General features: G+C 40.0%; 10 protein-coding genes across 13 annotated transcripts; 5 read left to right on the top strand and 5 right to left on the bottom strand.

Annotated features, from left to right (window-relative positions):
* Positions 1-78,776: 78,776 nt before the first annotated feature.
* Positions 78,777-85,775, bottom strand: LOC121181383 (cytochrome P450 4V2). Its single transcript, XM_041037326.1, has 11 exons — positions 85,522-85,775; positions 85,233-85,345; positions 84,781-84,866; positions 82,936-83,126; positions 82,696-82,765; positions 82,444-82,570; positions 82,125-82,298; positions 81,462-81,564; positions 80,561-80,695; positions 80,072-80,251; positions 78,777-79,935 (listed from the first exon to the last, which is right to left on the bottom strand). The coding sequence occupies exons 1-11, from the start codon at positions 85,712-85,714 to the stop codon at positions 79,757-79,759; spliced, it is 1,551 nt and encodes a 516-aa protein (XP_040893260.1). The 5' UTR covers positions 85,715-85,775; the 3' UTR covers positions 78,777-79,756.
* Positions 85,776-86,385: 610 nt separating this feature from the next.
* On the bottom strand, positions 86,386-92,906 carry tlr3 (toll-like receptor 3). 3 transcript variants are annotated; one of them, XM_041036802.1, is made up of 5 exons: positions 92,781-92,906; positions 90,381-90,848; positions 90,061-90,255; positions 88,045-89,906; positions 86,386-87,926 (listed from the first exon to the last, which is right to left on the bottom strand). In XM_041036802.1, exons 2-5 carry the CDS (start codon positions 90,834-90,836, stop codon positions 87,695-87,697), a joined length of 2,745 nt encoding a protein of 914 aa, XP_040892736.1. In that variant the 5' UTR covers positions 90,837-90,848; positions 92,781-92,906; the 3' UTR covers positions 86,386-87,694. The 3 variants fall into 3 exon arrangements, with proteins under 3 accessions (XP_040892736.1, XP_040892735.1, XP_040892733.1); XM_041036801.1 differs by lacking the exon at positions 92,781-92,906 and adding an exon at positions 91,209-91,556; XM_041036799.1 differs by lacking the exon at positions 92,781-92,906 and having other exon boundaries at positions 90,381-90,881.
* A 13,784-nt stretch (positions 92,907-106,690) lies between these two features.
* On the top strand, positions 106,691-153,180 carry LOC121180786 (sorbin and SH3 domain-containing protein 1-like). Its single transcript, XM_041036433.1, has 28 exons — positions 106,691-107,113; positions 112,916-113,103; positions 124,164-124,219; positions 125,423-125,512; positions 126,748-126,774; positions 126,916-127,040; positions 128,746-129,171; positions 130,815-130,941; positions 131,583-131,758; positions 133,233-133,299; positions 134,236-134,286; positions 134,426-134,639; positions 134,834-134,948; positions 137,811-137,882; positions 139,434-139,490; positions 140,290-140,339; positions 141,325-141,500; positions 144,847-144,926; positions 145,345-145,391; positions 145,830-145,944; positions 146,076-146,204; positions 146,313-146,507; positions 146,968-148,041; positions 148,436-148,897; positions 149,355-149,435; positions 149,723-149,760; positions 150,052-150,158; positions 150,891-153,180. The coding sequence occupies exons 3-28, from the start codon at positions 124,210-124,212 to the stop codon at positions 150,950-150,952; spliced, it is 4,173 nt and encodes a 1,390-aa protein (XP_040892367.1). The 5' UTR covers positions 106,691-107,113; positions 112,916-113,103; positions 124,164-124,209; the 3' UTR covers positions 150,953-153,180.
* A 2,144-nt stretch (positions 153,181-155,324) lies between these two features.
* LOC121181402 (PDZ and LIM domain protein 3-like) lies at positions 155,325-164,630 on the top strand. Its single transcript, XM_041037352.1, has 7 exons — positions 155,325-155,497; positions 160,315-160,466; positions 161,288-161,372; positions 161,488-161,675; positions 162,354-162,481; positions 163,173-163,284; positions 163,775-164,630. The coding sequence occupies exons 1-7, from the start codon at positions 155,405-155,407 to the stop codon at positions 163,962-163,964; spliced, it is 948 nt and encodes a 315-aa protein (XP_040893286.1). The 5' UTR covers positions 155,325-155,404; the 3' UTR covers positions 163,965-164,630.
* Positions 164,631-171,628: 6,998 nt separating this feature from the next.
* On the bottom strand, positions 171,629-172,869 carry npy2r (neuropeptide Y receptor Y2). The gene has a single exon (XM_041036463.1). It carries the CDS (start codon positions 172,739-172,741, stop codon positions 171,629-171,631), a length of 1,113 nt encoding a protein of 370 aa, XP_040892397.1. The 5' UTR covers positions 172,742-172,869.
* Positions 172,870-181,021: 8,152 nt separating this feature from the next.
* si:dkey-30k22.5 (lecithin retinol acyltransferase family protein) lies at positions 181,022-183,082 on the bottom strand. The gene is made up of 2 exons (XM_041036616.1): positions 182,597-183,082; positions 181,022-181,177 (listed from the first exon to the last, which is right to left on the bottom strand). Exons 1-2 carry the CDS (start codon positions 183,080-183,082, stop codon positions 181,022-181,024), a joined length of 642 nt encoding a protein of 213 aa, XP_040892550.1.
* Positions 183,083-183,999: 917 nt separating this feature from the next.
* On the bottom strand, positions 184,000-185,819 carry lrata (lecithin retinol acyltransferase a). Its single transcript, XM_041036106.1, has 2 exons — positions 185,279-185,819; positions 184,000-184,313 (listed from the first exon to the last, which is right to left on the bottom strand). Exons 1-2 carry the CDS (start codon positions 185,810-185,812, stop codon positions 184,161-184,163), a joined length of 687 nt encoding a protein of 228 aa, XP_040892040.1. The 5' UTR covers positions 185,813-185,819; the 3' UTR covers positions 184,000-184,160.
* A 6,802-nt stretch (positions 185,820-192,621) lies between these two features.
* On the top strand, positions 192,622-196,902 carry fgg (fibrinogen gamma chain). 2 transcript variants are annotated; one of them, XM_041036103.1, is made up of 9 exons: positions 192,644-192,784; positions 192,867-192,914; positions 193,027-193,213; positions 193,409-193,493; positions 194,314-194,444; positions 194,859-194,992; positions 195,611-195,795; positions 196,006-196,283; positions 196,495-196,902. In XM_041036103.1, exons 1-9 carry the CDS (start codon positions 192,722-192,724, stop codon positions 196,680-196,682), a joined length of 1,299 nt encoding a protein of 432 aa, XP_040892037.1. In that variant the 5' UTR covers positions 192,644-192,721; the 3' UTR covers positions 196,683-196,902. The 2 variants fall into 2 exon arrangements, with proteins under 2 accessions (XP_040892039.1, XP_040892037.1); XM_041036105.1 differs by lacking the exon at positions 196,495-196,902 and having other exon boundaries at positions 192,622-192,784; positions 195,611-195,833; positions 195,905-196,226.
* Positions 196,903-198,513: 1,611 nt separating this feature from the next.
* On the top strand, positions 198,514-203,762 carry plrg1 (pleiotropic regulator 1). Its single transcript, XM_041036102.1, has 15 exons — positions 198,514-198,675; positions 198,883-198,989; positions 199,456-199,592; positions 199,966-200,016; positions 200,127-200,220; positions 200,341-200,431; positions 200,536-200,634; positions 200,744-200,836; positions 201,179-201,328; positions 201,430-201,531; positions 201,784-201,886; positions 201,977-202,085; positions 202,510-202,649; positions 202,860-203,053; positions 203,140-203,762. Exons 1-15 carry the CDS (start codon positions 198,667-198,669, stop codon positions 203,197-203,199), a joined length of 1,539 nt encoding a protein of 512 aa, XP_040892036.1. The 5' UTR covers positions 198,514-198,666; the 3' UTR covers positions 203,200-203,762.
* Positions 203,763-206,777: 3,015 nt separating this feature from the next.
* dchs2 (dachsous cadherin-related 2) lies at positions 206,778-232,415 on the top strand. Its single transcript, XM_041036352.1, has 20 exons — positions 206,778-208,511; positions 211,255-211,446; positions 211,639-211,870; positions 212,868-213,104; positions 214,767-215,795; positions 215,897-216,084; positions 216,332-216,431; positions 216,545-216,708; positions 217,128-217,971; positions 218,354-218,593; positions 220,971-221,105; positions 223,076-223,285; positions 223,849-224,709; positions 224,795-224,908; positions 225,650-225,861; positions 225,963-226,114; positions 226,521-226,651; positions 226,757-227,043; positions 227,211-227,352; positions 229,239-232,415. The coding sequence occupies exons 1-20, from the start codon at positions 206,781-206,783 to the stop codon at positions 231,845-231,847; spliced, it is 9,810 nt and encodes a 3,269-aa protein (XP_040892286.1). The 5' UTR covers positions 206,778-206,780; the 3' UTR covers positions 231,848-232,415.
* Positions 232,416-239,792: the final 7,377 nt, after the last annotated feature.

The following is a 239,792-nucleotide window of genomic DNA, read 5'->3' as shown; positions in this document are numbered from 1 at the left end:
TCACTGAGCAGACTGGTCACTGGCTTGGTAGCCTATGGTGTTTAGTACCACAGTGCACCTACCTACCTAAATCAGGAGGATTTTCAACAAACACCACATCCCACATCTGAGGCCCACATCTGAGGCAGAAGCATGTCCACCCTGAGGACAAAACACCCAGGCATAAGCAGAGCAATGTAGTGTTAGTTAGTCACAAAGTTTCATCCAGCTCTGATTTATTCCTGTGCGTCCATGTTTTTGTGTGTTTTTGTGTGAACATGTAAGTGCTGTTGCCTCAAAGAAAATTACAGTAACTCTTCATTGATCATCATGATTATCCCAGACCACTGTACCCACTAATGTCCTTTTCAAATTCAATTTCTACTTGAACAAAAGTATTTAGTGTAAAGCTCTTGTACTTGGAAAGTGCTCATACATGTTTGAGAGGAACACCTAGAAAAGTCACAGCATGTTTTTGGAAAAAAAAAGGCAGCCATGCTGATACAGTGCATCTTGTCACATGAACTTGCTAGAGTATTCAAGGAAGCCTGGTTATTTACAGATGGGGATAAAGACATAGATGGGACCACAGTGTATTGACGGAAAAAAAAAAAAAGATCAACTCAGATGGGAGGTAAGGACAGAGTGATAGTGTGAGTGTGCGTGTGTGCAGTTGGCTTGCTTGCTGCATGGTTGGCATATTCTCAGTTGGATGAGAGGACATTTATGTGATGTCAGCACGCATTAACCTCTCTGGAAATACATCGGAAACAAACAGGGACACATGTGCCCAGATCCCACCAGCTCTAAGTAACAAGCCTCTGGAAGGAAAGGCTATGCTGGACAACACAGAACAGATCCAAAAATAGAAATGGAAATATGAAAATGGAAGCCTTCTTGGTTGAAGAGGAAACAGGCTTTCGAAGATTCTTGACAAATAGTAGATGAAATTTAGAATACATATTAAAGGTAGTGGTGTATTTACAGTATGTAGCTGTTTTTGTGTAAAATCAATGAATCAAGACGCTTCTTTTCAGAATTTGTGCAAAGAACATAAAGGCATTCTCAAACATAGTAAAAGCTCGTCAGTATGACTTCTCGCTCTGTGGCTCATGACAAGATTAATTCTAAAATTATTTAAAAACATACAAATTTACAGGCAGACAGTTATGTCCCTAGATCACTCTGCATGTCCCTAGTCATATCTTTGAGAACTGGTTGCCTAGCAGAGCTGGGACTTAGACTTTGATCATACTTATTATGCCTTGTAGAGACAAATCAGTGGTGTCTGCCAAGACTGACCAAAAAAGTGAGAAAATATTGTGTGTTTAAAGTTGTGTTTCAGGCCAACATTTGTGGTTTCAAGGGGAATGATTACATCATTTTGTGTCACTCATATATAAGAAGGTAAGAAACACTATGGACCAAATGCCCTGTCAACTGGCAGTGGGTTAATGGGAGTAATAAGGAGCTAATTATAAGGTTCAGAATGTGAGACTTTCTCATAATGCTCCCCTGAGGACACAACTGTTCCACCAAATGCAGCAACAAACTTAGCATGCTAATGTCATTATAGGGTACAATACAGTGTTAATAACAACAGGTTTCCCTGCTTAAGTGTGTAAAAGCCTAATTAAATCCATCTGAATGTTACTGCTACATAAAGCCTCCCATTCCTCTGTGTTGACGGAGAAGCATCAGGATTCTTTACCTTGGGATCACATATCTGAGAAAACATTCTAAACTCAATGTTCTCTTACCATTTTTTCCCCCAAGAGTTTTACATCAACTTGTCACATGACTGACATCAATGGTTCCCAAACTTTTTTGTCCGACACATCCTCACAGCCCTATCAAATGGGTTCCGGCACCCTTCATCACACCCTTTTGACAGATTGTCTTGAAATGTGAATTGCCTGCGAAAACTTCACTGTGGTGAAAACCCAGTTCTTCCTCTTTCTGCTTTGACACTAATAATAATAATAATAATAATTTATGTTGCTTTATTATGATGCTTATGTTCACATGCATAATTAGACAGCTAGTCTTGTTGAATAATTGACGTGACCTCTTGCTTGTTCAATGGATGTGACCGGCTTTTGTACTAATTTTACTGTATCTCAGCAGTCTCACATCCATTTGGAGTGTACAGATGTGCCTGGGAGCGAATGTGTGGGTTTGAATGGCTGTACTTAGGTGTGCTTTTTCTCACATTAAGTAATCAACTCAACTCTGCTCTTCTTTAATTGTTACTGCCACCCTCCAGAACTATTTGGGAGAAGAGCCTGCTTTCTTCATTTCTTCACAGTGATGAAACTGTCCACCTACTCTTTCTGCCTCTCCCACTCGCACTCTAAAACCTCCAACCAAAGGCAGCGAGAGCTGCTGTGGCCCTCTGGGCTTTGTCAGCCAGCTCCTGGCTCCCACGTTACAGACAGTCCAGTGTTTTCCTAGTACTGCCCTGTGGGTAGAGATGCTAATTTGAAGTGTTCCTGGATGAGACAGCTCTGTGAGAATATAAGCCGGAGTCCACAGAGAAGGACTTATAATGCCTCCATGCTTTAATGCTCTTCTATCACAAGTGCAAACGTGAGAGCTGGTTTTAGAAACCTAAATTACCCTGGCAGCCTGTGCTACCCAGGGAAAGGTAGCTTTTGTGGGCTGTGGCTCCCAAAAATAGTTTCACAAGGAATTGACTCTGTAAATTTTTAATGCCTGTGCAGTCTGTAATGGGAAGCCAAATAAACAAGTTCCACAATATAAATGAAGCAGATTTTTACATGCCAAAATTAGATGTGTTTAACCTCAGGGATCCACTGAACTGATGAACTGAAAAGAACTGTCTTCTTGCCTGTTGATCCACTCTGGATAATAGTTTATAGATTACCTCTAACTGATATTAATCTTGTAGTTATCTAGGAATGTCCAACTCAGCATGACCTTTAAGGTAAAATTGCAGTCATTAAACCTCTTCTCTTGCGGAGTCGCAATGATCCCAAGAGCTTCCCTTTATCTTTCGTTTATCACTACCATCATGTCAAAAATTCTTTAATTGTCCAACACCTGGTCCATGACGGGATATGTTGAAAATGAAGGGGGGAACCTCTATAACTTTTCCTGTTTATGGTCATAGTTTCCAGAGTATGCATCCTTTTGATTTTGGTTTGTATTCAACACATTTTTTGTAAGTCCACAAAACACAATTCCAATTGGCCTATTTCACAAAATGAAGATAACCTTCAGTTACAGTGTAATGACTAAGATAAAATTTAATCCATATTTTTTTAACAGCTCAGACAGAAAAGTTTAGCCAAACAGTTTAACTGAGAACAAAAGACTTCTTGTGTGTTTACATCTTAAGTTTTTGTTTGCTGTGCTGGTGTACAAAGCCCACAACATTCTTTATTGGATACAAAGTGATAAACATGATTATCCCATTCCCTTTTTCATTTATTGTCCTACAAACTAGCTCTTTCTTCTACTAAGAGGGATGCTATGTGGTAAATGTAGTAAAGTAAGTGCAGCATTTTGCCCTCCTTACAGGTGCTGAGTCAGCCAAATAGAAAAGCATCTGCAGATGTTGCAGTCATCTCAGGCCACTGCCTCCTGAGTCCTTAATAGTAATGAGGACAGAGTAACAACATTTATGTTCTATATCTGTAAAAGGTTGAAACACTGTAATGTTAAATCCAACATAAAAACAAACCAAAAATAAATAAATAAATAAATAAATAAATCACGTGTGGTAAAGCCTTCAGTGAAATAGAAATCATAATTCATATTAATATGAGTATGTAAGGCAATACAGCGTACTAGAATGCAAAGAGTATATACATTATAGTTGGTTTATTACATCACAGGGTCTTAATACAATATTTTAATCAAATCAATTATTAGTGCAACATTACTAGAAAAAAGTCTTTTTCATTGTTCATTGTATTATCACGCTTTCGACACTGTTATACTATAAAGTTGGAATAATTTTATTTTCAGACACATTGCTCTTTTTATTCCTATTTATACACATCAGTAATAACATTGGGAGACTGATCAATAAAGTTTTGAGAAGATATACACTTTATCTATCAAAAATAAATCACACTGTCACAATCAACTCATGAGAAGAGGTAAAATATATTTTATTCCAACTTTATGGGCGTCAGCGCATGAAAACCAGACCAGACCATATTAAATCACATCCCATGTAAACAGCTGACCTTTGTTGAATCTTCAGTCAGAATGATTTCAATCAGAATGGGAAAAAAACGTGTGCATGTAACCGCAGCTACTGCAAGCCCAGCATTTGTTCTTATCCTCTTTAAAGATTAGCACCCAGAGTAGTAGTTGATAAGAACCAAAGAGCAAATAAATGAACAGGGATTTAGAAAAATGAGACAAGATTTCCAATTAAATCCTATCTGTGAAAGCAGCACATACTTCAGCCCTCAGCGGGACTAAAAGCTGCGGATGGAAGTGTTTGACCTTAATGCACAACTTGAGCCTGTTCTACACACACACGGGTGCTGTCAGGTCCACCACTCACTATTCAAGTTCCTAGTAATATGTAATGGAAATCTGAAGGGGTCAGAAATGACTGGAACTGCTGGTCATCAGCAACACAGTTACTTCTTCATTGATTCACTTTACTGGGAGAACTTTGTGAGGTATTTTTCTGCCTTTGGATTTGGTGGTGCTGCTCTAAGTTACAGTAGCTCTATTATTAGCGGTATCTTCAGCCAACAGAGCGATGAGACCTCCGTGCACTGTCGGTCCACAACTCCTGTGCTAAGTCATCTTCTGATAGATCCAAGGTCACCTCATGCCCACTGTGTGGTATCCACCTTGTGTCTCCATGGCTCTCGCTTGAAGCACACAGTGAGAACTTGGATACGGTGTTCGCTTTCGTCCTCCAGAGCAGCAGAGGAGGCAGGATGCCTTGTGTGCTCTTTATGCACATATTTTGGCACAGACATAGGTTTTTTTCACTCATGTAATCATTTGTTTGTAAGCTTTGCCAGCTCAGCTCAGGGCAAGCTGTTGTCATGGCAACACCTGTCCCTTCAGATTATAGAGGCTGTCACTGGAGCCAATTCAGCAAAGGGATTTTAGCTGCCTGGTAACATTTGCGCCTATTTTGCCACGGATATGGCGTCTTCTTGGAAAAATCATTACAAGGAAACTGATGAAGAAAGACAGATGGTCGTTGTGAAATACACCTATGAAGTTTGGCCAGATCTGTCAACATCTACTGTGGCATATGCTGCCCAGTCTGTCGGGTCACAAGTGATGACCCACATTTGAATTAGTGGCACCTGCACGGATCGTTAGAGGTATTTGAGCCCAGTTTCCTGAGAAAAAGCAGCAGAGCAGGAATCCCCCCCGCCCCAGCCCCTCGAGACCCCTCAGAGAGCGCTGTGACATACAGATTTACACTGAGAAAATGTTGTGTGGCCCTGTAGGGTGAGTGTGCAACCTTTGTCATTCAAAATCATTCAAACCATGATTAGCAGCTGTAGTGGCTGAAGCTCTACTAATTTCTATGAACACACAACAGAAACAGACAGAAATTAGAGGGTACTTGCTTGCATTTATGAAACAAACAGGATATTTAGAGTGAGGATGTCACTGTAATAGTAATTACAGTACTGTGTACAGTATACTCTATCATATCTGTTTTGGTAGCATTCGCGTGTCATTCAGTCAAGTGTTATTCATCTGTATTGAACTGGAAAAACAACAGGTTTGGGGGGCTGGGTGGAAGGAGTTGATGAATTCCAAAACAATGCTCATCACTCAAACAGTGGAATACTTAATCTCATGCATATTTAATGAGGAGATATTAAAAACGTGCTCACTCATATTGGGCACACTGAGCTGTGTGCTGCTGCTATTTTTAGATCCTCCTTCGACTGTTTCTGGCTCCGCACGTGAGGCTTTGGGAATGTCAACAGAAGGCTGCAGATAACAAGATGGAAAATAGGAAATGTCAGAGATGACAGGGCTGCTGTGAGTATCTGTGTGCTTTTTTTCTAAATATTGTCACCATGATTAGCGTCAGGCTTAGAGGTGAAACATTGGCCTTTTGCCTGTCAGGCAAAGGCATGGTTATTTAGGTTTAATGCTTTTTCCCCAGTGAGAAGATGATTTGGGGGAATGCTGCTACTATTTATAGTATAGTGTAGTCATGTGTGGAGAGAGATAAAAAGAAAGAGACGGAGTGAGAGTTAGTGATGGGGGATATGAGCGCCTGAGTGCATCAACCAGATTTAAAACTTTGGTAGGTATATGGGGGTCAAATACCCGTCTTTATATGTCCCTCCTTCACTTTATGGGTAATAATCCATTTTTAAAGTGGAGGAGCAGGACTCACTTTCAGCCCAGGAGTTAAATACTGCTGTCTATCTTGAGTTTTACAATAAAAAAAAAAATCCATCTTAAATCTTAAAACCTTTTTTTTTCTCAAGATACATAATGGGATGCAAATGAGATGATGAGAAAATTACCTGCACCTTACTTATTTAACAGAATATCACAAAATCTGTTCTGATAAACCCACTGCCCAGTAACAAATGGAAGACAGGCAAAGTTAGCAGCTAATTGCTTAACACTGTGGAGAATCTTCTGGAGAGTCTTGGGAGAGTCTATAAATGTCATCTCCCCTACACCTTTTGCACTAATGTGGCCTCATATCAGCACACTCCTTCCTCCACATTTCACAGTCAGCACGATGCAGACACTATGGTAGTCCTGGCCAGGTCCAAACCAAATGTGCTGGACCCCACCTGATCCACACAACTTTATCTTGGTTTTATCTGATCAAAGAATGTGCTGCTACTTTCATGTTCTTTGGCAAAGCTTGCAGTTTTGTGAGAGATGGTTGGTAGAGCCTGACCTGTCTGTTTGTTTTTCAGTGCAGGGTTGCTTGAACAGCAAATTGTACTTGGCACAAGAAAGGCCCCCCTGCCTTCTTTTATTGGTAGTGTGACTTTTCCTATACCTCCTAACCACTGTTGCAGCTGTGTTTTGGCTTATATTCAGTAGCCTACTGATGCTCTTATACCCTCTCCAATCCCTAAGAAGTCTCACTATTAGTTTCTCACTTGTTAAGGCTATTCCTTACCATGTAGAGCCATGTTGCATTGGGCACAACTCAGGCCAAAACTGAGAAAGCAGTGGTGTTCAGAAAATATTTTACAGTCTTGGAACTGGAATTTACGAATATAATCACCTTTGTTGTAGTTATCACAGACAAACTGACTTGTTGTTTTCAGTGGTCACAGGTGTACTTTTGTTGCATTGAGGTCATACTGTGTGACCTGTACCCATCTGACCTGTTTGTTTTTATTTAAACATTAAATCAAAGAACCTACACTTCAATTTAAAAACAATGTATTGAATATTGTATTTATTGAAAAGCAGTCCAATTTTGAATGCCTGAACATTTTAGTGATCTTGCACAGGGGTGTATGCAGTTTTGTTGCATACTGTTTGTTGTGTTTACTGCTTGCCCCCCCTCCCACATAGCCAAAAAAAATTATGCTGCTTTAATAGATTTCAAAGACATTTGTTGGAAAGGTCAGAGGCCCAGAAAAATCCACATTGGACACCTCAACAAAATATCCGCCATTATTTTGGACTCTACACCATTTGGGTACCCAAAGTAATTACTTAATCAATACCTAATACATATCTTCACATCACCACCTTTTTCCGTTGTGTAGCTTGTAGGTCTACATCTTCAGCATATGTAGAACATGATGGGATGGTTGTGTGTGTCATATGTGTCTGTTGTGTGTAGAGAACCTGTGAATGCACAGCTCTATCAGCTCAGGCTCCAGCAGGGCAGCATTTTGTTAGTCAGCTCACGGAATTCAGCCTGGAATTTTACTGATCCACTGAGATGTCTCCCAATCCTCACAATTACTACTCTGCACCTGGACCTGGGGCTTTAGCAATGTGGTCTCTATCTGAATAATGGTTTCTAATGCATTTGAGGACTTTTCTTGTCCCAGTGAGACCCACTGGTTCCAACGATTCCCATAGTTTGCAATGCCCATTTTGAACTTTAACTGTCCTTGTGCACAAGTTCACAATGACATCCAGGATTTGAGGGGCAGGTAACAAAAAAGCATGACGCAGAAAGCCAAACCTACAGAGTTTTTCAAAAGTGGATGTGGAAATTGATAGGAAATCCAATTTTACTGCATCTGATTATTTTCTGTTTTCCAGATGACTCTTAAATAACAAGTGTTGCAACATCCTTGAATTTGCAAACAGATATTTTTCTTAACAACCCGTGCTTGCATTTCTGTTGCAATGTGACAACAAAAGAACAAAAATGCTTTGGAAGTCAGTAACTGCATTAAAGTCATTGATGGTTAAAAAAAACCCATCTATAACAGTATTTCAGCTCCATTTAACCTACATAACAATTCAAAGACAATGTGGCAAATTCAAAGGGCAAGAGCAAAAAATAAATGAGTAAAAAATGTGTTCGGTCAAGGCTTATTTCTTTCTTTGTTCCAATAATGGCTAAGAACCATCAAAGTCGGAGCAGATCATTTCTGCTGGAAAGTGATACTGACAATGTACATTATTTTTCAATAAGATATGGAGGAAAACGTCTTTTGGTCTTTTTCACCTTCCAATCAGCCTGCTTTGATGTGATGTGATGTGAAACGAAATCGACTGAGCGGTGATGTCATGATTAGTGTTTGGAAATCAGCTCAGCCTGTCAATCATCTTGCCATCGCAGCACCCATCAAAGCCCCAGAGAAATGAAAGCCAAGGGCACAGTGATAAGACTGACAGAGGGAAAAAAAAAGATGGAGGGGGAGAAATGGGAAGCTTAGGAGGTGGTGGAAAATAGAAAATATATATTCATGGAAAAAAGTAGTATATTTATACAAACACACACACACAGACACACACACACACACACAGACACAAACATGACAAATGAAAGGATATAGTGATTACAATATTTAAAATCTTTGGGGCTTATTATACTGTCAGTCTTTAGCTGCTAATCTGATCCCAAATAGAACCCTAAATCCAGTCATCTTTATTCCTCTGCTCACTCACTAATGTAGGCCACTGAGGACCGGCGTGCATACTGCTGGCACCGATCTTTAGCACGGATCGCTGACGTCTAGTTAAGCTCATTCCTCTGCTGGAAACACAATGTACCTGTCAGCGGGTAATGTGAAGGGCATGTGATAAGACAAAAGACCTATTTTTCCATGTGAAACATGTGCTGAGAGTTTGTTTTCGCCCCAAGTGCCATGTGGTGCATGCTGTTTCATACATGGGCAGCCCCAGTGGGAGACAAACACCCAACTCAGCAATAGCTCCATGTTCTGTATGCAAGGTGACACACACATCAAATGGGATGACACAATGTGACACTGCACTGCCAGTTAGTTGAGAGCACTGAGAGTAATGTTAGGAAAAAGGAGAGACATCTGCATGCGTTAATATGTTTATATTGCCTTGGGTCTTGTCTTTATCTTGTTGTTTTATGTCTTTCAGCGTGGAAACCACTCTGAATTGTCTTATCTTTAAAACTTGACTTGCCTTGTCTTCCCTCTCAATGACGCTGAGAGACACTGAGGGTTTTCACTGATTCGTTTCAGACCGTGAATGTGCAAATTCTGTTTGTGTATGAAACACAGAACATAAAATTTCAACTATACTGTCGGTACTAACTCAAACCACACAAGAATGCAGCAATCTGAAATTCATAAGACCTTCAGACATCTTGAGGTTTTAGAGATTTCCTTGTTGTGATCTCAGCTTTTTGTAAAATTTCACACAGGCTACACCATATGAACAGACTCCATGCTTGCCCGCTCCCCCGTGTACAGCATCGCACTGGAAATTTGTATTTATTTGCTTGGCCAATCAAAACAAGCCCATCTTTCTCTCTCTGAGGATGATCCAATATAAGGGCACCTTGGCACGTGGCATCCACCTTTATGCAGCAACCAAAAAAAAAGCAATGCAACATTTAAATGACCACTCATAGTCATTCTCTTGGACATGGCTCTGACTGCTGGGTCTCAAAGCAGCGGCTGATCTCCAGCTGTTCAGTTATATCTGCCAATGGCTTGCTTTGCCTACTTCCCCACTGGGCGGTGGTGAGTTGAATGCCCTATGCGATTTCTCTCTCTCTTACTCTTGACTACCATAGGTCAGAATGATGGGCAGGTTGAACTGCTAATTTGGCAGGAACCTTCCTCAGATACACTTTCCAGCTGAGTAAGTGTTCCCACATGGCCACTGGGACACAAAGCAGAGCTTTCCTACTTTTTATAGGGAAGTCCTTGGAACTACAGTGACTACTACCACCAGAGATAAGACCGGAACAGAACTGCGCTAATGCAAAAGTATCACTATTGCTGTCTAGCTAATGTGTCTGAAGGTGCTCACCTGTTCAAAAATTATAATGCCAAAAGAGGAGCCTCCTTTTCCTAGTTCTGAAACCCAGGTCTGGCAGCTTTTTCCTCTGGGTTTACAAACAACTGACCTGTCACGATCACAGTAGTTGGGATTACAAAATGGGATTTTGTTTACGTACATAGCTAGCTACCTATCTACTTTCATGAAAAATGGTGACATGTCTGGATAAGATTGTGGCTGCAATGTTTGTGGAATTGTTGAGTGGAAGAGATAACTCTTAAATCACCATATCAACACTTACAGTTAGGATGGTGGGATCTGAGGGTGTCGTGATGAACCTTTATGTGTGTTTAGTGCGGCATTTCAGATGTTTGGAAGTGGTCAGATGGAACAGTAGTACACTATAGGTGTCAGCGAGTCAGTGCATTCTTGGTAGCATGTTGTGACCTACACAGCGTTGCTATAGGTTGTATGTGACTGACGTCACAGGACAAAGAGCAGTTTAGATGCATGTGCCATATGATGAAGATGAAGGAGACGCTGAGCACATGGGAGCTGAGGGGACCTGCTGGCAAAGCAGCTGTTAAACACAAATATAAAGCACAGATACACTTTTCAAAATCAAAACTTATTTATCAGTTAATTTGATATTGAGGCAATTCTAGTTAGCCTCACATTTTCATAATGTAATTTCAAGATAGACAGAAAATAGGCCAACATTTCATGGTTCACTTATTTGACCTTTCATGGTTCAATTGTTTGCCTTCCCCACACCTCCTACATATGTGTAAAAGGCTGCGCTGGTGCTATAGATGACATGCTAGCTGGGGGTTGCGCACATGACGGCCACACTTACTCTACAGCCTCTGCCAGCCGTTTTACATTTGCGCTTACGGTGACTATCCTAGAGTGTACTACGCTGTTCATCCTAATGAGAAAGGTAAAGCATCCTCCTCAGACAGGTCATGTGTCTGTCGATCATCTCAAACCCACCTTTCTGGAGGTCAGAGGAAGGGCTGATAGCTATTATCCCTACAGTGGCACATTCCTCTTCTGTCTTTAACCTCCTCCGTCCTTGAAGTACGTGTGACACTGCTTTGAATTGTATTTAAAGTGACAAGGATTTCTTTACAAAGTCTTCCTTTTTTTTGTCCTTACAGTTACGACATCAATATTTCCCCCGTTTACACATTTAAATTCCCATAACATTTATATGAAAATAACTCCATGCTAATTATAGTGGAGCTAAACATTAGGTCTGAACAAATAATTAAGTGCAGAGTGTGAGAGAACAGACAATACTCATGGCAGGTTTTGACTTTTAATGGCATGAAAAGTGCAGGTGTAACAAATTTCACTAAGAATGGCTCAGACACATCAAGTGTCCCAGTAAGCCTTGAGAGTGAGACAGCTGGCACAATACAAGGAACCTGGAACTAGCTCACCTGTGTGAAATAGTAATTTTAAACATCAACAATTACACCTGTGCTACTCCTGCTATGACAAGACAAAATGTCTGCTGTGAAAAAGGTCTGTTGCTGTGTCAGTCTAGCGCAAGGTTCTAAACACCAGAAACTGCTTGTACAAACTGTTTGCAAAGTGTGTTTATGTCTCACACTCTTAACACCATTAAACGACAGCTACTGGAAGAAGATCAATAGCCTGCACACCAGCAATCCGAACAGCAGGAAATGTCTAGTGAAAGAGACATGCAAATAGCAAACAAAAATCCCTTAATCTTCTGCAGTGGCTCGGAGGGCTGCAGTCTGTGGTACAGTAGGGACAAAGAGAGGTTTTATTCTTTGAGAAGCCTGCAGATCCAACAAAAATGTGCTTGTCCTGCAATTACCTTTTATAAATAGAAACAAAAGACTGGGGATTTTTATTCATGAACTGCCACGTACCATCATTAGTAATTTTGTGTATTTTGGAAATGGTTTTGAAAAAGACTAGTTACATAGGATATGGTGGGCTATCAGAAGAATAAATTTAGATATTACATGATTGAAATCTGCAAGGTCACTCCTCCTCTAATTTTGTGTTACTTGGGAGTGCATGTGCATGTTTAATATCCTTACCAGCACCCCCACTAATCAGAAAATGTGCACTATAAATGGTATATATAAAAATATACTTTTAATTAGAGGTCCCTAGTGAGTTGTAATATTTTTAAATAGATAATTGTCACCTAATGAATGATTTGTTTTAACATGAATTTATATGTGGTAAATGTCAATGACATTCAGTTAATCTTCTTCTTATGTAATTAATTTAAATGATGAGGCTAAATCATATTCTACTGTAAAAGCACGAGTGTGACCCCTCACAGTTGTCTGAATCTCGAGTGAATTAATACAGTATTTATTTATCTGAGGACAATAAAGATTATTTTATTAACAATTGACCAAACAGCTATGTGCAATTTGAAAGGAGTCACTCACAGTGACATACCCTCTGATAATTATTACCTGACTCTGCAGTCCCCTGCAGATCTAGCTGCTTTACAGCATATTTTAACTTACTGTTGAGTTTTATTGTTTAGGTTCACTGTCAATGCTCTCATTAGCCTCGTGTCCAGCAACAGCAGGCAATGTTTTCCAGTGAAAAACTGAAAAACCCACTGTACGCTACCTGGTTATGCGAGATGGACGTGCTGTGGTTGAAAGTTGTGGTTGTAGCTTGCTGTGCTGCCACCAAATGGCCAAAAACTCAATTAACGCAGCTTTAAAATGGCACAACACAAAAATCCATGAAGATGTAACATACAAATTATCTTATGACAACACTGAAACAAAACATAGGGCAGGTTTTGGCTCTCAATGCTTTGTAACTAACATCTTACAGATTTTCTTGCATTAAAGTTTCACAGTCTTTGCATGTAAACTTCTAATTGCCAAGGTCTGCTTTCCATAGCGTTTTAAAACTAAGGTGTTTGTGCAAGTAACAACAACACCCAGTGTGTGCCATTTAAATAACTTTTTCTCAAGTACACCCACATTCACATTATTTGTTTTCTAGTGGATGGGAGTAAAGGTAGACACCGCAGACTTGTTTGAGTAGCTGAATGTTGAAGGATGCCTGTGTTTGTGTCAAGGAGATGAAAAGAAGAATGGGAGAGAGAGAGAGAGATAAAGATGTATTAAGGATTTAGATCCAAGCTCCGAGCCCAGTTCATTATCCCAAACAGCAAAGCCACAAAGAGGAGATACAAACACTGTGATCCACCATACTACTGTGTGTGTGTGTGTGTTTGTGTGTGTGTGAATGCATCTGTTAGCTATTAAAAAAGCACTCCAATATATATTTTGTATTTCTCAGATTTCTACTTCAGACATATTTCTTTGTTCCCTGTTTCGTCTTTTGTCTGGTAGCCCAGAGTTTGCATTACCCACTGGATGAAGACTGGATGAGTTTCCATCTAGGTGCTAAATGAATTTATTGTTGCAAATGCAGCAAAAATTCAGTATGTTGTTGTTATACTGACTGTCCTATGTTACGACTGAGCTCATTTGGGCGGGGGGTGGGATGGAGGTGTTGACTCAAACTAATGCAAGAAAAATTTGGCAGACAGTCTTGGCCCCTGAGGCATCTAGGCCACCACGCCTGTAATAAAATATGATCTCAAGACCTGTAACTAAACTTGAATAGCCTTGAGCTACATTTGGGCCAGACACCTTTAATGATGTCACATACAAATGTGTCGTTGATGTGCTATTGCATGTTTGAAGAGGAACCTTCTTATTTATTCTTTTGTTGAAATGACTATGATACAAATGTTAATCAGTCCTTTCATACGTGAAATGCAGCTCACAGTGCTTGACAACAGCTTACCTTGTGAATCTTTCTGAGGTTTTGTTTCTGTGATACTAGATGTTTCCACAAACTAGGGTGATATTGAATGAAACAGGACCAGGGTTACATGCAAAATGATAAGAACACAAGGGACTAGGGACAATGCAACTCCATTCTGGCATGATGCTCAAAAGTGTTAATCTAATATCTTCTTATTAAGGAGCAAAGCTGGAAGAGCCTTGATGTTCTTATTACCAATGAAAAACCATGTGCAGAGTAGGTTAAAGTGAATGCAGATGTCAGCAAAGCACAGGACTAGTACACAGGAGATTTTTCCCATTTCAAAATAATACTTACTGTTGGTTTCTTTTAAGCATGACCATGCTTTTTCTAAGATTAATCAAGTTGTTTTTGGGCCTGTTGTTTTGGAAAACGATCAAAAGCAATCCTTGAGGGAGCTCTCAAAAAATATGTGAAATAATTTGCCTATTAATACTATTCAGCTACTCCTTTTGACAAGTGAAGTGTCCATGTCCTTATGTAACATATTCGTGCCTCAGAATTAATCATGATAATTCAAAAATTCAGATGTATAAAATTGAAAGAACATGAGATGTCACACTGAAAAAAAGGTGATAAAATGCAAAGCAGCTAAAGATTAAGCCTTGTGGACTAACCAGTCGCAAAGTGAAGGGTAATGGTCAGGTCCCTTGTCTTTTTGGGCAAAGGGTAATAAAGGCAGAGCTGACAATGTGAAGCAGGTGAAACACAATATTCTCTAGAGGAAAAAGCAGACGTGGATAAGGTTGAACTGTATTGGCACTAATCTCAGTGTTGGAGTGTTTCTACTATTCATGAGAGATCTCACATGTGGAAGGGTGTGCTCTTATGCCTACACATAATCAAAACTCAAACATAGAGGGGTCAGATCAGAAGATGCTTGTGTGTTGTCCTGGAGGGCAATTACAACCAATGTGTTTTGTCGTTTAATTTGGAGGTCTCTTGAAAGTCATGCTGAAAGGCTTGAGTGAGTGCATTTTTATTTGAGCTATATGTCAACCAGACTATCTAAAACAAACACTATTCCCAGGCAAGAATATTTACAAGTGCCTAGTATGAAGACATCCTCGGGTAAAATGTCATTGATGGACAAGCATTTGTCTTGAGTCGCTAAGTCCTAACTCTAACATGGAGACAAAGAAATCTGGTGGTGAGCTGGGGCAGATCACAGAGGGAGGCTTATACACAGACCAAATAAATCTGAATGTATTGCAAAGAGTTATCTAGAAATGCCTGGTGAAATGATGTCAACTCTCACCTCTGAATGAGTTTTTCATGTCCTGGAAGAGGGTGAGACATATAGTTACACTTCTGTCATATAAGTGGCTGCTAGGAAATGTGGACAAAATCTCTCCAGTGCTGCTCAGAGCTGTAACTAAAGAGAGATTTAATGGCTACTAGTATGGGAGGGGAGATCTGAAGAAGGAGTCTGTCATGTTGTCGAACCTGATAAAATGAGAGCCTCAAAAGAACTGAAGTGACCTGTGACTTCTGTTTTATTATCCCAAAACGGCAGAAAATTATTATCTGTTTAATTGTCCCAGTAAGCCATGCCAGTGAACAAAGCATGCACAACAGGGCCCTGGAACTGGGATATAGCCGGGATATAGCTATTGTTAATATTACAGAATGTACAGAATGTACAATTCTGCGGTCCGAAGTGCAACACATTTGAATATTTCAACCCCCCAATATTTAGCACTGATGTACAGTTTAAACGGCACGTGTTTCCACAGTACTTCATTCTTACCTGTTTGCCCACAACACCGCCACTCATGACAACCTTTTGTGCTGTGTAAAGTTAATTAGCGCTGACGTATTCAGTCCATGCAGTCATGAATGTAGTGTTCATTTCCATTCTTACTTTTAGTGATCTTGACATTGCTCTAAGCAGCACTACAGACATAGTCTCTTTCTGGCTTGTGGATTATTGCCAGAATTAAATTACACTCCTGTCACTGTTTTAGTAGCTCTATTTAGAGTTCCCTGTCTCTGTTTTCTTGTTGCCATGATGAGTACCCTAGAGTTCACGTCGAATGATATGAGTATGTGTATGTGTGAAAGACAAAGACGGACATGCAGAGACAGTGTTGTTCATTCTTGGGCGTGCAGGCACACAAGTGGATGATCATGTCACTTCATCTTCTTTTTGATTGTCACTGTGATGTCTCAGAGCTGTCCATCAAGAAAACATGGGAGATCACAGGGGGACATATTCCATAGCAATGCTTCAGACCACTGAGATGCCAAAGGCTTTTGGCATAATGTTTTATACTGTGTCACCTTATGTATTGTAGAGTAGGAAGGTCATTTTATGTCTCATTTAAGTGTTAAAATCTTGCACAAACAAGCCGTGCATATTTCTTTATCTACTTCCTACTGGGAACTTAGAAAAGGGTAAAGGATTATCAAATACAAGACTACAAAGCCCAAAGGGGGACAAAATAAGATCCTTGTATCATTTATGTGACATCTTGCCTTTGCAACAGACAATGTCTGTCTGTGGAAGAAAGATGAAATATACTTAGCATAAACAGTAAATATTTTAAGCCGTGGTGCTCCATACAACTTTGGCATACTTTTTAAAAATAGCACCATGTCTGTAAAGAATGAATAATTTAATAACATATTTAAAAGCACACATGCATGTTTTAGCAATCGTGGGCAAATGTAAGTTCTCATTTTACATTCTGTGGCTTAGTGTGTTAGCAGCGGGTGGTTCTAGACGGTTTATAAGAGAACAGCTTTAGGATCAGTATAAAGTAGGACTACTCAGACACAGGACAGATGCCATAAACTCATTAGTATATGGTGTAAACAATTTTGTTTTGTTTTGTTTTTTTAAGTCTGAGACTAGGTTCCAAATCATGTACTGCAACACGTGCTGACACATATGAACGCCTTTTTCTATTTCACTAAAATATTTCTAGTACATTTTTAATATACTCAACAGACTGACATATAACTGCTGCTGGTGTGGACCGAAATGACATTTCCTGTATTTGCAAGATCACAGCAAAAATGTAATAAAGTGAGTAGGCCTTATAAAAAGTGAGCTGGCCTTATAAAACCTCGAGCCTGCTCAATAGTCAGACACTGATGAGAGTTGCACAAAAGGAGAAAATATTTAAAACCTCAGTCTTGCTGTAGAAAAATTATTACTCAATTTAAAGAGGGGCAGAAGCACGCCACAATCTTTAATACTAGATACAATTAATCTTGTGTTAGAAGAAACATGAGTCTGGGGTGTCTAAATTCTGGACAGTTATATTCATTAACTATTGATCCTTAAATATGCAAAATTATGGACAGAGTAATTGGGCTTGTTCTGTTGGGTTTGAGATTTTCCACTGGTGTTGTCTGCTTATGCAGATGATATAACTCTTTATAATCAGAATCAGGGAGTTGTCATTTTAAAGGGCAGTTTAGGGATGTATTGGAAATCCTCCTTGGCCAAAGTAAACTTTAACAGTCCTATGAGTGAAAATTCATGATAATGCCAGATGTGAACAGGGCCTTCATCCTCCAGACTGTCACACAGTGTGACTTGGAATCGAAACACAGACGCACCTTATTTTCTAAGCCTAGAAACATGCTGGAGAGAAGTACTGCAGATTAACCCTGCATAACATTGGCATGTGAAAGATGCCTTAGCATTTCTTCAGTAATCTTAACTTTACATCATGACTTTTTTCATAATTCGGCAATCTGATGTGGGTCACCACAATAATCATGTGATGTGAATGTGATGTATGGATATAGCACTGGATGAGATTCATGTCTCATCAGGCCGAAAGCCACGTATAAAACAAGGACAAACGGGATTTCATCTCAAGCTCAGTGACAAATGGTTGTTGCAAAGATGCAAGCCTGCTGTGCTTTACATTTATACCCCCAACCCCAACTCATCTGGTGTCTCTCTGTCCCTCTATTCTTTAAGGGGATCTAGATGGTGACTGTGCCCCTCCTTTTTCAGGTAGGAGTGACCTCATAGTCAACATATTTTGTATGACCACCACACCTCATTGCAACTTGTAGAGCAATTTGTGACTAGAGGATAAAAGAAATACAAGTATTTCATCTCCTTGTGACAGTTGCCTCAGGTAAGCCCCTCAGTTACTCAAGGGCAGCTGATGTTCTTGGGCCTGGAGCAAATACATACTGAAGGAAAGTGACACTTCATAAATCACGATATGTGATTTAATTAGCTATCATCTCAAATATTTTTCTTGTGTGTGCTTTCCACATCTTAGTGTTAAAACAGCTATGGAGAGAATGGCGACTATACTGCTCTTTAACTGCAAAGGCTACTGCACAAAGCTGTGAGATGTTTGCAAATTACAGGCATAGTGCGCACAGACAGCGAGCTATCTTTCTTCATCTCACGCTCTCTGTCTCTCATAGAGAAGATTGATGTTACTCCACCAGCTGCTTCCAAGAGGGCTGATGATGGCTGCTTAATACTCTAATCCACTGGCTAATGCTGATTCTCTTCAGACAAGATGCTCTTGAGATGGTGAAAAGAAAAGAAAAGAAAAATACCAGCAGGCTTTTAGTTTGCCATATTTTCTTTTATTTAATAATTCAGTTTAAGAAATGATAAAGATTTATTCTATTGTTGATTTACTATTTACTATTTGCTTGTAGTTATTCTTTACACTGAAAAAGACTAGTAGCAGGTAGTAGGTACTACATAGGAGGATGACAACTTATGATGATAGCTGTCTAATTTTCCTGCCAGTCATCACAAGGCTGCTATATTGGTTTACATTAAGTTGTATATCCAGTATGTTTGTAATATAACATCTACCAACTGGTAATCAAGCTGATAGTTTTACTGAAACCAAACTTTTTACTAATAACCAATGGCATTCTGAATGGATTTGTTGCCTGAAAAACAATCCCTTTTGAGACAGCAGTCCCATAAAAAGCAGCCCCATGGGGTGTTTGGGCAAGCACCTTATTACCACCCATAGGTACAGTTCATTGTAAGGCGGCATCTAATGTTTTTATGAAACAGCATCAGTTTTTTCAGCAAACCGAACCCAGTTATTTTTGTGCCAAAACCTAACCAAACCTTTACCATAGTACTATCCCATTATAAAAGGGTCAAATTTTTATTTTTCAGCAGTGATTTTTAACAGTTTATCTGTGATGCATCTCCTGCTGCTGTAGGGGCACTAATGCTCCTATGGGTTGTATATAGGACAAATGACCTATATGGTCGTTTAGGTTGGAATACTTGTCGCCCCTTTCTCCTCTGAATATCTGTTATTTTTCTTCCTCCACCTTTCTCTCAGTCCCTCTAATCCACTGGGCTCATGTCTGCTCTCACTTTCTCTTTCTTTCTCTTCATTAGGACATCTTTCATGTCTTGCGCTTGACCTCATTTCTCCTCAGTCGTGCAAGCTTGTTCATCCTAAAGCATTTTTAGAAAACTTATCCAGGGTCAGAGTCATAGAGACTAATGGTCAAAAGAGTGAATCTGAGGATTTTGTGTCTGACCTCTTGACAGATGACTAAAGAAATTAGTCACATGACTGCAAGATAGCTGGCTATATTGGTCTGTGTGTGTGCTTGTGTGTGTGTGTGTGTGTGTGTTATTCTGTATATCAAATAACAAATTGCTGTAGAATTGAACTGAGTCTAAGGGGGCAATGCTAAAGGTGTGTCCTCTTTGCACCTTACCTTGTGTCGGACACAAAGGGTCAGCGCACCTAGGGCTGCTGGCCCATGTCACTTGGTAAACATTTGTTACTGAGCATTTTTCCAAAATAAAACTTGTAAAATGCAAAAGACAAAAGGAGAGCAGATAAAATGAAAGACAACATGCTCTAACTCTCATATAAACTACAAAATATAAAGTTTGTGTTTTATAAAATAACAACAAATTTTGTTTTACAGCCTCCTACTTTACTACTTTGACTCACTCTCATGAACATACAAACAAAATTAATGACTAGCTGGTGAACACAGTGGAGCATTTAACAGTTAAAGAGACAGCTATTTCTCGTAGCAGTTGATGGAAACCAAAAGAGAGCTAAATGGAGGATCAATATTGGACTTACACTTGCCAGGTAGACACAAACATGAAACTAAATAAATGCTGCTCTGTATCTGCTGGATGTGCAAGTAAGCAACCATTTACCAACATGTTCGCTATGTCAATTTGGAAAGTGATGATACTTCAGTCTTGTTTTTTGTGCCACTAAGTGGCCAATAAATCAGTCACTGCAAGTTTGAGAAAGTCTGTTCCAAAGTCTAGGCCCTTAATTTTCAGCTTCAGCCTTGGAACTCAAAGGTTCTACCTACCTAGAGCAGTTATTTGAAATTTTTATGTTGTTCATTAACACTTTTGGTTCTAGTAGCAGCTCAATAAAGCTGAAACTCCTTTGCATTAGTCTGCAGCTGCAACTGCAGGACAGCACACTGACCACATCAGGGTCTGCTTGTACTCAGAGAGTTAGGGCTGCAGCTCGTAACCTGCTTTCTATTTCACACTAGCAGTGTGCCTTCTAATGGGCTTTACAGAGCTGATAGATGCACTGCCTGCCATGACACTGACACAATATTTCCAGATGACTTGTGTCTTGTGTTTAGACTCACACTCTAAGCCATTACTGACAGCAGTAAATGAGGGAATCGAGCCAGAAACACCCGACTGCACCTGTGAAAATTGCATGTGTGTGTGTGTGTCACAGTGTAAACCCAGAAAGACACACGCACACCTCAGAACCATTTCAGATGGAACGGGCTCGGGGCAAGCCCAGGGAGGAACAACAGACTAGTGCTGAACAGCAGACCCATCCTTATCGCCTATAGGGAAAGTTAATGGATGAAGTGACAGTGAAAGGTTGGGATGCAGTGACATCACACAACCCAGTTCAGAACATCGAATCCCTCAGAGATAAAAGCCCACAATAAAGGGCAGGCCGCAGACCAGGACATTTTGACAAACCTGCTCATTTTTCTCAGACTTTGAAAATCACAGCTGCATTGCAGCTAACATTTAGATAACATTTAGACAGAACAGAACTCTCTTCAAATTTAAAAAAAAAAAAAAAAAGTTCATAATGCTCATAATGCTGCACATTTGTTGTAGAAAGATACAGTGGAGGTTGTGTTTGCAGTGTTTTCACAGAATACCAGTTCCAGGACGGAGGTGACTTCAGAATTTGATGGAAGATCAAATATTTTTTGAAATTAAGAATCAGGGCAGTGTGTTTCATTTCAAAGGCCTCTCACAGTTCATGAAAAGGCATGAAAAAACATAGAAGGACTAAAAACAAACAAACAAAAAAACATATTTTAACTGTTTTAACTGATCTTTCCTGCCCCTGCATATATAGAAGCTAATTCAATATTTAAAATCAGTGCTAATCAATGCTGACTGCGTGGAATTTTAAACTTAAAGCTATATTTCAAAACTTTGAGAAGGAGATAAAGTAGTAAATTAGGCTAGTTGTAAGTAGTAAATATGTAGCTTGGGCCAGCAGCTTGTTAGCTTAGCTTGGCACAAAGACTAGAAATGGGGGAGAAACAGCTAGCTTGGTTGGTTCTGTCCAAAGGTAACAAAATCTGCCTCTGATTTTGGTTTTAAAGAAGCATGAAGTAATAAGTTAATTATGGAGCTAACTGGAATGTATTACCTTCAGATGGAGCCATGCTAGCTGTTTCCCCCTGTTCCCTAAGCTAAGCTGGTTACTAGCTTCCTTCTGCTTTAACAGACCGATGTGAGTGCAGTGGCCTGTCTAACTTTCAGTATGATGCAAATAAGCCTATTTCACAAAATGTGGAACTACAGTATTCATTGAAGCATTAACACACATTTTCATTCGTAATTTTTGTTTATCTTTCGAGCAACCATCATCATCAAACAACCATCACTCTTTACACATTCATCAGTGTCACAGACCGTGAAATAAAGAAAACTACAAACAGTTATGCACAGGCTTTATAAAGCAATGAACTAATTCATTCATATTCTCATTAATACGTTGCCAGAGCACACACACTCATACATCCATGCCATGTTCATATTCATTCATAATGGTGCTCACATCCACAGGCACACTGTCACTGGGGAGATGATTGCTTCTGTTCCACAGTAGGCAGCACAGTGGGGGTTGGAGCTGTGTGTCTGATGCTCAGTCTGCCCCAGGCATTCAGCACATGCAATCTCCCCGTGAAAATTTATTCATACACACTGAAGTTCTTTTTAACAGTCTCCCACCCTTCAATGAAACATGCACACAAACAAATGCGCACGCACACATATGCATTTCCTTTCAAACTGTGAATGTAAACACACACATAATACATAGCACTCAATCAGAAGAATAGTCATGGAAACAGTTGCATATACTGAGCAGTTGTGTTTCTGAGCATGATGATATTGCACGTCCATTGATGTGATTTCCATCCCATTGGTGATAACTGGAAAATATGAGCTGGTGTTACTTCAATAACCTGGCATTTCACAGACTCTCCACTGTTAATACCTGCCTTCACACCACCACTAAAATTAACTTAAACTAAAATTATATATTGAACAGACTCATGAAGACCATGAGACCCAGTTGGAAGCTACAGAAAAAGCTAATAATGGACATTTGGTTAAGACTATGTTTGTCAGTGTTTGTGCAGGTGCTTTGGCTTTGCACCAATAAAGAATGGACTGTTTTGCATTAGGTTTTTCAGGTATGGCTGAAAATTCAGCTGTAAATATTTTTGCAGACATAAAAAAGAGAGAGAGAGAAAGAGGGTGAGAGAGAGAGAGAGAGAGAGAATTTCATCACTTCTTTGAACAGATGAGATACTGTCCACATGAAAGGGTTCGTCTCAACTGTTACTGTTAAATACGGCCCCAAGTCTGCAGTACTGCAAGTAATCCACTGAGTGTTAACAAAGATAGGTCTGATAATCTTGTCATTTCTGGCATTCCTGTAATAATACATTATAGGCCCTCTCGCAACTCTTCAAGGAAAAAAAGCTAGAAATGTAGTTGTAGTACATGTTTGGCAGTTCAAAGTAATATCTGTAGTTAAATGTACCCTCAGCAATAAGATCACTCTCTAATAACAGTCACGTTAGAATAAGATTTGCATTAATTTTACTGCCCTTGCAAAATTAGCTTTTATGTTTCCGATTGAGACATAGATATGGCCTAATTTGAGCAAAGGCATCTGGTTGAACTCTTCCCATTGCTATGATTTTATTACTTTTCCTAGAACTGGTGTGTTGGTTGTCGACAGGATGTTATTTTTAACAGATGTAGTCCCTCAGCAACTAATAACTTCTGCAGCTTTGAGGTGCTTATGTTCAAAGTTTGATGTTCAGACTCTGCTCTGTTCTGTTATCTTCTCCAAAATATAATGCTATATTTGTATCTACATTGTCTGAAGTCTGAGGGTCTCCCGTGCTTCTCTTGAATCATGATAAAATCATGATTTTTGCCATTAACACTGATGATGTGTCAAATGTTTTCAGGTCTTTTCATTTCAAACAGCACATCTCAGAGCCCCTGTGACACCACAGCCATGTCTTAATTTAGTTCTTACCACTGAACTGGATGTTCACTGTTTGGTCTTGGAAGATTAAAGCGTGTATGATCACAGGCGCATTTTGTTTGATTCCACTTTCCGTTCTCAAATCTTTAAAGGTTTAAGCGCTCAAAAATTTATCTCTGTATTTGCCAGGTCAAGTATATCACTGTTTCAGTTTTCCTACAGAAATTTGTGAATTTGTGGAATGATCTGTGTTCCTCCACAAGTTCTATATTATTTCAACCTCATTTGAACTCAAATCTCTTCCTTCTGTTGATATTTAATCAACAAATTTCAAAGTCAAACTGTGTTATCTGAAAACAAACATAGTGCAATAGACTCTTGAACTCATCTGTATTTCTGAGTTCTCAAAGGTCTATTTTTCTGTTCTGAATATCTGTGTCCTCTGCTCATATTCCTTAATATTTTAAATCATCTAGCCACAGCAAGAAAGTTAAGGCAAGGAATCTCCTCTTTGCACCAACTATGAAATTTTTCGAAATGACCTTTCATTTCCAAAGTACTCTGTACACAGTTCTCTGTACAACTCATCAAAGTCGTGGATGTTGTGAAAAATTTCACTCAGCAGCACAGCACCAAACCTGCTCTTGTGAGAATTGCAGACGACATCTTGTCGAATGCTGATGCTGGTGAGGACATTGTGTTAGCGCTCCTTAACCTTTTGGTACTTTTGACCATTGCACTCTTATTGACAGACTGTGCAGGCGTAAAGCCTACTATCCTTAATTACATGTGAAGTGCCTCAAGACTTGTCCCTGGAATGTTTTTTTTTATTGTATATGCACTTCTGGGTCATTGAATCATCTCTCTTAGTCAGAGACATGACATCTCCTTAAATTCGAACGTACTCTGTAAAATGTCAAAGGGTGTCAAAAATGTTGGGCACTAATCTGTAAAATCACTGGCATAAGTGATGCGTTCCTTTATGCATTCAGCATGGACTCTGCTTTGCTTCCATCATTAGACTCTCTCAACTGAGTCTGTCAAATTAAGAAAAAAAAATAAAAAATCAAATAAATACATTATATAAAGTGAGATCAAGTAAAAAACTGGAACAGAATGCCAGTATTAACACACCACAGTGTTTTATTACTGTGAGATTTGTAGCCGCTCTGAAGCACACATATTTTGTTGTGTTTTTCTGGAATAAAAACAACTGAAATTACACCATCTTCCGAACATTTTTGGACAAAGTACAAAATTGTGATACTCAAGCTGTCTTATGATTTTCTAAGTGAGAAAAAAGATGATCTGAATTAAGTGCCTCCTCTACCTCAGTGACAATGTCTTTATTAAATCTCGTAGTTTGTCACCTTCTTTGTGATGGACTATTACACTAACACTAGCATAGTAATCTCTATCGCACCCTGATTACAGAAAATGACTGTTTTCACCTGAATAAAAATTAGCTATTTGTTTAAATGCCCAATATGAGTTATGGTTACGTTTTCCCACATTGAATTATGACTGTTGTCTCTGTCTAGCAAAGGCTGAAGTGGTATGAAGCTGTTATAGCACCACAAATGTCTGACTTTAACACCTGAGATGGTAGTTTGCATGTCCGTGTGCTTCTAACAGTCAGCATTTGGTTTCTCCAAATCAATCAACTTTTCCTCAACCACGGCCACATAGTTTTAGTTGCCTAATCTTGACCAAGCCAGAGTTAAGATCTGCAGTGGTAAACCCGAAAACACTCATATCAATATCACTCATATCATTTCAATGGTCATATGCATTTTGGAAACACTGACAAACAATGTCATCCTGCCAACAGGGAGCACCAGATCACAAAAAATTCACACGGGTGGTTTCAGAAGGCAATGACAACCTATTTGTTTTTTTTTTTTTTGCTTGAGGGACTTGTTTAAAAATGCTATGGGTGAAGCAATTAGGGTTTCACATGTCACGGACCATCAATGGGATGTATCGAGCGGTTATGCATTTGATCATGAAACCTTAAATCAGTTCATAAAGCTATACCAAGGGATATGCATGTCTCCTCTGCTCTGTCTGTTGATGTTAGGATATTGTTCATGTAACTTATAGACTTATATGAAGAAATTCACAATGTACACCATTGCCAAAGAGCTGTTCAAAATCAAACATCATTCTCCACAGTTGATCACACAGACAGTGTCGCAGTGCTTCTTACAGAGGTAATTTGACATTTATTTTATGGGGAATGTTTGTTTAGAACATATGGAAGATGTAAAAGGACACTGTTTTTAGTTTATGTTCAGATTTAGCATCAGTCTAGTAACCATTTCTTGAGTTCCTTCACTGATTCCTATCTAAATTTTCTGTCTCCTTTGTGTTGCTCTTTCTTCAAACAATGAAACTTGAAGAAGATTGTAAAAAGTCAAAATGGAAAAGCAATTTAAACCTGCCCTGTTAACATAATATCTTTCACTCTCAGGTCACACATCTTCAGATACCTGGCGTTAGTGATGTGTGATGTGATACCATACTTAGTAATTTCTGAATGATTTTGATTAAGGTAGATATACACAAGCTTAAATATATCGTGACCATTTTATCCTTCAGACAGTAAAAAGCAGACCAGTTTCTATTTATAGGCATGCTATTTTTAGCCACAATGGTGCCACAGGAATTGACAAATTGAAAAGCGCTGCACGTGACGGATTTGCCTCTGCAGTGCACTCCTTCCACCTCCTTGCATTCATCTTTCCTCTTTCTTTCTTACACAGTCTCATTGAGGAGTTTGTGTTTTTCTCTTCTCCCTCCCTGACTTCATGTCTCACTCATTTTCTTTCTCCTTTCTTCCTCTACCTGCCCACTCATTCAAATGATTCTCTCTCTCTTCATCTCTCTTCCTCTCCCCTCCTCTCCATTCAGTCGTGAAGCACTGACTACACAGTCACGTTTTGCTTCATACTTTCACAAACCCCTGAAGGCAAGCCATTTCAGGATATTTCACAGCAGGGCAACACACCAACTCTGTCACTCTCATAGACGTGGGCACACAAGCCAGCACACGCACGCACACATAGCCCTTTTAAATCTTTTTTGCTTCACATATGAATCCTTGACCTGCCACAACTGATAGGGTTTTACCACACTAAGATGTTTTGTGTGCCGTTTGCAAATAAGCCAAGCAGCAACAAAAGCAATGATGGGATTTGCTGAAGGCAAGAAACAGCACAATTCATATATAGATTCATAAATGTATGAATGCCGCGCAGCTAAAAATAAAACCAGTTTTATTTATTTATTTTCTCCAACACCCCCCTTCACTCCCACACTCCCCGCCCAAAATCATTCAGCTCATGCTTCTGCTTTGCTCTCAAAGGAGATGTGCTAAAAATAGAGGTGTTTCCCGTGCACGTTCCAGAATTATTTCCCCCAGTCTCTAACCCTCACTCCCCCTCCCTCCCTCCCTCTCGCACACACTCCATCCTCTTGCAGTCGTCTGTCAGCCAGATACACAGAGTCATTTAGTTGGCTAGTTGCCAGCATGGACAGGAAGTAGTATTCTTTATCTATACATGCAAACATAAATAAAAATCAAATCAATTCAATTTGCTATTTGTTAATTGCTATTTGTGTTCCAGATCCAGAATAACCTCTTTAACCCTTTAACCACTTTAAAGACACACAGGGTATTAGAGGTTTGTTCACTTATGAAATGTGAAATTTTGGATGGAAGACAGTAGTTTAAAGAAAAAAAAATCCATATCAGCTTTGTGTCTTTAAAACTGTGTATGAACTTGCTTTTAGATAACTGCTACCTGGATTATATTCAGTCAGAATATTACTTCCAATCACAAAGGTGTGTGTACAGCATGGGAGTCATAACAAGATGCTTGTGGTAAATGGTGTACAAGACAGAGGACTGGAGACTAGGGTTCGCACCCTGAGTTCTGTATGTCATTGGGTTTAGGCAACAAGCACTTTTTGTTAATGTTAAGGAAAAGGACCAAAAGACCAACACAACTAAAATCTGCCTTAACTTAGATGACCACACAGGTCATTTTCCCCCTACCCTCGGATATGACCCATAGGAGCGTACCAGCAGCAGGCTTACTGGGCCTTCATTGTCATGATAACAAAAATAAATGCAGTCAATCTTTTGATGTTAACAGTCTCCATTTGGTTATGCTTAGGTGTTTGGTTATGTTTAGGCAAAAATAACTACTTGGTTAGGTTTAGGAAAGGATTTTTTTTGTTTTATATATTATGTCACTTAACCTCCTCCTTTGCTCCCGTCATACTTACTGCAGCCAGATTGTGTGACAATAAAACTACGGGTCGTAATAAGCTGCCTGCACCAATGACCTGTGGGCACATTTTTTTTTTTTTTTTTTTTATAGCAGGACAGTGTCAATGGAAGATACTTGACCTGAAGGTGGAACTGGTGGTTGGAAGGGTGATGGGATGTCATGAAACCAGAAAGTCATCATGGAGGGTCATGTCTGGAAACCAATGTTCTAGGAGGCAGCATTGTGCTGTCACATATTGTACATACTGTAGATAAAATCAATAATAACATCCTCCAGTCTAAAAAGTAAACTCAGCACTGTTTGTGATTACGTTTTACTTTAACAAACTGAGAAAATTTTAACATCTGTGTGTATTTCCCACTCCACTAAACAATGACAATTCCACATAACGGGGGAGTGGTTTGCACATACAATCTGTGTGAAATTAGCATTTGATTTACTAAGGCAGGGTCTAATTACACAGTCAGCTACTGCAGCTGTGTCTATATGTATAAAAAGGTTTGTGAAATGCATTAGGAGTCCATAAACAAATGTGTAAGTAAATGGAGAAGAAATATAAAGACATAAAAAAGACTGCATACAAAAAATTCCAAGTAACCAGAGTGCAGTGACCATAGTACATTATTAGCAACTCAGTGAAGGTCAAGTTCATATTTAATGACCAGAAAGCCGCAGTTCCCTGTTCACTCATTGTTTGCTTTTATAAAATAACCACTTGTTCCTCTTGAGTTATTGTTACTGCTTGTTATTCTATGCTTGAACTAATTCAGTGAAGATTTCCTGAATACTTTTTGTGATACGCTCCCCCTTTTATCTGCTGCCATAGTGATTTCTATTGAGTTGGTTCACTTGCATGAATGTTAACGAATCTAACAAATAAGCAGAATGCACATTCGACCAAACTTATACCATCTTCCAGGTATTTGTATGGTCCCCTTAAAATGGCAATGGACATGTTTTTTTATTCTAACTTCATCATTATGAAGTAAATGTTGATTGTCAATCTGGTAGTCCAGTTAGTTTGGCACTGGAGGCCGGTGATAGCAAAGTCTTTGTTGATTTTCTTAAGGACAAGTGTCTAGTGTCACAGTCTTGATTATACAGTTTCTTTCATTTTTGTAAAAACATAAAGTACCATGATACCAACCCAGGAAGAAACTTTTGACAGAACGGGACTCACCACCGTTTGTTTTGAAAGAGGGGGAAAGATCAAGCTTTTGGATGACCTTGTATTTTCATTGGTTGCTCAAACTTCGCATGACAGCCGGGCTTGATTTGATTTGAAATGTTTGGGAAGGCCAGCGCTTTTCCAGTTGCTTGGTATTGCCCCCCTTTAGCTGTGCTGTGACAAACTGAGCCATGATCACATGCTTTTTCGCTGTGGCCACGCAGGGGAAATCTACACTGACCTGCTTTATTGTGGTCCTGTTGGAAGCAGGGCGATCCAGTGATGGTCTCCTCCCTTAGCATCACTGAATGCCTCCTGCTAAAAACCTACAGGAGGCATTTTTTCTCATTGAGATTTGCAGTGTTATTGTTCAGTCTCAACAATAAGATATGGACACTTTTGCGAGTTGATCAATGTAAATATTGCAGGGGGCAATGGTATCAGAGGCAGCAGTCACAGTGAATTGTGAGATGAAGAGGTGCAGGCAACAGGCTCTTACTGTGGTTTGTGTGAATGAGCACATCTACAATACCCTTAAGCAATACCTTTTACTGTGGCACACAGGAAAACACCGGCTCTCTGTATGCTACTCATACAGTTAACTGTGGGGAAGTACACGCTATGTTGTATAAATCATAGAATCATAAAAACACATGGTCAGCACTTCATATAATCAAGGTCACCCCAGGCTTCCTTCTGTTTTTGTTGACCACTGACGTAACTGATTTTAGGTCAAAATACAGGTAACAAAAGGTAAACCATTTGCTCTGAAAGCCAAAATGAGAATTTTAGAGATAAAATGCATGCATCAAACATTGTCGCTTCAACTTAAAACTTCACCAGAAATGTCTGCGCAAGTACTTAATGTTTCATGTTTCTGTGCAGTGAAACATTCCCCTTATACCATTTTCCTTGGGTTTTAGCTTTGGAGCTGCTGGACATGAAACCTGAGGAGCAGAGGAAAGACAAGCTGCTGTCAGTGCCCTGCAAGTGCGTTAAGGCATGTTTGGTACTGGTAGCAAAGTAGCAATGTAAAAACCTGACAACAGTGTTAGTTCAGAGCTAATGGAAAGTCTGTGTCATTGCGAGGCTGATGCCCATGAGATGAAATTAGGTGTTGTGAACGATGGGATTGCATGAGCAGAAAATGGGAGTTGATGTGTTTTACATCGACGTATATTCTGCCTGGTGCACCTCAGGTGGTCACTGAGTTCTTCCAACTGATAATCTGGAGCTTCATGACTAAAAGCTGTTTCACCTGGGGGCATTTTAGGGAACTGGACGTCTTAGAATATAGCTACCGATGTGGAGCATTTCCATTTCTGTTACTGTTACTATGGCTGATATTTAAAAACAAACAAACAAACAAACGGTGACACATTTTACCCTACAAATTTATGTACTCGTCAAATTAAAAGTGACAGTCTTTTTTCCAAGTTAGTTGTTCTTTGTTGAAGTTTTTAACAATAATATCTTTCTTCTGCTTCTTCCTCTTCCTACATTTATTTTTTCAAGTACAACTATACAACTATATGAAAAAAAAGTTAGTTCTGCATTTAAAAATCTATTTAAGTGAAGTACAAAACTATTTAACGTGAATCGGAAATTCTCTTGTATAGCACAAATCCCTCAATATTTCACTTTGTGTAAAACAACCACACAAGCAGAATGTTAAACATGTAAAGATGCATAAAAGACCAATAAACATTTTAAGAGAATCTCTTTATGAATATAGTGCAGAATTATTAGAACAGAATTATTAAAGAAATATGTGAGGTATAGGTAATTTATGAGGGCTCATCTCTTGTGGATTATTTAATCTAACAGACTTTTCATGTCAAGTGCGCATAAATCCTTCATCTTATACAACAGAGAACGTTCTGCCAGTCATTTCAGGTCAGCACACTGTTCTTTGTTGTGTTGTGCTTGTCAAACAGCATCAAGTTATTTGAGGTAGACTTGTTCAAACTGTTGACAGGCAATGTTCTGTTGTAGGGCTGAGTATAGACATCCTGAGGGTGGTAACGGAGTGGAAAATGAGGACTTAACTGAACTTCCCATGCAACACCTTCTAACCATCCCTAGAAACGAGCAAAGAAGCTAGACTCAGAGTATACAGAGTCTCTTTGGTGGGTGCTGAAGGTGCATAGGTGCTCTAATTTATTCCCCCACAGAGCTACAGGAGCTCCTTGGGTGCCATTTTATGCCATTAGCCACAGGACTGTACAACATTTACTGCACACATGGTCTCTGGCTCTGCAAGCTAGGGGGATGTTTTAGGATTATGGGAACAGGAGTCTTGCAAGTGCATTACATCTCTCACAAACACCTACATGGTATGAAGAAACAGACAGCACTCAGCAAGAACAATCAATGTGCACACCCAGAGCACAGCTTTACCACGCCTTCCCATATCAAGGTTGTCTGTCATCTCAGAAACTCACTGAGGATGTTTTCAGCAAGCTTGGGTGGACTGTGCTGCCAGTTAGTGTTTAGGAAAAACATCTTCTAAGCTCTCACTTGCTGAAGGATAGGGTTTCTGTTTAAGTGTTTGCAGGGTTCAAATAGAAGGGACAATTGAGCCCTTAGTAATTAGGGGACGATGACATTTAAACATGAACTCTATTTAATATCTACATGATTTTTACATTGGTAATTTTCCCATGCCATCACACATTTAGAAAAAGAAAGCATTTTAAAAGCTCCAAAAGCATTTAATGAAGTGACCTTACATATAATGTGAACCCAGTACTTGGTACAACCGATGCAGCTGAGAATCAGCACCCAGTTCCACAGCTCTTTGTTGTAGTTTGCTTGTCCTTACGGTCCGATCTCAACGCTATCACTAGAAAAAGATTGTTGATAATAGAAGACTCTCTGAAAGCCCTACTGCTTTCAATGGCAGTTTTCAGGACTCAGGTCTCCCACGATTCAGACACTTATTCTCTTAGTTAATAATGCAAAGTTACTCTTTGTTCCTTTTTTTACATTAAGGGTACTTCACACTTCTTCCTCCACTGACACTGAACACGGTCATTAGATATAAATCATGCAGGGCAGCTGCGTCAAAGATGAACATAATTCTTAAGGAGACTGGGCTGTGAATCAAATCTATATTAAACGGTCTGCTGGATGCAAGAAATCAGTTGGTTGAAAAGATGTTGGCACTTCATAAACCAATGATATAGTGAGGTTTTGTTACAATAAATTTAGGATGCCAGTGCAGGGATCAAACGGATGATCTGATGACCACCTGACTGCCACAACTAATTTGTCCCTGCCACTTAATAACTGTTTCCTTGATAACCCAAGTACGTGTAATTAACTTTGCCATTTCATTTCTTTTAAACCCAATGCCTCTTGCCTTCATCTTTGCTATTCACGCATTCTTGGTTAATTTGACTCAAACTGATTGTCTTCCCCTGCAGTTAAATCTGTGCTGAAATTGAATTTTGGTGTCACTTTTACCAGCGGGTGAGACCCATGAGGCCTATACACTCAGCCTGCTAATGTGCTCATTAGCATGCAATTCAGTTAGACCCACACTAGCACCAGGTTAATCCGCTCTCTGTTAAAAGCAACAATAACAGCCTTGGGTTCTGACCCTTTTTGTTGCGCTACACAATCTATTATTCACTGTTCCAATTTTTTTTTTTCTCCAACTCATTAGTGTCAGACAATGAGATGAAGTAGGGATATACTGTAGAGGACACTCATGATTCTAAGACAGGCTGGCTGATCCCCTTATATTGGATAACAAATTAGTTTTTATGCTTTATGTGCCCTAGTTGTTTGATGTTGCGTGTCTATTAAGCCTCTTGAGAAGTATTAGAAGTTCACTTAAATAAATAGCAATGACCCACAAAAAATATGAAGTGAAAATGATGAAAAATTCGATCTGAGGTACACTCCAATAGGTGGTATTATAAGTATACTGTTTGAATGTCATCAAACTTGGACTGTTGGGAACCTCTCTGACTGAACATTAAAATGTTGTCAGACAGAGGTACTGAATCCATACTGGCTTTCAAGTCTGTTCAGTTTATTTTTTAAAAGATCAGTAAGATCAGATCCAGGTTTGCATGTAGTTTGTGCTGCTGTTGGAAAAAAAATCATCCAAGATGACTTGTTAAAGAGGTCAAATAAAACTAGGATAACGAAAATGAAATTAACAATGTATAATATACTTCACCAAATGTGTGCTCTAAAAATGAAGTGCTCTAAAAATAATGTTTATTTTGTAGGACATCATAACACCTGACTTAGGTGATTAATAAAATATTCAAACAAATACAACCATATTACAATAACCAGGTATGGAGGACCAAACCTGGCTTATTAGAAGATTAATTAATTAATAAGTAAAACAAAGGAATAAGAGGAGGAAAAAAAAATACTAACCAGGTTAATTAAGAGCATTGTAAACACATTCTTTGACAGCTTATGAGGTTCCTTGGCAGCCCAGTGATTATGATATGTGATTATGAAATTAGAACGCACTGTAAATGGAAGGTAAATTTTATCGGCCGACAGCCACAAGAAAAACACAGCTGAAGTGAGACTCATTCATTTCTTTATACATTTTTTTTATGTTACCCGTTTATTTGTTCTGAATGTATTTTTTTAATAAGATGTTTGGTAGTTTGTTGATAATTTGAAAAAGTACAGCTTCTAAGCTCATCTCTAAGTTTCTGGGGTATATTACGTATTATATTTTTTGGTATCATTCCTTGAAGTAATTTTTGACAACGTTTCATTTATTGATTATTGCTGCAAATTCTCCAAGCAAACTGGCTCTGACTGACTCTGCTTAAAAAGTATGCATTCTGTTGAAATGAAAATATTGTACCAATAGCTTTTTTGGCAGCCACTGAGCCCTTGTCATACTCAAATGCAAAAGGAGGTGAAAATTTACATATGTACAGCAGAGAATGCACAATGACTTCACAAGCGCAGCCAGTGTATTGCCATTGTTTTCCAGATTAGATTTCTCTGCCTTCACGTCTTGGGAGAAATCCAACTCTTGTCTAGTCCACCCCCAGTGAGACGCCTTTGAGAGCTTCAACTGTAAGCAGCATGAGGCAGAACAGCAGCCATTTTCTGCAACTGCATTCTGTGAGCTATCGAGGGCCAAGCAGATTTTACGTAAAGGCCAAGTCAATCATCTGACCTCATATCAGTAATCTGATGTGAATGTTGATGGCCTCAAATTATAGGGACAGTTAGACATTTCGGGAAATACACTTATTTGCTTTCTTATCTAGAGTTAGATGAGGAAAAACAATAGCATTCCCATGTCTGCACATTAAGTACAGAGCTAGAACCATGAGGCAATTATCCTATTTTAGCATAAAGGCTGTAAGCAGGGGGAAAGGAGCCAGCCATGCTCTCTCTAAAGTGCCCTATAACTTTAAGCTAGAAAGTAAATGAGCATATTTTCCAACATGTGGATATATTCCTATAAAGCTGACACTTAAACCTTATCACCCTGCGTGTCTGGCTCTCCTTCCTTGGGAGGTACAAATGCTTGAACCGGTTGTGCCATAACAATGCACTGCAGTGACTATGTGGTGGACCCTATTGCATGCTTTGTTGCACCTCTCTATAGAAGATGTTAAATCTTCTTGTTAACTGTCCAATTCCCTTTTCATTTTCATTTTTAATCTTTTGTCTGTAGCTGCTGAAAAATCACCCATCACATGTCACCAAGACGGCTCTATATTAAATTTACTTCTGCAATGTCAAGACACTGGGCAGCTGCCGTCAAAGGAACATTAGCTGTGAAGATCCACAATCTCATCAGTAATAATTAAGAGTAGTAATTTGTATTAGATTTTATCTGTTATAATTAAGCTGATCACCAGCAATTTGCCAGCCATCTCTTTTGGGGATATCATTTATTACCAAGTGACATTCAAGACGGACACGGTTGTGCTTACATTAATTAAATCACTCTCACTGAGTACAGCCAGGCCGTTTGGACATCCCCTTTAGGATTAAGTAGTTAGCTTAAATAACCACCAGTGTGATGTTGATAGATTGTGGATGTGATGTGTGTGGAAAAAAAAAAACAGTTGATAAAGTACCATTACACTACTGTTCCTCAAAGAGAAACCAAAAATGTGTCACTCTCAGGACTCTAAGTCTCCACTGTCCCTGTCACATAGTTTCCCCCTTTTGTCAAAACTGCATGTGATCAAATGTGATCTTAAATTGGGCATAAACTAATTTTACTGCGAGTGTTGGTATTTTCATGTATTTCATCATGTAGACGTAAGATCTGTCTGTCAGTAAAATCATCTGCTGCTCCAATGGCATGCAAGCTCACATCAAATGATGCTTGAAATATAAACATAATATTATTTCCAATTTTTTCCAAATAATAATGAATGTCTTGATTTGTTTGATGTGCACTGCTGTGGAAATAGTACTGTGAGTGGCATTGCTACTATTTGAGGACCTGGATGTGGCAGTTAGACACAGATTTTTTTTAAGTGTAATAAACATTTTGACATGTTTGATGTCTTCAATAACCTTATAGGTATAAGTTAAGGGCAGGCATCTTAGGCTACGAAGTAACTAACATACGTATGTCGTATCTATGGCGGCTGTTAAGAAACCACATGGCAACAGCAAAAACAGCGATAGGCTGCCTGGGCTTTCTCCTACAGGTTTTCTGATGTTCATATATTGTTGATGATGGGCCTGATCACATACAATACATCCATATTGCAGAGGTGAAAAGTCAAGTATGATCATATATCTACCCTGTGACCAGAAGGTAAAACCCATCTGGAACAAATCCCAGATGTCCGTTATAAGGAAAATCCATGTCTTCATTAAGACAACACAGCAAATAGTCACTGTGGTGGGAAGCTGGAGACAACAAAGAATTCCAAACAAAGAAAAGTGAAATCAACAGAGCAAACTGAAATCAAAGTGATTCAGTTCACACCTAATTTCTCACAAAGGATTAAGGGGAATTCTGAGAAAGACCCATTTGTTGGCGTAATAACAATGGTTTTCTTGAATGCACCAGTCTTTTTCGAGAGTCTGAGTTTGGTGTCATGTGGTTGTGATTAAATGCCTGACTGGCCTTTTTCTTCAGTCCCTGTTTTGTCTCACCAGCAGTCTTTTTTGTCAATTCCTTGATGATCATAATTCTTAAGACTTGTAAAAAGTAGAAGTGTGTATAGTGTATAGTAGAAGCAAAGTTCTTTAGGTATCACTGTTAAATAACATCTTACTTTTTTTCACAGCCTTTTAGTCATGTTAAAAGGTGTTTTCCCTCACCAAGAGCAGGCAAGGCCAAATTCATGAACTGATTATTTAATCAGTACATTACCATATGAAATGGTAGGGAATGATAGCTTCAGTAGTACCATAAATATCACAGTGATTTTGTGATCAAGCAACTAACCCACTGAGCATGAGTGGAGCAAGGTTTGAGAAAGGCAGACCCATTATATTGTATGATTGTACTCTGTAGGTGGCGGTAATGCAACCTCCAGCAAAGTTGGTATCACTGTTACTATAGCCCAAGTGCAGTGCTTTGACATGCAGAGAAAGAATGCTGTACCTAGTTAGGGCTGCTAAGCTATGACTGAACAATTGAAGTTCTTGGGAAAGGTTTCTCAAAAGTTTAACTGCATAAAAGTAGGTTAAAGAAATATAGAAGAAAATCAACAATAGCTTGTTGTACCAGAAAAAAATGAGCAAGAAATTGAGGACTGATTTACAACCATTGCCTTTCTCTTGTCTGAAATTATATTAGATGTATCCATCAGATGAGAGTACTTATAGGATGGAAATCAGTCTCAGCTGCAAGCAGAACCAAGGATGCAGTGGGGAGGTCATCTGTTGACGTACACACACACTCACATATACACATGCACACACGTGCACACACACACACCAGCCTTTAACACCAATACCATCACTGTTTCACCCTTAGCCTGCCTTAACCATTAAAGGGCGGTTCCCCTGAGGTGTCCCACAGGAGGTCAAGGATATCAGTGTCTGTAATCTCCCAGGACAGAAATAATACGATTCCAGTTAACTATCTCCAGCCCATAATAACACCACAATGCCCTTAAAATACTATGTCATGTGTGGCTGGTGCAGTACCGGTCTTCATCCTTTCAGTGGTGGTCACTGTGGCCTGACACTGGCACTGTGAGGTGATATGATTCACTAATAGGGTGAGTTGGATGTTGATGGAGGTCACACGGTAAAGACAGTAAAGTGGATTAGTACAGTCTGAACCCGTGGGGAAAAAGACACACTAAAAGGAAGTGAGACTGCTCATCCTGCTCAGTCCTTTGGAGGCTGGCTCTAAATCAACCTACTAAGCATCATCATCAAGGCAATATAGATAAAGGGACACAGTGTCATTTATAGTGCTTACATAAATAGTTACTTTTATGGGTCACCCACGTAGTTGATTACAGAATGTCTTTCATGACCATGCATTTCATTTACTGGCAATACAATACTTTTTTTTCTGTTAGAAAAAAAAAAGATTAGGGGAGGTTTGTTCAGCCTTCCTGTAGCTAGAGCCTACAGGAGAAAATGAAATATTTCACCCATGACGTCTTGTTCATAAATGGCATGGACAAGACAGATTTTTAAAACAGATTTTTTTCATGAACTCATGTATTATGTCTTGCCAGTGGTGTAGTCTACTTTATTGTAGTGGATAGAGCGTGATGACTCCCTCCTAGCCTCATGCACACCTCTACCGGAGCGACACCCAATAAGCACCACCACACTCACTAACGCGTATGGTACATACATCCACACATAACTGAGAGCATTCTGAAAGACTGGCTATGTGTAATCAACAATTTAGGCCTATTGTAAGCAGCACAGGACTTTAACAGCCAATGACATTTACAGCAGGGGAGATTTAAAAGCTTTGGACTGATTTTCTACCGTTGTAATGTTTATCATCCCTGGTCATTCACTGCTTTAACAGGCAATAGTGCGCTTCACACTTCAACTTGGTCATTACAATGATGGACCTTTGAGTTTCTTAATCCTGGTTTGGAGGAGAGTGAGAAAAAAAATATGTCAAAGAGGAAAGGAGAGGAATTAAAACAGTATGTTCCCTTGTCTTACAAACCATTGTCAGACAAGGCTATGTATCAGATTAAATGCTGTGGAAAGCGTCCAAAAATGGCACAAAACAAATAAGCTTCAGAGACAGAACTCCTTAATAAATAAAAACTGAAAAGGCACTTATCAATATTATCAAATTATGCATACTGGGTTTACTGTGTGCTATCCCACACAAGCCCTGGAAAAAGGATGGAACACTTACAGATGGCCCAGCTCCTGCTCCATCTGGTCCAGTTTCTTCTGTTTGCAGGCAGTGTCCTTGCGGTGGGGTCATCCCAAGGCTCCCCTTGGGATTGCTACAGAGCAGCAGCATCTCCTCTGGTAGTATGTTCTGCAAATCTATAGATTAGTGATTCCACATGAACATAAGCGAATTAAAAAGTAGAATGCCACAGAGCTACTGTCAAGCCATTGCCGTCAAGCAGCCGTGTTCACTGGGTGAACTAGGTGATGTCAGGTCTAGGTCACCCCACAGCCAAACTCAAAGCCACTTCTATATGGAAAGCCACTGTGTTCTGCGATCATGACACAGACAAAGCGCGCACAGGGTGAATTTTATGAATGGAAGTAAATGGAAGAGATGCTCTCCCCTTCAAAACTCATTGCAGTTGAGCTCTACCCAGTATTTGCAAAACAAAGTCACTGAAGTGAAAGTTTTGTACCCAGAACTATGTTGTTACAGATCCTTGCGCATTTTAAGAGGGTGTACAGAAATCCTAGAGTTTTCTTAGTGGGTGTATGGCAAATATCTGCGCATCGCACAAACTGTCAAATGTTTTCTCATTGTTGGACAAGGAGCAAATTTTGCAAATCAAGTCTTTGCTATAACAAAATTTCAAAATCATTGGGTTTTGTTGCATCTTTCTGTTTTCCTCTGTGTATAAGCTTCTCATAACTAATTACCCCTGGTGGGATTAATAACCTTCTTTTGAGATTGAGTTGAGTATCTGGGTGATCCTGTGCAAGTTTGCTTAAGAGCAGCTCAGAGGAACATAATTTCAGCTAAACACGTAACGTGTCAAGTTAGTTATTTTTTCTCCTCCTTCAATACCTCAAATATGGCAAGCTAATTGAGTGACCATTACAGAGAATACATCCAACAATATTACTATCCATTTACTGTATTACACTGGAATTAGTAACTGTAATGTGTAAATTGGAATTCCTTAAACCACTCATAACTGAAAAAAAGGATCACTTTACTGTAACACATTTCTGAGGAATGCCTTATCAAACACTGCTGACAACCTTGGTTGTGACATATTTTAGTAGAAACCAATGGATTCAAACATACAGACTTTGAGTAAAAAGAAATTGCTTTTTGAATGAAACACCTGTCTGTTTGCCCAGCTCCTTCTCATCTTTGTACTGGGTGCGCTGCAGTGGGAACAACAATACCTTACAAATGCGGAATGAGCATTTCAAGGTCAAGAAAATAGCAACTTAGGCGGCAACTCTGTCTGCCAGTCTTTGCGCTGCCATGGAAATAGAAAATAAATAATCTCATTACAGGTGATCTAAAGCAATGATGCGTAGCAAGCATGCACATAACAACCTTGTAAACACATGCTTAGACATGTAGACACAAACACATACACATACGTTTAGAATGAACACAGTCACTGGGATTTATGTGACATTGTGGTCAGGTACTAATAATGATAGCTAAGAATCATTTATTATCATTATAACAATCTGTGCCAAGTGGTAAATTGCACATAATAACAAGAGCAAGATAATGAAACCAGTAATAATATACAAGCAAATAATACAGCAATGAGCTCATTGTAGGTCATAAATGGTGACTGATGTATTTGTGTTATTGTTCTCATTCAAAGCCTAATTATGATGTGCATATTTGAAGATAGTTGTGAAGATGTTCACTTTTACCAAGAAGGTCATGCCAGTTTGAAAAGAAGAGGCTGTACTTATGAGGTTTGGGTCATGGAACAGTTTTCCTTTCATCTGTCAGTAGCCATTAATAACGACCAGAACACTGACTAGCTAAACAAGGTTGGCTCTCAGTACTCCCTTCTCACTCTATGCAAATTGGTCCCTTTGATGTTGAACCAACAGCACAGGGAAGGACAGAGTGAGGAAGAGAGGACGAGAGAGGGAGGGAATTCTGTAGGAAGATGACGAGATGGGCTTGTTTTTAATCAGCAACTGGTTCTAATGAGGACCTGTGTCAGCAAAACAACACGGCCACGCTGCCGACTGACCCAAGCAGAATTTCAAATATTATTCATAACCCGGGAATTTTATATAAATGGCTGCTAGACTTTGTTGTTGTTGCTGTTGTTATTCTTGCTGTTATGTTGTTTTGGACTTTAGTTGAAAATCAGACAGGATCCAGAGTCCAGGGGTGCAGGAAGCTGTTATTCTCTAAACCGTGGAATATTTGCACAAACCTCAAACCATGTAATGAGCTGAGTTGAAACTTTTGTTGGAAGGTGACTAATCTACTTATTTGTTTTGGGGTTTTTTTTTTGGTGAGATATGCTATTACAACCATTCTCATATATATGGTTGCTATAGATTAAATTTTCTAAATTTGTTTCTGCTGTGGTTTCTTCACTCTTCCAGGAGATACACGTTATTAAAAAAAGGCACTAAATGGAATCTATAAGGTTATTTGTGTATATTATTAAATGGGGTTTCCATTAGGCAGCCATAATTGTATTGGCAAGGGGGCAAATGACTACATACAGACGTACGCACACATACATACAGAGTCAGAATCCTTATCAGACGTGTATGCACTTACACATCCACACTATCATCTTACCCTATCAGGTAATAGTTGCAGGCACTTTTTTTAATTAAAAGTCAGAATGACTTCAGTGGAAGCTGCTACTGTGGATGCAACTGATATACTGTAAGTCACTGCAGTTTAATTGAAGAATTACTGAAAGGAGAACTCAATTTTCTCATGGTTAAGTAATGTGCAGCTGCAAGAAAGTGGTATGTATGTCACGCATACATATCTGTCGTTAGAGAGAGAGAAAAAAAAAGGTGACAGCCATGGAGATGTTGCATATGGCAGCAGAAAACAGGTAGAGAATATTCATGACATGTTCCATACATCAGATGTAATTTTCACCCCCTGTATTAAACAGTATTGTTGCAACAGGCATGATTAATTGTGCAGCAATCAAGTGATACTGATGTCTGCCAAATATCTCATATTACATTACAGAGATATACCATGTTAATACAACATCATGACATGCTGAGATCAAGATCACGTTTGTTTCATTTTGATCTGAGCAGAATTCATGTCAAATCAGTCTATTCTGCTGCGAGTGTCTTAAGTAATACTCCTCCGTGTAAGCAAATTGTCTTCTGCTCATCAGCGTTTATGAAGACTGAAGAAGTTAGATAGACAGACAATCTAACACAAAATGAGAAAAAAAAATTTAAGATTAATTATGGGCTTCTCCAGTTTGCACATCGGCCAATTTGCGACATATGAACTGTTTAAAAGTATTACTTATCATCATCTTTATATGCAAAGCACAGATCTGTTATATAATTGCAAAGCAGAACTCCTAAGAGGAAGTGGTGTAATGTCTCTAATTAACATTATGATAAAAAATTAAGCAAAATCCTAATTAGTAAGAATTAGTAAGACATTATGTTAACTTAGAAAATGCTAATTAAGCAATCAGGTTCTGACTCATCATTACATACAATGCATAATAAACTTAGTCAGCACTGTCATTGTTACATGTGCTTAAGTCTAAGGACAATGAAGACAGTTTGGAGACAGGTAGATATGCCAAATACGCTCAGAAAACACAAGAAAATGGAGAAAACACATTTGCCGTTTTGACAGTACCTTTAGAAACGCAGCACTTCTGCAATATGAATGCAACACAATGTAACTGTGCTACAAATGGAAATATTTCAAGTGACCTAAAAAAGCTTGTCTATATAGTTAATCTCGGAAACCTAAATCACACACATGCCACCTGAGTGTTACATAAAATGAAGTAAACTCACACACTAGCTCACTAAACACCTCTTTGCTCAGATGGACTCAGCCTGGCTTGCTCTCTCTTGCATCGCACAAGCCTGAAGCTGGCGAGCTTGTTTAGCGGTAAACACACACTCAATTCATGTGGAGAAGTTAATTTCTTCTGTTGCCCCTATACTGGCAAAAAACATAATTAATTTTCCAGCGATGTGTGACCACACAATGTTTTTCTTATTCAAGTCACTGTCATATCAAATACTAAGTTATGTGCTGTGCAGTTTAAAGTACCTTTATATAATGGCTTACACTTCACTGAGAGAAATGTATTGTCTCAAGGTTGTCGTCTGGCATGTTAGAGGAAAACTGAACCTTTCTCATCTTCCCCAGGTTACACTGCATTGAGTCTTTAGTTGTGGTGTGCAGCACCAGCAAGTTCAGTTCACAATGAATGGCATCCTATTACCTCTGCAGTATATGAGCCCCCTTGTATGAACAGTGGGTTACTCCATCAATCTACATGTTAAGCTTCTGCACGCTGGTTGCAGCGTTTTGTTTTGGTATTTGAGGCACTTGTAGATGACGTTGCTAAATCGAATAACAGATTCACTAAGATACAGTGTGTACGTTTGATTTGGACGATTCTGCACTCGTGGCAGACATCTGTGTTTCTTAATGGCTGGAGCTGGTGCTGAAAGCAGCTGCAGATTGTCTGTGATGTATCTTTGGGAACAAACTAACATCAAACATCAGGACATTTGCATTTGCTGAGAGGTTATTTGTGCTGCAGATGTTTGCCTGATTAAGGCAAGTTTGTTAAATGGCACGGGCAGAGACATTTTTGGGTTTTTTTTTTAACATTGTGGGGACATCACCTCCGCCTACATGTCCCATCTGGTCCCCAGGAGTAGCTGGAGAAAGCAGCTAATAAAAGGGCATCTGGCAACTCGCAAAAATCGTGGTGGGCTAGCATCGTTAAGACTTAGGAGCCAGTGTTACATCTGTATTCTCACCATTCAAAAAGAATATCTGCTGCTGCAAATATGTAAATGTTTTGTTCTCAGATATAACACCCCCGCTTTTTCAAACACGATTTCCAGAATAAATTTAACAAAGTAATCTTGACAAATAAGAGCCGACTGATTGAAACGAAATGCAGGGTATCGAATCACAAGTTTTCCTATCTACAGATTTTATTCTTTCCTCCCACTGGTTTTAAACAACAGCTTCAGGCTCACAAACACATATGAGTTCCTGCTCAAATGGAACGGAGGCCAAACACAAGCTATCAGCCATCACCCTCTGATAAAGGCTTCACTTGCTGTGCCATGTTTGAGCACAGAGCCCAGTGATGCCAGCTGCCAAAATTCAGACTCCATTGTGGATTAAATAATAGGGTTTGGTGGCATCTTAGGGCTCTGCTGACAATTCGGAGCCTTTTGGGTGAAGATTGGTGCTGATTGCCTCGACTAGATAATTACTCACATCTCTCTAAAAATGCAGGTTTACAGCATTTGAAACAAAGTTGAGTGGAAACTGAAAGTGCACTGCTGAGTCATTAAACTAATGTATTAGCCACTCAGAGGCCGTCATTGCTGTGATGCTTCTATGTGAAGAAAAATATGCATATCTTTAATGAGCCCTCCACAGCAATAGATTTTCATGAGCCGTCTGCGCTTCCTCAGCTGTGAGGTTGATACAAAACTGGCTTTGAAGCTCTCAGCCGTCTGCTCGCTGAAGGTCCTACTTAGTGTTACTGCAAAAACCTGTATTAAGCTTCATACCAGTTTCATCATCACTTCTATATCCTCTATCTGCTCTGTCAAAACAAGACACACAAGACATCATAACAATGCAGCTCGGTAAAGTTATAAACATAACAAAGGAGCTGTAAATATACACGCAAACACATTGTTTGACTTGGATGGATGTTTATTCTTATAGTTGCCAATTATCGTTGTTGAGTAAGGCTCTCACCTACACAGCGCAGTCCACTGGCCTTTATATTATGAGTTAGATACACGCTGTACAGAGAGGGATGTAATAAATGTCTCATTGAAATGTTAATTTGAGTAATTTGTTTAAAAACATAATAAGACAGTTAAACAGATAAGAGTGAGAGAGAGAGCAAAAGAGTCGCAGTTTGTACTGTGTGGTGAAACAGAGCTAAAAAAGAGCTTTGTCATGACATGTGGTTTCATTATTCTATCAGCATCTGTCACTTCAGATATACTGTCTGTTATCATCAGTTTCTTGTGGGACACATGCAAATCATTACCCTACTTGCAAAATAAGTTTCCCCTCTAATTTATCAAAGATCATGCACATCAAACCGGGAAAACTTTTGCTGACGCTCACAACAGCAGAACGTCGCCATGCTGTACTTTCAGATCATGCTGCAGTGCTTTGAATCCACATGAATCACAATAGCTTGATACCGTCCTTACCTCACATGGGCTTTGCCTTTAATGTGTGATTGACAGGTTTATTAATTAGCTAGTTAGACTAGCGATTTGCAGGCGTCTGTGTAAAGCTTGTCTGTTAAAATGGAGATTTCAGTATAAAATTCCAAGCAAGTAACCAATGGTGTGCACAGTGTCCAAAGGGCAGGGTTGTAAAAAAAAAAAAAAAAAAAAAGTCACTCTCCTAGTGTAGTGCTCTACACTACTTCAAGGTTAATCTGCCTTGAAGTGACATTAGAGTGGTACTTGACCTAACCAGTGGGACGCGAGGGCAGATCAGAGGGTCAGGAGTCACTTGGGGGCAGAAATTAAGTGTCCTGTTAGGACACAGACCAATGTGGATTTTTGAAAGAAAACAGGGTATGTAATTTTACACACAAACACTTAGCTAATTCAAATAATGTGTCTAACATAAATCTGCCAAATCTGAAAAAATAATACCAAATAAATACACATTAAATAAATAACTATACTCCTTATACTTTTATATAAAATTTAAAAATACGTCAAATTATTGCACACGACAGCAGGTGCAGCTGCAGTCACTTTTAGTGATAGCTAATAATGTCATTTCCTCTCATCCTTGTATATTATTAGGTCTTTTTTTTTTTTAAATTTATTTACTCCCTCTGGCTGTTGTGCATCCCTACAGTACTGTGTTACATTTGGCATTTGCCTGTGCTGGCTCTGCTTACTAGGTCCTTTACAGATGAAGATTTTATGGACAAATATATGCAGTTTACAAACTGTGATGCCCTGATATTGAATAATCTACTCAACAGTATATAAAGTAGTTAAAATCAGCTACAACGTTAAAATGCTGCTAACACCTACATGTATCATTAATGTTAATCCAATCATAGAATAATTTAACACTGACAGCGGGGTCATTCTCCTAGCTCAGGAATGCAGGGCCACTAAAAGGCAGTGATGTGTATCCTCTGGTGCTTGATAAACAAAATCATTTTATCTTGGTATGCAGTGTTGGCATTTGTGTAACTCAGCAACAGGTGTGTTTCTCCAAATTATGAGTTGGCAGCGATGGTACATTTGTTACTGTTAATTACACAACTAGACCACACACATTTTTCTGTTGAAGCCACAGCTGTAGGCAGGCTTAATGTTACACAGTTTGTTGGCATCTCTAAATTCACATTTCCATCTTGCTTTGCCTAAAATACACACACACACACACACACACACACACACACACACACACACACACACACACACACACACACACACACACACACACACACACACACACACACACACACATAGACTAGAAAATACAGGCCTTATTAAATTCAGTATAAAAAATGTTCTGTTCTGTTACAGTTTCTCTCTGTAGAGCCTTTGGCTCCACATTCTGTAAATATGTCTAGTACTTGTACCTGTCCATATCACAGAAGGACAGAAGTCCACTGGAGTCAAACAATCTTTTCATCAGCACCGCTACTACCAGTATGTGTCTCAAGGACACTTTCACCTGTGATATTGAGGAAGATACATATAGTGCCATCTTCCCTTCTAGTGCCTTCTCACCGCTGGTTCAGTCTGTTGTCGCAAAGGCCATCAAAGCACTGAGATCGCTATAGACAGTTTAATTTAAAGTTAAGTTCTGACTTGAGTTTGAAACCTAACTTCATACTGTAACCTATAAGTAAATCATGTGATTTTGATAACAATGTGAGGCAAAAACAATGGACCGGGCTTTGTCCTTGTTCACTAAGCTAAGGCATAATGACAGACACAGTCTCTGATGTGTCATACCTTTGTAAGTCAAGGGCAACTCATGATCATATTGCAGCTGTTCACTCATCCTTTCCATCCCAGTCAGCAGTGTATGTGGTTTATATGAAAAGTAGCAGCTGAATTCTCTCCTTATACCCTCCGCTCCATGTTGCACTTCATGCTATGATAGTTGTAACAACCATTTATCCTTCCCAAAGTCATAGATGTTTTGAGTCAGCAGACCAATGTCACTGTGGAGGACACGGCCAATGGAATGCAAGAGTATGCTAGCTGCTTGTGAAAAGCGTGACGATCTATACAAGGGCAAGCTTCAGGGGTAGGAAACTGTAAGGTAAGCATGTCAATAATGTCAGGTGTGCATGACCATGTTTGGCCAATGCTGACAGAGTGTTTTGCATCCTTTATGTTTGTGACCATCTCAGGGCACAGAGCGACATCATTGTCAATTAAATTCACAGGTTTCAAATGTGTTGCAAGGTTTCTGTTGATTTTGATTGACATTATTTTTTCAGTGTCTGCAGTCTCATATGTAACAAGGAAAAATCATTGTATGACAAAAAAACGTCCCTTGTAAGCACGCAGTTCCAATTCGTTCAATTCGACAATATGTGAAGCTCGTGTCTCTGCAGAACTAGGGCATTGTTTCTACGATTCTGTTCTGCTTAAGATAAAACAGCTCAATTTATCACATAAATGAATAATTTGCACTCATTTCAGAGTTTTGTTTCGGAATCAGTTGAGCCAAATAAACTGGCTAATATATTCAAACAGAAGATATCTCATGACTCCAGGGCTTTGGCACAGGACTCAGTATGGATCTACTTCTGACAGGATGCCCTTGTGTTTGAGTGTCTGTGTATGTGACTGTGTGCGTGTGCGTGGGCATGCATGTGCATGCAGTGGGCCAAAGTGAAACCCAGAACAGATAGAAACTTGGCTTCAGCTTTTTGCCCTGGTGTGCTGGACTCGGAGGTCTTTGAAGAGCTTTTATCTCAACAGATCAAAGTGAGTTATAGCTATAGTTTTCCACGCTGTCAGGGACACTTGTAAATACAATACCATTTTTGACATTTGCTGCAGTACTGTTGGACTGTTCTGACATCTCACATGTGGCGCTTCATAAAACTGATGTGGAGACGTAGTCTTTTCTTAACACAAAAAGGAGCATGAATTTTTGAAGAAGTTTGACTTGTGGAACATTAAGTGCAATCGAGAAAACTAATTATCTTACTAATCCCTCTTAAATGAAACACTTCTTTAATATATTTTTTCAGGAAAATGATCGCAACTTGAACTGGATCTATCAGGGTTAGAACAGGGTTCTTTGGTCTCTTTTGAAGACTCATAGGTAACATAGGAACGTTCTTACTGAATGACAGTGGTTGATATATGAATGGCTTAAAAGTTAATTGACTGCATATTAACAAAAATTCATATTTATTAAGACCTCAGTTGATTGTACATGATATTAGTCTTGACTGTAATGACTGTAATGTTTGTTCACACATTACACTGCTCATTGTGGACAATTGAGCTGGCTCCCCATTAGGTAAGAGATGAGCCGTTTCTATCATGCACTATTGTGCAGTGATGGTGCAGTATTTCAGTGGCGTGATAAAAAAAAAAAGCACAGGGTCATGATTTTTATGGAATAAAGTTGAATTGTTATCCATCTATCTTTGTTCTGTATGTGGCCAAAGTCCTGGATGATATATAAGAGTGACTTTGGCCGTGATACTTTAGAAAATGAGGAAAGAAAGGAAAGAAAAAAGATCTCTGCAGGTGACTCCAGCCAAGGAATACTTCACTTAAAATGTATTCTTTTAACCCTGTAGGCTAAAGGTATAGCCTTGTTACCAGCCATTAACAGTTTGTAGTTTCATCCTGCACAGAGAATCAGTGCTGTGGTCCACCTGATTTAATGTCCATTTCGTTGGTAACAACTTTTCATGACAGAAAAATAGAAACTTGTCAAAAGATTCCTGAAACATATTGTAATTCTGCTGCTCATATACCTTTAGTCACTGTGGTCTAAACTCTCATATCTTTACCAAAACATGGCTAAATATATGTTTGTCTTATAGAGTTGCATTCATTACATGCATGTTCCTTTTATTCTCTATTATGTTCCCTGCATTTTTATGCTAAGGGTTATGTAAAGTTTATGGTTGAGATATTAACATAATTCCACCTGTTTGTTGACTTGTTGTAGCTTCTCCGAAAAACGTTTATCTGGGGAAGTAACATCACCACCATTTTTTCCACAAAATTTATTTTGAATTAAAGCCCATAATATATTTACCACCTTGACTGGTGAGGACTTTTATTAATTTCTCTTGTCAGACATTTTTAGGTGCTGGTGTGTCTTGACCATGTATCCTCTCTGTCTGACTGAGACCTTGGATGCACAGCATTTATGAAAGAGGATAACCGAAGAGAAAGTAGGCAGAATCCCATACCTTTTACACTGACACTTTACACAGTTGATTACATGGCAGAAAATACCAAATGTTTCTCATAAAAAGGCTATAAACATAAAGAGGCAGTCAGCTAAAATCATAAACAGCAAACATGTTTCCAGAAAGCTCCTGCATCACCTTTAATAATAGATGTTTCCCAGACTTTTACCCAGAGGTGTGAAGCGATTTTAATCAGAGCTGTTGAGAGGGTGATTTAACAGCACAGGGGCTATCTCAGGTCATGCAGGTACATGATTGTGTTGTCGCATCCGTGAAGCTGCTAAACTGATGTGGCATGAGCCAAGCCCTCTTAAAAGCAACCATCACTTTGACTGGGAGAACATCATTCAGGCATTATGATAAGGAATCACCTCAGACCTCAGACCTTTAGTCGCCAAGCATTTATTCTGGTTGAGAACTCCCAGCGAGATTTTCCAAACACCTGCCTAATGATATACTTGCAAGTCATACTATCGATTGAAGGCTGTGGTGTTGAAACTGTCTAATTATTCACTCTTAACACACACGTACACACTTGTGTAACGCAGTTACTGCATAGACATAAAAAGCCTGGCATCTAATTTTATCTTTGATGTATGTAATACTAAAACCAGAGCAATAAGTTGATGTTCACTCCTAACTCCCGTTAAGAGACAGGGAACAGATGTCACAGCGAGTACAGCTTGACGAGGAATGAACTGAGAAAGATCAAGGAGGTGATTCACAGTATCAAGGGTGATTTTGTGCTGAGAAGGTGTACGTACGCGTGTTACATTTTCAGAGATTAAAGCTGATGGCTGCAGAATAGAGTGAGTCTCGTGTCAGTGTAAAAGATATGAATGAACACTCAGTGACTGGTTCATTACAAACTGTTGTACGCATGCCACAATGTAATTATCGCACTTCATCTCTTCATGAAAAGAACATGATTAAGCTGTTTACACTTAAATTAGAAAGATGATATTTTGTTAATTTGCCATTACTAAGTGCCATTTTATATTAGTTCTGCTATATGCTGTTATATTACAGGACAGGATACTTTTAACATGTTCATCGCCTAGAATAAACTGATGAATGTTAAGATGGCGTAAAAACTATTAGATGTGTGTAGAAAGAGTGTGGAAACATGTTCACTTCGTTGTATTATAATTGGTGAAATTACTCCATGTCCTTGAGAATGCCAAGAGAATAAAATAACAGGATCCACTGACACTAACTATCACTGCATAAATTTAGTCACATTAAATATCACCAGACATCTTCATATCTGCGACACTGTGCACCACATTAAAAAAATTTTGAGGTTTCGTCCAAGTAAACTGGAAACAGAGAACATGATAGCGTTGTATAATGGCGGCAGAGACGCTGAAGTGGTGATTAAAGCATGAACAGCGGTCAAGTACTTTGAACAGCAGAACACAAATCGAACCATATGCTGTCTTTGTTAGATCAGCCCAGTATCCCTAGGAATTATGTTTGTGTTGGATGATTCAGCAGCACACAATTCATGTCCAGTGCCAACAGTTAGTGCCAGTGCAGGAAGTACCTTTATTCACTGGGGTGGAAAATGAGGGTGTAGAGGTCCAGGTGCTGGAAGGGTGAATGTCCAGCTGTCATGCAGTTGGAGTTTGTGCAGCAGATTGAGTTTGTGTCCCACCACAAAACAACAGTGCATCTTTACGTTTAATGTGTCCAATAAACACACGTAGCTGATGTGTGTGTACGAATTTATATTTTTCCTTTCCCTTGTTGTTCTGTCATTGTATGTATGTTGAACTGTGACTGACCGAGGGACTGCTGATAAGCCTTAGCTTTTAGCAAACTCTGATTCAGTTTATCAAGTGGTTATATTTATTTTTATATTGTACGTAGCCTCTTACTAATAACTGAAAAAAAGTTGCATTGTAGTTGTTTTTCCTTTAGTTCCATAACCTTAAAGTAAGAGCGTGACATTGTAGGAAATGGGATAATTTGCTCTCTTGTTGAGAGTTTGATGGGAAGATTGATATTGTTCTCTTCTGTCCATCATCTAAGAAGGTGCAGCAAGCTGCCAGCTATCTAGCATGAAGAATGGAAAAATTATGGGACAGAGCAATACTAGCTGTTTCCAGGCTTTGTGCTAAGCTGAATTAGCTGATTGTGTTTTATTTACAGCACAAACATGAGAGTGGCATCAACCAGCTCATCTAACTCTCAGCCAGGAAGTGTATTTCCTAAAACGCTGAACAGCTGTCCACCCATTAGTTGGCATGTGTTCATATGCGGATTGAACATTTAGACATGTTGTCATGTTGTTGAACATAACCTCTGGTAGCAGCCTTTTGTCTGGTGGGTGCATTGGTTAGTTCTGTGTTAGAACACCACATTCAGATGCTAAACTATGGTCACACCAAGAGCTTACCATTGCCTTCAGACTTATGTACCTTCATTGAGCCCAACATAAGCTCTGCATTTTTACAGGCACATTGTGCAAAGTTTACCTATTCCTCACCTGTGTCTATTTCATTTGATTTTTTTTTCTCACATTGAGCACCAAAGTGGAGGAGATGTTATTGGTGGATGTGTCACAGGCTAACTTTTTTTTTCTTTTTTTTTTTTGTATGGTCATGTAAAGATACCAGTGTCAGCAGTTCAAGATTTCTTACGCAGCAGCATTTGTTGATGTTTGATGCATTGAGGAGAAGAGAGATGAGCAATACAAGTTGACACTGTGAAATGCTACCCAATTCTGACGCTGTCCTTCCTGGTGACAACATTTGACCCTATATCTGTGTCGTACTTCCAACCTGTCCAGATAAGGTTATTCCTCATGGGGACTACCTCTTATTCATTCACGTGTGAAGATTGTGTTGGGTATGTAATCACAAACAGGACCTTACGTTTTAATACACATTGTATATCCCATTTACCTCTGTCCTACAAGAGGAGACCTTATATAACTAACCGACCATGAGACACAGAGACATAGGCTGTTTTTAAAGGCTATTTACTCCCTCAACCGGTCACCCTGTTTCATCTTCTGAGAGCCCTCACTATAACCTTGGTTGCTATGGCCACTGCTGATGGGGATGAGCCAGGTGAATTGTATCAGGCAGCTGTCCTAGAGAGAGACAGTGAACTATTGTTTTTAGGACCTTGTTTTAAGCCAAATACTCACTTAAGACCTACAGAGGGAAAATTCCTTGACTCACAAAAAAGCCTCAGATTATTGCTTCACTGACATTTTGCAGTAGCGTTAATTATTAGTGTACATAAACACAGCAGCATTAATGATCACTAGATCACATCTTTATTGTTCTTTTAGTTGTATTCTAATGTTAGTTGTGGTCAAGGGGACAATTGTGTATCCCTGCCTAATAAACTTCATCATCCTTGTAAGTAGATAACTGCAATTATGGACTTATTAGTGTGTGGCTGTGAATATAAACTCTTATTATAAGCTATGCAAAGTAATTTAGTAAAATGACGAACAACGTAGTTAAATGCAGCTTGCTGATCTACTATTCTACCAATGGCACACACTCATCATGCATGGGCTGGGTGTGTGCCTCGTCCACTCAGTCGGCTGGTCTGCAGTGTACTGCTGTGTGGGGCTGCATGATATGTGGATTCTGTTGTTTTGCTTGCTCACCAGCCAACACTTCAGATGTTACAGGCCCAGGCCTGCTTTTATGTACTGCACCAGTACATGATTTACTTCCTCATGCATCCTGCATACACCCCTGTGTGCAGAAGGTGCTGTAAAGCACATCAATTTATAGATGAAATCAAGTTATGTTGCCATGTCATCTTGTTCCCTGAACTTTTTAAATCAAAAACATTGACACAGTGTCTCTCTCCACCACTGTAACCTCAGTACACAGTGCATGTTTGTTTGTTTTTTTAACTTGCTCTGTAAGCTTAATTGTATAGCAGCAAGATGAAGATAAATTATTGTTTGTGTACAGTGCTGTGATAAAGTGCAGCTCACTGAACACCAGTAACAAATCAAATAATATCTCTAATGTATTAACAGACATTATGCATCATCAGTTTTAGCCACGAAACATCTGGTATACTTCCACTACTTGCCCTGATTGCTGTCGTCTGCTGTCTGTCTCACACACACACACACACACGCACACACACACCTAACACCACCTCTTACATAATGTGTTAGGTAACAAGCACTACCAGGCTTTTTTCATCATGGGCCTCAGCCAGTTTAACCAAATTACTCAGTCGCTGTTATCTCTTAATTTGACTTATTAAAGGTAATGGCTCCTTTGTACACAAAATGCAGAATCCAATTATTCAGATATTGCCTCTCACAAATTACAGTCTTGACTAATCTGTAACAGTCTCATCGTGAGGCTGTACCAGATGTGGTGAGCTAAGTGGAGATGTTTTTTCCCATTCTATTTCTATGCGGAGCAGTGAATCACTCAAGCAGAGCATAATGGCATTTCCAGCAGTAGATGCCTTGCCAAGGAATATTGGTTGTAGATCCATGATGTGCTGCCATGCAGAAACCTGATGTGCTGGGCACCCCAGTGTGACGGACAAAAACAATAAATCTAAATCATTTTCAGTTTGTATTCCAGCAGTTCAGTGTTGCTCTTTATGCCAGTCTTGTTTGCAAGTTCATACTTTGGATAAATCTGCCTCATCTATTCGAGTCTTACTATTTTTACAGACATTGAGTTTTAGAAATTTTTGAGCTTATACCAAGTATTTTGTGTGGAAAAACAAAAACAGTATTATGCAATGAATGAAATTAGGGGAGTTAGGGAAACTGTGGGGTTTTTGTGGTTGTTCCCATGCAGATCTGATTATTAAGTCATAGCCTATGGCAGTTTCTATAAAGCTCCTACTTAGATGTTTACTTGTCCATGTTGTTCATGTTATTCATACTGGTTGCAGTGCAGTAGTTCTGTCCTCCCACTTTATGTTTAATGCACATTGTCTGCCTCTCTGAAAATACTAGTTATAGATGTTAGGTCAGCCAAAATGCCCTCGTCCTTTAGTTAATTTATGCTCAGTCCAATGTGCTGAGAGAGCTGTTGGAGAGTTGGAGCGGAGCTGTTTCGGTTAATCAGTTCTTTGTTTCTTTATCTTTTTTCAACCCTATAAGGGCTTTAACTACAAGGTCATCAAAGTTTTAATTTAATGATTAGTGAGTAAGCCCATAGAGCATCAGTTAGATATAAAATATCAGGTCTGGACTTGTCAGACTGTTCTGTTTTCCACGGTGGTACCTGTTCTCAAAATCATGTATTTATCTAGCTCAGTAGTAAAGGTCTGCAAAAGTAGAAAAGCCAGTGGTGTTTAATGATGTATCCTCATCTGGATTTGCCTCTTTTTATGCATTTAAAGTACTTTAAAGGGCTTTTCAGCAACAGGGTAGAAATAAATCTCACCAAACACAGATGATTTCACCAAAACATATAATTATACCAAATTAATGTGGAGAGGAGCAGGACACTCTGTTGGATTGAAAAGATGATGGATCACAGCGCTCAAGCAGCCAAGAGTGGGAGGCTGGCTTGTTGATGAACTAAATCAGTCCTTCTCAAATAGTGGGGCGCGCCCCCCTGGGTGGGGGGGCGATGCCAGGGGGGCCGCGTGTGACCCCGGCATTGCACCGGGGATGGAGATAATGAGACAAACGAAAGTCACCCGAAAGCTAAGACGAGGAAATATGATGATATAATTGAGAAGCACTGAACTAAATTCACCCTCAACGTGACAAATTCACTTATGGAGTCACTTAGGTTGGATAATCCATATTTGACTGTCAACAAGAATTAATAACTCAAATAAACTGCAGCCCTCAAGTATCAGCATGTGTACCTTATACCATGTCCATGTGAAAGATCAAAGTGTGCTGACAGGTGGTTATTATATAAATTATATGTTTTTGTCTGTGTGCATACCGTGTTGTGTGAGGTCATTGGATCATCCGCTGCATGTGAGCCGAAGGGTTTAAATACAAATGCTGCTGCTTTAATTCCGGCTGTCTAAACATGATGATATCACGCGCCTGTGCTCTGGTGTTAATACTCAGGCTTTCCCAAACTTATTCCTATTACCCGCTAACTCTTCACTAAGGAATCTTACTCTGCATGAAGTCAGACTTGCAGGCAGTCTGGGTCAAGGGGAAGGGTGTGAAAGCAGATAAACTTTGGGACACACTTGCCTCTCCCTGCCATGAGCATGAAACATTATTCACCATGGATACTGCTGGACAATTTGCACTTGTTTATTCAACTGCTGACTTTCCTTATATCATCTGGTGTTTAACTGTAAATATATCAGCTTAACACCATCCAAAACAGTGAGCATGTGCTATTAAAAAGATGTACAGTTGACAAGACAATGGCACCTCAAGGTTAGTAGCTGTTTTGGAGTTTTTGATTTTATCACACAATCATTGTCAGTAGATGGAGTTTGTCTAGTTATCATGGAAATAAGGATGTTCAAAATTCTTTTTTCTCTGAGCTATTTAAGAACTTCTTATCCGTGTTGGCTCAAGGAGACTGTACAACTTTTGAAAAGAGAAAAACATCAAGCAAGAAAAACATCAAAGTCGACTTCATGAGCAAGAAATCATACTCTTTCTCAGTTTACAACACTTGCAGATTTTGCTGCTATAGCCTTTGGTCTGGTGTGACTGGTAGCTAATGTTTAACTGTACAGAGAAATTGTTGTATAATGGACATTACAGGGTCAGTCTGCTGACTGTACTTGTTCTGCTGTTACACCATAGCGGATGGCGCAAGGGGTAAGGGACAAATTTAAGGCTACTGAGAAGTCAGCAGAGGCTGTATTCATGCCGTAGCCAGCTATTGATTGGGCCAGTGATAAGCATACTAAAAGTAAGTGAGAGGCTGGTGGTGGTAAATGAAAGGTTGGTGGTGTGTTTTCCTTAACACTCTGCAAAGAGAGTTACCCTTGCTTGTGGCTTGTAATTTTCACAGTAAAAGCTCTGTTGTAGCTGGTCTCACTGCACACTGAGAAATGAAAGTTCAACTTGATCAACTTTATTGATTCTTTCACATATAAACAAAATGCTGACATTACAGAAGTTGTAGGTATGGGTTTATACAGAGGGGATATTTACTACGACACAGTTATTTAAGCGTTATCTAACCCTTGAATGCAAGAGTGGATTTTCAAACACTTTGATGCCCATATCCACATCAGGACATTTAAAAGCTTTAAAAGTTGAGGTTTAGAGGTTGAAAAAAAGTTGGAGCTCCACTCCAGAACATGAGAAGCTGAGATTTAACTGGGGGGGTAGATTATCAAATACATGTTTACCAATTAGATGAAGGTCTTATTCTTCCGCTGCATTCTCAGAACCTCTAGCTTGCATTTTTGGGCATAGTTTTTAGCAAACGCTACTCAGATATTAGTAAATAGTACTTTAGCTGGGACTATTTCTAGCTTGCAGTCTTATATACATTTGTTGTGCCAGTTTGTATTTAGCAGTGAATGGGATTCACTGTCCTGTCAGATGGTCAAATACAGTATGAAAGATATGCCCAGCTGCTCTGACCAAGACTTACAGGGACAGTCTCATTATTTTCCCTCCCTCAACACCTGTTAGGAGGAACAGTGTGTGCAAAACAAAAGGTTTCATATTCATGTGTTGTGCAAGCGTCAAGGAACATGACATATGCAAATGTTATCATTTGTGTGGCAGAGACACAGAGTGAGTGGAATTGGTAATGCGCTCATTAGAAAACGGGTGGCAGAAATCTCATTAGTTTTGACCATTTCATAATTAGACAGGGGATTTATTATTAATCAGGCCATTAAGCATGGGAAGGCTCAGTCTTGTCCCGTGCCCCTTCTCACTCTTCATCCTGGTGCTCCTGTTCACATGGGCTTGATTGACATTGCCAGGGGTGTGACTGTATGAAAATGAGACCTCACCTGCTCGACCTTGGGTTAAGCGAAATACTAAAAGCACACACTACACGCATGGAAATCCAACTTCCTTTTCACTGACAAAGGAGGGATTTGCCAACAGACACTACAGCAAGTTTACCTGGTGGTCACCCGCCTGCTTTAGAGTGAGCGAGAATAACTGTCACCACATTTTTAACAGTCATAAAAATAAGCATAAGCTGGCAGCTTTTCATCACTCTGCCTTCTTAACGCTGTTTTGGGTGTTTACCCAGGAGTCTGTTCTGTTATCCAGTTACACCGTATTATGAATTAATCCTCCTCAGCTGTCTGACCCAGAATCTTCTCCCTGCTGTGCCAGTGTGCACGCTGCTTTCTGACCTGTGTCATTTGTTTTATCAGTAACCCTTATTAGCCTAAAGAAGCCTTTCAAGTAAAGGGCTGGAAAAACTCAGGGTCATTTTATAAACATCCATCAACTGTAACTGTGCCGTGTTCCTGGGTCAGGAAAACATACTCATATAGAAGTACTTCCACTCTTCTATTGTTTGGTCATCTCTGCACTTCTGTCTTGTGACCTATTGCAGCTTTCTTTAATGCTTACCTCAGCTAAAGTCATTCTTGTCAAATTTGCAATATCAGGCCAATAGATGTGACACTATAGAGATTTAGCACTACTTACCGCACTGCTTTGCCTACTGTAGATTATAAAAGTAACTCTCACAGCCAGAATATAATGTTAATTGAGCGCATAGGACTTTTATTTATTCCTCCTTGAACACCATGATCAGGAAATTAGTACGAAAAAAATGGCAAGTTTTTACCATAGACTGTGTATGCAAAGATTTTGCTGAAGAACAAAGATACTTTACAGAAACAGGCCTGGTTGATTTACAGTCCCAGTGTTCAGCTGGGTTCTGTGTGCTCTCTTCATTTCCTCCCTCTAACACACTGCGTAGAGTGCGTCAAATGCAGTTTTCTTCAGGGTCATGTTTTTTTGCAGCCATGTTTACCAAGGCAAATGTCCTGATTGGGCATCTGCAATCAGATGCGTCATCAACACCACTCAGGCAATAAACCCTTCACTGAAAATGTATTGAAAAAGATATGTGTGTGTGACTGGGGAGAATGGATCTGAGTGACTGTGCCTTTACCATGAATGGATCCTTGTTCTGTTGTGGTTTATTTCTGGGGGGGGAAACATCAGTCAGTTCCAGTATAAATCAGATTTCCGTTTGACTAGAACATAATATTTACACTCAATTTAAAGATTTGTGTGCATACAGTCTTTATTTTGAGAGGCAGGAATTAACTCTAATTTTATTTTATTGATTTAGGGCTCTTTTTTTTCAGTTCCATGAAAAAACAAGAATTTTTTTGCAGTATTAAAGTCATGATGTAAGACTTTTTTTCAATTCTACACACAGTGGCAGTAAAAAGCAGGTGAAAATCTGATTAAAAGATCAATAACACCAAAATCTATGTGGGGACTGGATTTTTAAAGTGCTATCTGCCGCTTAACACTTTATTTACTTTGAGGGATAGTCGGCAACTCATTTGCATCTTGTCTCTCTATTTCTTTCTTTTCTCTTTCGATTTAATTTTCAGATGCCTTTTCTGAGCCGTGCTCATAACAGCACGATGTTGTTTACTTTTCAAAACCATGATGTTGTGTTTTCCTGCTGCATGTTCCTACAGCAGGAAAACACAACAATTTCCTTAGGACATTAAATCCAAACAAAATTCATTTAAACTGATCTGTTTCTCTGACAAGATTTTGTTTTATTTCTTTTGTCTTTGTTTTTGTTTTTTTAAAGTGTGCCTCATTCATTAAACAGAAAAGAAGCTCCTCCTCCACAGTTTTTGAAGTCATATCTGTATTTGCTGCCACTGTTTGTTTTTCAAGTGTTCTCACTTTACATATTGTGTTGTGTATGTATGTACTGAACTTTCTAGAGTGTTTTTAACACACGCTGTGTGAACACGTCATGTACTTTGGAGGATACGTGAGATGCTGTTTTCCCACAAACATAAATACACAAATCATACTGGACTCCCCTGCTGATTTTCTTCATAACGCACATCTCTTTAGACAAACAGGGAGATTTGGAGGAGTTGAAAAATTGCAAGACTGACAGAGGCCGATTTTTCAAGTAGACCTTGACATCACAATACCATCTTCTTTTTCTTCTACAGTAGACATGTTGCTGTTAAAAATGCCCCCCAACCTAAGAGTGTCAAAGTTTGTGTCTACCTGTTAATTCATAACATTCTTGTTTCTCATTTTATCTACTACAAGTTTACTTTTAGAGTTTGTAGTCAGAATTTTGTTGATCTACTTTGAATTGTCTGCATCGAGCAACACAGCATTTGCATCTCTAAGAGATGATTACGGGAAGAGCTCATTTTCATTGATTTATTTATATACTTAAGGGCTCAATGGAAGCCTGAAATTAAGTAAACCTAAATTAGATGAAGAGCCATCAATGGTTAAGCCCCCTCATCACTTGATTGAGGAAACATAATCTAGGTTAGCGTTCTGTGGGCCATCCTCCTCCTACAGACACACGCACATGCACACATATGCGCTCTCGCACAATAGACCACACACACTCCCACTATCCAGAGCTGTCTGATGAGGATTAGTGATTGAAAGGCCGAGGCGTGGGAACCACTTCCTCTCCCAGTGATCCCGCAATGAAATCAGGTCTCCTGAGGGAAATGACATCAGTGCAGTTCAAAGAATGATCGGTTTTAAAACAAAGGATGTCCAGCCCAGGGATTTGCAGCAGGTCGTCCCCTAAACTACCGCAGGCTGGAGGTGCGCAGGTCTTCAGTGATGAGTGCAAGCCAAACTACTTAAAGAGTTTCGAATGGGTGTGTGTGCCTGTGTCCTAATCCTGATCAATCACAAAGTTATGCTAGATCTGTGTGGGCAGATGAGGCCAGTGTGAAAGTAGTTGTTTTCAAGTCTAATTGCTTAATTAGACTTATACACGATTTATTTTTTAATGATACAAGAGGACACTATGGTTACAAGTAAATGAGATCCTGAGGAGAAGGAAATCTGTATATAATGGGAGCAAAAGAGCTGCTGATTCTCATCAAAGTCCATCAAAGTACACACTCAGGCACCTCATGAAGTGCTATTGCCAACATCCTTGCGTTTATAACATTAATATTAGCCTTATGTTAGAAGGTATAGAATTCATGCTGAGGGACACATAAATGTCAGTTATACATACTCATAAATATATAATGCTTTTTTTGCACACCTAAAACAACCACAATCCTAGTTATACATTACTCAGAGCCTATATTTACAATTTCAGTTCTACTTTTCTCTCTTCGTTGGATCTCTCATTTCACCCTTGATCGCCCTTCATTTAAATGGCTTCACAGTTTGTTTGCATCTACCTTTCTGTAATTACTCTTGATGTTACCTTCATGTCTCTTTCATCAGTCCCACTTTTACAAAGGTCTTCACGCTGTCACAAATCTGCAAGCTCTCATCTTAATCCGTTTTCTCCTCACTTTCCTCACCCCCTCCCGCTGGCTTGGCCGGTGCAGAAGCAGGTCCTCAGCTTGTTCAGTCCACTTTAGTGCAAACATCATATCATCAATGTGTCCACAAGCTTAGTGCAGAAATAATTAGAAAAGCAATTTAGTATTCTTTTGGGTACAGTTTCACACTGAGGCTTAACCCTCCTGTTGTCACAGTGGGGTTGCCAGGTTTATCTATCATGAACAATACTCATGTGACTCTTTGACATATCACTTAAATAAGACCACTAGCTCAGCATGGCACATCCTGGACCTACTTCTGTACTGACTGGGTGTACAAAAAAGAAATTAACATTGATTTTTTTCAAGTGAGTGAGGATTTGTCAGCAAACAAGTATATTTCCCAAACTGTCTGACTTTTCCTTTAACTGCCTGCGTGCTTGCAATCCAATCGCACAAAGTTCTAGGTAACCGAGAGAAACCATCGCAAATGAAACTTGTCCATGACCCCTCTGGTCTCCTTCATCTTCTCATTCATCAGCTGCTAAATAAACCAGCCATTCCTAAATCCAATCTTCTGCTTTGAAACACAAGAGAACATTTTCTGTTTATGTTACTCTCCTCAGATCCCTCCACCTGCTTCTCCCTTCTCTCTTCCTCCTGAGGATTTTGTGACCTACTTTGAGAAGAATGTTTTCAAGGCCATCTAGTTTCTGCTATAACTGCACACAACCTCCTCCTTTAATCCTATAGACTCTGACTTAACGTGTCATTCACAGGCCATGATTTAAAAAAAAAAAAAAAAAAAAACCCTCTGCTAATTTCCCCCACTGTGGTTTTGGTCTGTACTCTTAGGCTTCTCTGCTCCTTAGAAAGGTGCCTATGTTGCTCCCACTGTTCCTTGCTTGTTGCCAAATGTACCGGTCCAACATGGCAAGCACACACTGTGATACATCTTCCCACACAGTGTCAGCAAGTAAATAAAATAAAACCAAATTCATCAAACACCTTTCTGGATGCATAACATTTTGTTAATTTAACAAAATTTAGCTTTTTCTCATTTCTCCAGCTGACATGACTAGCTGTACCCACAGTTTCTTTACATCTATTTTCTGGTCAGTCTGGCTTTGATCCTTTTTGCCTTGAGAATAAGAAGGAATATATATTTATTGTACTGCTACCTTCATTAAAGGTAAGTCTCGATAAAAGCTGTAGAATGAAACTCCAAAGGTAAACTTGGCATTAAGTACTGCAAAACTGCTGATCAGCAAAGTCATGTTCTTAATCAATAACCACTACCATTGCAGTTCCCTGGTTTAGTTCCCCCTTTTCTTCGGCTTTGACATCGATTTTTGCACTGCTGTCTTTACTCACACTAGCTCCCCTCGAAAAGTTATTTAAATTCAGAGAAAAGAAAGCCCTAACAAAGAACAGCTTCAGGATAATGCTTGTAAGCTCAGTTCAATCTTGGCTTGTCACTTAGAAACAAGCGGAGGAAGGAAATGTGAGGAAAACATTGAAGGGAGGAGAAAGTGGAAGCTGGGACACGGACACGGGAGAACAGATCAAGACAGATACGCCACTAGAAAGAAAAACCTTTCAGATCTAGCAAAGGGTATTTGTCTGTTTTAAGTCAATCTGCCAGTATCAAGAAGACAGCGGAAACACAGGGAAAGCCTCTCAAGTTTGACCTATTGATCATGCCTTGCGGCGCATCCCTGGGTGGAGCTTAGATGACCAGTTTAGGCAGAGCGGGAGGACAAGCAGAGAGATGGGGGGATTTACCGATGGCAGACAGCTAGTCACTGGGGAAAACGTGACAACAGCTATGACTTGCAATTACGTGTGGTAACCAGTCAGAGGAGTCCAAAGCTCTGAAGGGTGTTCAGAGCGGGGGAAGAGGATGAGTGTGCTTCCTCTCGTCCACAGGCAGCACAGCAGCAAACTGACAGGCATTTGCAGGATGTAACTGGACAGAAAGATGTGGAGGAGAGATTTTCCCATGTGGTACCGCACATCTGCTGTCAGCCTCATTAGTGTTAATGACATGTATGTGTGCATCAGTATTTGTGCTGCTCTGTGATATATTAATGTATGTTTTAGATGCACTGATTACCTTTATCATCATGACAGCAAGGAGTATTTCATCACATGGCACTGAATACTAATTCTCTGGGAACTGCACAGTAATGGAGGAGGAACTATACACTTTTTTCAGTGGTTTTAAGTTATACTTATACTTGTATGTCCACAGTCATTGTGAACTGGTCTGTAGAAGCACTGATGTTATGGTTACCTGATGTTTAATAGATCTGTGCGGTGATTTAGAGTGGGGGTTTAACGTAAACTCCTTGGAACCGTGTTGGGCTGGTTGATACAGTTTGGCTGAGTTTTGTCAAATTGTGTACATTGTCCCAAACAGACTTTTCCCTATGCACAATCGTTACAAAAGGAACGGCTTCAAGTGATAAACACACTGACTCTTTGTATTATGTAAATTTGAGCTATTAGGCCATTACAGCTGGACGAAGAAACATAATGTTCAAGCCATTCATGTGTGCGGAAAGCTAACAGGACATCCGCATAATCTGTGAGCTCAAACAGTCAGAGGTGGCATGAAAAGTTTTTGGAATGCTCCAGCTGAATAACTTTCATCAGCACGAAATGGGGATGAAATCTGGTTCTCTTAAGGCATGTACATGTTGAGGCGTTCTTTGTTTGGAGTGGCCTCCTCTCTAATTTAACAAACATTTTCAGCCAATTTGAAACAAATATTGGTACTGGCCACAATATTCTAATCTTATATAATAATCTTGATCTATAATAATCTAATTCAATTTCATCTGATGCTTAGAAGACTGAAACTGATGGATGAGCTTAAATGCATCTGTAATTTCGATCCAGCAAGAGTCTACCATCTAGCAGACTGAGAGATAATCATCATATAATAGCAGTCCAGTCTGAAATTATATTGCCATCACTTCCCAATAATTGCTATATTATTGGTGTCTGCCTCATCATCCTATCTCCAGTTCCTAAATGGAGGCTGTAGGTTCATAGGGCATTTTGACCTTGGTGCAAGTGAATCAACTACAACACAGAATGAAGGAGAATGTAGCTCGTCTGTTGAATGTTATTATTTTATGCAGGTTCACTGATTCAAAATTGTGTTTGCACAGTTAATAGAATTTCTGTTGCTGCAAACTAATGTGGTGGTCTTAATTGTAAGATCATCTCAGTTGTTCATTGTATCATTTCCATGACATTAATTAAGCAATATCACTGTGTTCTCCAATCTCAGCTATCATTTTGATTATTACAGTGTTTTAATTACTACTAGAAATTATGGCCAAACCAAGAAAAGAAGATCAAAGTTGTAACAAACCAGAATTATTCTTTGACTTAGTGCTACTTTATGAACTGCACGTGTGCTACCAGCTCCTCGGTATTACACTAAATCTAATGAGCCATGGAACATGGAAGTGTCACATCTCCAGTACATTCTATGATCCATCGCATCACTGTGTTAAGTGTGTTCCCAATTCCATTAGTGACACACTTCCCCTTGTTTAAGTGTGTATTACAAAACCCAGAAGCAGCTGTGACACTTATATGGTGACTGTGGTTATTGAGTCATTGGGGAAGCTGGGGGGGAAGAGACAATATGACATGGTCTCTGTTTCCTAAAAGCTTGAGATCTAAGCCTAAAGGGCTAATATCATCTCACACGTGCTTCAAAAGGTGACTTCAGAAAGAAAGCAAAGCAAATTTTCACCCCACGTCATCTTTGTGTTTGCTCAGCCTCTGCCTGAATCAAGAATTCACCAGAATCTCTTCTATTTTCCTCCAGACTCTCTCTCTTTTTCTGCCATCTGTGTACATTTAGGAAGCAGACTTTCATAGCCCTGAATACACTCTTTTTACATTCAGGTTGAAACATTTTCAGTACGTAAGGGTTAGCCAACAAGTCCTCCAACTTAAATGACCATATAGGTTGCTCATTCCAAGCCTCATATTCGAGCCAGAGGAGCATATCAGCAGCTGGACCTTTGTCATCACAGTAACAAACAGTCATTTACGATTGTTGAATGGTCAGGGATAAAGGAAGCAACATTGACTCTCACATAGTTTTTTTTGACCCATTCTTCCTCCCAGTGCAGACTTTGTCATCACCTGACTTCCTCTTTTGCTTCCATTCCAGCTGCTGGCACAGATGACTTTGATGAGAGCACTTTTTTTTTTTTTTGGCAGTGATCTGTTGTATAGATAATTTTCCGACAAGCAAACATGGTCACAGATCTGACAAAATCGCAAATAAACAATGCCAGTAGTGGTTGCTACTAACAGCAGTGTTCAGCTGTGAACATTGTTTTGTGAACATTTCTCTTTCCAGTTAGAAAACCATTTCATACCATTGTGAAGGTTAGAGTTCACATTTATCAAACTCTGACAATGACCTTTCAGAGAACAATCATTCATATTACAGCTCTGACTGTAAACTCAGAGTTTCTTGAGCGGACCAACAAACTACCAACGACCATCTCATTTTTGAAACTTTAAACCTGCATTAATAATTTGGTGCAGCGCCATGACCCATAAATATAAATGTAGCAAACACTTGCCTATTTATCCATCGAGACACAGAGCAACATTAGCACTACGCAGAGCTAAAGAAAATTACAAAGTTGGCTGATAACTGGGTGACAGTTCTCCGTGGGTTCATTACTACAGGCTCGGTCTCAATACCTTTTTTTTTTTTTTTGCTTTACTGAAAACACAACAACATTCTAGAAGGCTGGAATTTTTATGCAAATGCTTCATGATGTATATGGAACGCAATCTTAAAGCTCTCTGAAATTGTTCTCGCCAAATTGATAGGGCCGAGGAATGCTGTGTGAATGCAGACAGCCTTTCTGCTCGTGTTTAAGGATGCGAGATTTGTGCTCATACCAATTTCCATACTGATTGTGGTTATCTCTGTGTGATCCATTAGGGGGAAGACAATCCCACATATTTCTGATTTATGCAAGATCACAGTTCCAGTGGTGAATATGAAGTCTCATCATAATGGCTGGTGTTGTTTCAGCAGGCTTTTCGGTGGTGTGATTTAATACATGTCGCATTAATTATGTGCTCACAAATACTCATACTTTAATGCAGTCTCATCTGTTTTTGTGGGGTCCCATTTCTAGCTTCCAGAATTTATTGTAGACTGAAATAAGGATTATGTGATTTTTATGTTCCCCATTGGACCTACATGTCACATTTTGGCTAAAATTCAATAACCACAACAACAAGTCAAGTTAAATCAAAAGGTCAGAATTAAGATGTTGAAACATGTAAATGTTTTATGCAAACATTTACAGTCTGGGTGCTAATGACTGCATTACTCTCATAAAGTTTAAATGCTTGACAGCCTCAGGCTCTGAGACAGGGGCTTCTGCACCTGAGGAATTTGAAAAGGGAGCAAGCGGAATGTGATGGATGACTGATCACTTTGTTCATGTTTTCCGACCAAGTGTCATGAATAGGGAGGGGTAGCCAGTCATCTTAGATGTTGTGCATTCAGCTCTGTCCAGCTCCTGTCTCTGTTGGGTGTTTGAGTTGCCATAACACACTGTAAGTGAGAAGGTGAGAAAGCTCTTCACCCGTGTCCCATTTGTCAGGACATGTAAAAGTGTGTATTCTGTCCTATCTGGTCATTACTGAATAGCTGAAGAGCAGTCCTAAATAACAAACTTCATAGTTAATAATAGTGGGCATACGTGCATATGTGATGTAATAACAACAACAATAATAATAATAGGTGCAGGCAGCTGGGGAGTTCTCGCAAAATTAATTTTAGATGTGATTGCCTATCAAGTCAAAGCCAAGATGCTAGTGGGCATGAATAGTCACAAATTTGCTGCACAAATTTGTGTGCATCGAGGTGATGCTATGACTCCCCTTCATGAATGTGCACAGACAAGACAAGAAGGACAGGAGAGCAGTCTGTAGGAAAATAACACAGCTAACGCCTATACGGGGTGAATTAACAGACTGCAAAAGCACTCTAGGAGCCAGCTTCACATGAATAATGTGTGGCAAGAATTCTCTTCACGTTTAGTCTGAACACACCTTAACAGGGCTCTGTGTTTCAGTCAGTGTAGGTGTACGCACCGTGTAGTGTAGGTGATGGTGTCGCTGGTCTTGCCCTCACCTGGATCTCAGTCAACCAGACCTGATAGGACTTTACTGTAGGCATTGCATTGAGTTTGTGGTGTCATTTTGCATTGACTGAATTTAAGTTAATGCAAGACTCAAAAGAAACCTGTTTTGCTAAACACAAAAACTTCACCACAATAAAAGATATTATGAGCTGGAAAATGGACCCAGGATGTTACAATTATATTGAATTGTTTCCCTGTACAACTCTTCTAGTCATAATTCTTTCACATTAATCCTTTCGTGTTGTGAAAATGGATTTGCAAAGACATTGTGCTCATTTCACAAAAGGTATTTCAGTGCGGTTTCGGCTGATTAGTAAAATTACTCACCAGTTTAACTTGAAAGGAAAGGGTGCTCTGTGACTTAAACGACATAACTCTTGTCTTCCTTCTCTGTTTTTAAACTTTCAGAGACTTTTTTTTCTTAAGATCCTTAAACTTACAAGAAAATTACACACAAAATCCTCTCTACACACGTATGCCAGTACATTTTGAAGGCTGTACATTATTTGTTCAGTAAGTCCAGGAGAACTAGAGCGAGCCAATCATTTGTGTTGCTAATTTTAGGATCTCCCAAAGTCTCACTTCATCAAAGCCCACAGATCAAAGCAGCCAGCAGTCTAATTCACCTTTTGGAATACATTGCTTCTCCATGACTCTTTTCAGAGATTATTGATACTATAAAGTACATGCTGAAAAGAAGCACTTGAATAGTTTCATAAAGAGACTTTCTTAAATCCAGTATCCCATTAGGATTTATTGTTGTTGAGTGGGAACATCAGTGTTTGGTTAATGCTTGACTTTAATTCTGTCTGTTAAACAAAATATGGATGTCCTGGTGTGTTCTTGGTATAGGATGAAAGGTTGACCTTGAAGTGCAAACACTGACTGACAGACTGTGGAGATGCGTATCACATATAGATTTCTGTGAGGCCCTGCAGTATTATTGGAATGTAAGATCATCATCACTAAAGAGTTTCTGCTTCATCATAACTTCAGGCTTGAGTTCTCATGCGGTAAATCAAATATGGGCTCATGCATTCAACCCCGAAGTGATCGATGTGAGTCATGGGACAACAGCTTGTGTCTCACTTCTCCCGGAAACTCTGTATGGAATAGAACCAACGCAGGATGTATACACATGAATACATTTTAATTGGAGGTGTATGTGTGAAACCATGTTGTCTACTTTCATACTTTCATTCACTGATATGCAGTGTTTTATAGACTGTAACTACAAACATCTCCTAAAATTATAATGATCACTTGTTATTCAGGTTATTATTCTGTTCACTTATCTACCCGTTTACATGCAGTGCTTCAGCTTTGTAGCACACGTGAAAGAGAATAGTGTGAGAAAAAATTATGGTGGTAAGAGTGTGTCTGTGTGTGTCTGTGTGTGTGTCTGTGTGTGTGAGGAAATGGAATAAAGGCAATTTTCAGAGTTTTCCTTCTCTCTCCAGATCATATAACCAGGATCCAGGACTCGATCAAAGGCAAGTGCACTTGAACCTGTGATTCCCAGCCTTTTGGGCAATTGGCCCAGTAAATTAAAACAGTGTCCAACTGTGACCCTTTGGCATGGGTTGAATTTCCCTTCCAATGGGTTTCATGTGAATATTTTTTTTTCCATGAGGATTAAGATCTATGACTGACCAGGATTTCACAAGACTGAAGCAAAGATTAGAAAAATGTAATAATTAAGTAATTTAGTGAAGCAGAAACACAGTCTGTTCGTCTGTTACTTCTGTGAGAGGATGGTTTGTTTTGCCACAAACCGAATGTGAAAAGCAATCTGGCAAGCACCTGTTCAGATGCCAGATTGCTTCTCAAGTTTGCTTCTTTGGAAAACTGATTCTGAAGTAGTTATATTCTTTTCTTCGTGAGACATAAATTTAATACAGTCAGAATATATCCATGAAATGAAGCTTCCAGCCACTTTGTACTTTAAACATTATCTTCACGTGTTGTGACAGAGGACAAGGCAATGAGCCAGATTTTGACATACAATTTATCTAATGGATTTTATTGTTGTTATTATTATTAGTAGTAGTAGTAGTAGTAGCAGCAGGAGCTGTAGCAGTAGATGTAGTAGTATAGAAATTTAAAGTGAAATGGTATGAGTATGCATTGCTTGTGTTAATGTTAAAAGTATTCTATGTGTAAAATATTATGGTATGTGGTTAAGGTATGTGTCCATGAGATGTACTGAATCATAAAAGTTCTAGGGCGTGTGTTTTACAAGTGCTGAAGTCGACAGTGAGAACTGTTTTTCAGTGAGGAGGAGTAATCTGAGTGCGGGCATGTGTCTCCCTTGGTGTTTTGATTGGGGTCACGCTGAATCGTGTAAGTTCCTGTGAGATCAGAAGTTCTGACGTCAGAGGGGTCAGCAGGATAATCTCAGTTATTATGTCTGGAAGCACTTCTTCGACTAATCTTCTTCTGTAAGCATATTCATAACTGGGAGACATAATCAGTCAGTTCCACACTTGTGCATGTATGTGATACAGTACTGTACACATTCAAATTTGGCTCGGATTGTTACACCGGCAATTTCATGGACTCACCAGTTCATGATTACAATTCCACCTTATGAAGCCATGCAGAAGACCACAGAGCTTCAGTTTAAATTCTAGGGCTCCACGGTTTTGCAAGGATACAACATACGTAAGAAAGCTCACTGCAAAAACATCTTATTAAAAGGAATCTCTCCGTGTATGAAGGGAACAATGGGGCAACTGTTGTAAGGCATAAAAGTGATTTAGATTTTTTAATGAAAGAAAATTTGTGAAAAGAAAAGCTATAAACTAAAGTCAACAGAATTTTCTGGGACTGTTGCATGTAATGACACTAAATTTGTAAGGAAAAAAAAATCTGTATGAGAGGCAAACACAAAACCTGTGTGGGTGTGTGTGTGTATAGATAGATATATAAGGATAGTCCACTGTGAAGCCACACTACAGTACAAAGGAAGACAAATACATAAAGAAAAAATCAAGAGTGCACAAAATGAATGAGCTTAATGTGGCTTATCCATGGAGTCACCACCGTAAAATTTGTCTGAATTCAATTTTATTAATATCAAGGATACAACATGAGGTCAACGTGAGGCCATGGTGTGACGATAACAGCATATGTAAGGCGTAACAAGAAACAATTTTAGGCCTTGTGCAGTGCTCTTTTATCCTGGTCCAAGCCAGAGAATGGTGTGAAAAAAAAATCTCTTTGTGTGGTTTCTGATCTGCTGATGCTTTGTCAGTCATGAAAAGCAAACCATCCAAGGCTGAGTTAATTCACCTCTGCTCTCTCTCTGTGGATGGCCACTTCAAACCGAGGACAACTCCAGTGCAAGGAAAAAGGTTAAGGGGGAGTTTTTGGACAAGGACTTGGACTCCTCATAGTGACTTGTGGGAGTTCACTGGCAGCTGCTTCATACACTAGTAGAGTGAAAAATGGCAACAACAGACACTGGTTGTCAGTTTTTGCTTGCTTTTTGTTTGTTTTCACTTTGCTCAGTTACCAAATAGTTCACAACACATACTGTACATGAAAAAGAAAGCTTGAAAACGGCATCACTCCAAATTAATGCTTATATTGCTGTGTATTTGCTAGATGTGGTGCACACTGGAGGATTTTCAAGCCTTAACCGGTTTTAAAAACATGGAAGCCTCTAGTGTGGGACCAACATAAATACTCAATTGTTTGCTAACAGGTGTGCCAAATCGCAAATACCATACTGTAAATTTCATGAGGGTTGTTCCAATGCAATGTTCAGGTTTCATTCCTCTAATACAGTGTCCCTTTTAACCACTTGTGTGTAATCTAAGTGCCAAAATCCAGTGGCAATTAACCTTATTTCTGTCACAAAGGAACAGTTTTCAAATGTCACAGGGTTTTGGAAACAGATGCTTGTTTGTTTTGTTTGTTGGTTGGTTGGTTGGTTTTCCATGCTGTTTAGCCAGCTGAACCAAGGAAATGACTGTTTTTTTTTTTTTTTTGATGAGTGAAGTGCTACATTTATGAACAACAAGTATTGCCTTTCATAGTGAGGTGATCAGAGCACTGGAGAGCTGGAATGAGAACTAGAGATGGGCATGAGGCTAGGATGGGGAAACTGAATTTTTCTTTTTATTTATTTGGAATATTGTGTTGTGCAGATGAGCAGACAACACATTTTTTCATCGTCTTTAGCACCAGTAAAGACATTTGCAAGTGGAAATGGCACATGAGTCGTCGGGCTACTTGGTGAGTCAAGCGGCATCACTTAAGGTCACTTCGATTTTATACACGCAAGGTTAGGATGAGCCGGACATAACAAATTTACACAAGTCTGCTTCAGTCCAAATAAACAGGGCACATTCGCTTTCCCATCATGCACAGTTAATATTTGACAAAATATGGCAGCCAGAATAAATATTCCGTGGCAGGTTCAGCTGTTTGGTCAGGCAGTTTTAACCCATCACATGTCATCCTGCATTTTTCCACGATTTGCTGTGAGATCGGAAATGCCATACATATCCTTTCAAAGCATACAAGAAAAACAGAGTGGATACAGTGATTAAGTAGTAAGTAATGTCCTTACAACATTAATACTGTGTTATTTGTTTTCACACAGACAGCACAGAACATTTCCAAAGTCTAGCACAGATAAGTAAACTCAGCAGATGGTGCTGTAGGACAAGGGCCTTGCATGGAAGCAGTTGTTCTAAATCAAGCTCTATGATTAAAGAAAAACAAAATATTTGGCAGGAAAGCAAAGTCACTGGTTAGAAGGACCCTGAGGCTAAATTTTTAATATCCATCTTTGGAGAACGTGCTCAACTTTTAGACAAGAGTGTGCTGAAGAGAAGCGGAGTGAAGATTTTCTCAGTGGTACTTGAATGGTCACTTCAAGTCCTCAGCATACGTGGAGCAGGAGCTGCTAAGGATTCAGTCCTGCTTTAACCTTGGTGAAGCTTTAACCTTACTCCTCTTGTGCGTGTCAGGCCCTCGTAATGATTATGCCGCTTTGCTTCTCTTAACACACTCCTCTCCCCTTAAAATAGTAATCACACACTGCTCTCTAGTTCAGGGCAATTTTGGATGCAGGGTTATCAATTCTGCATGCAGTTCCTCTCTTTCTTTCCCTTTCTTTGTGCCCACTGGGAACCCCGGGGGCTTGTGGAGAAGCCAGTCATGGAGAGCCTGATAAGGTGCAGACTTTGAGAAGCATGTAAAACCCTTCCCTATCTCTCTGTCTGTCTGTTTCTGCCTTTCACTACAGTAGGGAGAACTCACACAGAGGTCACTTGTGTGTCTGTTTTTGTCCTGTTCTGTATTCAGCTTGAGCTGCATGGTTGGTTTGACTAAGCTTTTGTGTCAATATTGGGAGGACATTTTCAACACATTTTGATTAATTGTTGTTACTTTGAATGTGAAAAACCTGTACTTTTGCTCATATCTCCACCAAAACAAATTAAATAAATACATAAATAAATGTAGAAATGTTAATGAAAGTGATTGAATAAATCCTGTATCCGCCCTTTTAATTGGATCCACACGAAAATTGAATGGGTTCTTCTCTGGTCTATGCCCCATCCCCCCACCAAGTTTGGTGGAAATCATTTCAGTACTTTTTGTGTAATCCTGCTTACAAATAAATAAACAAACCCACAAAGATACAAGGGTGAAAACATAACCTCCTTGGCAGAGGTAACAAGCCTTGATACCCCAGAACAGTCCTGTACAATCCACCTGTATTGCACTGCATATTACTTAATATCCTTTTTTTTTTCTTAATCTGGCACTAGATATAAATACAGGAGTCAAATTAGAGGAAATACTAGAATAAATTAGTGGGGAAACATAATTAATTCAAAAGCTTCCGTACAGGGTATGAGGGGGTCACTGACTGGTTTGATGAGTTTGAAATGTATATGAACCGTACGATAAGGAATTCACGGTCACAGCATCTCAGCCCAGTAAAACACCTATGAGAAATTTTGGACCGACGTGTTATAGAGCGCTCTCAGCCGCCATCATCAAAACACCAAAGGAGAGAATACCATTGGCGTTTCAGGCCTCCAATAGAGTTTCAGAGAATTGGTCTTGAGGCTCGCTAAGACACTAAGACACTTTAAGTAATTTTTATTCCAACTGGTGGCTGTTTATAATTTAAACCTAACACGAAGCATGTCCAGGATTCCTCTGATTAATGAGAGATGAATATGGAAAAGATGATTTTGGAGTCAGGGGGTACAAGAGGGACTAAGCACTAGTATATTGAGCTGTGGCTGGTTTTTAAGTCTTACCCCACTGTAGTAAAATTGGAGCCATGACCTACATTTCAAACAATTTAGCTGTGAGATTAAGTATTGGTATACTTCAAAGGAAGTGAAGAATGTGTGGCCTTGGCGCCTTGAGCATTGCGCACGCGTCCACCTCGAAGTTGGTGGCTAACCGGCTCACATGTTTCTATGGGAACAGTAAAGATGGCATGCAGATGGGTTTATTTTTACCCTAAGAAATCCCTCCTTTGCTGTGGCTGCAATATCCTCAGCTGATAGTTGTGGAAGACAGATTATCTGGTTTGTGTGATCATTGGTTCTCACTGATACTCATTTTCAATTTGTCCATCCTTTGGACTTCTGCTCTCACGCTTTCACTCCGCCTGACATCTCATTTGCTTTCACTTTATCTAATCCCAGTCACTTCCTGTTCGCCTCTTTGTTTCTCTCTATCTCCATCACTCCCTCCATCCTCATCTCCCTGCCTCCTTCCATATTGAACGACACAATCCTGATCGGAGTTTGGGTTCTAATAGGGGCATTCATTTGATGTGAAAATAGACTGAATTAAGGCTGACGGAGAAGGGAGAGGGGCTGGAAACGAGTGGGTGGGTGGTTTAACTGTGAGTGCTGGTGTGTGTGTGTGTGTGTGTGTGCGTGTGCGTGTGTGTGTGCACGAATGCGTGTGTGTGAGAGAGTGACTAAAAGGAACCAATAGAGATAGCGGTGTGTCATGAAGCTCCAGCATGATGCTCAGTCAGATCTAGGGATACTGTCACATCCTATCCTCCTCAACACTGGTCTCTGTGCTCTGTGGGCCAGCAAGGTCTATAAGAGATGTAGATATAAATACTACAACATCTTAGCTACACCTTCCTCTGGTGTCCCAAGGCAGCTGCAGTTTCAATCTACAGTAGTCCATTGATCTCAATAGTTCATTAAAAATGATTTGACTCCTGTTTCAGGCAAACAGCATCGATAATCTGAGGAATAAATCATAGTTTGTAGCTCACATGAATGGATTGCTTTACCATGAATATTTATGATATACTGCACTGTGCAGCACAGTAAAAATCATGCACGCAAAAAATATGTTTTAATTTCATTTTTCCATTTTCAAATATCTGTTTCTCTATATCCATTTATCACTTACAAACCTAATTTTCTTTTTCAGTTTTCTTTTTTCTGTAATTTAATTGTGGCCCGTAAAATGGTAATTTATTTCCTGTTTTCTCTTTTAAAAGAGGAGGTCAGGAGTTTCAGTTAATGTTCACAGCAAACATCTGAATGGAGAACCAACATCACTAGCCAAGAAGAGAAATCTGAGGCTGCAGTGGGCGCAGGCTCACCGAAACTGGACAGTTAAAGACTGGAAACCTGTAGCCTGGTCTGATGAATCTCACAGATGGTAGGGTCAGAATTTGGCAACAATAGCTTGAATCCATGGACCCAACCTGCCTTGTGTCATTAGTCCAGGCAGGTGGTGATGGTGGTGTAATGGTGGGGGGAATGTTTTCTTGGCACGCTTTGGGTCCCTTAATATCAAACCATTATCATTTGAATGCTACAGCCTTTCTGAGTATTGTTTCTGACCGTGTGCATCGCTTTATGGCCACAGTTTACCATCTGATAATGGCTACTTTCAGCATGATAATGCTCCATGTCACAAAGGAAAAGTACCAGATGAGTTTAGTGTGCTTCAGTGGCCTCCCCAGTCACCAGATCTGAATCCAACAGAACACCTTTGAGATCTGTTAGAATGGGAGATTCACAGCATGAGCGAGCAGCTGACAAATCCGCAGAGATTATGTGGTGCAATCATGTCAACATGGAGCAGAATCTCAAAGGGATGTTTCCAACATCTTGTGGAATCAGTGCCAGGAAGAACTGAGGCTGATTTGAGAGCATAGGGAGTAACTGTGTGATGTTCCTAATGTTCCTAAGTGCTCATGTGTATATATATATATATATATATTTTTTTTTTTTTTTTTAAAGGGAGCTACGTGGAACTGTAGTTTGTTGTTGTTGTTTTTTTGTTTTGGTTAAGGTCACCTCAAACAGAAGGAAATAGTGCATTTGCGAGGGACCATTTCCAGTTCCAGATGATTCTGATTTATTTGCTTTATTGTTTAGATAAATGTACTGTCTTTTCATGGGAATTTTTTTTTTACATACAATAATTTAAATGTAGTCTATCACAAGCCTAATCCTTAAAGTTCTCATTTGACATTTTAAGGCAAATACAACAGGAGTCAAAGGAAGCAACCCACCAAGTAAGATCGAAGCCGACTTAAGAGCATGTTTGTCCATGTTATTATAAGTGGCTGTGTGAGTCATAGGATGGAGAAAATTGCTTTTGTAGGTTAATTCTGTTTAGCTATATTCTATACATCACGACAGCTAATATCTTATGATTGTCCCAACTATTCCGTCTAACAACAGGGTCATTACACTGTGTGTTATATACCTAATCCATTTTTCCCATCTCTCTCCAAAGATATGAACGTGATTTCTAATTCTCATGGTTAGTTTTTAGCACACCATAAATTTAATTTAAAAGATCCTTCCATCTGCAGTTAATTAAATTATCATCTTTTAACCAACTCCCCGTAATTTGTTTAATTATTGCCACAGTTTTTACTCAGAACTTGTTTCTTTCCTCTTCGCTAGTAGAACAAGTGTGTTTTTTAAAAAAGAGGAGTGTAAATGTACAATTGTGGTACAGGGGTTTATTGAGAGTATGTGCAGCCTTGTGCCATTTCCTAATGGCAGCAAGTAGGTTGCTTTTTTTGCTTACACAATGTTTATCTCATGTTTAGACTGATCTTGTCACATGTAAATCAGTGTCAGAGTTTTTAGATATGATCTGGAAATAAGATTTTAGAATGCGAGAATTTGTACTATAATGCTGTGGATCAGGCCCCCAGTGTTCCTAAGACTGGATAAGTGTTAATTAACCATTTTTAAAGGAACATTGCACATTTATTATGTGTCATTCAAGTGTCAGAACACTGAAAATCTGAAACTCACAAGCTATAAACTGTACACATGCTGAATGCAGCTGTCACTCACATTAACAAGAAGCTGCCGGGCACTGAAACAGAAAAAACAAAAAAACTGTAGATACATTCTGCTGCGCTGGTCTTCCATCCCCCTCACTGACTGTCTGACACACACACACACGCACGCACGCACACGCACACACACACACACACACAGTACAACACACAAGTGAACTCATGCTTATCTTCTCTTTGCACGTATTTAGAAAGGCGTACACTGCTGCCTCTCTCTGGACACCAGTTTGAACTACACTGTCTTTAAGAGCAGGGCAGTTTAATGATTATCATATTCCACTGCTCCGTACTGTCTGGTATGTCAAGATCTCACCGCAACCTTAGAGCACAGCGTATTTTATTTTCTCTGTGGCCTCACAATATTTCATGATTCATTCAGCGAAATTTCAATTTTTTTGTGGTGAAGTGGGAAGATCTATCATCATTTTGTTTCTCAAAGTGGTTTCATTTAATTTCATCACGGAACCCCAGGGTGTGTATGTCTCGGATCAAATTTGCAGACCTTAAAGTGTGACTGAAGCCTTTCATGTTGTTTTCATTGTTATTTCGTAGCGTTACACACTTGTCTAGTGGATTGTCCTAAAGGAGTAAAGCACTGTATGTTTCCAGTTTGCTTGTTGCTACCCTCAGAGCAATAGTGTTGAGCATATGGATAACCCCACAATTACAGAAATGTGTCCCTTAAAATTGTTGCATTTGTGAGGGGATGCTTGGATTAATGACCTCATTGACCTCCACTGGCTACCCATGGCTGCCTGAATCTAATTCAAGTCACTAATGCTTGCCTAGAGTGACTTCTGGGTTTGCGCCCATCTACTTGAACTCTAATCATACAGGCTTATGCTCCTTCTTGGCCACTGCCTTCCCCCAAGGAATGTCGTCTGGCATTACCATCCCTGCACACAAGGCAGTCACAGTCCAGACTGTTCTCATTTGTGTTTCCCCGATGGTGGAACACGCTATGCCTCGTATGTATGTTTTTCATTCTGTCCTATCTTGTTAATCATCTCATGACCCCATCAGGTTTATCTCATGACCCCTTGGGAGTCCTGAAACCCCAGGTTGGGAACCAATGTTTTTGTGTTTTTTTTTACAGTATCTGCTTTGGAATCTGAAACTGAATACATACTTTGAATAGGCGGCTGTCAGACCTTTGCAAACTTTCTCTGGCAGTCCCGCCAGCTCCACAATCTGTACTGATATGACTGATGTGAGTACTACCTGATGCCATGTACTATGTAAAACAGTTCTCTTCATGAACTTGTATTCCTGAACTGATATTCTTTGTATAACTGTAGAACTCATGTTACAGCATGCATGCTTTCAATGCAAGCAACTAAAATGTTATCAAAAATGATTACATAACAGCGACACAGTAAGATAAAACCACCAGGCATGGAAGAGTTGAGGGTACTTCAGCAGATTAATGGGGTCAGTCCTGTGCACCCTAAGCTTTTTTCATTTCATTTTTTTTTTTTTTTATACTCAATAAAACAAGCAGTTATGGTCAGGAAGTCTATCTCTATAACCTTTTTCAGTAGTAAAGTTCAGAAGGTATCAGAACTGAAAAATCATGTGAATTATTACCATTAAATCCTCATTTTTTTTTACAAATATTCAACTAACAAAAAAAAAAAATCAGGTCAAAACCACATCCTTTTTTACAATAATGTTTAGATACTTGATCACTGTGAACATTTTTACAGAGTTGGATGATCAGTAAATAATGCTTTATCATTAGAAAATATCTTGGCAGAGCTTAAAGTCCAAGAAATGAATCTCATGTAATCCACCTACTGTAGCCACACACCAAATCTGAGCAAACGCTTCTTTATCCGAGCCATTTATTAGAGATTCTCAGATAAATGAACTCCTCCTGCCTCATTTGGAGCTCAGGCACCACTGATTAGAGATGTGCTCAATAATTCAAATAATAGCATTGGAAAAGAGAATTCAATTCATCATCGGTCATGTCATTTTGGTGTTAGGCAATGACCCTTGCAGGCACGCCAGCTAAATCATCCTATGACATTATGGATGGGGTCATTTGTAACTGTGTCATGCTGTGATTACTTTGTTACAATGGATCCTTCTGACCTCAATGGGATTCAGCAAGTAAAGAGTGTTTGCTCATCAGGATCATAAACCTGAATGTACTCTCAGAAGAGTCCCAGCCATCAGGGTGATCAGTATTTAGGTTTATGGTTTATCAAAAAGGGTTTTGAAAAGAACTCAACATGTAGAGTCAGGTGTGAGTCATTCTGGTCCTTTAACACACACTGAAACTCTACTCTGCCTTTACATCATCAAGACTGAGAAAGCCTGTTTTTCTCTTTGTGATGTCGTTGTCGATGCTATATTGTGCTGGGTTGTATTGGTCTTGAGACTTTGAGTTTCTATGTTACAAACTGGGGTTGTGGAGTATGAAAGCTGGGGATGTTCTCCAGGCAGGGAAAGTCAAATGAAAGATACAAACCTGTGTCATTATGGGAAATTGAGGTTGGAATGGTTTTGGATCTTGACCCTTACTAGTGTCTAAAAATCATAACATCCTGGCATCTGAAGCATCAATTTTATTTTATTTAATTATTATTATTTTTTCCATCTGGCTTATGCAAGCCCCCCAGCTTTGTGGAAGTATCATACTAAATTACCGGTATACCCCTCAAAGCGACATATTTATGTATTAACACTATGTGAAATGATTATAATGTAAAAGGGTAACTCATACTGTTATGCAACCGTAGTTTATCAGCAAACTGAAGCCATCTGTAAATTTATTATTTACACCTGTGCTTTTTCTCCTGTGACGTGAAAATGTCTTCTCTGAAAAAAGTCAATGCAGGCAAAGTGTAAGCGATTTTTTATTGTGTGGAACAGATTTACAATATTGAAAAATTCACTTCTTCAGCATCCCGCTTCCTCAGTCACACAAACTGTCTCAGACTATCAGACTGTAAATAGATGATCTAACCACAATAAGGAAGTAAACAATATGGAATCCCAGAAGGGTAAAACTGCAGCTAAGGGTTTGAAAATTAACATTCAGAGGAAATGCTGCACATATGAAAGGCTTGTCTTTTTCTGGTGTTTGCAAATGTAAGGAATGTGTCAAAGTGTTTGTTATTAAGCCCTGTTCTACATCTCTGAGAGCTCAGACATTTCCTTACAAGCTAATACCACTAAATGTGTCTGAAGTCTCAAGCATACAGTATATATAACATGCAAACATAATGTAAAAATAAAACTCAATAATGTTTAATTCATGAAAAATAATGAATCAGTTCCAAGTGATCTGGTGCCTTGCAGATACTGACAAAAAAAAAATAGCAATGCCACTAAAAAAAGTCATAAAATCGTTATAATCTCAAAGTCAAGAGTTTGTAGATTGTAAATGAATGGTTTTTATGAACATTTTCTTTTTATCACAAAGCATTTGACCTAGAAAATATATGGCAGTGACTGATTCCAGTGCAGCAGCTCCATTTATCTGATTCATCCAGCTGATAACCAATAATGTGTTTCAAAACGACCAGTTCATTTTCTCAAAGTGATTAATTCTTACTCTGCAAATTCTATGTTTTTCAGTTGATTCACAGACACTGTTATTTTTAGTTATTGGTACACAGAGCTAGAATAGTGCATATAGGCTTAGTTTTTGTGACAATGACAACTATGATGATGAGAAAAACAAGAAAAAGTTAAGGTTACTACTCTCCCTGATCTCTTGGAGGGTATTTAGAAAGCCCTTAGTCTGGGAGGATGGCCTGTAAATAAAGACCACAAAGGAACATAAACTTAGAGAAAGGCCTCGGTGTACTGGAGCAGGTCTTAGTTTGTTGAGGTCTGCGGAGTCCTCTTTTCCAGTTTGATCCAGATGCCCTTCTCTGGTCGGAGAATGAGCTCCCCTACTGGCCGCAGCTCTTCTCGTGTCTGACAAGCTTCAACATTGAAGTTACGCATAATGTACGCCAAGACCACTTTTTCTTCCATTAGTGCAAAACGCTGACCTGAGGAGCATCGAAGAGGGACACACACAACAGTGATGCTATACATGATATACAGATTTAATAGCCTCACTCCGAAATTAAAGGTTGCATGGAAAGAGATGCAGCAAACTAAAAAATAAAACGTTCCTGTTCTTACCTATACAGTTGCGGAGGCCAGCGGAGAAGGGGATGTATGCATATGGAGGCCGTCCCACTGAATTCTCGGGTAGAAACCGTTCAGGCCGGAACTCCTCAGGTTCGGGGAAATACCTCTCGTCACGGTGAAGAGCGTACGTGATGATGATTGCATTGGCACCTTTGGGAACCTTGAAACCATCTACAGGTAAAAACACAACTCGATCATCTACCACAGAGCATCATCTTTCACCACACAAGCTGATTGTGATTGTTTTATTAATTCCAGAGAAACCCAAAGAAAATTGGGGAAGAGATGGCTGTGACAACAGCATAAAATAAATGTTATGTGACAAAAAAAACTATTCTTCAAATGAATATAATAGAGGAAGCCCGGCTTCCCTTGGCTTCTTGTAAAAAAAAAAAAAATAGAAAAATACCACTGCCTTGGGGGATTTGCACTCAACAAATGAATGTTTCATTCAAGTGTCATCACTCATCTGTAACTCACTGATACGGCAGTCTTCACAGATGCTGCGGGCAAAGAAAGGCACAGAGGGAAACAGTCGCAGGGCCTCCTTGATCACACACTCAAGGTACTTGAGCTTCTTAAGGTCATCTGTGTTAATGGGTCGGTCAGAGGTACCTTTGCACGTTAAACAGGAAATACTGTCAAGATTATCGGCACAGAGCACAAATAAACAGAACAGAGTGTAAACTAGGTTCCAGGCTCTTAGATCAGACGGCTGGTGATAAATTTGAACTCCAGCTTCCTGCCGTTGCACTTTCACCTACTTTTACACTGGTGATATATTCCTGACATACGTTTCCCACCTTCTTCACTAAGTGAGAGTTTAATAGTACTGTATGAGGAGCACAACCCATGCATTTTATTAGTGCGTGTTGTGTTTATTTGATAAGACATAAGTTCAAGAGTCGAAAGTGTTCTCTGCAATCACTTTTTATAGACCTTCATAAATTGAATGCCTATAAAAGTGAGCAAAAATAAAAAAATTATCAACAGATCTACTTGGTTCCATTGTGGGTGGGTATCAGAAGTGCTGATAACATGAAAAAACGTAAGCTTCTCTGCTTGAAGACAAGTTTAGATCCTCAACTGACTGGTGCAAACTTTGTATCTCTTATTGCTACAAGGCCATGTACTGTACGTCATGGAAAAATGCATGAGGGCCATGGTAAATCCACACAGGAGTGGAAATAATTCAATTATTCTCTATGTATTTTGGCAAGGATTTTCCCAGCTGTTGTCCATGTATAAGCTTCCATTAGCTTTGTAGAGAATAAATGAGCCTGAACAAAGATGAATCCAAATGCCTTTGGGCAGGAAAATAAATGATGTCATGAAAGTGAGAAGGTATGCAGTTACGGGTGAGAGGGCTTGTTACTGTTACCGAACACCTCCTGAAGCTCTTGTTGAACTTTTCTGTGCACCTCAGGGTGGGAGCCCAGCAGATGTAGCGCCCAGTTCATAGAGGCAGCTGTAGTATCATGACCCTGCAAAATAAGGACAGTTGAATACAGCAAAACAGATCATTTTTTAAGACTTTAAAACTGCAAATACAGATCTGTCTGGTCACAACACTGTCAGTTGTCATGGCAAACATGTTAGTAAACTATTATACACATCAAGCAGGTGATAGTATTCATTTCAAGTTGCTTTTCTAGCCACTCTACGAATATAAGTCCTACATTCATTCTCCTTTTTGCACTGTTTTGGGCTCCACAAACTGCTGAGAGAAATATCTGGCTTTTAAGCTGCACCACTGTATTTACCAATTGATTATTAACTTTGTCTGCCATTCAGTGTTCAACAGGTATCATAGGTGCATCGCAAAGCTTAGGTTAAGCAGTGAGAGTGAACCAAAACAATGAAGTTATAAGCTGTTAAACCAAAACAATGGGGTAAAAGACATTAAAATGCTCTGTAGAGTTGAGGGAAACTGCAAATTTTGGTAATAATTAGCACTTCCTTTTGATCCACTGTTCATGTAAAATATTGATTAGTGCAGCTTTAAATAGTTTGCATTCTCCTGTGAGTTTTCTCAACCACTAACCCTAAACATAAAAGTGTCCACTTCCTCCTGAATGTCCTGATGGCTCATCTTGTTTCCGTTTTCATCTGTAGTCTTTAAGAGCATGTCCAAAAATGCTCGTCTTTTTCTTGTGCCCTGGTCAGAGTCAGTGTCTGATTCTACGTTGGAAATATTCTCAGCTCTTTCATGTATCACCTGAGAAGAAATGAACAGAAATGTTGAATATTATATATATATATATAATGTCCAAATATGGTGTCCTCTACACGAATTAATAGTGAAACAGTAGTATGTTTCATAAATATTCACTGATTTTTAAACCACTGGCTCCATAACTCACATTGTATGTAAAGGAGTGTAGAATCTTGAGTGTCCTGTCATGCTCCCGACCCTCACCAAAGTAGTAGTACACTAAGTCAGGCCAAAACCAAGGTGTCCTCTGTCTCCGGCTGACAATGTCACTCATTCTGAGGACAAAAAAAAAAAAAAAAGGACAACAAATTAAAAAAAAAAAATCAGATCATTTTTAACTCACTGTTGTCTGTATAAAAATGTTTTTGAAAAAATAGAAAAGAAAATGAAAATAACTCACTTGTACACACATTTAACATATTCGGAATCAGAGTTACTCTGGGCATAAATTTTCTTTCCCATTGCAGTTTCTGGGAAAAAAAACAACAAAAAAAAACAACATTTTTAACGGGTGTTATCTTTCTTCAATGCATGAATCCAGAATCCACTATGAGGTGTTGGGTATATTTTCTTACTGTATATGGATAAACAGATGTAAAAGGTTCATCCATACATGCACAGTCAATATCTACATACTCACCACATATAATGTCCAGAGCACAGAGGGTGATGTGACTGAAGCAGTTGAATGGGCCCTTCCCGGCCTGTTTCTCCAACTTCTCCACCAGGATCTCGGCCTGTTCATTCATCACCTCCAAGAAGTCTGTCAGGATGGAGAAGTGGAAGGTGGGAGTCAACATCTTCCGCCGCTGACGCCACTTTGCCCCAGTACTGGTCGTAGGAGGAAAACCAAGGAATGTTAAAGGGTGAGACAGAACACAGGACCCATGTACATGTTCTTACATAAGTCATAATAACGGGTAAAAGATGAAAACAACTGACAGGAGAAGCAGAAATATATTCAGTTACACAAGATTCTCTGTTAATAAACCAGATTGACTGTGGTCATGGTCATGTAAAATATATTTAAAAATCAAGTTACAGATTACCATGAAATAGACTTTTTGCACTTATGGCATCCCATACAGTGCATTCAGAAAGTTCTGACTTTTTGACTTTTTTTTATGTTGCAGCCTCATGCTAAAAATGTTTGACAAAGCGAAACAGAATTTTAGAAATTTTTTAAAAAGTATTAAAAAGGATAAACTGAAATATCACATTTACATAAGTATTCAGAGCAACCTCGGGTCTTCTTGAGTATGATGCGACAGGCTTTGTGCACCTGGATTTGGGGATTTTCAGTCTGTCTTCTCCGCTCAAGTCAGGTTGGATGGGGACTGTCAGTGGACAGTCATTTTCGGGTCTCTCTTGGCTGGGCCACCCCAGGACATTCATGGAGTTGTTCCTAAGCAACTCCTGCATTGTCTTGGCTGTACTTAGGGTCATTGCCCTGTTGGAAGGTGAACCTTTGACCCAGTTTGAGGTGTTCTAGACCAGGTTTTCATGAATGATATCTCTGTACTTTGCTCTGTTCAGTTTTCCCTCAACCCTGACCAGTTTCCCAGTCCCTCCCACTGCAAAACACCCCCACAGTATGATGCTTCCAGCACTATGCTTCAACTCTGGGACGGTTTTGGGCAGGTGAGGAGCGGTGCCTGGTTTCCTCCAGACACGATGCTTAGGTTAATCGTGGGCAAACAGTTCAATCTTGGTTTCATAAGACCAGGGAGTCTTGTTTATCACAGTCAGGTGTTTTTTTTTGTTTGTTTGTTTTTTGTTTGTTTTTTTTTTTCAAACTCCAAGCAGCTTTCATGTGTCTTTTACTGAGGACATCCTGGACATATCTCCCATCTCCACACAGGATCTCTGGAGCTCAGCCAGAGTGAACATCAGGTTCTTGGTCACCTCTCTTATCAAGGCCCGCCCTTCTCTCCCAATTTCTCAGCTTGGCTGGGCAGACAGCTCCAGGAAAAGTCCTAATTGTTCCAAATTTCTTCAATTTAAGAATTATAGAGGCCACTGCGCTCTCTGGAACCTTCAATACAGCAGAAATCGTTTTGTAGCGTTCCTCAGGTCTTTGCCTTGACACAATCACAACACAATCCTGTCTCTGAACTCTGCAGGCAGTTCCTTTGGCATTGTGGCTTGGTTTTTGCTCTGATATGCATTGCAAGCTGTGAGACCTGCTATGAGACAGGTGTGTGTCTTTCCAAATCATGTCCAGTCAATTGAATTTACCTTATGGACTCCAATCAAATTGTACAAATTTTTCAAAGATGATCATGAGAAATGAAAGGCACCTGAGATAAAAAGTGTCACAGCAAAGGGTCGTAGACTTAGTCTACAGTATGCATTTGAGACATAGCTATAAATGTCATTAATCCATTCTGTTATCTTTTTTTTTTTTTTTCAAATCCGCAGTTTCTTTTCTGATTGTGGCTGGTAGGCTTTTAATATCATACAGAGGAGAACTACAGTTCCATACCTGGTGAGAAGGCCAGTCCCAAGCCAAGGGTGGAGGAAGTCATATGCATAAGATTTGTCCATGTGAACAGGATTAGTCAGAACTGTCTATGAAAGACAATTTGTAACAAAAACAAATGTCATGAACAATAGTACTTCAAACAAATCTAACTGCTGCACCGCTCAAGTTATTTATTGATAATGACACTGCAAGCATTCATCTTAAAGCTTATCTACTGATTGTAAATACTGGCTGTAAATACAGATGGAGGTGGGGCTTTGATGCTGAAATGATGAGCAGTAGCAATTACTGTACAGTGGCTGCAGCAGTGTTTTAAAATGTGATGTCATCCTAAATTGACCAAGTTGTCATATAAGAAGTAAGAAGATTGCATATACATTTAAGTTACACCTAATGTATACTGTACACTGAATACTTGATGTTGTGAATGTGGCCGCATGGAGTCAGCATACCTCAACAGTTTCAGCATGAAACAGGGCGACAAATGGCACTGGTCCAACCCAGAGTTTAAGTAGCGGTGCATGAGAGAACTTGCGGGTATACTCTTCAATTTGTCGGAAGAACTCTGGAACCAAGAAATAACTATCCATGCAGTCATGGAGCATTATCCCATCAGTTATGTCAGTTTATGTAAAATTTTGCACCATGAGTTCCACTGTGCCTATTGGTCTATGCTTTGACAATCTGTACATAAATCAGTCTATGCAGCCTCCTGTAGCAGCATGTTGATGGCTTCCTTACCTCCTGCACTGGTTTTGAACTGCAGTGCATTTCCAACGAAAGGGTAAGTTCTCTCCGCCTCAGGAATAGGCTTCATCTCAAACCATTTGTGCAGGTAACTGCTGAGCAGATTGTAGGTGATGTAGGTCAGAGCAGCAATGAAGATGCTGACTCCAAGTAAAGGTATGGTGTAATTACCAAGTAAAACTGCCATCCTTTTTGCTGTTTGTACACACAGTTTATGTGTGTGTTCAAGTAGCAGCACCAGGCTATGGTACATGTGCCTTTACTATAAAGGGGCTGTGAGGTGTGTCCAGCCTTTACTCCTCCTCCCTGTCGCTATCAATCCACTGAAAACTTGTTGGGTCAAAGGGGGCACACTGCATTTATTGTCATTCATTGCTTTTGGGCAGTATCATAATTTAGACAATGTTATGTCACGTTTTAGGGGGAAACACGGGTTAAATTAAATGAGAAATATGAGCTAGATAAACATGAATAGGCAACTAAAATGTATAAAAACAGAGTGGCACATACTGGCACAAATTATATAATGAGGATGTTAATTATTTACCATGTGATAGCGGACAGGCCCTGACCAAGGCCTTTGACCAACTTATTCTCGCCTTGTCTGGTATTTCTTTTTTCAGGTCAACATCCATTTGTGTCATGTCCAGTCTCATTGGTTAATGAACGACAGCCTTATCTTAGCACCAAATATATTTGATGACTAGAACAGATTTCACTGTTGGAAGCTATGAAATGATGTAGATAATAACAGGGGCATTGCTAACAGCCTTGTCAAAGCAAACAAAAGCACATACAGTGCCTGAGGTAAACCTAAAGGAAACAAAAATCACTTTAATTATTCCAACAATACAGAGGTTTACATAGCATTTCTTTTTTTGTTTTACTACTCAGTTTTATATTATCCAAAGAACAGCATGTGTATATTCATTGTGTCATTTCCACTTCTGAAACCAAGCATTGAGATATGACATTTCTGAAAATGTGTCTTTATAAGTTCTCCAAAATCTTGGCTCAGTATTTCCAAAATCTTGGCTATGACTCCTGCGCTGAACTTTATACAGTATACTTCACAAAAGTTATTAAATACATTTTGGTCTCACCTTAATCTGTTCTGTATCTTACAGATTCAGTCAACTTGAAGCTTTGTCAAAGAAAACAAAAGCACATACAATGTCAGAGCTTTTCAAGACAAGTTACTCACTATTACTGAAAAGCTTGGATATAAATCACAACAGATTTTGAAATACACAAATGTGGGATAGACTACTCCATGGTCTGAGGTTACATCTTGACCTGGAGTTCCTTAAATATGGCTTCATTTCAAGCTCTATAACTGTGCAATGTGTAACTTAAAATTATTTTATTATTATTGTTGTATTATTATTGTATTAATTATTCACAAACTCACCGTTCATTATGGCAATCATTACCAAGTGTAACAACGTTTTACTTCGTAATATGCATACGGTCTTATCACCAATTGAAGGTCTGTGCTGTTTTCGAAGCACAAAAAATACTGTAGTTTCTTACCACAACCACTAGATGTCAGAATGACATAACATTTCATGTGTCTGACGCTGAAGATTCAGTATTGATGTACTCAAAATAGATTCAAATCACAATCACAACTTTAATTTAGCTTTTATTCACTGTCACTGTCAAAGCCAACCCTTTAGCAAACACTTTATTAAAAGACTACATCATCAGAATTTTTTTTGAAAATTTATCAGAGAAAAATCGGAGGAAAAACTGAAATATCACGTTGACACTAGAATTTAACCCCTTGAAAAATGGAAATTGGAAAATGAAATTTAGCTCAGGTGCCTCATTTTTTAAATGTCTCTATGCTTTGACTGGAGACCACCTCAGGTAAATTCCATTAAATGGACATGATTTGGTGAGACACACATAGATCTCACAGCTGACAATGCATATCAGCAAAAATCAAGCCACAAGGTCAAAGGAACTGCCTGCAGAGTTCAGAGACAGGACTATGTCGAGGCACAAAACAGTGTGCATAAGGGATGATGGGTGGCAGGGACAGGGAGACTGGTTAAAGTTGAGGGAAAGCTGAATGGAGCAAAGTACAGAGATATCCTTTATGAAAACCTGGTCTAGAGTGTGCAGGACCTCAAAATTTTCCATTATTAACAATGAAAAACAGTCACTCCATTAATCGATTGGTCATGCCAAGTGCTATGAGGAGCTTCTGATGAAAGGCCGGCACCCTCTCCTTATGGCCATGCCATTCCAGGATGCACCTAGGGCGCAACATGCCCCTGCGTAGGAAGAGTGAGCGAGATAACTTGTAGTCGTGCACATCTTGCAGGAAGACCAGAATCACTGAGTCTCTGCTGGCTTCGATGACCTGGTGAAGTGCATGATGGGCTTTAAATCTGGAGGAGGGGAGAGAGAGAGAGACAACTTTGAGAGCTCACTTTAACACAAATACTAGTAGAAAATATACTACAAAACAAGTTCTAAATAATATATTAAATCAAGCAGTGCATTTACCGTCTACACCAGGGATCGTTGAGAAGACTTTCAGTGACGACAAACAAGATTTTCCTAGACTTTCTCATATTATCCACGATGGAGTCAAGCTGTGACATTCCAGGCACTGCATCTCTGTCCTCCAAATAAAACGTGCAGTTTTCATTCTCTAAGGGGAGTATCATCCTCTCCACCCATCTGTTGTCTTCCTCTGCATGTACAATGTAGGCATCATACTCAAATCCCCTGCCCTCTTCAACTGAGGCGTCACTAAATCCTAATGTGCGATTGATCAGTATGTTCCAATAAAACTGAATTCTCCAGCCGTGGAACCGCACCAGAAGAGCAGACACAATCAGCATCATGACAGCTGTGCTGCTCAGTATGTAAAGAGCCTTAAATGGGGTCATATCTTTGCAAGAGAGGGTGTCAAAGTCCATGATTGAGTGATTAAAGTATGCAAGTGGAGTGTTGCACATATACTGGTCCCTGAGATCTGGCACATTGGTTGTGTTTGTGTTATTCAACCATGTCACAAACCACAGGATGCTCTCACATGTGCAGTCAAATGGGTTTTTGTCCATGACAAGAAGGCTGAGGTTGTTCAGAGGTGTTTTGAACACTTCCTGCCTCACAGATGTGATCAGGTTCTTCTGTAAACGTAAAATTCGCAATGATTTCAGATCGTCAAAAACTGAACCCTTAAGACTATTTAGGAGATTGTTTGAGAGGCTTAGTTCACTGAGGTTCCTCAAACCTCTCAGAGCCCCCTGTGGGATCTCATCCAGCCCATTACTATCCATCTGTAAGGTCACCAGGTTCTGTGCCCCTTTGAGAAACAACACTGGCCCACCTAGGTTGGCACTCTTCCACAAACGGGCTAAGTTGTTATGTTGAAGCTTTAGCACCTTCAGGTTCGCAAGCTCCTCCAGCATACTGGCTCTGATGTTAGCAATGTTGTTGTTACTGAGATCCAGGAAGGTGAGGTTGGACAGAGGCTTGAATGGAGAGGGATCCACATCTAGTTTTGAAGCTGAGATGTTAAGACTTTTTCCCAAAGTCAGGACCCTAAGATTGGGTACATTAACAAATGAAGTGGAGATTAATATTATTTTCTGGTGGTTATTGTTCATGTGAATCTCTTCAATCTGTCCCAGGCCTTCAAACTCTTTGCCAGTGAGAGTTTGCGCAATAAAATTATAATCTAGAAGAAGAGTGGTGAGGTTTCTCAAAGCAAAGAAGCTTCCAGGATGAATCTGTGTTATAGCTGTTCCTATCAGATTTAGCTTTCTGAGAGGTGAATCTGCAAGTGAGGCGAAGGTCTTGGTGTTGATGTTTCTGAGCGATGTATAACTACTCCAGCTCATATCAAGTTCTTTAAGACTTGTCAAGCCTGTAAAGGTGTGCTCTGTGATTTCCCGAACTGCAGTGTCCTGTAACATTAAACTCTCCAGGGCGCTTAATGGTTGGAAAGAGAAATCATCTATAATGGGGGTGGAGGAGGTACGACTTTTCACCAGAGCTTTTGTTAAATGGAGTTTCTTCAAATTTTTGAGCCCCTGAAATGTGTTCTTGGTCAGATGCTTGATGTTGTTATTGACCAAAATTAGAGTCTGAAGTCTGGGCAGCCACTGAAACGAGCCTTCCTCAATTTTACCCATGCCATTATGTGACAGATCCAAAAAACTTAGATTTGTTTTCTGCAGTCCTGTAAAGGTTGTGTTTGTGAGTGTGACCAGATGCATCTTCCGAAGAGACAGGGCATCAATGGATGTTGTTGACAGCTCTGAGCAGAGGTTGGAAATAACCAGGGTGCCGATATTACTCCCATCCATGATTAAAGTACGTAGGCCTGAAATGGGCTTAAGGCAACCAGGCTCGAACTGCAATAAAATAAAACAGAGATCATGCAATGAGACAAAAAAGGGAAACAAAACAGACAACTGAAACCAAGATGCTACAATAGCTCTACTTTGTACTACTGGTTCTAGTTTCGACAGCTCAATTTCATTTCTCATTTCGAGGTAAGTTTCTTACTGTTTTTAGAGGCACAGATGAGAGATTGAGGACTTGTAGAAAGGACGAATGGTTAAGGAAAAAAAAGTCATCTTTCTTCAGAGTGGCAAAGTCATTGAATCCCAGATTGAGGTTCACCAGGCTGGGCAGCTGAGGCTGAGAGCCGAGCTTGGCTGATGGCAGTTTGTTTATGGAAACATCAAGATATTTCAAGTTCTGTAAATTATGAAAGGTGAATGAAAACAAAATAAAGAGTTACTTAATGTAATGCATGAAAGGCACATCGAACAACTGAACCCCTAAAAGTGAGTGTGACACATCAGTGTTGTGGAAACCGGTACCTGTAGAGCAGAGAAGGGTTCTCCTCGAAGCTTTAGCCTATTACTAGCCATATTCAACTGTGCTAGAGCGGTGCAGTGGCTCAGATCCTCCTCCTTCAGCAAATGCACTTCGTTGTGTTCCACGTTCAGTGCCTGAAGCAGGGGTAGTGTCTGGCACAAATCCTCGTCCAGCTTTGTGATACTGTTGTAACTGACATTAAGGTGGAGGAGTCCTGAGTATGGCTTTAGTGACACAGGGGGAATCTTCAATAATCTGTTGTGAGACATATCTAGGCTTGTGATGTTCCTGGGAAGGTTTGGAGGGACTGCGCTGAGGCTGAGGTGGCTGCAGTCAGCTCTGCCATCTTGCACGTGGCAGGATGTCTTCTTCTGGGAGGCCACGCAGTGGTATGGTCCCATCATAAAATAACATAGGATGATGACCCATGTTAAGAGAAGAGAACGAGGGGTACACATTGCTTCAAAAACCTTTACAGAGAAGAGAAAGAATGAAATCTGCATAAGCCTTAAATTTGCATTCATTCATTTTTTTTGGCAACTTGGGGACAGTACAACAGTAACAACGCCATTTTTTCCATCTTATTAAGGTGATATGGCAAACAGATTATCAGTTTTTGTACCCCAGTAACTCTGAAGAAAATATCTGGCATTTGAGCAGCTAAATGCTCCACTATGCTCACTATTAACTATAATTTTAAAAGCTGTCTACTTATATTAGTATCACAGTATACTAAATAATATAAGATTGTATGGTAATTATTCACATTGACATTTCAGACACTATATCACTGTTTAATATTTTGCATATTACACTTGCAGAATTCTTACCAAATGTTGCCTTTGTATATCCTCTGTTGCATCTACAAATTCCACAAACTTCAAATAGAAGTCAATAAATTTCCAGCATCACAAACTCAATGCTTCAGGAACGCAGCGTCTCAGTGGGAACTTATAAGGAAGGCACCGCAGCAACAAAACAAGAAAATAAGGAAATGAGGCAATGTGTGCTCCGGTTTCACTTCCACATAAGTGTCTGGATCTACCGGTGAATTAACTGTTTCATGCAAGAGCATAACCGAGGTCCTGGGAAGTTTGAGTGGAATTCATACCCTCATCCTACAAACCAGACAGGAACCCGTAAGATTAAATATTACGGATTACTAAACATTCCCAAACCCTGCTCTAATAATCTTTGATCAAAATCTCTCCATACATCGATAAGGATTTGATAACACGTGATGTAAGCAGGCGAGGTCATGGTAGAGTACAGTCAGACTTTGGGACGGACATTAATTTGAAAGGAGAACGCTGGATCTGTACCGTAATGTTTGTATGTTAATTAAGGACAGAATGGCAAGTCCAGCCGACTGGAGGCAAAAGCTCGTAAATCTGTTGAAATAACCGGATGGCAGAGTAAGACGTATTCATCTGTAAACTGTCGCTTTAAACATCCTGACATGAGCTCACGTTTATGACGCTTTAAATAAAACAAACTACAGGACGAATGCATGATTACACAACAGAGGACTGTGTGGAATGTTTACCGTAGGTGTACGAGTAGATGTGCAAGCCATTTAATGTAGGAGAGCAAAGCTACCTATAATTTAGCTGTAACTTGTGTTATTTTGTGTTATTTATTAAATGTAGAGCCTCTGATAAGTTTGAAAGAACATATGCCTTTATGTATGTCCTGTTAATAGTGTGTATGTCTGGGCTGCCTTAGAGGCTATACATTGTATTTTTAAGAGGTTTATTTTATCTTGAAATTGCGTTTATTGAGAGAGAACTTTTTTGAGGAGATATATCTTGGACACATGCATAAATGTACTAAGCAAATAACTTGTTGTAGCCTGTGTCTTCTTTGCTTTACTGTAGTTGAATAGAATGAACTTGTACTCCGCTCAATATGAGTCACCCACTCTGAAAACAGGTATGACCAGTTTTGCTTTACAATGACCTGAAATACCATTAGCTTCAGTCCACTCGGTCAAACATTATATTTTATATAAGATTTTAACTCATTATTTTGGATTGAATTCAAATTGCATAAATGATTCTGCCCATAAATTTTAGAAAATTTATTTGGATGTGCATCTTCAATGACTCCTATTTAAACAACAGGATATAATATATCTTTATCAGTTGCATAAGACACATTCAATGTCAAACAGCTTGACAAATAACTTATTCACAATCTGAAGCCCTGCCGATACAATTATGGTATCACTCTATTTGTGAAATCCCGAATTGAAAGTTCAACTACCAGGTGACACAGACCTCCAGTATAATGCACACACGCACTACAGTCACATGGGAAAGATTCTATTCAGTAGCTGCTCTAAACCTCAGTATGGTTCAGCAATTGTTTTCCTTGCAAATGAAAGAGAGTGATTCACTCACCTGTGTCTCACGGTTCCCTAAACCAGACTCTGCAACAATCAAGATGCAGAAGTAGGGAAATCCCTGAAAAGGTGCACATGCTCAGATCACGAGAATACACATAAGGGTGTGGACACAGCAAACTACCATACTTATGGAAGATCAGTTCATTTTAGTACACTTTGAAAAAAATCTAACACACAAACGTAAATGTTATTGTTTTTCCCCTTATGCATAATTTTACAATCTCAGATGGATTGTATTTGTATTTGCCTGCAGACAACACTACCATTTCACACTACAATTACAAGCTGAACAATATAACTGTACCTAGTCTGCAGTGAATAATCTTTGCAAAAGTATTTGTAACGTCTATGCGCCCAGGATAGGTTCTTATTTATCAGCGCAGTGACTGTAATGGCACTTTTAAAGTTTTGCGTCATGGAAACTTCAGGGAAGGAAATACAAAAAAACAAACAAAAATTGTCATGTGATAATGTTTAACTTTTATTACATCACATACATAACTTGTCGTGTCCTCATTCACAACACCAGAGAAGTGAAACCCCCCCAAAAAATACAGCTTAGTTAGAAATACACACTAGGGGGCACCAAAATACTGTTGCAGAGCCACTTAGGTTGCCTGCAATAGTAGCTATGGGCCAGAATGTAAAATGACTAACCAGTTTTAGGTATATAGTATGGGATTTGGCATTATAAAGGACTTTGTGGGATGCTTACACTGTTAGACAACAGTGTGAGCCCTAAAGAACACAGTGGCCTGTGACAATGAATATCAAGTCAATGTTTTGTCAAATAAGACAAGAAAATATAACTTAAGACTCAGGTTTGCAAATAGAAATAGGGTCTAGCTGATAAGAATATCCTTTTTTGCTTTAATGTGAAGATAAATAGAAGGGGCCAGGAAATGTGAGGACAAACACCCTTCTGTTGCATGTCACCCCCTCCTTTATAGTTCTACTGGAATCAGATCCCACTTATGACATTTGGGTGTCCTGGTGGCCCAGGGGTCTGAGATGTTGACCATATAGTCGTAACATCGCCTGTTTGGGTGCTTAGAGGGTGCTTGTTGTGTGTCAGCCTTCCTTGGATGACTCAGACAGGTTAGTTTCAAACAGCTATGAAAAGCAAAACTATGAAAAACATCACCTGAGGTCAACAGTTGTAAATCTTGTTAACCGGTCCGTTAGCTTTTATTTTGAGCTTCTGTGTAAGTTTGATTTGGGCGAGACTTATTTGTAACACATCAATTATTTTCTTCCTTTTTTAAAATGATGAGTTTGTTATTAAAAAGCATGCATCTTAAATGAAATGCATTTTCCCTAAGATAGCATAGCAAGAAAATGGAGTGAAGATAATTTATTGAACTATATATATTGTTATCATTGCAGTTCCAGGCTGTGAGGAAGTGCATTACTAAGACAGTCCAAACACCAATAAATCTGAAGATAACCACATGGCAAAATCCCTTTTGAAAGGTCAGCGGTAATGTAAGAGTGGAAATGACCTGCTGCTGGTGCTTAATGAGTCATACAGCTGAACAACAGTAGATCAACAAAATATGTACCTCTTAAAGCAGAAGCAATTAATGCTTTGCTACTGATTATGGGTAAAAGATATGTCATTTCATAATTATTTACATTGATTGATGATTAGTCTTTGAAGTAAGTCTTTTCAGTTTAAGCAAATTGCACTTAAAAAAAGAAATATTACCTTTTCTATAATTGCTTTAATATCCAGTTCATTCACTGAGCCTATCTCTGACTGGAATATCGTCAGCCACATTTTTCATCTTTAATCATATCATACTGGCAACCACTTTGAGGCACACTATGATAATTAGCTTGACATCAGCTGTCACGCAACAGAGCACATGTCCTATCATTCCCAAGTATGCCATTAATCCAAAGCAGCACTGGCACAGTTCAAAGCTGCAGCTTTGTCAGAGTGCCACTGAAATGATTGATTTATCTCACAGAAATGCGAAAGGAACTTAGATTAGAAGTCTGTTTGTATTTCTAACCTTTCTTAAAATTCATTGTTCTGACTGTATCAGATACTGTACACGGCATGATTTGATCTTTGCGTTTGTGAAAACCTCTTTTCCTTTTAGTCATGCCAGTGGGACGCCTCTAGGGATGGCAATGTCAGTCTGTTGGCTTTGGTCGAGATTTAGATTTACATTTATATAGCTAAACAATCTGATGGATTGTCATGAACATGTTTACAGACATTCATGGTCCCCAGAGGATAAAGAGGTAATGACTCTGGTGATCCCCTGACCTGCTGATGGCTCTAGAATAAGTTTTCACCTATGAAGTCAAATTTCTCTAATTGGTGAGCTGACTCAGAATTTTGTGCATTTGTTTGTGGTCCCCAGGAAATTGATCCTAAAGACTTTGGAGATCTTCAGATTATACCTCTAGTGCTGCCAGTTTGGCATGTTTAGTTTTTGTTTTATCTTTTTTGTTTGTTTGTTTGTTTTGGATGAATAGTAATCACTTTGATCCCTTAACCTTTCTTCTATCACCATCGCCAGTTCATTTCTTTTTGTTCGATACTTTAGTTTTTGAACAAATACCTGCAAAACTAATGACATTCCCATCATCCTTAGCTGTACTTCGTGTTCAGTGTAATTAAAAAATGCTAACTTGCTAACAAAGTTTTCCAGCTCCCTTGCACAGTCTCTCTGCTAATGGATTGATTATGTGGAGATTTATGGGAAGGAGGACACTCACCCTACTATGACCTTTCATCACAGCATGTTTTCTCTCTCTAGTAACTGGATTATACTGTGGCCAAGGATAACTGCGTTGCATGTTTTTGTTTGGTGGTTCTGTGATATGCAAAGCATAACATTTTAGAGAGAAGAAAAACTTCAATAAACACCTTTCCCATCCTCCATAATCATACAGACACACAGATATTCACCTTTCCATCCCCTTTGTTTTCCCCTTTATCCTCCACTCAGATTAATAGAGCAGGTCTTTCCTGGGATAGACCTCAGGCCACCTGATTGGTTTAGTCCAGTGCTAAGCCGAGGCAGCTTACACGGCTTTGTGCCAATGGCTAGACCGCTGAAGACCTGTAAAAAAAAAATAAAAAAAAAGAGGGGAGAGCTAGCATGGTCAGCACCATGGTGGTCAAGTTAGTAGTGTGATAAAGATTCCAGGGTTCTCTGCAGGAAACACAGCGATAAAATGAACATAGAGCAAAAGGTACATGGAGCAGAAAGGGCCGTGATGAGAACCAGAGCAAACGATGCAGCAGGGGATTGTTGCTGCTCCGTTCTGCTGTAACACTGGCTAAATCATGAGGTGCACTGTCAAGAGCTCAGGAGGGGAAGGAGGCAAACAGAGACATGAAAGCTGACAAGAATCAGGAGCAGATCAGATTTTCACAGGAGAAACAACTTGGCACTGGAGTGAGGGATTAAGAGTAAGGAGAAGCGCTTCTACTGTACTGAACTGAGTGACAGGCATTGCTATACATGTTTCACTTGGCTAGTGCGTGTCATGCGTACATGTGATTGAATGCATTCATGCAAAAGGGATAACTGGTGGGGGGCAGCAGCTCCATCAATGGGAGTGTGTGTGCCACATTCTTCATTTTACCAGCTCGGATAAATCTCCTCTCCCTCATTTTCAGACTGAATCTCTGGAGTGCTGGAGTGCCTCGAAACAAAAGGTGAGTTTGCCCTCATGGCTCTTCACTGCTATATATGGTTGATGTTAACCTATGTTATGCAATCATTCACACTGTAAATTCATTATCCATGTGTTCAAATCTTCACTACCCACTTATTGCACAAGAAAGCTGTGGTTTGTGCACAGTCCGATGGCTCATATTGTGTGCTTGTGGGTTTATCTGTTTATTTGCCTTGTAAAGATCATAAAGAGTGGCTGAGGGAAGAGAGTGAATTGTAGTCTCACAGCAGTGCTTTGTCACTGTCTGATGTCTGGCCATATGTGGTATATGTGCAGCTTAAGTGACAGAAACAGGAGCATGGATTCCTAAAAGAACAGTGGTATTTGAAGTCTTTGTTAGCTTGACTTTGCACTGATGTTTTAAGAAGGCAAATAAATCCCCTGTTCCATCTTTTTGTGAGTCTAGTGAAGATGAAGCAGGAAAACAGGATAGCTGTGAGATTTTAGATAAAGGGCAGGAAGAGATGCGGAAGAGGAAAAGGGTAATGTACATACAAAGAGAGGTGCAGGCAGCAGCAGTAATGTTGTAGCATGTTCTCTCTGCCCTCTGCAGAAAAAAAACAGACTGCAGTATATCTCCCCCTCCCCAGTTTGCTGACCAATGATGTTTGGAGGTCAGACTCCCAGCTCTGCCACTGGTGTCAGCCACTGACACACAGCTTGTCCATTAACACAGTCATTATTTCACCTTACAGGAAAGGAGGGGCAGCTGATTAAAAGCAATGCATGAGCATTTTGATTTCAGTCACATGCTGGAGAGAATACAGAGAATAGAATATGGCTGTATTAAGCTCAGTGTTCCTTATCAGAGTTTGTCCTTCAGTTAGGACTTGAACACAATCATTACATGGATGACTCCATTATGTGTCACACTGCATGGAAGATGTCAGTTGTACTTGATACTGGAGAATGAGCAGTCAGTGTCAGATGCCGGAGAAAAAATTCAGTTTTGTACCGACATGGCAGCTTTTATCCCTGAGTTGAACCCACACGGCAGACAAAAACCAGACCTGCGTTATTTCTGAAAATTATAGAATTTTTTTGCTTATCATCAGTGAAAACACACATTGTCAGCTGCAACTGCTGCACAATTATCGACATATTCACCATTTATTTATATATATATATATGAATATATATTTTTATTTTTATTTTTATTTTTTTCTTTATTTTGGGCATTAGCTGATGGTATGTGCTTCTCATCACTGGCTAGTGCTCACTAAGTGCTGATTCAGGTCTTTTCTCACTATAAGTGGCCTCCAGGGGTGACACAACATCAATACCAAACTGGAATCAGCAGCATGGATCTACTACTGTACTGCTAACTGTCTGCAGTGCAGCTCAGTAAAATGCAAGGAGAGACATTTCAGTGTGTCAGGGGTATTACTGGACATGTAACAGATAGAATGAATCATTGTCTTGATTATTTTATTTTTGATGTGATTAATTGGTTAAACATGTTGGCAAAGAGAGGCTTTAAAAGTGCAATAGTGAAATCCAATATTCTGTGTTTTGGTCTCCATCAACTCAAGAAAAATATCCATCTCTTAGGCTGCTGCAGTCAAGCGTTAATTCTCTGTGGCTTCAACACCATAGTTTCACATTACACATGGTTCATTGTTAACATAGTATTGTTATAGTATAACAAGTATTGATTAGCGAAGCTTTAGGGAATTATTCCTCCATAATTATTTACTAACACCATGCTTATGGAAATCAAAGGAAAAATATAAGGGCCTTTGGGTGCGTTTTTCAATCTGAAATTCCCATGAGTAGACTGAAAACCTTCATGATCTTGTCATTGAAATTTTAACTAAATTTTAGAAATTTAATCTATCTCAAATCTTCTTCAAATATCTGTGCAAGGAGATCTAGTGTCACTTGTGCCTGTAGTATACAGAAAGTGCCCTGAGCTGTGTTTTACAGGGACATTCTCTGTGAAGAGCTGAGACTGTTGGGATTTGACCATGTGCTAAAAGCTGTGAGACAAGTAGCCTTTTCAGAGGGAGATTACACCTTTCTAACACCAGACAGAGTCCAGGGAAGGCAGGCACAGCTTTGTGCCAGCACCTTAAGCTTTGGCCACACAGCCTGGCAGTGCCAACAATACAGCCTGTCAGTGATAGTTAACAGATGGGACTTAATGCCTTCTTGATTTAAAAAGCCATGTGGAGAGCGGGAGTGTTGACGGTGTAATTGCTTTTTTCAGCATATAAAAAAGATAGCAAAATTGAAAGGATTTAATACCAGCAGAATTGCACAAAGTGAAGTCACAGACATTACATTAGCTGTCTCTCATCATCCTCTTTCAGGAGTGTCAGTAATGTCCAGGAAAGGTTACAGCTGGCTGCAGACTTCTACCATTTTTTTCTGTCATTTTCCAGACATTTTTCTTTTGTTCACTCCTTTATAATAAGTTCATCCCCTTTGGCTAAATACACAAATATTTCTCTGGTTCATGTGGTCAGAACTGATTTAGCGATTTAGGTCCCTTTTGATGTTGTGGTGCAGAGCTGTTACCAAAGAAGGAAGAGGGAGATTCAGAGGTCACATTCCTCATCCTAAAAAATTCTGAGCCTCAACAGATTGGTTTGCCCTACAGACAGCAGAACAATTTTCTGCTGTCCATTACCATCATTCCAATTTCCTGTTAAATGTCTGTGCTAAAATTGTACTTACATGACAGGAAACTGAAGGTTAAAATGAAAAGTATTTTGATAGCTTGATGACTGTGAGAGCCACAGTGTATTAATATTTTTTTTTCTCTGCTTCACATCCTGTTTATAGGAAGAAGAAGGTAAACAGCAAAGTGTTTTGGTTATTTTTTCCTTTTTTCCAACATCACTTAACTTGTTTGTTCACATTTCCTCTCTGGATACAAAGATTTTACTAGAAGACTGTGGGTTATTCATTCTTTCATTTAGATTTCTAAATCCATTAGACATTGTCCACTGCTGTCTGCAAAATTGTGTACCAGTACTATTGTATGTTTGGTCTGTATTAATCTTCTCCTATTGGCTCCTAATGAATGTCCCTGCTCTCCCCTCTGGCAACGCAGGTTTGATAGGATTAATGGAGCCATTACTTAATTACAGGCCCGAGAAGAAGCTGAAAATCTTTGAAGAGGATTTACAGCTTTGCCAATAAATCAAGGAGAGAATTCTGAAGCAGATTTCTTTTTCATAAATACTTTCCACGAACAGGCTCATTAGCAAGTAGAGGAAGGAAAGAGCTGGTAATGCTGTTGATTCTGTCAACGCTGAACGAGCAGCCCCAAATGGTTTCTCCACTGCTGATATGGGGCATCACGATAATTACCCTGTGTTAGTAGGTGTACATGGTTTTGTGCAGAAATTTAGAAATTTGACAGGTGTGTGTATATACAGCAGTGTAAATTTCCATACACTGTATATGTCTGATGGGTAACCCTCTGAGAGCAACAAACCTATATATAGGTGTATGCTGTCTATTATAAATTTAAGTACAAGTCTTATGCTTACTATGTATATTAGCCTGTATGGTGACACCTAGGGCCAAATATTATTTTAGTTTTTACTGTAACTATACTCAAATGTGGAAGTCTTGCTCTGATGGACTGCTGGGGAAGACGGGGATAGGAATATGGTAACAAAGTGAAAATAAGTTATAGGAAATGGCTGGGCAAGTTTGTGGGCTAGTTAGATGCATGAATAAAGAGCCTGATGGAAGCTCTGGGGGAGATGGTCCCCATGTTGCCCTCTACTGCCAGGCTGTCATCACATTCTCTTGGAAACACGTTTACTCTCAGTCATGCAACTTTTCATTGTTCCGTGCACACTTTTTGCTTCTGTCTACTTTTTTCTTTTTTTCAGAGTTTATACTTCCACCAGCTTTTACTCATCGTCTTTTATGTTTTATCTTTTCTATGTTGGTTCAGTCTAATTCTGCCCCCTGTTCTATGGGCCATGTCTGGCAGACATCGCATCAGCATCCAGCTATGCAACATTTCATCAGCCACAACACCACTTATCAGTCCACTTAGCAGCCACACAGGAGAGGCCTGGCTTACCTACAGTGAAGGGCTTTGAGGTGGTTGAAGTGCAGAGTAATATTAGAAATGTGTTCCACAGAGACTGTCTATCAGCAATTGTGTTTGGGAGACACACGTGGGACACATGAAAAGGTATGTTGCATAACCAAAGGAAAAGGCGAGAGGTAGATGAGGTTGTGAGCCCCAAAAAACAGATTAGGCGTTCCAGTATCAGGCTGGGGTAGTAACAGATCATATGTAACCGTGCCATAGTACTGAAATGATTACCAGTGCAATCAGCACGATAGCTGTCAAGATATTTTACACAAAAGCTCAGGTCAGGGGATCAACAAAATCATTAGGCTTTGTCCTCGTGAATGTCTGTACAAAATTTGGTGTCTGTCCATCTGGTAGATGTTATATTTCACTGGGTAAGACAAAACCTTAACCAGTTGATGGTGCTGCAGGAAAAGTTAGCACCAGAGGCTGTAGGATTCGTCATCTGGGCACCATGGATAGCTGTACAAAATTTCATGGCAATCTGATCAATAGTCAACATTTCACTAAAGACCAAAAATGCCATCTTTAAGTGATTTGTGTAATAGTTGATCATGATTTGGGCATTCATGTTCTTCAGATTATAACTCTTTAAAATTTGAATCCAAATAACAGACACTGAGTACAGTATGCTTCTGTGTTTGAGACATTCACTAATTTAAATAAAATATCCAGTCCAGTAATCAGGTTTTAGGTTATTTTTCAAAGTAACCTATAACCTGACTACATATACACACACATATGTATGTATACATACATATAGATACAGATATGTATATGCCTGTGTGAGTATATCAAGCACCCTGTTTGAAGTTACTGCAACACCGATTTCATATTTTGAATAGTATATTAGTAATATTACAATGGGTCCTTGTGTTCTGCCATTGTAACTGGAGTGTTTGACTGTGTTCATTACACAGCTACAGCCTCTATTGGTGTGAGCTGCCTCTGAATGTTGAATGGCTGCTGACTCGTCATTTGAACGGAGAGAAACAGCAAGGTCTGCCTTACACTGTGCCATGCAGATGTGCTGAACATGAAATATTGTCACTAATTTGAGAGCAACTGCCACTGTCAGCTTGACAAAAAAGTGAAAAAAAAGAGTCTGTTCGATATGAAGATGTTAAACACCTGACTCCCACAAATACTATGTGAAACACAGACTCTTACCACATAGCTTTACAAAGTTATTATGGCTAAGAATTGCATATCTGCACATCCAGCAGAAATGGAGCAACATTAACATTCACTGCGACTCTTGTTTTAGATTAAATCCAAAGTCCAATATACTGTACATGCTCCTGTAAGCTGTTTTTATCACCACCAACTTTTTCTTTTTGCTATTTGGTGCTGGCCAAGCAGTGTGAGGATTTATCAGAGCTCTTCATGCTGAAAACAGCTGCCTGCTGCTGCTGGAAACCAGAGCTGTACAACTGCAATAATGAGCTAAAAGAGGCTAAAATAAAAGCTACTCCAAGTTGCAAAGTAGAATGATAATTTGCTGTGGCTTTGTCACTACAAGTCACCCTTTATACATTACACAATGTCATCTGATCCATTGTTATTACAGAAAATATTGATTGGTGGAGCTTTAAAGAGTTGGCAAGCAGACCTCAGACAGAACCTGTCAAGAGTATCTTCACCAACGTTGAGTACTATTTTAGATGAGTTAGTCAGCAAATTTGTGTTATATGTTAGAATATTTGACAATTTCCAGTCTAAGCTATTGCAAAACTAAATCCCAATTTCAATTAATTCAAATGAGAAGAATATAGAAATAACCACAGCTGTGTGGTTCATGCATTGTATAACAAAGACAGAACTTTTTTATTGGAGTTGCATTTCTGTATGAAGCAGCAATGGTTCAAGTATTTTTCACAATTTGCATTGTCATGCAGTTAAGATTCTCATGAACTAATCACGTCTAGACAGGCAGACAAACGATGATGTCAACTTGTATGAGGTAAAATTTAGCCTGTGACTCTTACAGTACCTTGCTTATCTGTCCTTCACAATGTAATTTGTTATTGTGTTATTCTTCATCCTCTCTTGTCAACCATGTTCTGTTGTGTCAGCCTCCTCAACATCTGTCATAACAGTGCAGTACCAGCAGTGACACTGGCATTTGCACTGGGCAGTGTTCACTCTTTTTGATTGATGTAGCACATTAGGAAGACAGAAGGGGCCAGGGTGATTGTCAGGTTAGGTGTAGTGCAACTTGCATTTTGGCGGTTGAATGACGCTTGGTTGACAGAGTTCAGGGTTTTGTCTTCTTCACTCTCTCCGTTTAACGTGGGGTTAGACCCTATTAAAACAGTGGCAGCTAGTTTTGTTCAATTAAAATAGACGTCTGACTAACAGCAACTGATGAAGTGAAAACAAGACTAATAAGGAAATTAATTAATACTGTTAACATGCAGATACAAGCCTACAACAATAAAAGGAAGGTAAAAGGTTGGCATGCACTTTCTTCAGTGACACTGCTAAACAGAGAAATGATACAGGACTCTAAATCAGCAGCCTTGTGCTCTCACAGATTTGCTAAGGCATTTCACCTGGTCAGCTCTTAGACATCAAAGCAAGGCTGTAATGTAAGTAGAGGTGACATGATGTCATTGCCAGACCATTGCGCTCATTTGCCGTCCTCTCATTCAGCACCGCTGTATTACTCTAACATTATCCAGACCAGTAAACCTCAGTATCAGCTGTTCCAAATGTGGATCTCTTTGGAACGCAACAGTGGAAAGATGTGAGAGAGTGCCACTGCTCAGATAAAAGAGTTATTTTCTCACAAGATCCATGTGCCAGCCTGCTCTCCTTTATTGTGGGCTATTCTAAGAAAGGCTGTGAGGGTGTGGCGGTAGTATAATGTTGAGGCTTGGACATTAGATAATTGCAGACACAATGTGGTGATTAAGATGGCATGACACATGGTTGAAGATTTCATGCCCTCTAAGATGAGGTTCAAGGTGCCATCCTAAAAGGGAAATACTATTATTAAGGCAAATATTATTACACATTTGCATTTGGCTCACATCCAGCAAATACTTGCAAGGATTGTGTTCTGTTTTTTTTTTTGTTTTGTTTGTTTGTTTGTTTGTTTGTTTTTTTTACCATGGTCAGCCTTGGAATAGCTTATATCCAAGTCTACCTTTTGGATTGCATTGCACTCATGTCATCATTAGACTCCAGTACTCTGGGGGGGTAGGTAAAGATTCCTGTAACTATATGTAGTTACACAGACCAGGAGATGTTGCTAGCCTGGATAAGCTCCGCCCTTAGTCTGCACCTGTATCACCAATGGACATGGACCCCTGCATACCAGACATAATGTATCGTCATCATCTGGCCCCCATCAGAATGGATTGCTAAAAGCATGTCTGTGGATAGCATACCACCTATAAAAAGACTCCTACTTGACAACAGCAAGATTCAGTGAGGGCTGCCTGTACCGCACATAAGAGCTGGTGATAAAAGACCAAACGCATGCATGCGTAAGTGCACACTCACTAAAACACGTACACACAAATACACACTCACAGATGTGGTCTTGTTGACACCTCACAAAGGTCAGCTATCAATAACGGTCTAAATGTGGACACCTTTAATGCTGACAGAAGAAAGGGTTCTTTATGCATGTGTTAACAACAAAATCACACTGCAGCTTTAAAACTGTTGATCAAATATTTTTTAATGTAACTTAAGGTAATATTTATATCTAAGATGACACGTTATAGTAAGAGGTTCTCTTATCTTGCTACATTAAACAGTAAAATATGATCAGTAAAATGCACTATGCTAAATAAACTGACAGGAAAATCTATTACAAATGTAATTAGAGGGAGGACTTACTTTCAATGTAAACATAAAACCAGATAATCTACAGTTTAAAAGCACCGCATCAACTTCTTCTTTTAGTTTTAGCAACAAGAGTAATTTACTATGTGCAAGTGGTTTCATTTTTAGGATACATATATAAATCACTGCATGTCATGCTGCTGTTTAGTTGATGAGATGAGCTGGTTTTCCATCATAAACTGAGTTGAATAGGTGAACACAGAATTGGAACAGTCAGTACAAAAGGGACTGTATTTGTCAGGTATTTAAATAAATACTGATGCGTTCTTGAGGTTTCATTTTCATCAGACTAAAGAGTCATATTTTGGCTCTGTGTTACTGTTTTCATAGCAAGTCACTAGACCCTGTCTAACAGCTCTCTAAAGGTTTTAAGAATTCATGAGCAGTAGGGGTTTTTCACTCCATGTCTGCAGATCTATGTCTCTGATGCGTCACTGAGACTTCACATTTTTTAATTAGTGCAAAAGACAGATGGATTGATAGATTTTGTTCTGAACCTGTTGGTTTATCTACCTCTTCAACTACACCAAAAGAGACACAGAGGACTACACTACTATTTCCCTTGAAACAAAAACAAAACAATGTGTTAAATGTGTAAAGGCCACGTTTTCTGCCACGGTCACAAGACACCTAGCATTTACTATAAAGGACCATCCAGTCTGTAAATAATTTAACAGTTTGGTTTGTGTGAGGGAGCCACACGGACACAGTGGGGGAGAATTCCACAGTTAGGCCATCAAAAATCAAGACACAGTTCAGTTACTTTGCTTAATGAAGACAGAGTTAAAACAACTGCAGTTTTGTATCAGACACAAAACCACAATTCAGTGTCTTTATCCAGTAAGGAACGCAGACCTTACAACAATGTCAGTTTTAACTCAAAATGTTGTGTGTTAAAATCAACACGCCTGATGTAAATCCACGCCTATCATGGTTTAACACTTTCAGGTCATTACAGGATATTTGCTGCCCCAAAATCATGCCAGCTCCCTGCCAACAACTAAAACAAATAATAAAAATCAACACTTGCAGAGTTAACACTCAAACATTTGTGGTGGAGCTGTACCACAATACTTAATGATTGGTAGAAACTATTAACTACAGAAACTACTACAATAAAATCTACCAATATCATATTAAGTGTCTAAAAAAAAGTCTGCAGTAGCCTTCTGTATCTTTTGTTTTGATAATAATAGGTAGTAATAATATCCATTTTGTGCTATCTTGCACATCTGCAGTCCCCCACCCTTCATCTTGTGGTTCTGGTCTTGTCAAAATCCAGTTGTAAGGGCTTCATTGTTTTAGTATAGCTCATTTGTTGTAATGCTGTGTTTTATCAAATTGCAAAGAAAGTTTTTCTTTGTCCCAGGTAATTAACAGAAGGGAAGGGTAGTATTATTCGATCACAGGAGAACTGTTAGGATGAAACCAGCAATTAATCTCATTATCAGTTCATCTGGCACTAGGAAACTAGCAAATATCCACATTTGGGAAGAAGTTGCCAGTGAATTTTAGCATTTTGCTTTTAAAAAAATGCTGCCAATTGATCTTGATCATTTAAGCCTCAGGGTAATGGTTGGTTTCAGGGTGCCTGGGGAAATAATGAAACTGCAGTGTACAATGGGGGTCAGTGGGGGCTCACTGACAAAGTTTTTGCCCTGGGCCCCCCTGAAGGTTACAAATTTTAGCATAGCTCTAGCTTATTCTTAGCATGGGCCAGTGAATCCCTTCCTAAGCCTGACTGTATTATTATCATGCCCTGATCATTAAGGAATAAGGACAGTGATATTCTATGTTTTAGGTATGTCAACACAAGTTAGTTAAAAGTTAATCACATTTGTTGGTCTGTCTCTTTATAATTTTCTACTTTCTGTGTCTGTAGCATTGAGCCTTAACCCTAATCTTACTTCCGGAGACAAACATCAATCATAGTGGGATTAATTCATTGTTTAAACCGAGCTGAAGTCAGTATTTTATGCGTTTCCACTGCAGACAGCAATTAAAGTGGCACTTTCCTGGTAGCGGTGAGCTGTACACAGGCCTTACTGTGTGTCCTCTGCGAGCACTGATTGAACCGCGGGCGTTTCCATGGCTACGCGAAGACCCAATGAGAAGCTCGCGGTAGACTGTTGCTGAATGAAAATAACAGAGGCCATTTTGCGCACGAAGCCGCGGCATCATTCAATAATAATAAAAACGGAAACGGGAGGCAGGTTCAGTCCATTTCTGGATAGACGCGGGTGCTTTTTAGAGGCGGTAGAGTAGCGTGGGGCCGCGGTGCGACTGGCGCTCGCAGTCAAAAACAGAAAAGAAAAAATTAAAGAAGACATGCGGTAACTAATTGTGCCGCCGCGTCGCTTCTTCCTTTCGCTGGAGGTTTGTGTCTTGAGTTAAAAGGGGGGACGACTTGACTGCTTCACCGCATTGCCACTTCGAGCGCAAGCAGTGACCCCCGAGAGAGGAGAGGGAGTTGCCTTTAGTTAGCTGACCGACACCGGCAACATCCATGCGCGTTGGAAAACAGGTGTACGGTTTCATCACACGGACGCCGCACTAGCTTCCGAGCCGCCGTGGCTCTCTACGTTAATGTGTGTACTTTCACGCTTGTTCGAGTGAGGACCTCGGTCATTTTCACATGGAAGAGCCTGATTACCTGGTGATATGTTGCGGAATTAGTCGAGAGAAGCGACAGTCGTTTTAAGGTAGGTGCACCACGATATCAGCAGTGTTGTTAGTAAGGGGGCTAAAGCTCTCTCTCTCTGTCCCTCCGCGCCGCTTTCAGCAGCTGCAGCGGATCTGACCCACAGCCCGATGTCGTGTTGTGAGGAGGTAAACAGGCTATTTGAGTGTTTTTTAAGTGCGCTACAAGCAACAATGACCCCTTAGTTGTAAAACGCCGAGACCAGAGCAGATGAATCAGCTCATCCGGGATGCGGTAAGGTCGCCTCTGTTTCCTCTGAAGTGCATTCCAGTGGATTGCTGTTTCTTGTGCATTAAAGGAAGATGCGGTCGGGGCAGGGAGGATGTTAATTACTGAAACCACAAGCTTTTAAGCGGTGGAAACCAGAAATATCACTCAGCATTAGCATTAAAGACCATGAGCAACAGAGAAGCTTGTGCAGTAACAGCCTGCTTGATAGTAATGAACATAAATTGAGATGTCCATGTTTAACCTACATCCCAGATGCTTGGGATAATCCCTATTGTCACAGCACTCGCTTACATTGTGCAATATTTTATGTGCAGTACTGTAAAAAACCTAATGTATAGTAAGCTTGGTTTGGTCTATATTATTGCGGCTTACCTTCCTCAGTTTTTTCAGTAAGAGAAAACAGGACCCCTTGAGTTTTGTTTTATGTCTTGTGGGGCTACTGTAATTTGCATTTGCTACAGCTTATGAGTGTGGTGTAATGTGAAGGCCAGTGCCTCACAGGGGAAGGGTAAAGTCAATATTGAGGTGCAGTTTTTCCTCATTCCTGCTGATGCTTGTTGCATTCACCTGCCATCAAAGGTTTAAAGCAGCCAGTGTCTCACTTACAGACCGCTAGCATGAAAAGCCATAGGGTTTTGAGAGTTCAGTGCTACTGCAGTAGTACATTTTAAAATTTTAAGACTAATCTGTTGCTGTGTTGCCCATTTCCTCTCCAGCTGCATGTCAGAAAACAGTAAGGAGTAGTCAGCCCCTGTGTTTCATTTGGTGCTATCTACCAACTGGTATAAAAGGATGATGTAATGAGGAAGAAAAAAATAAAAGGCCAGCAGCCATGGATGGTATCTGTAAGATCCATTTGAATGCTGTGTGAACAGGGAGAGTGGGGAGGTGTCCAGGATGCACAAAGTGTAACACTATCACTCCGGGAACCTCATACCACTCCCAGTGTGGCCTACCTGGCAGGTGAGTGTGTGTTATTGTGTGTATTTGTGTATGTGTGTGCTGTAGGCTTTACTGGTTGGTGGTTTTGATGTAGTATTTTATGTGTTTCTGTGACAGCATACTTGTGTCTGGGGGAGAGGAAGTGGCACAGCGGGATGCAATATGGCAAGCAACAGTTGGCTGCTATCTGTCTCATGAGGGGCTGCTGCACCAATAAACAGCCTCTCATAGAGGCTTAAATATACACACTTAATGGGGGATCATAGCATTTTGACTTGATTGATGGTCAACAAGCCAGAAAGTATGTCTCTGTTAGCCTTAACTCAGTTGCACCTGCCAGTTTAGAGTTACTGAGAGAGACAGTGTGTGTGTGTCTGTCTGCATGCATGTTTGAGCGAGACAGGCAGAGGGAGAGAGAGAGTGAGAGGAGGACAGGGGCTCAAGGCAGGCCATCAGGGAATTGGAGAATGTGATAAATTTGCCTCTGAAAGAACAGAATGTAACAGGGGTTTACTCTCATAGTTCACTTTCTTTCTCTTTCTTTTACTCTCTTTATCCGTCTTTCACACACACACACATTCCTTTTAATTTTCCTTTGTCCTTTATTTCCTTGTTTTGGTGCCTTCTCTTTTCTCATTGTCCCTCTGCTTTTATCTTTCCCTCTCTCCGCTCGTCTTCAGAGGCTGATGTCATGGCTCAAGTGGTGTGTGAAAAGCTTGTCTTACTGATAATAGGGGCCGCCTGCAGGACATGCTTGCTCCCTGAGCTTTCTCAATGACCAAATCCTTCAGAGCTTATTGAGCTGTTTGGCGATTGCTACCTAAACTGCTCAATTTTTTTTTTTTACATAACTGCTGAACTAGTACTCTAATGTTCTATGTATCTGTTAGTTAATGAGATAATTATGGAAAGTTAAAACATGGCATACAATTGTGGAGGAATAAAGGTAAGAAGCATTTTTAAATAACTGAATTAATAGCATGATTATAATCCTATCTTGTGAAAATTACATTAATATAGGTTCTAGTTTTTATTGCTTTTATCATTGCAGTAACTCACGTGAACACAAGGGGAAGCACACCACTGGATTGCACACAGTTGCATACTGGTGCACACACATTAAAGTGATCAGATGTTTAGAAATAAATGTTATATTGGCAGACTGAAAATTGAAGTGCACATGAATAAATGCATGTTCTTTTCTGCTTTTCATTTTAAATGTTTTAAAAATTAGAAATGCATGCCTTGAACCTTCAGACAATCAAGTCTTCCTAAGGTGGGCTAATCAACTGACAATATTTTTCAGCATGTCAGTGCAGTACTAGAGGACTTAGTAGTTTGATCTCTTAAAACCCAGAAATTTATAACCAGTAAAATAGGTTAATGTGTACAAAATCCTAAATTCATTTACTTGTATATCTTCCCAAACAGGCTCCTGTAATTTTCAGATTTATAATCTAAATACTATTTCAGTCCAGTCAGTTTTAATTTATTTATTTATTGTTTGGAATTTAAAAAATGTCTCAGAGGATCGGGATATACTGTAAACTGATTACTAACACAATGCAGATGAAAAAAGTAGTCTATTCTGATAATCCAGAAGAAAGAGCTAGAAGACTACCTTCAGTACATGTGTAGGTCAGAATCCACAAAGGCAGTCTGCTGCTCCTTAGATGTTGTTAGACAAGTGTTCGCTGCCTTGTGGCAACAGACTATGCAGAATGGAGAAAGACACGTGGAATGGTGACAGCATAGTTTTACCATTTCTGTTCATTTCGGACAAAAGCAGCTTCACGTGCAGCACTACAGTTTTTCACAATTGCGGTTTTCATCCTATCACAGATCAAAATAGAACTATTCTATGAGGTAAAGCACTGTAATATATGTCCATTTGAGTCCTCTGCAAGGTGTAAGATACCTATGCTTGACATGAGAGATTATGGTTAGATGGTTTGGTTTTTAAATTGTTTTATATAACTTCTGTATTTCTATATATTCTATACTTCTGTATTCTTAAATTACATATAAAGAAAATTTTGTTAGCCCTATAAACACATAATTCATTGGCGTTCTTAGCACATATTCATCTGCACTGTGTTGTTCCAAAGGAACAAAATATGGGCGCTGAGCCTGTTGAGCAATATAGATGTGGATTTATTTTTCCTGTCTTGATCTGCTCCCAGGTATAAGTGTTTTCCAGTAAGTGACACTTACTAATGTGTACATGCAGAGCTCTTCTGCTTTTTATATCCTGCCACTTACTTAACTGGAAATGGCAGGGCCTTGCAGAAGCTGATAATGAATTAGGTGTTGAAACTGTACGGGTGAGACCATGTCGACGCGGCCACTGTAGTCCGGAGTGGCTCATAGGTCAAAGTGTTGGTGCGTTTGAGAGTGAGTGTGTGTCACTTGCTATAAAAATAGTTTGCTCTGGTACTTTAATGAGATCATTCCTAAGCTGCTGCTGTGTCATTGATGGTTTTAATTGTTTTTATAAATCATTCCGTCACATATAAAACTTGGTAGGCGACACATCTTAGTTTAGATGCATGAGTGACGTGATCTAGATTTGTAAAATTACATCCCTTAAAGGTCAGAGACTTTGGGTAATATTTGTTCGGATGTTGATGGAGCTCTTGTTGGTCATCTTTTTAAAGTCTCGAGCAGGTTAAAGGATAGTGTCTGAAGTAAAAAGATAATATGCTCAGGTGCTTCACCCTTTCAGTACTTTATTGGTCCCCTGATACTCCCCTGATTGTGGTCCCAAGGTTACATCGTTAGCACTTGTCACTTGTCAGCTTTTCACCATACCTCACTGATCCTTGGCACGTGACCAGAAATTGCGTGGCCAGCTGCTGTTTGATCATGTATGCTGACACACCGATCGCTGTAGTGCACTCTGGGAACCCCAAGGTCTGAAGTCTGGGTGTTTTGGGGGGGGGGCATAGTTGTAGGCGTGCTGCTCATCATTGGAGACATCTGTGTCAGTCCAGATGGGATTTTTACATTACCACTTCATCATTGGCACAATAACAGCGGACACAGATAGCGTTGATCCAGGGCAACTCAACAAAGGCCGTCAATGCTTGATTTAAAGGTTGGCAACAGGTTGGCGCTTGGCTGCGCTTGTTCAGAAGTTTAGTGCTTTACATCTGTGGCTACACTCATTTAAAATACTTGTTGGTTGTTGCTACGTATTGTTTTTGATATGCTCGGTAAAGATGGATATACTTTGATACAGATGGAGACCCATACAACTGACTGCTTTCAGTTATTTTTGTGCCATCTAAACAAAGGCGACTTAAATAAGTTTATGTCACTCCACTGTTTCTTTGAATAAAGCTAAAACAAGGAAAGGCAAAGCTGAAAGAGAGGGACCATCAGTAACTGTAATAGTTATAGTCTGAATCAGTTGTTTTGGCTACCTGTTTCTGTAGGGGAAAATAAGTCACCACCCAGCAATCTTATCAGCATTCACTTGCCACTAATGGAGCTGCCTTACCATAAGTTAATGAGTTTCCTTTTGTAGTGACTGCTGAACTCTTCCTGCACCCTGCTACGCAGTAATTTGTTTGTTGCTGACTTTTGTGCCTGTTTTGTTTATTGTCGAGTACGGGTGTGAAGGGAGGAGGTGTAAGTGGCCCAAATAGGATATTGCACAGTAGCTGCCTGGCTGGTTTTAGGTATCCAGTCTCTAAATATGAGATGCTAATAGCAGTAGTTACATCATCATTCTGGGAATAGCAGGGAGTCTGGGGTCTAGAGGTGCTTCTGGCTGACCTCTCTTCTGTGTGTATTCAGGCCTGTGTGTGTATGTGTGTGGTCATTTCCAAATATACATTCCCATATGGATTACACAGCAGTAAGATTATTAATGACACAGGTGAGTGGACATATAATTAGTCTGCATATATTTACAGCCTGCACATGCACATGGCTCATTTCTGATAAGAAGGGGAAAGTGGTGCTGTTTGTGATTCTCCATGTGTATGCGCGTACATTTGCCTGTCTCTGAGCGACCCTTCTTGACAGGCAATCAAAGTGTCAGCGACAGAAAGTGAAAGAAAATCTCATGTGGGAAGAATTTGACACTCCTGTCAGTTTCTGTGTGGAGAAGGCCACCTTACATAGCCCCACACTGACGACATGGGCTACTGTGCGACATTAAAGCCCAGGAGGAAAGATGGGCGTGTGGCGGCCCTCTAACACCCCTCTCTGTCTGCTCACACCCACTGCTATACCCATTCATAACTTGTCAAAGGTGTACCGACCTGGTGTAACTGTACAATTCAATTACAATATGTATGTGACTATGTTGTTGTTTCTACAGTAAGTAAATGTGTGTATAGAAATAGTTGTCTTTGCGTGCATGAGTGTGCATACTGTGTGGTATGCATGCGTGCAAACGTGTGCGTATGGTAAAATAGAGATAGTCAGCCCTGTCACTTAGCCCCCACCCACCCACATACACTGGGGGGTAACTTTCCAGTCTCATAGACGAGCATGCCTGAGTCTGAAAATAGCCGTATCTGATCACTGCTTCACCCAAACAGGGAACTCTCTTTCCCCGTCACTCCCTCTCTTTGGCTCTCTAACTTTCTCCTCGTTCTGTTGTTTCTGTGCTTCCCAGCCACTGAACAGGAAAAGATCTGGGAATAAGGCTTGACCAGGAGGAGAGACTCATACCGAGCAGAGGGAAGAAGAGGAAGAAAACAATCAGAACAGAAGAAGAGAAAGAGGAAGGAAAGGCGTTTGCGCACAGAGCTCACCTATACCTGACTCTTCTTAGCAAGTCTCCAGTCTTTTGATTTTATGACGGTAAGAGTTAAATTTTCTCTGCTTGATTAACTGTTGCACCTACACTCTTCTGGTTGAGAGGTCAGCCTTGTGGGGTTAAGTGTCATGGAAGAATAATAAATATTGTACTTTATGTGCATTTTCATTTCAAAAATCAGAGGATGTTTATTCATTAAGTTCCAGTTTTTGAAAGTGGACTATGAACTGGCCAGTACAGGTTTAATCGATATTTATAATCCATAAAATAATATTTATATAATATTTCACTATATGTGAATCTGATTTATTTGTGATTTAATGTGATTTGAATACAGACAAACACAGATCTTATTGTGCTGATTTGTGATGTGTCTATATTTGTTTGCTATGAACACATAGATGCTTTAAAGAGAATGCAAATTAAAAGAAGCCTGAATAGTTTTTACAACCCGAATACCAAAAGGGAATTGTAGTTATCTGTTCTGCCAAAACCCACAATTATAGAGTGAGAGTAGAATTTTTGTCTTTTGTGACAGAGGACAGGGGAAATGGTGTCAAATAAAAACAGTGGTTTCTACCGCGGTCACCTCAGAAATAGCACCAGCAAATAGCTTAGATTACAGTTTGGGAATTTAAAAGTGTATTTAAAATGTGAAACTTTACTGAGGCTTCAGTGAAAAAAATGCCTGTCTTAATTAATTCATTAAAAGGAAACTTTAACATTAGAGTTAGACATATAACAGAAATTCAGTTGAACTTTAATTTTTTGTAAATTAATTTTTGTACCTTGATAGACTAAATGTGAAGCTCAGTTCAAGCTCCCAAAAACCCTTTACCTCTTACTTCCCATAATTTTGCCCCAGAAACTCCTTTTCCTCCCTCTGTCCCTTTTACATACTTCCATCTCCTGTTACACCCTTTTTCGTGGTCTCCTCTTTCCCATTCAACAAAAGCCATGTACCAATCCCTCCATTAGGCCAGTCTCAGAGGTGTTGTGGAATGTCACCTTGACCCCTTGGGTACACAGTAAGGGGTGGTTCCCAGCCACGGTTCGTGGCACGGTTCTCTTGGTTCCCTTTCCCCTGGACCTCACAGGGAGGCACTGTTCCCTGTAAACATAACAGCATCACCCCATTTTTCCATGGCAAATATGGTATTATTAATACGTAGAAATTATTAAATCCAGTACCACTAAAGGTTAATTTGTTTACAGAACATAACTTTTTGCTTAGACATAAGCTACATGTCTACATCTCGCTTGATTGCTTGGCTGGGTCTGTATCAACTGTGATGTAGGTCTAGGAAGAACTCACTCTGCTGGAGAACAACCAAAATAAGTCAGGTTTGAGCACAGATGTATTTATTTATATGTAGAATGAAGAATAAACTACAGAATGTTTGGAGGTATGTGTGTCCTGCAAATCAGGGAGCTTAACAGGGCTCCACAGAAAACCCTTTTCTTTTCTTTTTCTTTTTTTCTTTTTTTTTTTTTTTCCTTTTTGTCTTGTTGCTGTCACTTTGTTGTGACCCTCCTCTTCCTCATTCCTTCCTGATACAGGGTGTTTGTTTAAAAGTTGATGTACAAAAGGACAAAGACATTCAAAAGTTGCCCTTAGGCTCTTGAATTTCAGGCTTCAGAGGCTTCAGTAAACAAGCATCTTTCTTGCTTTGACATGCAAAATATCTTTTAAGATTCCTTTTTATTTATACAAATATTTAAGAATATGGTGATTCACATTTACAGTCACTAGTTTCAGTATTGCTTGTTGCTGCTAACATCAACAATGCAGCTGTGGAAGTTGTTTTTTTTTTTTTGTTGCTAATTGCAGTGTTGTTCAGTGGCCCTCTTGGAAGTAGGTGCAGCTGTACATCACAGAAGCCCAAATCAGTAGGACTGTACAGCATTGTCTGGAAGCATTTGAGATGTACAACAGAATAAGCAAAAAGTCTTCATATTCTGAGTCTTATACAAAGCAATTTATATTCCTTGTTGTCAAACAGATGAGATAGACTAGTACCTCTCTGAGACATGTCCTGTTAGGACAGTGAAGCTTACCGTTTCTCTTTAGCCTTATGCTGAATTTTAGGAAGTGAAATGTTAAAATGAGAATATTTCCTCATGCCTGACATCCAGAGTACATAAAGATTCCACAGATAGATTTTCACAGTGCTCCGGACCACCCTAGAGGGTAAAGGGTCCTGTGTAATGGCAGTAAATATAGCATCCCTGCTAATCAAGCTCCTCTTATCTTCATGCTCGACACTTAACACTGGTACCTGGGGAATCCAGACTATGTATGGGGCATGTAATCTTAGTCACAGCCATTCAGCTTTAGTGTACCTCTTGCTTCAAATGTGCAAACTCTTTCCAGTTTTTTTGTTTATTTTCTCTATTAGATTTCAAAAGTGTCATAAGTAAACATGGGATGAAAATGGGATATGGTGAAAATATAATTTTTTCTCTAAGATATCAAATCTTTCTACACCATAACTGGCCTTTGTACAGAATATGAATAAGATGCTGAAGTGTAATAATGTAAAGGGCTTATTTGCTGTCATGCTGTCTTCTGAGTGATTAATAATAGAGTGTTAACAAAGAATTTAGCTGGAAGTGCAGAGAGAGACTATACTTCATTTCTTACTGTTACAGCTTCACCATCATCCTTCATTATTTATACAGGAGTGTTTACTATTCCAATGTTAAAAATTTCCTAATGTCTGCATTCTCCTAAAAGAATCTAACAACACATCACTTGATTGTCAAACCGTCCCATATACAGTCAAAATCCAAGGTATAATATACTGCTACTAGATTGGATTCAAATCGGAGTAAAAGAAATTTGAATATAAAAATGACTTAATATAAGAATGTTTAAAATGTAGTTTAGTTTGGCCTCAGCTGACAGCATCACAAGTACAATTTAAACATCATATTTTATATTGAGTGTTTGCGATTCTGAGTTGACCATTAGTTGTTCTCTCTTTACTTAGCCAATAGAAAAAGACAAAGCCATAACTGAAGTCCAGCTATAAAACTAAGTCTGTCTGGTCAGGAAAAACTCAGGCTTCATCTTTGAAATTGTTTTGGCATTCAGCTCCATGAAACATTGTCCTTCCTCTTTTTTTCATCCCACTATCTCATTGTAACTGCGGTTGTAATCGCTTGTTGTGTTTGTCTCAGTATGTAGCCTGGGGTTCTATAGTGTCGTAATCACTAGCATTTCTTACAGAGCACTACATGTAATGCACTAATCTTGGAGAAGAAGAGATGAAACAGTGGCAGCTTTAGAGGTGTTGTTTACTGGCGATGCTGTGTGTCCCCAGACGGCATTAGCCAGACAGATTACATAATACTACATGCTGATATTGGCCTCCTTCTGTTTTCAAGAGTGTGTTGTTTGTTTAGTATTTGATTCAACAAACATATTCCTTTTTATAATCTCTCCTCCTCTCTCTGTCTCTGTTTCCTCATTTCATTTGCATGTTTATTTAATTCTTGTCCATGCTCCTTCTTTGTCTGTATCTTTTTTCTCTCTCCATCTCTCTGTGAACATCAGATCAGTGTACAGTGAGTGCATCTTCAGTTTTGTATGGAAATGGTAAGATAACAAACCACGAATTGTCACATCATATTCATTCTTCTTCTCCCAAAGCCCCGACTCACAGCACTGGGGCTTGTGTTGCATAATTGCATTAGTGCTCTCAGACCAATGGCTCTGCTCGTTAGTGGGCTTGTGATGCAATCTGCAGAACACACAGACCTCTGTTATTTGCAATATGGACAGCGAGTGGGCACGCAGGGTCAGTGTATTGACCTCCCCTATCCATTCATACAGCCAGAGGGGGGTCTGCTAATGAGTGGCAAGGTTGAACAAACAAGTCTGATAACAGAGACTTTGTTGGGAATGGCTGTTGTTCAACTAGTGGCAGTAATGTGGTGGTGGAACAAATGGATGGTGCTGATAAAAAAAAAAAAAAAGATTCATCTAACAACAAGTAGCCTTGTGCTTGTGTGAAAGAGAAGTTTAAAACAGTGCTTTGCATGAAATAAAGTTTGTTTTAAAACTGTAGTTTTTAGTTTTTAGGTATGCATTAAAGCCCCTATATGCATTGTTTAGTGCTCATTTGCTATTATAAAATCAAATGCAAATGCAGGCAACTCTGTGGCCTGCAATTGCTGTTATAAGGTCAAATGCAGGCCACAGAGTTGCTTAAAAAGCCCTATGTAACTATGGCAGTACTCTGAAATAATAGCAACTCAAGTATAAGAAGGCTAACTTTGACTTCATAACCTGTAGCAAAACATGTCTAAAACAATCATCAACAAATGTGTCAGTGTTGTTGTTTTCCATTTATGGCACGTGACCAGGGTAAAAGCAGGACAGTCATTCTGATTTGTGCATTAAATGATTTGAACACTGCAGCTAAGAAGTACAAGGACGTTAATGCATGTCGATGTGGATTATGATGGAATTTCATTTTTCAGAAGTTTTGCTAAATGATGAGACCACAATGATGGATGTTTTTTTCCTTTTTTTTTTAGCTGATTTTTCCTGGGTTTGATTTGGTGTGAGTGCATTGGGCTGAGTTTTTAGCAAAACATAGAAAATAACCTGGTTGCAGGTCTTGCTTGTATGGAAATACAAATCAAACAAATTCGGATGATAATATGGTACCAACAGTGCCTAAGGAGTATGCAGCGCCAACCTTCAGTCTATCTGAAGTTAGAACAGCCTTGAAAAAAATCAGAAAAGCCTCATTATTTATTAATGTAAGATTAAGATGAATAGGTCCACTGTACTATACAGCTATGCTCCAGTTGGCTGGCTGACTATCAAATCAAAATTATTTTATTAACTTCTCCAAAAGAAAGTTTGGAAATGGGAGACAGCAAGCGGCCAGTTGTCTTTGCAGCAGCTGATGTAATGCTCTACTGCTAAGGGACTCACAGGGTGCCCTGAAAGTTATCAACTTTCTTCTGCATGTAGTAGCTTTAAGTGTTTGAAATATATTCAAAATATAAAATGAAAAGCCTTGGGATGTAATTTACTGAAGTTCACTCTTGTGAAGTATTCACTGTTCTTCTCCTTTATTGTTGTATTATATAACTGAATTGTTGACTGCTGAAATGTTTACTTGTTTGTCTGATGTCTAACATGAATATTTGAAGCACTGGAAACACTTGAATCACTTGAAAATACAGTGTCCACTTAAATCACCATAGGTAATGTCTTATAGCTAGACTCTTATTTTGATTCCCAAGCCTTCCTTTTTTTCCTCATCACAACCCTGCATGCCCCAAATTTTTACCACAGAAATGCGCCGCTAAAATAACTTGGCTCCGATTCAGTAATTAAGGAATGAAGCAATTCTAAATTCTGCCTTTTTTGGAGGGGTCATTCTCCCTGTCAGTTGGGTTTAAGGCTGGCCATGTCTTGACTGAGATTTATGTTGGATCTCTAGGGACATTCTGTTGCCTTGTTGAAAAGGGATTTGTTCTCTCTGATTCCTACAGTAAGATTTTACAGATTGCGCTGCTGTGTGCCTCTGTTTTATTCCCATCAAATTCCTGAGTCCAAGCTTGTAACTAACGTTGACTGCAAAGCATCACTGCAGATGATGACACGTGTTTATTATAAATTTACACCGAATATTGCACCTAGTGACCTTTGTTTCTTCTAGAATGTTTTTTATCGTATTAAGCTCGCTACATTGGAAAAGCCGAATAAAATCTATCCAGTGACTTTTTGGTTCGGTCTTTAAATAGATTTGCTAAGGAGCTTAATCTGTTGACATCCTGTGGGTATGTCTCAGTCTGAGTGACCACTCCAGGGTCGGGACCCTTGAGGCCATAGTCGGCTTATCTCCAATGACTGTTCACTCTCTTCTGCTGACTTTGACACATGTGCATGCACGCATAGAGTGCACGCATGCATTTGGAAATCAAAATAGCTATAAGTGAAATGATGAACTCAAAAAACTTTTTTTTAAGTTATAGTATTAATCTGTTGAGATGTTTCATAATGTAATTATGTGGTTATTGATATCTCGTCTCCCTTGCCTCGTAAATGGGACGAGTCGTGTATGAAGGAAGATTTGAAAGAGAAACATGGACCATATGAATCTCAAGATAAGGGAAATGCCTTCATACAAAGGGAAGGAAAGTAACAGATATATAAAGCATTGCCAGTGGTTGTTGCCGTCCTCTGCTGAAATATTTCTCGTACGGGAGTGGTCTACACCAGTAACATTCTTTTGATATGTTGAGTAAGAGGGGGATTTGATGAGCTTGGAAACATCATGAACTATAATCCCTAGCCCTGTACAGTATGCGAAAAGGTTGTATGAAATTCTTAAATACTGATTGAGATTGTTTTGTTATTATTATTTCTCATGTCTCATTGCTGTAATTTTTCTTGTGGAAGCATGGTGGCACATTTGTTTTTAGACACTTGTTTTGTCTATTCCCAGGCAGACAGCCAATGACTAATGGCATCCCAGCCAGTGCTCTTTGAGGACTTGTATTTTTCTTTCCTTCCTTTTGTTTGTTTCCCTTCCTTTGATAGTCATACTGAATCTTTTCTGTTAGTTAGGGCAAAGATAATGGTTCGTTCCGTTTTGTGATATGCTGTAACCTCAGTCTCTTGTGGCACTGATTAAGCCCAGCTTAGTCATCGTCAAGCACTGTCTCCGCTATAATTTTACGAGATAATTTAAATAGCACATTAAATAGAGACATAGATGACACATGAAAATTCCCATATACCCCCTGTGAATTATCTTTTGTCTTCAGAGTTGAATTTCTGTCTACAAGAGTTTTGCCAAGGTCAACAATGTTAAAACTCTACCGTGTTGTCGGGTAGAGGAATCAGGCCATGTCATGATAGAAGCAGTTTCTGGTGATGAGCTTAAATCAACAATAATGTTCTTCTAATACAGAAATACAGGAGGATGGGCATCCTATCACAGTTATTACAGTGTCCTATGGTTCTATGTATTCAGTGGTCAAACCCTATTAGTCCTCTGATACAAACCAAATGGGTCCCAGTGGGTCACTCAAGAGACTAATGAGACTTGATGGGCTTGTGGTGTTGGACATCACGGCTTTCTGCGGCTTATAGCTCTGACTTGTGTATTTGCAGTCCCACAGCTATTACACTCAGTAATTATATACACGCTAGTCTCCAGAGTGGCCTACCAATGCCTAAATTATAGCCGGTGGATAAACCACGGCTAAGTAAGAAAATAAAATGACTCGAAAGAAAATGCTTTGGCCAGAGAAACTAGGACAAGAATTGAAAACAACTCCTTTGAAAACAAGGTTCCCCTGTTTATTATTCATTTATTTAGTACGTATAGTTTTCATTCAGAAAAGTTACAGTAGATTTCAATCTGGAGACACATTCCGGAAATTGACATCTAAGCTCATTCATCTTTTGAAATGATAGCATAACAAGTGTTTGATCTGACAACATGAATTCCCACAGCTTCCATTGTAAGTATTACACTAAGCCTTGCATTTTGGAGAAGCACTCAGTGAATATTAATGGAAACATTTGGTGCCTCTCTTGTACATACCATGTTATGCATGCTGAAATGTATACACTGCTAATGAGCTATCACCAGCAGCTTTAGGGAGTGCAGCAGATTCTGTATTTAAAAGCTTAAAAGGGTCTTATCTGAAAAGATAGTCAGAGTTCTTCAGAGGTGTAGAGCCTGGTGCGTTTTCTTTCAGTGTCCAGCCATAACATTACACCATGGCCACAGCTGCTGTGTCGCCGCTGATCTGTCCCCAAGAAACATGATCCTGTTTATAATCTGACCATCATTTGGACGCCGACAGCCTGCGACGCCAGACCCATGATTTACCCCCAGTGCGTGTGTGTGTTTCTCATAGATAGATTTACGAGGGCATACTGTATGAGGGTAAGGAGGTCTTAAGGGGACTGAAAGTATCCCACGATGCATGGTTTGATGTGGTCCCTCAAGTAATGGTACTTCTTCCTCCTCCTTCCTTCCTCCAGAGTTAAATGTGTTTTGAAACCCTTACATGGTGACAACAAAGTAGTTGTATAGCTGGATAAATGAGGACTTATTAATAATTATCAGTCAATGAATGTGATATACAGTATTTACAAGATAGCACTTGTAAAGTTATTCAAAGACTATGCAGGTTGGGTTCACTATTATGTATTTTGCCTGAGAGATGGTCCCAGAGACACCTTTATCTGTGTTTTGGAAACGCTCTCTGTAACAAACTCAGTAATACATTTGCATTGCTCACTTTGGAAAAATAAAGGCCAGTAATTTCTGTTAAATGAGCAGCACGGGGAAAAGAAAGTATTGAGAAGGTGTTAAAGTACTTGAGATGCATTCTTTCTTTTTTTTGTTGCTGTGTTAATGAGAAACCTTGTGCTGATGTACTGTAGCTTCAAACTATGTGAAATGCTGCTGTTATTTTTTGTCTTGTGAAAATGCAGAGCTGCCGCAGTGAGAAGGACTCCTTTTTACTGTATCTCATTATAAATAGAAACTTTTTTTTTTTAATAGAACTAAACTGTTGTCATGAAGACAATATTTTGTCATAATGAGAAAGATTGTGATAAGTATAATAAGATGTTATAATGGGAATGAGAATTACTGTTCTCATGCCTGGATGTTTACAATCATCTTATCTGAAGTCAGCCTGTAAAATTGTCAGCATGGTCAAATACATGTTAATGCTGTGCTACCCATCTAGTGCCACTCATCACTATAGCCATCTGCTCAGTAAAAGAGAAACACAATTATCAGGACTTGTCAACGTGCAGTGAGGTCCAGAGTCGTCACAGTGTTGAAGTACGTTTAGTAATACATTTCATTTTGTTGAGATCAACAGTTACAAAAATGCTCAAATAACTTCTGCATCTAGTTAATTTGCGTGTGCAAACTCTAGCTGTCCTTATAGATTTGCTTACAAGAGAAAGGTTAAACGTACATTATATTCTGCAATTAAAATCCCAGGCATAGGTGTGTAATAAAGTAGAGTATAATAAAGTATTTGCCCGGTTCTCTGCAAACTAAACAGTGTTAGACAGTAATGCCAATGTCCATTATTATTCTCTCTGGTCCGGATTAAAATGATAAAATAAATCTCGGCCAAACTGAAGCTGAATTTTCGCTGCTTGGGTTAAAACACTAACCAATTATATCTGTGACCTTGTCCTTGCCTCCTCTTTTTCTCTAATAAAATCATCGCAGTAATAATGTTTAAGATTACTTAAAAGGTTCTGGAGATATCTACATGTAATATGTATGTATGTATGTTTTAAGCTACTGTACATCACATGTCCAAAACTTCACAGAGGTATCTACATGTGTGTAAAGCAAAGTGAGCCATGTGTATGTCATAGTTATTTACTGTACATACCAGACATGCATGATCCCTGCTGCAGCCATTGTAAGCTGTCACTTAGTATCGGTCATACACACTAAGTCCCATGATGACACACATGTGCATGCATTGACACAGCGATGCAGCAGCCCGTGTTGTGCCTTTGGCTTTTGATGTGTGCCCTGTTCTTATAAATCATGCACCCTACTGCAACAGTTCCAAGAAAAAGTCTCCGTATAGCAAGAGACAAGCATCACACATGGGTACAGTTAAGTAAACATGGCATTCTGTATCATTTATCAGTGCCATTTATGTTTTTTATGTTTCATGTGTGCTGTAAAGAATTTGCTATGGTCATTAAGACTCTCACTCAGCTGGGAGAAATTACGTTCCCACATTTGGATTCCATGGATTTAGGCTTTGGCATAAACATCTCTTTGAACATGACAGGCAGTATGTGTTGATTTAAATTACATTTTTGCTTTTTTTATTTATTTATTTTTTTGTTGTTGTGCTGTATAGTAATTCAAGTTAAAGAAAGCATGTAGGTGACAGACCTTACGGTCCTGCTATTTAGCACCTCCAGAGCTCTGATGAGAAGGTAGTATTAACTCTTCTTTTGGAGTTTATATCCTTTTCAGATGCACTGAATCACACATAGCTGATGTTCTTTTCTGTTCAAACAATTGCGGAAATACTCTCATAATCTTTCTGAGGCATTACTTATCCTTTTGATCAATATCTGTTGCTCATTCATATCCACTCCATAGTATCCATGTATGCATTCTCTAACTCACAGGTCTGCACTGCTTTAGCCTGACAATGAAACTAAATTGCCATTTCGGTTGACTTCACATGAATCATTGAACAAATCAGAGATGTGGGTTGTGGTTCAGAAGTCTGACACCAGGCTCCTGCCAGTTTACTTTGCCTGGGTATTCAGAAGTGCAGTTAATGATTCACTTTATTTATCAGATGTTTGTCTCATTTAAAGTCTTGGAGGTCTGCACCCTAGCCCATAGCTTTTCTCAAGATCGGAAAAATGAAATGTGTGAAAGGAGTTAAAATTGAGCTGACTTGCAGTCACTTGCAGTATGTCAGCACATAGCACGCCTACTCCTAAACATCATTAATCTCTCCAGACTCTCCCTGCACAAGATGTTGGCTCTTTAAGCAATGCTGTTTGAATCAAAGCAAACCTAATGACCTAGTGGGCAGCAGGAAACTGGCAGAGTATTTGCTTATGTTTGAGATTAAATAGAGATGAAGTAAAAGATTTAACAAAAAAAATGAGGCAATTTCTTATAAATACAGTGATTATGTAATTTATTATAGTAACCTCTGGAAGATAAGTTTGTATGTTACTGGAAACAGATATAGGTTTTTCTTGTTTTTGAGGGTTAATCAGCCGTCTTAGAAAACATCTATCTCTGTAAACGGGGGAATCTCTCTTTGTCTGAATTTTGATGGAAAAACAAACAAAATTTCAACAACAACCGTTCATCCAACTGAGTTCAAACTTTGTGGGTGTATTGCTGAGCACCCAAAGGAAATGCTGTGTCAAGTATGGAATTACTGGTGCGATCCTCTAAAGAAAGCTACAAGCTGGATGAGCACGGGCCTAGCAATCAGCCCCTACCGGGAGGCACACTACCACTGCACTAGTTGCGAAAATTGTATGCGATTTATTTATTTACTTTGTCTGAAATACTTTGTTTTTGTTTTGTAGGAAAGTGTGTCCCCCTGCAGTAGATCAGTAAGAAGTGCTCTTCAATATGAATACAGGTATGCACACAGAACCACACACGCAAATCATATATGAGATCATTGGGGAGTCATCCATCCAGTCCACATCCATTATTTTTGTGAACACTTTAAAATAAAAGTCAACATGTTCACGCATTTCAGGCCACCTTTCTATTTTAAAAGCTGCTATGTGTGCTACTTTTCCTCTGCCACAGGCATGAGTCTGTAACTCTAACCCTGACCCTGTTTGACCACTTTGGTGTTGGTCCATTTTGGGCCTCAGTTATTGTGACTAAAAGCATCATTAAATGTAGTAAGATTGTTGCTTTTAACCACAGTGACTTATTCCACCCTCAATACATTTCCAAAGCTCTGGCCTAAACTTGGCATTCATCCCAAACTGAAGTGTGTATTTCAGCTGGAGAATCAATGATGAGTAATTCGTCTTCTCTGTGCCTTCTCCACACAACACACACCACCAGTCTGAATACCTGCTAGTGATAGATTTACTCATCTAGGTTGTTTGCCTGTATTTACAATGCAGAATACTACACAAAAATAGCTTTGTCATGAGTTTCAAGACATAATAACCCAGAATTCCAAAAAACAAAATTAATTTGATAGAGAAAAAAAATGTTTGACTCACAAATTTTAAACCACCTATATTGTCCAATAGCTTAAATTGAAAAGAACTGATCTGAGTCTCAGGCACAGATAGTGTAGAGGTCTCTGATCTGAGAGACCTCAACACTTACACTGTCTGTGTAAGTGCCAGGTACTGCAGTGGGTGTCAGCGGGTCAGTAAACAGAGATGTTGTGATTTTCAGCCAAATCGACAATTGACTTCTCCTCTATTAACAGATGTACCTCATGTTAATTCCTATTGTCAGCCTTTCTAAAGTCAGTACACGGTTTATGATCTTTTTAAAACCCAAGTGTCCAAGGTCATCCATTTTGCAATGCTCTAATTCCTGTTGTCACAAGCACAGCATCTGACAGAAACATCTTCAAACTTTTACTTTACAATTGAGTTTTATAATTGCCTTTCTTTGAGTTGTCACTCAATCTGCCAAGGTAAAACTCAGGCTCTTTTAATGCATGTGCTTTGCCTCCACTTATTTGGGTTATGCCTCTGGCTGGATGCACTTGTGTTTGTGTAGCCTTGTATTTGTGTATATGCATGTGCATGTGTGCTGCTGCTTCTGCCTCTGTGATCCAACCTGCCTGGCTGTGATTCCTCAGATAGCGGAGGATACGCTCCCAAAAGCGTGGCCTTGTCACTCATACTCTCTCCCATGAAGAGGGTCCAGAGCTCACCAAATCTAGCCACAGGTACTAACACTCACAAACACACACAAATTAACATGTTAAAACAAGAAGACTGAACTAACTACCTAAAATACAGGCCACTTAAGGAACTGACTCGGCTAAACTGTTGGTAAAAGCGTAAGGTAAGTCTTTAAAAAGTGGCTTGTTGTAATTCAGAATCATGTTTGAGCTTCATCAACCTGAAATGGCTTTAGCATATTTGAAATACTTTAAAATAGTCTGCGGCTGCCTCGGTATGCTTAAGCAATGTTTGGACTGCGGGATGCTATTTTTTTTTTAATCAGTTCATTGTATAATTTTTTTTTTTCTTTTGTTTAGTCTCTTCCGTCTTGGGCTTGTTTTGCTTCCTAAATCAGTCATAAGTCATACCATACCTACCGGTTGTTGATGTTAATCTTCATTCCTTTTGACAGCTCTCGTATGTCATGCTCTCCCATTGCTTCTTACTACGTCCTCCTCTTTATGTGCAGTTTATTCTACTTTTCCTTTTTTTTTTAATCACAGCTCTTCCTGGCTCTGTTTCTTTTTTTTCCTAATACATTTTCTCTTCTATCAGCATTTATTGCTTAGACATGACACAGCTCCGTTGACCTTAAACTCTTGGAGACATGTGGAAATGTACTTGGTTTGTGTGTGTTGACTAAAATGGAACCATTCTGCTTAATTCTTCCTGATCTGTGGTTCAGTCATCCTAAAACTATTGTTTAATTCTTTTCCCAAATAATTTGAAATTACAGGTCAAGTCATGATGAATAACCAATGAGCTTTTTTACATAGCACAGAGCACAGTTTAATCTATATTCTTGGACCTCCAGAGGCTACAGCTACTGTAGTTGTCACCAGCTGCTTTTTCCTTTCCTCTGCTGAGAAGTGTTTTTGTGCCTGCACCTTGCCAGCACCCAGGTTAACAGCTGTACCCACGTAGGCATTCTGGTACTGTCGGCTTCCCCTTACCAATAGTAGGACATTGTCTTAAAGCTGATAAAATGCTTTCATATATAGCAGGTTTAGGAACATGGTATATCTGATCAAACTACCACTTAAGAGGGCTTAGCACTGGAGAGTGGAGGCAGAGTGGAGGTTGAGTCATCCTCATAAGCATTTTTTTTAGGATGATAGTATGTTGTGGAACTGCTTCATATGCAATCCTATGCGTTAGTATTGACATTTGCAGGGATAAATGTGACCGCACATTCTCTAATTTTCCTGATTTTTGTTTTGTCTTCTGTATTCCCCAGGGAGTGATTCTCACTCATCAGACTTGGGTAAGTCTCTGTTCCTTTTGGTGTATTTTGGTGGAGAATCAAAAGAGACAAAAAAGGCTATGAAACACCCCATAGGAGACCAGAAAACTTAATCAAACAAACTGTAGTGCTTGATGTCAGTATTATTCAATTCATCTCCAGATTCTTGGCGGTCACGCAGTGCAACAGATGGCCTTAAGAATGGAGACGCCAGCAGCTCATCTCTTGCTGCCAAAGGCTTCCGGAGCGTCAGGCCCAATCTTCAAGACAAAAAGTCACCAACACAGGTAAATTGTCTCACTTGCTACACTGAGACGTGTTGACATTTGGCATTTAGTTTTTTATTACTGCTGTTTAGAGTTAAATTAAAAATAATTGTCTTGTGTCGTAAGGGTATTTCCTTGTAAAATTCTCTGTGGAAAAAGTTATTCTTAATGACACCACAAACCATCATAATTAGGAATAATTTACACAGAACCATTCTGTATTTCAAGTATGTAACATGACAGTGACTTGTATCAAGCTTTTTCACTGATGATTTTTTGTTGTTGTTGTCGTTTGAACTTATTTTGGCTGTTGCTTTCTAATTGACAAACAAGGATATCAATCACATGCCACTGCCACCCCCCAGGAGAGAGAGTTTCCACTTCTCGCCCACTGGCACTAATCCACCAGACTATAGCTCCCTCATCGCCCTGGCTAATGATTCTCGCCCTGGAATGCTGACATTTACTCAGAATGAGAAAGCGGTTTTGAAAGAGTCCTACACTATTAATAGCACATCCTCTTACTCCTACACAGAGACCAGTGCAAACCCAGTACAACAGGAACACCAGTTCTCTGTCCAAAATGACATTAGTAACTGTACTGCATCTGCCACCACTAATGCACAGGTCCAGGAGCGTAAAGTATCTTCTCTCAAACTAACCCCGGTCACCATCCCTGACCCTCCTGCTCACCTCAACTCTTACCTTGATCCTCAACTTAAAACCCAGACCACAAGTTCCCCTCTACTCACTTCCCCACCTCCACAAAGGGGTCCCACTCTCTTTCCACCCCTGACACAGACAGCCTCGCTTTCTGTGCACCTGGGCCCCCAGAATCTGAAAAATCCAGAGCTTCAACCTCCAAATCCCACAGTGGAACTCAAGGTCCCAGATCAAGCCCCAAATCAAACCCCAAGTCCAGCTGCGTCCCAGGTGGAGATGAAGAAGACTAATCCTCCAGTTCCGCCAAGACCTTCTCCTGCACAACTGTTGGTACATAACTGACTACATACTGTAAAAACAGAGCAAAAGAGTGATATTTATGCACATTTTAAGGTCACGGTAAAACAACATCACTGGGTTTTTCTCATGGTGATATCAAGAGGGATTAAAGCGTAACACGCTGGCTGCTTCACATCATTTGACGCCCCTAGCACACACTGGACACACCATACAGACAGGAGAAGTAGTCGGTCTGACGCAGCCAGGATGTGCAAAATTCAGAGAACAGGTGTTTTTCTGGTGGGTTGATGCACATGAACACTGAAATCTGATACAGGCATTCCTTGAAAACAGATGCAAGTGTGCACTTGATGCACTGCTTGTCATATACTGCTTGTGTGTGTTGTTCTTTAGTTTGTTAATCTTGGTGCTGCCATCCAGCCAGCCAAACTAACTGTGATTCTACATACATTATGTATTAACTTGTATGCGTGATAACCAAGTGTTTCATTTATTGATAGTGTCATTGCCTATGTATTCTGCTGCCTTCCACAGAGTTTGAACTAACAGAGCGTCTTCAATTCACAGCAATTATCATGTTTGAGAAGATGATGCTGCGGCCTCATGACACCTCAGTCTGGTTTCCCAACAGCATTTCACCTTCTGTTAGGCTCACGTGTTGCTTCCACACATCCTTTGTGACAATGTGGCTAATGAGTGATATCACTAAGCACTCTCCTCCTTTCCTCCTTCTCCAATCAACTCCCTCTCCCTCCAACACCAGGGGCCTCTGTCCCCCAATCCCACAGCACAGCACACCCCCTACCACTGCCACAGCTCAGAATCACTCGACTACCTGTCAGGCCTAATGCCCAAGACCCTATCACCCACGCCGTATGTTCCTAGTGGAGCTGGCAGCACATCTGGTGTGGTCAGCGGGCCGAGCCTCACCACAGTCAGCGGTGTGAGCATCGGTGGCTGTGTGTCACCCTCGGCTTCCCCCGTGACAGTGTCAGCTCTCAGCCACTACTCCTCATCCACGGCGGGGCTGCTGGACGAGCTGCAGATCTGTAGTCTGGACTCACCTGGCGCCTCCCCCACGCCGTCGCCCACCCTCAGCCATGTCTCCACCTACACATCCACTGCGGGCCCCGATGATGTGCTAACAGCTTCTTTGGCCTCCACTGCCGCAGCAGCCACTTTCACTAACGTAATTATCCCAACAAGTCACTGCTGTAACACACATCATTACCAAAAACAACTCCTCCAACTCATTTGGATGGCTGAACCACACCTCCACTGAAAGCGTGATACCTACTTAGTTTTACCTTCCACTAACCATCAACTGCAACCTACCTGTCAGACACCACAATTAAATTCAGCCCACTATGTTACCCTATTATGTTAATGTGTCTGTACTCATTAGAACTCCATGTCTATGTGTGCTTGTCTATGTTTCTCTTTCTTTTGCCTTTTTTTGCAATCCAGTGCAATTATCCTGTCTCTCAAGGCTAGTTCATATCAAAAATTCATGACGAGACACAGCCATTTTTCAGAGACGTTGCAGTAGGCTGAAGTGCCCTGTTGGAAGCTGTTGGCTGAACTTGTCCGCTGGTAGTGGGAGTGTTTTATAATGTAACAAACTAGTTATGTTTCCTGTCAAATCATACTGTATAATATTTTGCCCTGTCAGGCTAGATTATGGCATAAATTTGCATTTTACCCTCTCAGATATGCAAGGCTGACACTGAAACTGAATTGCCATTTTGTTAGTAGGGCACTATTTAGTCTGACATTGGCTGCTTCTTATCCAGGTAATTAGCTTGGTGTCTATCAAGTCAATCAAAAGTGCATGCATTGTCACTATTCACTCTAAGCCTCACAACCATCAAGCCAAACCTCTTCTTAAACTGTCTTCCATCCATGCAGTAATTATAGAAAGATCTTTTGTGCACTGTGTTATTCTACCACACTTACCATTCCCAACCTTCGTCCTACCTACAAATATGTTGATTGTTCTGTTGCTTTTTCTGCAAGGCAAATATACATTCACATAAGCAACCAGACTCAAACATTTAGCAGAATTTGAGATGGAGGTCTCAAACTAGATTATGGCCATGGAATGGCCAGCTTCAAGTCCTTGTCATTTTGCTCTATGCCCAAGCACTAAAGAAGGAAGAAGCTATAGGTAGGATTTAAAAATACTGGCAGTAAGTGTTCTTGTGTAGACAGCACACAGTGTCGTCTTGTTTTGCTTTATTGTGAGTGTATCAGTTTTAAATTGGCTGTGCTGGTTTTTGAGCCATCTTGAATCTTTGATCTGAACATGAAGGCCTTGTAATCAAAATACAGTGTCAGAGGAAATCATATGTCCCTGTGTCATGTTGAATGGGAGAGCATTCTCCAGAAGAGCCTCCCATCATAACTATATCATGCCTGCTGTCTTGTTTATGTCACAACTAATTTTTAATGAAATGTATCTGAATGTGAATGAGTTATCCATGTTTACTGTCACTGTTTTAATCTCTGTTGTTCTGTTTTAGAATGAAGTGATTCAATAAGTGCCCCTTTCCTCAACTAACTGTTCTTACATTGTACAGTCACTTCAGATTCAGCTTCTCCTATGAATCACGTCAGATCCAATATCTGTGTACATCCATTCCTATATCAGATCTGGTTCTTCTACCCCTATTAACGCTTGTAGGAATAAGATGACTAAGTTTTTATTATTTTTTTGTTTTATACACAGTATCTTATAGTAGAGCTACAAGATTGTGCACTATTGTACATTTTGCTGCTATTTGTGATTGATAGTCTTACTGCCTTTGTTTCTGGCTTTTTGGTCACTCTTAGGGCCAGGTCCTCTCTCACGCTATGAATGGAAGTACTAGCCATCCACAGAGACCCCTCTCTCCCCCATCCTATCCTCCTCCCCCTGCCTCACTCCACACTGGGCTCCAGAGACAGAGCAGGAGTTCGGGTGAGTCACTCTTCTTTTGTCCCGTCACTTGAGCCAGTAGTGCATCAGGTTTTGCAAACAATTCTTTGGTGATTTCTGCTCACTAATAAGACGTGCTTAAATTTATCCAATGCACTGCATTGCAAATACAGTACAAATACAACAGAAATTAAATCCAGAACTTCTAACTTTCCCTGAGCGCAGCTACACACAAAGAGACCTGAACACAGAAGATGAAATCAGATTATTCCTTTGTGAAATGGCAGACTATTTAAACTAGAATCAGAGCTCTACACCAAATCGATAAGCTTTTATTTACTGTGTATCATATTAATATACCCTACTCTGAAGCTGAAAGAGCTTAGAATTTCAAGCATGTGTAAATCTATTACACACCACTCAAGAGACTCATGTGAATTAATCTCACAGTGTTGGCACTGAAATTATTTTGTTGAATCTTATCATCATTGTTCCATATTAATTGAATTAAGGGGTCTTTAGAGAATGGATTTATTTACAGTCACATGCAAGGTAAGGCTCACAAAATCTGATATGTAAATCGATTTGAACAAGACAGAACCATTAAATTATGGAGTGCATATTTCTGATTATTTCTAGGAACGACTGACATGGCTTTCTCTTCTCTCTCCTCTTGCATCTAGAGGGCAGTGAGTCTGTCACGAGAGAGTCTGTGGTGTCGGGCCACACCAGTATCAGCAGCACTGTGCCCATTGCTCGCTTCTCGGAAGAAGAAAAAAAGGTTTCCATCATTAAAGCCCCTCATTATGAAGGCATCGGCCCTGTGGACGACTCTGGCATCCCTATCGCCATCCGCACGGTGAGGTCAAACAGTTAGGTAATTAGGTACTGTAGTGTAGCACAGGGGTGTCTTTAGACCCATTTCTGTTGTCTTGATATGTGATCATGTTCATGAGTGGGAATTACCTTCAGCTGTCAGCAGCTTTTGAGCCCATATTAAAAGTCCTTTCTCTCTCTCACTTGCACTATCTCAGTATCTCTTTTATTCTCCCTCTGTGTGGTAGTTATAAAGATGAGCTCAGACAAGGTCTTTGCTTTAGTACTGCAAGGCCCTTGCTGCTTACTTGTCAAAGTGTGCATATCTATGTTATCTCTGTTAAGGCTTTTCGTGTAGTAACACTTCACTCAGTTATCCATTTCTTGAAGAGCGACATTTAACGGCAGACATGCAAAAGTACAGAATGAGAGGAAGAGAGACACGAAGAATGAGAGATGGGCAATAAAAGCAAAGTAAAAAGGTAAAAAGAAAAAAGAAAAGCAGGAAAGAAGAAAAACGAAAAACAGATGCTCCTTATTGTGAGCAGACAGACATTTTTGTGGCCACTCCATTTGGTAACCGTGGAGAGCGAAGTGGTAATTGGACTGTCTCTTGGCTGTGCCAGTGCTACATGCAGAGTCACACACACTCCTTCACTGTGGAGGCAAAATGCCTCTTCTCTGACCAAAGTCCAGACACTGTTTAGTGCTACTGAATAAAGAGAGGATTAAGACTCTCAGCCATTTGATAGCTCTTTTTTGAATTGGCTATTAGATCTATACTGTATACACAAAGACACAAATACCAGGGTTTCTACTGGATTTTCTGGGCACGGCACCAGAGCTATAAATTTTTGTTTTTGTAGCAGCATGGCTTTCCTCTATGCTACGAATCCAAATCTGCTGACACTGATTTCTGAAAGTAGGTGTATAGAATAAATGAATAATAAAAAATGCATTAATTAAATATAACATCTGATTGTCTTTTAAAGTAAAAACTGACATTGGAGCATCTTTGGCCTCTGTAGTGTAACCTGTTTCCCAGTGAAACTTAATATGTGGACGAGGTATAATCACGAGAGAGATTCAAATCAAATCATTTAGGTTTCATTGGGTTGTTCAAAAGTGGGCATGAATTAGAAGATATGGAGCAATAGTGAGCTGCAGAAAGACATTTGGCCTCAACCCACACCTACCTCACCCACTTTGTTAGATCAAGACGAGGAGGATGAGAGTGAAATAAAGGTTTTCACTGAACATTCTTGGTCAGCGTTTCCTAAAAACACAATATGAGAGTGTCATACAAAAAAATCAATCTTTATAAATAATTTATTCACATCTCAGCATAAGTTAAATCCTCTTTGAGCGAAATATAGATGTCTAAGACTGAGAGTATTTCTATGCTTAGTAATGTCCTATAAAACAGTGGGAACCTTTTCCAGTTTCAAACTTAACTTATCCAGCTTATGTTGCATTTCACGGCACATAAATCTTTACGATTATTTCTCTCTCCACAGACGGTGGATAGGCCTAAGGATTGGTATAAAACTATGTTCAAACAGATCCACAAGGTTCACAAAGCAGGTAAGTCTGTGCCAAATCAGTGAAAGGCAGAAATGGCTCATTATGTGATGTGATTTCATTGTCACACCATGAGGGGAATTGGTCATGCATGCATGCTGCTTGTACGCACGTGTAATGTGTGTATCTCTGTGTGTCTTAGCACACCAGTTCGTGTTAAACTGAGAGACCCAAAGAACCTCAGTGCCAGAACTCATTAGATGCAGTCTAGAGAGAGTCTAGAGAGGAGGTGGTTATTGAGAGAAACCTCTAATAGACACAGAGCTGTCCTGGGAAATCTGCTCTAATTTTGTGGGCTTGACAGAATCACACAGTCAGTACAAGGCTTGTTTGTTCTGAACTGCTCAGGCTTTTTCTACTGCACAACACACACAAATGCACACATTCTCACACACAGACTATTTCATGATGGTGTGTGCCTAAAAAACATCTACAGGCTTGCGCTGATCTCTTTGATGTGTCTCAGAATTCCCATAGCTCCCTGAATATTCACATCATCCAGTGGATTTATAAGGCGATACTCCAGTCCCATACAAAGTATATCTGACTTTTGAGTGTCTCCTCCTGTAGTGTTGAAAGGTCTTTTGAAAACATGTAGCTTCTTTGTTTGTAGAAAACAGGAGCTTTGGTCAGATTCACTTCAGCCACAATCATGTCTAATACACTGCGGCTGCAGAGTACTGTTTCCCTGCTTTAAGCTCCAAAAAGGCATATTTTAAAAACAGCTGATTTAAATGAGCTGGCCTTGTGGATGGACGCAGGAGAAGGGGATTATGCTGCTTGGGTGGTTTTCATGGTCACTATTGGAAATTACTTTGTAACTGACTGTATTCAAGCTGACTAAAGGTTCTGTTCTCCCTGAGGAGGATACCACAAACTTGTACCTTACATACCATAAAGTATGTCTGTCCAATCAGGTTTTGTTCCTTTCCTCTACAGATGACGACTATTCTGACACATACAATGCAACATATGCTGTCATAAACAATGGTGAGACCTACTTCATGGGTGACAAAATTGTATTTCATGAAACACGTCATTTCTTCCCAACCCATTTGTCTTTTCCTCTCTGGCTTGCTCTGCCTTACTACTTCTCCCTCCGATGTCTCCTCTGTCCTTTCCTTAACAGATGACTACAGCCTGTCATCCAATGCCACCATGGCCCACCCAGCTCCCCGGACTCATACATACAGGCCACTGTCCAAGAGCCCCTCAGACAATGGAGGGCATCTGGGGCCTCGGGAGCCTTCCCCAACCCCTGTACCCCCACCACCTCCACCCATGCCATCTCTCCTGCAGCTGAGGGCCCGAGATAGCGACCGTGAGAAAGACTCCCCAGACATGTAAGTGGAACTTGTCTCTCTCATTTATTTATTTATTTGTATTTATTCATGATGTACTTTTCAAATTGACCTTATAATTCCCATTATTCTATGGCACTTTGAATTTTAGTAATTTTAAAAAACAATTATACAAAATTAGGATTAGATAATTAACTAAAATTGTTTCTGGATGTTTTTTGTTTTTCTTGCACCAGGAATGAATGGGGTCCTCCCGACAGGAAAGTGGACACACGAAAGTACCGCGCAGAGCCTAAGAGTATTTTTGAGTACGAGCCTGGGAAGTCCTCTATTTTGGAGCATGAAAGACCAGTGAGTATTTTTTTAAAAATGTTCTTTCACTTGATTATATTGGTTTGGGAAATCTTCTTCCCAGCGTATCACCACATTATTGCCTCCGTTCCTGTTTGATTAGCCTGTGAGGCCTAAAGGAAATTATCTGGAATCCGCCCAGGTAGTAAAAATTATTTTATATCTCATGCTTGCTTCCCTAGCTGGCTTCACATCGACATCTTGGAGGAACATTCAAATTAAATTACTGTGATAATGAACTGATTCTGTAGCTGTTTTTTTTTTTTTGTAATAATGCATGTAATTGTTAAAAGACTATAAAAGATGAATTCTTTTGCAGAATAGAAGGTCAGTTTCTGAAGAGCAACTAAACATTAAGCAGCATGAAGTGAAATTACACTGCTGAGATGGTGCTAAAAAAAAACAGTCACACATTTACCTTCCTAACTTGTGACTGTTCTCTTTGTAGACATGACATTGTTGTTAATATACTTTCATGTAATGGACTTCTGCACAGACTTCTTCCTCTCAGAGACGACGTGGGCGTTAAAAAGCAAAGGTTTTCAGTGTTGCATCCTCTAGTGACTGTACTGTACTGACTGTTCAATCTGTGCGGGATGAATGACAAAGCAGACAGCAGAGATAATTACTGTGTAGAGGGAGGACAAAAAATAATAGACATGAGGTATCTGAGATAAGCACAGGATAATGGAAAATGTGTTCTAGATGAGGAGTCTGTTATGTAGGAAAAGAGCAAAAAGAAAAGCTTTTTGTGAAGGTTTCACAGATGTTTAATGTGATGACTACAGAGAGTGCTCCCAGGGCAATAAATGCATGAGTCAGCCCCTGATAGACAGAGGCAATAAAAAGAGAAAGCTGTAGAAAGTAAAAGTGAACCCACGCTGGCTAATCTGCTGCCTCAGACTCCTTATGTATGTTGCCTATGTTCTTCTCTACCTTTTTTCTCCACTCTCCAAGGTAAGAAATGGCATCCAAAAACATCCTTTTCAGTGGTGTCCATCTGGGCAATTACGAGCCTTACGAGGAAGCAAAAACATTTTTGTGACACTCTGTTTATTTAGTTTCTTCCTATCTTCTTCTCTGTGTGTCTACAGTACTTTTGTGGTTGGCAGTTTAACCTCCAGGCCTCACCTTTTTATTGGGTGACGCATTTGCCTCGAAACTGAATTCTCATTTTAGCAAGAGATATGTAACACCACAACACCTACAGAACATTTCCTGGCAGTGTTTCATTTGGCATGAAAAATCTATTTCCATGTGGGAATGGGGTTAGAAAGAGCAGACAGAGTTGTAAAGCACTGCATCATCTCTACAGTTAAAATATTAGTAAAACTCTTTAAAAATAAATACGCCTCTTGTATGCAGTGCACTCTGTATTCTGCAAATGGAAACAAATAGAGAAAGCTGTGCTTGTTGAAGTTTAAACATGCAACGGAGAAGAGTAGATGATTACCTTGCTGCACAGCAGTAACCAGTGTTTTGGCTTACTGTCCTATTTTGTTGCATGTAAATACTTAATATCCCAGCTGACTCAATTTATAGCTGGGTGATATGATATGAAAATTATTCTCTCTATGATACAGAGAAAGGGCTGGGTGTTAAAATCATGTGGCATCAACAGAGATGTCTATAATTTACATGCGACGCAGGCAAGGAACTGCAAGGTATACAGTAACATTTTTCATCCAATGACATTTAATAAATGACCGAGCAACCTTGGATGCCTTATCATATCAGTCCTTATCTCTAAAGGAAATATTTGTAAATCTGCCCTTATGAGACATGATGGGGTCGAGTGTACTTATGGGGATAAGTAAAACTGAAAGGGGAGACTGGGAACACAAGGCAGTATGAAAACTTATAAATAGGATTCAAAACAACCAAAAAAGTACAGTAATTTTTTTTTATTTGGAAATATGATTTGCCAGGCCAGTTTAGTGGTTTATGGCACTGTTTTTACTTTATGTTTAATGTGTTCTCTAAGTAAGTGACAGAAGCACACAACAGATTAAAAAAAAAACAAAGCAGTATGTTAAATGTGATCAGTTATTCCATGTTAATGTTCCCGTCAATGTAGAAGTGAAACCTAACCCCATGTGAATAATCCCTTATGTCTCTTCCAGACGGTTCTATAATATATGCCCGTTTCTCCTCTTCTTAAATGTAATGAGCTCTCCTGGAGAAAATCTCGCCTTTCTCTGCCCCTGTGACATACAGTATTTAGTGTACCATCCGCTGAACCTACAGAAAGTTGTAGATGATGAGGTTGGGTGTTAAATATGTAATGCTCAAAGAAACATGCTGATTTTCATTAGCTGTCACCTGTCCTATGGCTTAGAATAAATCAATAAATCAGCTTAGAATAAATCAGCAGTAATGGGATTCTGTCCTGGATTTCGCAGCCTTGTTATTTTTTTCCGGCACATGAAAGAAATGAATATCAGTTCAAAAGGGGCTGAGGTGTTTAAATTATCAGTCTCTTTAGTCCCCAATGGTGGCAAGTGCTGGACTGTCCATATTACATACAAGTTTAATTGCTGCCTGATTATATGGCACTATTGTACACTGCCTAATATATACTGTAGTGTTTGTTCCCAAAAGTTTCAGAATTACCGTCCAATCAGTGAAAGTCATGAAGCAAAAATTTCTCAGTAGTATCTGTCAGTAGTAAATGGGTTTTGCATCATCACTTTTGTCCCTCATTAGCCCCAAATCTTCATTCTGTGCCCATCTCCCTGTTCCACCTTTGCCCGTTCCTAACCATGAGGTCCATGTCTCTCTTTGTGTGTGACTTCTTTCCACACTTGCTTTCTTCTGTCTCTTCTCCTGCCTCCTCTCTCTGTCACTGTCGTGCTTTCCCAGACCTATGATGACATAGATTTAGAGAACGAGCCTTGGTATAAGTTCTTTTCCGAGCTGGAGTTTGGGCGGCCGGTAAGTCAGGGCCTTAGCTACTCCCTCAACCACAATCCCGTCATAGGCACACACCCACTGTGTCCACCCCACCCATGTTTTTTTTTTATGTCTCCACCAATAGACTGGGTGGAGCTAGTTGTTTGGGCATGTGGTACTTGTTGGGTGCTGTGACTACCCCCCTTCCCCCAACCCTTGTGACAGGCTGTGTTATGTCTTTGCGTTGCTGGGTTTTTTGGTCTGGTGGCTAGCAGGCACTGAAAAGTTGACACACAAACCTGGACATTCTTATATATATATTTTTTTGATATTGATAAATACTCTCTTTTTTATTTTATTTATCTTTTGTTCTGCATAGCATTCTAGGTCTGTGCAGTTTCTTCAGCATCTCTTGCACATGTTAACATGTGTATCAATCAATCAGCCTTTTATTAAGCTTGTTATTCATGTAATCATTCATTCATTTCTTATTCACTTTTGGCAGTATGGAGGAATGCTCTGTATATCTACAAGCTAAATGGCTCTAGTGCCCTCTGCTGGATGTAGGTGGTAATAACATCCTTGTGGCTCAGGGCAGGGATTGCCTCTAGCCACAGATCTAGGATCAAATTACCCCAACCCACTGATTTACAAAGTGTCATGAGGACATGCCTCTGTTCATGCCAGAGCATGACATCAGGTGATGACTTTCTGGGCTTATTCGAAATGTTCAGGTGAAAATGTCACATGTGGAGCTGGCATGACTTTTTGTCTTCCAGAGTCATGTTGGGCTGTGTGTTGAGATTTCTACCTGCAATATTCTGAATGTTTCACACCACTGAATAAGCCTTTAGAGTGTAGATGGTTTCCCTCCATGCACTGACTGGTCCAGCAGGGACAGAATCTCACAGTATGTTCAGTGTTTGAGTGTTTATTGAGGTGACAAGTCACACGTTTTGACCGATTGAGTGAACACTAGTTAATCTGCACTAGTAAACCAGCACTAAATCACAGCATTTGATAGTGCAATTCTTTGCACTCTCAAAGAAACACTGCAGCTCGAGCTTCACTCAGCTTTCTGCTTTACAGCTTGCTTTTACACTCTGCATGTGTGTGGTACATGGGCACATTTCTGTGTGTGTGTGTGTGTGTGTGTGTGTGTGTGTGTGTGTGTGTGTGTGTGTGTGTGTGTGTGTGTGGTATTAAGGGTGATGTAGCAGGCCTTGGCACTGATAAACTGTAGTATAATGTTGATATTTTTAGATTAGCATAGAAATAAAGCAGCAGTGGAAGACATATAAACAAGTATGTATTATGTGCAGGTGTGTGCTTGCGTTTGTAAGTGAAAGTGCGCTAGTGTGTATAGAGTGTGTGCACATGCAACATGCAACCTCTGTGAACTAGTCCATCTCTGGTTACTCAGATTCTCTAACGAGTGTCACTCTCTCCACATGTTTCTTGTTTTTTGGTTCCTCCCCATGATGTCACCACTGCTTCTCCTCCTTCACCTCATCTTCACCTTCCTCCTATTCCTCCTCCTCCTCCTCTCCTCCTCCTCCTCTTCCTGCTCACTGCTGCTGCTTGGGGCTCAAGCCTCCTAAAAAACGGCTGGATTATAATCCAGACATCTCCGCTCGCCAGCACATTGAGGTAATCTCACATTCATGAGTGTTACAGTAGTGTTTTTTAATCTCACAATTTCTAACCAGTCATAGGAATCAAAATTTATCATGTTTAGAAAAAAGCAAGATACAGTTGCTTAAAGTGAGTGTAACGTGTGTAGCATCAGTGCAGTTTGATCTCATGTCAACATGTCATCCATCCACCGCAAGATGAGTGCGATGTTGCTTTGTGAAAACTGTTAAACATGTAGCTTTGAAATGCTATTCATCTTTTTGCTTGGAATTGAATGAAAGTTGTACTGTATACTGAAAGATTTTTTTGTGTGTTTATCATCTCCATCACCTTGGAAAATATTATGAAGATCTAGATTTTTAAAAAATTTTTATTTAAAAAGCATAATTTACCCAAAAGTTGCATTGCAGTGGTTGCATTCATTAGCATGTCTTCTAGCAGACTTTTGTTGCTAAAATGTTTTGTATATTCTTTACCACTTAGACCCATTCCAGCTGATCCATGCCAGGTTTTGCAGGGCAACATTTGCCCCCTGAGCTCAGCTCATAACATCCTTTGCTATTTTACCTTTACCATCATCCTCCAGAGCAGCCCAAGAGAAAGCAGAAATTTATCTTCAGCATTTACACCGGTAGGCCTCTTGGCGGTCAGGTGTGCCATGTGGAACCAGCATCTATCGCACCTTACGCTGGGGGAGTGTTTTGAGTGTGGCACAGCAACAACCGCATGCAGGCTGTGCATTGTGAGCTGCTCTGCCTCGAGTCTTTGTTCTTGCGGAGCTCACTTTTCTCTTTTGTCGTCTGCCCTATTTCAGACATCCCTGCACATCGCTCCTGCTGACAAGGCTCCGGAGAGACCTGCGAGGTAACCTCTGTTTCTTTTATTTTCCTCTGCATCACCCCCATCCCCCTCCCCCATCCTTTCAGCAGCAGTGGTCCTTGTTGTGATTCAGCACAGAATCAAAACTCTGCGCTTTCTTGCCCTGTCTCTGGTGCAAATAGCCACTGTGGCTGCTATTAGTGATGATTTGCAAGGATTAGTGTTACTCTTTATTTGCTTTTGTCGCTGAAGGCAGGGTGCTTTGCAACTCCCTCTCTCTAACTGAGCCAGAATAAATTAACCCGGCACATCTATTGATTCTGCCCTTCACCTCCTATCCTTCCCTCAACCCCCCCTTCCTCCTCTCATCCTACTTCCTTTCACCAATGGCCTGCTTATTCAGTCCCATTTTCCTCGGTGAACAGAAAGGGCAGAAATAGGATGTGATGAATAGGCCGTCTAATTCATGGAAGTGTGTTTGTTCGGAATAGAAAGCCTACTGATTTTTTTTGTTTATTTATTTATTTTTGACGTTTTGAATAAGTAAAGTTCCAGTGACTTTGTTGTCTTATCTTTTTGAACAAGTGTAATAGCATAGTTTTTAGTAGGAGGAATTTGGATGTAGGTAAAAATGCATTCAAGGTTTTCATAATGCCAAGCATTGTTGATGTTCAACATTAAAATCCCTCAAACATTGGGGGGAAAAAAGGTTTTTGACAAAGCAATAGATTTTTTGCTCATTTTGTCTCTAATTAAGTGAGGTGGTTTAGAAAAGAGTAAAAATGTTTTATGCTGTTTTCACGTAGTTCATTGAGGTGATTGGTGATGTGAAAAACTCTTTATTTGTTCAGAATTTATTATACTTTGGTCTTTGCTGGGCTTGTAAGTACAGATGACACAGGAAATATAATAAACACAATGTACCTGCGTGGCATTTATAGTGCCTGAATTCATTTTGCCTATTGCAAACTGCATTCACCAGTGTATGGTGTTCTGAAAGGAGTTGTGTTGATGTCGGACTGTGTTGCAGTGCTGCCAGCGACTACAGGAAGAGAAGGAAGTCAGAGCCCTCAAGTTCCCAAGTGAATGCTCAGTCTCAGAGCAGAGCTGCAACTTCCCCTAAACCAGTGGATGCCTACAGACCCAGCAGCAGCCTAAAGAAACCTGTGATCCGTTCCTCACCATCCTCACCCTCCAGAGCCAAAGGTATACACGTATACACACAAACATCTCCTTTTCACTTTATATATTTTCTCTCTGTCCTTGTCTTTCACTTTACCCTTGTTTTCCCCAGATTGTCATATAAGTGTACTGTCGCCAGAAAATTAAAGATTTTGTGAAGTTGTTGTTTTTTTGTGTTTTTCATGGTATAATGTCTGTCTGGTGTCATAATTTCCCTTGAATGGTGTTGGTGGAAGTCTGAAGAAAAAAAAAAACACCAAATCATCTTTCTTCCATCCTGTTTTCTCTTCTAATCTTCTCCCTCTCCCCAGCTCTTCCAACTTTCTGCTGGGTATTATTGCTTAACCTGCTTTCCTCCTTCTCTCTCACCACGCTGCTCTCTATTGGACATCTGAAAGGTGGGGACGCATGCAACATGTATTCAAACAGTTTGACCTCCCCAGGTCCTTGTCAGCGCCCTTATCTGCCCCCTGTCCCCTCTGACCCTGTCCATGACCACGAGGATGCCAGCCAGGAAGGCAGCTCCTCCTCCAAGCAGTCTGTCTGTTGTAAGAACAGCTGGCAAACAAAACACCAGGATGCTGAGACATGGAGCAGTGTGGAGGAGGTGCCGCCCTCCTCTGGCAAGCTCAAGTCACGCAGCTGTGATGACTTACTCAGTGATGGGCATTCTGGCTCAGCCGGGCACAACGCCACCCGCTCAGAAAGTGCTGGGTCCCTGGTGTGTGATGGGAATCCCTCAGGTTCAACTGGATCCACCTCCACTCGCTCGTTGCCACGACTTCACCGGCGACGGGCGCACGATTCACCGGGCTTTCTTCAACTCTATCGTAAAATGCATCAGATCGATCGAGCTCAGCTCATCCCATCTGAAGTCATCCGCTCTGTTCGTGCTCGTATCCTGGAACTAGAGCGCCAGCCTCACCTGCATCGGCATCGCCGCTCTCCTTGGGCACCCTCTTGGGGTGTGGAGGTGCCACGCGATATGGTGCCAAACCGCATTTCTGAATATGAGCGCCTTATTCAGAAGTCTAAATCCATGCCCAACTTGGGTGACAGTGAAGTGCCTTCAGGCACTACCACACCCGGCGGCTCATCGTCTCGAGCCAGCAGCGGTGGTGGTGGCACACCCAATTTTCCAAAACGCCGTTTTTCAATAGAATCTTTACTAGAGGAAGACAACAATGGCAACAGTGGAACAGTACCTCACACCATGGATCACTTGCATCGACCTCGTAGCCCACCTGAGGGCCAGCCTCGTGGACCAGAGCCCAGCCATGGGCGGTCCTTTCCTGCTCCTCCTGTCCCCCAAGCCCCACAAGCCAACCCAGACTACTCTGACAGCGAACAAGACGCTGTTGCGTCAGACCTCAGTGACTTCATCCAGGTGGAGGGCTCCTCATTTTGCAGTGAGAGTGACTTTGACCATTGCTCTCTAACATCCTCTGAGAGCTTGTATGGCTCTTCCACCCTCCACCACCACCTCCGTCATCATCACCACCATCACCACCACCATGCAGGTCACCAAAATCTCGGCCAGAGCCAGGGCTACCAACACCGCCACCTCATCAGCACCTGCAAAGGCCGCTGCCCTGCCTCGTATACCCGTTTCACAACCATGCTTCGCCATGAGAGAGAACGAGCGCGGCAGGAGCACCAGAGACCTTCACAGCAGAGCCGCAGCAGCTATTCCCAAATCCAGAGCTCACAGTCCCAGCAAGCGATGTCCAAGCTGGCCTTCCTGGTCAGCCCAGTGCCTTTCCGCAGGAAAAAGGGCTCACCACCTACCTCTAGAAGAATTAGTGGTGGCGGAGGTCGAGGTAGCAGACCGAAGTCCAAACAGGCCATTTATGAAGCACTAGATGCAGCCCTGAGAGACATATATGAGCACATTCAAGCTGAGAGAGGCCACAGAGGCACAAGGCCACCCGATGATAGCATCCTGAGAAGAATACTGGCCGAACTGCTGCCAAATGTGCCTGAGCGAAGCTCCTCACTGCGGGGGAGGAGGGGCTGTTGGCACGGGGGTCACTCCTCTGCATCTTTGTACCCAGATGGGAGCCCCACTGGGTATGCCTCATACAGAGAGGATCCCTCCACACCACGGCTACAGTCACCAATCAGTGCCTGTTATGGACGCCACTCGGACACCTCAAACAATAATGAATATGGAGAGGAGCAGGGCAATGGAAATGGTCTCTGTTATTCAGGTGGAGATAATACACATATCACACCTCAAGTATGTCCATGTACACTTTGTCATGTAGCCAGTCATACCTACACATAGATTTTTTTCTATACAAACATACATGCACACTTGCATATGTACATGCATGCATACCCAAAATATGCATCCACATACATTTACATTAGTGTCTCTTTCAGTATTTTCTGCACTCGTCCTTTTCCCCTTGTTGTTCAGCCAATGCACCCATCACTGTGCTTTTCTATATATTTATATTACATTCAGTAAGCCTTGTTTACCATAAATTCTCAAGTAAAACTTGATTATTACAATCAGCGTCAAGTTAATGTCAGTAGAAGCCTAACACCTGCTGATCTTTGATCAACAGTCTGCTAGGAAAATGGGACGATTCGGCCCTTTTGCTGGAAGTCTTCTAATCTGAAGCACGTTCAAGTTTAAGTGTCAGTATTTTAATGCTAAGCGAAACAATTTTTTAAAAAATGTACATCGAATTGGAATTAATTAGTGAGAACAAGATGCGTGACTTTGTCATTGTACTGATGGAAATAGCTAACTGAAACAGGAGCTTCTTATCATGCTAAAATGTGATGAAGTATACTTATAAAACAGGAGAGTGGCTCAAAGGAAGGCCTGGTTAAGGAGGTAAAGACATTTGAGAATTTACGGCATACTACTCTGGATGGAGTAAATAAATATCAAACTTCCTGTCATGTTTTTAGTATTTATTTATGAGTATTGTTTTGGCTGTATTCTTTTTCTGTTTTGCAGATTTATGGAGTCATCTTATTGTCCCACAGTCATTTGCTTTCCCTCAAGCCTTTTGCTTTCATGTTGGTTTTTAAATGGTTCTCTCATATTTTTTTGGGCTGCCTTCCCCCTGTTTCATTTTGTGTTCCCTCTGTTTTAAAGGATTGCATGTGTCTCTTTGTGTCATATTGTGGGAACAGTCCAATCACTTTGTTTTTCCTACGAAATGGAAATAAAACTCACCTTTTTTTTTGACCCAAGCTTTCATTCGCTCATTTACCTGTTGGAATGGCATCATCACTGTACCATTCAGTACTTTTCCAAAGCACATTTTTGTATTGTGAGCATGAATGGAGCATGATTTTAGTTACTGTGGAAACTTATGTGACCTTTGTCATGTGTCTCTACCAATCACAGACCAGGATGTCTCCAGGAGTTATTCCACCATGGATGGACGCCACACACCCCAGAGCAGAAGACCTACTCCTGACAGAGAGGTACAACATTGAAACTGGTTTCTAGGAATCTCAGCACCAACGTACAATTCAGACATTAGCATAAGCTGGATGAATATTCAGTGTGTGGTTCTGTAGCACTTATCAGCTCCTCATTTATTTCTTTGAAATAACTGAGAAATAATACCATTTTTTGCATATTACACTTACAGTACACTTAAATAACATGTAATGAATGAGATTCCTTCTGTTGAGCTTCAGAACGAAGCTCGCCAGGCTACTATTTTTGTCTTCAGTTTTATAATACCACAGCACTACAACAAATGTTCTCACAAACGTTCAAAAGCTATATTTTATGTTATACCTGGTAATGCTGCCCGGCTTTCTTTCTCTCACTCTCATCTCCTAGGTCTCCCATAAACAGATGACACAACTTATTCTGTTCTCTCTCCTCCATCAGAAACAGCCCGCAAGAGCCATTTATGATTTTAAGGCACAAACAGCTAAGTGAGTACAGTAAATCCACAGCGCACGCACAACGAAGTAAAGCTGTAATGCATGAATGTCTGACTGCACATCGACACATCTTGACTCGCTGCTTTAATTTTTTTCATTTCGGATTGTTAAGCATTTCCTACATAAAGTTTCTTTTGCTTTTTATGACAACATCATTGTCAAATCTTGCAGCCACACCTGAATGGCGTTAACTGATTTATTTTTTGCATTATTTTTTTTAATGTGTGCATGAGTTCAGCTGATTTCTGCTGTGCTGGGTCTCACTTTGTCGCGCTTTAATGGCTGACATTCTGTAGTGGATGCTTTTCACATGAAACGAGCTCTGCTGGTAGAAATGTCGGTGTCTTTTTCAGTTCACATCTTCCTTACGCCTATGCAGTGCATCAAAGACGCATGCAAAGATACTGTAATGATACCATTGTGTTACAGGGAGCTGACATTTAAAAAGGGTGATGCAGTGAATATCATCAGGCAGATAGACAATAACTGGTATGAAGGGGAGCACCGTGGACGGGTGGGGATATTTCCCATATCCTACGTGGAGGTAAACGTGCAAGTGATACACGAATCTGTGTGTTGGTCCTGTGTATGTGTGTGAGTGCACATTTTTCTAGGTGTATTTAAATATATTAAATATATTTCCTCCCTCTCAATGCTCCCCCCACACACACACAGAAGATGCCGTCCACAGAGAAGCAGCAGCCGATCCGTCCTCCTCCGCCAGCACATGTCAGAGAGATCGGAGAGGCAGTGGCACGCTACAACTTCAATGCTGACACTAATGTGGAGCTCTCTCTCAGAAAGGTAGCCTGTTAAACTTTGTACATATGTGTAAACAGCAGCATACAAGGTGATTTTAGAAATGCTATAAGCATGTGTATCCTTGTTTTATGTACTTGTGTCTGTGTGTAGGGTGAGAGAGTAATTGTGATAAGGCAGGTGGATCAGAACTGGTATGAGGGGAAGATCCCAGACACAACCAAACAGGGCATCTTTCCTGTGTCCTATGTTGACATCGTCAAGCGCTCCCCGTCCAAGAGCTCCGTCCACCACATAGATCCACATGGTCACCCTGGCACGAGGACACCAAGCAGTACACCCATCAAGGTAGGGGAATCATTACAATATGGTAACTACACAATGCAAAACAATAAACCAATACAAGTGAGTTATACATTTTTAATTAGCAATTTGTTAAAAAAAAAAAAAAAAAGTTTAAAACAATAAAACACTTATACACTTATAAAATAACTGATTTATTGATTTTTAATGTTGGAGTGTTTGTTGTGAATAGTAGTCTTCATTATCAATCAACATAACAATTACAAACAAACATTTTACATCTTTAGAAAGTTAAAAAAAAAAAAAAAAAAACCCAGGAAGGAAAATTGTTTATGTGTCAATGTATTAAATAAATAAGTAAATATTTCACTTGCATAAGGAAGTAAATAGTTTTTATAGCCTATTAAACACTGTTCAGTCTTGAATAGTCACACACACTGTACCTCTCTGTTACGGTTTTATAAATCACATTCTATTCCTTCTTCTTCACTTTATCTTCATGGAGCCTCTCTACCATCTCCCTCCATCCTCCACCACCCGTGACCTTCCCTCCCCTCACCCTTCGTTGAAAAGGCTTGACCTACAAGCTGTCACCAATGAGTGGCTGTCCCTCACAATGGACACATCACCATCCACTCCATCTCACTCCTTCGCGACCACCCCAGTACCCCCCACACCTCCCCCTCTTCCAGTTGAACTCGCACCTTTCAGAAAGGCTCAGGAGCCTAAGACACCCTCACCTTCACCCTCGCCTGCGCCGACACAAAGAGGCTTCACTGTTCCACCCCAGACATTTTCCAGAACTCCAACTTTTAAAGAAGGGAGGCTCAGTTTAGGTCACACCCCAGCTGTTCTGCCTTTCTCCCAACCCCCTCCTCTTCCTTCTCCTCCTCTTCCTTCTTCTCCTCCTCCTCTTCCTGCCCTTCATTCCTCACTCACCTCTCCGCTGCCTGAATCTTCCCTCGGATACAACAGCAGCAGGGGGTTCACTGAAACAGCCCAAACGTTGCACATTGCAAAGCCAGAGGTTTTGTCCCGCACGACGCCAGAGCCAATAAAGTCCCACACACAAGTTCCACAGCAGCACAAGGTCACTGCACCCGTAAACAAAAGCAGCAAAACCCCTGACATTAAGCTGCAGGTAAAAGACCCTTATGACGAGCTGTTATCTATGATCCTGGATGGCTCTACCAGTACAGACGATGTTGTCTTTTCAAGATTGTCCCTGTTAGATTCCCCACCAGCTACGCTAACCAGTGAATCCCAGAGCAGGTTTAAGTTAAAAGCAGAAAGCTCCCATCAGCCAGCAGCGAAACCCAGAGCAGTCACTCCAGCCAGCGAACCAGCAGGCAGTGTCCGGTTAGAGGTGCAGTTTCACAAGCCTGTGACGATGGAGCCGCTGTTCGTCACCTGGGGAGGGCAGCCAAAGACTCTGAATGATGATGAACCAGTCGAGTCTCAAAGGCCACCATCGGTCAAAGGGAGGGGATATACTGAGTTGTTCATTGAGGAAGAGGATGAAGCTTTAGAAGAGAGAGCAGAGGACTTTAGAGTTTTGAATGAAAGACTCAGTCCACAGGTAGAGCATGGTGTGAGCTGCATGTGTTGAGGGACATGGAGGAAAATATTTTTCATTGTAGAAAGAGAGACCTACTTCTGCATTCTCTCACAAAAGTTGACAAAAGATCATCGTACTTCCTCTAATGTACTAGAATTATTCAGCCATTAAAGCAGATTAATTTACAAGGAATCAGTATATAATGTAACTGCACTGTAATGAAGATTGAGTTCTTGAGAATTTTGATATATTTAAATTTTTTAATATCCCATCTAAAATCTTTTCCTCCATGTCTTCCTCAGGTTTTTTTGGGCTCTAGTGAAATACAGCCAAAAGAGAATTAAAGGAGATGATGTTAAAGTTAGCATCATATGTTTCAGCTTCAGCATTGATGTGTGTGTTATTGCCTCCATAGGCTGATGTCTCTCCTTCCACCCTGACACGGCTTTCTCACCCCGGCCTCTCCTCACTCTCCACACCACCACCTCTGACCTCCGTACCTCCCCCTTCTTTTGACACCTATTTTTCTGCTCCTCCTTCGTCCTCTTCTTCACGCTCACAACAGCATGATCATAACACTGTCCCTCCGTCTCCCCCTTGCTCCCCTCGGCCCCCATCCCTTCCTCAGCTCACAACATCGCCCCTACCTCCAGTCTCCCCGTCTCCTCCTGTCTCACCGCCTCCCATCCAACCTTCTCACCCCTCTCCATACGTTCTCTCACAGCATTCAGTCTCTCAACCCTCAAGGTCAGAGTCGTCTGTTCCCCTTCCCACCCTGTCTGCCCCTAAACCCGCCTCTCCTCCCCCCTCTACGCCACGCTCTCCCCCGACTCCCCCCACTGCACATTATCCGGGACATAGGTCTCCCAAGGTGAAGGTAAAGCTGGAATGTGGAGATGATGGCATTGATTGATAAATGTTGGGCTTTTTTTTTTTGTGATTTCCAGACATTTTATGGACTAAACAAGTAATCCATATATGTTGACATAGTTATCCATATTGAAATAATCATTAGTGGCGACCCTAACTGAGACTTCTATGTGTTTTGTTCACTAACATTCAGTGTACACTAACATGGTGATGTTAGTGATGATCTATGGTGATGATTTGTGGCTGGCAGAGAACATCCTTGAATTAGTGCGTGTTGTCCCTGTTGGTTGTACAGTGGTGTGTCCAAGATGATTTTCATTGGCACTGGCGTGTTGATGGATGGTGTCTTACAGCATGTCATTAGCCTACAGCACGTGTGTTCAGCTCATAGTGAAGGCCGCTAACTTGGTTACTGTTGGAAGATTATAGGCGTGTTGCTTCTGGTCTTTCTGCCTGTTAAGCAGGATGCAGTTGTTGGTGGTAAACCTCCTCGTAGCCCCATCTTGTCCCGGAGGTCCTATCTGTCACCCATTAGAGGTCGAAGGGTAGGGGGGCATGTCTTCATTCAACCATGCTCTTACTGTACTCATGTCTCTGAAATACCCATATCATTCCAGATTGATCTCCACACATTCTGTAGTGTTCATGCTAAAGTATGTAAAGTATTTTTTCTACAGTACAGTGTAATTTTCCTTACTAAAAAGGAGAAATTGTAATATCTCTGATGATTAAAGCATCACAAGTGTTTCTGTTCAAAAAGCCCCACGAAATGCCACATTTTGATTTATCGTCTGTCTGTGTTTGTCTCTCTCTCTCCTTCTCTTTAACTCAGCGATTAGTACAAGATGCACTCCATGGTGGGGGAGACCCGTAAGTGATATTTGGTATCATTAATGTTATGATTATCCTTACTGCTGTTATCCAATAATACACGTCTCTTCTTTGTGCTAAACTGTACATAGGCTTTGCAGGTGTGCAGTGTGTAGGCGGTATTTGTATTTGCCTTATTTGCATAGCATGTAAACACATTGGTGTTACCAAAGAATATAGAGAGGGAAAATACTAGATAAAGAAGGAAAAAAACAAGAGTGACATCATTGTTCAGTATTATTAGTGCAGCTTATCATGGCTGTAAGCTCACAATCTGTTTTTCTAACACAGATACCAGGCCCTGTACAACTACATGCCTCGCAACGAGGACGAGCTGGAGCTGAGGGAGGGGGACATTGTTGATGTGATGGAGAAGTGTGACGATGGCTGGTTTGTTGGTAAGAGGACGGACTAAATCGACTCGAAATTGTTAATGAAAAAAAAAACGCGGGAGTTGTTTTTGTCTACCAGAAAGACCTTTCAGTTACTGCATATCTTAAAACATTATCTTCGTTGCAACACAATATTCGAACATGAATCATATAGATGATTACTGAGAGGAGGTAAGTGAATTAGTGTCTCTTCTGCAGACATCTCCTAAAAGCTACAAGGTGCCATAGACACTTTTATTAAAATGGTTTAATAAATATGACTGTTGGTTACTTTCTGGTTCCATGAGGTATAGAATCTAATCACAGATTAATTACGTGCACAGTGCAGTATACAGGTCAAATTGATACTGTCGGGTCTATCTACAGTCTTTGTGGTGTGGGGGTCTCTGATGATGAAGTATTCTGCAAATCTACATCAAATCAACAGACCGAGACCACTAGATGGCAGTGCAGTTCCACCTCTTCATCTAATGTGCCTGTCTTTGAAGGAGTCAACATTATCTCGCAGCTGAGCGAAATTAAAGTTTGATAACCCTGAGAATCTTGGCCGTCTTAACCTTTGCATTCTTCTACAGTAAACTTTGCCATCTAAAAATGTTTTCAAGTGTTTCAGTTTGAGTGTAATCTCCAGAGTGAGCTGGAACAGCGTCAGTGGCATCTACCGCCCTTGCCACTGCCAAATTACAGCCAGGGTTCCAAGCACTGTCAATCTCATTTTATTGCTCTTTGTTTCTGAAGGGACCTCTCGAAGGAGCAAGTTGTTTGGAACCTTCCCAGGAAACTATGTGAAGCAGCTATAATGATGATTCCAGACTCCCCCCGGGCCCCACCCCTTTCTGTGACACGTTCATCGCCCTCAGCACAGCACCTGCGGGACACCACCTCCCGACAGCGGTCACCATAGACCTGTCGCGCGTTTATGTGTTTGCGTGTATGTGTGGCTCGTAAGCTTCACACAGACTGAACATTTAGCTCTAACTAGCCATCTTTAATGGAAGACTTCTATAAAGTAATGTTGTTTTTTTAAAACTTATCTTTTTATCCTTATTTTTCTATCATAGAGAACCCGTCAGTGACCTTTGCAAACACTCACTGATAGTGAACAGTGCAAGGAAGTGATGCTTTCCTTTCTGTTTCATCTGTTTAAGGGCAGTAAGATCACCACGATCACATTTTGTTTTCTTTTTTCAGCAGTATCTCTAACAAAAAAATACACCTATGTTTCATTTCAGTGTTCAATTACAAATATATTCATTGCAGAGAGTGTTGAACAAACAGTATTCTGTCAGCAGGTCTGTTGTATGAACTGTGTTGTAGGGTTTCAGCCAACATGTTGCATCACTGTGTCAGGTAAAAGGAGTTACATGGAGCAGACTGTGCATGTATCACTGTTGTGCGTTGCCCAATTTATTGATCGGTTGCTGAGAATTTGGAGATATTATGAATCATAATCAAGCAATTATTTCACATACTGAAAATGAGGAAGTGGAAAAATATCACTGACACTGTTCTACTTGCTGTCTACGCCTAATACATTAGATTTAAAGTATAAGATTAGAAACAGTAATATTTTAAACTTGTTCTCCATGTTCACACTAGGATTGATGCACTTTAGCAAAACTTTAACACAATTTTGTGTTTGTTTTCTTTCAAATTTCACTTCAGGTTTTATACACTAGAGGTTACTATGATTTTGGGGGCTTTTGGGGGATATTGGTCATGTGTGGAAAGTGTATACAAAAAAGGTTACCGACCTTTTAGGTATTATATTTATTAGAGGACGAAAGCCGGCCAAGCTATGTTATGAGATGATTTTATAAAGGATGGAACAACATGTTGCTTTTTTTTCCACATATTCTAACAGCAGCAAACCCACATTTGAAGGATTGTTATTAGATTGTCAAGTACCATTGTCCAGGAAGGTGCCGAGACTGAGAATTAACATGGGAGTTGATGGGCTATAATGAATTACCAGGTGTCATGTTGTTTTATGTTGAATTTATTTAAGTCAGATACAGGATGACATAGCATTTAATCAGAAACGTCAGTCATGTAACTGCAGTTTTCCACTCGACTTTGGTGGCTTTTAACCCTGTTGTCAGAGTGAGTAGGTAGTGTGTTTATATACTGTTTGGAATTATTGGCAGTTCCCATCTTAGCTTGTGATGCTCAGTAAACATGATCTATGTTTTTGTTTTTGTTTTTCTCTCTCATTTTGTGTTTCACAAACGATGGAGACTGACAACAAAACAAATGTTAAAGCACCTTAAAATATATTTTGTTCTATCATTCATTGTCCTTCATGTCACCCTCTGTCATTCACTATTTCCGATGGTGTGAGAACACTGTGTGTGTGTGTGTGTCTGTGTGCGTCAGTGGTGTTTTTGTATGCCTTTTGTATGAGAGCTGTAAAATGGCCAACATCCACTTGCTTTATAAAGTCAGCTTTTTCTCACCCACCATCATATTTGGTTTCCTCTCCTTCTTTCTTCACGTTTTCGTCATCAGTGGTGCTAATTTCCACCTTTTTGACTGCGATTATTGTAGCCGGGCATGTAGGCCTTTTTTTTTTTTTCCCTCCAGTTATTTGTTGTTTTAAGAATCAGTGACGTATTTAAACTGAAGTTACTGTAGGTAGATTAAGAAGAGTTGGTGATTGCTGCCTTACACCCAACTCACTAATTTAATAGCCATGTATATGTAAACCTCTTCTGTGATGCAAAAAATTCATTTATGCATATGTAGTCTAGAAAACATCAGGAAAGTGTGCACATAAATTCTACAGTGGTGAAACCTTCAGTGAGCCTCTAGTCCGCCTTTGATACAATAGGAACAGATTTGGACCGAAGACGTTAATTTGACTCCTGATATGTTTATACATGTAATGAAAATGTAAATCTTATATGTTATTCATGTTAATATCAAATTCAATGCACACTCTTGGACCTAAGTATTTCTACAATATCTTAGCATTTGTTGGATGATTTTATGGGGCTGTATTGCTAATAAAATCCAGCTGGTAGATGAATTATTTCCATTTTTTTTTCTTTCAGCTTAACAGACAAGACAGCTCTGTTTACGGGTAAGTGAAAAGGAAATCTCATGAAATTTAAAGGTACTCTGCAATGTTTCTGACCCCTTTCCTACTATTCTGCTCCAAGCACTGAGGTTTGGTGATACACATTCATGTGCCTCTATTTCACACAATTCCACATATCCACAGTTGGTGGCGGTGATGTGCAAGTTAAAGAGAAGAAGACTGCAAGCTGATGTAAACAAATGCAAAACTCTTTGATTACAATGAAACTCCAAAGGCTATCTTTATTTTATTTTTATTTTTTTAATGTCAAATTTACAAAGTTTTGACAACCAGTAAGAACAACCTGACACCAGCTGAAAATGTTTTTGCTAATCTCCAGTGGTCTAAAGAATAAGGCTGGTATATAGACTTTACTTATTGCCAACAAATCCATGAAAGACTGATGGGGTAGATTTTAGAGTAGTTTTTAGGAAACTTACACAAACACGTAAATGGTGCATTTGGTCAATCCACCAAATTTCAACGTATCTGTTGTTCACGAGTATCCATGTGAGTATTTGCGGTGTATGTGGGACTGACTCAAAAATAAAGTATAAATAATATAGTGTTCATTTACATGATAATGGAGGAACACTACAACAGTGCAGTTCACTGATATGTATTTAATAGTTTTCGGACAATCATGGATGCATGTGGAAGAGAGAGAAATAACCTGTATCGTACCATAACGCTTGTTAGCAGCATCAGTTCATTGTTAGTTTAGGTCTTTTCATTGGATTTGTTGACAATGACAAAAACATAAAAATCACCAGACTTGTCTTTGAACTTCTCAGTTTGCAGCACTGATGTAACAGTGAACTGCAGCATCACCAGTGGGTGTGGTTACAGGTGCAACACACTTGAAGAAATAAGGTTTGAATTTCTGAGAAAGAAAGAGAACGAGACCAGGGCTGTGTATTGTTATGTGACTGTGATATGTATGTGCTCAGAGAGAGAGGTTTTGGCTATGACCACTTCATCAATATCCCTTATGTGTCATGGCCTACATCGTCATGGTAACTGCACATACAAACCATGAAACTGGTCCACTTTGAAAGGCTTGCACAGAATAAGACAAGCTGTATGCAGATGCTTGATTTTGTGGCGCAGTTTTTGATTTGCACAACTGTTTGAACTGGCACTGTCTTTCGTTTGCTTGATGGAAAATTGCCTTACTCAGAGCGAAAGCCTGTCAGTGCTGACACAGATTAACATGCCTTACACACAGTTTGTTGACAGTGATATAGTAGTTCCATAAAGCCCACTTGGTGTTTTTATAATTTTGGATAACATGCAGACATGAAGGGCATGTAGAAAGGAGGGAAAGATATCCAGGATTACAACACTAATAATAAACAAAGAGCAGAGTAAATTAGGTTTTTGTAGGCTGGAGTAAATCTTTGAGATGAAAAATAACTTATGACAGATGTGACAAATCTAGTTTGTGGTTTAAACAAAGGGGAGATATGATGGACATATGATGTGAAAGGTTTAACTCAAAATGACACTGGATCGTTAACAAGCTCAGGAGTGAGAGTTCTGGGTCCCATCCAGATCAATAGTGGCTGGAATGTGCAAGTGGGACCTCCAAGGCCTCAGAGTGCAGCTGCGCCTCCAGACCAAATAAGGACAGGAGCAGCAAGACCCGTCAACCAGAGCGAGAGGAGGCCAGCCAGACCCTGCGCTGCCCGGTGATGAGAAGTGATGGGGGGAGGGCTGGTCTCTGACAGAGGCTGGATTACATCCTCACTCTGTCTACAGGTGTCCACAAACGTACTTGCAGTGCGTGGTCTAAAACTGGTAGTGAGTAAGAAAATTTAAGCTTTAGCTGCTGATTTAAGTGGAAATTTACAGTTTTTTTTTTATTTGGAGAGAGAAAAAGTAAGAGAGAAAAAAGAAATAAGAAAAAGTGCTTAACAGAAACTGGAAAACTGGCGAGCAAGTGCTGGTAGAATACAGACTAAGAGTCAGATCCCAAAATCTGACAAATTACTTCACTGCTGGGGTGGGGTCTGTCCATTCTCCTCCCCCTGCACTCCCCCCTCCACCCCCCAACATGGTTCAAAATCTCCATCACAGTGATACTCCTTGGCTCTTTAACTGTGTTCCTCACAGTGTGCAGTTTACTGTCTGTGCTGTTGTGATCTAACAGTGGTGGAGACATTAAAGGGCCATGCCACTCAATGTCGTGTTGGACGGTCCAGCCCCCTGGGGGTTTCGCCTGGTGGGAGGAAAGGACTTCAACCAGCCCCTGACCATCTCCAGGGTGAGTGAGTGAGTGAAAAAAAAAATTCACTTTGCAAAATCAACTTTCTTCTTAATAACTTGATCAAAATAAATCCATTAGAAGTGTTTTCTTAGCTCTTATTTAATTTCTTCTCCTGGCAAATTTTTTAGGGTTGTTTAGGAAAAATGGTTGTTTGTAAGATGATCATTCACGCTGACACCGATTCTACCGTTGTAACATCAGTCATTTGTCAAAAAATGTAAACTTGACTGTGGTTTTTAAACTTTCGTGGTAAAGTCCAGAGGAGCTTAGTCCTTGATTTAGTGTCAACATTGCGTTTCCAGGAGGGTTCATTCGAGAAAGAGTCTGTCTGGACTCAGTGTGGTATGGGGTTTGCACCTGTGCCACAGTAAATGCAAGAGGCTTAGATACAAATAGCAGCTTACATTGTACTCTGACATGTACACACACACACAAACACATGTTTCACTGAGTGGATTTCAGACTGAAGAATTTAGTAGCATGGAAAATATTCCTAAAAATGGACTCCACTCCTGCAGAGTGTGTAAATAAATTCTGAATAAAAACCTGATAAAAAACATGGAATCTGGCAAATAGAGAAACATAGATGTGGAACTTTCCTGATGCAGAAGCAGTTTTTTATGTGTTTGGACAATCTTGTTTAAATCTACATTCAGGACATCCCTGCTGACAGGTGAGTCAACACAGAGGTAAATGGATTTGTCAGTGATTAGAAATGATGAGTTGTGTTATACACTCTATTGTGACATGTCTATTATAGCAGTGCAGCTGTTCAGACGATGGTGAACTTAAGCTTTAGGTCAACACAGAGCATCATGCAGCTTATCATCCTCATAAACTGGCAGCACAGTCAGACCTGAGAGAAGACAGATTACATATATAGACAAACAAATGATTTATCGGACAGATGCTCACTTAAAAAGAAAAGGGCAAACTGTTGGAGGAGGTCATGGCTGCCGACTGAGAATGGTGAATCTGAATTTATCTTCATCTGTGAATGAAAATGATAATTTCCTGGAACTAATATGGCATTTCCTGTTGGCACAAAATACAGCCAAACAACTGAATCACGTGTAGTTACTCAACTGAAGTAACCAGAGGACAAATTTACGAATTTAGTCGATTTAAAGGAGTAGTTTGACGTATTGGGAAATTTGTTTATTTACTTTTTTTTGGTGAGTGAAATAAGAAGATTGCTGTAGTGCTTATTTCTGTATGGTAAACTGGGGGTTAGTGAGCAGGCAGCTTAGCTTGGCACAGAGACTAGAAACAGGGAGAAACAGCAATCCTGGTTCTGTCCAAAGGAAACAAACCTAACCCTTCTAACCTGCTGACCAGCACTGCTGAAAATCACGTCACATCTGTCCATAAAATAGTGAACTGTCACTTTTACACTTTGGTTTTTTACAGAATAAAATAAGATAAAATAAAATAAAATAAAATAAAATAAACAACATGATATAACTTGCTAATTAGTGAGCTTTAGTGGTGCTTTATGCTAAGCTAACCACCCGCTGACTGTAGCTTTATATTTACCACACAGATGTGAGAGCGGCATCTTCTCATCAAACAATTTGTTTGAAAACAAATTATTTTCCATGATATTGGAAAGTTGTTTAAACAAAAACATAGTCACTCTCTCAACACTACAGCATGGGTGAATTCATCAAGTTCATTCTTGTTTTGTTTTTGTTTTGTTTTTTTGAAGACGTTTTATCACGTTTCTTGACTCTATCAAAATCAATGAAGACAAAACCAAAACAAAAAATACCAAATATGAAAGAAAAGGAGGAAGAAAGGCAGAAACAAAACAAATGTGCCTACAAATCCATAATAACCAGCCCACCATTATTCATATATTATTTCATAACAGTAGCAATGCATTCTAGGCCAAACCTCTTCAAACGCTACAAATAACACTATAAATAACTATGGAAGTAATCACTCTTCCATTTTTCTTCACCACTAAACACAACAGTAAACATTCTGAATATGAACAATGGCATCTTCACCGGCATTTAGACTGGTTTGTGGGCTGTATCCCCAGTTTCACACAGGATCAGATGTGAGTAGGTCCAGTAATCCCACTCTGTTGGGGTTATGTGCATCTATATTTAGGGAAAGGCCTCAGGAACCACTGACTAACAGCATAGTTAGGTCTCCAAGCAGTAGCCCTGTCCAATAACCTCACACCTGTTGTGTTAGTGGAGACTCAGTGGCCCATATGAGAACACTGATGAGAGAAGACTGGGATGAACGAGGACAGAGAGGATGAAAAGAGAGGAATCAGGGAGAGTAAACCACATGTGAGCAGTGATACAAGAAGCATGTACTGTTGGCATGTACTTTTGAGAGATGTGTAATAAAAAAAAAAGACTCTCAGAGAGATCTAATATACCTGATTAACATCTCATGGTGCATTCTCTGTCTATGTGACAAAAGGAATTGTGGCTGCAGTGAAACCCACAGACCTCGTTCAGGCACAAGTGAATCCAGTGTCTCCCTCCACTGCCATTTTTGGTCAGGAACATCCTCCTCTTTATGACCCGCCAGTGTTCCCAGCTGGTTGAGGAAAGTAAACACAAGTGATTATCATCTTTTTCTTCAGCTAGACAGAAGCCTTAAAGGGGCACTCCATCAAATGTACATTTTTAAGATAAGTTTACTTGATCTCCATGTCAGGGGGATACTACTGAGTCTGTGAAAATGGTTGCATAATTTCTTCTGTGGGTCTAGAGGAGCTTTGTTAAATCTGAGAAAAGAATCTTGTTGGCATCACAATCATTTTGGCCTGAGCTCTAAGTCTGCATTAAAAACACAGGCCATTGACAGATATAGACATTTACTATGCAGACAGGATGTAATAAAAGACACAAACTAGTTTTTCATCCTAATGCTGCCAAATTTTGAGAAAATCTGCAAAAGATATAAGCAATGATATAAGCAAGAGAAAAGGAAAGTTAGAAGGACAGAAGGAAGAAAGAAAACAAAGACAAAGGAATAAGTAAAAGATGGAAAGGTGGTTTTAATTAAAAAAACAACAACTGGGCTGCAAAGAAAAAAAAAGAATCTAATAAAAAGCACAGTTGTGCGATTGTGATTCAGGTAACAGACAACAGAGCAGTAAAACATAGTCAGGCAGCAGCACTCCAATAAATGCTCCACTGTAAATTACTGCTCCCTCTTTGGCAGCATGAGACATCCCCTCAGCACTTTCATCCACAGTTATTTATAGGCAGATGACCTAATTCATATTTCAATGTAACATCCCAGCATAGCTAAGTTTCCTATGTCCCGTAATGTAATATGGCTGAGCATAGGTCATGCCCCGTGTAGTGTAAGTGGGAATGCTGGGTTTGGTTTGAAGTTGCCTCCTGAGGTATTCTATGTGACCTTGGTGGCTTTCTGGGAGTTCTTATTCATCTTGATCGCTTCCTGGCCAGAAGAATACATATTCCATCTGGATGCTGTCATTTAGTGGGAAGCAGCACATGTTTATTTTATCTCCATGACTAGGGACGGACAGTTTACATGCATGCATACCTACCAGGGCAATGTCTTTCTGTCTGTAACAGGAAGACTCCTACTGCATCTCAGAGAGCAGCCAGTGTTCTGCCGAGTGTATGTGGTGAAACAACTGTAAATTCATGTCATTCATGACCTGAATCTTTTCTGTTGTTATTTTCAGTGAATAGTTTGGCTTCTTAGTGGAGTCTGTGTTTTGTATTTAAGCTAAGTGAGACACATAAAGTAAAGATCCCAGCGTGGAAACCTGAACATGGGGCCTAGCCGCTGACTACTGTATTAAAAGATGAGGTGCCAGTGATGAAGAACAGACCAAAACGTTTCACAAGGCTGCACCTTCTGTACATGGTGGGCTGTTTAAATGGTGCTTTTTTTTTTTAACCGAGGAACAGAAAGCAAGGAGTATTCCTTTTTCTGGTTGACTAAATTAGAAGACATAATTCTGGGATTCATTTTAAAGTGAACTACCTAACTAAGAAAAGGAAATTTTCCTTTTCAGTCACATTGTATTGAACCCTTCTATAAATGGTCTTATTAAATTTTCATATCAAATTTTGATTCTAGATGTGATCAGTGAAAACAAACTACTGCTACCCTTTAAAATATGTTATGGTCATGCTCTAAGTTAACAATTTGCTGGCAATATTTGGAATTCACAGAGGTTTCAGAAACCTCTCTGAATGAAAAAGGAAAACAACTGTAACTCCCACCTCCTTTACTGATTTACTTATTCAGGGTTTTTTAACCTTTTCTGTCCTATGACCCCGTGTTTAGGTCCTGAACTTCTCATGACCTGCAGTAGTCAGAGCTGTCAGATGAATTTGAGCAGTGCTTATTTTTGTTTGTGCTTGGAACTCAAAATGTAATTATGAAAATATTATTTATTTATGGATTTATTTTTTTTATGGATTAAGACTATTAATATTTACTGGTGTGATTAAAAAGTGGAAATAAAAGCAAACAAAGAGAATTTTCCTCTCTGACTAGTTTCTTCTCTTTTGCTGAAATCGAAAGTCCTCTGGCTTTTCAAATATACATACTGGTGACAGATTTAAGAAAAAAAACAACAACATAAAGTCTCATAAACATAAAGAGACCCAAAGTGTTGGCACAGATTCTCCATATCAAGTCGAGAGAAGCACATGTTGTGGTGTGTGTTCCTGTAGAGAGGCATCTGCCCTTGTTGTTTCCCCACTTGTTAATTCTATTTTATCCTTTACTTTGTCGGCCATGTATTTGCTCTACTTACTCTTACTTCCTTGTTTATCCATTGCTTTACTCTCTTCCAGATCACTCCCGGCAGTAAGGCCTCCATGGCCAACTTGTGCCCTGGTGATGTCATCCTGGCCATCGAGGGAGTCCCCGCCGCAAACATGCTGCACTGTGAAGCCCAGAACAAGATAAAAGAGTCCACCAACCAGCTCTGTCTCACTGTTGAAAGGTTGTGTTCAGAAACTACGAGCTGACACATGCACACAAACATGTGGCCATTTTTGTTTCAGGCAGCTGTTCATTCAACTCTAAGTTCTGCTTGAAGGCTGGTGTTATAGTGTTGTATTGCGTAACATGTATGTACAGTTCTTTTTACTGTGTCTATCCTCCAGACTGTAGCAAGTCAAACATATCTTGTGTGGAGCAGTGTCCAAATTCTATCTATACATAGTGATACAAGACAACAGTTTATTTCCAGTGCTTTGTTGCCAGCTGTATGTTTATGGGTTGTGACTAATATATATATATATATATATATATATATATATAATTTTTTTTTTAATTATTTATTTATATCCCCCACTGTTGGAAACCACTCCTTTATAATATGAGCCATATACCAAATTTAACAGTATAGAGTTTCTTCTGTTATATATTAAAAAATAAGTACTTTATTGTTTTGTGCCAACAGGTAATTATGCAAGACTTGTTTCCTTGTGCTTTCCTCCCACCATCTGCATTTACTTTTATCATTTTCCAGCTGTGAGCATGCTCTTACATTCTTTTTTGTCGACAACACAGAACAACACACTTGAAAACCGAAAACTTTTTCATTTTGGACACGCACATGAAATAGTCAAATAATAATCGAAATGACCAATGTGTAAAAAGAAGCTTAAACTTCAGTTTTGATGTTTTAAGAGCTGGGATTACAGACTCTCACACACTCACATACTCACATACACACAGATTCAAAAAGAGTTGTTCAAGAGTCAGTTCATCAGTCAAGTTGAGTTGACCTTCTGAGCAGGATCTGTCTTTAATTCCCAGGAATGAAACAAAGCTGTGGTCACCTCGTGTTACGGAGGAAGGAAGAGCTCACCCGTATAAAATCAACCTAGAAGCAGAGCAACAGGTTTGTAAGAGTGTCTGAGAAATGCATTCACATTTATTACAAATTACAGATTCTGTTTTGCATCTTCATCTCATATTGTCTCAGAACTTTTCTCGTTCCCTTCTTCTCTGTCCAGGAGTATAAACCTATTGGCACTGCTCACAACCGGAAAGCTCAGCCGTTTGTTGCGGCAGCAAACATCGATGACAAGCGTCAGGTGGTCAGTACATCCTACAACACTCCTATAGGCCTTTACTCCTCGGGCAACATCCAAGACGCCATGGAGGGCCAGATCCGAGGCCTTGTCCACCAAAAGCCTGAGAGGTGACTGATCACTGCAGCTAATCATGGCAGCCAGCTTCTTAAAACAAACAAAAACAAAGCAGCACCACAGAATTTAACAGCATGTGTGTTGTTTAGCCACCTGTGCATCAGTTCATCAGTTCATCCATTTGTTTCAGGTACAGGGTATTTAGCTATTTTGGTGGACCGCCACAAAATTGTCATAGTGTTTACTGTTTTTTTAATATAATCTTTTAATTCTTTATGAAAAGTCCCTCTCTCTGATGCCACCCTCTGGCCAAACTAAAAAACACTACTAAAAAAACTCCTCCAAGGTCCAAGGTCCTCTAAGTAGCTGCTCTGGAATAAAAGAAAGTAGAAAAGTTTAAAATTTAAAATTTGTTATAAAATTTGTTGTTTAAACTGTATGAAAATGTAGCTTTGTGAAATGTGGCTATGGAGCTTGTTCCCTCTATGACTTATGTTCTCCTGTTCGCAATGCATTTTTTCGGCCACTAGCATGAAGCAATCCCTCTTAATAAAATGGACCTCGTGTGGTCAGGGGAAAGTTTCATTTGACACAGTCATATGGCTGTCTGCACAGCACCGAGTATTGCTGTGTCACAGTTAGAAGTGTGTGTGTGTGTGTGTGTATCCTCATCAGGTATTGTATGTATGTGTGTGTGTATGTTTGTGTGTATGTATGAATGCACTGCTCAGCCCCAGGACTTTGACCAAAATCGAGGATTCTGACGTGTACCGGATGTTACAGAAAGACCAGGAGGAGCCCCAGGAGCCTCGGCAGTCTGGCTCCTTCAAAGCCCTGCAGGAGTTTATTGACAGTGATGGTGAGCTCTTCCTCCTCCACCCAGCCAATATATCTCCACAGCTCAAAAACATTTTACAGGTTGAAATATTTACATCCATATGAAATATTTGTACTTCAACTGTTTTAAAGGCCTGTTTTTTTTCCAAGAGAAATCTCTGCCAAAGGTAGAGGACTGTTGGTTATTTCACATAATGGATTTTTGTATTTCTTGTCTCTGAGCTCTTCTCACTGCTTTGTAGTGGAAGGATAAATGTAATAATTGCTCAAGTAAACGGTTTTCATTGTGGCGGAAAGAAAAAAGACAGACTATGCAGATTGCATAATGGTAGTTTAAATAATTTATGCAGTATTTTGTCGCTGAATGACAAACCAGTGTCATAACATACACAGTTAAATCTACACAATATGTCATTGTGACACATCCCCTGTTTTCCCTTTATAATTCAAGTAGTGTTGTGTTAAAGCTAAACAATACATTGCTACAAAAGCACTCCTCCATGTGTTTCCCTTATTAACTGAGAAGTAAACGTGTACTCATGGAGCTGAGGTTGAAATGGGCTTATAACTCTAAAGGAAGTGTCATCTGATTCAAGTGTTCAGAAGTGTCCCTGCCTCCTATCTCTTACGTGTTTTGTTTTTTGTTTTATGTGCTCTAATCATGTATGAGTACAGAGTTGTTTTGTTGAGTACTTTCTCTCTCATGTGGGCAGGCACTCGTCCCATTGTGACCAGGACAGTAAAAGCCCCCACGACCAAACCAGCTCCACCAACAGGAAACCTGCAGAAACTGCCCGTCTGTGACAAATGTGGGAATGGGATTGTGTGAGTAAAAATAGAACAAAGCATCTGTGATTCACATTCAAACACTTCACGGATCAATCCAAACAAAGGGTGAAAGAAAAGTATAGGAACAAAACAGCCCACTAGAGCAACACCATAAAACTATGTGTAGATTGTATAGAAATGAATTTGCTGTACATACATGGTTTGAACATTACATTATAAGCTTCATTCAGTGTCCTTGATTCTTTTTTTCAAGTTATGAGGTTCAGCCTGGTGCTTTAAGTTTCACTGTGAGGTTGTCAGTAAAAAGGACATTACAATAGGTGTTATAGCTTTGCACGTTTAGAGTATTTTAGAGTACACACGCCAAAGTTGTAAACCTGTCAACAGTCAAAATGGCATAAATACTTTGCTGCATTACGAAGCTGTAATTTTACTATTTAATCATTTTATTGGTTCACATTGCTTGCCATACATACTCTATTCATTGCTCTTCACATCTCCCTCTCTCATTTTTTTTATGGTACAGCGGGACAGTGGTGAAAGCACGGGACAAATACCGTCACCCCGGCTGCTTTGTGTGCTCCGACTGTGACGTCAACCTCAAACAGAGGGGCTATTTCTTCGTGGAGGGGCAGCTGTACTGTGAGACTCACGCTCGTGCCAGAATGAGACCACCGGAGGGACATGACCTCATCACAACTTATCCATCAGCATAGATTCCCCTACTACAGGCACAGACACAAGCACTTACACAGACACACATACAAACAGACACACACTTCAGCATACACTCCTATGTCCTGCGTCTGTCTAAGTGGTCATCTGCAAAGTTGTCTGCGCGCAATAAGATTTCAGCGAGAATACACTTTTCTCTGAACATGTCAGTATGCTGTGTTGACCTGTAAATCACGTCTGTGTAGGAACACTTCGCAGGTGATAATTGAACGGTCGTGTTGTTTAAAGAGCCCATGCAGCAGAAGGGACAACAAAACCTGCCGGTTTATTTCTTGCCAGTTTCTCACAATAAGATGTCTTTGCAATAAAGACCTTCTGTTCATACTGCATGATGACTTGTCCTGAGATGAAAAGCACCACCAGCGGGTATTTACAGAGTTCATTAGTCTTCCCATTTGACCTTAAAGAGAGCTTGGGGGGTAATAATGGGTTCACCTTTTCAGTTCTGACTCTGCCTTTAAGACATTTTTGTTTTTCATTTAAAATTCTTAACAACTATGGATCATTCTTGACTCAGAGAAGACATGTCCCCCTTGGGGTTCATTGGTAGTCCTTTAACTTTTTATGTAGCACCAAGTCATAATTTCTAATTGTGCAATACTTTGACTTGTGACCCAGTACTTGATAAACAAATGGCATTTCCATGAGCTCCAGATGTTTGTTCTTTTTTGTGAAATTTGGCAAATGTGAGCGTGCTAACATGCTAAAATCGGACGTGAACATGGTGAACACAATACTAGTTTAAGATGAGCATGCTGTCCATGTGGACATGTTATATGTTAGCACTTAGCTCAAAGCACCACTATCACGAAGTACAGGCTGCTTTGTTGTGTGAGATTTTCTCCTACTGGAGGCTTGAAATGTGGCTCTTCAGTGCTGACTGCTTCAGTAGCTTCATAGCTGTGCTTATATTTGTTGGTCAAAAGCAACTATGCAAGCTTCAAGCAGAAGCACTCATCCATATTTAGACTTGTTTTGGCTGAAATGTGTTTTGAGCATCTTGAAATGAAGAATGTATATTGTGCTGCAGTGCTGTGCTGTGGAGAGGTCTCTACCACAAGAACCTGTCACCATTAGCCTTTTTTCATAGAGGACATTTTTATATGTCACAGTACAACAAGCCCAGGTTTGTACTAAAATTAATGATGGCTGAATTCAGTTTAGCTCCTTCTGTTTTAGGCTCCTAGTATTGTGGAACACCTGTGCTGAAAATGGCAGCTGTGGAATGGAAGATTATTTTATTTTTGCTGTAATGTGCTTCCAAAGCACATCAAACAATAACAACAGCAAGAAAAAAAAACAATTCATTTGGTCTGTTAAAGCCATTTCTTGTGCTTGCTATAAGGGCCTTGCACACCCATAGCACACAGACACAGGTGATTTCACTTACTATGGTTGATTAGACCTGGGGTGCAGGACTGTTTGCATGACATATCACTTACTTGTTAGCTTTGTCACAGCTGATACAGCAGGAATAATTGACCCCTTTCCCAGCGTAACTCTGCCAACTTTCTACCTGGGCAGAGGTCTAATCAGCACCATGACTGAATACACCTGTGTGCTTCATCAAAGATTCAACGTGTTTGTCTGGGAAAATCAGGTGTTTTTTTTGTAAAGCAGCTTCACACAGCCTCTAAAGACATTTAAACAGGTCGCCTTTACTGGGTAAGTAAATACAGCTGAAGTTGCTGGAGAGTGTGCTTGTGTGAGTATGGTTAAGCTGTGCAGCCTGGTCCTCATTATCTGTTCTTTTTAAAGGAAACAACATCAGTACTGGCCAGCAGCCACACTGAGACACCACACACAACAACATATTTGTGTCCAATGTCCAACAGTGGAGTCCCATGACACACGCTTCTGAAGATCAGAGCCCTGATGAAGTGCAGTAATGTCAAGGTAAGAGATAAGAGAGAGTACTGGGTGATCTAATACACCTCCTAGTAACACCAGTATTGATCCTGTAGCTATTAGCAAGATCTTTACATTTAAGAATGTTATGTTTAAGAATTTAAACTGAAATGGTTTAACATTCTGTACAGTTCCTCTTAAGAAGAATTAACTGTTGGCTTGATCAATCGCCATCAGATAACATGCAATTAAAAAGTGCACACAGAAAGGACACTGGGGATAAAAATGTCTCTGCTACAGACAGTTACACAGCTGAGTCTGCTGAGGATGAAGCACAACAAGCCAATGGGTCCATCATAACTTGCACGTTTTTTTTTTTTTTTCAAAACTTTATTTTAAATTCCAGTCAAGATCCAATGCCAGTTTAATACACCAGGATGAAACATGGACGTGATCCACATAATCAGTGTGGTACTAGTTGATGTTGTGGTGCAGTCATTCAAAAACATGGCATAAGGGTAGATATACAAGCATCTGCAACGAAGTGTTGAAACAATCAAACAGAAAATGTATGTGATAATATCATACAGTGTTTTAAAAAAAAAAAAAAAAACTGGGTTCTTGTAGGTGCCACTCAATCCAGTGACAGTATTCCAATGTTGGATATAGAAAAGTACAATGTTGAATAATTAACATTAATAACATTAATGCTCAGCAGTAGCATCAATACTAGAATTAATTCAGTCCACTGTCGACAGTACACTGAAAGGGTGCTGAGACCCTGTTGAGACAGTGGAGGGAGCTGCTGTAACATTCTTCAGCTCTTCCACCATCTCACAACAGGAAACGCTGTGGTCAAACTGAGGTACTGAGTTGTATGTTTTCAGGTTAGGAAATTCCTACACTCTGTACCAGGTATACTGTATATACGTAACGGTAAAGCTGAATATAAAGATTTTGATTGTTGGTGAGTCTCTTTTTTAACTGATTATGAGTCATTGAGTCTAAAATGTAAAAACAAGAAAAATCAACAACAACAAAAAACAAGACAAATTCCCATCGCAAGTTACCAGAACCCAAAGTGATCTTAAAGCTGCATTCATGAAAAAAAAAAAACAAATAGAATCAAATTTAAAAGTTGCTAATAGTGACAAACACCAAGGACATGACCAAACAACCAAGAGTTTTTCCAAGCTTTTTACCCTCTGATAGCACAGTTTTGTTTTGTTTTTTGGTTTGATCATCCAAATAGCTCGGATCAACCCCCACAGGCTTATACATTTTAAATGAAAAACAAAAACACTGCAAAACCACTGTGCACTTCATCTATCACCCAGCAGAAGACAAGCATTGCATAGCAACAAGTTAGAGAAGAAGTATAGGAAGGTGGCCAAAGTAAAAGCTTGTTCAGCTTGAGCTCTTCTTTTTAAAATTTCAACCAAAACTGAATGTTTGAAAATCTGAATATTGTTTAAATGTTAAATGTTTGGCAGTTTTATTTCATACGTGATAGCATGGTGGATTTTCTGCTTAACTGAGTAAGTGACTGGTATCGCTAATCTTTTCAGCATTAGCGTGCATTTATAAACGTTATGTATAGTAACAATGTCCCACTTAAATGGACCCTAGTGGCTGAGAACACCATGAACCACCATTAACCAGAGAGACTCCATGTTCTGTATGTGAGTCATCACTGATGAATCTGCTGTCACACTGTTTCACTACCAGCATTTAATTATTTCACAATAGAAATACAATTAATTGACAAAATTGATATTCACTCCATAGACGAAATGTCATTAATCAAAAGATAATGTTTACTGTGTGGATGGAAAGCCAAGAGGCAATCGTGGGCAGTGACTTAAGTGCTTTCTCTTATGAAAGCAAAAAAGACAAGACCATCAGCAAACAAGGATAAATTTAATTTGTTTCAAAACTATTGTTCATTTCATTTGATTAACAAGAATCCTCCTGAGGGCACACTGTGACAGCAGCAGTTCCTCAATAAAGTCAGACAGTTAAAGAAACAATTATTGATTTAGTGCTGAATACACCATGAATAGCTTGCTAAAAATGGAGATGTGGAGCTAATGTCCCAGTCCCTCGGCTCCTCACGTACACACAAAGTAAATCAGTGAGGACCTGGTCAACAGGAAGGGCTCCTCAAAAACATGAGCACCAGTGTAATCACTGTAAAAGCAAATAGTGGTGATTAGGATGCTTGCTGCAAACAAAGACAAGTTGGGGAGGGGGAGGAACTCCTTTCCCCTGTTTAATAAGAAAGCCTTTTTCTGCTGAACCCATAATGCAAACACAAGAAAGCATCTGCATCCCTCTGCATCTGTGGATAAAGCCCATAACAAAGACCCCAATAAATGTCAAGGCTGAAACAAAGTCAAACATAAATGTAATTAGTACTATTTACTTCACATGTCAGTTTCCCCATTTCACATCACAAATCTACATGTATTTCATATTTAATTATCCAATAATTTGTATATATTAGCATACCTGAAAATTTAACAACAGTACTTCTAAACTTGGGTTGATTGCTGACAAATGGCAAGATATTATTATGTCAAACCAGACTGATAAGATGTGTGCCATTATTTTAAGCCACATTATATATATTATACATCAAATCAAATGACTGGACCCACTTGAAAATCAGCACACTCCTCTGCAGCTCTATGCCAGTTCCCCGTCCATATATATCTGAATGCTAGCAGTTATCATGGACCCTTTCATTTAAAACCACAGACAGCCATTTCAAGCATCGGGAGCTGGAGTAAACAAGGTGCTCAAGGAGGACAATGTAACACTGATCAAACCATAGAGATGCAATTTTTGTTTTGTCAAGGAGTCACATTCAACGCATGACATCAAAGACGAACCTAGGGACCTCTTCTGTTAGTCAGATTGCACACTTTTGTTAAATATCTCTGCTTAGTAAAACCCAAACTGGTCTGAGGGCATTCCAGGTTTTTACTCAGCAAAGCTATAAAAATTACACAGTAAACATGTTTATTAAAACGGGTCCCAGCTAGCTCATCATATAGCTGTAATCACCATTGATTAATCTGTAGAATTTCTTTTTTTTTTTTTTGTCTAGAAAATGTAAAAAAAAAAAAAGAAAAAAAAAAGTGATGAATGCCCATCACAGTTTGGCATCTTCAAATTGCTTATTCTGTCCTGTCTTTGATCCAAACCTTCAAGCGCTCTAAACACATCTGAGAAGCTGCAACAAATAAATATTTGACATTTTTGCTCAATAAATCACGTAAGTGATTAATGTTTTGCTTAATTTTGCTTTTGTTTGCTGATATGTCAGCCCCAAGGACTTTGGAAAAGAGTAACATATCAAAACTCTGTGGCTGTGATGCTCACTGGTACTTAGGTATCACTTATTAGCGCTTAATGTGGAAGGGTTACTTTAGTTGAAACTGGTGGCTGCTTATTTATAGTTCAATTTAGTTGGTTCATTTAATTGTACCTGACTAATTAAAACATTTGGAATTATTAATCTCACATTTAGCATAACAGGTTAGTTACTGTTTAATGTCATTAACAAACACCACATGTGAGAACACACACGAGTTCAAGGCACTGGTGCCATTTGAACACAAAAAGATTTATGTTTATGAGGTTATACAATGTGGAGGCTGATGCGCTTCAACTTGATAAATTAAATTAAGGTCCATGCATCCTTTGATAAGTGCATTAAATTCCTGATTGTTATTAGCTGCGTGTTTTACTTTCTCCAACATAAATATTTATAAACTTATAATTCCCAGTTGTGAGATATGATGGATCTAAAAAGTAATACTGCTTTCTCATGGTCACATATATGGACGCATCTTTCCTAATAACACTGCCTGAGATGTACACTACAAAATATATATATATATATTGAGGCTTCCTCACGGTTGTGAAACATTTAATGGTGGCAGTTGAGCCTTAAGCTGCAAAAGCAAAGTATTTTCAATTAAAAACTTGGCAGGAGTGAACATGAGGCTGAAGTCCACACTTCTGGGTCAAGGCCAGAAATAAAAGGCATGGGCCCTTGTTCAAGCTACAAAATTGCACTGATGATTCAAATATGCTCTCTGCTTCACTTAATGAAATGAGACCATGCACAATGAACTGGCTGATTCACTTGGCAGAAAGCTGCAAAGTATTTTTTGTGATGAATTTTGAAAAGGGGTCTATTGAATGGTCATTGTCAATTATGGTCAAATATTCAGATTCAGATTCAGAGAACTTTATTTGTCCTCGGGGAGCAATTTAAGTCTATTAAGACTATCTTGGTCACCATTTTAGAAATAACTTAAAAGTTGATGTGGAGATACACATGGACTAAATCCTCTGCTCAAGGTAACAGGCTTGCACTTAACACATTACACACATCACACATTATCTAGGTTACTGGTGTGACTTGTTTTCGCCTCGCTGTTTTGACTATATATCTCTGTATGCTGCTCATCTAATGTGAGCACAAACGTACAGAAACAGTGCTGTGCAGAAACTGAGTTACTTATGATGACGAGGATGTTTCTGAGTGTGAAAGATTTTATATGGAGATTAATATGTTAATCAGCATTGATGTTAAGGAACTTCAAGAGCAGGACTGTCTTACTATCATTTGAACATATGATGCAAATAATTGCAACTAATTCTTACTTTGCATGGGGTTTTATTTAATGATGGATGTGTATGCATGAATTCTTTTTGTTTTTTTTTATTGTACGTGGCATGTTCTCATGGTTATTTATATTGTTTTTGGTGTTTTATCCTTTACTGATATGACCCATCAACAAGAACTAAACAAAATTAATTTTACTTATTTGATCCTGTATGAGATGAAACGCAAAGTAAAACACTCCATAGAAAAGGACTTTAGTCCTTAAGTGACACAATCACACAACAGTGCTGCAAAAGTGAATCATATTATGCTGAACACAAGTAAGTAACAAAAAAAAAAAAAACAAAACAAAAAAAAAAAACAAACCTCAGTTTGGTTTTGGCACAGATATGAGAATTTTTCTTTCTTTCTTTTTTCACTATGGGACTGTGCTAAAATTATTATGGGGAGAGGGCATCAGAAAAGGAAGAGGTTGTGTATTTTTGATTTTTTTTTTTTTTTTTTTTTGCATAAGGGAGTGTAGCCTATTTTTGGTGTGAGTTCCAACACACCAATGATATAGTATGTGCTCAAATTCATCAGAGTTGGTGCCTGAGCCTTGTTCAATCATTCTGTGGTTATTTTTTATTCAGAATTGGAGTCTGGCTATTTTTCTTTCTGTTTTTCTGAGTCAGCAGTAGGGTACAAGGCCTTGCTTTCCTACAACATAAAATATAGAATTCATCCGTTCTCCCCAGCCCAATAGTTTTCATACAGTCACTAAAAAAAAAAAAAAAAAGAGGGGCGGGGGGGGGGGGGGGGGGTCTTTATCATCACAGTTGACCGAGCTCCAAAGCATGAGTCATCTGGTCCCAAATTTCAGATTCACGTCATTAATATATCGTGAGCAGCAGACACATGCCAAGTACAGACAAACTGCATCAGTAAAGAGACATGTCCATTACAGTTTTACTCACAAATACTTGAGCTGTAAGCACTACTGATTGCCGGAACGACCCACCTTTGTGTAGTAAAGGTAGTTTAGTTATTTGAAAGTTGAAGTAATTTCTTCTAAGCCATTTCTAACTTTCATCATCCCATTTTAAGAGGGATGAATTTGGTTTTACAAACTTCACGTATCATGAATGATTATCAATTAAAACTTCTTTGTGCAACTTATACATTTGTTGATTTGTAAACCGTGCAAACCCTGTCTTCCTCTTTTTGTGTGTCTCTGTCTTTAGAGCATCTTGACCTCAAACTGAAGAGCGGGTAACACTTACACACAGACAAAAAGGCCGACCTGTAGTTGTTGTTCATCCACCCATACAGGATGGGGTTGACGAACGTCGAGCACATTGCCACAATATGGAACACAGTGAAAAGCAGCTTGAAGTCCTTCATATACAGCACAGTGCTGTCGATGTCAACAGCCAACTGGAACGCATGGAAAGGTAGCCAGCTGACAGCAAAGACCACCACCATGGTAAGCAGCATTTTAGTGGTCTTCTTCCTGCGCTGATGGCGGTCACTTCGACCTCCAGAGGTCATGTGATTCTTCAGTTTATTCCAGATGCGGATGTAAGCAACAGAGTTAATGGCCAGTGGTAAGCCATATTGAACCAGAAGCATTGATATACTGTAGATGCTTCCGTTCATGCTGCTTCCTGGCCACTTCTCTGTACACACCTGAATAGACTCGTCCGGTGATAGATCGAATGTCCCGTACTCCCTGAAGATGGCGAGCGGGCTGGCCAACAGGGCGCTGATGGCCCACGTGATGACAATGACCACAGCGCACATGTCTTTGGACATCTTGGTCTCCATGTGGTAGACAATGCTCCTGTGGCGGTCCAGGGCGATGATGTTCAAGGTGATGGTGGACACGTGCACGGCCATGCCTTGAGCACAGGGCAGCATGAAGCACAACACCTGACCAAACTTCCACTCACCATAGAGAGTGTAGACGAGGGTGAAAGGTAAACACAGTGTGTTCACCAGCAGGTCCGCCACAGCTAAGTTCACAATGAAGAAATTGGTCACAGTCCGTAGATTTTTAAACTTGTAGACGACGTATATCACCAAGGAGTTTCCAATGACCCCAAACAATATGATTGTGCTGTAAGCGAAGATGAGAATAACTTGAACTCCGACCAGCTTTGTGCTGTCGTCCAGCTTTAAAAAGCTCTCACCATTGATTGTTCCTGTAGTTGAGCAGCAGTTGGAGGATTTAACGTGAAGCTGTGAATCCTCTACTTGAGTCATGTTTAACTGATCTGCTGTATCCATGGCCAACAGTCCCCATAAGTCAGTCTGTGAAAAGATGAACTTTAGTTTGAGCAATGCTCACACATGATGTGGCCTAGACAAAGTCAATTATTTTGTTGTGTATTTATTTATTTATTCCATTTATTTTTTTCAGTTTGTCTCCGAAAATACTTGGATGGCGTCTAGAAGATATTAAACAATGTTTATTTTCTTTTGAAGCTTCTTTAATGAAAATTTATTTTTCCTTGAGACAGCAGTGATGTGTTTGAAGTATTATTTTCAATCTAAGCCTAGATTTCAGTTACGACTGCACTGATGCCTACTAGATATCTAACTTGATTTACAGAGGAAGATGAACTGTGATTTACAGTACATTTAGTGAAACCAAGTGTGCAAGCCTTGTTAGTGAGTCACAGATAGTGAAAGCTGCAGAAGAAGCTATGGACACACCAGCAGCAGCCATGATTTTACTTTAATATGGGCTGTAAAATGATCTATAGCTATTTTCAGATATAACTCAAGCAACATCTCTCTGAGCTTGTGCAGTCAGTAGCTCCATAAAATGCCACCTGGTGAACTCAAGCCTTGGTGCGCTGTTTTCCAGCTCATTGGTTAACTGCTGTGTTTATTTCTTCTGTTATCAAAAGGCACAATACACATTCTTTTTAGGGTGGATTTCCCCGTAATATCACACTGAAGGCAGGAACCACAGCCACATTCTCCCCTTAACTGATCAATGCTGGTCTGTGTTAATATTAGAAAATACTGTTACTTCATATATACTCGCAAGACAAACCCAAATCTTCGACTATGAACAGTGAAAAACAACCTGCTACGCTACTGGACACTGAAAATCTTTTTTTTTTATATTCTTGAACATTTACAGGAGCTATTGTATGTGACGGTCCCAGCCTTGTTGTTTCTCTGGAAATACACGTATTACTTTAAACGTTAAAATGCAGCTCATGGTAGTTATATATAGAAAATATATATATATATATACAGTATAGGTGAGAAACGTGGCATGGCTCAGTAGCTATAATATGCAACCCTATGTTGAAAAGACAGGCTACAGCTCATTTTTACCACACTAGTAACTGTCTGGATCAGAAGGTTTAACACAAGATCGACAATCTTTTTGCTCAGATTAAAATCCACTCACCTCAATCTGCAGAGTAAGGTTTTTAGATTCTTTTAATTGTGTCTCCGCTAAAGTTCGTACGTGTTTCTTCTCCTCCGCGCGTTGTCCACATACATACCCATCAAACACCGACGGAATAAAAGCAAAGTGAGCGCCACAGCACAGCGCGCAACATTTGCTAGAGCGCACTGCAGCCCGTTTGGCACTGATGGCGCGTTACCTGTCCTGTGAGACTGCGAGAGACGAACCTGTGAGTCAAGCTGAGCAACAGGGAGGAAACGCGTCCTTCCCTAACGAACATCCTGAGACCGAGAGATGGTGTCTGCTGCCTGTTGACCTTCCAATGGGTCGTTTTTATGCTCTTCACTCTGAGCGAGTACGCGTCTGCTCCTGCTGGAATGGCAAATGACACATTTCCGCCTATCTGTGTCAGCAATAGGAAAGCTAATGCAGAGGGATGTGATGCGTAGTGCAGATGGAGCGTTTGTATTAAAATATTAGTAACTGGCCTGCAGGCAGTGTGAAAATATTCACCTTGGATATCAAATTAAGAATCAAGTCCAGCCCGTTTTTCATTAATGTTAGTAGCTCTTCTCAACTATTCACATTTAAATTTATACATACCATCTATTTAAACTGTCCAGCTCACCAAAAGACATCATCAGTGAGCACATTTATCAGTCTGTGACATAAAAGCAGATCAAAAGTGTGACCTTTAATAAAAGGCACAGTGATTATCAGCAGGATCAATTCTGAGGCATGTTACAGGCGTGTTTAAGTCTCTTATCATCACTTATTTTCAATATTACTTTCACAGAAATGTTTCAGTGAACAAAACATCATCTTCATCATCATCTGTGCAGTAACCCTAACATTTCATACTGTGGTCAATGACGATGAGAGCCCACAGCGTAGAACATTGCAGCTGACCCATTTCAAACTGTTAAGCCCCTGGATGGTTATTGTGCTTGTAATTTGATTACCACTGTTATAAACCAAGACACCATGTGGACATTAGAAATTGAGTTACTGTCAGGCCGCCTCCTTGGCAAAAGCCAACTTCGCCTGTAGTGCAACAACACAGATGGTGCAGTAATGAGGAAAAAAACAGGAAACCCTGAATAAATAGGCATATTAGAGGTTCCCCCATGATTTTACGAGGTGGTGTGATGACCTTGGTTTAAAGTGAATGTCAACACCACAAAAGATTCTCCTGTAAGTACTATAACAGAGTATTTTAAGATTTTAGTTCTGTAACAATTGACAATTTTGCTATTTTCTACATTCTACATTCATTTACAGGTAGATATTGTTTTTCATTTGTGATCTTACTGCAGTAAAGCAACTTTAATGTAAGCGAACATTACAACATTCACTGTTACGGACCACATGACTCAAGAAAGTATCAAGTGCTCATTGCGATGAGTGACACGTTTCACACTTGTATTGACAGTGTAGTCATTTGATCCATTGTTGACATTAAGATATTGATTAGAGCAGCTTTTTCCTTGTGTTACTGTTGTAGAGGGATCATTGCTACAAATGAAAATGCAGCAGCATCAGAAAATCTCACTTTTATTAGAATCAAATCATGTAAGTTTAAGGTGGACTCGTATCTCTTTTGGCAAAGAGACATTGCCGTACATTTCTTCACTGTTAACAGTTCATCGTTAGCAGTTCTGTCAAATTCCACAAGATTCCTTCAAGTGCTTAATGACAGTTTCACCACACTGATAAAGTTGTTAGTGTTACTATCTCCCTGAAATGAGAGTTTGTACTTGTAAGTACTTCATTCGGGCACCGTGTCCTTTTCACTGAAAACGCAGCTCAGAGGTAAAACGTGAATGAGACAAAATTTATTTCCTTGTTTTTTATGCTTTATTGATTCTATTTGGAGCAGAGCTATAGAGATCATTGTCGCAGTTCACATCCTATAAATTATAACCATCCACTGCACTAAACAACAGCATGCACTGAGCCGGTAAGTGAACAAGACAGCACAGAGTACTGACTGCTTATTGATATCCTCCATTTAAATAGAATCATGTTCCAGAGATATCTAAAGTGACTGAAGCATACTTAAATACCTGCAGGAGTTTTCATGGCTTACATACTGTGTCTGTAGAGGACGACGGCACATTTATCATTCTGAGCAGCAGAGACATTAAGATGCAAAGCTACACAGGGCCCTTATGTCAGGGATACTTAATCATAGCCTATTAAATAAGATTATTGACCAAATGTCACCTGTTCTTTACAATGCTGCAGACCCCGCCCTGCACGATGTCACGGTCTCAAAACCAAATCCCAGTTTGAAGGCAAACTGCTTAAAGAAGGGAAACCTCTCACTACATTTGCTGTAATGTTAGCTATGCTGTTACACTTTTTATCCTGAGCTATCACTGATTTAGTTAAAATTATAGCAATAATAATTATTATTGTCTATTTTAGCAAAAACTTTAGTCTACGTTTAGGTACCAATACTTTCTGTACTCTAACGTCACCTACTGTCACCATCAAAATGGTGACAGTAGGTGACGTAGTATGACGTGTGACAAATGTCAAACCAGGGACATTTTAATTACATGGACACCCCTTCCAAGGACAAACATGCAGAGGCGAAGGATAACAAAATGACCTAAAGTGGACATGGTAATTTGCAATCTTTAGATCAAGGCATTATTTCAACCTTTTTCTTTGGACGCAATGAAAAATTAAAGGTATTTTCTTCTCATATGGCTGAGCAGGTTTCACTTAAAGGCCACCACTTGGTGTTTGTTTACTTTTGCCTTTATCTGTATCGCCCAAGACACCAGAGTCTTTTATGAATCTAAATGAAATGATCATGATCCACCTTTAGTCATAGCCGCAGCAAATTTGCATTCAAATAATGATTCATTGCCCTTCCTTTTCACACTCACCGAGCTTCCACTGTGTGTATATGGTCAATTTATACTAGTATTACCACTCTGCTCTCTCACAGCCAAGGCTAGTCAAGTCTGCTGGCTGACTACTTCTCTATCTCAGGATTCATCATAATTAGAACAGTGGCTGCTGTGCCATGTTTCCCCTTAGTATTTAATAAAGTTGTGGAAAACAAAAACTTCACTCTCTCTGTTCTAGATCTCTCAGTTAAGAATCAACAGTCCTTTGTCCTAGAAATTAGTTGCAGCTTAGTTCTATAGAAACTGAATTTCTAGGAGGCAGGGCTGAAATCATGAAGGTGGAGTATACATGGTTCAAATTGCAGTTTTGGGTGACATAGTTGAGTTTACACAATCTACATTTGAAAACAAATCATTTAAGGGCAGCATACCCCAGCACTGTAGGCACCACTTGTTTTCTCTGTAGTGTAGTGTCATGATGTGCATTATAACAATTTCATGCTTGTCACAGTGTCAGGGCACACCACTGTTTTTCCCCGCTTCAAAGTGCATCCTCTCTCCAGAAAAGCAATATTTCCATCATATTCACTCCGTAGATCAGCAGCTACCGTACCTTGAGTGGCTTGTTTGCTACTTCTCAGAGGTTGTTCTCCAAATTCTGGAAAAGCTTGGACCTAAATTGAAAAGTTGACAATGCTGAAATGTTTCAAACAGACCATTGCTGGAGATATAATCATTTAATTGAGTCACTGCTGGTCTTTCAGCGGTATGGGAACCATTTCACAGTTGGAAGGCTGTGGCTCGAGTGAAACACTGTAGAAAATAAGGAAATAGAGACTTACTGCTATGATCCTCAAACAGCAAGTACAAAGGAAGTCTCGACAGTTAAAGGATAAAAATATCAGCATATAATATCAGAAGCATGCATTTCATATATCTATATCTAGCCATATATGTGTGTGTGTGTGTGTGTGTATGCACACATCACGACTAAGACAACTCTATTAGCCTCCTTTCCCTGTAATGATTCTCATGAATTGTGGATATTGCAGGCATGTTTATGCTTAGATCCAGTCCTTCCTGTATCCTGGTGGACAGAATGTTTGTTTGTGCTCTTAGTATAGATTCATCCCACCTTCTTCATCCTGGACTCACCCATGTGATCCATGTTTGATATATTTATTGGTAGCTAAATAAGGCAGACCTGTTCCCATGTGGGAATATAGAAATGAAAATCAGATTTCTCTCACTGAGTCCAGCCTAAAATCTGAAAGGTGTCAGTTTTAGATGTGACAAAACCCAGTTACTCTTCAATCTCAGCGGGGGCTGTGCACCTGCACTCTGCTTAATAGAACTTGTGGGCTTCAGCCCATTACGTTAGCCTCCCTCAAATCAATACATAGTGTTTCTCTGCAGGTTTGTACTTGAGTGCGATGGCAAGGCAATTATCCTTCATTAACATGGTGTTTATCCATATAACTCAGGTTCAAGGTTGAGATATATTTTTACAGTTTGACCCTTTGACTTTCTGCATTTTACTACCCTAGACATGCAGCAGGTATACGAGAGCACGATGAGCGATGTCGGAGATGTTTTCCATCAGAGCTGAGAGTGAGGAGCTTCTGATTGTGTAGTAACACTTTATGTGTAGAGAAAGATGTTCATAAATGACCTTGGAATTAATGGTAGACAAAAAATAATCTTCACTCAAAGTCTGTTTACTAGATTTGTCATGAAGGTAATTATAGAAACATAATTACAGAAAATTGATCATGTGATAGCAGGTCAGATCAGCAGACAGATGATCTTTGGCATCAGATGTGAACGGCCTCCTCGATCTTTCTCCGGGCATCCACTGACTCCTGGTCTATGATTCTGAGTCCTTCAGAAATGATGCTGTGACCAGTTTTGGTTTCACGTTCACATCACGTCATGATGGTTTTAAAGTTTGTTTGCTCATTTGTGTTGTGCATTGTTCAGCATCCTCACTGAAACCAAGAGGCAGAAAAAGATAATGTGCAATTTGCATCTTGCAGGTTATTAAAGGTACCCTGTGGAGTTTTTTTTTTGTAAACAAACAATTTGGAGTTTACTTTCAGAGTAGCTTTCCAAAAAGCATTGTGGGTATCTCTGATGCCAAATAAAACCTCTATTGTTTACATCAGCTAATTATTCTTCTTTCCCTGTGCTTGCTGTTTCTTGGTGTGTAATTGCCACTAACTGTCAGGAATGTGTCTCGCATTCATAAGATACAAAAGACTGTGAATATCACTACTAGTGATCCAAATCTGCACTAGGTACCTTTGCTTTGAAGAAGATGAGAAATGCAAGATGTGCATAACGGCAAAAGTTAGGAGTCCTGTCTCACACAGTCTTTATCCAATACAGCCTACAGTGTTTAGCCTGTGCTTATAGAACCAGGGTTACTGAATCATCTTTGTGTCCTAACATTACAGTATCTAATGTGTGCGGGGTTCATAGAACAAAGATTTCTGGCACCAAAATTTGTTGGCACTATGTCCAAGAATCGATATGTCTACAGCAAGACAGTAAGGTGAGATCAATCTCAGAAACATGTACAGGATTTCAAGGTACTATTCACAATATTTTGCACATTTTTTTGCTCTGTTGCCAGTCTGCCACTTTATAATCTCTTGCCCTCCCCTCCCTGTCCACTAGTTGTCCCCAGAGTGTTCCCACATTTCCACATCAGTTGACTACCACACCTGCCCACCCAGCTGATCCCCATTTCCTCATCAGCTCCTCAGTAGATACTTATACCTGGACTTTGAGTCATTATCCCAGATCATATATTGTGCTGTTCATGCTGTATCGAGGCAGCCATCTCTCTTGTTCCTGCTTGTTCTGTTATGATGCAGTGCCTTCCTTTTAGGACTTTTTTTTGCCTGCCTTCTTTGTCCCTTTGCACTTGGTTGCCCACAAGAATTCTTGGGTTTTTAAAAGATCATTTAAAACCCAGATTTTAAAGGTTGATTTTCAACTTTTTACTTAAGCTTCAAGTCAGTTTCATCCCTTTTATGGAGTTACATAAACAGTAGCTTTGCAGGCACAGAGAGATCCACCACCATCAAACTATGATAAAGATTTATTGATTTGTTAAATAAATAATGTTCCTTGCTCACTGCTCTGTATCTCATCTAGGTCATGAAGCCATTTTGAGTGTTTTCCATTTGGACACAAGAAGAACAAGTAATTTACCATTCTTGACCCTCTAATTCTTCAAATAATGAGCTGCTTTTAATAATATGTCTTGATCACATTTAAGTATCTCCCTTATTTAGTCAGTCTGTTAGGGTAGCCATTTTGTTTGCTTGCTTTTGAATCCTCAGAGGAAATGTTGAGGGGAGGTTTAGGAGCATAATTCTATTCTTGTTCTTGACCACATTCCCTGCAGTAATGAGCAGAACATTTAACTTTTATCGAAAGTTTTTGTGGCTGTTTTTTTTTTTTCCCAAACTTGTACTCAATGGTGTGCTCCCATGGGCAGCCCTCTGATGTATTTTAAATGCTGTTTTTCCATTGAGCAAACCTGAGGCAGGGTATGTAATCATCTTTCATGGCAGCAGAGAAGATGTGAAAAACAAATACAATAAACACAACTGGAAGCAGGTAGAAATACATGTTTAATGGACTGACAAAAACATAAATGACAATTTCCTATATGCTCTATCAAAGTAATATTAAATAAAAAGCTTATTGCACTTTGTCCAAGCCAACCTTTAAGCTACAGCAAAATGTGAAAGTAGTATCACACTGATGACTTTTTTTTAAACGATCCTAAAGCATATAACAGTATCCATTACGTCATTCCTATAAGCTACGTGCAATATGCATGTCATCACTATAGTATCATAGGGTAGTTTCTTTCTTTTAATGTCTCTGTTGAGCTTTATCTCAGTTCAAGAGTTTGCCATTGTGCTGAGTCAAAGTTAATTTATAAACTATGAGCTGCAACTGTTAAATGAGATTGAACTTGAATATCAGAGCCTGGTGAACATTAATGATGAATAACAGACAAAATTAGACATCTAACAGAAAGAAAGGGCTTCAGCACCATCATTAGAAGCAAAACCCATCAAGGCAAAGAAAGATAACACAGCTGTAAATATAAAAAGAAGAATGCATAACATAAAATAAGATTTTATTATTGTGGACACATTTGTTTCCCAGTGCCTCCTCTCACACAGCTAAACCACAGAAGTTCATTTCGATGTCCACCAGTGTGTTAAATTTGAGTCTTTACTCATGAGGCCCTTAAGCCGCCATCCAGATGGTGAATGAGATGAGCAGAGTTGGTAAAATGGTCAGTGGCGTCACGCAGCCCAGATACAGCATGATTCCCACACCACACAGCGCTGTCAGATAGGCACTCATCCTGCTGCAGACAATCTTCCTCACTGTCGTGCAGAACTGAAGGAAAGAGAATGAGAATTAGACAGTGATATAGTGAAAAGTAAATGAGAAACTAGTAGAGCAGTGACCGTCTGTTGTGAAAGGAAGTCTGCCTTATCTCTGGGACGACAGTAATTTGGGCACAAAGTAACACTAGATGGAGCCACTTGCCTCATGAATAAGTGAAGTTAATTTTCACTCCAGTGAACTGAAGCAAACAGCCCTCTGCTGAGAAAACATCCTCATATGACCATGTATGAGTAAGTCCAAGTTTTAGCATTAAGGCATCGTGAAATACGACTGTTTTCTTCAGTCACACACCTTCATAAGTACATCTAGATTAACATTGCTTTACACTGAGTGTTACACTCAAATTGTCCATTAATCTGTTTATCACTAAACCTCTTGGAAATAACTAAGGGCATTCCAAACACTACATGTGCAGTAACCTGTGGCTTTGCATGTGACCTTAGTAATGCTAAAGACTCTCCAGGATACAAAGATAGAAAACCTTGTCAAGAATTAAAGAATTAAAGATTACAGCTTTTCCAAATAAAACTGGTACTCATTGCTCAGTGATAATCACTGAAAGTAGATTTTGACAAGCTTTTCAACCGTGGCATAAATAATGTTATTATACGAAATATTGCCAAACAATTGCTGATGTTTTTGCCAGATAGTAATTTGCAAACCATAGACCAGGGGTGTCCAAACTGTTCCACAAAGGGCCGTGTGGCTGCAGGTTTTTGTTCCAACCAAGCAGCAGCACACCAGACTTGACTCATTTAATCAACTGGTCTCAGTCTTCAGACAGTTGATTGGTCAAACTGTGTGCTTTTCATTGGTTGGAACAAAAACCTGCAGCCACACGGCCCTTTGTGGAACAGTTGTGGAACAGTTTGGACACCTCTGCCATAGACCATTCACTGATTCAATCCTAGTACATGGAAAGTACTTCAGTCGCTCTTATATTAAAGGACAAGTTAACTTTTTTTTTTTTTTTTCAAATCTATCTTAAAACAACACCCACATGCCTATATATACATTAATAGAGTTACTGGTCCCTGTAATTGTTCCTCCTGTCCATACTGGCTGGTTCCTCCCTAATGAGATTCCAGTGTAAGTGGTGTCAAACTAAATGTATGCATATGTACATGAGTTTGGGTGGAGCTAATATGAGGCTATAGCAGTCAAATTTAGTCTAATAAAATAAATTTATTCCAAAGTTACTGAGTTTTTAGTCCAGTATTCCCTCACTGTGTTACTGTCCTTCCATAGCTCAGCAAAGAGAGTCTTATCAGTATGGACAAAAAAAGTTGCAGTCACCAAAAACTATTTCGGTATAATGGGCATGTCTGTATTGTTTTAAGACAGACTTAAAGAAAAATATGAATTTATCATTTAACGTTTCTTCTGACTGAAGGCGAGAGACAATACCTGGTACGTCTGGTAGCTGATAGCCATGCCATATCTGCAGTACATGACGTAGTGTTCACAGTTGTACCACAGTAAACTGTAGGTGACAGAGCCCAGGAGTTTCTCAGCCCTTCGAGCCACCTCATCCCCATCCAACGGAGGCTTGGTGCACACTTTGTCCATGTGGTTGATCAGAATTTCTGAGCCATAAGCAAAATCTGCCACAGAGTCCACTCTGACGCTGGCAACCTTAGTGATAACCCCAAGCAGCAAACGGTTATTTGTTACCATCTTGGCAATTGCAGATGTATTCTTGGTAATCACAGGCAGGATGTCCGGAATGAGATGAGCCACACGGTTGTCACCCAAGTAGATACCAAAATGGGTGAATAACGTCCTGGGGACTTCTAAGAGATCCCCACGCTTGTATAGGGACAAGTCATATTTAGAGTTGTCCTCCTTTTTGGAAGCTACAAAGAAAAAGTTGAGTAGTTGGTAGAGAAACATGATAGCAGTGTGCAGCAAAGAGCGCGACACCTGAGCATTTTATTTATGTTGGAACTAGGAGGGGCCAGTGTGGTTGGTAGGATTAGATATTGGTCAACATTTCAGTTTGATTTTGACAGAAATAAAGGAGCTTTCTCTAATCCCTTTGCTGTGTGGCTGGATTTTGAAACTCGGGCCTTGTTTGTGGTGTATTAGGGTCAAGGGTTCTCATTAGGAAGGCTGAATTAGCAACAAGTTAAACCCTCATTTAAAAGGTCACAGATATTGAGCGATCATACATAAACTAAACAGCCTTTGTTCTTCATGGACTAGTTCAAATTTGTCTCATCGTTGTTCAGCACTTTCTCAAATGTATACATGTCAGTATGATAGAGATATAATTGTATGTGAAATGTAATGCCAAATTATCTAAATTTAGCACAATATACAGTCACATTTGTAGATTTATAACCAACATGAAAAGACTCATCGCTTTGGTGATACTGCTTCAGTGCGTTTGTTTGAAATTTTGTCAGTATTACATTTTTTTTTTTTCCCTTGCAGTGTATCTGTACTATACATTTTCACACATGCTGTGTAACTGTTTTAGGTAATTTTACACCTAACCTGTGTCACAACTGAACCAACAACCAAATACACCATGGAGCATATGCCATTACTAAGGCTAATTTAGAGCTCTGCTTCAACTGGAATGTTGGTAGTGATGTATGGAGGGTGACACTCACACAAGCCACACAAATAAAAATAAATTGTTTATTAAACATTTGTCATATTTACAGTATTATATTAAGTACACTACTATACCCACTATATATACATTATGATGCTCAAGATATTGTTAAGGTCCATGTACCACTGTATATTCACATTTATGACAGGACAAGTATAACCCATATAGAAAACTATTAGTGCACATTCCACATAGTCTACACAATAAAATGAATGTATTCATGTCAAGCAGACTTATAAGGCATCACATGGCAAGAGTGCACTGTTTGGAGGAGGCTTCCAGTCGGTCTTCTTTGCTAAGTTAAAGCTCAGTTCAGTTTATTTGCATGTTTCTTGCGCTGAGCCCCCTTTAGCCAGCCATCCACAGAGTGAAGGGGATAAGAATTGTGGGTAATGTAGTTGAAGGTGCCATACCAAAATAGGCAATGGAGAAAATTCCAAGAAGTCCTGTAACAATGACGCTGCGCTGGTCTCTGATGATAGATTTCAAACACTCACAGAACTACAAAGAGAACAAATAAAATCAGTTACTTCACATGTTTTGTGCTTAAGTAAGATTACTTTGAATTTTCTGGCTGCAGAAAGTTTCTGCTTTGTTTGTTGTCACCTGGAAGGTGTTTGTAAAAATCATCAAACATGGTTCTCACAGCTTAACTGCTGTTGTAAATCACCGTGCAAGGTTAAATCCAGTTCACTCATTCTTGGTTAATTTTTAGTAATCAGATTTGCAGATTTGTTTTGGTATGTGCTCAACATAAGTACACCATGAACTCTGCGTCTGCCCTGGTATTATCAGGGTTTCCTAAATATGCTTTAAGTCAGAGTTGGAAATAAAGACCACCTCTGCTAACATGAGAAAAATCAAACAAAAAAATACTCTTTTGTTTGTTTGTTTGGATTTTTAAATATTATGTTAAGCGCCTGAAAGGGAACTGCAGCACCATTTCACACAGCAGATGACATGTTTAATGAGGTGGGTGTTTTCTTTAAACTGTCATCAACTGAGTAAACAAGACCAGATGTGTCAGGATCTGGGTGGATTACCCTGGTCTTAATTAGGGGTGTCCCAAAGAAACTTGTGTTTAATAGGACCATAGGAGTAGTATTTGTGTTTGTTGTTTGTTGGGGGGCGGTTTTTTAGTGGCCTGTATTTAATGGGAGTTTGGATTTGACAGGATGTAAAGCACCAGAGTTGAGAGGGGGGCCAACAGAGGGAGTCAGCGGGACCAAACAACAACTTTTTGCCCACCCGCCTTCACACGTTCATCCAGAGATAATTTTTCTGTGATGATGCACTCCAACGTTTGCAATACACCTTGTGCTATGTTTACCTAAATAATGAACAAAGCTGAACCTGCATTTAACTGAACTGTAATTATGACATAATCAGTAACCGGAGCGACACCCATTAAGACAGACATTTCAAGCTGGACTCATTCAAAGAATGAGGCGTATTGGGCATCATACCTTCTCTGTCTGGCGGCTCGCTGCGTATCCGTATCTGCAGTAGGTCACAAAGTGTTCACAGTTATTCCACAGCAGACTGTACGGGATTGCTCCGATGAGTTTTTCTGCTCTCTTGGCTACATCTTCATTGGGAAACGCTTGCCCCTTCATCATCTTATCCATTCGGTTAACCAGGATGTTGCAGCCATATGCAAAATCCTCCAGTGTGTCCACGCGCACCGTGGCACACTTGTAGATGCAGCCGAGGATGAGTCTCTTGTTTGTTATGACAGAACTAATGAGCTTCGTGTCGTTAGTAAGCACGGGGAGGATGTCAGGTATCAGGTGAGCTACTTTATTGTCGCCTAGGTAAATACCGAAGTGGGTGAACATGGTTCTTGGGACCTCAAGCAGGTCTCCTCTCCGGGGGGGCGGCGGTGGACCGCGCTGCGCGGGGCGCTCCTGGTCCTCACCGTCCAGCCAGCTGGACTCAAAAAGTTTAAAGTTGGAGAGGAGAGAGAGCTTCTCCACCAGGAAGGTCAACAGCTGCAGCATCGTGGGAGTTTACGAGGGAAATGTCTGAGAGTGCTTCAGTGAAACGAGCCTTTTATCCTTCGTGGCACGAGGACGAGAGAAGGTGCGGAGGAAATCCCCCGGACACGATAGGCCACGAGTGACCTTTTGCACGTGCGCATTCTCCTTCATCCACTTCTCCAGCCTTTTGCCAGTTCATTTTTTTTCCCTTGTCGCATTGTTCTTTAGTCCACACATGTGCAAATATTTTCCACTAATCTACACCGATTTGGCTCTAATGCAGTGCAGAAAGGAGCAGAATTAGCTGTAAAGCAGGGTATTCACTTTAAATGTCTGAAGAATGAAGACAAGATAAAAGTATTAGTGAAATGTGGTTAATGTGAAAGTGTGTTAACATGTAGGATTAAAAAAAAACATATGGGTATGATTTAAAAGAAAAAAAATCTTGTGGTGCAACTTTTTAATAAGTCAACCTTAACAAAGGTTTTATAAGTCTTTCATAGGAGAATGGCACGCATGAAGAAATGAGTCAAGTAGGAGTTTGTTCCAGCTGTAGCAGTGCTTAAGTTCAGTGGTTTAGTAAATGTACTTCACTGCTTTCTAACACAGACCTTTATGAGCTCAGAGCATGGCTGCAAACTTTGGGTTCAGGTCAACGGCTCAGGATGCTGAGTAACAGATTGTTCACTCACAGAAGTCCCTAACAAACTGAGATGTCACTGATGCTGCAAAAGAGAAAAAGTTATAGAGTAATGATCATCATAGTTTTGTTGTGATTCCTTTTTTTTCAGCTTCCAATTAGATTATTAAGCTGATTAACCTCCAGAGAATGACTTGCTGAGGAGCTGGTGGGTGGTAGACTTCATTGAGTCACACAGGCCAGTCTGTTCTGTCCCATCATCAATCCAGGATCAGCCCTGAAAAAACAGCAGGCAGCGCTGGATGGCCTGCACTTTCTCAGAGGAACCATATGATGAGATAAAACATTCCTTTGACCAGATTACCTTAATCCTGTAGGCTTCAGATACACGCTCATCTTGTAACCCAGAAAATACCTTGGGAAACGCTTCAGCCTTTTTGATCTTGTGTCTTCGAATCATTGTTAGAGTACATTTGGTGACCTACATACTGCACAGTCTGTGCTGGGATAAATGATTGCTGGTATTTAAGTTAGGCCAGCTGCATTTCAGTCTGTGGGAAAGCCAGTTTGACCCACAAAGTGTGCAAACCCTACTTTTGAGGAAGTGTGTGTGTGACTAGTGAGTATGCAGCGCTATACCGCTCAAATCTTAAACTTCTAACCTGCTCACATTCATAAGTAAAACGCAAAGGCACTTATCACTGTTTGTGAAAGGCATTTTTCTTCAATGTCTGCTGCTCAAATCTTCAGTGAATCTTGTGTAAATTAAGTCAGTATTAAATTAGTACAAACTTTCAATGAGTTTATACACTGAAAAGATCTGATGAGTTTATGTTGTTTTATTTTTTGAATCGTCAACATGATAGTAATCTGAAACTAAACTAAACTATCAGTCAGTCGCATTCACAGACAGACATGCTGAATTTATATTGCAGCCCTTTGGGCAAAAATCAATAGTGGAGAAGTTCAGATTCTTTATTCAAGTAAAATTAGCAAAACTGCAATGTAAAAATAAACCAGTACAAGTAAAGTCTACATTTACATTGTAATTTAAGTAAAAGTACATATGCATTGCAAGCAAAATGTGCTTAAATAGCAAAATTACCAGTTCTCAAAAAGTAGAATAGCTCCTTTTAGTGCTTATGTTAGTATTATGCAATTATTATTACTGATGCAGAAATGTTCACTGTTGGATAAATTTAATCTATAACAGTGTATTATAATTTATAAAATTCATATATGGTTTGGATGAACATTAGTTCATCCAAACCATAGTAACTACAGCTGTCAGATTAGATGTGGTAGGGTAAAATGCAATATTTCACTCTGCAATGTAGGTGAGTAAAAGAAAATAGAAATGGAAAATGGAAATATTAAAGGGTAACAACTTGAGTTGTACTTGACTACAGTACTTGTGTAAATGTACTCAGTTGTTTTCCACCACTTGCCAGAATCCAAAGAATGGTCATCAAACTGTGGCCAAAATAAAACAGTAAAAAAAGTATTTTCCCATTACTCATACAGACATCTAAAATACAATATCTGAAATTAGAAAACCCCTAAAACCAATAAAACTAACAATAATCAATGTGTTGTCAGTAATAACCGTAAAAAGAAATAAAACATCCATGTGAAGAACTCTCAGGGTAACAGTGACATTAAATGTACATTTTTACCTGATATTTTTTTTTGTTATTGTTTTATCGTAAATTAACAGCACAGGTCAATTTGGAACAACTTGTTATTTCTCAGAGAGAACACTAAGGAAGTGCATACTATAAAAATTAATCAGGATAATAAATGGCACTACAAGCAACGGGCCAACAGATGCAGGAAAGAGGCAACATAAGACCAGTATTAATATGCCAGGCGATAACATGAGAGATGTATCCCACATGTTTTATTGTAGCACAGCTGCAGGAACTTTCTCCAGAGTGGGTGGAGGCAAATCAAACATGTACGCAATAAATCGATACAGCAGAGTTAATATTATTATCCTGGTCAACTCAGCTGCTTAGTAACACAGTCGTTTAAAACTAAAGACCGCTGCTTAATATCAAAGATTCTTCCTTTAAGATGATGTCTTACACCAAAGTCATCCGTGTTGTGTGGACAACAAAGTGTCAGCCTCGTTGCATGATCACACCATGTTCAGCTGAATCGACTTACCGTCTGTGACCGCAGGTTGAACCCAGAGGTGGCATTACAACAAACCTTTGCCCTCTGTCCTGGGGAGATTTACACCATGGTCAAATGGCTCCAGACTTATAGTTGTGGCCACTGGGGGACCCTGACAAGGCTCTTAAAATGTAATACCTGGTAAGACAACCGGTGAACTATGCTGACTTTGTTTCTGAGCCTTGAAACTTAAGTTGATTACTGATGGACCCGTTCCCTAAAGACATGGCTGTTTTCAGGAAAAACAGTGATTCAGCACCATGTTCCTATGGGTTGATTAACGGGGCAAGTAGTGGAGAATTGTAGCTCGCACCTTTTATGAAGAAAACTAATAATTTTGTTATATGGTGTTTGGTATTCTGATGAAGTATAGGCTGTTTAAAAACGTCCGCCTGGCATCAGCGTTTGAATACACCAATAAGAACAACAACTCAAAGCCCGCAGTGTTCAAAAAGACTGTCCATGTCTTCATGGCACTTAGAGAAATAAAGAGACACTTTCCATCTGGTGTTTCCACACAAAGAGGCCAGTTCAGCAAAAGTTCAGCACTGTTTAGGTTCATGTCCCTGGCAGTTCATTCTCAGGTCAGCGAGACTTTATATCCATCCTGGGCCTGTTCTTTCCCACATAATAAAACCAGGTCACACAGAGGTAGTTAAGGTACGATTTATCATCCAATGTCAACATGGGGCCGACAGATGAAGCATTATTAAGCTTTATTTTGCCACATCTATCTTCACTGTTTGTTTTGATGTAATAAAAAGAGGTGTGTTTGACATGGAACCCGAAGAATATCCACTGGACAACCTTCATCAGCAACTGTATCCATGCTGAACTGTACATCTGACAAAATATTGGAGTGATAAGACCAATGCTGAAGTAACAGATCCATTAACCAGCCTCAAAATCCACAGCATACAAACACTCCTGTTCTGAAAAGAGGCCTCAAACTCATCTGTATTTCCTTTAACTGTGACTCAAAACAAGCACATATGCATGAAACCAGAGCCATGTGGGAAGCTAAACATGACTGAGACGACGAGGTGATAGGGTGATAGGGTGCTGTCCTGGAGACGTGAAATGAGATTTGTAAACGCAATAAATTTACATACATTTTGACGTCTTTGAATATCCCATAAAATAGATCTGTTCATCAGTATATGCAATATCTGTCTCTCTATGAGTAAAACCCTCAACAGCACAGCAGTGACCACCAACAAATGTTATCATCGGTGCATTGTTTGACCTAAAGTCTGTCACACTCAGCCCTTGGTTATTGCATTGTCCATTTCAACCAGTCAATCAAATTTTGCATTTAGTATTCATCCTTTGTTGTCCTTCAAATAATGCTTGATTGTGACTTAATCTTTTGACTGCCTGACCTCGAAAGACCAATTTATTCAGAGGTGTAGCCAGGATTTTATTTAGATGATGAGACCAACAGGTCTGTCGCAAAGGGGCTGGGCCTTGGATTGCATTGCACACTGCTGATCACCCTTCTTTTCCTGCCAAGGGTCTGTGTTATTTTTTTAAGAATGACCCCAATAATTCCCTCACCTTACGCATGTGTTTGTCATTGTGACCATTGTAACCTTGGATCCAAACCTCAATGTTCCTCTAACCTTAACCGAAAAAAGATCTGTTCCAAAACATAACCGAGTTATTTTTGTGCCCAAACATCACCAAACTTTAAACATAGCAATTTTATTTATTGCTATGTTATTTTGTATCCCAGCATCAAAAGTCCTTAAATTAAATTAGGTTGTACTAGTTTATTTATTCACTTAGACACACCCATTTGTAAACTCCTCACATTTAGTTTGCAAGTACTCACTCTACATGCAGATTAACATGACGTTCCTAATGAGATTATTCTAGATGGATTGGATGGGACTCAGTCTTCATCTTCACAAAAGCACATATAAAAACACCTTAAAATATTACTCAAAATTCATATCACAAACAAGATGCCTGACTGTTCTTAGTTGATAGGCTTCACACAAAATATATTTGAAAATGTTGATCATACATTGGCTTAGAAATTGGTCTCTTATTTTCCTTCACCAAACATGTTTAGGGGCTGATGAAAAATATCATAATTATTGATTTGCATTCACTGCATCACAGAAAGATTTGTTAAAGATTTGTGTGAAAAGGCTTCCTTGATTTCTTAGAAAAACAGATTTTCCCCACAGACTGAAGAAAGAAAATCATTATTATTCCTCTGAAATATGGGCTCCAAAGTGTCCATGCCCCCAACCATTTTACATGGTGTTGATATTTGTTATTATAAAGACAGCTCAAACAGTTCCTCATTTTTTTCCATTATCTTACACAAAGTAACAGAGGGATCCTTCACACAAAACTTTTTAGTGAGGCTAACCTTACTTTTCAAGTCCAGCACACCAGCTGGTATTCAGTGTTGTCATACTGTTAATCAAATGCAGCTTCTTGAGAGTACATGTTTGTATATTTTATAAAAATGTCATTACAATCTTTTCACAAATTCTCTGAACCAGAACTACAAACATCTTGTATGAATTCACTGCATTGCTCTGTGTTCTGAATGCTAAATCTTCACCTTAAACGTGAGCTCACTGACCGTGTGTTTGTAAGTCTGGTTTATTGTGGTTCCACTCCCACTAGTGGCTTAACCTGCCAGTGCAGCCAGTACCATCCACCTCCACCAGACTGCAGCTAATCAAGTAACAATGAAGACTGGAAAAAAAACAGTATGTCATTCCAAACTAAACTTTTACAAATTGTGGCATACTAAAATCAAAATTTCAGCTTTCTAATTCATCATATGTCATAAAATAAGGTTTTACTTTTAAAATTGTTTTACTAAAATTGTGAAATGATAAGTAAAAATCTTGACTATATTAGAGTATTTTTGTTTTTATCATGACTAAATTCTCAGGCAAACATGAGCTCCATGTACCCCAAACCCCAGAAACGACACACGTATGAGTTTTTTCTGATCTAACACCACTATTAGCAGGACGATAACGTTAGTCAGTGCCTCCAAAAATGATTCAATAAAAATAAAATAAAACATTTTATGCTTATACTCTGCTGTAGCCACAGGCTAATTAGGTTTAGGTACCAACTGACTTGGTTAAGGTTACAGACACATTGCAGTTTGGGTTATAATATCCACATTCGTCATGGTAAAAGCAGCAGCTACTTAGTTAAGGTAAGGCAACGATCATGGGCATGATTAAAGACACCAACATTAACTGTTGATAGAAAACTGGAAGCTGATAGAAGTCTCCTGTGTCAAAGTATGGGTCATAATTCTAACTTATAAACTGAAAGAAAATACCTTCATGTGTCACATTTATGACTTATGATAACTATTTTGATTGTTGTTATTCCCAACAGTTCTGTTTTCCATTTCTTAAACTTTAATTTTTTTTTTCTCCATGGCAGAAATGGACTTCCACATTTTGGAGATGCCCTATAAAAAGGTTGTAACTGATGCCTGCCATCTAATTTAAAATGAAAATTTGCCTTACCTTCATGATCATAAACTTGTTGTTTATCTCGTATTTGTCAGCACATCTTTAATGACAACACACCAATGTTAATGTTTTACATGGACATGTTAAAATCACATTGTGCCTGTAAGGAGTGACTGTCATTCGATCTTTGGGCTTCATCATAAGATGAATAAGAAAGGTAAATAAGATGTGTTCCAATGCTGCTTCTTAACTGGAATAAGCTCAGTTTGACTGGTAGTCCAAATCCAATTTTAAAAAAAAATGTCATCACACACTTGATACCGAAGGCACAGACATACAAAACTGAGTCATCATTCTTTTAGACTTGCTCTGTCAACATTACCAACACTAAATAAATATTCGAAAAAAATATACAGTTTGTGGATAGCCGAACTACACCCGTCAGTTAGAGATGCCATCAAATCTGGGAAGTGACCGCAGCTGGACATTTGAGTCACAACTTTGTCCTGACAGAGTGAGTGGGATGTTTGCATATGAGCCCCTTATCAAACTCTGAACTGGTGACCTTGTTCAGATAAATACCACCACAGAGTCGAACTGCTCTTCATTCTCCAAGAAGACAAGACCACAACTGGTGTCCAGAGCAGCATGGCTCCATCACTTCTTGCAACAGCAGGGGGACTTCTTTTACTTTTCTCCTTCTCATCAGCAGTAAGTCACCAAATTTACATTTTTCACGGATACACTTCTCTTGAGCACAAAAATCCAAATCATTTTTGTCTTATTTGTTTAGCAAACCAGAGGAGACAACATCCAAGCATGCACCCCAAATGATGGCTTTGTAAGTAAACAGCTATAAATAATTTTAGGATTTTGTATTATTATAATTGTATACGTATTTATCACTGAGCACACTATCATTGATATTTTTTACTTGCTCTATCTGTACTCAGGGAAAGTACTGTCCTACTACATGTGGAGTGGCTGATTACCTACTGAGGTATATGCCAGAAGTGACCAGGGATTTGAACAATTTGCAAAGAGAACTGGAGACAATTGCAAATTTGACCAATGGGGCTGAAGAAACAATTGTCTACATGAAAGATTCTGCTACTTCAGCTCAAAAGAGTTCCCCACAAGGTACCCGTATTAATGTGACTATGATTACAGTCTCTTACTGCTATTTACATTATCCATATATTTTAAAACGTATTGTTTGAATAAACTGAACTTGCCTTAAGCACCAACTGTTTTAAATAAATTGAAAATGTTATCAAACTGGGTTGAATGATTTGAAACTGTGATTCCACCACTAAAGCTGACTTTTCATTTTAGACTCGTACTTCAAAAAGTCATCGAGTATGCTGGACGAAGTCCTTCGCTTTGAAAAGACCATCACTACACAGGAACAACAAATATTGTAAGTTACTGTTAGAGCTTAAATTATACCATTAGTGGGTTACCTGCAATGACATCTTGTACCCAAGAGAGTAATGAGGAATATTTACTCAAGTACTGTGATCAAGCAAAGTTTTGAGCTACTTGGGTATTTCCAGTTTGTTACTTTATGCTTCTACTTCAATACATTTTAAGTTACTAGTTACTTTGCAGATTAAAAATTTGAGCAACTTATAAATCATGATGCACTGGTGTAGACATAATATGTAAAGTTTAAAAAATTGGCTCCCACCTCTACCAGTTTTAATGTGAAAATGCTTCTTACTCATAAAGGCATCAGGAATAATAATCCCATCCAATAAAACAATATGATATTGAATATAATATAGAAAATAACACTCTAAAAGAGTTCACGGCAAACTTTCACTTTAGATGCTTCTAAAGTTGTGAATGTAAGTCTTTAACTTGGAATATTTTTACATAGTAGAACAGCTTATGCCCACACCTTCAGGTCGGGCACACCAAGTATCTCACCTACGCAGTTAAGACTGATCACAGATCAGGTGGTGATTTGCCACCCACACCTCTTCACCCTTTGGACATACGAACAAGGACTCACTGCTAACTTAAAAAAAAAAAAAAAGCACTTCAATTTGATTGTCTTTTTCCAAATTTTTGGTTTGTCATTTTACCCTATGCTTCTACTTCATTCTTATGGTATTTTTATTTTATCTATTGTCATTATTTTGTACTTCTCATGGCTGTGACAATAGTCCCATTGTGTATGAAAATGAGGTATGAATTATATCTCATACAACTCATATTTATTCCCTTCTTCCCAGTGATCTTCAGAATCTAATTTCATCTAACGAGAGGAGAATGGCAGATTTGAAACAACTCTCCATTCAGCTACAGCAGAAATGCAGTGAGCCTTGCAGAGACACGGTTGCAATCCAACCCACCACAGGAACAGGTAAAAAAAAAAAAATCCACTGTGACCCTCAGGCCATTCCCATTTCACAATAAGTTTCTCAATCATGACTCATCTGAACAACATTTGTCCTTGCCTAGTGTTTAGTCAGGGACTAAAATCAATATTGTGCATCAGTGCAAAGTAAACAGATTTATTCCAGGTGTAATTTGCTGAGACCTCATTTCAAAGAACTTTCTGACCTTTAAAATAAATGCAGACACAATTACTTAGAATATAATTCAAAACAACAGCTGTTAATTAATCTAATCATTTCAGGATTAATCATTAATTAAACAGCACTTAAGCAGTTTAAGGAGTCAACCTGATTTTTTTTTTTTTTTTAACAGAACTTTTGTTTTGACATATTAAGTGATGTTGAATTATCCCTTTTCCCCTTCTGTTCTTTTCCATCAGACTGCCAGGATATTGCAAACAAGGGTGCTACTGTCAGCGGCCTTTACTACGTGAGGCCAGCGAAAGCCACTGAGCAGTTCCTGGTCTATTGTGAGATAGACAGCTTTGGACGTGGCTTCACAGTAATACAGAGGGTATGCATCACTTGAACCATTAGAAAGAACACCTCTTTACTGTCTTCATAATGCACTGGATGCTGGATAATTCTGATGTTATTTTCATAAGAGAAGGAGACAACAATAGTCAAACAAATAACGTGGAATTTGCCAATCCTGAAAGCAAGCAACTGATAACACTGATTCGGGTTTGCATAAAAATTACTACAAAGGGCAGAAGGGCTGGACCATTTGTTCTGATTTTTTTTTAATGTCCTCTTGAGTGTCATTAATATTTACTTTGACTTCAAATAAAATTGAACACCCTTCTCCAAAATCCCAATATAATATGAGTGGGTGGGTACACTAATGACTGAAAGAGGCAAAGCAAAAATATTTAAGGTTTTCCAGCTGAGTTTAAAAACTACTATTTTCATATTGTAGTACAATAAAATATTTATTGGAGCAGATGATGCTGAGGCCTGTTGCATACTCTGACTGTCCCTTTCCTCAATAATAATTTTCACGCAGTCCCTTGGTGAGCTACTCTTTCTAGAGTTGCATTAGGATTTGAAAGATGCTTTGACTATCTTTAGAAGCAATAATCCAATTATTCTTTTGCTTTAACAAATTTTTGCCTCTGATCACACTCCACAGAGACGCGATGGCAGTGTGGACTTCCACAAGGACTGGATCCAGTACAAGGAGGGCTTTGGTTATCTCTCCCCAGATGACACCACAGAGTTCTGGCTCGGCAACGAGAAGATCCATCTGCTGACTGCAAGCACCACCATCCCAACTGTGCTGAGGATAGAGCTTGTTGACTGGGAGGGCAACACAAGGTATGCACACACACACACACACACACACACACACACACACACACACACACACACACACACACACAGGATAACAGATTATATAAGAGAAGAGCAAAGGGACTCACTTACAAGGTAAACATGACCCCAATGAGGAGGTTTCCTTTGAAGATTAAAAAGAGATCGCCAAAATCATTAAATCCTCCATTCCTCTTTGTGGCCTCCTTTCTCCAGGTATGCAGACTACACCATGTTCAGACTGGGAGCGGAGGCCGACATGTACCGTCTGACCTATGGTTACTACTTTGGCGGTGACGCCGGAGACGCTTTCGATGGCTTTGACTTTGGAGATGACCCCAGTGACAAGTTCTACACATCACACAACGGCATGCAGTTCAGTACCTTTGACAAGGACAATGATAAGTATGATGGCAACTGCGCCCAGCAGGATGGCTCTGGCTGGTGGATGAACAGATGTCACGCCGCACATTTGAACGGCAAATACTACCAGGGTAAGACCACATGGCCAAAAACCAGTGCCAAACCCTTTAACTGATGTTCATTTGTGTGGCTGGTGGTGTTTAAAGCCCTATAACCATGAAATTATTAACAAATCAGCCACAAGCTCTCACAAACACAAAGACAAAACTGACATCCAAGCACATACAACAGTGCAAAACCATTTGAGGTCTACTCTAAACTGGCTGTGTTCTCTTCATCCAGGTGGCAGGTACACAGAAAAGGATGCAGGTGAATATGGCTTCGACAACGGCATCATCTGGGTCACATGGCACAACCGCTGGTACTCCCTGAAAGAGACCACCATGAAGCTCATTCCCCTCAGCCGCATCGTAGCAGGCGGTGGACAGCAGGCAGGTGTGAAACAGTTTGCCGGACTTGGAGACGCATAAAAAGCAGGCACATGGGTTTTGTGGTCTTTATTTACAACAACCCTGCAACCACATTAGATCAAATAAAATGCCTCCAAGGAAAATTTCTGACTTCATAATGTGTCTCCATGTGATGTTTGCATGCTGTGGTGATGTGACCATGCCGGACACTGAGATTCACATTTTCCTCTCCTTCTTCAGTGTTGTTTTGAACACTAAATAAATGTATTTTCTCTACCAAGTATGCTTTTGTCATTACTTCACTGGACAGTCTTTGGAAACACAACCCAGTAAAGTCCATATGGCAAAGAGCTGTTTTACAAAAGCAATGTGGAGATGAGACAAAAACACCTTGTAAAAAGAAACAAAGAAAGACGTGTCTGAACTGACACTGTAAAACCTTCAAATGTTTTGTCATAGTACACAGAGTGATCAGAAGTATACACCTGTATGTAACGCAGTGCAACAGCCCTGAAATAAATGTCATCTTAAACATAAATATTTTGTCCACTTCATATGATGAGAGTGTGTAACACAATCGACACCACTGGGACACAGTGTCAATAATCATTCATATCATTATTTTTCTCAAATCTAATATTTAGTACAGAGCCTATGATTTGAATTTCATCAGTCTACAGGGGTTTAGCTTTCAGACACCAGGTCATGTTCTTATAGATTACACGCGCCCACACACGGACACACAAGCATGGGAAAATAGCAGAATATTTGCTTTGTATTAAAATGAACGGCTTTTTGATTAACAAGTGCTTTGGCTCCACAGAGAACATTTTAAACAAATTAAATGCTACATTTAAAAATGTGCCTGGCTGAAATCAATTTGCTTTAGAAGCAACAAAACGCAATCCATCAATGGCTTGTCTCCATAAAATGAATACTTTAAGAATATCGACTGGGGTTGTGATTGTCAAAGCACTTATAAAGGGCACTTGAAAACATTCCAGTGCAAATTTAGGACGTATGTAATTCAATTATTTAAACTCATCTCTTGTTCACAGAGTTTGTTCATTATGTCCAGTAGGTTTGAAAAGAAAGTTTCATTGATTTGCCCTTGCTGAAGGTTAAACTTTATAGCTCAGCCTAGACGGGTAATTGACACCTTCTAAGACTAACTGCAGATATTATAGTTAAAATTTCAGTATTACACAGGACAACAAAACCACCCGGTGAGCAGGTTTTGTTTGCCAGGTCCAGAGGGGTGCGCAGGTAAAGCTTTTAAAAAGACATCACAGTTGCCATGTGTATTTTGATCCACATTTAGACAGTTTATTTACTTTGCATTGCGTACTGGTAGTACTTGTACCCATGCATCGTCACACTCAGCTTGATAACTACTTGTAGAGTCCAAATTCCGTCTGGCTTGCGGTAAATGGTTGTGCCAAAATGGCAAATGCCTTTGTATGGCCTAACAATGACTATTTGCACTGCAGGCCCATATGCCCCCACCCCCCCAGTCCATAAAGTCCCCAAGGTCAGTTGGTGTTTTTGAGATTGGTCTCACACATCTACAGTAAAACTTGCAAAGAGACTCATGCTCTTAAAACAAGGATTGTTTAGTTCTAGTCCTGTTATGCCACATCATGGCAACCCACACACTCGCACACACGCTAGGTAAATTTAAAAAAAAAGAGAGAGAGAAAAAAAAGAAAGAAAGAAAAGAAAAACTGGCACTGAAGGATTGGAAAACCATTAATCCATGTACTTTGTTAAGCAAACATTGGCTGGTACAGAAGGCAGGAAGACCCAATTTTGGCCTGTGCTCGCTGCCCCCCCATCGGTTTGCCTTCCTGGTCGGTAGGTGGCGCTGACAAAATTACCATCAGCTTTTGTCGTTGTTTACTTCCGGAGCATTCCGCCGTCGGTGCGTGATGGTGGTGGTTATGTTTTTATGTTTGTGATCGATTTTCGTGCGTGGCCAAGCGATATTCACTGGAATTAATCGTTTGTTCAGCTACGGTATCACATCAGGATATTAATCGCCACAATGACCGAGGTAGGTCGATGTTTGAACTGCTTTTGTGACTTTTTCTTTGCTCCCTCTCAGGCGCTACCGCTCGTAGAGCCACAGGATCGGGCCTGGCTACTTACTGGAACGCGCTGCGTTAACGTATATTAAAGGGTGGAGTAACTTATAAACATTGCCGTCTTTGTACTTTTTAAACGCATTAATTGTTCAAAAACACACCATTTTTTTCCGCAGGATGTCCAGAAGCACTCGGTCCACACTCTGGTCTTCAGATCTCTCAAAAGGACCCATGATATGTTTGTGTCCGACCATGCGAAACCCATCTCACTGGACGATGAAAGGTAAATCTGGCAACTTGCATTAAAAACTGCAACGGAAGAGCCATAACGTTATTGTTTTTCTATTGAGGCTTTTACTTTTGTGCTTTAATTGTGCCTTTGCTATCTTTACTGTATTTAAAGATCAGTATATTTCCACCACTGATCTAGTCCAACTTGGACTAGTTTCAGTGCAGCAGTCTTTGTTGCAGCTCTAATCAATAATTATCAATATTGTGACATTAGAAAATGTGAACCACGAGAGAAGATTTTATCTATATTTCAAATAATTTAGCTGATGTTTAAAGCAATGAACTGTATATCAGTGTTACGCGTTGTAGCTGACAAAGATCTCCATATTTTTGACCTGTAAAATAAAAACATGACAATATCATATCGTCAGTGTATGATGCTCTTTCACCACATGGAGTGGTCACAGTGATTTTAAAGAGGGAAAAACAATATGTATCTTTGTCTCTTGTATTTGCAGCCACAAGGTGAAGATGGATGTGAAACTGAAAACCGAGTATGGTGCGGTTTTACACATGCCCGTCCTGAAGGAAGGGAAAGACAGAGTCTCTCATCTTCCAGGCAGCATGCAAGGCCACCAGAGCTACACACAGCCAGGTGAGGAAGAAATGAACACTGTATGCTGACTTCAATAAAATCACATTAGTTTGACAAAAAAAAATTATTAAGAGGAACAGTTTAATATAAGGGGTAATGTGTATGTGATGTGAAAATTCATAGGTAATATTCCCTCAAAGTACAAAAAAAGTAGTAGATCCCTCCAGAGGCTTCTTCTGTTAACTAGTAAAAAACTTTCAGTAAATCCAGTTTACTGATATCCTTGATTAAGTTTAAGATCACTGATTCAAGGACTAAGGCAGTTGTAGTTTATTTGGACTAATTTTTAAGTAAGTTTCTATTTTTAAAGCAGATGTTTGTTTTTTGTTATCTCATGAACACTGATGTATTTATTTTTCATGTGTTTTGGAAGATGACCCAGAGTACCTGATCACTGGGACACATGCTTACCCCTCTGGACCTGGTAAGTGTGATGCTATCATTTTAACCAAGCCGCATGTTTCAAATCTTTCTAAGCCCATTCACTGAATTGCACCAGTGTTGCCAGTATAACACCAATATTACATTCAACAGGGGTAGCCTTGACTGCTGACACAAAGATGCACAGGAATCCCAGTGAGGCAGGAGTCCATTCCATGGCACTGGCTTTGCCACCGTCTCAAGCCAGGTAAACCCTTTTTCCTCCACCACAGTGTATAAGCTCAGAAAGTTATTGGTAGTAATTAGTAATTAAGCTAAGATGAACTACATGTATGTAAACAATATTCAATTTGTTGTTGAACCTCAGGCAGGACGCGAGCCGCACTGCAGCCAGCGTTGCTGACATCCATCGACACGCAGGAGGAGCAGAGAGATCTCACCCTCACTCGACTGCCGTGGTAGGTCGCAGTGTATTTCCACGTTCGCTTGATGTGGTACCTTTATACTTGCTGTAAAATCCTTGAAAGAGATGCAGAACTGATAATATATTTATTTATTTTAGTCACTCATCGAAGGAGGCGGCACCAGAAACTCTGCGCTCATGAGGAAAGCACCAACCATGCCCAAACCCCAGTGGCATCCCCCGTGGAAACTGTTTCGGGTAACTACAGTTCATTTGAACTTTTCCAATTTATGTTGTATTTTCCTGTATTTGCATTACCTGGAATTTGCCCTGTATTGTTTTTAACAGCAGTATGTTTGTCTGACAGGTCATCAGTGGTCACCTTGGCTGGGTGAGGTCTATCGCGGTGGAACCTGGGAATCAGTGGTTTGTCACAGGGTCTGCTGATAGAACCATAAAGGTGAGTTAAGTGGAAAATAACAGTAACTTTCTCTCTCAGTTAGTGTCAAAAATAATGACACATTATGCAGAAAACTTATCCTTTGATTATATTGTTGTATAAGAAGTTTAAAAAAATACAATACAAGAAATTATAAGCATGAAAGTTTCTTTTCAGCCTTAGGAACTCCAGTTTAAAAGTAATCTTAACATAAGGTCTACTTTCTATCTTCAGTGCTTTCAGGCACATTCTGTGGTCTTCAGCTTCTCTGACTGTCACCTCAAGGCGGCAGTCTGGAGACACTATTTCAGGAAATGTTCTATAATGATCCTAATAGGACTGGAATGCTGTTTGTCATTGCAGATCTGGGACCTGGCCAGTGGGAAGCTAAAACTCTCACTGACCGGACACATCAGCACAGTGCGTGGGGTGGCAGTCAGCAGCCGCAGCCCGTACCTGTTCTCCTGTGGTGAAGACAAACAAGTCAAATGTTGGGATCTGGAGTACAACAAGGTATGCCAATGTGATGACTTTTTTTTTAAATCAGAGATTCACTTCGAAACTTTTGAAAGCCTATAAAACGAGTCTTTTCACTGTACAAATCTGTGTTTTAGGTCATCAGGCACTACCATGGACACCTGAGTGCTGTGTATGATTTAGATCTACACCCAACCATTGATGTGTTGGTGACGTGCAGCAGAGACGCCACAGCAAGGGTAAACTTTACTCTGCATGTCCTGTGCTGACAGTATGGATGCAGTGTTAAAATGAAGACATTTAAGCTCTTGTGTTTAGTGTCTGTTTGAAAAGACTGGTCACACCTACAGTTTGCGTTCTTTGGTCATAACAAGGAAGAACGTTTGTTGTAAAGTTACATTTAGATTATGTTTTCAAAATGATGTTCAAGTAATTAGGCATGTGTGGGATTAATTAGTTGGACTAACTGGATTTCCTTTCTGTCCACACAGGTGTGGGACATCAGGACAAAAGCCAACGTGCACACACTAACCGGCCACACCAACACTGTGGCCACAGTGAGATGCCAAGCTGCAGAGCCACAAATCATCACCGGTAAATGCAGTTTATTGCTGCTGTCTCCGCTCTGTAGCTGTGTGCTCAGGAGCTGGGTTTTTAGTATTAATCTCGATTAAATTCTTGTAGGAAGCCACGACTCAACCATCAGGCTGTGGGATTTGATTGCCGGAAAAACCAGAGCCACACTGACCAACCACAAGAAGTCCGTCCGAAGTGTGGTGCTGCACCCCAGACAGTAAGTCAGCACGTGTGGTTAAGTGTGGTATTGAGTGTAGTTCTGAAACAGTTGGTCAGTTAATAGTCACTTGACAGAAAATGAGTACAGTGATATTTGATGAATTGTTGTAAACCATTTGTTAAGTTAATATACTAAATGTTTGCTGGTCTCAATAAGTAATAATAAGTTTGGATTTTTGTTTGAATTTGAACTTTGAACTTTTGAAACTTCTTGCAGACATTGTGTTGTCTACGAGATGAATCCAAAAATGAATCATCGTGTTTATTACTAATGAGTATAACCATTAGCAGCAGTCCTACTTGAATGACATGGTTACCAGGCGCAGTGGGACGCTTGGCCCTAGGGGTTCAAAGTGCCTCAGTAATACCAATAATACCGTTACATGAACAAATTAAAGAGTTTGTTTCTTATGTTTATACAGATACACATTTGCTTCTGGATCTGCTGACAACATCAAGCAGTGGATGTTCCCAGATGGCAGCTTCATCCAGAACCTGTCGGGCCACAATGCCATTATCAACACCCTGGCTGTTAACTCTGATGGCGTACTGGTGTCTGGAGGTATCGTTAACTACCTACATCATTGCCTTTTTTCCACTAAACTACTTGTTTCGTCTACTGATAAAGTTTGAGTATTAATGCGTTATCAGAAGTTAGCTCTTTTTTTATTGGAGTCACCTTTGACTTGATTATACAGGTGATTAGAGTATTGCACTAGAAACACATCAAGACTTTTTGTTTTTTGTGTGACATTTTGTGTTTTCTCTGTAGCCGACAATGGAACCATCCACATGTGGGACTGGAGGACAGGCTACAACTTCCAGAGGATTCATGCAGCTGTGCAGCCTGGATCTCTGGACAGTGAGTCAGGCATCTTTGCCTGCTTGTTCGACCACTCGGAAAGCAGATTGATCACCGCCGAGGCCGACAAGACCATTAAAGTATACAGAGAAGACGACACCGCTGTAAGTTTTACTTTCAAATTTAAAGTCAGTCTATATTTCTGTGTCAGTTCACAGATGATTTGACAAGTGAATTTTCTTTCTTGCAGACAGAAGAAAGTCATCCAATCAACTGGAAACCAGAAATCCTCAAGAGAAAAAGATTTTAGGATCTTTTTATTTCTTCCTCTTGTCACAGTAACAATCTTAAACTGTTATTTCTACCAAAACTCCTGTTGTAGATCCTCCCATCAGATACTTGTTAGTGTTTTTTTCATCAGGCAGATTCCTTCACAACAAACGTGTCTTTGACAGAAGTGACCGCATCTTAAAAAAAAAAAAACTTTCAGTTTTTCTGCTTTATTCTAAAAACCACTTGCAGTCTTCATTATACATTGTTAGTCCAATGAAGTGGCCATTTTGGACTGCCAGGAACCTCCCCGAGTGTTTGTTCTTGATGATGACGGCTCTCTGGTGGCTCTGGTCTGTCTGGTCCACCAAAAGCAGCCACTCTTCCGATCCAGAAGGACTGGTCTCAGAGTAGACCTGGTTCCTGCTGGGATCAAACCCTGCAGAGGGAAACACGTGACGTGTTGAAAATTGGTGGAAAACTTTTGTATTGACTCAAACGAACAGGCAGTTGTACAGACGTGGAAACAAACATTGCCCTTTTTTTCTAGCTTGCAATGTGAAATTTATTTTGCTTCATTTAATAAAAACCACATTTTTCACACTTTTTTTCAGTGAAGATGAGTTTCTGTACTTACCGAGGTATCTGTTAGTGACAGCATTCCTGTAGTATTTACAGCCGTTGCCCTTAATCTCCTCCCAGTAACAGTGATCTCCAGGTGTCTCCTGGAGCTCCACTGTGTTTCTGCTCTCACTCGTTGGGTGGATTATCGGCTCACCTGCAAACAGGGCGCAAGCGAATGCACAACATTGTTGAAGCAACAACACAAATTTTAGATAAGTCTGCGTGGTTAACAACACAGTTAAGTGTCAATGTGCAAATCTCAGGAGCTTTTTTAAAACTTAAACATCAGCATATTCTCTCACAATTAATGATCCAGTTACCATCCCAATTAATCTGGATCATCCACAGATTTCACTGTGTGAACAGTTTAAAAACATTTGTCCCTATGAAGATTGTGAAACATCGTGTTTTGTTTTGTGTCTGAATCAGGAACGATACATTCCTGTATTGTTCATGTCCTGTGCATATTTTTTTCCTTCTGGGACTTTGGGGGTTTGCATTCTGAAGCTAAAAACTTACACATGGTGAGAATTTTTAGACCAACTCCAGTATTTTTAGTCTCAGCTGACAGAATAATTGTTTTCTACGAGAATTTTATTCCTGGCATGATGGAGAGGACCCATTTTCAGGGATACTCGGTATTTCTAACGTCCTTGTTATGTTGGGTGAGAAGTTTTGTTTTTCTGTTAGAGGAATTTCAAATTGTTAATGTTTAGTATCCACATCTACCTGACTCGTTAATGTAGAGCTGTGAGAGGGCATGGCGGAAGCCTCGGCCTGGTTTCTTTTTCAGGCAGGGTTTTTGCGGCTCTGGCTCATCCACCTCCTCTCTGGGAGGTTCCTCCACCACCAGGAGGTGACCGGCGTTAAACATGATCTCCTCCTCCAGAGATCTGAGACACATCTCAAAGTGCTCCTCATCTTTCTCTGCATTTCTACAGGATAACAACAGTAGATGTCTGTGACAAATTTATATCTTTGTAAAGGAAGCAAGGAAAAGTGTTCATTTGTTCAAGATAGTCGTCCTCAGTTACTCTGGAATATTGAGATATCTACATGATATTTAAACTCAATAATCTGATATGTATACTGTATGGTTATGTGTAACTATAGGAATTTGAAGCTCGTTTTCATACCAAAATCACTTTTTATCCTCTCAAACCTTTGAAGCGGTGTAAAATTGTTCACCTCTCCCTTTCAGAGGGCTCCTCACCTGAAGTCCACCCACAGCAGGCCTGCAGTGATCAGTCCCAGCCACTCACTGGCCTCCCAGTTCTTGGCCAGCATGACTGGCACGATGATGACCTCCCTGGTGTCTGCGTAGTTGAGCTCCTTCTTACAGCTGCGGGACGCCTGGTAAGCTGGGGTCATGAACGGACAAATCACTACGGCCTCCTCCACACCTGCAGCCATCCTGAACAAAAACACACACAGCCTGTTCTTAAAGAGACTGAATGTATTCTTATTGAAGTTATCTTCAAGATGTAAAATATGTAAAATAGTAATTTATCTTTTCAGTGAGTGCCATCATATATAACCATATTACTTTGTACTCACGCGTCGTTGATGTTCCCCGTCACCCCTCCTTTGATGTCCATCCACACTGGCAGCCCATCATCTCTGAGGCGGTCATAGATCTTTTTCACAAGAGTCTGGTCATCCCACTGGTAAGAGAGCATAATATGAGACGGCATTTTATCTCTTTACAACTCAAATTTATCTAGCAATAATCCCGTGTGAAGCTGCTGAGGCAAAGTTTTCAGTTTTCTTAACAAACCAACCCAGACAAAAGGAGAGTCAGTAGTTACGCTGCTTGTTTACTCAGGTACGCTGCTCAGGTTACATGTGTTGCTTGGTTACAGTGCCTGCTTGCACCAGTGGGAGGATGCATGGTGGCTACTATGAGCTGCAGGAGCAATGAGTGGTTCACAACAAAAAAAATAATTGTTATTATCATTATTATTATTATTACAGGGGCCCTCATGATTGTTGTAGAAGTGAGATTCCTCTGTAAATTAAATGTGTACATTTCTGCAATACATTTTAAAAAGATTTATGTAAATAATTTAAAGTAAACTAATTCAGATTAAAAGCTTTATTGTCATTTGCCCTTTTACAGTATCATTAGCTGATTAATTGATTGCCATTCAAAAAAACTTGAAATTAAAAATAAAAACAGACTAAATGTTTTTAGGCTTTAGGCAGAAAACGAATATATGCACAAATTGTATTTAGACAACACTTTGAAATAATGTCAAAGCCAAAGTTGTTGGCTTTAACATTATTTCTGAGCATTACTGAGTGATATAAACTTCACTGAACTTAAATTCTGTCTCGTTTTTACCAGTAGAGGGAGCCACAACAACACTATATGGGCTTCTGCCAAAACCGTAGAGGACCTCGTTAAACAATTTAGTCATTTGATTTCTTCTAAACAATTCACCAAAATCTGGGGAATTAAATCAGTGATTGAATTAGCTCAACTATTTGACCACAATTGTTTCCAAGTGAGTTTTATAGTTATTTCTGCCCTTTTCCTGCTCACTTTATGATCTTCCAAAGGTAAAACACCAGTCAGCACGCGGCACTGAACGTAATCTCTCTCGGCCTAATTAAATCTTAAGCAATCAGGGCCACAGATGGAGCCGATCAGCGTGGGACGTGCCGCCTGCCAGGAGGTGTGTTCTGCGCGCACAGTTGGATCTCAGTGGTCACTCAGAGCCGTGATGTGTGAAGAAGCCAATGGGGATTTGCGCTTCTAGGTGTGCGGATTTTTAGATTTCTTCTCTCTAAAATCACTCAGTGAGCTGCTGGTAATTTTGTGATGGAGAATGACGACTGGCTGCTTCCCCGCGCGCAAAAATGCACGGTGCGTTCACCTGTCTTTGTTTGGAAAAGTCCTCTAAAACGTGAGTGATCGGTGTGAGTTTGACACGGAGCCATGTAGCCTGATTTTGACTCTCAAACGAAAAGCTTTAAGTCACGAGTAAAGGAGGAATGGGTCCCCAAAATGCCACAACGTCGCTCTTTCAGACGCTCGTCCTGTGGCTGCTTTGCGCGCAGTCACTCGGACAAGTGTTCAACCTGACGCTGTCTGTTAAAGAGGGCTTGCCGGCTAAAACCATCGTTGGAGATCTGGGAGCGGGGTTAAGCAGGCCGAGCACTGGATTCTTCATCTCAGAGAGCAGAGACTCGTATGTGTTCAGAGACTTGGAAATAGACGCAGACACCGGGATCATCTCCACAGCTGTGATCCTGGACAGAGAGAGCAGGGATAGGTACGAGTTTGTTGCAGCCACTCTCACAGGTGAGATGATAAAAGTGAAAATAGAGGTGAAAGATGTGAACGACCATTCACCTGTGTTTCCCTCAGAGAAGGTTGACCTGGAAATATCAGAGTTAAGCCCCCCGGGGAGTCGGTTTCAACTTGAAGGTGCTAAAGACAAGGATGAGGGGGAGTTTGGCACCCAGGGATACAGGATCACAGAGAGTGAGGTGGGGGAGTTTTTCCACCTGGATTATCGCAGTGGATCTGAGAACCACATGAGCCTGGATCTCATCCTTAATAGCAAACTGGACAGAGAAACACAAGACTTCTACTCCCTGACCATTGAGGCCTTCGATGGCGGCATCCCAGCCAGGACGGGGACCCTTTGGGTGAACATCCATGTCCTGGATGAGAATGACAACCCACCTGTGTTCAACCAGACTGAGTATCACGCCTCGGTGCACGAGGATGCTCCGGTCATGTCTGCTGTTTGTCAAGTGCACGCCACCGACCTCGACCTGGGCGACAATGGCAGAATCACTTATGAGATCAACAGGCGTCAGAGTGACCCCAATGAGGTTTTCTCCATCAACGAAACCACAGGGGTGGTTTACCTCAACAAGCCGCTCGATTTCGAGACTCAAGCTTTTCACGAGTTGATCGTCAGTGCAAGAGACAACGGGGCTCAGCCTGAGTACAGCAGCACCTTTGTGGGTGTTAAGGTGCTAAACATCAACGACAACAGTCCCACCATTAATATCTTGTTCCTCAGTGAGACAGGAGATGCAGTGGTTTCGGAGTCAGCAGCAATTGGGGACTATGTTGCCCGGATTTCAGTGTCAGACCCCGACCTTGAGGAGGAGAGGGTCTCTGTCACACTCGAGGGAGGTGATGGGAAGTTTAACCTGAAGCAGACAGATGATTTTCTTTACGCTTTGTGTGTTAATGCAGAGCTAGACAGGGAAGAAAAGGATTTGTATGAGCTGAAGGTTCAAGCATCAGATTTTGGAAGCCCACCTCTGAGCAGTGAGATGGTCTTCTTCCTGAAGGTGGCTGACACCAATGACTGCTACCCAGTGTTTGAGAAAGATGTATACATCATCAGCATCCCAGAGGACGCTCCTCAGGGGAGTTCCCTAATCCGGGTGCAGGCCCGAGATGCAGATGAAGGCGTCAACGCTGACATCAGATACTCCATCCTCAAGTCCAACCAGGACAGTCTGATCAGCATCAACCCAGAGTCGGGCCTGGTCACCACAGCCGCAGCTCTGGACAGAGAGACACAGATGGAGGTGTGGTTTCTGGTGGTGGCAGCAGATGGAGGGGAACCGGCTCTGTCATCCACGGCTACAGTCACTGTGCTGGTGGAAGATGTCAATGACAACGAGCCCGTGTTCCAGCAGCAGCTGTACAACGTGTCCATACCAGAGCACAGTGACACCGGGAGCTGCTTTTTACAAGTATGTTGGAGAATATTTCAGTGCACACAGATTACAAAAACATTTTCTCACATACCCTTAGAAGTATCAAGACATATAGTTTTGGTTAATTTGTCCATATTTTGAGGTTTTTGTGTAGGACATTTCTTCCTCCAGCTCAAGAGACAGAGAAAGGGGACAACATGCTCAAAGGTCTACAGCTTGTCTTCAAACAGGGTCATTTCAATTATAGACCACAGTCAACTTCTTAAATTACATTTTCAAAGTTCATCCGCAATGTGTCTGTCCAGAAACCTTGTCCTGCTTACTCTGGTTGACCCCCAGAACATGGTGTAAACGCTTTTCCCTAACAGCTCTTTCTTAAATAGTTCAAATGAAAACTCTTCCAGAGTAACCAAGACAAAGTTTCTGTAAAGAAATGTTGCTGTTGGGTGTTTTAATCTATTTTTTGCAGCCCTACTTGACACCAAAGCTGTTAGCATGAAAAGACAACACCAGAGTTAAGTGTTACATGGGGGTTACGGCCCATTAAGTTTTTTTCCCATCCTCTTCAGGCCTACAGCACTAAGTATGAAATGAAGGACTCCATTAAGATGAGGCGAGGGATCCTCTGACGAACCAGAGGTGTTATGTTATTTAAAGTCATCATAAATATTCAAACTAGTAGTCCGTAATCTTTTCTTGTGAAATGCATGATTGTTTACCGCTTCATTGTAATGGGTCACACGTCAAAAAGGCTGAGAATAACTGCTCCACAGCACAGGCCAATGGATAGTTTTACTCTCGACTTGATGCTCCTTTCAGTTAAAAGAAAAGAAGCCGCAAAGTTGGGTGCAAATCAGAGCAGTTTAACAAGTCGCCATTGTGGGCATCCAACATCTCGTGCTCCCTGTCTTGCTTTCTGTTTTCTTACGTCTGATAAGACAAAACTAGCCTTCATTCTGTATGCACAAAGCCACCAGTGTTCTTCCTAAACACACACAGCGCACACACCCTTTCCAGTTCAGCACTGTGGCTTTGATATGACAGATGTGATGCCTGGTACCACGCTCCTACCGCCTGGAACAAGCTGAAGCCCATTACAAAAGAAGCTCTATTTACCAGTGTATTTTCTGTAAACATAAATGCTGTTAGGAGTTTAAATAAGGACTAAAGCTTAATTATAAAATTTGTTTTATAGTGAAGTTTCTTTACTGTAGATATACACAGACAAAGGTCTGTATACACCTTTTAATTTGCAAAAGAAGGACAACAGTGAATCCTCAAGAGGTCTGTAATAGTGAAGATTTCTCAGAAGCAGCATGGTAAAGACGTAAAAGCTACTCTGACTCACAGATTACAGCCCGCTGACATTCACAAATATGTGTTTGATATATTTAAATCAAGTAACCACGCATAAGAAAACACCAGAGTTTCCCTGATATAGTGTTGGCTGAAAGGGCATTGGGTGTGTTATGAGTCTAATCAGACCTTGACCCATGTCGCTACAACTTGCTCTGATCAGAGTTCATAAAGTCTGAGGTGATATGATTTTTATGACGGGAAAGTGAGCACTCAAGTGTGTCTCTTGTCACGGGCACACTGAGACATGAAAGGAGCTCAGTCGGATCTGAGGTGTGTCTTTACTGAGCAGTATGGCTGTTTTATTTCTTTTCCACCACGTTCACCCTTTGATTGTGGGGATTTTTAATGCTTTTATTATGTTGACCTTCTCTGGCAGAACAAGATTTGTATTATGATTCAGTTACGACAGAGGTTAAATTTCAACATTGACAGATGATGCCGTTACTACAGTGTCACACTACAGTTACAGGCGGTGAACAACACAACAGTTTCATTTGAACATGGTTCATGAAACACTGCAAAAAATACCAAAATCAAAGGATTTTTATTACAGATAATCAATAAATAAATTGTTGTCAGTGTGAGTGTTAGTGTCTAGTGTGTTGTAGAAATATGTGCATCAAACAGATTACTTACATAAATAGTTAAATATTAAAAGATTAGAACTAATTAGTCAAAAACTTGGAAACTATTCTGAGAATTGTCTAAACATTGAAAGTCATTTAAGTCAGTAGGAGTATTTCCAATGACTTTATGTCATTTTAGTTTGTCTGTATTATAGAATAACAGCAAAGTTAAACATTTGTTGACTGTGGCTTTTGCAGCTAGTTATTTTAATCTTAATGGCAGCTACACACAAGCAACAGTCCAAGCCCTCCATACTTACACAAAAGTAGCACCACTATTTTTAGTCATGGTTAAAACTGCTACCATTGATTTCCCTGCTATTTAAATATAAAGCATTCGAAAGTGGAAGAAAATATGTGCTGATGCTCCCTGTAAAAGGTAAAAGTGCTACCTTCAGTTGCAGCTCTGTGATCTGGTTGTATCCTTTTTGTTTCTGTGAGGATATACTCTCTCTTTTTACAAATACAAATAAAAACACCAAAACAAATTACTACACACACTTTTTTATTCTTTTGGAAAATGTTAAGTTTTAAAAAACATTCCTAATCCAGACTCCAGTCATGTCACCAGTGCTGTTTTGTTGATGGATGCTTGGAATTTTTTTTTTAAGGCAGTTTTTATTTTTAAATAAAAGGGTTTATTCTTTTCCTTTCTGGCAGCAGCAGACATTCTGAAGTCTGGCTGGACGTTTCCACTGCTATTTGATTATATCAATCACTTTATGCAGTTACAGTATTTTGGATATGTTTTAGTTGCTTAGGATTGTAAAACTGGATATTTTTTTTCCTTATAGGTTGTTGCCACAGATGCAGACAGCCCTGACTTTGGCACAGTGCTCTACTCTTTGTCTGATGGCTTTGACAAGCAGGACAAACACCCCCTCTTCCAAATCCACCCACAGACTGGAGAATTGTGTGTGTCTCAGGATATTGATCGAGATACAGGACAGGCAGTCCATGACATTCTGATCAAAGCTGAAGATCCAGTGAGTGGCTTCATTTATGAATAATTTGTTTTGACCTACTGTAGACAAGACCTTTAATTTAATATGATTGACTTCCTGCACAATGATTATAAGAGGATCAGGGTAATTTTGACTCACAAACCGCTTCTAAATTTAACTGTTCCTTCAAGTTCCTAACAAAACTCCCCTCTTTTCTTACTTTTCCATTTTCAGGATGGCCTGAGTGCTCAAACCTATGTGCACATCGAGATAGAAGACTTGAACGATAATGCTCCAGTGTTTAACCCTGACAAGTACACCATGAGCATAAGCAGCCACACACAACCAGGCACAGAAATCCTCAACGTTATCGCTACTGACAGAGACTCTGGCAGGTTCGGACAGGTCACCTACGATCTCCTCCCTGGTGACATGTCCAGTTTGTTTGCTCTGGATAAACAAACAGGTAGGCAGGCATAGGAAATTTAGGTACGGACACAAGATTGTGAGCATGGCATAGATTTATCAGTGGCTGCATTGTTGTTGTTGTTGTTTTTTTTTTTTGCACAAACAGGGAAATAGATTATCAAGATCAAAAACAGCCATTTACACAATGCTTAAAGTTCATAAATTTAAGGTGTAATCAGATTAACACATTAACACTTGAAGTTGTTTGTGTTATTTGGGCAATATTATTTTCTTGAGCTTGTTTTACCCATCTGTCCTTAACTCATGTAAGTATGGTGGCCCTGAGAGGAAAAACACAACAACCTTGGATGAAATACATTAATAAACCAGAAAACACAAAGGCAAAACTGAAAAAAAAATAACATTTGTGAGACACATTTCAAAATTCTTTTTTTTTTTTTTTAAATCTGTATTTGGATGAAGTCTCGAGCTTTAGTGACTTGTCTCGTAGATCCACTCACTAGTCGTTAAGTAACTTTTGTGATTGGCATTCCCTGTATTCAGGGATAAAGTACTGCTTAATTTGTGTAAGTCCCCTTGATATGATTGGCAGTGTCACTGCTCAGCAGGGGTGGTGCAAAAAGCCCAAAGCTTTAAAACCCCATGTGGCAGAGTGTAAGAAGATAAGATTCACACTTAGCCCCAGTCATACTAAATAAAAGTTTACACAAGTAGAATAAGGAAACACTTTTAAACTGCTGATGTTTTTAAAGTTCCTCTTCCTGCTCATGACTAAATACACCATCATAAGTTTTTCCAGTTAATTGATTTATCACTTTGTCTATGAAACAGGGAAAAACAGCCAATTCTCACATTTAAGAGGCTGAAACCAGTGAACAGCTAGTCTTACTCCTACCTGGATAAGTAAAGGAGAAGAATGAAATGAAAAATTAGAGTTACTGAAATGAAGCTAAAAGAAAGACTTTAGAATTGTTGCATGATTTGACCAAGTTTAATGAATAAAACCTAACTTGAACTTATTTCTGTCCATGTAGGAATGCTCTTTCTGACCTCCTCTTTGACCCACCTGGGTGCAGCCAGTGTGAAGCTCTCAATAACGGCACAGGATGGGGAGGGCCTGACCTCAGTCGCACCTGCAGAGGTCACCATCAATGTCTTACGCAGTGCTCAGGCTCCAGCTGTGTTCCAGAGGTCACGCTACACTTTTACTGTGCCTGAGGATGCACCACCGGGGACTTCTGTGGGGACAGTGGAGGCCATGAACCCCACAGGTGAGCATGTTTCTGTTCATATCCTGATTTTCGTAGTCTGAGAGCAGCTGGTTGAGATTTTTTGCAAGCTCCTAAAAAGAGTGTTGGTGTATAAACATCTCCACTTAGAGTTAAAAAACAAAAAAAAAAGATGTATAATTGCGACCTCATGTTACCTTACACAGAACAATCTGACTCAGTGAGATATACAGAGAGCGCATGCATCGGATTTGTTCTCTGTTGGCTCATACTCAGCTGAGTTAAGGCACAGGGATTGTGAGTGAGGAGATTCTTTCTGCATTCTTGATTAAAATTAGATTGGCTTGTTGTTTTATAGGTGGAAAAATGTCCTCAAGTGGCACAGTGACCCAGTTGAAAGCTCTGTGTCTGTGTCCTTGAGTTTACTCTCACTCAAAGAAATGCAGGTCGTACAGGTCAGCTAAATGTTAGCTAAATGTGTGTCTAAAAAAATCAACACTTAGAAATTCACATAAAAACTACCCATTGAATATAGGTCATATGGATGATTTACATATATGTATGTGTATACAAATGCACTGTAATCATTTACTCATAATAACACTAACTTCCTCATGGAACCAGTTCAATTTAAACAAAAATATAAAAATTAAGTTAACCAAATGCTTTTAAGAGCTAATTTCTTTAACATTGGACACGGCAGATATGTTGTATTTAAACAGGATTTGTCCTGAGAGATGAATGTGACAAAAACAATTGAGTGATCTTTGTCATTGCTCAAATCTCCTTCCAGACATGAAGAGGCAAAGGAGGAGGCTGCAGTTTAATCTTTAATCCTCCTTAGCCGCATGAACAGATGACAGATGATAAAGGGTCAGAGACAATTGTACAGTATATTTTATCAGTATTCTGAGAGGTCAGAGATAATCCTTTCATGAACGTAGACTAGTGTAGGATTTATTTATTTTTGTCATTGTTATTATAAAAATATCTATTGTCATATTAGTATTTAAATTTGTGCGTTCATTCAGTGAAGTTGTGGGTAAACATAAGCAACATTTTAAATGTTCAAAGGAAAAACAGGATTCTGAGTAAAGGAGACTCAGTTTGTATTCTGTTTAGTATCTGATCTAACAAACTGTAGAGTCTCCTCTGTCTTTGGAGGGTTTCCCAGCTTCGCAGTTTTCCAGGATTATCCCTTCATAGTCCACTTGTTACTTGCCACTAACCCCACTCAGTCCCTTCAGCAGCTAAAGCACCCTATTACTCTAGACAGTCATTTAAGGTTGTCTAATCAATTAACAGATTAACTCTTCAACTTAAAGAGGAAACAACAGAATTGGGCCTGTTTGACAGGGGTCGGGCACCGTTAAGCTCTCTGCTTGTTTCAGTGGTTTGTTGTTACTGTAGAAATGCTACAAACACAGGGGATTAATAGGATCTTCTAACCTGTACTGTAATTACTTAATGTAGCTTACAGAGTGTGTGAGCTTTGTTTTCCTGGTAATGTTGCTCGTGCATGTAAAATGCATGTTTGCAATATATGTAGTATGTTTCTCCACCACGCGACCATGAATTTATACCAAAACATACACCACAAAAAACACAAAAACATTCTGTGGATCTGACACAAATTAATTTAGGTGAACCAACCCCTCCATGCTTTGTTGTTCATCTATCAATAAAGACTCTTTGCCTTCACAGACTCTGAGGAATCTGTATCCTACCGAATCTCTTCTGGAGATCCTCGGGGTTTGTTCTCAGTTCACCCGAAGTCCGGCCTGATCACCAACATCAAACCTCTGGACCACGAGTCGCAGCCGTACGCCCTGCTGGTTCTTCAGTCCTACACTGATACGTCTCCTGTTTACAGCACCACTCAAGTCAACATCTCTATCGCTGATGTTAATGACAACGCTCCTGTCTTCCCCAAACTCAGTGACACCATCACTGTGTCCCAGAACACTCTCCCAGGAACAGTGTTGTTCATCGCTCATGCGCACGACTATGACAGTGGTGCCAACGGGAGGGTGCAGTATTACCTGAAAAGTAGCAGAAATGGTACCTTTGTTGTGGACCCCAACCTTGGGACAGTGACATTAAATCAGAGTTTACAGGTGGATCATCAGCAGAGGTATAGCCTGGAAATCGTGGCTAAAGATGAGGGAGAACTTTCCCTGAGCTCCACACTGACTCTCACGGTCAATGTGGACCGCACCGCTGCAGAGGACAGCCTCGCCTTTGAGACTTTAGTCTACCAGGTGGAGATAGGCGAGGGATACCGCAAAGATTCAAGGGTCATCCAGGTGAGGGCGCACCGAACCAGGGGAGCTCACATGTCGAACGTGGGGATCGCCTACTCCCTGGAGGCAGAAGCTGGGTTCCCTCCTGCTCCGTTTCGGGTTCACCCAAAGACGGGGTGGTTGTATCTTTCCCACAACCTGGACTACGAGACAGAATCCATGTATCGTTTTCGAGTGTTGGCCACAGCCAGGGAGGCCTCGCTGGCAAACACCACAGTTACAGCCACAGTGATTGTGCTGGTGCTGGACATCAATGACAACGTTCCAGCGTTCAGCAGTGAAGTTTACTACTTCACTGTATCAGAGGGGTCGTCGCCTCAAGGCCTGGTGGGAACAGTCAAAGCTGTGGATAAGGACTCTGGCAAAAATGCTCAGCTGTCCTACATCCTGCTCTCAGATGGGAAGTTCTTTCGCATCAACTCTAAAACAGGTAAAAACATTCACATTAGCAAGATCATCTTGAGGTCATCTCGTGCTTTACTGTGCAGCTGTGCATCCTCACTTTACTCTGTCTTCTCTGCACCCATCCAGGTGAAATTATCAACTGGGTGGCGCTGGACCGGGAGCAGCACAGCCAGCACAGTCTGAAGGTGATGGTGACAGATCAGGGTCACCCTCGTCTCAATGCCACTGCCAGCGTTCAGATCCTGGTCACTGACGTCAATGACAACGCTCCACAGTTTACACACCTGCCTGCCAGCAAAGAGCTGAATGTGCAGGTAATAATTAATCCTTTTGGAGCATCTGGTGGTCTAGAGGTTTAGACACATACCATATAACCACAACACAACTGTGAGTCTGTGGCAATAATGATTGAACATAGAGCAACTGGAAAATACGCAGACACAATTAAATCCAGAGACACAAATCTTTTAAGTGTGCAGAGGGGCTGATATTTTGTGGTTTTTGTGATTGATTGAGAACCAGTGTTTTTATGCTCTCACCATATTCTCCTCCTTATTGCAGGTTTGGGCTGGTCTGCCAACAGGATCCTTGGTGACAAACATGTTTGCCAAAGATTTTGATGCTGGAGAAAATGGAACGGTTACCTTCTCATTGGTCACAGGTGCGCTGTGAATGTTATCTTTTTTGATTTTTGCACACCTGTGCAGTATGCGTATTTAATGCCATGTGTATCATTGAGTTCCTGAACACTCCTCTTTTCATCCGATTTTGCAGATGATGATGATGATCTGGGACATTTTGAGATTGACAGTAAAAGTGGAGACATCAGAACAACACAGCTTTTCACCCAGAACATTGAACCGTACTACACCCTTAAAGTAACTGCCAAGGATAGTGGAGCCATACCTCAGGAGGACACCGCGGTCATTCATGTACAGGTACAGCCTTTCCTCCCCTTTATACTGTAAATTACAGTATTCGTTTAAAGTGCTGTTCTTGCCTCATAAACGCTATATTTGATTCTCATTCTCAAGAATAAGAAAAGAACAAATTTAGTTGACTAAATGTGGCACTAGGGGGAGACATTTATTATTTTTCCATGAAGGGTTTTGTGTCAGTATTCGTTTAGACCATGGGCTGACAGTGTGTGTATGTCCAGAAGGTTTTAAGTTGGAGACTTTTTTTTTCTCAAATCTCCCTTTATAGATTTTTTTTTTTCAAAGATAGCCATAAGATCATCTTTTTAACTGTTTATCATGTTTTGACCTCCTATAATTTTTACAATTTTATGTTCTGTGTGATACTATGCAAACAAATAAACAAAAACACTATTTTAATGTATGCATTTCGACTGCAGGTTCATGGATTAGAGGCTTCGTATGGCCACGCTGACCACCAAATAGTGAGGCGCTTTACGGTGAGAGAGGACACAGAACCGGCGACTGTCATCGGCTCTGCCGGTGTTTCAGATAAAGGGAAATTCCACTATTCCATCTCTGAGGGTGACGGGAGCGTTCACTTTGGCATCGACAGCTCTTCTGGTGATATATACATCAACCAGCCACTGGACTATGAGTCTGCCATGCAGTACTTCCTCATGGTCCGAGCTGAAGATGTTGGACTCACTCCTGGAGTGAACATATCTGTGCTGGTCAGCGTGATGGTCGAGGATGTAAATGACCACACACCCTGGTTCCCTGATAAACTGGTGACGTTCGGTCTGAGGGAGGACGCCACAATCGGATCTCTGGTGTTTGCTTTTCACGCTAGAGACGCAGATGGGACCTTTTCAAACAGTGCCCTCCGCTACACTCTGACGTTTGACCCTGAACTCAGTGGGTCATCATCACGCTTCCCCTTTCAGATCAACCCTCACACAGGGAGCCTGACCGTAGCAGCACCTTTAGACCGCGAAACCACCTCCAGCTTTGCCTTCACTGTAACAGCCACTGACCAGGCAAAGAAGAAGGACGAGCGTAAGCGGACATCAGTGACGGCTCAGGTCTTTCTGCTGGATGTGAACGATAACCGACCGGTGTTTGTATCAGTCGATACGGTTCAGGTGATGGAGGATGCAGAAGTGGGGAGCCTGCTGCATCATTTTGTGGCCATAGATGGAGATAAAGGCGACAATGGACTTGTCTCTTTTGTCATCATAGCCGGAAACAAGAACGGATTCTTCTCTCTAGAGGAGAAAACGGGTAGGATTTTTGGAATTGGTGATGGACTGTTTTTAGTAGAACTAGACTGATAAATAGGCCGGGTGATATATCAGCAACACAGACAGCTTACTGCTGTCTGTGTTGGTGTATATGCGAAATAAATAAAGTTTATTTTTCCACTATTAAATGTCCTGATCAGCCTTCAATATGTATATGGTTTATATTTATATGGTCAGGCTTTAAAATTTATTCAAATAACTTTCCTGTTATACAAAAAGTCTGGATTGATTAAGGGTTTAAGCACCTGAAAATTTGATCTCAAATCTTACATTATTATTTGTCACTAAGGTTGAGTTAGTCATTAGTTAAGATTAGGAAACCGTTGCCCCTCTTGCTCATCATCTCCTTTCATCTCCTTTAGGGCTTTTGTTTCTCTCGGCTCCTCTGGACTATGAGAGACAACGTTTCCACCGTCTGACTGTCCGTGCAGTGGACCACGGCCTCCCCTCACTTTCCTCTACCCAGACTCTGACGGTGGAGGTGGGGGATGTGAACGACCAGCCACCTATCTTCACTCAGAGCATCTACAACGCCAGTGTGGCGGAGAACAGAGACCCTGGAGAACCGGTGGTCAGGGTTTCTGCCACTGATAAGGATTCAGGTAGTAATTATCAGATTCTCCTATCATTGTTTGGGTTTGAATATTTGTCTTTTTGAGCATTTGTCATAATTGGAAATGAGTGGATCATCTGGTGTTCAGTAGCATTCAACTTTACCCTGAAATAACCATCCTGTGAAAGTGGAGATGGCAGTGTGCTTCCAAGGTGCCTAGATGGCAGCACTAGCATGTGTCTGTAAACCCCGACAACTTCAAACCAAAGACTTACACATATAACCAAACTGTTTTTTGTTTTTTATTTTTTTTATTTTCTGTGACTCTTCAACCTTTTAAACCTTAACCCTGATTTAAAAATTCCTTCTTACAACTTTTTCTGTTTAAGCAGTCATCCAGCAGTCCCCTTCTATTATTTCTATAGCGCAGTACCACATGACAAAACAGAGTTGAGCACCCTGCCATGTTTTGGTTAAACTTCAGCGCTGCAGTGAATCAAGGTTATCATCTGTTTTGTTTCACTCCATTAGCAGTTTAATTCAAACCAATCCCTGCATGCCCTTTTCCACAAGTGTTTCTCCGTTTGGGTCTTTTTCATGAGCTACTTTCACTGTACATCCAAGGATATCTCTTTCATCTGGGCCCTAATCACATTCACAAATCTGCACATCAGCCCTGTTTATTTTAACACGTTGTGCACAGGGCCTCCTAAATCCCATTTCGTCTTGTCATGTTGACAGTACGAGACCTTTTAAATACAGAGGGTGGAGGGCATGTGGAAGCAGGATCTGTACAGGAGGGGTTTCGATGTGAACTAACATTCTTGGGGGTGAGAATTGTCCAAGAACAGCAAGCACACAGCTCCTCTGGGAGAACTGAAAGGTCCTGTCTCGTGATGATTTCCATAATCCAAGCCATCTGTGCCAATAGGCGCCATGTTTTCATCTGTCTCCGCACATCGCCTCGTCTGGCAGCTCAGCCCGCTCTCCCACCCGTCTTATTTGATTATCATTTGTGCTGCTTTTTTCCACCAGCACTCCCCAAAGATGACCATTGTTTTGTGGCTGTGTTGGTCCCTGTATCCAGTTTCCATGTGTTGGAGTCAGTCAGAGGAGATGTGCAATATCAACGACTGTGACAGCTAACCTTTCTGTTACTCGTGCGTGTCCTGAATTTCACTTTGTTGAGCAAATGTTCATGTGTTCAGAGGGATATTTGTCTTTAAGAATAACTGTTCTGTCTTTGGGGCCACAAGGGAACAGATGCGGTTTTATTATTCATAGAGAACTTTCATGGTAAGATTCAATTACCGCATCAGACTTACCATGTACATATATGCCTTAGGGCATACTAATGGCAGCGTATGAGAGGTGCACTGACACACAACAAGTTTATGTGTCAATCAGTTAATAATAATAAATAGCAGAGTGATGATAATGTGATGCATAACACAATATATTTGTAATTAAATCTTTTAAAAAATGATGTAAAAAATGCAACTTGTGTTTCGGAAAACAAGCAAATATCACATTATTCAAATGTTTTGAAGCTGAGGACACTCTTCTAAATCATTCAGTCAACACACTTTCTAGACTGATTAAAACACCTTTTTTTCTAATTGGCATTAATATTATCACCCTAACAAACAACAGCAGAAAGGGTTGGTTTACTCAGATTTTTAAAAATACACATTTATCTGCATGCATCTACACATGCATCTACAGAACAGGCTGTTAACAGTTTTCATAGGGACTACATTTGGGTAGAAAACATCTCTTCCTTTTTTGTTTTTCATCTGCCATCTTGTTTTTTCTACACCAAACAGACTTCTCAAAATATCTCATATCCATGAACACTGCATCTGTTTATTGTCCAGTACAAACAGGGGACAGTCTTACTTTTCAATTGCTCTTGCTCCTGACAATTTCTCTAAAGACTCTCTGATACTGAGATGATGTAAAACACACGTATTGTTCAGTAGCAGCTGCTACACAACGCTAAGCTTCACCACCACAATTTGTGCGAAACTTCGGGGCCAGCTGTTTTTCTGCTGGTTAATGTGTGGCTGCAAGTAGGGGAACATTAGAGAACCATGAGAGCTGTCAGCAGCAGGGCTCAGATAAGGGTCATGTATTTTGTCAGTATTTAAACGTGACACATTTCGGTTTGTGATTTCTACCTCATGGTTCTGTTTTTAATTTGACAATCATATAAGGCTTTTGTCAAAGGGAGGAAGCTGGAAAAATGAACTGACCTAATGAGGTGCTAAACTGAACCTCTGGACTGGAACTAATGCAAACAGCTCATGGATAAGGGCTACTTTTATGATGCCTATTATGTCCTGTTTGTTTGTCTGTTAATATATATTACATATTGTGTTTTTCTAATAAGTGTTTACCATTTACCCTATGTGTGCATCCCTCAGAGGAGAACGCTGTGGTGTGGTACAGTTTGTTGCCGGGCCCAGGCTACGAGCTCTTCAGCATCAACCCATACACCGGTCTGATCACCACCACCTCCTACCTGGACAGAGAGCAGCAGCAACATTATACCCTCAGGGGTAAGACGCATGAACACCATGTTGTTCTTCACACGCTTAAATAAAACCTCTTACCCCTATTAAGCTTCAAGGAAAATAAGCACTGATGCTACGTCACACAGCAAAGACCACATTCTTTCATTTAATCTTTATTTATTCAGGTAATAAATAGAAGAGAAATAAGAACAAAGATAAGACACAACAAAACACAGCCAGTCACACACAAGCACCTACCTACCATCACAATCACAAAAATCTCTAAAAAAAATATTCAGAATTAAAAGTTATAAATTAATCCAAAAGGATGTTCAAGTTTATTCCATTTATATGGTGCAAAGTAGTGGGAGGCAGCCTTCCAAAGTTCAGTATTACAGTAGTTTACTTGTGGGGTATGAAGATCAACTGTAGATTTAAATTGAGGCAGCAATTTATTAGAAGACGTTTATAAACACAAATGATAGATTGAAGGTCTCTTAGTGAAGACCAGATTACATTTCCAACATCCTGTGATGAAAAAAGTACCTAATGAGCAAGGGGGTGTTAAAACTGTCATCTGGTAGTTACATGGATGACAAGCTGAGATGTGTAAAGTTTGCCAGATTCAGCTCAGCAGGTGAAGGACTCGTTGATCGCATCATATGTTCAGTGTCTGAGGGGAAAAGTCCAATCAGACACAATCCAATCCTGATGATGTCTGAGGGGAAAAAAAAACTCACTGCTGCATCACAGATGAGACACCAGGGTTAAATTAGGTTCATGACCACCAGTTGGACATGTTTAGAGTCTTCATTGAGGTGATATAAGTTTAAAGTCTGTGTTGATCAGCGTGCTATCAGTGGCTGCGATCAGGATTTCCTGGGAGACAGTTCGGTTAAAAACATCCTTTAATAAAATCACTTTCTGATGTGACACTGAGGAGATAAGCACAGCCATAACTGACAGTTTGAAAGTCTGTTCTTTTCACATTGCTCCTGCTTGGCCACACATTTCAGTCCATAGTTTGCTCAGATCTTCCTACTGAGGGGCAATAAAAATATTTAAAATACCTATAAAAAAGAAAGAAAGAAAATCAAAGCTGGAAAGAAATGTTGTCTTTAGCCGTCCTAATCAAACATAGACATTTTTCTCATTCCCCCTGCTCCCTCTCAGTTTCTGATTCTATACCTTCTCTCCTGTCACTCTTCAAAGCCGAAGTCAGAAGGCCTGCCTTCTATATGAAAGCAGCATTATTCAGCAGATTGATTTATGTTAAGGAAACAGTAGACTTTTAATGGGCTGAGGTACACTATATCTAACCTCTACTGACTGCACTGCTGCACCCCTCATGGGCATACTCAGTAATTACATTCAAACTGCTTGGCGGTGTTTTGTGATGAACTGCTTTCAGATGTTTTATCATAATATTTTTACAGTCAGCAGTATGACGAACAATTAAATTTAATAACAAAATATAATAACAGGAAAAGCTGAATGTTTTGAAGTCGTGCCAGGATCACACAGGGCTTACTGGGAAATACAGAAAAATATGGGAACAATTTTCTCTTGCTTCAAGTGAATATGGAAAGAAATAAAATGAACCAAGTTCTTTTCAGCAAGTACTAAAAAGCCGTCGCAGCATACTTTAGGTTGACGGGATGTTTTGGGGTTTTTTTATCATTCTAAGGGTCTTTACTGTCATGAAAAGTCTAATCTGGCTTCAGTCTTTGGTCAGAGGAGATGGAAGCAATAAGACTGACTTTTGAGACTGAGACTACTGAGCAACACTGACAATACGTATTACTTATACATTTAATTTAATATATATATATATGTGTGTGTGTGTGTGTGTGTGTGTGTGTGTGTGCGTGTGTGTGTGTGTGTTGGGAATATTTGGATAAAATCAAGCTCAGATTTTCTAATTTTCAGAATGTTGTGTGGTAGCAGAAAAAAAGATTAGGTAACTGATTTCACATGAATGATTTCAGTGAATTTCTTTCAATTCCTGTCCTCAGTCCAGGCCCGCGACAGCAGCACGCGGCCTCTTTCGGGCACAGCCACAGTGCTGTGCTCTGTGATGGATGACAACGACAACTCTCCAGAGTTCATGCAGTCATCCTTCCAGATCAGTCTGCCAGAAAACCTGCCCCCTGGGGTCATACACACCGCTCAGGCCTCTGATCCAGACCACGGAGAAAATGGAACTATACACTATTCCATACTAGGTAAGGCACACAGATAACGATCTTTATATCACACAATTTGGATTGTAATTTAGCGCTTTTTGCCATAATTTTTTATCAGTGATAATATACTCAGCTACTGTTAACATATCAACATTGTCAAAGGGGAAAGAGACTAAGTGATCACACTAGACTAGCCAAACTTATTTGGAATGAAAATAAAGGCGAATGGTAAAATTATCACAAACTGTCCATTGGAAACATACATCCCAGCTTACAGACGGACTATATGGTTTCAACTCTGAGCTATCATACTTGCTGTGCATGCACAGTTTTTCCATGCAGTGAGCAATTATAAGAAACATTTTTTGTGTGCTCATTATCCTCCAAATAAAGTGGCTTAGATAATTTGGCAAAATAGTTGCCTTGTTTACAACCTTTATAATTGTCTGATTACTTGTGTCAAATATGACATACAGTGTTACTGCAACAGATAAAAGTGATGGGAAAATCAAGAAAAATTAGACCCAAGTTGCGATAAACTGGAATTACCTTTTCACTTCTATCCACTGTTTGGTTGTGTCTGTGTCTTTGATTGTCTTTAGGTGAGGACTACAGAGGTCGCTTCACCATCAACAGTCACACAGGTGCTGTCAGCACCACGCAAGTGCTTGACCGTGAGGAAAGGCAAAATTACACACTCAACATACAGGCCCGTGATTATGGCCCCACCCCACTCAGCTCCTCCACCCAACTCCAGCTGGTGCTGCTGGACCAGAACGATAACATCCCCTCTTTCACCCGTAAGAGCTACCATGCCTCCATCAGCGAGGGTCTACCTGCCGGAGCTGAGGTACTACGTGTTAGCGCCTTTGATCCTGATGAGGGGTCCAATGGGGACGTAATCTACTCTCTGACAGAGGACAGCAGCCAAGGGGCTTTCTCTGTGGACGCTTTCACAGGAGTGATCCGCACCGCCAGGGCTCTGGACAGAGAGAACAGGGCTCAGTACACCCTCAGAGCTGTGGCTACTGACGGCTGCTCTCAGGGACCCCTGAGCTCTGTGGCATCTGTGACCATACAGGTGGAGGATGTGAACGACAACGTGCCGGTCTGTGACCAGAATCCCATTAATGCATGGGTTTCCATGAGGACTTTGCCAAACCAGATCGTTACCACGGTGATGGCAACAGATGGTGACCAGGGTGAGAATGGTACAATACACTATATGTTGTCTGATGAGGAAAATCTCTTTGACATCAACACTGAGTCAGGTGAGATTTCACTGAGGAGACGAGTGAGAGCAGGTTTCTCAGGGAGGAAGCTGCAGGTTGTGGTTTCAGACCGAGGACAACCTGCTCTGACCTCCACCTGCCTGGTTTTTATCCACCTGAAGGGAGAACATGAAGGACTTCAGTTCACCAGCAAAGTGTACAACACTACTGTCAAGGAAAACAGTAGAGCCGGTAGGTTTTAACCACCTCTATTCCTGTTGTTTTCACTTGATACCATCAAAAACCTCATCAGCCTATTCACTTTCTCTTTGTCAAGGCACTTGGATTGCAAAAGTGGAGGCCAGCGACCAAACCAACAGCAGACAAAGGATCACCTACACCATATTTAGTGGCAATGAGAATCACATTTTCTCAATTAACCGTCATACAGGTAAGAAACATGAAATTCTGCAAACAAAAGCGTTTCTTGCCTTTGTTTTTCATGCTGTTCATCAAGTTAGGTATTTGCAGGCTTTCATCATTTAAGTTATACTAATAGCACAAATTCTCTTTCAGTCATGCATTTTATTTTCTGCCAAAGCATCCAGAAAAAAACTCATCATTGTTTATGTCTAACCAATAAGAGCTTCAATTCCATCCATTCGTCCTCTCATTTTCCATCTGTCTCTGCAAAATGTCCTTTCAACTTATCTGTTTCATCTGGTTGTTTACATACAAGTGTTTCCTGAAGAATTATCATTGTTGCCTGCCTGATTTTATCATGTTCTAGCCCAAATCTTTTTTGGATTCTGTCTACATGAAGTAACAAAAAATACACAGACATAGACACTTAAATACACAATATGATACTAACGTGGGGTTGAATTTTAGGGTTACCACAAAAACTTGAGCCTAAAAGTGCTTCTGTCACCACATTTTTAATAGATCACAAGTTATGTTTTCCTTTCCACCACTTTCACTTCATTTTTCCCTGATCTGTTAAAAAGGGACATTATAAAGCCAAAGAGAAAAGTAAAATGAAAAAATTAAAATACTAGTCTTACAATTTGGAATATATAATTGAATATAATAAACTGTATTTTAAAAGAAACTTTCCACTTTGGCCCTGACCTTTAATGTTGTTCTGAGCACAACTTTTTGGGGGTTATCTTTGTTTCTTTCCCCTCTGCAGGTGAGATCCGGGTCCAGAAAGATAACTCTCTGGACTTTGAGGTGACCCCTCAGATCCAGCTGGTGGTGCTGGCTGACAACGGGCTGCAGACGGCTCACTGCAGGGTCTCCATCACCCTGCTGGACATCAACGACAACGCACCATTGTTTGAACACAGCGGTTACAGAACAGCTGTCTGGGAGGGGCAAGTGCACAACACCTACATTATGCAGGTATACTCTCAATATTTAAACCCTCTTCGAAATTATAAACATCAAGCAAGCATATCATATATTGTACTAGTTGGTCTTCAACACACGCATATTTTCTACAGGTGTTTGCGTCTGATGCTGACAGTGGGATGAACGGGCAGATTGAATATTCCATTGTGTCCGGTAACCATAATGAAGCATTTATCTTGGACTCTGTGCGAGGGATCCTTGCTACCAATGTTTTACTGGACCGTGAGATCACTCCATCATACAAGTATGTCAAACTCACACATTAAATAGTATTGCATTATCTTACATAGTATGCATCGCATTTAAAGAATGACCAGTTAAACATGTTACTGGGGTTTTCTGAATTAAACTTTGTGAATGGATGCAAAAATTTGTGCTTCTCTAGGGCCAGTTTCACAAAACAATCTGCAGACACTACTTATATAAAGGTCACAAATAACGGCAGCATTACATTTTAAGAATCAGAAGAAGTCCTACAAAGTTCTCACAAGCTGGTGTAGGTTAAATATGTCTAGACAAGCAAAGGAAAATGTTCTCATGTTGCAAGTCGCAGCTGGCATCTCGCAAATCTGCTGAAATGGGCCCCTGATCCTGATCCAGCAGTTTCATAATGACTATCTATCTGTTTGTTCACTCCCTTTATGTTGTAGGCTGGTTCTGCAGGCAGCAGACAGGGGGAACCCTCCACTCAGCAGCACCACCACCATCAGGGTCCAAGTGGTGGACGTCAATGACAACAGCCCTGCCATTCCCCCCATGGAGCCCGTGGTTATAGCAGAGAGTAAGACCAAACCTCACTGCCCTGCACAGAATGCTTCTAAAGATAGATACTAATAATACTCAAATATTCTCTGTCTATCTGTTCTCCTCTTGACATTTTCTGTAGATCTGCCAGCAGGTTACATGGTCACCCAGGTAACTGCAAACGATGTGGACCTTAGCTCAACTATCACCTACAGCTTTTCAGACAACAGTAGCACCAATAACCCCTTTGCTATCGACCGATATACTGGTGTGGTTACGCTGACGCAAGCCCTGGACTACGAGGAGGAGACGGAGTACACTCTGACAGTTTGGGCATCTGACTCCCTCCACCAGACCACTGGGGAGGTTAGAGTTCAAGTGCTTGACGTCAATGACAACGCTCCAGTCTTCACCCAGGTCTCATACCAGGTACAGATGATATAATTATCAATAAAAAGGTAGAAGACCTATATACCAATTGGTTGGCGTTATTACAATTGCAAACCCTTTGTAAATTATTCTTTAGTAGAAAGTGGCATCTGAAATGTAACATGATCTTGCTGCAGATGTGACTCATTATTCCTTTTTTCTTGAAGGTGGAGTTGTCAGAGTTGGTCTCAGCAGACACACTAGTTGTGTCAGTGTCCGCCACTGACAGAGACTCTGGACTCAATGGCAAGATCACCTACAGACTGCTTTCATCTCCTTTACAAGGCTTTTACATCCAGCCAGACAATGGTAAGAACATTGTGACTGCTGGAAAAGAAATTCCCCAATAGCTCTGAATAACCCAAATTGCACCATAGTTCTTCTGTAGACGATATTGCTTAAATCTTTACAAGTTACATGACTTATGGCTGTCTGGGGGTCTGATTTTCATGTTCATCTTATTCTCTCCATTAAAATCTTTTTTCTGGCATAGTTAAAGGGGCACACGCCAAAGAAAAGGGCACAGAGAAAGGCTTTGCCTTGTTATGAGTAGCTCAGTATACAATATCAGAGGTTACTGAGAGTTTTCATTCTGCCAGTAGCAGTATATTTCTCCATTGTTTATATTTTTGAAGTCTTGGATAAAGTGCTTCAAAGGAGTCATACCTATCCCATTATCTCCCTTTTAAAAATCCCTGAACCCAAGAAAGAAGATAAATCCTTCAGAGCTGAAACCAAACCAGCACTCCTCAGCGCTGGCCCGTCTCTTCCACTCATGGGTGATTTATGGACCTCTACCATGTTTGAACCCCAAAGTTTAATATCAGAGAAATGTATTTGCCCTGTTTTGCGGCGAGGAGCAGTAATGGAAAGTGAAATTTGTATCAGCGTCGACTAAAGCTCTCTAACTAGAATCCAAAAATGTCGTATGGTGCTTTTTGCAGTGCTGTGCCTCTCAGTTTTTCCATGCCTATATGTTTCACAAACAATAAATAGTGCTGCTTTAGAGCAAAGCCTTGGAATTAATACAGTCATTCTGGAGAAAAGTTTAAGTGGCAGTGAAGTGGAATAATAAATTGGATGGACAAACATTTTATTGTCATCCAAAAAGAAGAAATTGCTCTTACAGTCTGCACATGGAATTCATTTAAGAATTGTCACACAGGAAATGATGTTGCCTTGTGGTGTGTAATGACAAGGGCAATTTAGATTTAACTCTCAATATATTGTCATACTAGCTGACATGCTTTATAGTTCTTATTCTGGAGAGAAACAAATCCAAGAACAGTCTTTGTTAAACCATCTGTTAAATCAATTTAAAGGAGTTTTATTGCTTTACATTGGTGAGACGAGGTCTTTGCTGAAGTTTCTTCACCATGTAAGCAATGTCATTGTAAGATAAAGACATGGAGTGCTTAATGTCTGACTGGCTACAATATAGTGTTTGGATAAAAGTGTAATAGATTTTAGTAATTCCTGTGTTAATTGATAATAGATATACTGTAATCTTGTAAAGTTACAATGGCAAAGTTACATTTTTTCACATCCAGCAGACACAGAGCTTTAGCATTTACATTAATTTTCATTTACTATATTTGATTCTGGAAGCTTGATGAAACTAAACCTATGTCTTCTTTTAGCACATCTTACTCTCCACTAACTAAATACTTGGCCTTTAAATCTGCTGTTTGGTTCTGGACAGGTGGTGTGAGTTTATCAGAGCTTTTTGGCTTAAAACAGCTACATATTGCAAAGGCAGTTTCCAAGAGTTGATGAGAGGAGAGATGATTTGCCAGAAAACAAGAACAATAAGTGAAAAGCAGCTAAAAAGTTCCGTACACCTGAGGGGAACTACAGAGACGACAGATAAAATCTGGCACCAGTAGTTGTCTGGTGCTAGCAAAATCAACAGCTGCATGCTAGAAATGAGAATCCGCTTTTCAGTACCTCTGCCTGAAATCAAGGACCCACAGTTATCACAGTAAACTGCATATGTGCTATGTGAGAACAGAAGGCTCAACTGCAATGGAAACCAAGGGGACACAGGGCCTAGCAAACAGTCAGCGGGTTCTTCGCAATAAACCACTCCTTTCACGTCACACAGTCATTCGATCCATTGCTAAAATACAAAATATTGTTCAGTGCTGCTAAATAAAATGGACTCATTTACTCATGAACACATTTCTGCCTTGTAGGGTCTGTTTTCACCAACAAGCCTCTAAAGGTCATCACAAACAGCAACCTGATCCATCTTCTGGTTGAGGCAAGAGATGGAGGTGATCCCGTGCACTCCACTGTCACCTCCATAGACATACTGATTCTAGACACCAATGACCATGCACCTTTGTTCCACCAAGACATCTACACCCTCACCATCCCAGAGGACACGGCCACAGATACCACCCTCCTGACGCTATCTGCAGAGGACCAAGACTGGAGCCCCGAAAATACCCATTTGGACTACGCCATCATCAGGGGAAATGATGAGAAGCGATTCTGTCTGGAAGTGAAAAAGATTCAAGTTGAGAATCAGATGAAGAATTTAGGAAAACTTGTTCTGTGTAACCCTTTAGACCGTGAGACTACAGAGAGCTACGCACTAACAGTGAGTGTCTCTGATCGAGGAACGCCTCCTCTGAACAGCTCTGCTGTTGTTATGGTGACTGTGACAGACTGCAATGACAATGCCCCTGTCTTTTCCAGCACAGAGTACCATGCACAAGTGAGTGAAAACAGCCAAGTAGGTACCAGGCTGGTCCAGGTCAGTGCTCAAGATCCTGACCTAGGAATCAATGGCCTGTTGCAGTATGACATTATCTCTGGGAACAGGAAAGGTCACCTCAAGCTGGACCCTCAGTCTGGCCTTTTGGTTGTCAACCATTCACTTGACTATGAGGAAGACTCAAAATACACCCTCACTATCAGAGCATCTGACGGCGGTGAATCATCTGAAGAACATAACATTGCATTTACAGTTGTTTACATCACAGTACTGGATGAAAATGACAACACTCCATTCTTCACATTCCCTACAGTTACCTGTTCTGTTTTGGAGAACCTCCCGGCATTTACCCACGCTTGCTCAGTCCATGCTGTTGACAATGACTTAGGCCATTATGGCCAGCTCACCTACTCAATTCTTTCCTCTTGCTTTATGGATTACGGCAGTGGCAGCCCTGAGAAGAAGGAGGCCTTTGCCGTTGACCCCCTCACAGGTGACATTCACACCAGACAGACCTTTGATTTCGAACGCGAGAGTGAGTACTGCTTTGTAGTAGAGGCCAGGGACAAAGGCGACAAAGCAGCTACAGTGAGAGTGCAGGTGACCATCAAGGGAGTAGATGAGTTCAGTCCCGTTTTCACCCAAAAGCAGTACCACTTCCTCCTGCCAGAGAATGTCAAACCTGGAGAAACAGTCGGCTACGTGATGGCAATGGACCATGATGGAGGGGTGGATGGAATTGTGGAGTACTCCCTAATGAGCTCGTCTCCGTTTTTCTCAATAAACAAAACAATTGGTGCTATCTTTGTGTCAGGTCCTGTATTTCGCAGAAGAGGCTATGCCAGTGAGGACATGGTGGAGCTGGTTGTGTCTGCAGGTAGTCCAAAATTGGGGTCCAGGTCTACCACTTGCCACGTTTTTGTCAATATCTCCAGCTCAGCAGAAGCACTCACCGGGGTTCCCCTTGATGCACACATGCTCAGTCTGAGTGTCTCACTCATCATGTTCCTCCTTATCCTTGTAATTTTTGTGGGCATGGTTCTCAGGTACAAGATCAAAGAAGCCGCAATCAAAAAAGCTGCTGCCATTGCCGCAAACTTGAACCCTGGCACAGGCTCATTTGGTAGATCCAATAGCCAAACGCAAAGTGCCATCTCTCTACAGGAGATGAAACGGCCCAGCATCTTGGTTACAAAGAGGGAAATATCAAATCCATACAATCAGTCAGACTCGAGTGGCCGTGGATCAGCAGAAGGTGAGACAGCTGAGGACCAGGAGATCAAGTGGATTAATGAATACCCCTGCCGTAAAAGAGATGAATCTGTGAAAGGCCACCAGACCACAGAGATCCCAGACTCTGCCTTACCTGGAGATAATATCTCTTGCCACTCTGTCGATGTAGGGCCGGAGCACATTTTATCAGTCAATAAATGTTTAGTCTCAGGAATGGCCAGCACAGAGAGCCTCCACCACTTCAAAGAGGAGGGAGGAGGTGAGGGGCTACTTCCTGCAATACTTAGGATGAGGGATTTGGAGGAGAGTATGGGGACAAAAGGGTACGCTCCCCTCTCTGAAGCCCACGAGTCGGCGGATTCTCTCTCTTCACTGGTGTGTCTAGAGGAGCAGCTGCAGGGCAGCTACAGCTGGGACTACCTATTGGACTGGGAGCCACGATTCCAGACGCTGGCCTCCGTCTTTACCGATATAGGGATGCTCCCTGACGAGGAGCTCCAAGGCGGCTGTGAGGGCTTAGCAGCAGAGTCAAGCTGTCTCATGTACCCACCGCCTCTAATAACAGGAGTGGCTCAGCCTGGCATCAGGACTGTACCTCCACGAAAGCCAGGGCGTGTTCCAAGCCTGGGCAGGAAGCCTTCTTCCCGCAGATATGCGTATTCCCCCTTAGCGAGGAACACAGGACTTACCCCTTCAGCCATGACTCCGACTTTCTCCCCATCACTGTCTTCTCTCACCATGAGGACCCCCAGTGCTTCACCAGTTGTCTCTGAGACTGGGGTTGGGGGGATCAGACTTGACTCAGGGCCCCTGACTGCAAGCCTATTGGAGGCAGAAATACAGGTGTAGACAGCAACTCAATTCAATATCTTAAGGTATTCCCCTTAGTATTTTTATGGAATATTAAGGGACACTTCATAGTTCAGTTTAAATTTAGGTTTACTAACAACATTTTAAAACATATGCCTAAAATACATTTACGTCCATCATTTTCCCAGTTTTTCAGTGGTTTTGAACTCATGGGTTTCATGGGTCTAGACTCAAGGGGGTGGTACTTGGCAGAATCGTCAAATAAGGGTAATATAATCATTTAATTACTTAGATTGAGGTTGATTTCATAACTTGCTTCTGTAATAAAACTAATATCTGGAAAAGCATGAACCCCGCCTTGCATTATATTTTTTATAATGCAGCACTTTGAATAAGAGCAGATGTTCGAGTGAGCAATTAATTATTTAATGTTTTATTGTAAACATGTCTATAAATGCAGAAAATGAAACACTTTGTTATTGCAGTTGGTCGCAGCTTCTAAGTGGAAATTTTTTCAAGGTTGGTTTAACTTTAATAACCAAAGAAAGGCAGCATTGTTCTGTGGTTAAGGCTATCTTCCTGGAAAAATAAAAACCAGCATTTTGAAATCAGCCCCCCTTCTTTAATATCCCATGATATACAGAATTATTTTTTTCCTTCAATCTAGGACTTTTTTTAATTTCAGTATTATATTGCTTGGCTGGAAAAGAGTGGAGGCATATGCAGACATCATACAAAATAAAAAATAAAAAATATGAGGTATTCTTCACCAATACATATTTTGTATAAACTGAAGACATTGGAATATACTGTCCTGCTGTCACCAGTTCTAGGTCATCGTTGTACTTTGTTCCCTTTATGATGATTTTTGTGTGTGCTGAGTGTAGACTATGGACACCCTGTTCATAACAGCGCTTTATGTACAATTTTGATAAATTTGCAATCAAATTTGCAATAATTAAACTTTGTTCTGCATTTTCCCAGGTACAGCATTTTAAAGGTGTGAAGTTCAATAGCTTGTGCATTTTTGTGTATAATGTCATATTCATATTAATTTATCTTTACAGGATAATAAATAATAATAATAATAACAGTATTCTTATGCTCTAGACAATAATAAGACAACAAGGAAAATAGCATGAAGAGTACGGGTTTTTAGGGACCACACAGAACTAAGACTTTATTGCTGCACTTTCCATGGAATGTCATAATTCAAGTGCCTCTTTAAAGTTCATGATAGAATGGGATTTTGGTTTCAATGGGATTTTTTTCCTGAATGCATTTTTCACATGGCCACTCTCAGTAACTGTAAGAGGGGTTTCAATCAGTTGCTGAAATTCCAGAAATGCGAGTCAGCCATGGCTAAGAGCCTCATCAACCTCCAGAACTTTGATGTTTCCCTTAAAAATGGTAATGTACTCTATCACATATAAACTGCTTGTTTTGAGGCAATATATTGACTGAAATGTGTCATATATATTACATAAATATTCTAAATGATTAATATAAATATGTATATATTTCTCTGTATCCATATGTCATTACAGCACATTAACATAAATCATTGTCAGTCAACTGTTAGATGCAGATTTCCAGTATTTCTCCCTTGCTTTCATCTGTATTGGTGCCAGCTTGAAAAGATTCTTGCCCTGAATTTTACACTGCTTGGTTTGGTTTTAGAAAATCCCAGTAGTGAAGAGCTGTCTCCTCAGATTGGTTACAGTAATGAGTTCATCAGTTCTTCAGTGTTGCCACAAAGCAACGCCACATCTAAAAATGTTGTCAGGTTTAAACCCCATTGATGATCGCAAATCTCTGCCTCTGAATCACTGCCCACATCTTAGATACTGTCAGTGATTCAAGTATGAAATATGAATGAATTAAGTGAAACACAATGGCAATTCATTGTGGCTATCAGGCTACCAGTGTTCATCAACACACGCAATTCTTGTCTGTTTGTTGATGAACCAGAAAATAACTTGTTTTCCAGCATCATTGCATGTTTTTTCCCTCTATTCACTGTAAGAGGAAGCTTTGGAGACTTCACATTTTTTTCCTTTTCCTGTCTCAAACAGTGACCTGAACATCTAAGAATTTTGCTTCTCCAAGAAAAGTAAAGAAACACAAAGAGATTCAACATGGCTCCACTTGGTCTGCTGTTAATCCAAATGTGCTGCCCTTAGGGAACATATGAGCTGAGGAAGCTGAGGAGCTAAAGTCTTTATCAGATAGTTTCATGAAAGATAATAAACAGCCAGGACCTGAACCATACCAGCCAAGTGTGCCCTGCATGTAGTCACTGATAGGTGAGTAATTATTTATTGACTCAGTTCAGTCTCTCCTCTGCACCTCAGTGGGTTTTGAAAAGCTCCACACTCTCCTGTGTTTGTGATTTCAGCAGGTCCTTGGCCTCGGGATCATGGTGTTGGAGGAGATCTCTCGCCATATCAGGTGATCTGACCAAACAAGCTTCTGTGTCTCAGTGCATAGCTCAACTGCCCCACAACTTGTGTCAAGAGCTGTTCTGTGGATCTTTATCAAATACTGCCTGTCACTCAATCAGGCAGCTAAATTTGCTGAGAAAGTTTTTGGACTGGCAGAAACACTTATGTTATACATACTAGAGATAATTCACTGTTTTTTTTTAAAGCAGACAATTGAAATCCTCAGCATGGCTACATTAACATGAGGGCCCTGGGGCAAATATTAGATGCTGAGTACACACACCTCTATTCTTCCTGCACTCTATGTTCTGTGCACATTATTCCTGTGCTAATATTACATGACCCCAGGTTTGTTGTGTGGTAATCTGATCAAACACAAATAGAAATAGATTAATTAAATGAATTAAGTAATAAGCAACACAATAGCAAAATAATGAGGAGGATTCATTTTAATTTTACCCCAGACCATCAGTAGTAACTGACGTTTCTGTTCAATTGATGTCATTTTTCTAGTAGCAGTTAACTCAGCATTTATTATGTTGGTCAGAGGTTAAGGGTGAGCTCACAACGTTCCCCGTGAACCGTCTTTACCTCCTCAGCAAGACAAACAGATTATCATCTGATAGTCCAGTCTGATAGTCACTTTGGAAGAGGAGGCATAGTGACAAATAAAACACAGCTGTGTTCTCATCCTGGCTTGGATTTCATATTTATCTCAATTTGCATTCTATTGAGATGTGTACTGGCCTCTAAACAAGTTCTGCATTGCGGTTTCTGGCTTGCATCTCAGTGGACTTGAGGCTATGTGATGCACTGGAGGAATTTAGGTTACATTCACCTGGCAGAGAACTCACTGTGGAGGGGGAAAAGTGCAGCTGGGGTGACGGATGATTTTATAATAAATTATTCCAAAATGTTTTTTCATAGCTGGTCTTAAAAGTTTTGATGGATTGCTTAATTTCTCATTTCCTGCTTGGCTCAAAATGTGTAAAATGCGATGTTATTTGGTGCCAGAGATACAGCGTGTTTTTAGACTTATACCTAACTAACAATAGAAAAAGAAAGAAAAAACCTTGTGTATGTACTGCAGATTTGTAGCATGAGATTTTCATTACAAATTCCACCTGTTGCAAGTAAAGCTATTACAAGAGCGTCTAGGAACTCTTCTGAAGTTCTCTAACATGAAAGATGGTATAGATTAGAGACTGAACACAGACTGGAAAATGAAAACAGCATAATCACCTCATCCCTGTGAAAGTAACTGGCTCTCTGTCTTCAAAGGGCATTTTAATTGTGTATAGTTTTTATAAATAGCTCTTTTTATGTTTAAAAAAAATTAATACAGCTCTGATGCTGCACATAGACATAGTGGTGCTTTGAGTTAAATGTTAACATCAGCAAGCTAACGTGCTCACATAGATAATGCTGACATGCTCATTTTTAGCAGGTATAAAGTTTATCTTATTAACAATCTTAGTTTAGTATTGTACTGTATTTATATTTGCTAACGAAGGTCATCTTCAGACCAGCTTTTGCCCTCTGTGAGAAAATGCAGCCACCTCATTTGTCAGAATGCAGCCAGTAACATGTCCCCATCACCCCAGTCCCCTGTGTTGTTTAAATTCAGGGCTGTTTTAATTCAAATATCTGAATGCTAAACACAAAGTACAGCTGAGGATGACGGAAATGTCATTAGTTCTGCTGGTAAAGCAGATGATTGATCTGGAGATCAATGGAGAATTTTTCACAGTTTGTTAAAGCAAATACTCAAGGATATTGGTGTTAGATGATAAAATACAGCTCATTAGCAGCCTTACAAGATTTAAGTCAAATGTTAATGAGCTCATTGATGATTTATCCATAAAATAATCAGCACAGTTACAGGCTGCGTCTTATTTTTGTAGAGTATGTGGTTGCAGGGGATTCATATCTGCACTGATGAAGGTTTCACTGTATGCAGTGAAGTTTTTAGTTTAGGGTAGAGCTAGAATATGTTTATGGACTGGAAGCAGGATTTTGACAAAAACATAAATCATCATCTTCTGTATCATAAATCACCACTGGGCCCTTTGACTCCAGACAATCAACATGTGCAGAGTCCCGATAATTTTCTATAAACTTTTAAGTTCATTTGTGCTGTGTTGCTGAAAGATTATATAAACATTGTCACGCAGAGAGCACGCTTCATGCTTCATTTGCAAGCTGGAAACAATCCAAATGTTGTCTGTTTTCTTTCTCTTCCACCTTTCTTTCCCCCAAAACAAAAGGGGGCACACTGGACAGCAGCAGAAAGAAAAGTTATCCATCATCATTTATTAATGATGGAGACCAATTTTAGCGTTTATTTACACTGCAACCATTTTTCCCACAGACATTTAAAATCTTAACAAAGATATAACAATGCAGTTTACATAAAGAATTAATCACAGAACAGGAACAACTAAACCGTGCTCAGTGACCATAGCTTAACTCTGGCTTTATCAGAACCATGTGGAACATCCTTTCTATGCCTTTCAGATGTTTGACAACTGTGTGGGACGATGTATGCCAGAGAGCGTTGCTGTGCCTGTTCCTGATGGAAATTAATACAGACATGATGTGGGATAGGCAAGCAGAGCAGGGAACAAGAGTTTGAAGTGGGGGTGGTAACATTCAGTGTGTAGAAACTGGCTTGTTGCTTGGTAGATTTTTTTCCAGACTCTTATCAAGGCTTGCTTTCATGTACATAAATATCTTAAGTAACTAAGGGTTTTTCATTCCAAAACAACATGCAGTAACATCAAGTCTCAAACGTTTCAAGCCCTGCTGATAACTATATTATAGTGAACTACAGTAGCAATATCCAGTGATGGAAATTAACTTAGTACATTTACTAAAGTACTGTGCTTTTGTACAGTTTTAAGATACTGAGAAATTCCATTTTACACTTCTGCTCCCCTTCCCAATTCAGTGGGAAGTACTGCCCTTTTGACTCCACCACATGTATTTGACAGCTACAGCCACTAGTTACTTTGTAGATTAATACTATAGGAGCAAACTATTCAAGAGAATATAAAGCAATAAATGTTAATTCAGCTTTGACCACTACAGAGAGATTTTAGGATGAAAGGGCTCAGAATTGCACAGATGAAATCCTAAATATATTCTTGGACAGTTTGTATCCAGAACCCAGCAAACAGCTGTTAGGGAATATTCCACTGTAAAGCTATGATTTGAACATGAGTCACCCCATTTTGGTGTTAATGGAGGCTCTTCGTAGCTCTTCTTCATGGAGGAAGAAAATAACAATTCAGTTCCAAGCTAATTTGGGCCCAAATATGGTGCTCAAATGATGAATCCTAATGACGCAATCCTCAGCAAATGTTAGCATGCTAACGTGCTAAAGATGTAGGACATGGTTACTAATATACCTGCTTAAAATAAGCATGTAAACATTGTCATTGTGGGCATGTTAGGATGCTGATGTTAGCATTTCACCCAGAACTCCACTGTGTATAAGTACAGCATAAGCAAAAAGGTAGTTGCATGTGACAAAGAAACAGCAAACCATGCACAAGTCAAGTGGGCCACCGCTGGGATCCATTGTAACTGTTGTCGATTTAAACTGACGACAGACTTTTCAGAGCCACCTTTCAAGTCTACTGGTGGTTTAATACTTAAATAACAGGTTTTCAGTTGAGTATTCCTCAAAGAATAGACCCTCGCTGGCAGCCCAATAAGTCAGAACAAGACTCCCCATTCCCACACACACACACACACTCACGCATACACCCACACAGCCAGGCCTGGAGCCCCTTGAATGAGACCAGTTGGGAGAGGGAAAGGGAGCTTTGTTGGTGGAGGGCAGGAGAAGGAGGGTCAAACAGGCTTTGGATGTATAAAGGAGCCTCAAGCATCACATTTGGGTCCAATCAAATCAGTGATGTTTTTTGGCCACAATATATAAAACAGATGGAGGCGTACAATTCTTTTGTGTAAACGCTGTTCGGATTGAAGAAGTAGCTTTCTTTTTCTTTTTAAGGCGATTGATCTTTGCTGAAATGTTGTCTGCGTCTCCATGTTTTAGACTGAAGCATTTGTTGTGTCTTTGAGGTGTTTGGGGTTTTTTGTCACTCTTTGTCTCCGGTACTGATTATTTTCAGGTTTGTACTGTAGCTTGTGTGGCCTTCTGTTAACATTAATAATACCTCAACCTTTGACCTGCCTGTAATGTGAGGCCTAATAGATTTAACCACAGACTCGAGTGTGAATGTCACCTTAAAAGAGTGTCTGTGGACATGTAAAGTTGTCTCACACCCTCAAATGACCTCTAACCTCTCAGGAAAGCAGCAGGGGATGAAGTGTCCCGGGGGTGGGGGTGGGGGTGGGCGCATGTTTTAGCCACAAGGTGAAAACACGAGGGCAGGTGCTACCTCCAGGGGCCTCTGCTCTCAGTATAAGGGGCCTGGTTCTCCTGTGATGGATGGGTCTGGCTGAGATGCCAGGCCCCTTTGGGGCAGAGTCCACAGCAGGAGAGGCACCATCTGGGAACAGAATGTCAAGGCTGGCCCAAGGGTGGAGATTTATGCCCCAGCCTCAGGTTCAAACAACTGCGTCTGACACAGCATAGACGAGGTGGCAGTGACAGCTTTCCTCTCTTCTGGTCCAAAAAGAGTCCATCCAATTTTGTCTGTGGGGACATGAGGATGAAGGGGATCAAACAACTTTAGGGTCAAGTTTTTCCAGCCTAAATGTCTTTGTGTTTTTTCATTGGCTGTCCCTCAGTGTGTGTCATGTAGATAGACTAAACAGTGCAAGCAAATGACACAGACAAGAGTGTCAATCTCTCAAGTAGTGCCAGCTGTAAGTCTTTGTGTTTTCTCTGCTCAGCAAAGGAGGGTCAATGTTGTGTGCAGCCCAAGAAACGCGAAAGACTAAAGGGATTTATTTATGTCTAATTTCAACAACATGCCTAAATTAAGGACAGACAGACTGAAACAAACAGACAAAACCTTTTTTCTCCTAGTTTTCCTCGGCGAGTCACAACCAAAGTTTTTTCTGTATCACTGTACCATCCTCTACACACGCTTACATAGACAGTCCAGCTGCAATGAACATGTGGAATAAACACAGAGGATATGTAGCATGAGTTCATCCACTGACCAGTGAAATCTACATCAGTTAGCTCAGAGTAACAAGAATCAGATACCCTAGCCATTTTTTTGTTGGGCCTGTTAGTGCCTCGGTTGCACAGGGAGAGGCATTAAACAATTAGGGCCATAGACACAGATGTGGGACACAGAGGGAAAAGCTATGTGTGTGTGTGTGTGTGTTTGTGTGTTGGGGGTTCCCAGGCCTAGGAAAGTAGTCATGCAGCAGCAGGACTACGCACAGTTGCCCCATGTGGAGCTCATTTTATCCCTTCACTTTGAGAGTAATCTGCAGAATGTAGAAGCATAAAGCCTGTGTGCATTTAAACTATTTAGTTTACTGGGATATAAAAGGAATGTGACTCTGACTGTGTTGCTTAATGTACCCATAAACAGTGCAAAAACATAAAG

This window comes from Toxotes jaculatrix, chromosome 4, assembly GCF_017976425.1.
Source record: "Toxotes jaculatrix isolate fToxJac2 chromosome 4, fToxJac2.pri, whole genome shotgun sequence".
NCBI lineage: Eukaryota > Metazoa > Chordata > Actinopteri > Toxotidae > Toxotes > Toxotes jaculatrix.
This window is presented reverse-complemented; position numbering and strand designations above follow the sequence as displayed.

Coding starts and splice junctions, on each gene's coding strand:
- LOC121181383 (XM_041037326.1), bottom strand. CDS start 85,714: ATGGCAGTTTTACTTGGTAATTACACCATACCTTTACTTGGAGTCAGC. Junction 83,127..84,780: donor GGGACTGGCCTTCTCACCAG/GTATGGAACTGT, acceptor TCCTACGACCAG/TACTGGGGCAAAGTGGCGTC. Junction 82,571..82,695: donor TATGTTAAATGTGTGTACAA/GTGAGTTATTTT, acceptor TTTTGTCCTCAG/AATGAGTGACATTGTCAGCC.
- tlr3 (XM_041036799.1), bottom strand. CDS start 90,881: ATGCAGATTTCATTCTTTCTCTTCTCTGTAAAGGTTTTTGAAGCAATG. Junction 90,256..90,380: donor AACCCTTCTCTGCTCTACAG/GTACCGGTTTCC, acceptor CATAATTTACAG/AACTTGAAATATCTTGATGT. Junction 89,907..90,060: donor CATCTGTGCCTCTAAAAACA/GTAAGAAACTTA, acceptor ATTTTATTGCAG/TTCGAGCCTGGTTGCCTTAA.
- LOC121180786 (XM_041036433.1), top strand. Junction 130,942..131,582: donor GAGACAGAGCAGGAGTTCGG/GTGAGTCACTCT, acceptor TCTTGCATCTAG/AGGGCAGTGAGTCTGTCACG. Junction 146,205..146,312: donor TGGAGCTCTCTCTCAGAAAG/GTAGCCTGTTAA, acceptor GTCTGTGTGTAG/GGTGAGAGAGTAATTGTGAT.
- LOC121181402 (XM_041037352.1), top strand. CDS start 155,405: ATGCCACTCAATGTCGTGTTGGACGGTCCAGCCCCCTGGGGGTTTCGC. Junction 160,467..161,287: donor CTCTGTCTCACTGTTGAAAG/GTTGTGTTCAGA, acceptor TTTAATTCCCAG/GAATGAAACAAAGCTGTGGT. Junction 161,373..161,487: donor ACCTAGAAGCAGAGCAACAG/GTTTGTAAGAGT, acceptor TTCTCTGTCCAG/GAGTATAAACCTATTGGCAC.
- npy2r (XM_041036463.1), bottom strand. CDS start 172,741: ATGGATACAGCAGATCAGTTAAACATGACTCAAGTAGAGGATTCACAG.
- si:dkey-30k22.5 (XM_041036616.1), bottom strand. CDS start 183,082: ATGTTTCTCTACCAACTACTCAACTTTTTCTTTGTAGCTTCCAAAAAG. Junction 181,178..182,596: donor TCAGCTACCAGACGTACCAG/GTATTGTCTCTC, acceptor TCTTTCCTTCAG/TTCTGCACGACAGTGAGGAA.
- lrata (XM_041036106.1), bottom strand. CDS start 185,812: ATGCTGCAGCTGTTGACCTTCCTGGTGGAGAAGCTCTCTCTCCTCTCC. Junction 184,314..185,278: donor CGAGCCGCCAGACAGAGAAG/GTATGATGCCCA, acceptor TTCTCTTTGTAG/TTCTGTGAGTGTTTGAAATC.
- fgg (XM_041036103.1), top strand. CDS start 192,722: ATGGCTCCATCACTTCTTGCAACAGCAGGGGGACTTCTTTTACTTTTC. Junction 192,915..193,026: donor GCACCCCAAATGATGGCTTT/GTAAGTAAACAG, acceptor ATCTGTACTCAG/GGAAAGTACTGTCCTACTAC. Junction 193,214..193,408: donor TCAAAAGAGTTCCCCACAAG/GTACCCGTATTA, acceptor TTTTCATTTTAG/ACTCGTACTTCAAAAAGTCA.
- plrg1 (XM_041036102.1), top strand. Junction 199,593..199,965: donor CCAGAGCTACACACAGCCAG/GTGAGGAAGAAA, acceptor GTGTTTTGGAAG/ATGACCCAGAGTACCTGATC. Junction 201,329..201,429: donor GGGATCTGGAGTACAACAAG/GTATGCCAATGT, acceptor TCTGTGTTTTAG/GTCATCAGGCACTACCATGG.
- dchs2 (XM_041036352.1), top strand. CDS start 206,781: ATGGGTCCCCAAAATGCCACAACGTCGCTCTTTCAGACGCTCGTCCTG. Junction 223,286..223,848: donor TATACACTATTCCATACTAG/GTAAGGCACACA, acceptor GATTGTCTTTAG/GTGAGGACTACAGAGGTCGC. Junction 226,115..226,520: donor GAGATCACTCCATCATACAA/GTATGTCAAACT, acceptor TTTATGTTGTAG/GCTGGTTCTGCAGGCAGCAG.